Source organism: Lepidochelys kempii, chromosome 3, assembly GCF_965140265.1.
Source record: "Lepidochelys kempii isolate rLepKem1 chromosome 3, rLepKem1.hap2, whole genome shotgun sequence".
NCBI lineage: Eukaryota > Metazoa > Chordata > Testudines > Cheloniidae > Lepidochelys > Lepidochelys kempii.
This window is the reverse complement of record NC_133258.1, coordinates 15238-262809: the sequence shown is the minus strand read 5'-3', so window position 1 is coordinate 262809 and position 247572 is coordinate 15238. Positions and strand designations below refer to the sequence as shown.

Sequence of the window (247572 nt, the reverse complement as noted above, 5' to 3'; positions counted from 1 at the left end):
CATATAATGTGCATAACTTATGGGAAAAATCCTCAAACATGCTGGAAGTGCTACATAAAAACACACTATATAATAGAAACCCTTATAATGATGCTGTTTGGTTCAGTAAGAACACACTTTGCATTAGAAAGCCTAATAATGTTGAGGTTTCACACCTAATGCCCATGCACAATCCTAAAACTTTCTACAGCAGAAAAACCATTACAAGCTTGGACTGCTGTGCAAGAAGGGAAACTGAGATACAACATCTCACAGCCTTCATCGCTGAATGTCAAAGTGCTCTCTGAAGAACACTGATGTCTATGTTAACACATAGACCGAACCCTGAAATCACTAAAGTGTTTCACAAAGTATGGACTAAGTTGTCAACTTGGGCCAAGGCATGCATCAGTGATTTGGCCTTACAAAGAATTCAATATAAACACAGCTCCTATCAATATTGGAAGATTCTTAAGGTGTATTCAGGAGCTCTAATTGCTCCCTTCCACACCAATCTCGCGTTGGAGTGACGTTATCTGATTAAAATATAAACTATGCAAACCATTGTTGCTACCACTGTTATATAATGGCAACAAATCTTATACAAAACGTGATGCATGGCCGGAAAGTGTTAAGCATGCTGCAGGACAAATGATCCAGATTCAACATTAGAGACATGTTAGAAAGGTATGTAAATGGTAATTAGGGCCATTCCATGGTAGGTAGGCTAGAACTTTGCAATGCAAACCTATATTGTTAGAAGTGATACTAAGTGTATGACTGTACTCATAAATGTTAGCCAAGTAAACAGACGGTTCCTGTCTGTCACTATAGCTATTGAATCAGAGATCAAAAGCTACAGTGAACCGCGGCCACTGGGAGCTGTGAGCGGCCATACCTGCGGACGCTTATGTAAACAAAGTGTCTTGCGGCCCGCCAGGGGCTTACCCTGAACAAGCTGCAAACCAAGTTTGGGAACCCCTTGCCTAGTATCAACATCTAGTCTATAGATCGTGTTATTCCTTTCTCTGCTAGAGTGAAGTGCCCATTATTAAACATTTATCCCCCCGTTGGTACTTATAGATGGTAATCAAGTTCTCTCTTAACCATCTTCTTTGTTAAGCTAAATACATAGACTCAAGGAGCTCAAATCTCTATAAGACATGGTTTCTAATCCTCTAACCATTATCATGGGTCTTCTCTGGCCCCTCTCCAATTTAACAGTGCCACCTACAGAGGTAAAATCTCTCTTCTCCTACTCAAGAAGCCCTAGAGGAATTCCACCACGATTTCAACAATTTCCATCCCACCATCAACCTCAGCCTGGACCAGTCCACACAAGAGATCCACTTCCTGAACACTACGGTGCTAATAAGCAATGCTCACATAACCACCACCCTATACCGGAAACCTACTGACCGCTATTCCTACCTACATGACTCCAGCTTTCACCCAGACCACATCACATGATCCATTGTCTACAGCCGCGCTCTACGATACAGCCGCATTTGCTCCAACCCCTCAGACAGAAACAAACACCTACAAGATCTCTATCAAGCATTCTTACAACTACAATACCCACCTGCTGAAGTGAAGAAACTGATTGACAGAGCCAGAAGAGTACCCAGAAGTCACCTACTACAGGACAGGCCCAACAAGGAAATAACAGAACACCACTAGCCATCACCTTCAGCCCCCAACTAAAACCTCTCCAACGCATCATCAAGGATCTACAACCTATCCTGAAGGGTGACCCATCACTCTCTCAGATCTTGGGAGACAGGCCAGTCCTTGCTTACAGACAGCCCCCCAACCTGAAGCAAATACTCACCAGCAACCACATACCACACAACAGAACCACTAACCCAGGAACCTATCCTTGCAACAAAGCCCGTTGCCAACTGTGTCCACAGATCTATTCAGGGGACACCATCATAGGGCCTAATCACATCAGCCACACCATCAGAGGCTCGTTCACCTGCACATCTACCAATGTGGTATATGCCATCATGTGCCAGCAATGCCCCTCTGCCATGTACATTGGTCAAACTGGACAGTCTCTACGTAAAAGAATAAATGGACACAAATCAAACGTCAAGAATTATAACATTCAAAAACCAGTCGGAGAACACTTCCATCTCTTTGGTCACTCAATTACAGACCTAAAAGTGGCAATTCTTCAACAAAAAAACTTCAAAAACAAACTCCAACGAGAGACTGCTGAATTGGAATTAATTTGCAAACTGAATACAATTAACTTAGGCTTGAATAAAGACTGGGAGTGGATGGGTCATTACACAAAGTAAAACTATTTCCCCATGTTTATTCCCCCCTTCCTCCCCCTCCCCAGGCATTCTTGTCAACTGCTGGAAATGGTCCACCTTGATTATCACTACAAAAGGTTCCCTCCCCCCCCCCGCTGATAATAGCTCACCTTACCTGATCACTCTCCTTACAGTGTGTAGGTAACACCCATTGTTTCATGTTCTCTGTGTATATAAATCTCCCCGCTGTATTTTCCACTGAATGCATACAATGAAGTGAGCTGTAGCTCACGAAAGCTTATGCTCAAATAAATTTGTTAGTTTCTAAGGTGCCACAAGTACTCCTTTTCTTTTTGCAGATACAGACTAACACAGCTGCTACTCTGAAACCTGTCAAGACTCCTGTTTATACATCAAAAGATTGCATTAGACCTTTTGACCACAGCACCACACTGGGGTCCTCATTTTCACCTGATTATACACCAGGATCCGCAATTATTTTTTTCCAGAGTCACTGCTTCCCAGGATAGAGTCCTCCATGGCTTACATTTTTTGTTCCTAGATGCATACATTTACATATTAAAGATATTAAAACACATATTGTTTGTTTGCGCCCAGCTTACCAGGCCATCCTGATCACTCTGTATCAGTGACCTGTCCTCGTCAGTATTTACCTCTCTCCCAATATTTGTGAGATCTGCAAACCTTCTTGGTGATGACTGTATGTTTTCTTCCAGGTAATTGACAAAAATGTTAACTAGTGCAGGGCCAAGACCCAATCCTTGCAGGATACCAACAGAAAAACATCTGCTCAATGATGATTCCCCATTTACAATTACATTTTGAGACTTACCAGTTAGCCAGCTTTTAATCCATTTAATGTGTGCTCGGTTAAGTTTATATTGTTCTGGTTTTTTCATTAAAATGTTGTGCAGTACCAAGTCAAATGCCTTACGGAAGTCTAATACATCAACACTATTACCTTTATCAACCAAACTTGTAATCTTATTAAAAAAAATATATCAAGTAGGTTTGACAGGACCTATTTTCCATAAACCCATGTTGATTGATATTAATTTATATTACCATCCTTTTGATTCTTTATTGAGCTCTGTATCAGCTACTCCATTATCTTGCCTGGTATCAAAATCAGAATGACTGGCCTATAATTACCCAGGTCATTCCATTTACCCTTTTTAATTGTTGACCCAATACTAGCCGTCTTCTAAAACTTCCCCAGTCTTCCAAGATTTACTGAAAATCAACATTAATGGTTCAGTGAGCGCCTCAGCCAGCTTTTTTAAAACTCTTTAAAACTGGATTAAAGTTATATGGACCTGCTGATATAAAAATGTCAAACTTTAATAGCTGCTTTTTAACATCCTCCAGAGCTACTAGTGAAGTGGCAAGAGTGTTATCATATATGTTTCAGAGTAGCAGCCGTGTTAGTCTGTATTCGCAAAAAGAAAAGGAGGACTTGTGGCACCTTAGAGACTAACCAATTTATTTGAGCATGAGCTTTCGTGAGCTGCATCTGATGAAGTGAGCTGTAGCTCACAAAAGCTTATGCTCAAATAAATTGGTTAGTCTCTAAGGTGCCACAAGTCCTCCTTTTCTTTTTGATCATATATGACATGACTACATCCTCTCCCCACCCCCAGCAGACATATTTATTGAGCACTTCTGCCTTTTCTGATTATTGACAATTTTACCATTTCCATCTAGTAATGGACCAACAGCACTGTTAGAATTCTTTTTGTTCCTAATATATGCCTTTGACTCTTTCTGCCCACATATTTCATCTACATTAATGCAACAGGCTGTGAGGAGGGTTGGAGTGCTGGATAGAGAAGTGGTTGAAAAACTGAAAGTGAGTGCCCTTTGCCTCAGTGCTTAAGGGCACACGTCGTATTGCAACGAGCAGGTAGTTCTGCACTCTTCTGCCCCATACTGCTAAAATGGGGAAGATTCTAAAGACACTATACACCAAAGAAACAAGAAATCACATTCTTGCACTGGTGACATTTTATTTCATTTTGTTCTGATCCTGATCCTGCTGCTCTGACCACACATTTCACAGCCTCTATAGAAGAGCCCAGAAACCTGCCTCTTTAATACAGCACTGCAATCCATGACAACTGCAGGTTCCAGCATGAAATGCAGCTGCTGCACCTAGATCAGAATGGAGCATTGCATGCAGAGTCCAACAATCGCCATGGGTGTTAGTTTGCACGAGGCAAGAGGCGGGGGTAATTTGCTTCACTCTACGCACATTAGGGTATAGCTTCTGTAAAATGGCCATGGCCGGGGAGAGCATGGGTCCCACCCCCAGCCACAAAAGCATTTGATTATACGGGTGAACGAACATTACTGCTAGAAACAAACACAAATAAACCTGTCTGTGCCCTGTGCACCTCAGGGAGTCCTCTGTGAATTTCAGCACCAGCAACTTTGGCTGAGGTGGAAGCTTTCACTGCAGCGAGACACGAAGGGTACTGTTGAGTGCCGGATCCTGCTAACTGAATCCTTATGTATCAAACTAAAGAGCCAGCTGAGGCAGGGAACTGTAGTAGGACAAGAGAGGAGAGGGTAAAGAGACATCAAATCCTGCAGTTTTCCCTGTCAGGGAATGTGGTCTGACATCACAAATCCTGCAGGCCCCCTCTCTGCCCAGCAGAGAATGGGGGTGCCTATGCCTTCCAGAGATGTTACGCATTTACGGGTCTCAACTGGCTCTGCTGTACAAGTGGAACATGGCAAAACACTCACCATGCGTTAAATTAAAACTTAATTCAACAGGTAAACAGGACCCCCTCCCTCCAGCCCTGACACCAATACACAGGAAGGCCCATTACATAAGGCTTGTCCTGGTAAAGGTGGCAGGAGCAGGCCACAGCTAGCTCAGGAGAAAGGGCATCTGCAGAGCTCACTTACAAGGAGAAGCAGCGCCTACTACGGCTTGAGAGAGAAGAAGGACACCAAACTAGGGCAAGGCCACCCCATGGCAGCAATACACAGTGCTTTGCTACTGTGTATGAGCTCTGTCCAGCAGGTGGGGGGTGGCTGTTATGAACTGTGAACCGATAACACAGCACAAGCCATCTGCACGGATCTTACACATACCCAGACTGCACTGTGCTGGCAGACAAGCTTGCTGCCACATGCCTCTGGAAGGCAAGGGTACAGACAGTTGGTCTCTAGCCACAGACTGGAGGAAGAGCTCCCTCCCCACTTTTAGGGACCAGTCAGTGCACAGCCTTAAAGGAGGCAGGTGCTGAAGGGTACATTAGCCCACTGCAAACACTCCTGCTTTTGACAGGATGATGTCCTACCTCATCAGGCAGGCCTGGGTTCCTAAACTGCTGGGCAGTGTCGAGTTTGCAGATTAGTGTAGTAAAGGATGGTGCTTTATGGCAATAACCTAAAAGGGAGACAGCACTCAAGTGTCTGAGTCTCAGAGGTGGGCCCTTTAAGCACCTGAGATAGCATTGGGCTGCAGGTGATCAAGCCGGAGCATCTGTGCCCCAACCCAGAAACTGCCCAGGATCTGCACACACTACCCCAAAGAAAATCTCTCCCCCAGCTGAGACCTGCACACCCAGTCCTAGAGATCCCATAAAAGGACACATCCTTCCATCAAGGAAACCTGCCCTCACCAAAGCTGAGGATCCCTAAGAGGAGGACAACAAAAACAGAGAGCTGTAATGGAGACTAAAATATTTAAAATCACTAAATAAGCAACTAACATAACCTGAACTCAGCCTGTAATTAGGGCACAAACTACACTGGATACACGGCTAGCGCCACTGTCCACGGGAGGGAGTGACTGCTGTGCCATGACCTGGGCTCCTGGCTTCCTAGAACTGCCTAGTTCCTCTGCCTCCAATGATCTATTTCCTGCCCCGTTTGCGGATGTTCTTTGGAGTTTCTGTTCTCTGTGCAGCTTGAGGCTCCTCCTCCTCCTCCTCGCTGCTCCTGCTCTCACTGTCCACCAGCTGGGAACGCCCCCTCTTACTCCTTCTTCTGCTTTTCTCGGCCCCTGCACCAAGGAACTTCTTGGCAGACACAGTCCCAGACCTCTTCTTCCTGCTCCGGGCTGCAGTACGCTTCTTTCGCTGCTTCCTCTGCTCATCTTCTCTTTGGCGGATTTTCATCAGCTTCTCAAAGCTTTTTTTGTTAGTGGTATTCACATCAAACCAGTCCTGGAGGGTTCAGAAGCAGAGGGTTAGTACTGGGGGGAGGAGATATAATGGGAGTGCCTGTCCTATTCCACTGCTGGAACCACCCACAGGGTAGGGATTAGCAGAGAAATGGGATCCGAGAATGAGGCTGGCCAGCACAGTGTTATTTTTACCAGTTGCTGGGCAGATTTTATCCTGCTCTCTGGGGGCACACTGGATTCTGCAATGGGTTGGCTAATACTGCAGGATATGGAAGGTGCTGGCAAAATGAAAAAAGAGTGGCAGCAGCATGGGACAAGGGCTAGGACATGGCACTTTCCCCCCATCCCTTTGAAGGGGACAGGGCACCGCGGCTCTTCTCACCTCAGCATGCACAGAGTTGATGTGATACTTGACCCCGCTCTCTGATATGAATTCCTTCTCACACAGGAGACACTTGTATTTCCCAGCCACAAAGTCTCCCTGCCACCAAAACAGAAAACACATCACCAGATGTCACCCTCCTCTCTGCCCAGTGATGCTGAAAGGCCCAGACCTTGCACCCAAGGCATGGCCAGACATGATCCAGCAGTGAGGAGACAGAGCACAAAATCCCTTAACTCATCCCAGAGGGCGAGCACTCGAGCCACAGCAGCACAGACACTGATGCCCAAGTGCGCCCTGAGAGAATGAGGGTGGAACCAGCTCCAGCTACTCCTCAAGTAACCTCCATCACTGCTGGAGGCCTTGCAGGTCTCACACAGGGGGAGTACCTGGTAAAGGTGCTCTTGTAGCCATAGGATTGCAGGCAGGACAGTGACTCAGGTACAGGTGCAAGGGACACACAGTCTTACTGCCTCACAGCACATCTGTGATGCGGATCCATTAAGATGTGGCGAGGCAGTCAGAAACCGTGGAGAAGGGGCTATTAAGGACCCTAAGGGGCTAAGGACCTAGGGGTTACAGTGGACAAGAAGCTGGGTATGAGTCAACAGTGTGCCCTTGTTGCCAAGAAGGCTAATGGCATTTTGGGATGTATATGTCAGGGCATTGCCAGCAGATCGAGGGATGTGATCATTCCCCTCTAGTCGACATTGGTGAGGCCTCATCTGGAGTACTGTGTCCAGTTTTGGATCCCACACTACAAGAAGGATGTGGAAAAATTGGAAAACATCCAGCAGAGGGCAACAAAAATTAATCAGGGGGCTGGAACACATGACTTATGAGGAGAGGCTGAGGGAACTGGGATTGTTTAGTCTGCAGAAGTGAAGAATGATGAGAGATTTGATAGCTGCTTTCAACTACCTGAAAGGGGGTCCAAAGAGGACGGCTCTAGACTGTTCTCAGTGGTAGCAGATGACAGAACAAGGAGTAATGGTCTCAAGTTGCAGTGGGGGAGGTTTAGGTTGGATATTAGGAAAAACTTTTTCACTAGGAGGGTGGTGAAGCACTGGAATGGGTTACCTAGGGAGGTGGTGGAATCTCGTTCCTTAGAGGTTTTTAAGGTCAGGCTTGACAAAGCCCTGGCTGGGATAATTTAGTTGGGAATTGGTCCTGCTTTGAACAGGGGGTTGGACTAGATGACCTCCTGAGGTCCCTTCCAACCCTGATATTCTATGATTCTAAAGAACATTGACAGACAAGGATCCAGCAGGCCAATGACTCTGATATGCAGGTATCTGGGGAACAATACCTGTGGGAGTGCACATATGAAAGAGATTGTATAGAAATGGTACAAACCAAGGTGCAGGTGCCAAGGTGAGATTTGAGTCCTGAGACACTGCCATATACAGACTCACAGCCCTGAAATGAGAGAAGGGCAACAGCTGTCAGCAAGACAGTTGAGAAATCAGTTCCCATGCACAGAAATGCTTTTTCTTCTGGAATGATCCATCCTTGAAGGGAGAAAGCAAAAAAAGGATATACAGTTTTATAAGACCAGACATGACAGGAATGGGGAGAAGAGAGCCCTCTGCACATAGATTTGTTTAAGACTCCAGTAAATGAAATAAATTCTCACCTCTGGGCAAGTGTGCAAATCTCAGACAAAATAAAGAGACTCTAGCCAGCAATGAGCTGCTGATAGAGATGCCCATTCTACTAAACTCCTGAGTGAACTGATAGGGTTTGCATCATGCCCTGAAGGTCCACAAACCTGGGCTCTATCAGAGAAATGGGTGAGGGTAATTACCAGAGTCTAGGACTCATCCTCCACACTCACAGATGGGGAAAGTACTGCAGCTGACCTCAATGGACCCAGCTGTCATTGGGAAAGGGGCACCTCTATGACTAGACCCCGTAGTGCTTTGAACACCAATCACAACACCTTGAATTGTGCTCACAGGGAAGCCAATGCAGAATATGGAGCACAGGGGGCAACATGCTTCATGTGGAAAATGCTGCTGGAGCAGTGGCTGCTGCACTGGGCCCTCTGCCATTTCTGAGGGTAACCACACATGCAGAACATTATAATACTCCAAGGCATGTTGATGATAGAGCCCTAAAAAAACCACAGCAAGGTCCATTGCAGAGACAGGGTTGTGGTGGGGCAGCCCCATCCCATTCGAGGAGGAGTTAAAGAGTTCCTCTGGGTTCAAACAATCCCAACCTGTTGCACCTGTTAGGCCTGTCAGTCCTGGAGAACGGTGGGTCCTTAAAAGGGAGACTACTGGCTCAGGCACAGCCTGTGGGTGGCTTTCAGGAGCAAAGAGCTAGCGCTGAACTCCTCAGCCCCAGGAAACAAGGTCTATCTGCTGGTGAAACTTCGAGAGCATCCTGGGCCCACTAAAGAAACAGAGAGATCAGTTTTTCCTTACTTTTATTTCCAGCATTCTGGGACTCAGACTTGGTTTGTATGGACACACAAGGGATAAGGAGCCCAGACTTTCCTCCTAAGACTACTGGTCTTTGCCCTGCATGAGGCTGTGGGGACATGGCCCCTCTCATGGACTGGGGCGGTATTTTCACTTTTCCTTTTGGATTACTCTAACCCCTTGGAAGAGCAGAGGCTCAAATCTGACCTGGCAGCCTCCCCATCATGATGGAGGAGTGGCTGGGCCAAACCGGAGTGGTGCTGTGTAAGTTCAGTATAAACCCTTCTCAAACTTCCGGTTTCAGTAACAGCCGTGTTAGTCTGTATTCGCAAAAAGAAAAGGAGTACTTGTGGTACCTTAGAGACTAACCAATTTATTCGAGCATAAGCTTTCGTGAGCTACAGCTCACTTCATCGGATGCATACTGTGGAAAGTGTAGAAGACTTTTTATACACACAAAGCATGAAGAAATACCTCCCCACACCCCACTCTCCTGCTGGTAATAGCTTATCTAAAGTGATCACTCTCCTTACAATGTGTATGATAATCAAGGTGGGCCACTTCCAGCACAAATCCAGGGTTTAACAAGAACGTCTGAGGAAGGGGGGGGGCATAGGAAAAAACAAGGGGAAATAGGTTACCTTGCATAATGACTTAGCCACTCCCAGTCTCTATTCAAGCCTAAGTTAATTGTATCCAATTTGCAAATGAATTCCAATTCAACAGTTTCTCGTTGGAGTCTGGATTTGAAGTTTTTTTGTTGTAATATCGCAACTTTCATGTCTGTAATTGAGTGACCAGAGAGATGGAAGTGTTCTCCGACTGGTTTATGAATGTTATAATTCTTGACATCTGATTTGTGTCCATTTATTCTTTTACGTAGAGACTGTTCAGTTTGACCAATATACATGGCAGAGTGGCATTGCGGGCACATGATGGCATATATCACATTGGTGGATGTGCAGGTGAACGAGCCTCTGATAGTGTGGCTGATGTGATTAGGCCCTATGATGGCGTCCCCTGAATAGATATGTGGACACAGTTGGCAACGGGCTTTGTTGCAAGGATAGGTTCCTGGGTTAGTGTTTTTGTTGTGGTATGTGGTTGCTGGTGAGTATTTGCTTCAGGTTGGGGGGCTGTCTGTAGGCAAGGACTGGCCTGTCTCCCAAGATTTGTGAGAGTGTTGGATCATCCTTCAGGATAGGTTGTAGATCCTTAATAATGCGTTGGAGGGGTTTTAGTTGGGGGCTGAAGGTGATGGCTAGTGGCGTTCTGTTATTTCTTTGTTAGGCCTGTCCTGTAGTAGGTGACTTCTGGGAACTCTTCTGGCTCTATCAATCTGTTTCTTCACTTCCGCAGGTGGGTACTGTAGTTGTAAGAATGCTTGATAGAGATCTTGTAGGTGTTTGTTTCTGTCTGAGGGGTTGGAGCAATTGCGATTGTATCGCAGAGCTTGGCTGTAGACGATGGATCGTGTGGTGTGGTCAGGGTGAAAGCTGGAGGCATGTAGGTAGGAATAGCGGTCAGTAGGTTTCCGGTATAGGGTGGTGTTTATGTGACCATCATTCATTAGCACTGTAGTGTCCAGGAAGTGGATCTCTTGTGTGGACTGGACCAGGCTGAGGTTGATGGTGGGATGGAAATTGTTGAAATCGTGGTGGAATTTCCATGGGTCCGGATGATGAAGATGTCATCAATATAGCACAAGTAGAGTAGTGGCGTTAGGGGACGAGAGCTGAGGAAGCATTGTTCTAAGTCAGCCATAAAAATGTTGGCATACTGTGGGGCCATGCAGGTACCCATAGCAGTGCCGCTGATCTGAAGGTATACATTGTCCCCAAATGTCAAATAGTTATGGGTAAGGACAAAGTCACAAAGTTCAGCCACCAGGTTAGCCGTGACATTATCGGGGATACTGTTTCTGACGGCTTGTAGTCCATCTTTGTGTGGAATGTTGGTGTAGAGGGCGTCTACATCCATAGCGGCCAGGATGGTGTTTTCAGGAAGATCACCAATGGATTGTAGTTTCCTCAGGAAGTCAGTGGTGTCTCGAAGGTAGCTGGGAGTGTTGGTAGCGTAGGGCCTGAGGAGGGAGTCTACATAGCCAGACGATCCTGCTGTCAGGGTGCCAATGCCTGAGATGATGGGGCGTCCAGGATTTCCAGGTTTATGGTCTTGGGTAGTAGATAGAATATCCCAGGTGTTCCAGGGGTGTGTTTGTGCGGATTTGATCTTGTGCTTTTTTAGGGAGTTTCTTGAGCAAATGCTGTAGTTTCTTTTGGTAACTCTCAGTGGGATCAGAGGGTAATGGCTTGTAGAAAGTGGTGTTGGAGAGCTGCCGAGCAGCCTCTTGTTCATATTCATGATGACAACAGCACCTTCTCTGTCAGCCTTTTTGATTATGATGTCAGAGTTGTTTCTGAGGCTGTGGATGGCATTGTGTTCCGCACGGCTGAGGTTATGAGGCAAGTGGATGCTGCTTTTCCACAGTATGCATCCGATGAAGTGAGCTCTAGGTCACAAAACCTTATGCTCAAATAAATTGGTTAGTCTCTAAGGTGCCAGAAGTACTCCTTTTCTTTTTGCAAATACAGACTAACATGGCTGTTACTCTGAAACCTGTCATTATGCAAGGCACTGCATTTAGCCGTATGGACTGGAAATCTATCAACTGCATGAAAAAACTTGTACAGATACAGACAGACATCATCTTCCTTTCCAAATGCAAACAGATGGACATCGTACCAAAAGGACTGAACGTAAAAAATTCATTACAATCTACATACCACACAGACTATGCTGACAGCTTGTGCCACACGCTCTCAAAGAAACTGCGGAACCACCTGATCAACATCCTCTACAGCAAACAGGGAAAGATTAAGAATGAGCTCTCAAAAATGGATACTCTCATAAAAAACCAACCTTCCACACAAACTTCCTCGTGGCTGGACTTTACTAAAACTAGACAAGCCATTTACAACACACACTTTGCTGCTCTACAAAAGAAAAAGGACACTAAACTTTCTAAACTACTACATGCCACAAGGGGCCACAGCAATGGTTCCCTCAACCCACCCAGCAATATTGTTAACCTATCCAACTATACTCTCAGCTCAGCAGAAGCAGCTGTCCTATCTCGGGGCCTCTCCTTCTGCCCCTCCACCCCCACGAACATGATACAGTTCTGTGGTGACCTAGAATCCTATTTTCGACGTCTCCGACTCAAGGAATATTTCCAACATACCTCTGAACAACATACTAATCCACAGAGACCTCCCTACCAACACTACGAAAAGAAGGATTCTAGGTGGACTCCTCCCTGAAGGTCAAAACAGCAGACTGGACTTCTACATAGAGCGCTTCCGCCGACATGCACGGGCTGAAATTGTGGAAAAGCAGCATCACTTGCCCCATAATCTCAGCCGTGCGGAACACAATGTCATCCACAGCCTCAGAAACAACTCTGACATCATAATCAAAAAGGCTGACAAAGGAGGTGCTGTTGTCATGATGACTAGGTCGGAATATGAACAAGAGGCTGCTCGGCAGCTCTCCAACACCACTTTCTACAAGCCATTTCTCAGTGGGATCAGAGGGTAATGGCTTGTAGAAAGTGGTGTTGGAGAGCTGCCGAGCAGCCTCTTGTTCATATTCCGACCTATTCATGATGACAACAGCACCTCCTTTGTCAGCCTTTTTGATTATCATATCAGAGTTGTTTCTGAGGCTGTGGATGGCATTGTGTTCCGCATGGCTGAGGTTATGGGGCAAGTGATGCTGCTTTTCCATAGTATGCATCCGATGAAGTGAGCTGTAGCTCACGAAAGCTTGTGCTCAAATAAATTGGTTAGTCTCTAAGGTGCCACAAGTACTCCTTTTCTCAAACTTCCGTCATTCTACTGAGACAGCAATCAAAGGACCTAACTATGCAGTTTATGTATCATGTGCTCTTTGGGGCACCTGAGTCCCATCAATGGTATTGTCCCAGTTAGGAAACAGGGTGGGCAGCAGAGTTTTCCCACAGTATACCACTTTCGTAGGGCTAGAGTGTTCACACGGGGACAGGGTTACTTTGACTCGGATCTGTGCACAGCAGTGTGGACACCGGAGTCCTAGGCTCAAGCATGGGTCAGAAAATCCTTAACCTGGGGTTAAAATGCAGTGTAGACGCTCAAGCCCAAAGTTCCTAACACGGGTCAGCTGACTCAAATCCCACTAACCCAAGGCTTACATTGCTGTGTAGACATACCACAAGTAGAAAGGATTACGAAACATATGAAAATGATTCCCAGTTCTTAGCCTGGGTTAGCCATAAAGGACATTAATTGCTGCGTAGACATAGCCTGACACCCACGGCTGTCACATGCCAGCTGACTCGGGCTGTGGGGCTGTTTCACTGCAGTGTAGACTTTTGGGTTTGGGCTGGAGCCCAGGCTCTAGGGCCCTGCACAGTGGAAGGATCCTAGATTCTGGGATCCAGTCCAGGCCTATCTCGGGGACTCCCCTTTTGCCCCTCCACCCCCACGAACATGATACAGTTCTGTGGTGACCTAGAATCCTATTTTCGACGTCTCCGACTCAAGGAATATTTCCAACACACCTCTGAACAACATACTAACCCACAGAGACCTTCCTACCAACACTACAAAAAGAAGGATTCTGGGTGCACTCCTCCGGAAGGTCGAAACAACAGACTGGACTTCTACATAGAGTGCTTCTGCCGACATGCACAGGCTGAAATTGTGGAAAAGCAACATCACTTGCCCCATAACCTCAGCCGTGCAGAACACAATGCCACCCACAACCTCAGAAACAACTCTGACATCATAATCAAAAAGGCTGACAGAGGAGATGCTGTTGTCACCATGAATAGGTCGTAATATGAACAAGAGGCTGCTTGGCAGCTCTCCAACACCACTTTCTACAAGCCATTACCTTCTGATCCCACTGAGGGTTACCAAAAGAAACTACAGCATCTGCTCAAGAAACTCCCTGAAAAAGCAGAAGAACAAATCCGCACGGACACACCCCTGGAACCCCGACCAGGGGTATTCTATCTGCTACCCAAGATCCATAAACTTGGAAATCCTGGACACCCCATCATCTCAGGCATTGGCACCCTGACAGCAGGATTGTCCGGCTATGTAGACTCCCTCCTCAGGCCCTACGCTACCAGCACTCCCAGCTACCTTCGAGACACCACTGACTTCCTGAGGAAACTACAATCCATTGATGATCTTCCTGAAAACACCATCCTGGCCACTATGGATGTAGAAGCCCTCTACACCAACATTCCGCACAAAGATGGACTACAAGCAGTCAGGAACAGTATCCCCGATAATGTCCCGGCAAACCTGGTGGCTTAACTTTGTGACTTTGTCCTCACCCATAACTATTTGACATTTGGGGACAATGTATACCTTCAGATCAGCAGCACTGCTATGGGTACCTGCATGGCCCCACAGTATGCCAACATTTTTATGGCTGACTTAGAACAACGCTTCCTCAGTTCCTGTCCCCTAATGCCCTTACTCTACTTGTGCTACACTGATGACATCTTCATCATCTAGACCCATGGAAAAGAAGCCCTTGAGGAATTCCACCACGATTTCAACAATTTCCATCCCACCATCAACCTCAGCCTGGTCCAGTCCACACAAGAGATCTGCTTCCTGGACACTACGGTGCTAATAAGCGATGGTCACATAAACACCACCCTATACCAGAAACCTACTGACCGCTATGCCTACCTACATGCCTCCAGCTTTCATCCAGACCACACCACACGATCCATTTCTACAGCCAAGCTCTACGATACAAGCATTTGCATCAGAGAGAGGCAAACACCTAAAAGATCTCTATCAAGCGTTCTTACAACTACAATACCCACCTGCTGAAGTGAAGAAACAGATTGACAGAACCAGAAGAGTACCCAGAAGTTACCTACTACAGGACAGGCCCAACAAAGAAGAAAACAGAACGCCACTAGCCATCACCTTCAGCCCCCAACTAAAACCTCTCCAATGCATCATCAAGGATCTACAACCTATCCTGAAGGATGACCCATCACTCTCACAGATCTTTGGAGACAGGCCAGTTCTTGCTTACAGACAGCCCCCCAACCTGAAGCAAATACTCACCAGCAACCACACACCACAACAAAAACACTAACCCAGGAACCTATCCTTGCAACGAAGCCCATTGCCAACTGTGTCCACATATCTATTCAGGGGACGCCATCATAGGGCCTAATCACATCAGCCACACTATCAGAGGCTCGTTCACCTGCACATCTACCAATGTGATATATGCCATCATGTGCCCGCAATGCCACTCTGCCATGTACATTGGCCAAACTGGACAGTCTCTACGTAAAAGAATAAATGGACACAAATCAAACATCAAGAATTATAACATTCAAAAACCAGTCGGAGAACACTTCAATCTCTTTGGTCACTCAATTACAGACCTAAAAGTGGCAATTCTTCAACAAAAAAAACTACAAAAAACAGACTCCAACGAGAGACTGCTGAATTAGAATTAATTTGCAAACTGGATACAATTAATTTAGGCTTGAATAAAGACTGGGAGTGGATGGGTCATTACACAAAGTAAAACTATTTCCCCCCATACCGTTCTTGTCAACTGCTGGAAATGGCCCACCTTGATTATCACTACAAAAGGTCCCGCCCACGCTCTCCTGCTGGTAACAGCTCACCTTTCCTGACCATTCTTGTTACAGTCTGTATGGTAACATCCATTGTTTCATGTTCTCTGTGTATATAAAATCTCCGCACTATATTTTCCACTGTATGCATCCGATGAAGTGAGCTGTAGCTCATGAAAGCTTATGCACTAATAAATTTGTTAGTCTCTAAAGTGCCACAAGTTAGTCTCTCTTTTTTTTTTTTTGCGGATACAGACTAACATGGCTGCTACTCTGAAACCTGAACACTGCTGTTATCTTTGATGTAAGGGACCATCTATCACAAAGGTAAGCTTACCTGGGTGGCAAGACAGATGGAAGTACCCAATGGGACTGTCTGAGACTCCATTGTGAGGCTGTTATCGCTCTTAAGGAGTATACACTTGATAATTGGTTGGTGAAATCTAAATATAGAACTCTCAACCAATTTGGGGTTTGTGTCCTGTTTCTTAACAGTCTGCCCTGAGGTTGGTACCCATGCTCTTGAGCCATTGCAAGACAGCTTGACACGTGTGTTATGTGATGGGATAAATAACACTTGTTAAGGAAAAGTTAGCACATGTGACTCCATTTTGGTTTGGGGCCCACCATTGTCTAAAAGCAAGCACATCATGCACCAGGAGGAGTGTTCCTTAGATACTGCATTCCTGTGAAAATCCTCCTTCTTGTCTCCAGCCTGCCTTGACTCCTGGTGTCTGTTCTTTGTCTGTCCCTAACTCCCTATCTCCTGGCCTTTGATGTGAGGCCTCCCATCCTGATAATAAAAGTTCCTGATGTATTGCTTTAGGACCATGCTGTGTAATTAACATACTAGTTTAGCACGAGGAATGCACCAAGCAGGGATAGGTGGTAGATAATGTCAAAGTTTGACTCAGACTCACAATTTATCAGACCACTCTGTTTTATTAGCAAAGCTGCTCTGCTAATACATTTAGAAGTGAGCCCCCCGAGTGGGGCTTGTGTCTCTTAATTTATACAGTTTTTGGAGAACAAGTTACAGAGAAGTTACAGACAAAAGAAGAAAAAGATTTTAGTCACCACCCTTCAAGATCCCTGAGACCAGTCATGTATCTTCAATTACCTGCCACCCTTAACAATCTCCTTTAACAGCTTCCAGTTAACTAATTGCCCTTCACACCTTGTTCCACCGAGATGGCAAGCGGCTTCACTGAGGCTGTGTGATCCCTGACTGCCTTGCAGGACGATCGTGGCAGCCGGCGCCTGGACGCTTAGTCCAAGCGATCCTCCACAAGACAGAAAAGTACACAGCAGCAGCGCAGTCTACGCCATTGAACTGGTTGGTTCCCACTCTGTTCGGGTAGGGGTCCTTGGATCCAGCTTCTGGAATCAGACGTCTCAGGTAATTATTATTTTTGTGCTTTAACCGGTTTGAGGACTGTCTTGTCTTTGTTGTCTATCCGTCTTCCCCATGGTGTGTGTGTGAATCTGGGAGCCATCTCTGTCCAGAGACTGGCTGACCAAGGGATCCCCGTCCCCATGGTCTGAATAAGTGGAATCTGCACAGCTGCAGCCGCACCACGCGTTGGGTATAACCCCTGGTGTGAAAGCAAGGGCAGTTGAGGCAGTAGCCTGTGGGCTCCTTTCTGTGTGTTGCACCGGGTACCACTCTGCTGAGCCCGAATTTCCTTCTTGTGTGAGTGCTGTGTGAAGTCCTCCTGGATGGGTAATCAGAAGTCTAAGGTAGAACAGTTCCCTAAGGGAACTCCAGCTTATTTTATGTATTTTAGGAGGGGTCCGGACTCTTGTAGGTTTCTTGAAAAATGGTCCAAATTAGCTCTAGAGAACCCCAAATTACAGTGGCCACTGTTAGGTTCTTGGGACAAGGATCGAGTGGACGCTTTAAAAAGCAAAGTCGTCCTCCCAAAAACCAAATTGGAGAGAGGAGAAGTAGACTGCTTCATGCAGTGGTGGGAAGAGGCAAATCGTAGATGGACTGAGTCAAAACTCACCTCTCTTAAAAATTCTATCAAAAAACTAACAGTTCAATTGGATGCAGTCTCTCCTACCACTAGTCCGAGCGCTCCCCTTTGCCCAGTCCTGTGCAATGATCCGGATCAAACCTGACCCCCACCATACTCCTGCGCAAATAAGAAATCAGAAAAGGAAAAATCTTCAGTGACTACAGATAATGAAAGTGAAGAAGATACCCTCATTGGCCTCGCAGCTCTGCAAAATATTATGAAGAAGAAATCCAAAGCAGACTGCAAAGATTCTCTTGACATCTCTTCTTGGAAAAGAGAGCCTGATGGGAGGTTAATGAGAGATTCTGATCAAACTGTTGTGGCACCCTTACGAGTCCTTAAGATGGGAGAAAGTGAGTCCATATGGGATTATAAACCCTGGACTCGTACGGAACTTTTATCTATAGTTAAAAGTTTTCCCAAACCACAGGAAAACTGTCAAATTTGCTGAGGAGTTTCTGTTAATCTGTGAAACCTATGAACCCTCTGAGACAGATCTCCTCCAACTGTGTAAATTGTTAGCTCCTGCCAGTTATTATGAAAAACAGTTGGCTGCCGCAGACTGGCCAGCTGAGGCACGCCACTCAACCATAAAAAGTACTGGCCCAGATTCGGCATACAGAGACCAGTGTATGGCTCTTTGGAAGCACCTGCATCAAGCCATTCCCAAAGTGTGGTCTCCTAAAACAAACTGGACAGCAATACGTTGCTGTAAGCAAGGGCAAGGAGAAAGCCTAGGCGACTATAGGTCCCGGCTAACTGATATTTTCCTACAACATTCAGGAATAAAAGAGCCCAATGTAAATGGGTAGGGGGCCTTGGCACATGCATTTGTTGATGGTCTTCTCCCTGCCACAGGCAGCATGTTAAAACGAATAAGTGTGGGATGGGAGACTGAAACCATGGACAAATTGCTGGCAGTAGCAGAGCATTGCCACCGCACTTTAAAAGGAAAGGAGGAACAGTCCTCCCAAAAGTTAATGGCTCTGCAGATACAGCATTATTCAGGACTAAGCAGACCACACCGGGGACAGGGACGGGGTTGCGGAAGGGGGCGGGGGGCTGGATTAACTGGGGTTTGTAACTACTGTAAACAGCCTGGACACTGGAAAAAAGAGTGTCCAAGACGACCTAATAATTGTATGGGAAATCAAGTGAACCCCCCACTGGTTCCTCCAGCTGATCCCCAACCCTATTTTTCACCCCAACAATGACGGGATACTGGGGAACCTCACAAAGTTTTAGCTCCCTTATTACCTCTGTCCCCTATTGGAGAATGTGTCCTGACTGTAAATGATCTCTCTCTCCCTTTCCTTGTTGATACTGGAGCTTCTCTTTCTACAATCCGCATCACTGACTTGCCTGAGGTTTCCCGATCTGGAAAATCTGTGTCTGCTGTTGGCATTACAGGGATCCCTACCTCTTTTCCCCTCTCAAAACCTTTGTCTGTTCAGGTCGGTCCCCTCTCTGAGGAGCATGCATTCCTCCTCTCTGATTCCACCCCTGCAAACCTTCTGGGACGGGACTTGCTATGCAAACTTGGCTGTTCTATTTACTGCTCCCTAGATGGTGTCTATCTGCAAATCCCTCAGTCTTCCTTATGTGATTCTGTAGCCTCCCTGCTGTCTGAAACTTCCCTCTCCACTCCGGTCCCTTGCTGTCCCTTAACTCCGTCCCTAGAGCACCTAATCTCTCAGGTTCCTTCCTCCCTATGGCCATCTCACCCATCTGAAGTGGGCCGATTAAATACTGACCCAGTTCAGATTACTGTAGACAATTCCAAACCTCTGCCTCGCCTGTCTCAGTATCCTTTGAATCCTGAGGCAGAGGTTGGGATTGCTCCAGTTATATCTGCATTAAAAGAACAAGGAATTATTGTCCCTTGTTCCAGCCCCTGTAACACCCCTATCCTCCCAGTTCAAAAGGCTGATGGCAAATCGTGGCGATTTGTTCAAGACCTTCGAGCTATTAACTGTATTGTCATACCTTCTTTTCCAGTGGTTCCTAACCCTGCTACAATACTAGCGTCTATTCCTCCTAATGCAACCCACTTTACTGTTGTAGATTTGTGCTCTGCTTTCTTCTCTGTCCCAGTTCACTCTGAATCCCAGTATCTCTTTGCCTTCTCCTACAAGGGTCAGCAATATACATGGACTACCCTTCCCCAGGGGTATACAGAGAGTCCATCCTATTTTTCTCAAGCCCTAGCCAGGGATCTCGCTGATCTGGTTTTCCCATCAGGATCCACACTGATCCAATATGTGGACGACTTACTCCTGTGCTCCCCCTCTCTGTCTGCCTCAGAAACTGATTCACTAACACTTCTCACAGCTTTAGTGAACAAGGGTCATAAGGCTTCTCGCACAAAATTGCAGCTCTGCCAAACCTCTGTCACATACCTAGGCTTCCTTCTCTCCCAGGGCTCCCATACACTCTCTCCAGCCCGGGTACAAGCCATCCTTAGCTTTCCCCAGCCTTGCTCTCCACGCCAGGTGAGAAAATTCTTAGGCATGACAGGGTTCTATAGGCAATGGATTCCACAATATGCTTCTCTGGCTAAACCACTCCAAGAACTCACTCGATCCTCTGTACCTAACCCCATGCCATGGCCACTTGAAGCAAATGCTGCTTTCATCTCCCTTAAGCAGAATTTAGCCTCTGCTCCTGCCTTAGGGTTACCTAACTATGACAAGCCTTTTACCCTTTTCTGTCACGAACAATCTGCTTGTGCCCTCGGGGTTCTTACTCAGGAGCACGGTGACAGAAATCGCCCGGTGGCTTATTTTTCTGCAACCTTGGACCCTGTAGCCCAGGGTTTACCCCCTTGCCTACGCGCTGTAGCTGCTGCAGTGCGCCTGGTCGAGATGTCCGAGTCCCTTGTCCTCCGCTCTCCTCTCACTCTCATGGTTCCCATTCTGTGGAAACTCTCCTTCTGCAACGCAACACTACTCACCTCTCCTCTGCTCGCCTGACTAGGTATGAACTTTTGCTGCTTTCAGCCTCACATATCACTATTAAGCGCTGCTCCCGGTTAAACCCTGCTACCCTCCTTCCTTTACCTAGTGATGGTGAACCCCATGACTGCCCTGCAACTGTCTCCGCTATCACTGTCCCGCGCCCCGACCTTTCAGATGTACCTCTCCCTAACTCTGACCTGGTATTATTCACTGATGGGTCCTGTTATAGAAATGACCAAGGCCACCTTCTTGCAGGGTACTCTGTGGTCTCTCTCTCGGAGACCATAGAAGCTGCGCCCTTATCCTCTGTGACCTCTGCCCAGGTGGCTGAACTGATTGCTCTAACCCGTGCCTGCTTTCTAGCCGAGGAGCTCTCTGCCACTATTTTTTACTGATTCTCGGTATGCCTTTGGGGTTGTGCATGACTTTGGCACCCTCTGGCAGGCTCGAGGTTTTCTTACCTCTGCTGGTACCCCTATCAAGAATGGCCCCTACATTGCCACCCTCCTGTATGCAGTTTTACTACCGTCTGCCTTGGCAATTGTTAAGTGTACTGGCCCCTCAGCGGCAGAAATCGAGGTGGCAAAAGGTAATGCACTTGCTGATGCTCCTGCAAAACATGCCGCCACTATAAAACCTTCACCGGAAGCGTTTCTTGGTCCCCTCTCTGTCTCTGTAACACCACCATCCCTGTCTCATCTCGCTCAGCTCCAGGATTCTGCCCCAGAAACAGAGAAAGACTCCTGGAGTGCTTTGGGTTGCTCTTTGCATTCTGATTCCCTTTGGCGATCGCCCACCAGTACCTTTGTAGCCCCCCTCTCACTCTACCCATCTCTAGCTGCCCTGCTACATGGTGTTTCGCATGTCGGCAAGGAGGGGATGGTCTCTGCTATGAGTAAGGCGGGGTGGTGGGCTCCCCATTTCGGCTCCTTTGCAACCTGCCACTGTGCCGCTTGTGTTACTTGTCAAAGCCACAATGTAGGCAAATCTGTAAAAGTAACACAAGGGTTCCGGGGTTTGCCTCAAGCACCTTTCCTACACTGGCAACTTGATTTTGTACAAATGCCAAAGTGTCAGAAATATGAATTCATTTTAGTTATAATATGTCTGTTTTCGGGTTGGATTGAAGCCTTTCCCTGTCGCAAAGCTGATTCACTGTCCGTTGCAAAATGTCTGTTAAACCACATTATCCCTACCAAGGGAATTCCTGCCACTTTGTCTAGTGACCGGGGAACACATTTTACTGGAAAAATTGTTCAACATCTAAACCAGGTATTACATGTCACCCACCTGTTGCACTGCCCTTAACATCCACAGAGTGCAGGGGCAGTTGAAAGGCGAAATGGTGTGCTTAAAAATAAGCTGGCAAAAATCTGTAGTTCCACAGGGTTAAACTGGCCAGCTGCTTTACCACTGGCCCTTATGGAAATTCGGTCATCCCCATCCCAGAGACACAAATTGAGTCCATTTGAAATCTCAGTGGGACCTCCAAATTGTCAAAGTTTGACTCAGACTCACAATTTATCAGACCACTCTGTTTTATTAGCAAAGCTGCTCTGCTAATACATTTAGAAGTGAGCCCCCCGAGTGGGGCTTGTGTCTCTTAATTTATACAGTTTTTGGAGAACAAGTTACAGAGGAGTTACAGACAAAAGAAGAAAAAGATTTTAGTCACCACCCTTCGAGATCCCTGAGACCGGTCACGTATCTTCAATTACCTGCCACCCTTAACAATCTCCTTTAACAGCTTCCAGTTAACTAATTGCCCTTCACACCTTCCATTCTGATGCCTGCTTCTTAGACGTGCTGGCTCTATCTTAATTGCTTCTCCATTCAAAAGCTAACTGTCCCTACCTGTGCTCCCTCAGATACTTTGTAACATGTTTTGGCATGCCCTCTCATATACAATGTATCCAGCATGTCCCCTTATACAATGTTATAGTTATACAATGTTATACTTCCACAATAAGAAAAGGGTTTGTTTATTGGCTAAGGTTTCCGATGCACGAGGGCAACATGCTTTGCTAAGAGGTATATAACCTTTGTATAATCTGTATTCGGGGTCCCCTCCTGGCTAGCAGGGGGGCACCACTCTCGAGCGTAATAAACTTGGTGTTTTTTTGGGAACTCTGCAGTTGTGGACTTTGTTTATGTGCCTCAGACTAGATTCGAACTGTGCGTGACCTACCAGGTATAATTCGCAGCATTTGTGTGCATGACCTACCAGGTATAATTCGTAACACACTTCCCTCATCACTTTCTCCACACCATTCAGGATTTTGTAGACCTCTATCCTCTACCTGCTTAGTCATCTCTTTTCCAAGCTGCATAGTCCCAGTCTTATTAATTTCACATCATATGGAAGCTGTTCCATACCACTCATCATGTTTGTTGCCTTTCTCTGTACTTTTTCCAATTTTAATATATCTTTTTTGAGATGGGTGACCAGAACTGCATGCAGTGTTCAAGGTGAAGGTGTACCATGTCTGTTTAATTATAAATCCCTTCCCTAATGGGTCCTAACATTCTATTAGCTTTTTTGACTGCTGCTGTGCATTGGGTGGATGTTTTCAAAGAACTATCCATGACAACTCCAAGATCTTTCTTGAGTGGTAACAGCTAATTTAGACCCCATTCTTTTGTATGTATAGTTGGGATTATATTATCTAATGTGCATTACTTTGCATTTATCAACACTGAATTTCATCTGACATTTTCTTACCCAGTCACTCAGTTTTGTGAGATCTTTTTGTAAACTCTTCACAATCAGCACTGGACTTCGCTATCTTGAGTAATTCTATCGTGTCTGCAAACTTTACCACCTCACTGTTTATGCATTTTTCCAGATCATTTATGAATATGTTAAACAGCACTGGTCCCAGTACAGATCCTTGGGGTACCTTGCTATTTACCTCTCTTCACTGTGAAAACTGACCCTTTATTCCTATCCCTTGTTTCCTACCTTTTAACCAGTTACTGATCCATGAGAGGACCTTCTCTCTTATCATGCCTCACTAAGCAGTCATGGGGTAAGGGGGGATATGATAGAGGTATATATCATCATAAGTGGTGTGGAGAAAGTGAATAAGGAAAAGTTATTTACTTGTTCCCATAATATAAGAACTAGGGGCCACCAAATGAAATTAATGGGCAGCAGGTTTAAAACAAATAAAAGGAAATTCTTCACTCAGCGCACAGTCAACCTGTGGAACTCCTTACCTGACGAGGTTGTGAAGACTAGGACTATAACAGGGTTTAAAAGAGAACTAGATAATTCATGGAAGTTAAGTCCATTAATGGCTATTAGCCAGGATGGGTAAGGAATGGTGTCCCTAGCCTCTGTCAGTCAGAGGGTGGAGATGGATGGCAGGAGAGAGATCACTTGATCATTACCTGTTAGGTTCATCCCCTCTGGGGCACCTGGCATTGGCCACAGTCGGTAGACAGGATACTGGGCTGAACGGACCTTTGGTCTGACCCAATAAAGCCATTATTATGTTCTTATGATTTCCATTTACAAAAGCAGTGTTGGCTCTTCCCCAACATAGAATATCAGGGTTGGAAGGGACCCCAGAAGGTCATCTAGTCCAACCCCCTGCTCAAAGCAGGACCAATTCCCAGTTAAATCATCCCAGCCAGGGCTTTGTCAAGCCTGACCTTAAAAACCTCTAAGGAAGGAGATTCTACCACCTCCCTAGGTAACGCATTCCAGTGTTTCACCACCCTCTTAGTGAAAAAGTTTTTCCTAATATCCAATCTAAACCTTCCCCACTGAAACTTGAGACCATTACTCCTCGTTCTGTCATCTGCTACCATTGAGAACAGTCTAGAGCCATCCTCTTTGGAACCCCCTTTCAGGTAGTTGAAAGCAGCTATCAAATCCCCCCTCATTCTTCTCTTCTGCAGGCTAAACAATCCCAGCTCCCTCAGCCTCTCCTCATAACTCATGTGTTCCAGTCCCCTAATCATTTTTGTTGCCCTTCGCTGGACTCTCTCCAATTTATCCACATCCTTCTTGAAGTGTGGGGCCCAAAACTGGACACAGTACTCCAGATGAGGCCTCACCAATGTCGAATAGAGGGGAACGATCACGTCCCTCGATCTGCTCGCTATGCCCCTACTTATACATCCCAAAATGCCATTGGCCTTCTTGGCAACAAGGGCACACTGCTGACTCATATCCAGCTTCTCGTCCACTGTCACCCCTAGGTCCTTTTCTGCAGAACTGCTGCCTAGCCATTCGGTCCCTAGTCTGTAGCTGTGCATTGGGTTCTTCCGTCCTAAGTGCAGGACCCTGCACTTATCCTTATTGAACCTCATCAGATTTCTTTTGGCCCAATCCTCCAATTTGTCTAGGTCTTTCTGTATCCTATCCCTCCCCTCCAGCGTATCTACCACTCCTCCCAGTTTAGTATCATCCGCAAATTTGCTGAGAGTGCAATCCACACCATCCTCCAGATCATTTATGAAGATATTGAACAAAACCGGCCCCAGGACCGACCCTTGGGGTACTCCACTTGATACTGGCTGCCAACTAGATATGGAGCCATTGATCACTACCCGTTGAGCCCGACAATCTAGCCAGCTTTCTACCCACCTTATAGTGCATTCATCCAGCCCATACTTCCTTAACTTGCTGACAAGAATACTGTGGGAGACCGTGTCAAAAGCTTTGCTAAAGTCAAGAAACAATACATCCACTGCTTTCCCTTCATCCACAGAACCAGTAATCTCATCATAAAAGGCAATTAGATTAGTCAGGCATGACCTTCCCTTGGTGAATCCATGCTGGCTGTTCCTGATCACTTTCCTGAATATCATGTTCATCTGTGTGTCTGATAATTCTGTTCCCTAATCGTTTCAACCAATTTGCCTGGTACTGAAGTTAGGCTTACCGGACTGTAATTGCTGATTTAAGTGATGGTTACATACCACAGTTAGTAGTTCTGCAATTTCATATTTAAGTTCCTTCAGAAATCTTGAGTGAATACCATCTGGTCCTGGTGATCAATTTGTTCTAAAACTGCTGGCACTTCAGCAGTCCCTGTAGGCTGCGAACCTCATGACAAATGTGGGAAAAGCCTCATACTATAGGACAGCTCCCCCACACAACCACATATGCTTTAGTAATTCCCCCATGCAGTATCACCTGTTTCTTATTTGTCATGAAACTCAGCCAGCTCACTGTCATTTAAGCCCCTACCTCAGACAGACACTGGGAAAGCAGGGATGTATGGTCTTGATCCAATGAAAAGACAGAGTTGTATGCTGTCAACATAATGATGACACCATATCCAAACTGCATCTCTAACCCTCCAAGTGGCCTCAGATACAGGAAGGCTGGGAATACAACTCTCCAGGATTCCTCACTGGAGTCCTTGGGCATGGATGAGCATTTCCCAATACTTCCCCAAAGATCTCTGACAGGGAAGTAGAGACATGTCTCTTCTATGAGGAGTCCCACAGTCCAGGCAGCCATGGGTATGATAATATTGTAGGATGCTGTCATACTGAACAGAATCAGCATGGACATCTGGCCTTCACCCATCACTAACCAGAGAGACCAGTGCAGTGTCCACACTAAACCCAGACCTAAAGCCCAGCCAACAAAGATCTAGACAATACCAGGGCTCTGCCTGCAGGCAGAGAGGCTTCTCTAACCCCTCAATAGCCTCGCTCTGGAAAGTCCAGGTGGAGTTTGCAAGATTCTCAACATTAAGTGATGGTTCCTAGGCAATGGACTAATGCCCACTCAGCTCTTACTCACCTTTGGAGAGACATTAACAGTGTCCATCAATGGACCCAATAGTTCCCCACTGGATTTTTCTAGCCATAACACCACAGGATCATCTCTTAAGAAGCAACCTAAATGTTGCCCAGGCACATCCAGAACCTCAGTGAGAAACTGACAGGTATTCACCCTGAGAGCAAGTAGTGTTTGATTCCTCGACACAGAGATGAACCTTGATTTTGGCCTTGTGGAAGTCTCTCAGCTCATTGCTGCACAGCCTGGCCAGACTCAATTATTTTTCTAAAAAGAAAAGGAGTACTTGTGGCACCTTAGAGACTAACCAATTTATTTGAGCATAAGCTTTTGTGAGCTACAGCTCACTTCATCGGATGCATACTGTGGAAAGATCTTTTATACACACAAAGCATGAAAAAATACCTCCCCCACCCCACTCTCCTGCTGGCAATAGCTTATCTAAAGTGATCACTCTCCTTACAATGTGCATGATAATCAAGTTGGGCCATTTCCAGCACAAATCCAGGGTTTATCGAGAACGTCTGGGGGAGGGGGGGCGGGGGCGAGGGGGGGGTTAGGAAAAAACAAGGGGAAATAGATTACCTTGCATAATGACTTAGCCACTCCCAGTCTCTATTCAAGCCTAAGTTAATTGTATCCAAAACTTATGCTCAAATAAATTGGTTAGTCTCTAAGGTGCCACAAGTACTCCTTTTCTTTTCGCGAATACAGACTAACACGGCTGTTACTGTGAAACCTGTAATTATTTTTCTAAGATCCTCGGACTTGGTCTCTTTAGTGCTTTAGGACTTGGGGTTGGTTACCTGGTTTGGACAGTGGACCCTTCGGTACATCTTTATCTCCGATTTCCACTTGCACAACACATCCTGACTAAATGTGGGCAGTCCAGGCCGGGTGTATTTCAGCTGAGACAGAAGAATAGAGACAAAATCTGAAGTTAGATGGCAGGATGGCTACACACGGGATCAGGCATGCTCCTCTGAAGTGTTACAGCTGTTTTCCCACAGTAGACACTTCCCTTGTAGTAAACTTCCCTCCCAATCCAACAGTGAAACTCAGTGAATAACCTTCCCCCGCACCACTGAGTGACTCTTCACAAGCTTAGCTAAGCCCCCACCCCACCTCACTCCTGGTATCCAAAACCTCCCCCAAACTCACACTGGAGTGATTCCTCCCACCCTCAGTTACATAAAAGAGTAGGACCTGGGCCCCTCTCCCTCACAGAATCACACAAATGTAGACCTGAAAGGGATCTTAAGAAGTCATCTAGTCCATTCGCCTGTGCTGAGACAGGACCAAGTACCTTGACCATCCGGGACAGGTGTTTGTTTAACCTGTTCCTAAAAACCCCCAAGGGTGGGCATTCTACAACCTCCCTAGGTAACCTGTTTCAGTGCTTAACTATTCTTCGAGTTAGAAAGTTTTTCCTCATATCTAACCTGAAACTCCCTTGCTGCAAACTAAGCTGATTTCTTCTTGTCCTACCTTCAGTGGACATGGGGAACAACTGATCATCACTCTCTTTATACAATCTTTTTACATATTTAAAGATTGTTTTCATGTTGTCCTCCTGCCCCCCAGCTATATTCATAGATTCTAAGGCCAGAAGTGACCACTATGATCATCTAGTTTGACCTCCTGTGTAACACAGGCCATAGAACTTCTCCAAAATGATTCCTAGAGCAGATCTTTCAGAAAAACATCCAATCTTGACTGAAAAAATGGTCAGTGATGGAGAATCGACCACGACCCTTGGTAAACTGTTCCGGTGGTTACTCACTCTCGTAGTTAAAAATCAACTCCCAGCCTTTGGATCATGTCATACCTTTCTCTACTAGACTGAAGATCCTATTAAACAGGGGCACCAAACTAAGGGTAGGGTTCTCAAAACTAAACATGTCCAATTTTTTCAACCTTTCTTCACAAATCAAGTTTTCTAACCCTCTTTTTTTGTTTTTGTTTGTTCATCTCTGGGATCTCTCCAATATGTCCAAATTTTTCTTAAAATGTGGTGCCCAAGACTGGACATATTCCAGCTGAGGCCTCACAAGCAGATCAGAAAAGATTGTTACTTATCTGTCCCACGACTGTTGTTCTTCAAGATATGGGTGGAGATATGTATTCCAATCAAGTATGCAGGTGCCCAGCGCACCAACGTTGGAGAATTTTGCCATGTGGTGGAACTCATGCACTGTCATAACCCCCCTATGGTTATATAAGAGTGGCAGCACGCTGACCCCTCCCTCTCCCCTCAGTTCCTTTGCCCTGAAACCACAGCTGCAGACTCAGATTCAGACGGTGGGTTGTAAAATACAAGTCTGCATCCACATCTCAAAGAACAGTTACCACACAGATAAGTAACAGTCTTCTTCAAGGATGCAGGCAAATTCCTCTCAGGTGATTCACAAGCAGTTTCAGCAGGAGGTGGGGCTTGGATTCTATTTAAACAGTGACTGCAGAACGGTCTTATCAAAGTTTGCATCAGCTCTTGATGCCAGGATGATAGCATAATGTCTAACAAAAGTATGACTAGAAGACCTTGTTGCAGCCCTGCAAATATCCAATATGGAGACCTTGCTAAGAAATGCAATTGATGTCACTTGAGCTCCTATTGGATAAGACTGTAATGACTACGCTGGCATCATCTGAGGAACTCCATAAGCCAAGGTAATACAGGCAGTTATCTACTTGGAAAAAGTCTGAGCGGAGACCAGTTATCCTGTCATCTGCTCAGCACAGAGTCGAAATAATGTACAAAGTGGCTTAGCCCTTTCTAAATAGAATGATAAGCACCATCTGATCTCTAAGGTAGGTACATGTTGCTCCTTCACTCTTGAACATGGTTTGGGAAAAAATATAGGTAAGAAAATAACCCAATTAAGGTGAAAGAGATACTACTTTGGACAAAAATTTTGAGTGTGATCTTAAAGACACCTTGTCCTTGAGAATTGAGTGTCTGGAGGATCTGCCATTAAAGCTTGTGTATTGCTAACTTTTCTTGAGGATGTTATAGTCATAAAGAAGGTCTCTTCCGGAAGAGGAGAGCCAATGAACACGTTATCAGCTCAAATGATGGAGTGCTGCCACCACCATATTAAGTTCCCACAATGGCACAGTTTCCTTCACTGGTGGAAAAAGGCGAACAATACCTTTAAAAAACATCGTCATAGGGTCTGAGAATATTGACTTTCCTTGGATGGGAGGATAGAAAGCTGAGATTGCAGCCAAGTGATTTTGCAGGGTGCTAAGAACTAGGCCTGAGAGTACAGAGTTGCTTGCGAATTATTAAATGAACATAAAGTCTCAACCATTTTGTCTTAGACTATACATTGACCATCAGAAGATATATCCAACAGAGCGTGGAAGCCTCTGGTGCTATTCCTGAATTCTGCAACCACGGTGCTCTTCTTATTGTGACCACTGAAGCAAATAACTTTAGTAGCCATAACAGCTATGTCCAGGACCAATAGAACACATGTCTTAACAACCAGATGGCCCTCCGCAACAAATGCCTTGAACTCCTCTCGAAAGGATTTGGCAATTTGTCTGTGAACTTGGCTACAGAGTTCCAGTTCATAAAATTATATTTGGATAGCAGTGCCTGCTGGTTTGCAATTTACATTTTTAAGGAGGAAGTTGAATAAATCTTTCCGCCCATGAGACCAAACCTCTTTACCTCTGTCCTGGTGCATGGACTTGTACCTTTCTTGATGCAACCTCTCATTGGCTGCTGTCACAACAAGCAAGTTAGGAGCAGGATGTGAATAAAATACTTGAATCCCTGCATAGGGACATAACACTTGCCCATATGCTTTGCCATAGACGTCAACGGGTGTTCCACAAGGTCATGGCAGGTTGCAACAGTGCTTTGCTAATAGGGTGAGCTACTCCCCCTGGGATTGAGGACAGAAGAATGTCCACTAACTTGTGAGTGTTTTCCTGCACCAATTCAGTCTGATATACCCAAGGCTGAAGCCAATTGTCTCAGGAGCTCCTGATGTGCCCAGAAGTCCTCAGGTACTGGAAAGGAAGCATATGGTACTCAGGTGTCATCCGGTGATGATGACGACGAAGAAAGGAGGTTCACTGGCCTTTCAGTGCAGTACCAGACCCTGTGCATGTGTCTGAGGCTGCGCAGGTTCCGAGGGGTCATCCTCCACCTAAATTTGCACCTGGGCAGCTGGCACTGACCACTGTCGGAAGACAGGATACTGAGCTAGATGGACCTTTAATGTGACCCAGTCTGGCTGTTCTTATGTAGGTGGCCAGGGAGGTGATGCCATGGATTTGTTGGGTGATCTTGCCCTGGAGTGGGTTGAAGATCGGGACCTTAAGGAACAAGAACGTCCCCTGGACTCCACGATGGAGATGGGCAAGGAATCAGTGGCCAGTAAACGGGGGGCCGAGAGTCCCTTTCTCTGCAGCAGGGAAAAAGTCCTGGTCAGTATCAGCAGGAGGTCTGGGCTGTCTCTACACTGGCATTTGAAAGACAAAGAAGTAGGGAGGACGACGACCTTGAGCTTGACCTAGATGAATACCCAGAATTATCCAGAGTTAAGGGGGGAGCAACCCCCAAGGGGCAAGGCACCATCCAGCCTCCTCGGAGGTCCAACATGGCGGTAACATCAGTCCTGATACCGGTACATAAGTTGGTGCTCTGAAGACTGGTAGAGGCAATACACCCTCTCTTGGTACCGACGCCAAACAAGGCATTGATGCTGGGGTCAGTACCGATCCTCATGACATGGTTTGCATGAGGATCGCCGTTGGTGCCGAAGCTGACTGCTCTGCCAGTGAAGTGAGCTGTAGCTCACGAAAGCTCATGCTCAAATAAATTGGTTAGTCTCTAAGGTGCCACAAGTACTCCTTTTCTCCTTTTCTTTTTGCGAATACAGACTAACACAGCTGTTACTCTGAAACCTGCTCTGCCAATGAACCCCTTGGCACCGGTGAAGGCGCCAGCCTCAACTGTACTCAAAGCCATATGTAGTGCTGGTGTCTGGGACACCTGTGTAATTAACCCCGATGGTGGGGTCATTACTGAGGAAGTCGCAGCAGCTGAATGTTCCTAGATAACTGGAGAATCAAGAACCAAAAGGCATAGCAGATCTGATACTGCCTGGTATGCCAGAGGCATGAACACTGTTAACGTCAATGCCGTCACTACTGGACTCAATGGATAATGCCAGAGTCAATGATACAGCGTCAAGTTGATGTTGCCTGGTACCAGAGGACAGGCAGAAGGCCCAGTTCCACCACACATACCTGAAGAGTCATGGTGCCAGTGTGCACGGATTCTGGCAAAGGAAGATGATGCTCCCCAAAATCTAGAGTGACTACAGTCTGTTTTATTGGTCCTTTTTCTCAGTGGGCCTGAGTAACAGTCAACAATCCCTCTTCCTCAGAGTCCGGACAAGGAACATCAGCTCGTTGTGGCTCCGATGACGTCTGAGGAGCGGATACTATTTCTGGTGCTGATGCAGGCCTCTTGGCCTGCCCCATCAGGTGCTGCTTGAGTGTCAAGTCCCTTGACACCTGCGTTCTTTTCTTGAAGACTTGCAGACGAAGCACGTCTCCCAACCACAATAAACACTATGTGCGAGGAATCGCTATTAGGAATAGCCACCCCACACGACAGATAGTGCTTGAATCCTGATGAAGGCATTCCACCAAAAAACCAAGCTATTTAATCTAACTCACTATTCTAACTAAGGTACTACTGGCTAACAAACTACTATAATTATTTACAACTAAATCTCAGAAGACTGAGGCATGAAAATCAATGTGAAGAAACGCCACACTGAGCGCTCCGACTAGCTCTGGGCAGTGAGAAGGAAATTATAGGGATCAGAGAAGTACCTCCCTTATATAGCCATGGCAGGGGCTATGAGGGAAGCGTGTGAGTATCACTCCAAGTGTACTGCTAGGCAATATTCTCTGATTTCAGTGCACTAGGCATACACACACTTTTTTGGAATACATGTCTGCAACTACTCAAAGAATAGTTACCTCCCATGTTTTACATGGATGTAGTAACAGGAGTCTTCTAAGAATATCTGCATTTTTTGCAAGTGCATCACACTGATGACTCATGTTCAATCTGTGAGCCACTATAATCCCCAAATCCTTTTCAGCAGTACTACTGCCTAGCCAGGTATACCCTATTTTATATAGTATCATAAATCAGCTCTTTCCGCACCCAATCAGTTACTATTGGCCCATTGCCTGGAACCAGAAAGCACTATAAAGTGCCATCTCCTAGGCGCCAGTGCAGGATTCTTCTACTGTGCAAGACTTTTTGCGAGAACAGTCCCCACCCAAAGCCTTATACCTTCCGATCATCTGGGACAAGGTCCTGTAGAACCTTCTTCTTAGGCCACTCCTTGGCCAGCTCTTCATTAGCTAGCTCGTGAAGGTAATAGACTGCCACCTTAGCAGATTTTCTCTGGACTCTGCCTGCACTACTGGGCTCCAGGGTCATTTCCTTCAGACTCTCAGGCCTCCCTTCTTCATGGAGGAAAGTGACCTGCAAGGAAAGGCCAACAGGGTGAGCTCTATTCATCAGATCCCACTTAGGCCACACTTGAATGATCCATCAAGGTCCTTCAGACCAGGCCAAAATGCCCTATCCCAGTTACTTCCCCTCAAAAAACTCAGGCACAAGAGTACCCTGGAGGCAGGAAAAGACTGTGAGATCCGTGTATCAGGGCAGCTGTGGGAAGAGAGCTCTCTGCCCAGACATGACACAAAGCTTGAGAGCACCTGGGCTCAGAAAGAAACCAGAGATATGTGCCTTGGATGGGCTGATACACCTCACCCCCATTTCTATTGAACACTGCAGGAACAACATGCATTCTGGTTCCTGTCCTGTCCCAGAGATGGATCTCAAATCTGGAGAAAAAAAAAAGAGCAACAAGCAGCTCTCACAGGACATCAAACATGCCAGCACCATACCCCCATGGAGGAGGGTGAGGGGAGCTGGGGAAGGGTTTGCTGCCATCCAGACTACTTATGTATCAAGCTCTGTCCTAGCTGCAGAGCAGCAGAAGTCTCAATCACAAGGGGAGTATTGCAGGTTCCCCTCCCAGATGAAAAGGGATCAGGAAGGAGGATTCTACTTGAGAGGCAGGAGGAGGCTGCCTGCCCCTACAACACCGTGAAGCATGAAACAGATGGGACTAGGCTCTCCAGTGTACAGTGGGCCCAGGGAGATCAGAATCAATTGTCCAAAGTGGGCAAATGGAAGAGTGGTTTGGAGAAAGAGAGAGGTCACCACACATAGCTCCTTTTTCCGACAGCAATGGCAACTCATACTTACCGGCCCATGCTCAGACCTAAGGTGATAAACAAGCCCTGCCTTTGACTTGTATGCTTTCCCACAGTGACGACATTTCATGGCCATTTTCTCCAACTCGGAGGCCTCCTTCCCACACTTTTTCATATGGTACAGGTATCCCATTATGCTGGTGAAGCTGCCTGTACACCCCTGTCAGTGCAGAAGAGAAGAGTATGGAGCCAGAGCTCTGGCACACATGGCAGACCCCATCCCTGGCTGGCAAAGAACAGAAATAACCCTACAGAATCTGAAGAAGCTAATGGTCCATCCAGGTTGGGCTGATCGCTCCCTAGCAGCTGCCAGCCTCAGATGTTGCACAGGATATCATAAAACCCCCACAATTCACATCACTGTGTAATACTCTCCTGGGGAAAACATTCATGGCTATATGAAGGAGCCCATTGGTCATTGTTTTCCCTCTTTGCCTCACTGCAGATGCCACCCTTTTAAAGCTACGGAGCTAGGTAACTACTTGGCAGCTGCAGAACATTACAGATGTTCAAAGGGGCAAGAAAACCTCCAATGGCAGTGACCACATGAAGAGATACCAATATTTATGGCACTGTGGAGAACTGGGAAGTGATCACAGCAATGAAGTACAGCTGCCAAAATGAAGTGCTTGGGGACTAGAGGCATTCTACACAATAAATACAGAACACCCACATTAGACCAGTCAGTGGCTTGCTTCAATATCCCCTACCAGTGAGCTCCACGGAGTAGTTGCATGCTACATAAACACACATTTACTTTTGTCCATTTGAAATTTTCATTTTACAGTGTAACCCCCACACCTCCTGGGTGTGGTGCTCTGTCCCATCTAGTGGCACTTAGGCCACTTAGAGAGATTAATGAGTCTGCTCTACAGCCTTATCTAACAGCTATATGGCTTTTAGCTCATGCAGTAGAGGCTCATGCACTAAGCTCCAGAGGTCCCAGGTTCGATCCTGCCTGTCGACGACCAGGGTCTGTCAGCGTTACATTCTGTTTGATAGGGCAGGATAAAACATGGTCAGCCCCATCAACACAATCCATTGCTCTAAATACCTCTCATACCTCCTTGTACTCTTCCAAATGAAGCAGCCTCATGATCAGATTCTGCCTGTTGTTATAGCCTATTTACACCATTACATCCCTTTGTGGATTACCACTTGTGTAAAGGAGTTCCCCCCCACTGGCATTCAGCTCTCAGAACAGCCCTATGCCACGCTCTCACACAAGAGGGACAGCACAGAATCTGGCCTGAGTCCTTAATTCCTCTTTGGATGGTGAATTCCTTTGGATGGCAGATGAAATTCAATGTCGATAAATGCAAAGTAATGCACATTGGAAAACATAATCCCAACTACACATGTAAAATGATGGGGACTAAATTAGCTTTTACCACTCAAGAAAGAGCTCTTGGAGTCATTGTGGATAGTTGGAAATCTTGTGCGGAAAGCTTGTGTACGTTGTCTCTTGCCAATTTATCTCAGCCCCTACCCAGCCAGATCACCTACAGAGGCAAGAGGGGCTGTAGGTCTACATTGCTCATTCAGTTATTGACCTCTTTCAGATTGTAGAGGTGGGCTAGGCAATTTGTGGTGAAGTACACACCTGCTCACTGAGAATGGAGCTGTAGCCAAAGTTGATCCAAGCCATAGTACTTCCTAAGTATTTTACTCGCTCTTTTGATCACTGCTGCACATTAAGCAGATGTCTGTTCTTTTCACAATTACCTCTACATCTTAAGTTTTCAATAGATTAATAGAATTTAAGGCCAGAAGGAATCATAATGATCATGTAGTCTGACCTGCACAAAATATGCCAGAGATGTTCATGCAGAAATACCTACATCAAGCCCTATAATTTGGGTTGAGCTACAGCCCACCAGAACCCATCATATCCCTAGGTAGGAGGTTACAATAGTTCAGCGAGTGCAGATCATTTAAATCATTCCTTCTAAACATACGTCACCTTACATTTGTCAATTTTAATCCCTTCTGCCATTGTGCTGTCTACCTGGTTACCTAACAGCATGAGGTTCTTCTGAAGAGGCCCATTGTCTTAAAACCATAACCAGAGCTTTGGCACAGGTCCCACTGACTGGCTCTTGTAAGTGTGTCCAGCAGACATCATGCAGTACTCTAAACTCTGGCAAAGACTGCTGCTTCTTTTGGGACACAAGATACTGCAGCTCACCTCCCTCATACACTTTAGCTTTCCCATTCGCTTCAGCACCTTCCGGAGGCGGTCTCGTTCACACTGCTCATCTAATTCACCTCCCTCCTTCACAACTGGCTAAAAGCAAAGCAGAGAGAAAAAAGGTGAGCATAGGGCTCTCAGCATTCTGTAATTCTACATTCTGGGAATCTGCTCCATAATCCAGCTCCGTAATCTAAGCACTTTCTAAATCTATGGCTGTGTAGGAAACATTCCAAAAGTAACCTGAATGTATCTGATGATGCGATCTCTGCTTAAGTCTGCGGACAACTGAATAGCTTTGAGAGAAATGAACTGTTCCATTCATCCCAGTGGGGTGATAACTATTTCACAGGTGATCATTTTAACATCCAACTAAAGGCCCCCACCCTGATGAAAAGCCCAGCCAACCTACAGATGCTGGGAAGAGGAGGATATAGGAGAACCTTAGAAGGGTGCTATCCCTGGACTCTGGTTGGGGTGCCAATATTCATATCAGCCTCTGACTCCCAGGTATTGGATACATTTCAAGTTGCCCAGCTCCCTCTGCCCTCCAGAGAGGAGGAGCATTCTCTTTCTGCTGTTCCCATCCTGTGAGTTAAGGGGCAGGGCAGGCCTCTGCTACTCTGCATGCCTGCAATCCCCCCTCCCTTTTCTTCCATTGTATCCCCTCCTTCCTTGTGAATAACTCCTGCTGTCTCAGCTGCTGCTCAGAGCTTCTCAAGCAGTAGCAGCATGAAAGTGATACAATTCCCACTTGTTTCACTGCTGTCCTCAGGGTTCGGAACAGCAGTAACACAAATGACAGTTTTGTTGGCAAACTCTGCAGCACAGAAGGACAGCCCTACATCAGTTATTTATTCTATTAGATACTGTGGTGATAAACACGATATAAACAACGAGTGATAAATTCACCAAGCCTAGGAACGCTCTCTCCCACTCTTCTGAGTGACATCTCCCAAAGGGTCTCACTCTTCACTGCCAGAACTAGAGACACAGGCTTCTTAAAGGTGACTAAAGGGGGAAAATGGATTATGCCCTTTGTGTATCTTTATGCAGGATAAAGGAGGACTGAAAGGTGTTTACTGCTTGCTTTTTACTTTGAAAATGTCAGGATCTCAACTAGTCTGCTCCGTTATTGCTGGATGACTCTGATCTGTATTTTACAAAACCTCCCAGCCCTTTAGCAAAGGGGTGAGAATTAGAGTGTCTTAATTAATAATCAGATCATTTCTTCTGACTTTTTTTTTTTAAACAGAGTATTTGATAAATTTTAATAACAAATACACACCCGAAATAGAAAGGCCCTCTCATCTTTATCAGCTGTCACTTGCCTAGCATTTCTGACATCATAATGCTACTAGTTTTCCAGGTATTCAGTCTTTCAGGAAAAACTGGTTAGATAAGACCTGAATTTTTAAAGGTAGAAAATGTTTGACAAAACCACCACCTTTCAGTCTCTTTGTGCATCAAAGGAGCAACAAAGGGCTCTCTGGCCTGGAAGGTCAGGGCTTCTGCTAGACGTACAATATCAACGTTACCAGGTTGTTGTGATCTGCCATGATGTGGTATTTCATTCCTGCCAAAGACCTGAGCTGTTTTCCACAGTGATGACATGTGAACATTTCCTACAAGTAAAACAAGAATGCAGACTGCATTAACACAAACCTCAGATATTGGGTGACTGTTTAGGAGAAATGGGGCAGCAGGCAGGGAAGAAAACCTTGTGTGGGTCAGATAACTGCACACTGAGAAAAAAAACCCACCATGCATTTGGAAGTCAATGAACAGACTTTAGAGGGGTATAAAGACTAGAGAAAGAAACAGGGTAAGAAAAAGAGAATGGATAGGTCTCTGCCCACTTTCCTAAAACCACAAGTAACACAGAGGAAGGAGCAGCTGACTACACTGATTTATAGACAGGCAAATGGATACCTCTCACATTAACACGATAGAAGGAAATTATGTGGTTCTTAATGGTCTGAAGGTTGTGTACCTGCTGGCAGGTACTGTGGTCATTAAGCTGGGGAATAAAGGAATGGGAGATGGTGCTAGTCTGTCTCTCTCACCTGTCTGCAATTGGCCATATGTTTCTTCAGCCCCTCTACAGTCTTCCTGACAACAGCTCTGCATGTTGGACAGGTAACTCTGCCCTTATTTAGGATCTCCAGGTACCACTGTTCCTCCACACTGCCTGTCAGATCACAGGAATGGAGGAAGAAGAGGAGGAAAATCAAGAACAAAATGAAACACAACTTAGGTTTTCTCTAGCTTTGGCAGAAGTGCTTTTCTTTAAGTTAATGGTTTGATTGCATTGCTGGGGAACAAATTCCCCATTCTACTAACTAAATCTGAATGTTGTGTGATCTCCTCACCCTCCCCAGATCATTTACACTGGAAACTAGGAAGGGGGCTGAAGGAATGAGGATTTCTATGTGATTTCACTGTACATTAATAAATGGCTTTGCTACTTCACGCAAACATGAAATTGCTCTAGAAGACCATGCCACACAACAGGCAAAAAAAAGCGTACGGACAGGTGTGGCCTCTTGGCCCCTTTCTGAGAATTAGCAGGAGAAGTTTCAGCTCCAAGGATTCTCTGGCCTGAAAATGGTTTCAGAGAATGAAAGCCAGAACTGGAATCCTTACAGCAATGTGCTCCAATACAGTTCCTCCTTATCTGTAACTCTAAAAGGTGTCCTCTTGAGACAGGGGGGAGGCTGATGAGAATCAGACCATTAGATGGACCACTGGTCTGACCCAGTATGGCCATTCTTATGTTCTTAATCATAAGTCCTTCTGAATAGGAGCTGGGAGTTGAGTGGGTGTAGTTGACACTCCACTGGTCACTCAGCTGATTATAACAAAGGCTGAACGTTATATGGTCCAACATTCTAGAACAAGGGTGTTACTGTATGGTTACAGAAGGGGTTGCTTGAGCCTCTGGCTATCAGGCTATGGCATGGGGTGACTTGTAGTAATGCCTTCATTCTGCTGAGTGAAAGAAATATGAATATTTTGCTGTTGTCTAGGCTGAAACCAGCTTGATGTATTTCTGCACAATTCAAGAAGTGATTCCCTCCCCAGGCACCATTGTACATGCACTGCCAGTACAAAGTCTAAATTTCCATGCCTTAGAAAGGGAATGTTATCATAGAATAGGTTTAAATGACAGAAAGTGGTAAAGAGCAACATGCTGCAACCACCACCATTAGGTATTCCTACAATGTCATCGGGTCCAAACGACGATGGTATTCACACTCCTTTGCCAAAAGCAAAGTGACTGAGGTCATAGAAAAACATTACCACACAGAACTACATTCACCTCTTACCTAAACACTGCTCGTCTCTCTTACCTGCTGCATACGTTGGTGGCTCTTTTCGCATATAACGCCCTTTGGATTTGGGATTTTGTTGCACCCCAGCTCGTTGCTTTTTCCTTGCTAATGTAAATAATGAGAAAATCTGTGAAACCTAACTCTGCAAACCCTCAGTCATAAACATAAAGGGAAGGGTAAACACTTTAAAATCCCTCCTGGCCAGAGGAAAAACCCTTTCACTTGTAAAGGGTTAAGAAGCTAGGATAACCTCGCTGGCACCTGACCAAAATGACCAATGAGGAGACAAGGTACTTTCAAAGCTGGAGAAGGGGGGGAAACAAAGGCTCTCTCTGTCTGTGTGATGCTTTTGCTGGGAACAGAACAGGAATGGAATCTTAGAACTTAGTAAGTAATCTAGCTAGATATGCATTAGATTCTGTTTTGTTTAAATGGCTGATAAAATAGCTGTGCTGAATGGAATAGATATTCCTGTTTTTGTGTCTTTTTGTAACTTAAGGTTTTGCCTAGAGAAATTCTCTATGTTTTGAATCTAATTATCCTGTAAGGTATTTACCATCCTGATTTTACAGAGGTGATTCTTTTACTTTTTCTTTTATTAAAATTCTTCTTTTAAGAACCTGATTGCTTTTTCATTGTTCTTAAGATCCAAGGGTTTGGGCCTGTGTTCACCTATGCAAATTGGTGAGGATTTTTATCAAGCCTTCCCCAGGAAAGGGGGTGTAGGGCTTGGGGAGGATTCGGGGGGGGAAAGAAGTTTCTAAGCGGGCTCTTTCCCGGTTATATATCTGTTAGACGCTTGGTGGTGGCAGTAATAAAGTCCAAGGGCAAAAGGAAAATAGTTTGTACCTTGGGGAAGTTTTAACCTAAGCTGGTAAAAATAAGCTTAGGAGGTTTTCATGCAGGTCCCCACATCTGTACCCTAGAATTCAGAGTGGGGAAGGAACCTTGACACCCTCATTAGACAGAGAGTGGAGCTCATGGGGCAGGGGCCCTATTCAAGCTGCTGGCTTGGCAGGCAAGGACTGCAAGGGTCAAGTTCTCTCTGCAGAGGACTGAAGTTTACTTACTGATTTTAAAATGGAGTCCATTAGCTCAGCATCCAAAGCTAGTTAAATATGGCTCAAGAAATAAATACTATAAAACCCTACTGCACAAATAATGGAGACGTAAAAGGCGTAGTCAAGAGAGTATGTGATCTACAGGACACCCTGAAGTTCATGCAACTGGGGCTCTAGCGTGCCCCATAGGACGCAGGTTCCATAGGTGGGGATTCTTCTCTGAATCCTACACCACATATCCCAGAGAATAAGCAACAGGAACACACAGAAAGAGCAGCCCAGGAGACTACTACCACTATAATAGGATGTGGGGAGAGAAGCATGAAAGGAACATAAAACTGGAAGGGACCTCCTGGATCATCAAGTCCAGTTCCCTGCTATAGCAGGAAACCCATGATATAATCCTGTTCAGAAACTTACCAAACTCCATTGTAAAACTAGTTAGGAGTAGTGGGGAAAACATCCTATTAGGAGGCTGCTTCAGAACCTCACTCCTCTGATGGTCAGAAATCTTCTAAATATCCTCCCCAAATTTAAAAATGGTTAGTTTATATCCATTTGTTCTTGTGCCAACATTTATCCTCCCTGATATTTACCCTTTTCATGTATTTACAGAGTGCAATAATATCCCCTCTCAGCCTTCGTTTTGCTAGGCTAAACAAGCTAATCTTTTCTCATCTGCTCTAGTCAGATAGGTTCTCCATGCACCTGATCATCCTAGTAGCCTTTCTCTGCACCTGTTCCAGTTTCAACTGATCTTTCTTGAAAATGGGTGACCAGAATTGTACACATTATTCCAGAGGAGGTATTACCAGTGCATTGTACAAAAGTATGAATACTTTCCTATCTCTTCTGGAAATATCTTGCTTCATGGCTGCGTGAACACTGGTGGCTTGTGGTCATTTTGTGATCTATATATACACCCAGGTCTTTCTGCTCCTTTGTTTCCAAATTAAGAGTTCCCGCTTTTCACAGAAATTTTTATCACTTTTTACTATTAAATTTCATCCCATTTCTATTTTTCTAGTCCTCAAGGTCACCCCATTCTTCTTGTGTAATATTCCAACCCTCCTGTGTACTGACAATGCTTCCCAACTTTGTGTCATCGGCAAATGTCATTAACATACACCTACTTTTTGACCTAAGGTAATTAATGAAAATAAGCAAAAGAGACTGTTCTGAAGACAGATCCTCGAAGAACTCCATTAGTTACCTCCTCCAGCCGAACAGTTCTCTTTTCAGCACAACCCATTGACCTATCCCTTTTAGACATTTCCTTCCTCACCTTACAATTCCCATATCAATTCCCATATTCTCCTTCTTACGTAAAATTCCTTACTGAAGTCCAGATAGACAGACAAAGTAAATGCAGTCGAGCCAAAGAACTCAGTCATCATATCAAAGAAAGATATCACGTTAGTCTAGGATGATCTACCTTTGTAAACCCATGTTGCATTTCATCCCCTTTTCCATTTACCTCCATGTCCTTAATTATTCTTTCCTTCAAAATTTGTTGTAAAGCTTTGCAGACCACAGACGTCAGACTAACAGGTCTAGAGGTGTGTGTGTGTGTGAGTGTGTGTGTGTGTGTGTGAGTGAGTGAGTCACTCAGAGGCTTGCTATGTGAAAGCGGTCACCAGTACAAAAGTTTGAGAATCACTGTGCTAGATTAAAAATCCTTGCTACTGGACTTGCAATTTCATGTCCCAAGTCACTCAGTATTTAGGGATGGAGATTATCTGATCCCCTGATTTAACTCTTTGTTTCCACCTTGGATGTGGTCATTTCCATTTCTATAAACTCCCTTCCACTAGCCATCCTGCCTTTATTCCCATGTGCTACATTTTCATCCTTACTGAACACTGAGGCAAAGGTTTAGCTTTTTGGGTCATACCTAGATTATTCTTAATCTTTCCTCCTTCCATAGTGGCTCCATTTCTTGTCTTTTTGTTCTCTTTTATTTATAGGTCTAAAGAATTTTGTACTGCTTGTTTTAATTTCCTTTCAAGGTCTAACTCAGCCTGACTTTTGGCAATTCTCACTTTAACCCTATATGTTTTGATCGCCACGACATACCTTTCTTTCCTGATCAATCCCTTCCTCCATTCCTTTCAGGGAACTAATACTAAGGCCATTCAATGCTTCACAAATCATAACCAACATTTTGAACTGTACCCAAGGGCAAGCAGCAGGCAACTGCTGTCAAACTCCTCTGACAGGAGAAGTTCACCTCACTCAAGGACAGATGCTACATCCTGTGCCAGCAGAAGCTTCTAGACTCTTTCCAAGGAGAGCCCCAAGTACAGCACAGTGAACTAATCTTTGAAAAGAAAGCAACTAATGTAGTAATATTTTAATTCTATTTGCTCGATTCAGGGATGTGACTAAGACATTTCTTATACTTCAAATTCAGCCCCTGTTTTAGGGAGATTACTTTCCTGAATATGGTGCTGTACATTAAGACTGAAAAGAGCACTGCATTTCAGCGTTTCCACAGCTCTAGCTGAGAGCATAATAAAAGCTCTGCCTTTGCTATAGCACAGCCAAGCCAACACCATAAAAAAACTACTTATTGGAATAACTTATCAGTGAGCACATGAGAGACAAGGTTACAAATTATAGCCTACCTCTAGTCCTGAGTAACAAATAATGTATTTGACACCTTTTGGCTATTTGTGAAATTCTTGCATTTGTAGATTTTCCAGCAAACAATTCTTGCCACAGGACTCTTTGCTGCTTTTACAGATCCAGACTAACACAGCTACCCCTCTGATACTAGGAACTACAAGCTATTCATATTACCAGGAACTTTCTGCTTCTTTCTGGAAAACTCTTCATAATCTTCATCATCCTCTCGCTCAGATTTCCTCTTCCCCCTGGAAGGTGATTCTCCTGTGAGGTGTCAGAGAATGAAGACAGGTCAGTCCTGCTGAGGCTCGGCGAGTGTAACATCACACCTAGCCGATCTCCATCCGTTGCTTCAGTTTCCCCTTATCTCCAATGGTGCTCTCTCTGTGTTCAACATTGTTTGGCTGCTGAGGTGACTTAGCCCCGTGGCCAAGTCCCAAAAAGTCCACACCCCTTCTGGGATATCAAAGTCCAAACCAACACAAAGCCAAAATAGTCTTCTGCCCTGCTATTAAGCTGGGCACAGCCTTTCCTTCCCAAGGGTCTATCTTCCCTTCCAACCCTGCCCTTCTCCTGGGCTCAGCTCTAGCCCCACCTGGGCTCTGTTCAGTCTCTCTATCCTCCCCTCGTTCTCAGGGGTCATTACATCTCCTTGCTAGGCAGCAGCATGGGGGAAACTCATATTCACCTTTTCAATGCATTCCCACTCCTGTGCATTCCTGTGCATTTTCAATGCATTCCCACTCATTTTCAATGAGTCGAAAGAATAGTAAATATGGCAGGCGACCAGCTTGGCTTAATGGTGAAATCCTAGCGGATCTTAAACATAAAAAAGAAGCTTACAAGAAGTGGAAGGTTGGACATATGACCAGGGAAGAGTATAAAAATATTGCTCGGGCATGTAGGAATGTTATCAGGACGGCCAAATCGCACCTGGAGCTGCAGCTAGCCAGAGATGTCAAGAGTAACAAGAAGGGTTTCTTCAGGTATGTTGGCAACAAGAAGAAAGCCAAGGAATGTGTGGGCCCCTTACTGAATGAGGGAGGCAACCTAGTGACAGAGGATGTGGAAAAAGCTAATGTACTCAATGCTTTTTTTGCCTCTGTTTTCACTAACAAGGTCAGCTCCCAGACTGCTGCGCTGGGCATCACAAAATGCGGAAGAGATGGCCAGCCCTCTGTGGAGATAGAGGTGGTTAGGGACTATTTAGAAAAGCTGGACGTGCACAAGTCCATGGGGCCGGACGAGTTGCATCCGAGAGTGCTGAAGGAATTGGCGGCTGTGATTGCAGAGCCATTGGCCATTATCTTTGAAAACTCGTGGCGAACCGGGGAAGTCCCGGATGACTGGAAAAAGGCTAATGTAGTGCCAATCTTTAAAAAAGGGAAGGAGGAGGATCCTGGGAACTACAGGCCAGTCAGCCTCACCTCAGTCCCTGGAAAAATCATGGAGCAGGTCCTCAAAGAATCAATCCTGAAGCACTTGCATGAGAGGAAAGTGATCAGGAACAGCCAGCATGGATTCACCAAGGGAAGGTCATGCCTGACTAATCTAATCGCCTTTTATGATGAGATTACTGGTTCTGTGGATGAAGGGAAAGCAGTGGATGTATTGTTTCTTGACTTTAGCAAAGCTTTTGACACGGTCTCCCATAGTATTCTTGTCAGCAAGTTAAGGAAGTATGGGCTGGATGAATGCACTATAAGGTGGGTAGAAAGCTGGCTAGATTGTCGGGCTCAACGGGTAGTGATCAATGGCTCCATGTCTAGTTGGCAGCCGGTATCAAGTGGAGTGCCCCAAGGGTCGGTCCTGGGGCCGGTTTTATTCAATATCTTCATAAATGATCTGGAGGATGGTGTGGATTGCACTCTCAGCAAATTTGCGGATGATACTAAACTGGGAGGAGTGGTAGATACGCTGGAGGGGAGGGATAGGATACAGAAGGACCTAGACAAATTGGAAGATTGGGCCAAAAGGAATCTGATGAGGTTCAATAAGGATAAGTGCAGGGTCCTGCACTTAGGACGGAAGAACCCAATGCACAGCTACAGACTAGGGACCGAATGGCTAGGCAGCAGTTCTGCGGAAAAGGACCTAGGGGTGACAGCGGACGAGAAGCTGGATATGAGTCAGCAGTGTGCCCTTGTTGCCAAGAAGGCCAATGGCATTTTGGGATGTATAAGTAGGGGCATAGCGAGCAGATCGAGGGACGTGATCGTTCCCCTCTATTCGACATTGGTGAGGCCTCATCTGGAGTACTGTGTCCAGTTTTGGGCCCCACACTTCAAGAAGGATGTGGATAAATTGGAGAGAGTCCAGCGAAGGGCAACAAAAATGATTAGGGGACTGGAACACATGAGTTATGAGGAGAGGCTGAGGGAGCTGGGATTGTTTAGCCTGCAGAAGAGAAGAATGAGGGGGGATTTGATAGCTGCTTTCAACTACCTGAAAGGGGGTTCCAAAGAGGATGGCTCTAGACTGTTCTCAATGGTAGCAGATGACAGAACGAGGAGTAATGGTCTCAAGTTGCAGTGGGGGAGGTTTAGATTGGATATTAGGAAAAACTTTTTCACTAAGAGGGTGGTGAAACACTGGAATGCGTTACCTAGGGAGGTGGTAGAATCTCCTTCCTTAGAGGTTTTTAAGGTCAGGCTTGACAAAGCCCTGGCTGGGATGATTTAACTGGGAATTGGTCCTGCTTCGAGCAGGGGGTTGGACTAGATGACCTTCTGGGGTCCCTTCCAACCCTGATATTCTATGATTCTATGATTAACACAAAGAACTAGGCTTTCTGTCCCCTGGAGTGTCAAATGGCCTGTCCCTCCAACCCACTGCCCTCTTCCTAATCTTTCATCCCACCCAGATGCCCCCCCAACACTCTTTTATACAGCACTGACTCCCAGGGCTGTTCTCTCTGCAGTCCCTCTATGACTGAATCACAAGCTCCCCTTATTTCCCCAGCATGCCTAGTTTAGTCATATGACTTCGCTCATTCCCTCCACCTGGGGAGGCAAACTAAAAGTATGGCATAGGTGCAACTGAGCCTCAACCCTCTTAAAGGGCCAGCTTACCCTAAGACAGGAAGCAACCATTGTGCGCAAGTGGGAGGCAAGGAGTACAGCTGACATGAGAGTCAGCAAGAATAATCAGAGATCTGAAGAGTAACATCACAAACCGCTCACAACCAGGTAAGCAGTAACACAGAACAGCCACATGCACCTTGGGGCCTTATGAGGAACAAGGCTGAAGACCTGGGCCCTGTCTACACTAAGAAATAACAAGTGGGTCACCCTGTCCAACCCTCAGCTGGAGCTGAAACTGATTTGGTGGTTAGTTCAGACCAGAAAGAGGAAGTTGTTAGGTTTTGGATGAACTCCTTCTGTAATGGATACTCAACACGCTTTGTCCCTGGGTTTCCTAGTGGTTGAACCGCATACAAGCCTAGTCAAAGGGAGGCCAAAGGAAGACTCAACACGTGGGGAACACTGAACCAGTGGTTGTTCTGTCAGGAAGGCAGAATTTTTTGCAGGACCTTGAAAGGACTGGAAGTACTGCATTGCTCCCCGGTTCTACGCAGAAAGAGAGAAGCAACACACACCCCACTGCCAGAACCAAGAGGATGGAGAATGGACTGGAAAGTTTGAGAAAAGGAGTATAGAGCAAACTCTTCCAGAAGGTGTTTCTCTGCAATATCCATGGAAATTGGGGCCAAACCAGGAGAAAAGATGCAGGAAGGAGCCCCTTATTTGGGATCCTTAGGCCCATATCCAGAACAAGGAACTGGCAACCAGCACCTAAAACTGACCCTCAGCTGCTGCTCCCCAAATTTCCAGTCAGGTCCCCACTAGTCATGCTGCAGAGACTGCTACAGAGTTTGTATTAGCTCATGTAAATCACCTGCCCACCACAGCCACTCTCAGGGGGAAGCTCCTCATCCATCACAGAAGAGATTTCAGGAAGACTCATCTGACCACCCACTACTGCCTAGTTTGCATTCTGCTTGCTGTAAGGTACTGAGACACCAAGAACACAGACAGGCCTCCCCCACTAGGGAGATGGTAGAATCTCCTTCCTTAGAAGTTTTTAAGGTCAGGCTTGACAAAGCTCTGGCTGGGATGATTTAATTGGGGATTGGTCCTGCTTTGAGCAGGGGGGTTGGACTAGATGACCTCCTGAGGTCCCTTCCAACCCTGATATTCTATGATTCTATGATTCACTTAGTGCACTGGGGGAAGAAACCCACACACAAGACACACAAATGCTGATGCAGCACACACACAGGATCTTTCCTCTCAAAAATCAGGGTTGCCAACTCTCATTGTTTTAGCATGACTCTTGTGATATTTTGTATTTGTCTTGAAGTCCCAGCTCCTGGAGTGATCCAATCACATGAAAATCTCTACTTTCATGTTAAAAAAAAAACAACAAGGTTCTACTTTCATGGTTGCACCGCAGTGGACTGTAAGAGCTCAAAAACCAAAAAGAAATTGCAAAGAAACAAAAGGCTTTTTTTAAAACATGATTTTTAAGCCAATTTCATGATATTTGAATGCCTGGGGCTAGCAATACTGAGATTTTCCCCCTGGTGTCTCAAAGACAGGTTTTCAACTGACATGATATGACCAATCCCTACACATGCAGAACCTTCTCATCAAAGTTCATGCCTCCTTTCACACTGCCCCAGTTTTCATCCAGTATAGACACCTGAATATCAGAGATCTTCCTCATCATTAACTAATAGGTTTCACCTCATGGGATATGACATGCAAGATGCATTAAGTACATCAGCACAAAAGGCCCTAGCCCATTCTAAATCAGAAAATAACAGATGTTAGAAATGGAGAGGACAACTTCATGCCCGTTTCTAACCCCCAGGACCACTGCTGGCTTCCTCTCTTTTGTATATGTTCTAGTGTTGTTTCTATTGTCTAGCCTAGTTTTAAAATTCCTGTGCAAAGCATTCTGCTGAAACACTGGCAGAGCTCTCACCCACAGATAAAAGCAGACCTGTAGTCATAGTTTCATTGATCTTAAAGGTCAGATCACTTAGCCTCACCTTCTGCACAAAACTGACCACAGAATTTTACCAATAAGTTCTGCAGTGGAGACAGTTATTCTTCCTTAACCTAGAAAAGACACTATTGAGACCATAACTTGTGGTTTTGAACTGTAGCATATTTTTCAGAAAGACATTCAATCTTGATTAAAAGAATAAATGAGAAGACAGCTTTGCCCAGTACTACGGGCTCTAAAGTACCTTTCTTCTCTGAGGATTTATTAATATTGGTTTTTATTCCTCTCATTTCCAGCCAGTCAGTGGTCTGTGAATAGCCCGCTTGCCCCCAGATTCTGAGCTCCCGCTCACTTGACTCTTGGAAGAGGCAGAAGAATCACTGAAGCACTCATTGTTATTGTCCGACCCTAGGAGACTAGTTTCAAACTCCTCGGACCTAGAAAAAAAAATCCTAGATATAAAACAAACACCAAGATGGGTACATGCACACATGCCAATGCAATGAGTCTCACGGCAGAACATGCTGCTTTCATCTTCGCAACCAGTCTTCAAGCCCACCCCACAGTTCAGTAAACCTTCTAATTTCTCTTTTATTGATAGTAATGTAGTGTTTAGGAGCCCAGTCATGGACCCGGACCCCAGTGTACTACCCACTGTACAAACACAGAAAAAGAAGGCAGTCTCTGCCCCAAAGAGCTGACAATCTAAGTATAAGACAGGAGATAACAGGTAGATACAGACAGACAGGGGAATACAAGGAAACAGTGGCAAGACAGAATACAGTCTGCAGGACAGACATCCTGAATGTTGTATACAGTGTTGTTGGTGCTGTGGTCAGTCCCAGGATATGTGACAGACAAGGTGGGTGAGTAATACCTTTTAGTAGACCCATTTCTGTGGGTGAGACAGACAAACTTTCGAGCCACACAGAGCTCTTCTTCCGTACTAAATTACTAAGGTACTAAGTTACTCCTGGGGGAATTCTGCACCACTGTGCAATGCAGAATTTTCTCAGAAATTATTGTTGTGCATGCAGAATTTCCTTTTTCTCCCCACAGAAATGGGCTGCAGAGCTGCTGGCTGCCACTAGGGCCCACTGGACCCAGCAGAACCCAGCTCGCAAATAGAGGTCACTGCGGGGGCGGGGCGGCACTAGAGGGTTCTCAGCAGCTACAGTTCTCAACATGCCCTGAAGGAAGGAAGCATCCTGCAGGAAACTCCATAAAAGCCCAGGACCAGCATCTGGCTGTTTCTTCCTCTGGATCCCTGAGTGGGGCCGGGGCGGGGGGGAAGAGAGACTGCAACTTGGCTCTGCGGGAGAGGGGATGCAGGAGTCTGGACTGGAGGGTGCCCCGCAGCTGGGCTCTGGGGGGGAGGGGGCAGAGAAACAGAAACTGGGTTGTTGTAAGGGTTTCTTTGACTCTACTCCTGGAGGAATTTGTGTGTGTGTGTCTGGACTGTTACAGACATACTTGCTGACAGATATTTTGAAATAGATTACTAAAATAATTGAAACTGGCATGATTACATAGCGTTATTCTGACAAATAAAATATCCAGAGTTTTAAAATATAGTGCGCAGAACTTTTTGGTGCAGAATGCTCCCAGGAGTATAAGAGTGTCGCAGCTAAATATAAGATTGAACAGATAGTTTAATATAAGTAGTTAGAACATATTCTAAGGGACCATTAAAGGTGAAGTGGCCTGTTAATTCATAACTTTGCTAGCTAAAACATCTGTGTGTACACTAGCACTTTTATCGGTAAAACTTATGTCATTTAGAGGTGTGAAAAAACCCACACCCCTGACCAACAAAAATTACATAGACAGAAGCACAGACACAGACAGCACTATGTCGGTGGGAAATGCTCTGCTGCTGACATAGCTACCGCCGCTCATTGGGGGTGGTTTAATTATGTCAACAGGAGAGCTCTCTCACATCGGCACAGAGGGGCTACATGAGAGATCTTATAGCGGCACGGCTGCATTGGTACAGTTGTGCCACTGTAAGGTCTATAGTGTAGACCTAGCCTAAAAATCATGGTCTTAATAAAGTACTGAATTTATGGCTTATCGACTACAGGGATGTTAACAGACCACTTCACCTTGAATGGTCCCTTAGAATATGTGCTACCTTATATTTAGCTGCAACACTCAGAGCTCTTCCTCAGGTCTAAGAAAGGTACTCAATGTAGCCTGAAAGCTTGTCTCTCTCACCAACAGAAGTTGGTCCAATAAAAGATATTACCTCACCCACCCTGTCTCTCACACATCTAAAAGGAAGTTATCATTCTACATACACTTCACAGACATTAAGGAGAGCTACGCAAGTGCATTTGAAGCGGGGTGGAGGGGTGGTGTGGTGGTGAGTGGCGGAGCTAAGATGAGCTAAGCAAGGAGATTTTGGACTATAAAGAGTCACTTGTCAGGTGAACTTGAGAGCCATAAACAGAGAGACAGCTAACAGGGAGTTTCAGAGGGCATTTGGAAAGGGAGTGTGAGAAGCTTTCCTTCCAGGGTCAGCTCTACGTGTGATTTCAAGATAGCCAGCAATGAACAGTGGTTGTGAATGCAATGGATGTGCCATGTTTTCTTTTCTACCTGAACCCAGAAGGGACTTCCTGTGAATCAAGTGCAAGCTGGTGGCTGTGTTGGAGGAGAAGATTCTTGGAGTGGAGGAGCAAGTAGAAATGCTACTGAGAATCAGAGAAGCTGAGGACATCCCAGTTAGTTAGGCTCAGGAAGTATCAGCCTCCCTCATTCAAGAAAGAAAGGAGCTTGCCACCAAGGAGCTGGAGAGAGAGGAAGTCAGAAAGGAGGTCTTGGAGCTCGTAACCACTGGAGGCAAGAGGTCAAAGTGACATTCTACATGGCTGGAGACAGATGAAGATGGGTACGCCATGGCCACAAGAGAGAAGAGGACTGGAAGGAATTCCACAGCTAGAAGTTTCCAATTGATACTACATCCAAAACATGGAAACTGTGGACGACACCTCTCGTGATCCAGTTGGTCCAAGGGAATGGAGAGATATATGGGACACACCTGTGGACAGCAGCTCAGCCCAACCTATAAGAAAAATCACACAGAGTCCTCCAACTGTCCAAGGAAGACGGATTATTGTTGGGGATTCAATACTCAGAAGAATCCAAACGTTGTGCAAGGAACAGGCAGACAACAGGACTGTCACTCTAAGATTGGATAGGCTTTTGAAGTCAACAGGAAAGGATCCATTGGTGTTGCTTCATATCTGCAGTAATGACACTGTGCTGTGGGGTATCTTGCAGGTAAGGAAGGACATCAAGGAACTCAGAGCTTGCTGAAGAATGACCAAGAGATCTTCTGAGATCCTTCCTGTCCTACGAACAAAAGAGGACAACAAGCAGAAGATTCTGGAAGTGAACCACTGGCTAGGTACGTGGAGGAAGGTTTTGGTTTTGTGGAATGTTGGTCTACCTTCTATGTGGTGAAAGGCTGAATAGTTTGGAAGGAAGACAGGCTGGCTGAAGTAGTCAGGAGGACATTAAACTAATAACAAAAGGAGCAGAGGAGTGGCGTGGGTAAAAAGGGAAGATATGAGCACTCAGCACACAATTGAAATGTTGAGAACAAAATTAAGGAACCAAAGGACATGAAGAGTAGAAATTAGGACAGTTGCGTGATTAAAAAAATTAATCGCGATAGATCACGCTGTTAAACAACAACTGAATACCATTTATTTTCAATATTTTTGGATGTTTACTACATTTTCAAATATATTAATTTCAATTACAACACAGAATACAAAGTGCACAGTGCTCACTTTATATTTATTTTTATTACAAATATTTGCACTGTAAACAAAAAAAATTTTTCAATTCATCTCATACAAGTACTGTAGTGCAATCTCTATTACAAAAGTTGAACTTACAAATGTAGAATTATGTAAAAAAAAAAAAAAAAAGAAAGAAAAACTGCATGCATGTAAATACCTTGCAATGCCAGCTACAAAAGTGCCATGCGAATGCCTGTTCTCACTTTCAGGTGACATTGTAAATAAGAAGCAGGCAGCAGTATCTCCCATCAATGTAAACAAACTTGTTTGTCTTAGCGATTAGCAGAATAAGTAGGACAGCGTGGACTTGTAGGCTCTAAAGGTTTACACTGTTTTGTTTTTGAGTGCAGTTATGAAACAAAAAAAAATAAATAAAAATCTGCATTTAGTAAGTTACACTTTTATGATAAAGAGATTGTACTTCAGTACTTGTATGAGGCAAACTGAAAAATACTATTTCTTTTATCATTTTTACAGTGCATATATAATAAAAAATAATATACAGTGAGCACTGTGCACTTTGTATTCTGTGTTGTAATTGAAATCAATATTGAAAATGTAGAAAAACACCCAAAATATTTAATAAATTTCAATTGGTATTCTATTGTTGTAAGTGCGATTAATCACGATTAATTTTTTTAATCATGATTCATTTTTTTTAGTTAATTGTTGAGTTAACTGAGATTAATTGACAGCCCTAGTAGAAATTACTGAATTGCCTATACACCAATACTAGGAGCGTGGGTAACAAACAAGAGGAATAGGAATTACTCATTCATGAACATAAATTTTATTTGGTTGGTATTCGTGAAACATGGTGGGATGATTCCCATGATTGGAATGTTAAAAATCAAAGGTTACAACCTATTTAGGAAGATCAAGTGGGCAAAAGCCCTGGCTGGGATGATTTAGTTGGGGATTGGTCCTGCTTTGATCAGGGGGTTGGACTAGATGACCTCCTGAGGTCCCTTCCAACCCTGATAGTCTATGATTCTATGAAAAGTGGAGGGGGAGTGGCACTATGTCCAAAATGGCACTACCTCTTTCCTAACACTGATAACCAGGAGAAAATTATCTTGAATATTTCCGAATCCACGTCCTAACAGATAGAGCACAAGATGGGGTATCAATCTGTGTCTGCTACAGACCACCAAATCACGCTAGTGAACAGGATGAGTGGCTCCTATAACATGTAGGAAAAAAATAGCTGTGTGATCCTGAGACACTTCAATATGAGTAATGTATGCTAGAGGTCTCATGATGCCAATATTAAAACTATTTCTAAATATTACAGGTAACAATTTCCTAACTCAGGAAGCATTACATCCAACATGAGAGCAGTCTATACGAGACCTCATCTTGACAGATAAAGAGGAACTGATCACAGAATTAAAAATTAACAATAACTTCAGTACAAGTTATGACTTGATCACATTTATATTCTGTTTGCACACTAAAGTCCAGACCAATAATATACTGTGACAGGGTCAGGCCAGATGGCTACAGGAGAGTGATAGAAGGCAGATATATTAGCCCCAGGTTAAGTAGGTCCCTTTTCCCTGGATAAGGTAACAGGGAAGGTTCCAGAACAATCAGGAACTTTCTGGAAACAATTAAGGCAGACAGGCTGATTAGAACACCTGCAGCCAATCAAGAAGCTGTAATAATCAATTAAGACAGGCAGGCAAATCAGGGCTCCTGGGTTTAAAAAGCTCCTCACTTCAGTTTGTGGTGGGCGTGCTGTTAAGGAAAAGTCAGCACATGTGACTCCATTTTGGTTTGGGGCCCACCATTGTTTAAATGCCAGCACATCATGCACCAGGAGGAGTGAGCCTTAGATACTGAATCCCTGTGAAAATCCTCCTCCTTGCCTCCAGCCTGCCTTGATTCCCAGTATCTATTTTTTATCAGTCTCTAACTCCCTGTCTCTTGGCCTTTGATGTGAGGCCTCCAATCCTGATAATACAAGTTACTGATGCATGGCTTTAGGACCATGCTGTATAATTAACATATTGGTTTAGCACAAGGAATGCACCAAGCAGGGATAGGTGGTAGATAAGAAAAGGGTTTGTTTATTGGCTAAGGTTTCCGATGCACAAGGGCAACATGCTTTGCTAAAAAGTATATAACCTTTGTATAATCTGTATTCAGGGTCCCCTCCTGGCTAGCAGGGGGGCACCATACTTGAGCGTAATAAACTTAGTGTCTCTTGGGAACTCTGCAGTTTTGGACTTTGTTTATGTGCCTCAGCTTAGATTCGAACTGTGTGTGACCTATCAGGTATAAGAAGGACTTGTGGCACCTTAGAGACTAACCAATTTATTAGATTTATTTATTTAATTTATTTATTTATTATTAATAAATTGGTTAGTCTCTAAGGTGCCACAAGTCCTCCTTTTCTATCAGGTATAATTTGCAGCATTTGTGTGCGTGTCCTGCCAGGTGTAATTTGTAACAGTTTTGGCGACCACAAAGGGACTCTAGGCTCGCCCCAACAAGCGAGACTACACTCCTCCTCTCGGACAGCTCCAGCTGGCACAGGTTGAGTTCACCTTTGAGAACTCCGAGGAGGGGGGGTGTGAGCCGTCGCTTAGGCGATAAGGTGGCACATTTGGTGTCCTTTTGGTAGCCCATTATGGGTTCTGGGCAGAGTGTAAGTAAAGGGACCCCTTTGGCTGAAATTCTTGAGAATTGGGGGAATATTTCTGGTACCCATGGGTTAGGTAAAAAAAAAAAAAAAAGCTGTAATCTTGTGCAAGGTTGAGTGGCCAGCACTAACAACTCAGACACCTTTTGACTGGCCACCGGATGGTTTCTTTGCTAGGGAAAATTAACAGCGCTTAGGAAAAGGCTGGAAAACAAAGCTCCAGCCCAGATGGATTATTGGTATGTATGGGACAACTGGGCCTATGCGCATGCGAAAGGACATCCTCTTTCCTCCTCCTTTTCTTATTCATCTCAGGGGTCTCCAGCCCCGCTCTGTGCTATGCCTGCTTCTGCCCCTCCTCCGGCTTACCCTCGGCTTTCTGACTTATGCCCGTCACCTCCTTGCTTGCCAATTAGCCATGCTTTCTGTCCAGGTGACAAGCCTCATGGGGGGAGGACTCGGGTAGCCCTTGTAAGTGAAAATATTTAAGGAAAGAGACCAGGAGGGCTGGGGGCTAGTTAAGAAGCCCACCCTCCTTGTTAATTTGGTAGTGAAACAAAGCTGGTGCTCATGGAAGGGACAGTTCAGAGAAAAAAAACAGGATCGGGCCCAAGCGGGTAGGCAACAGATAGAGAGATTGGAAAACAGGTTGGAAACTTGGAGGTCATAGTGAAAAAAGAGGAGTAAATAATTACAGGAATGGAAAACATAAATCCCGGAATAATACTTGGAATGGTAAAATCTAAGTTAATTGGGTGTCGTTTTGGGAAATAAGCAAGTGATTTAAGAAAAGAAAGTAAGAAGTTAGCTCTGTAGTTGCTGGAAAGAATTAAGCAGTTGAACTTTGTGAAATACTGGAAAGAAAAAGAATTCTTGGTTTCTTTGCAGCCATTTTGGAAAAAATGGGCCCTTTTCCAAAGAAATGCAATTATACAGTGCTACTTAATTAATATCTTATTAGGCTCCAAGGGGCTACAATAGGTGGTGTCTTCCTTTTCAGGTCGCTGTGTGTTTGACAGCAGGAGTTAAAAGTAAAAGGCAATCAAAAGTCTGGTAAAGTTTATTGTGCCCTTTTTAAAGTAAGAATCTTTAACCTGTGGATCCAAAAGCAAGCTGGAAAGCATTTGTTTTAATGTAAATTACCTAACTGATAAGGTAGAGGCCACTGAAACCTGGGCTGCCTATAAAACAAACAACAAGAAAATATGGGTAATTCCTCTGTTTTGCCTGCAATTAACAAGGGTATTTGTATAAAAAGGAAATATTTTAAGCAATGACTGACTGCCCAAAAGGGGTAGATCTGTGTTTTTTTTGTCTTTCAGAAAATCAGAGAAAACTGATGCCAGCTGAAAAGCAATTCAACGTCTCATGAATTTCCTGGCACAATAGGAATTCTGTTCTGTGTTCTATGTCCTGTCTTGTGGTGTTTGTCTTGTGGCCAGAATTGTTGTGTTTAATTTTTCATAGGACAGTTTAGTTTAAAACTAAATAGAAGGGTTAAATCAAAATGCAGATACTTGTTTTATTCAACTTGGAATACAAAGTGTTTGGATAATATCAAAAAAATGTGATATATTAAAGTTTAATACATTTGCTTAATACAGGGCTACAGGCCCCTCACCTAGGGCTGAAGCGGTTAGGCTTTGACTTTGGCCTCTCCGCCTGGGGTGGTGGGGTTCGGGCTTTGGTCCCCTCTCCTGGGGTTGTGTAGTAATTTGTCATCAAAAGAGGGTCACGGTGCAATGAAGTTTGAGAGCTGCTGATCTAGTCTGACCTTCTGTACAACACAGACCACAGAAGTTCCCCAAAATAATTCCTAGAGCATATCTTTTAGAAAATAATGTTTAATCCTGATTTTAAAATGGTCAGTGATGGAGAATTCACCACAACACTTGGTAAATTGTTCCAGCGGTTAATTACTCTCACCATTAAAAATGAACACCTTAGCTCCAGTCTGAATTTGTCTAGCTTCAACTTCCAGCCATGTTAGGCCTTTCTCTGCTAGACCGATGAGCCCATTTTAAAATATTTGTTCCCTGTGTAGGTACTTATAGACTGGGATCAAGTCACCCCTTAAATCTTCTCTTTGCTAAACTAAATGAGCGCTTTGAGCCTATCACTACAAGGTCTGTTTTCTAATCCTTTAGTTATTCTTTGTTGCTTTTCTCTGCAGTTTATCAACATCCTTCCTGAATTATGGACACCAGAACTGTAAACAGTATTCCAGCAGCAGTTGCACCAGTACCAAATACAGAGGTAAAATAACCTCTCTACTCCTACTCAAGAATCCCCTGAAACAAAATCTTACAATTAATGGGATATGGTGAGAATTTCTCAGCTTTGTTCCTTGTTCTTAGCCAGATTTCACGAGAAACGTATGCATACTTTTTCCCCCCCCGAGATCTCTTGATCTTCTGTTGTCTGTGCCGAGGTCCTGTATCCTAGCAAAACAGAAAGAGGAACAATTCAGGATAATACCATAAGGATTTTTCTTCTTGTTTTAGTTTTTCAGTTCACATAATAAACTGCACCTTACTAATCTCTCTCTGTCATAACACTTATGAAAGGGAAGCACTGGCCTATTCAGTGAAAAAAATTGTCCCCCCCTCAAACCTGGGTGAACTTGTAGAGGAATTAGAATAGGGACCAACCCATGCAGTGGGAGATCTAATCCCTTTTCTTACACAGGGGCACAATGAAGTTTTCATTATCCCAAGCCATTCATTCCCAACAGATGGGTGACTAAACTCAGCCTGGACTTTCTCAGTTGATGGCAATTGCATGAGATCCCCAGCAACTTGTTCCAACTTTTAAAGTATTACTTTTTCCTAATATTTTTCCTATCGCAGTTTAAGCCTGTTCTTACTTGCTCTATAGTAAGAATCACTAGCCTCTAACCTGGCTTAAACACTTTTTCTCCTATAACCCTCCATCATTGTTTCTGGGTTGTATACGCTCATGTCTCCTAACCTTTTCTCCTGTGTCTTATTCACCAAATCTTTTGTTTCTCATTCCAGTTTCTCTCTCCCCATTATGAAATGAGGGTCTTCAAACGAATCCTCGCCAGGTTGGGACAGCACTTAAGACATCAAGGTGATAGGTGCCATATGAATTCCCAAGAAGGAATAAGGATCTCAGCTGCCCACCATTAGTCCCACCCAAAGTCTCATTTTCCACCGCCCTCCTCAGTAACATCTCAGGCCTAACTTAAGTTTCAATATCAAGCAGTCAGAACCACCCTTTTTCAATAGCCCTCTATGCTTCAGGCTTGGGAACCCAGTGTATAGCTTTCCTGTTCTAAATGGGCTGAACATCTACATCTTCACAGCATTACAACACTGAAGATATGGATGGCACAGTGTTGAGAAAAGCTACACAGTGGTTCCCCAAATCCAGTGCCTAGTAAAGATATGATTGACTCAGGTGACAGAACAGCTGTGGTCCAGGGTGAGAGGTCAAGTTCTGTCATGGATTAGAAACTGGCTAAGAGACAGAAAACAAAGACGGGCTAAATTGTCAATTTTCTTCATGGCAAAAGGTTAACAGCAGGTGCCACAAAGTTCCCCTTCAAAGATGGGGCTTGCTTAATGTAATAATTATCTGGAGGAGGGGGTTAGTAGGGAGGTGACAAAATTTGCAGATGACAAATTATGTAGACTGGTCACAGATAGAGGCAATGGGGAGAAACTTCAGAGGGATCCTAAGAAAACGGGAAAATGAGCAGCCCGATGGCAAATGAATGTCAACGGATGTTGACAAATGCAAAGAAATGCACAATGGAAGGAATAATTCACTATTCACATATAGTGCTGACTTCTAAATGTACTGTACAAACTAGGAAAGATCTGTGGGTCACTATGGGCAGAACCAGTCAAAAAGACAAAAAACAAAACCAAAAAAAAATGTTCGAATGCTAAAGGAATAGGATGGTGAAAAAATCATGGCTGTCAATTAATCGCAGTTAACTCCCGTGATTAACTGAAAAAAAAATGCGATTAAAATTTTTTTTCGCAATTAAAGAGTTAAACAATAGAATACCAATTGAAATTTATTAAATATTTTTGGATGTTTTTCTACATTTTCAAATATATTGATTTCTATTACAACACAGAATACAAGGTGTACAGTGCTCACTTTATATTTTTGTTTGCAAATATTTGCACAGTAAAAAAAACCAAAAAAAAATAGTATTTTTCAATTCACCTCATACAAGTACTGTAGTGCAATCTATCCTGAAAGTGTAACTTACAAACATAGATTTTTTATTGTTACATAACTGCACTCAAAAACAAAACAATGTAAAATTTTAGCACCTACAAGTTCATTTCATACTACTTCTGGTTCAGCCAATCGCTAAGACAAACAAATTTGTTTACATTTACGGGATATACTGCTGCCTGCTTCTTATTTACAATGTCACCTGAAAGTGAGAACAGGTGTTCACATGGCACTTTTGTAGGCAGCGTTGCAAGGTATTTACATGCCAGATATGTTAAATATTCATATGCCCCTTCATGCTTCAGCCACCATTCCAGAGGACATACTTCCATGCTGATGATGTTCGTTAAAAAATAGTGCGTTAATTAAATTTGTGACTGAACTCCTTGGGGGAGAATTGTATGTCCACTGCTCTGTTTTACCCACATTCCGCATATATTTCATGTTACAGAAGTCTCGGAGGATGACCTAGCACATGTCGTTTGATTTACGAACACTGTCACTGCAAATTTGACAAATGCAAAGAAGGTACCTGTGATGTTCCCCTCTGGTGTTATCCGGACCGGTGATCTGCGAGGTCACTCCAATCCTTGACTCTGGGAACCAGCCTTAACCTGCTCTGCTGTGAGAATCCCCCACTCCTGGGCTGTTCATGCACAGCCTCTGGCATGTAAGCTGCTCCCAGCTATTTGCAACTGAATGACACTAGCGAATATCTCCGGTCCCAGAGACAACCGTCTTGCAGTGTCCAGTTATGCCCCCTGGACGCTGCAAGCTTATATGACTTGGTCAATTTAACAAAGAAATTGATATGTACCAGGCTTGTTATCCCAAGGCTGAGCCTCTGACACACTTCAGACCAAACGCACTGATTCAGGTAGAACAAACAAATTTATTAACTATAAAGATAGATTTTAAGTGATTATAAATCAAAACACAAGTCAGATTTGGTCAAATGAAATAAAAGCAAAACACATTCTAAGCTGATCTTAACACTTTCAATGCCCTTACAAACTTAGATGCTTCTCACCACAGGCTAGATGGTTGCTGCTCAACCAGGCTCTCCCCTTCGATCAGCACTTCAGTCGCTTGATGTGATGTCTGCAGATGTAGGTGGAAGAGGGAGAGAGCATGGCAAATGTCTCTCCCTTTTACCATATCCTTTCTTCCCTCTTAGCTTTGCCCCCCACCCCCTTCAGAGTCAGATGAGCATTACCACATCGCAGTTCCAAACTAACCAAAGGAAGGGGGGGGTAACTCCCTCGAGAGACTAACAGATTCTTTTTTTGCTCCCTAGGCCATCACCCTTTGTTCCTGTGTGGTTGGGCTGGGTTTGTCTCATCAACGCCCTGATGAGGTGTGAACTGCCTTTCTGCTCTTGCAGAGTTTTTGCCTGGGCTTATTTTAAGCCATGGGGATACATTTTCAACCTCATGACTACCTACATAAAATTATAACCTATAACAACAATGCTCAGTACATCATGCGCCTTCCGAAGACACCCGACATGACAAACTTTGCACTGGATATCACATAATCATTTTACAAGGGGCTGCTGGGTGTCCCCCGGAGGTACAGAGCATCATAGTACCAATGACAGGTTTCAGAGTAACAGCCATGTTAGTCTGTATTCGCAAAAAGAAAAGGAGTACTTGTGGTACCTTAGAGACTAACCAATTTATTTGAGCATAAGCTTTCGTGAGCGACAGCTCACTTCATCGGATGCATACTGTGGAAACTGCAGAAGACATTATATACACAGAGACCATGAAACAATACCTCCTCCCACCCCACTCTCCTGCTGGTAATAGCTTATCTAAAGTGATCACTCTCCTTACAATGTGTATGATAATCAAGTTGAGCCATTTCCAGCACAAATCCAGGTTTTCTCACCCTCCGCTTCCTCCCCCCCCACCCCAAACAAACTCACTCTCCTGCTGGTAATAGCCCATCCAGTACCAATGTGAGATTTCTAAAAATAGCTACAGCACTTGACCCAAGGTTTAAGAATCTGAAGTGCAGTACAAAATCTGAGAGGGACAAAGCATGGAGCATGCTTTCAGAAGTCTTAAAAGAGTGATACTCAGATGTGGAAACTACAGAACCTGAACCACCAAAAAAGAAAAACAACTTTCTGCTGGTGGCATCTGACTCAAATGATGAAAATGAACATGCATCGGTCCGCTCTGCTTTGGACTGTTATTGAGAAGAACCAGTCATCAGCATGATGCATCTCCTCTGGAATGGTGGTTGAAGCATGAAGGGACATATGAATCTTTAGAGCATCTGGCACGTAAATATCTTGCAATGCCGGTTACAACAGTGCCATGTGAACGCCTGTTCTCACTTTCAGGTGACATTGTAAACAAGAAGCGTGCAGCGTTATCTCTTGCAAATGTAACCAAACTTGTTTGTCTGAGCCATTGGCTGAAGTAGGACTGAGTGGACTTGTAGGCGCTGAAGTTTTACATTGTTATTTTTGAATGCAGGTTTTTTTTGTATATAATTCAACATTTGTAAGTTCAACTTTCATGATAAAGAGATTACACTACAGTACTTGTATTAGGTGAATTGAAATACACTATTTTTGTTTTTTACAGTGAAAATATTTGTAATCAAAAATATACAGTGAACACTGTACATTTTGTATTCTGTGTTGTAATTGAAATTAATATATTTGAAAATGTAAAAAAAATCCTTCTATTTATTGTTTAGCAGTGCGATTAATCATGATTAATTGTTTTAATTGCTTGACAGCCCTAGTTATATTGGCACTATTAGAGAGACATGGTGAGTGAGGTAACATCTTTCACTGGACCAACTTCTGTTGGTAAGAGAGACAAGCTTTGGAGCCCACTTTATCTCTCTAATATTCTGGCATCAACATAGCTACAACTACTCTGCATTCAATAATGGCATTATATAAGTCAGAACCTCACCCTCACTGGGCATATGATGTTCATTTCCGGTGGCCACCCTATCTGCTTCTGTAGGACAAGAGATTGAAAAGTTTGGACTGTTCAGTTTAGTGAGGTGATAGAAGAGAAGAGATATGATAGCAGGATAAAAAATGACAGGTCCAGAGAAGTTGGATTCAATGTTCCTACTTACCCTCTCAATAAAAGAGCAGGGAGACGGCCAACAAAATTGAAAGACATTACGTTTAAAACTGATAAAAGAAAAGATCTTTTTACACAATGCATAACCAACCTGTGGATCTCAATGCCACTACACATTATTGAGGCCAAGAGCTTAGCATGATTCCCAAAAGGACTGGACAGTTATATGGACAATAAGACAACTTTGTTTAGCTATTGCAAGCTATACAGTATTTGCATTACTGTACACTTTACACATTTTTTTTTCAACCTATCCTGCTGTTTCTTCAGTCTGGATATTAAAAACAAAACTTCTAATTTTAAATCAGTCTGCTCTTCAAATGTTTTAGTGGTACACGCTAAACTATATGTAAAAAGCCTCTTACAGGCTGCAGTACCACAAAAATGTGAAAGAGAAAAATACTGCTGAAGGTGAGTTTCTATTAACAGAGATAGCAGTTTCACTGGGGGGTATGTCTTCACTGTTATACACTCAAGTTACATTTCTCAAGTTAGCCAAGCTCAAGTGACCACACCGTGAAACAACATTTGAGCTGCTGTGTCCACTCAGCTGTAACACTAAGACATCTGGGGATGCATCCCACGGTTCTCTGCACTGCAGTAGGCTGAGCTGCTCTATGAATTCTTCCCCAATAAATTGCAAAGAAGTTGTCTGTCCTTACAGAGGGAACTTTGGGACAGCTTTGGAGGACCAATGGCACTCAAATGGAGCTAGCCTATGTCCACACTACAATGGTCATATTAGCAGCTGACAAGTGGCACTAATTCAAGCTTTAGCTTATAACCCCGGACAAACCAACCAATTTGAATCTAAAGCACCACCACACTCAAGTTAATAAATTGTACAGATGGAACGTGAATTGGGGGTAACTCAAATTAACTTTGCTGTGAAGAAACTCTATGGCACAATGTTCACTAAAGGCTTATGGCTCAATGCTATCAGAAATGATGTTACAAAAACACAAAAGCTTCCATTATGCCAACAAGAAGCAGGCACATAAAAGACAGTATCCCCACTTCAGGGCCATAACCCTGGTATCAGGTGCCAACCTCATTTTACTGATATCCAACCAATTTCCAAATACTTAAAGAAAGGTAAGTAGACAAGGACATAGATTCTAAAGAGACAATACACAAATTCAGGCACACGATGGGATACTGATTGAACAGTGACATTTTACATGTAATTTATGGGTCCCCTGAATACCAGGGTGGATAAAAATCAAGGATTTAAAAAAAAAAAACAATTTTTTTTTGATAAAACGCTTTTTGGGGAAAAAATAAAACTATCTAAAGATAGTTTTAATTAAAACACATTATAGCTCAAAGATATCTCATCATGGAATAGGGATTATAAATTCTATAGTATGAGACAATATATTCATGTAATGTTTAAGAAAAGTTTTGTAAATACATTCTAATAGTTCACGGATTAGGGACCCAATTTTATGGTGTTCCAGGGGCTTCTGTATAGATTATTTAAATTATTTTTTTATCTACCTATTGGGACTCAGTGCTCAGTCCAGAAGATACCATCAGAGATGCTCGGTTTTGCAGTTCTCAAAATGTGGATTTGTGTCTCCAGAGATAACATGCTTGTTAACAGTAAAAATGTTTTAAAATAAATATATAAAAGGTGAGTAATAAGAGACCTCAACCCTATTGTCCCTCTGCAAACTTGTGTACACAGAGTCAATCCCTTAACTCTCTCTAAAAGTGCAAAGTTTCAAAAAGTTCAGTGAATAGAAGATTGTTGGGGGTGGAATAGATCTGCACAAGGAGAAGAAGTCTGGAGATAAATGTGAGAAAGGAGGGACAGGCAGTAGAAACAAAAGTGAAACTGTTTGAGCAGCACATTCCAGAAGTCCTGAGGTCTTTTTGAGGGTAGCCTTCATTGATTTGAAATCTACCATGCCATTCTCTCACTAGAAGGGAAAATCTATAATGGCAGCAGGCCGTAAGAGATACCCAGTTTGGGAATATTTTAATGAAGTTCCTCAACCTGTGGGTAAGACACGCATGCGTGCAAAATGCAAATGGTGCAACAAAGAAATGTTAAGGCCTAGTTGCCCGAATGAAACATCATGAGAAGTGTTCCTTCTCAGGAGGAAGCTGCGTTGAAGATGATGAAAGGAACATGTCTGAACATGCAGGATCTTCAGGTGGTAATTTTTTTTTTATTTCATACTTCTTTCTTAAGGACTGCCTGTCCTCCTTCTGGACTATTCTTGAATTCTCATGTTTGAGCAAAAAATATAGTTGTTACTTTATGGTACTATCATTTCAGATGCAGTTGTGATAAAAAAAATAAATAGCTGAAATAGGCAGATCTTCCTTTTACAATTTCACCTTTAAAGTAGTACTGAGTGTCAGTGAATGAGCAATGAGTAATATTAAATAAGCAGTATGGTAATAATAATTAAATAACTGCACTGGCTTATTTTGTTTAGGAGAATCCATCCTCAACATACAGGATTCTGAAGACTATCCACCTTCAAGATCACCATCATTTTCTATAGTTTCAGAGTTTTCAGTCACATTATGTATGTCACATAGCCACAGTACATCACCTGTAGCAAAAAGGAAAAAAAATCTCCATCATCCAGAAACAACCATAGATAAATTTGTGATAAGAACCAGCAGATTACAAAAAGAGGTAACTGATGAAAAAATTGCCTGGTTTGTTTATGCAACAAACTCTCCTTTCCCTATGATTGAGAACCCACACTTCATTAACGTGGTTCAGTCATTAAGACCAGGATACAGTCCACCCAACAGAGCAGATGTCGCAGGCAAATTGCTGGATAACTTGTATGAAAGAGAAATTGAGCAGTGTGCAAAAGGTTTAGAGGGTAAAATTGTTAACCTAAGTCTTGATGGGTGGAGCAATGTCCACAATGACCCTGTTGTATGGGCTTGTGTGACAACAGAAGTAGGGAAGGTCTTCCTTACAGAAACAATTGATACATTAGGAAATGCACACACAGCAGAATACTTACAAGAAGTAGCAGTAAAAGCTATAACAAACTGAAAAAAAATGCAAATGTCTAGTACACAGCTTGGTCACAGACAATGCTGCAATTGTATCCAAGATGAGAAGAAATTTAGAAGAGAGTCCCAAGCTAATAACATAAGGTTGCAGTGCTCATCTGATGCAACTCCTAGCCAAAGACTTCAGCATTCCAGAAATAAAGACTAATGTTGTTGAAACTGCAAAACAGTTCCATAACAATCACTTTGCAGCAGCTGCTCTGAAAAAAGTGGGAGAAACCAAGCTAACTCTCATGCGATGGAATTCAGTAGTGGACTGTTTTGAGCACTATATCAAGAACTGTCCTAATCTGATGACAGTTTGTGAACAAAATCGTGAAAAAATAGATGGCACTGTCACAGCCAAAATTCTCAACATCGGGCTTAAGAAAAAGGTTGAACACAGGCTGAGTACCCTGAAGCCTATTCCTGTAGCCTTGAACAAAATGCAGAGAAATAGCTGTTTTACTGCTGACACTGTTGAAATTTGGAAGGAACTGAGTGAGATCTTTAAAAGAGAAATATGCAATGACAGAGTTAAATTACAAGCATTAAAAAAAACGAATGGGACAAGCACTATCTCCAGCTCATTTTCTTGCAAATATTCTCAATACTCTGTACCAGGGTCAAACCTTAATTGCTGAAGAAGAGGAGTTGGCTATGACATGGACATCCAGCAATCATCCCTCCATAACGCCAACTATAATAAACTTCAGAGCTAAGGGTGAACCATTCAAGAAATATATGTTTGCTGATGATGTTTTAAAGAAAGTCACACCAGTGAACTGGTGGAAATCACTTACGCACTTGGATTTAGAGACTGTTGAAGTGATAATCTCACTTTTAACAGCAGTAACTTCTGCCGGTGTATTTTCTTCCTTTGGACTAATTCATTCCAAATTAAGAAATCGTCTGGGACCTGAAAAAGTAGGAAAGCTTGTTTTTCTTTTCCAAATTATGAATAAACAGGAAAATGAAGGTGAAGACAACTGAGTTAGCTGCAGAAGCCAATATTTTAGGTTTCTCATGTGTTAAGGAAAAGTTAGCACGTGACTCCATTTTGGTTTGGGGCCCACCATTGTTTAAACGCCAGCACATCATACACCAGGAAGAGTGATCCTTAGATACTGAATCCCTGTGAAAATCCTCCTCCTTGTCTCCAGCCTGCCTTGACTCCCAGTATCTGGTTTTTGTCAGTCTCTAACTCCCTGTCTCTTGGCCTTGATGTGAGGCCTCCCATTCTGATAATAAAAGTTACTGATGCATGGCTTTAGGACCATGCTGTGTAATTAACATACTGGTATAGCACGAGGAATGCACCAAGCAGGGATAGGTGGTAGATAAGACAAGGGTTTGTTTATTGGCTAAGGTTTCTGATGCACAAGGGCAACATGCTTTGCTAAAAAGTATATAACCTTTGTATAATTTGTATTCAGGGTCCCCCCCTGGCTAGCAGGGGGGCACCACGCTCAAGCGTAATAAACTTAGTGTCTTTTGGGAACTCTGCAGTTGTGGACTTAGTTTCTGTGCCTCAGCCTAGATTCGAACTGTGCGTGTCCTACCAGGTGTAATTCGCAGCATTGGTGTGCGTGTCCTACCAGGTGTAATTCGTAACACATGTTAACCTGGCTGACATAGTCGATTAAATTTTTGTTTGCTTTTTTGAAAAATATTTCATTTAACTATTGTAGTTAAAAACAATTAACAAAACCAAACCTGATTTTAAAAAACAATGTTTAACTAAACTCAAAAATTCATGTTTATTTTAACAAAAACATGTTTGCTGCTGAAGAAAAAAATCCAGAATACATAACGTCATTTTCGTTAAATATAAGAACATAACAACGGCCATACTGGGTCAGACTAAAGGTCCATCAAGCCCAGTATCCTGTCCTCTGACAATGGCCAATGGCAGGTGCCCCAGAGGGAATGAACAGAACAGGTTATCATCTAGTGATCCATGCCCTGTCACCCAATCCCAGCTTCTGGCAAACAAAACAATTTAAATATCTGTCTGGTAACGTTCTCCTCCTAATATAGCATGGCAAGAAAATCCTCCAAATATTAATGATTAACCTGTTAAATTAGAGAGAGTTCGCCTCCCAATGACTTCATAAATACCTGCTTCAATTACATTTGGTAAATGAAATAACCAATCATTCATTTTCTCATATAGCTGTAAAACTAATCTGAAAAGTTTTCAAAAGAAATAACTTTAAAAATGTATAGTGTGTACCTTCTAAAAACGAAACCTAGATCTCTGAGTTGTGAAGAATACGTATTAAGCTTATAACAACCAACAAGAATGTACTTTTATGTAGAAATCCATCATTAAATAGAGTCTTCCTGAGTAGTGATTTAAATCATGATTTAAGTTTGATTTGAATCAAATCCACCCTGCTGAACACTGTTTGAATCTTGCAGAAGTATTTGTAATTAACAACCATCAACAATTCCAGTACAAAGAAAAGGAGGACTTGTGGCACCTTAGAGACTAACCAATTTATTAGTCTCTAAGGTGCCACAAGTCCTCCTTTTCTTTTTGCGAATACAGACTAACACGGCTGTTACTCTAATTCCAGTACAGTTATGTGTCTGATAAGATGTTAATCAAGGTGCTTACAGATGCACAAGGATAAAGAGGGGTCAGCCTCAGCACCAAATGTCCATGTGCTGTGTGTGGAAAAGTGTATTCCCGCTGCTAAAACTCTATTACAGGTTTCAGAGTAGCAGCCGTGTGAGTCTGAGCAGCCGTGTAAGTATCCACAAAAAGAACAGGAGGACCTGTGGCACCTTAGAGACAGACAAATGCATGCATCTGATGAAGTGAGCTGTAGCTCATGAAAGCTTATGCTCAAATAAATTTGTCTGTCTCTAACCTATGTTAGGAAACTGATCTAGCAGAAGTTTGCTTGACTAGGGATTGGTCCTGTGCTTTGAGCTGCTGAAACCAGAAGAGCATCTGCCTAGATGCTAACATTTAAACTTCTTTCAAGTTCAGGCATTCAAATATTATAATATTGCAAGGCATTGAAAATTATGTGAGTCTAGACAGAGCTTGAGCGTGACATGAGAGCCAGGTGCACGCACAGATCAACTCAGAAAGGGCCTACCCATAGAAACGTCTTAATTAATTAGCCTCTCACAGTTTGTATGGCAACTTCCACCTTCTCTGTATGTGTATCTATCTATATACCTTCTTATTATTGGTTCCATTCGATGCAGCCGACGAAGTGGACTGTAGCTCACGAAAGCTTCTGCTCAAATAAACTGGCTCATCTCTAAGGTGCCACAAGTCCTCCTGTTCTTTTTGCGGATACAGACTAACACGGCTGCTACGCTGAGACCCGACATAGATTGTTATTATCTATATTAACACAGTGCCTAGGAGCCCTAGTCGTGGTCCAGGACCGCACCGTGCTCGGCCCTGTACAAACACGGAACCAAACATGCTCCCCTACCCCTGAGAGTTTACAACCTAAGTTTAGGGAAGAGACACCAGGTGGACGCAGACCCGCGGACGTGGAATACAAGGCAACGCGATGACAGGCTACGGTCTCCGTTACTCGCTTTGTGGTTTGCGCCTTCTCCACCCGCAGGGACAAGCTGCCGCTCTCCGGCCGAGAGCCCGCCGGTAACTCGAGCGGGGCTCCCCCGGGCACGGAGACACCCTGCCCCAGAGAGCTCACGGCCCACTCTGAAACAAGGCGCAACGAGTCAGTGGGGCACGGGGGGGAGCTGCGGGACGCGCTCAGCCGGGGCTGCCACTTGGCCCCGGGGCCCAGGGGCCGGCGGGGGCGCGGGGCGAGGGCGGGCAGCCGGGCGGGCCGCGCAGAGGGGGCGGGCCGCAGGCACTTACCGAACAGCCGCCGCTCCGCATGGCGCGCGCCCAACTCGCGCCTCATCGCTGTGCGCCCCTCACAAACAAACATCAGCGATCTTCACCCACGTGACCCAAACAGGCTCGTGGTGACATCATCTCGGCGCGCCTCCACCATGGCGTCAAACGCTCCGCAAGAGCGGCCGTTTCCGAGCGTGCCACGCCCCCTCCCACTCTGGCGGGCCAGGGCCAGGGCCAGCCCCCGCCCCCGCCCAGGAGCAGGAGCAGGAGCAGGAGGCACCGTGCGGCTGTGACCGCAGCCCGAGGCGGCGCGCGCCTGGGGGCGCTTCCCCGCCCTCTGATGCCAGCCCCCTAGCGCATGGCTGGCCCCACATCCCCCCTTGCCGCAGTCCGTGGGCTCCCCGCGGTGCCTTCAAGCCTTTGCCTTGGGGCCCTGCCTAGCCTAGCCCCAGGAAAACCAGTCTCCTGGGAGGCACCTCTGCTGTGAGCCCTTCAGAAGCCAGCTGGCTGCCAGGCCCAGGCGGGTGGCCAGCGGTGAGTATTGCTCACTGAGCCTACGCTACTACTGGCAGCTGGAGGGGCAGGGGAGGACTGGGTGGCAGGAGTGGAGTTATGGGAGCTGGAGCGAGAGGCTGCCTGTGCAGTCTCCTCCGCATCATGAACTACGACTGAATCCTCTTCTGAGCCATCTGAATCCAGGTTTTCTCACACCCCTCCTCCCCCCCCCCACCACACACACACACACACACACACAAACCCACCAGCAGGAGAGTGGGTTGGGGTGTGTGAGAAAACCTGGATTTGTGCTGGAAGTGGCCCAACTTGATTATCATACACCTTGTAAGGAGAGTGCTCACTTTAGATAAGCTATTACCAGCAGGAGAGTGGGGTGGGAGGAGGTATTTTTTCATGCTTTGTGTGTACATAAAAAGATCTTCTACACTTTCCACAGTATGCATCCGATGAAGGGAGCTGTAGCTCACGAAAGCTTATGCTCTAATAAATTGGTTAGTCTCTAAGGTGCCACAAGTCCTCCTGTTCTTTTTGCGGATACAGACTAACACGGCCGCTACTCTGAAACCTATCTTTTGAGTAGCCATCAAACTCTCACCATAATGGTCCTGCATTCCCATTTGTGTCCTTTAGGGTGTGTCTCGCCTAGATTATAAACCCAGAAAGGACGATTGTAATCATCTAGTTTGATTTACAAGTGTGTTGTTAGAACATAGAATCATATAGGACTGGAAGGGACCTCGAGAGGTCATCTAGTCCAGTCCCTGGCACTCCTGGTAGGACTAAGTTATCTACAGCAGGGGTCTCAACCTCAATTTACCTTAGGGCCAGTGCCAGTCCTCAAATCCTCCCAGTGGGCCAATAATGTCACTCATGCTGCCCAGAACCTGCCCCCCCAAACTCCGCCCCCCACCTGCCTAAGGCTCTGGGATAGGGTAACCAGATGTCCCATTTTTATAGGGACAGTCCTGTTTTTTGGGACTCTCTCTTATGTAGGTGCCCATTACCCCCCACCCCTTGTCCCGTTTTTTCACAGTTGCTGGTCATCCAACTCTGGGAGGGAGTTTGGGTGAGGGAGGAGGTCTGGGGTAGGGGATTGGGGTGCAGGGTGAAGGCTCCAGAAGGGAGTTTGGGTGCAGAAGGGGTGAGAGGTTGGACTCTGGGAGGGAGTCTGGGTGGGAGAGGAGGTCTGGAGTGCAGGCTCTGGGATGGAGTTTGGATGCTGGGTGCAGGCTCTGGGCTGGGGCAGGGGATGGGGGAGGCAGGAGGATGGGGTGGGGTTGCAGGCTCTGGGAGGGAGCCTGGAGGTGTGAGGGTTGTGTGGGAAAGGGGAGGGGGTGCAGGCTCCAGGAGGGGGTTGGGGTGTGTGACGCTTACATGGGGCTTCAAAGCAGGGTGGGCAGGGTCAGGGGGGCCTCCACACACTGCTGCACCGCCCCCACAGCTTCCCATTGGCCGCAGAGGCGCTCGGGGCGGGGGCAGCATGCAGAGGCACAGCCCTGCCCCGCCCTGGGGCCACAGGGAGTGGCTGGTAGATACATGGAGCGAGCAGACAAAAGCTGCTCAGCTCTACTGCGCTGCCAGTGGTGACTGGGGCCCTGGGTCATTTTAAATCACCCGGGGCGGAGTGCCCCGTAGCGGCAGGCAGGGCCAAGGGAGAGACCAGGCCCCAAAATTGCTGGAGCCACGTGGGCCACATTGGAGAGGTTCTCAAGCTGCAGATGGCCCGTGGGCTGGGAGTTTGAGACCTCTGATTTAGACCATCCCTGACAGGTGTTTGTGGGGGAGGGATAGCTCAGTGGTTTGAGCATTGGCCTGCTAAACCCAGGGTTGTGAGCTCAATCCTTGAGGGGGCCATTTAGGGATCTGGGGCAAAAATTGGGGATTGGTCCTGCTTTGAACAGGGGGTTGGACTAGATGACCTCCTGAGGTCCCTTCCAACCCTGATATTCTATGATTCTATGAATCTCCATCACTGGAGATTTTTAAGAGCAGATTAGACAACCTCCCTAGGCACTTTATTACATTGTTTAACCACCCTGACAGTTAGGAAGTTTTTCCTAGTGTCCAGCCTAAACCTCCCATGCTAGCTAATGCGTTATAGAAGGCTAGTTTAATGGCTGAAGCACAAGCCTAAGGTTTGAGAGACTTGGGATCAATTTCCTGCTCTATCAGAGACTTCCTGTGTAACCTTGAGCAAGTCACTTAGCCTATTTGTAAATGGGGATAATAATACTTTTCTATTTCATGGTGGTGTTGTGAGGATAAAGATGGTGAAGTTCTCAGATACTATAATAATAGGAGCCAGCCATACAAGAACCTTAGAAAAAAGCCTAGTGTAAACAAGGCAGTGAAAACTTTAACAGGTGGTAAGTTGGTTACCTTAAAACCAAAGAAGAAGTTCCAACATATTAGCTAACATACATCTTTAAATCCTAGTTAAACAAAGTCTAGCATTCACATATTGGTAAACTGAGGAGAGTCTAGAGGTTGTTTTAGGAGTTGTGCCGATAAGTTCATTTGTATTAAGTCAACCGTTTATACTTCCACTTTCTTCTTTCAGCATTAAATGGACAAGTGAAAAATTTTCAGCCTCTCCTCATTGCCTTGGTCTCCTTGTCTGTTTCCTTCACTCTGATTTTTCTCTCTAGAACTCCAATCTCCTTTCCCCTTCTTTAGGATTTTTTCCCCTTCAGATTAATTCTCAATAAATATTTATCGTTTGTATTTGGGATAAAAAAAGATGATGCTGTCTCATCATACAGTGATAACACTCTTTCCATTCCACTAGTATTTTTGGATGGCGTTAAACGGAGGTTAGACATTTTAAAATCAGCAAGTCCAGATAACTTGCTTCCAAGAGTTTTAAAAGTGCTTGCTGAGGAGCTCGCTGGACCATTACTGTTGATTTTCAATCAGTCTGTAAGCACTGGAGAAGTTCCAGACGATTGGAAGAAAGCTAAATTTTTAAAAGGGTAAATGGGATGACCCAGGTAATTAAGAGACTGTCAGCCTGACACTGATCCCAGGCAAGATAATGGAGTGGCTGATATGGGACTCAATTGATAAAGAACTAAGGGAGGGTAATGTAACTAATGCAAATCAACATGGGTTTATGGAAAATAGATCCTGTCAAATTAACTAGATATCTTTTTTTGATGAGATTACAAATTTGGTTGATAAACATAATAGTGCTTACATAATATAATAGGCATCATCTGTAAGGGCTTGACTTGCTATTGCACAACATTTTGACTAGAAAATTAGAACTATACAAAATGAAATTGGCACACATTAAATGGATTAAAAACTGGCTAACTGATAGGTCTCAACAGGTAACTGTAAACGGGGAATTGTCATCAAACAGATCTGTTTCCATGGGGCCCTTATGGGACTGGTTCTGGGACCTACGCTATTTAACATTTTTATTAATAACCTGAAAGAAAATATAAAAATTGGGGAAATGGTAAATAATGAAGAGAGCAGGTCACTGATTCAGAGCAATCTAGATCACTTGGTAAACAGCACAGGAAAACAATGTGTTTTAATACAGCTAAATGTAATATATGCATCTTGGAACAAAGAATGTAGGCCATGTGTACAGGATGGGAGACTCTATCCTGGGAAGCAGTGACTTTGACAAAGATTTGGGGGTTATAGTGGATAATCAGCTAAACATGAGCTCTCAGTGTGATGCTGTGGCCAAAAGAGCTAATGTGATTCTGGAATGCATAAATTGGGGAATTTCGAGTAGGGGTAGAGAGGTTATTTTATGTCTGTATTTTGCACTAGTATGACCACTGTTGGAATTCTGTGTCCCTTTCTGGTGCCCACAATTCAAGAAGGATGTTAATAAATTGGAGTGAGTTCAGAGAAGAACCACGACAACGATTAAAGGAGTAGAAAACATGCCTCATAGTTATAGATTCAAGGAACTCAATCTATTTATTGTAACAAAGAGAAAGCTAAGGGGTGATTACAGTCTAAGTATAGATCTCTATCATATATGGATAACAAATATTTAACAATGGGCTCTTCAGTCTATCAGAGAAAGGCATACCATCATCCAATGGCCGGACGTTAAAGATAAACAAGTTCAGACTGGAAATAAGGTGTACATTTTTAACAAGTTAAGTCCAAAGCAGACTGAAGAGTTAGAAAGGGATCTCACAAAACTGGGTGACTGGGCAAGAAAATGGCAGATTAAATTCAATATTCATAAATGCAAAGTAATGCACATTGGAAAATCTCAATTACACATACAAAATTATGGGGTCTAAATGAGTTGTTACCACCCAGGGGAAAGATCTTGGAGTTATTTATGATAGTTCTCTGAAAACATCCGCTCAATGTGCAATGGTAGTCAAAAAATCTAACAGAATCCTAGAAACCATTAGGAAAGAGATAAGCCAGAAAATATCATAATGCCACTATATAAATCCACTGTGCTCCCACACCTTGAATAAGGCATGCAGTTCTGTTCGCCCCATCTCAAAAAAGATATATTAGAATTGGAAAAAGTACAGAGAAGGGCAACAAAAATGATTAGGAGCACAGATCAGCTTCTATACGAGGAGGGATTAAAAAGACTTGGACTGTTCAGCTTGGAAAAGAGATGACTGAGGTGATATAGTATAGAGCTTTATAAAAGCAGGAATGGTGTGGAAAAATTAATAAGGACATGTTATTTACCCATTCACATAACACAAGAACCAGGTGTCACCCAATGAAATGAATAGGCTGGGTTTAAACAAATGGAAGTACTTCTTTACACAACACACAGTCAACCTGTGGAACTCATTGCCAGGAGATGCTGTTAAGGGCAAAAGTATAACTGAGTTTAAAAAAAAATAGATACGTTATAGAGGATAGGTCCAATCATGGCTACTAGCCAAGATGGTCAAGGATGTAATCCATGCTCTGGGTGTCCCTAAACCTCTGACCGCTAGAAGCAGGGACTGGATAATAGGGTCACTCAGTACATTGCCCTGTTCTGTTCACTCCCTCTGAAGCGTCTGGCAGCGGGCATGGGCATCCGCCGAAGACAGGATACTGGTCTAGATGGACCATCAGTCTGACCCCGTATGGCCGTTCTTATGTAGCTGATCACAAGGATCCCTCTTGGTCTTAGACTCTTTGAATGAATGTATCCTTCTCTCCCCTTTCTGCGCTGACTCCTCTCCTCCCCGATCTTTCACGGAATTCCTCCTTCCCTTTCCTCTCACGTCTGCTTTCTTCCCCTTCCCCAATCTCACCTTCCCGTCTTCTCTCTTTCCGCAGGCAGCAACCACTGGTGGCCAGTAAAGCCACCGGACCCCCTTGCAGTCAAGGCCCCCGCTGCTCGGGCATCCGCTGGAGGGGTGACCCCACAGCTCTATTCTCGCCGTTGCCCCGAAGACACGAAGCTCTCTTCGTGCTGGGCTCCCACACGGCCACCTCAACCGTGGCTCACGCCGGGCGCCCGCGGCCCCCCATCCCGCCGCAGGCTGTTGCGCTGGGAGGCGACAAGCGGTTCCGCGGGCTCGCCGGGAGGCTCGTGGGAGAAAGGTGGGGGCGCTGGGCACTGCCGGGGCGGCGGGGAGCCCTTGTCGACAGGCAGAGCCCGGGAGCGAGTCGCGCCCCCGCCGGAAGCCCGCCCCGCCCGGAAGCGCTGTTCGATCTGTTCCGGAAGCGGCGTTAGCAAGATGGCGGCGGCGGAGCGGGCGGCCCGGAAGCGCTGTTCGATCTGTCCCGGAAGCGGAAGTAGTGTTAGCAAGATGGCGGCGGAGCAGGCGGCGGCGGGAGCCGGCTCCGAGTCTTGCGCCCCGCCGGTGTGCGTGCTGGTGCTGGGCATGGCGGGCTCTGGGAAAACCACCCTGGTGCAGGTGATGAGCTTAGAGCCGGGGGAGGGGCCCCGCTCCCGGGCCGGGGGGCAGGCGGCTGCGGGGGGTGGGGAAGCGAGGTCTCCTCCTTTTCTTTGATCTCTCCCTCTCCTCCTCCTCAGAGGCTCACGGCCCATTTGCACAGCCAGAATTCCCCGCCCTACGTCGTCAACCTGGACCCTGCTGTGCGCGAGCTGCCTTTTGCAGCCAACATCGGTGAGTAGCTCGCGCTGCGCGCTCTGGCTCCTGGGGCAGATGCGCTTTTGTCAGTCTCTGTTGATGCCCTTTCATGCAACCCTGTTATAGGAAGCGCTGAGTCAGAGCAAATAACTGGTGGTTTAATATACAGCCTCCTCCGACTACTAAGCCTATTTGTTCATCCCAGTCACGTTTCTAAGGCAAGTGTAACACCTCCCAGTTCATAATGTCACATGCAGTTGAGGATTGAGCAGAATGCGCTCTTTCTCTTTTTCCCTTACCCATGAAAGATTTATCTAGTAGTGCTGTCTCTGTGCCTGGTCCTGTTTGAGAGGGCTCTGGGTTGTAGGCAGGTTGTGATGAATACTGGGTTTTGCTAGTTTCCCTTTAAAATCATAGATACACTGAATTGCACATCTAGTAAGTTTTGTATTCTTAATACGTTTGTAGTTTTTGTATATCTTTGTTCAGAAATGGGAAGTTGGATGCTGTGAGGTAGTTGGCTAGGTGGGTTGTTGGAAGAGTCTGAATGCTAATGTGGGAGTTTATTTAGGGTAGACTAATGCGGTATAACTAGGGAGAAAAGGGTTTATTTATTTTTTTGCATTGCACAAGCAACTAAAGGCTTGAGTCAGGATTGGAGCCCCATTGTTCTGGGCATAGTACAGATGCTCAGGTAAACAGCCCCTGATTTGGAAAGTTTGCTGTCTAATTTGGAAGAAGCTGTAACAAACAATGGAGAAAATGAGGAATGAAGGACAAGAGTAGTAGTAACATGAGGTGGTTCTGAAGCATTTGAAAGCTTTCTCTTTTATTTATAAATTAAAGAGATTGGCAGTTGCCACTTAGTTTAGCCATTTTCAATTTGTGACTTCCTTTGTGCATCACAGAAGGAGTCTTGAGGGAGGAAGCTGAAGGACAAGACTAATAGCCTTTCAGAATATTTAGAGAAGAGCATTCTATTTTTAAGGATTGGTGTGCAAGGAAATGCAAAGACATTGCAGAAGGGGACAAATGAGTGAACAAGATTTTCAACTTTGAAACTGAAAAAGTAAAAAATATAAACTGCCTATCAAGAAGCACTTGATGAGTGGAGGTTATTTCAGTTTGGTATGCCCTTCATTTGTGATATTCAGATTGGATTAAACAGAGCATTGGAGGATACTTTAACCCCAGGTTGCCCTCTACAGTGTAAGGGAGTGAAGCTTTCAGACTTCCTTTTCCTGGTTTGGGTAAGGGAATGCTACATAACAGCTCTGTCTTCTATTTCAGTCTGTTTTAATCACTGGGAACAGCCGTGTTCTAGCTTAGGCATATGGACTACATGTTGTTTCCGTAGCACTCAGAACTGGGCAGGCACTTTCCAGAGATATAATTGATGTTGCTGGCCTGAAGAATTTAAAATCTAAATAGATTTAAGTGAACCAAAAAACCCACATAAGTTATGAAAGAAAATTAGGTGGGTGGGGGAAGGATGCCCATGGTTCCAGTGAAAGCAAGTGGCTGCTTAGATAGATGTGTCTTGACCGATTGTGTTGTATCATATTTACATATTTACATATTTAAAAAGTAAATTTTTGGGTGGCTCTTGGGGTTTAATTTTTACTTTCTGCACAGCACATAAACTCTTAGCCTCAATAATATTTTGTGTCAAATAGATTAGGATTCATTCAAAAAAGAATTATATCTATATGAATAATTTACACATTCAAAATCAAACTAGGACTAAAAAGGGATGGAAACTTTCCTACTTCAGGGCATAAAACAACCACCAGCTGCCTGAGGTTAGGAAGAAACTTCCCCCTGTGCATATTATTCCATAACTGTCAACTATGGGGTGTCAAGCACCTTTCTGTAAAGTATCTGGTATTGACTACAGGCAGATGTGGGTGACTGGACTAAAATAAACTCCTGGTCAGATCCATCGTGGTAATTCCTATATTTCTGTGACATGGGAAGGGGATGATATAGTGGTAACAAAAGAATGTGAACTGGAGAGTACAGAGGGGTGGATGGTGGGTGGCTGAAAAATGAAAGGTTAGAAAATGAGAGTGAGAAACACAGTGGGCAATGGGAGGGAGTGAAGTGTTTCCAGTGCTAGATGAGGGGTGGATTTAGAGGATTACAAGCAAACAGTGCTGTAGAGAACTATAAATTATTGCTTTACAGCAGTGGTTCTCAAACTGTGGGTCGGGACCCCGTTTTAATGGGGTCACCAGGACTGGCTTAGACTTTCCGGGGTCCAGGGCTAAAGCTGAAGCCCAAGTCCCACTGCCCGGGGCTGAAGCCAAAACTCGAGGACTTCAGCCCTAGGCACTGGGGCTCAGGTTACAGTCCCCCTGACTGGGGCTGAATCCTCTGGGCTTTGCCCCTTATCCCCACAGGGGTGGGTGTGGAACTTGGGTTGGGCTCAAGCTTCAGTTCCTCCTCCTGTGTTTGTGCAGTAGTTTTTGTTGTCAGAAGGGGGTCACGGTGCAATGAAGTATTAGAATCCCGCTTTACAGCCGTCAAGAGTGTTGGATTCCTCACTGTTCAGATAAATGCACATGTTCTGTTCACCATCGTATTTAGATCTAGCCCTGCTGAAAGCAAATCTAATACGAACGGTGATTATCAAACATGTAAACTATTTGGAGGTCTCGTGTATCAATGTGATGTTTTACAAGTATGGTGGGGGTGGCTAGTGTCGATGAAGTATTAAAGTCCTCTGTGAAACTAGTCCCACATGTACTGGCTTCCTTCATTGAGGCAGGGAGGGGAGGGGGAATGCTTACACCTGGAGAGCTGTCTTTCCCCTCTCATCACATTATTATAATTTATTCAGTTGTTACTTTATCACTTTATTGTTTTCTAGATATCAGAGACACAGTGAAGTACAAAGAAGTCATGAAACAGTATCCTTTTTCTTTGCTTAAGATCACCTCTGCATACTCAACTCCTACAGACACAGACGACCATCTCTGTACACTGGGCAAAACAGAGAGAATTGTTTTGGGGTTGCTCATGGGTAAAATGTAGCCAGAGACGGTGAGAATTTAACACAGGATACTGGTTGGGCTGGGTAGGTTGGAAAATGAGGGCTTTGGTTTGCTTGTTGGCTGCTCCTGGGATGTGAAGTTAGAATGAAAATGTGTAATAAGGCCATCATGTCACTTAGAATCATAGAATCATAGAATATCAGGGTTGGAAGGGACCCCAGAAGGTCATCTAGTCCAACCCCCTGCTCAAAGCAGGACCAATTCCCAGTTAAATCATCCCAGCCAGGGCTTTGTCAAGCCTGACCTTAAAAACCTCTAAGGAAGGAGATTCTACCACCTCCCTAGGTAACGCATTCCAGTGTTTCACCACCCTCTTAGTGAAAAAGTTTTTCCTAATATCCAATCTAAACCTCCCCCACTGCAACTTGAGACCATTACTCCTCGTTCTGTCATCTGCTACCATTGAGAACAGTCTAGAGCCATCCTCTTTGGAACCCCCTTTCAGGTAGTTGAAAACAGCTATCAAATCCCCCCTCATTCTTCTCTTCTGCAGGCTAAACAATCCCAGCTCCCTCAGCCTCTCCTCATAACTCATGTGTTCCAGTCCCCTAATCATTTTTGTTGCCCTTCGCTGGACTCTCTCCAATTTATCCACATCCTTCTTGTAGTGTGGGGCCCAAAACTGGACACAGTACTCCAGATGAGGCCTCACCAATGTCGAATAGAGGGGAACGATCACGTCCCTCGATCTGCTCGCTATGCCCCTACTTATACATCCCAAAATGCCATTGGCCTTCTTGGCAACAAGGGCACACTGCTGACTCATATCCAGCTTCTCGTCCACTGTCACCCCTAGGTCCTTTTCTGCAGAACTGCTGCCTAGCCATTCGGTCCCTAGTCTGTAGCTGTGCATTGGGTTCTTCCGTCCTAAGTGCAGGACCCTGCACTTATCCTTATTGAACCTCATCAGATTCCTTTTGGCCCAATCTTCCAATTGGTCTAGGTCCTTCTGTATCCTATCCCTCCCCTCCAGCGTATCTACCACTCCTCCCAGTTTAGTATCATCCGCAAATTTGCTGAGAGTGCAATCCACACCATCCTCCAGATCATTTATGAAGATATTGAATAAAACCGGCCCCAGGACCGACCCTTGGGGCACTCCACTTGATACCGGCTGCCAACTAGACATGGAGCCATTGATCACTACCCGTTGAGCCCGACAATTGAGCCAGCTTTCTACCCACCTTATAGTGCATTCATCCAGCCCATACTTCCTTAACTTGCTGACAAGAATACTATGGGAGACCGTGTCAAAAGCTTTGCTAAAGTCAAGAAACAATACATCCACTGCTTTCCCTTCATCCACAGAACCAGTAATCTCATCATAAAAGGCGATTAGATTAGTCAGGCATGACCTTCCCTTGGTGAATCCATGCTGGCTGTTCCTGATCACTTTCCTCTCATGCAAGTGCTTCAGGATTGATTCTTTGAGGACCTGCTCCATGATTTTTCCAGGGACTGAGGTGAGGCTGACTGGCCTGTAGTTCCCAGGATCTTCCTTCTTCCCTTTTTTAAAGATTGGCACTACATTAGCCTTTTTCCAGTCATCCGGGACTTCCCCGGTTCGCCATGAGTTTTCAAAGATAATGGCCAGTGGCTCTGCAATCACAGCCGCCAATTCCTTCAGCACTCTCGGATGCAACTCGTCCGGCCCCATGGACTTGTGCACGTCCAGCTTTTCTAAATAGTCCCTAACCGCCTCTATCTCCACAGAGGGCTGGCCATCTCTTCCGCATTTTGTGATGCCCAGCGCAGCAGTCTGGGAGCTGACCTTGTTAGTGAAAACAGAGGCAAAAAAAGCATTGAGTACATTAGCTTTTTCCACATCCTCTGTCACTAGGTTGCCTCCCTCATTCAGTAAGGGGCCCACACATTCCTTGGCTTTCTTCTTGTTGCCAACATACCTGAAGAAACCCTTCTTGTTACTCTTGACATCTCTGGCTAGCTGCAGCTCCAGGTGCGATTTGGCCCTCCTGATAACATTCCTACATGCCCGAGCAATATTTTTATACTCTTCCCTGGTCATATGTCCAACCTTCCACTTCTTGTAAGCTTCTTTTTTATGTTTAAGATCCGCTAGGATTTCACCATTAAGCCAAGTTGGTCGCCTGCCATATTTACTATTCTTTCGACTCATCGGGATGGTTTGTCCCTGTAACCTCAACAGGGATTCCTTGAAATACAGCCAGCTCTCCTGGACTCCTTTCCCCTTCAAGTTAGTCCCCCAGGGGATCCTGGCCATCCGTTCCCTGAGGGAGTCGAAGTCTGCTTTCCTGAAGTCCAGGGTCCGTATCCTGCTGCTTACCTTTGTTCCCTGCGTCAGGATCCTGAACTCAACCAACTCATGGTCACTGCCTCCCAGATTCCCATCCACTTTTGCTTCCCCCACTAATTCTACCCGGTTTGTGAGCAGCAGGTCAAGAAAAGCACCCCCCCTAGTTGGCTCCTCTAGCACTTGCGCCAGGAAATTGTCCCCTACGCTTTCCAAAAACTTCCTGGATTGTCTATGCACCGCTGTATTGCTCTCCCAGCAGATATCAGGAAAATTAAAGTCACCCATGAGAATCAGGGCATGCGATCTAGTAGCTTCCGTGAGCTGCCGGAAGAAAGCCTCATCCACCTCATCCCCCTGGTCCGGTGGTCTATAGCAGACTCCCACCACTACATCACTCTTGTTGCACACACTTCTAAACTTAATCCAGAGACACTCAGGTTTTTCTGCAGTTTCGTACCGGAGCTCTGAGCAGTCATACTGCTCCCTTACATACAGTGCTACTCCCCCACCTTTTCGGCCCTGCCTGTCCTTCCTGAACAGTTTATAACCATCCATGACAGTACTCCAGTCATATGAGTTATCCCACCAAGTCTCTGTTATTCCGATCACGTCATAGTTCCTTGACATCACCAGGACCTCCAGTTCTCCCTGCTTGTTTCCAAGGCTTTGTGCATTTGTATATAAGCACTTGAGATAACCTGTTGATCGCCCCTCATTGCCAGTATGAGGCAGGAGCCCTCCCCTCACAGACATTCCTGCCTGTGCTTCCTTCCGGTATCCCGCTTTCCCACTTACCTCAGGGCTTTGGTCTCCTTCCCCCGGTGAACCTAGTTTAAAGCCCTCCTCACTAGGTTAGCCAGCCTGCTGGCAAAGATGCTCTTCCCTCTCTTCGTAAGATGGAGCCCGTCTCTACCCAGCACTCCTCCTTCATGGAACACCATCCCATGGTCAAAGAAACCAAAGCCTTCTCTCCGACACCATCTGCGTAGCCATTCGTTGACTTCCACGATTCGACGCTCCCTACCTAGGCCTTTTCCTTCCACGGGGAGGATGGACGAGAACACCACTTGCGCCTCCAACTCCTTTATTCTTCTTCCTAGAGCCACATAGTCCGCAGTGATCCGCTCAAGGTCATTCTTGGCAGTATCATTGGTGCCCACGTGGAGGAGCAGGAAGGGGTAGCGATCCGAGGGCTTGATGAGTCTCGGCAGTCTCTCCGTCACATCACGAATCTTAGCCCCTGGCAAGCAACAGACTTCTTGGTTTTCCCGGTCAGGGCGGCAGATAGATGACTCAGTCCCCCGGAGGAGAGAGTCCCCGACCACCACCACCTGCCTTCTCCTCTTGGGGGTGGTGGTCGTGGAACCCCCAACCTCAGGACAGCGCATCTCATGCCTTCCAACCAGCGGAGTCTCCTTCTGCTTTCTCGCCCCAGACATATCATCTGGTCCACTCTCCGCAACGATACCTGTGGAGAGAACATGAAAGCGGTTAGTTACCTGTGTCTGTGTTACTGGAACCCGGACATTCCGCTTACCTCTTCTGGAGGTCACATGTTGCCAAGCTTCTTCACTGGCCTCTTGGCTCCTCTGTGCAACCTGCTCTATATCTGTAGAGCTTTGTGCCCCTAGAAGCCTATCCTGAGTTTCGTCCAGGAAATCCTCAGTTTCCCGTATGCAACGCAGGGTTGTTATCTGTTGCTCCAGACCTTCAATCTTCTCTTCCAATATGGAGACCAGCTTGCACTTTGTACTTAGATCATTTGTTTCCTTCCTGTAGTAATATCTGCCCCAGACCTACTGTTGTAGTGCTTGGGGAATGAAGATTTGCACTTTGTGCCAGTGATTTTATGCCCAGTCAGTTCTCTGCCCTCTCAAAAGCAACAGGGATAGGAGCAGGTATTCGCTTCTTTGGTCGTGCCAGCCTGCAAACCCAATTCTGTGTGTCTAAGGGAAAAAAAACAACCCCCACCAAACACCCTCCTACTTCTCCATAGTGAGGGAGACTAAAGGATCAATTTTTGCAGGATTTAAGCAGTGGGTTTTTTAAAGAAGTTTCTATCCCTTGTAGTTTAGAAGAGTAACTTTCCATATTGTTTACCGAACATAGGCTGAAACGCTGCTATCTTCTTGAATGTTTAGGCCACGGTTCTAGAGTCTCTTGCAGTGCAGTGATTTTTTTCAAGCAGCAGCAGAGTGAAATTAACATGAGTGGAGCTATTTGCTTGGAAGGAGGAATTAAAACTAGAGTATGGAGGGGAGAGAGTGCCCCTGCAGTACCACAGTGGCCTGATCTGAAGGGGTGTTTGGGAAGAGGTAAAACAGCTGCTTCTTTCCAGAAACAAGAATGGAAAGTGTGGAGAGGGCTTCAGATTTCTCTCCCACTGGTCAATAGTTGATGTAAAAGACGGAGTCCCTGTGCAGGGTCCAGAGCTGGCACCCTGGTAAGAATACTAAAGTCTGGCTTTCATAAATGAAAATGAAGTAAGGCTTTTGATGTGGATTATTTAACATTTGTACGTAGTGCAAGTGTGGATAACGAGTACTTGAGGTTAGACTCCTAGCTATTGTTTAGGTGTGACTAGTAGTTTTGGTGGGGTATGTGGTTAGTGATTAAGACTTAATTTCAGAAAGGGGGACTACACAAAAATGAAGAAGTTAGTGAAACAGAAATTAAAAGGTACGGTGCCAAAAGTGAAATCCCTGCAAGCTGCATAGAAATGTTTTAAAGACACCATACTAGAGACTCAATTTAAATGTATACTCCAAATTAAAAAACGTAGTAAGAGAAGCAAAAAAGTGCCACCATGACTAAACAACAAAGTAAAAGAAGCAGTGAGAGACAAAAAGGCATTCTTTAAAAAGTGGAAGTTAAATCCTAGTGAGGAAAATAGAAAGGAGCATAAATTCTGGCAAATGAAGTGTAAAATTTATAATTAGGAAGGCCAAAAAAGAATTTGAAAAACAGCTAGCCAAAGACTCAAAAACTAATAGCAAAATTTTACTTTTAGCTGGAAGCCTGCTAAAAAACCAGTGGGGCCACTGGACAATCGAGAGGCTAAAGGAGCACTTAAGGAAGATAAGGCTATTGTGGAGAAATTAAATGAATTCTTTGCATCTGTCTTCACAGCTGAGGATTTGTGGGAGATTCCCAAAGCTGAGCCATTCTCTTTAGATGACAAATCTGAGGAAGTCTCCCAGATTGAGGTGTCATTAGAGGAGGTTTTGGAACAAATTGGTAAACTAAACAGTAATAAATCACCAGGATGAGATGGTATTCACCAAGAGTTCTGAAGGAACTCAAATGTGAAATTGCAGAACTACTAACTGTAGTTTGTAACCTATCATTTAAATCATCTTCTGTACCAAATGACTAGCAATGACGAAGGCTGCGAGTCTGTCACGGATTCTGTGACTGATGCAGCAGCTGGTGCTGGCTCAGGGGCTGCCCCTAGGCCAGCAGCAGCAGTCTGGGGGTGTGTGGGGGGGACTCAGAGCTAGGAGCAGGGGGTTGGAGGCTGCGTGGGGTCAGGACGCTTACCTCGGGGTCAGAGGCTCCCTAACTCCCACTGACATGGCCCCACTGCAGCTCTGAGGCGATGGAGGGGTTGGGGGGGGGGTCTCTATGCTGTCCGCATCTGCAGGCTCCGCCCCTGCAGCACCCATTGGCTGCGGTTCCCAGCCAATGGGATCTGCCGCAGCTGGTGCTTTTTGTGGGAATAGTGGAGCTCCTGCCCTGCTCCCTCTGCTGCCTAGGAGCTGCAGGGATGTGGAGCCGGGTAGGAAGCCCCTGCCAGTCCATTCCCCCTCCACCACCCCCAGCACCAACGGGGGTCCTATGCCACCCGGCCTGGTCCCTCCCCTCCCTCCCCAAACATCTGTGGCTCTCTCCCACCCCCGCCCCCCTGGGCAAACTGGTTGAAACTATAGTGAAGAACAAAATTGTCAGACATAGATGAACATTTTTGTTGGGGAAGAGTCAACATGGTTTTTGTAAAAGGAAATCATGCCACGCCAATCTATTAGAATTTTTGAGGGTGTCAACAAGCATGTGGACAAGGGGGATCCAGTGGATATAGTGTACTTAGATTTTCAGAAAGCCTTTGACAAGGTCCCTCACCAAAGGCTCTTAAGCAAAGTAAGCTGTCTTGGGATAAGAGGGAGGTCCTCTCATGGATTAGTAACTGATTTAAAAGATATGAAACAAAGGGTAGGAATGAATTATCAGTTTTCCGAGTGGAGAGAGGTGAATAATGGTGTCCCCCAGGGGTCTGTACTGGGATCAGTCCTATTCAAAATATTCATAAAATTATCTGGAAAAAGGGGTAAACAGTGAGGTGGCCAAATTTGCAGATGATACAAAACTACTCAGGATAGTTAAGTCCCAAGCAGACTGCAAAGAGCTAGAAAAGGTTTTCACAAAACTGGGTGACCGGGCAACAAAATGGCAGATGAAATTCAGTGTTGATAAATGCAAAGTAATGCACTTTGGAAAACATAATCCCAACCATACATATAAATGAGGGGTTCTAAATTAGCTGTTACCACTCAAGAAAGAGATCTTGGGGTTGTGGATAGTTCTGAAAACATCCTCTCAATGTACAGCGACAGTCAAAAAAGTGAACAGAATGTTGGGAATCATTAAGAAAGGGATAGATAATAAGACAGAAAATATCATATTGCCTCTATATAAATCCATGGTACACCCACATCTTGAATACTGTGTGCAGATGTGGTCATCCCATCTCATAAAAGATATATTGGAATTGAAAAAGGTTTAGAAAAGGGCAAAAACAATTATTAGGGGTATGGAACGGCTTCCATATGAGGAGAGATTAATAAGAATGGGACTTTTCATCTTGGAAAAGAGATGAGTAAGGGGGGGATATGATAGATGTCTATAAAATCATGACTATTTTGGAAAAAGTAAATAAGGAAGTGTTATTTGCTTCTCATAACACAAGAACTTGGGTCACCAAATGAAATTAATAGGCCACAGGCTTAAAACAAAAGGAAGTATTTTTTCACACAACACACAGTCAACCTGTGGAACTCCTTGCCAAAGGATGTAGGCCAAGGCTATAACAGAGAATTAGATAACTTCATGGAGGATAGGTCCATCAATGGCTATTAGCCAGGATAGGCAGGGATGGTGTCCCTAGCCTCTGTTTGCCAAAATCTGGGAATGAGCGACAGGGGATGGATCACTTGATTGTCTGTTCTGTTCATTCCCTCTGGGGCACCTGGCATTGGCCACTGTGGGAAGACAGGATACTGGGCTAGATGGACCTTTGGTCTGACCCAGTATGGCCGTTTTTATGTTATGTTCTTCAGATGGAGATTGGGATTTAGGTGCAAGGAGAGGGTTATAGCTGTCTCTACAGCATCCAACATTGATCACTACTGGAGACTGAACACCTGACTTGATGGGCTTTTTATTATTTGCCTGATCTTTTATTATGGATATTTGATCTCTGGGAAGAATGGTGGTATGAAATAGTGTAGGTATCGATGAGTTAGAGTTAGTGCTTGTAGCGTACAGTATAGCGGACTGCCAGGTCTGCTATAGTTAACTTTTATACTAGCTTTCAGTTTGAAGTTTGACTCTCAAGTGCTCTAAAATCTGCACTATTACTTGAATAGCCTTGAACATTTTTATGCCTCATGGGGGCATGGGACAGGGTTAGTGATCCAGATTTTTGGTCATTTCACAAAGCGGTTCCTCACCTACAGCTTCCCTCCCACCCAAAAAGACCAAAAACAGATTTTAGGGTTCATGAATGTTAGGGGGCTTATTCCTTCACCCACTTACTTCCCTGGTCCTTCTCGCATGAACAGAGAGCAACAATACCCGAAGTCCAAAGGTGCAAATAATTCGATGTTTATTGGGGTGAACTTCCTGCAAGCATGATTCCAGTTTCCTTCCTTAGTATCCTCCTTCCCAGCTCTGACACCACAGAGCCTTACACCTGTGTCCCTGTTCCCATTCCTACCCTTAGCCAAACATGATTCCAACTTCCTTACTCCCATTCCCTGTTCCCATTTCCCCCTTTAGCAAAACATGATTCCAATTTTCTTACCCCCATTCCCTGTTCCCATCTCACACACCCACATGCCCACCCCCACCCACACCCAGTCACTTCCTCGTTGACTACAGATTATATAGTAAAACTTGAGTTCTGCTTAGCTATACCTTAACCAATCATTTTCCTGAAATTTAACTAACCAATCCTAACATATTGTAACATGATTATGTAACCAATTATATCCCACCACCTCAATTAGTTTACACCCAGCAAAATTAATTATACAGCAGACAGGAACAATCACAGAACCAGACAGAGATTATACAGACAAACAACAGCAAAGTGGGAACTATAATGACAAAACAATACAGAAGTGAGGATTTCACATCCCAGCTATTGATAAGTGAGTTCTTGCCAGACAGGATGCTATCAAACTAAGTTTCCTTTTACATTTTCTAGGCACTTCCCTTTCTCTGGAGGCGATAGGAATACAATCCTGTCCTGATAGTGCCTAACAGCCCAATAGCACCTTATTTCAATGTGACTAGTTTGGAATGTGAGGATGTGACCGTTCGCTTCCCAGCTTATGGCTGCCCCTGCTGCTTAGCCAAAGGCCTGAGCCTAAGCACAGGGCCACAAACTGTCACAGTAAGAGAAGGCCCTTACACTGGCAGACAGTGGTTTTGATTCTTTCTTTTATACCTCTATCACTAGCCAAGTGATAAGAATACACCTAAATTCTTAGAGTATAGGCCTTTACAGACAGGCCTGAATATCTATATCCTAACAATGAATTCTGCCATTGTATTTTTGCATACAGATAAGGATCAAACTAGGGCTGAGATCATAACACCAGAGTCTCAGTCACTCAGGATTCAGAGGAACAGCCGTGTTAGTCTGTATTCGCAAAAAGAAAAGGAGTACTTGTGGCACCTTAGAGACTAACCAATTTATTTGAGCATGAGCTTTCGTGAGCTACAGCTCACTTCATCAGATGTTTACCGTGGAAACTGCAGCAGACTTTATATACACACAGAAATCATGAAACAATACCTCCTCCCACCCCACTGTCCTGCTGGTAATAGCTTATCTAAAGTGATCAACAGGTGGGCCATTTCCAGCACAAATCCAGGTTTTCTCACCCTCCACCCCCCCACGCAAATTCACTCTCCTGCTGGTGCTAGCCCATCCAAAGTGACAGCTCTTTACATAATCAAGTCGGGCTATTTCCTGCATTTCACTCAGGAGTTACCTCTGCCAAGTGCATGATACCCCTAGCCTTTTGGGGGACCAAAAAATCAGAGCATTTATATCTCATTGTAGGCATGTGCCTAATGCTCATGAACTAAATGGATTATGCTGAACATACATGGACCGAGGAGCAAAAGGAGTTTGAAGCAAGGAAAATTTCACTGCACCTCAAAAGAATAAGCAGTAGTCTTTGATCCCAGCCCACTCAGCCAGTGTCAATTTGAGTTCAGTCTAGGCCAGAAAACTCAAAAAGATCTGAAGACATTTTGCTAAAATTTAATTCTTTCAGGGTTTTTTTTTTCATTTGGGGGGGAATGTAGTCAAAGTATATTTGAATGAAAAAAAAGACCTATGGATGCTTGCTGGGAGAAAGAATGGGGGAAAGGGCATAAATGGGGATAGGTGGAATGGGAAGAGTTGAGGGGCTCGGGAGAGGGTGGGGAGGTGGCCCACTTGGAAAGAACCTGGGGAAGAATGAGACGGGTTTCTGTTGGCTCCAAGGAGGAACTTCTTGCATGGTAATGGCTTCTGCAGCATTAATTAATGGCTTAATGACATGGGAAGGGCAGAGTGAGCTGGAACCAATGGGAAGGCAAAATGTTTCAGGGAATGGTTGGGAAGAGCTTGGAGAAGGAGAGAGAGACAGACTTTGGATTTTTATTGCTTAAAATTACTGTAACAACGATGTAACAACTGTTAAGATTTTGGGACATAGACCATGTACTAGATTTCTCTGACTGACCCTGTTAGCAGCTACACACTTCAGATGTTTCTAAGCATGGCCGTTATCCCCATTCCACTGTAACAAAATGGACAGAAGATTGGTTAGGAAACTGTAACAGGGTGCATGACCCGCCCCTCTTCCTGGGGCCCGCTTGCCCTCCCAATAAGGCTCAGAGAGGCTCCAGGGCTGTGCAACACCCATGTCTTTATTAACTTCGTCGCACCACCAGTGTCCATCTATGTACAAGTTTTACAGGATTAATCTCCTTTACAGGCAGAGCCAGCCTTCAGCTGGGAGGCCTCCAGTTCCCTCCCTGACTGACTTCTCCCTGTTTGCCCCCTGCCTTCTGGCTCCCTCCCAGTCTTTATAGCCTTTGGCTTGTCAGGCCAGCAGGTGTTGCCAATCCTCAGCCCGGCATCAGGCCTTTTCCATCAGCCCCAATCTGTTTCCCCTGATTGGAGCTGACTGTGCAGGGGCTAATTAGGTGCTTTTGCACCAGCACCCTGCTACAGAAACGCAAAGCAAGTGTGTGGCCTAGTGAAGAGACCACTGGACTGGGACAATTCCTGACCTGCTGGGTGATGTTGGGCAAGTCACTTCACTGCTCTGTGTCTCAGTTTCCCATATGAAAAATGGGATAATGATGTAAAGTTCTTTACAATGTACTGATGAAAACACTGTCCTTTCCTATTGTTTATTTGGTTACATCACCTAGGAAATTAGATTGTAAACTCTCCAAGGCAGGGGCTTTTTCTCTTACTTGTTACTGTTAGGTGTCTAGCATATTCTTGGACTCTGTAAACAAACAAGTAGTACCAGGTTTGGGAAAAAAGCCTATTAACATTTCTATAACCTTCTGCTTTTCTGAGCTGTGTGTGCAGATATGGTCTGGGCCCAAATGGTGGAATAGTGACTTCTCTCAATCTCTTTGCTACAAGATTTGATCAGGTACCAAGCTCTTTGTTCTTATTATATGAGGCTGTGCTGTATGTTAGTAAGAGGCAGCATGTAATTTACAAGCCAGTTTCGCACTCTTCCACATGTGGAATTGCAGAGGGCATAGTTTCACTGAGAAGAGACCTTAGAAGCTGCAGTAAAAAGTAATTGCTTTGAGGCAGAGTAAGTGTGTCTGCTGCATTGAACCACATATCTAGTAAACTGAGTAATATTAAATTGAGTTTGATCCAGGGATTTGCTGCTGTGAGACTAAAATGTCTCAGGGGTACAGACTGGAAGGGTGCAAACAACTGGCACCTCTGCCCGCTCCACTTGGCAAATAGAAAGCAGCAATACTGCAGCGATGTGTTTCTCCCTAACTTCTGATGACCTGGTTTAAAGTGAGCGGGGAAAACGTTATGGAGAGATAATAGATGTGTTTGCAGCCATGTCCCCTGATTGTTGTTGTTGTTATTAATCATGTTTATTATGGTAGTGCCAAAGGACCAACCAAGAATGGGAGCTCATAATGCTAGGCACTGTACAAACATAGAGTAGCAGACAGTCTAAGCCCTGTATTCTCTTATCTTGTAACTTTGCTTGGGAAATGTATTTTTGTGCGTGTTTCCTTCTTAAATTATTTTTTTGGATGTTTGAAGGCAATTCGCCTAACCATTTTTAAGTTTGCTTAAAAATTCAGCCATTTTCAAAATTTTCCTTGAAGCGTCTTTGAATCCTATAGCTAAAACAATGTGAAGTTTTGAATGTTTACAGTAATACAGTTAAACATGATTAATATCTGGAACATAGTTTAGTAACAAGATAGTTACCGTATGAAGTTTGCATGGTTTGACAAGTACATCATAAATCCTATGCAGAGTAAGAAAAACAGAGGAGAAATGAGAACACTGCAGTTTGTATATAAACTCTACAAAGCAGTATGAAGCAAAGGAAAATTGGGGAAACTGCAGCTCATTAGCAAAAGTCAACATGGTTTCTGTAAAGGGAAATCATGTCTTACTAATCTATTAGAGTTCTTTGAAGGGGTCAGCAAACATGTGGACAAGGGGGGTACTTAGATTTCCAGAAAGCCTTTGACAAAGTCCCTCACCAAAAGCTCTTACGTAAATTAAGTTGTCATGGGATAAGAGGGAAGATCCTTTCATGGATTGAGAACTTGTTAAAAGACAGGGAACAAAGGGTAGGAATAAATGGTAAATTTTCAGAATGGAGAGGAGTAATTGGTGTTCCCCAAAGGTCAGTCCTAGGACCAATCCTATTCAACCTATTCATAAATGATCTGGAGAAAGGGGTAAACAGCGAGGTGGCAAAGTTTGCAGATGATACTAAACTGCTCAAGATAGTTCAGACCAAAACAGACTGTGAAGAACTTCAAAAAGATCTCACAAAACTAAGTGATTGGGCAACAAAATGGGAAATGAAATTTAATGTGGATACATGTAAAGTAATGCACATGGGAAAAAAATAACCTCAACTATACATACAATATGATGAGGACTAATTTAGCTACAACTAATCAGGAAAAAGATCTTGGAGTCATCGTGGATAGTTCTCCAGTGTGCAGCAGCTGTCAAAAAAGCAAATGGGATGTTAGGAATAATTTAAAAAGGGATAGAGAATAAGACCGAGAATATCTTATTGCCCTTATATAAATCCATGGTACACCCACATCTTGAATACTGTGTACAGATGTGGTCTCCTTATATCAAAAAAGATAGACTGGCATTAGAAAAGGTTCAGAGAAGAGCAACTAAAATTATTAGGGGTTTGGAACGGCCCCATATGAGGAGAGATTAAAGAGGCTAGGACTTTTCAGCGTGGAAAAGAGGAGACTAAGGGGGGATATGATAGAGGTCTATAAAATCATGAGTGGTGTGGAGAAAGGGAATAAGGAAAAGTTATTTACTTGTTCCCATAATATAAGAACTAGAGGCCACCAAATGAAATTAATGGGCAGCAGGTTTAAAACAAAAGGAAGTTCTTTACACAGTGCACAGTCAACCTGTGGAACTCCTTGCCTGAGGAGGTTGTGAAGGCTAGGACTATAACAGGGTTTAAAAGAGAACTAGATAAATTCATGGAGGTTAAGTCCATTAATCGCTATTAGCCAGGATGGGTAAGGAATGGTGTCTGTAGCCTCTGTTTGTCAGAGGGTGGAGATGGATGTCAGGAGAGAGATCACTTGATCATTACCTGTTAGGTTCACTCCCTCTGGGGCACCTGGCATTGGTCACTGTCGGTAGACAGGATACTGGGCTGGATGGATCTTTGGTCTGACCCAGTATGGCCATTCTTATGTTCTTATTAGCTTCCTTAGGGCTGTAATATCTAGCAATAGCCAGGATATGGTGGCACTCCTAAGCCTTGAATTTTTTATTTTATTTATTTTTTTTTTTTAAAAAACCTCCAACAAAATACTACCTTTAAGTTAAAGATATTTAAGATGTTGCTATATCACAATGAACTTCTTTAAGATGAAGTTAAGTTTGCAGGCATATATCAGTGGTTTGAGTTTATTAGCTTTCCAGAATGTTGGGTACGTTTTAACTCTAACATGTAGAAACCCAGGATATTCAGAGTTAAGACTAAAGATACAGGAAACCCAAACTTTTGAAAATTTGGAGGTTCCATGGTAAAGTAGCCAGTCTGCCTTAGCTCTACTCCCAGAGAGATGCCAGCTTCTCGTTGTGTGTAGAGTATAGAAAATGCACACCACAGAACATCAATTGTGTAATTTTCATACATACTTGTCTTTGATATTATGTGTTCTGCTTTGACACCATTCTGCTTTCTGTCCTTTTCATGTATGTGCTCTGATTTCTGGGCATCTGACGCTTGTATATGGAGACTTGCTAGCTCTGTCTAATGAATCTTGAAAACTGGCTTCCATCTGGAATCACAGGACCTGATCTAGTGAAATGCTGAGGACCTTCAATGAGGCATTGAACCAAACCACATCACACAAGATGAGACTCTTAATGAAGAGTGGGAAATGATTGCCTTCCTTGTACAATTTCTCTAATTATGATATGGGCAGAGTTAAGGTTGATTTTAGTTATGCAATGGTTGAGTACTTATCCACTTTCTCTTAACAGTTAATTTCTATATTTTTTAAATGCTTGGGTTTTTAACTTTAGCATTCCTTGGTGTACATATATAGTCGAAACAACTTAATTTGAAGTTAAAGCTTATCTCTGAATAAAGAGCATAGTCTTTGTTTTGTACTGGATCTAAATTAAAAGCCTATTATTGATTCCTTTTCTTTCCAATCAGGTGATGAAGTTTATTGAAAAGCGGCAGAACACATCTCAGTGAGTAAATTCCAAAAGAATATACTATTCTGAAATCCCTCTAGGAAAGCCACTTGAAAGAGTTCCAGTACAGGGTCTTTACTTGAGGAAAGCTGTCTGAAATTATCAGTCTTGTGCTGTGAAAGATTTGTATATATCCAGGTGTAGGAACAGTCTGCTACTTAGGTGTGTCGTGCTTGAGAAAAGAGCTACAGCTTGAAGCAGAACCACAAGCTTCCAGTAACCAGAGGAGAATAATTCGGAGACTCATTCTCCTGGTCGTACACGTCTCTTCTGCTTTCCCGGTACAAGACTGGTAATTTTATCTTTTTTCTTCTGTAAGGTCCATGGGATGGTGGGGGGGAGAGTTCAGTGCCACCTGCTTGTTGGTTTTCCTTTACCCTCAATATTGATGATATCTAAACAAAAGACTTGGAATTTGATGGATAATTAAATTAATGTCCTCTGTGATATAGTCCAAATGCTAACCGTTTGAAGTTGTTAGAGAAGAGGTCTGTTCATTGCAAAGCTCCCTTAATACAATTCATATAAGCTCCATTGTTCTACATGATGTGTAAACATAGGGAATCGGTTTTTGTTCTCAAGAGTTTACAGTCTAAGTACCTGTTATGTTGATGCTTTTGACTCTTATCATTTAAATGTAATCTGCAGAGAACAGTAATGACCTTTTGCTGGCACCTTCAGTGCAGGAGATTTTTCAGGTCCTTTCCTAAGGGTATGTCTACACTGGCAAGTTTCTTGTGCCACAAGTTACACCACTTTTATTAAAACGCTGGAATTAAACCGCTGTTGCGTGTCCATGCTGTGCACCTTGTGATGCTGGAGCGCATCCACACTAGCAGCTCTTTCAATGGCAAAGACAGCAGTGCATTGTGGTAGCTAACTCACTGTGCAACTGGCCGCAGGGTGCTTTGGGAGCGGTTTGCAATGCCTCATGGGGCAGGCACAGCATCACATGATGCAGGTTTCCCAATCCCATTGTTCAGTAGTGTGACGAAGTGGGGTTTTATTCATTTTGCTATGTTGCATATGAGTCTTACTGTCCTATACTAATACTGTGTGGACCTTAGTTTCCCTGGGTACTGCACCAATAGTTAGGTGGTGGGAATTGGGTATGTGATTTTGCTGAGGCCCGCAGGGCAGGTGAGACTGCCCAGCTATTTGCAGCTATGTAACCTGAGACCCAGGATGGGGGTGCAACCAGGTGACACCTTTGGCCCGGGAATCGAGAGAAGGAGGAGGGGCTGGAGGCTGGCAATCTGCTTGGGGGACCTGGAAGCGGAGGAATCCAGGGCATCTGGCCCAGGATTCCCAAGATGGACTTGGCTGAAAGTCACTGATGTTTGTAATAACAAGCTCTGTTCTATGCTGTGGTCCTGTCTACGAATAAACCTTCTGTTTTACCCTGGCTGAGAGACATGTCTGACTGCAGAGTTGGGGTGCTGGGCCCTCTGGCTTCCCCAGGAGCACCACCGGTGCAGACTTGCTGTGGGAAGCACACGGTGTGAAAAGGGGATGCTGAATATTCTGAGGTCAGACCCAGGAAGGTCGAAGCTGTGTAAGCTTCTTGCCCTGGAGACAGTATGCTCAGAGAGAGGAGGCTCCCCCAGAGTCCTGACTGGCTTCGTATGGAGTAGTTCCAGAGCATCACCTGGTGACTCCGTGACACATGGGCATCCTACTACGTTGCCGGCTTCTTTTCAGCTGAAGGGATATGGGGGAGGAGAGGGGAGAGTGTGAGACAGGGAGTGTGTGTATGTAGGTGGGGAGAGAGACAGGATGTTTTGGGGGACAGAGTGTGTGTCAGCATGCTGTCTTTTAAGTTCAGACAGCAGCAGGAAGCAGCCAATCCTGGGGGAGGGGAAACCCCGACATCAGCTCCAGCTTCCCTCCCTGGACTCTCTGCACAGCAATCAAATGCGCTCACCTTCCTGCCTCCCTCCCTCCCCCTGTGTTCAACAGAGCATTCCACATTAATGGTTTGCTTTGTGTCCCAGAGCAGATCAGCATGCAACAGCTGTGAGAACTGTTGCTGTGAGAAAGGGTGCTTTGAAAGGGGAGGGGAGTAGGTCTCTAGGGCAGCCGAGTTCAAAACAATGAGCAGAGTGGTCGTTTGAGGCAGAAAGCTGCTTTACCGTGCAGAAATGTGCCAGTGTAGACAAGCCCTAAGTCTTGGAATGCTTTGGGAGAAATCTCCCTGAGCTGTAACAAAAATTCACATGATCTGGCTGTCCCCATCTTTTTGCTAGGCTAATCACCAGGAGCTTGTGCTTTTGACGAGGGCTGTCGATTAATTGCAGTTAACTCACGTGATTAACTCAAAAAAATTAACGGCGATTAAAAAAATTAATTGCACTGTTAAACAATAGAATACCAGTTGACATTTATTGAATATTTGTGGATGTTTTTCTACGTTTTCAAATATATTGATTTCTATTACAACACAGAATACAAAGTGTACAGTGCTCACTTTGTATTATTTTTTATTATAAATATTTGCACTGTGAAAATGATAAAATAAATAGTATTTTTCAGTTCACCTCATACAAGTATTGTTGTGCAATCTCTTTATCGTGAAAGTGTAACTTATAAATGTAGATTTTTTTTTGTTTACATAATTGCACTCAAAAACAAAACAATATAAAACTGTAGAGCCTACAAGTCCACTAGGTCCTATTTCTTGTTCAGTCAATTGCCAAGACAAACAAGTTTGTTCCATTTACGGGAGATACTGCTGACTGCTTCTTATGTTTGCATGGCACTTTTGTTTGCAAGGTATTTATGTGCCAAATATTCTAAACAATCATATGTCCCTTCGTGTTCGGCCACCATTCCAGAGGACATACTTCCATGCTAATGCTGCTCGTTTAAAAAAATATGTTAATTAAATTTGTGACTGAACTGCTTGGGGGAGAATTGTATGTCTCCTGTTCTGTTTCACTGGCATTCTGCCATATATTTCATGTTATAGCAGTCTCGGATGATGATTTAGCACATGTTCATTTTAAGAACATTTTCACAGCAGATTTTACAAAATGCTAAGAAGATACCAATGTGAGATTTCTAAGGCTAGATACAGCACTCGACCCAAGGTTTAAGAATCTGAAGTGTTTTCCAAAATCTGAGAGGGATGAGGTGTGGAGATTGCTTTCAGATGTCTTAAAAAAGCAACACTCTGATGTGGAAACTACAGAACCTGAACCACCAAAATAGAAAATCAACCTTCTGCTGGTGGCATCTGACTCAGATGATGAAAATGAACATGCATCGCTCTGCTGTGCTTTGGATTGTTATCTAGCAGAACCTGTCATCATGCTGATGACATGGACGCATATCTCCTGGAATGGTGATTGAAGCATGAAGGGACATATGAGTCTTTAGTGCATCTGGCATGTAAATATCTTGCGATGCCAGCTACAACAGTGCCATGCTAATACCTGGTCTCACTTTCAGGTGACATTGTAAACAAGACATGGGCAGCATTATCTCCTGTAAATTGTAACCTAACTTGGTTGGCTGAAGTAGGACGGAGTGGACTTGTAGGTTCTAAAGTTTTACATTGTTTTATTTTTGAATGCAGTTATTTTTTGTACATAATTCTACATTTGTAAGTTCAACTTTCATTATAAAGAGATTGCACTACAGTACTTGTATTAGGTGAATTTAAATATACTATTTTTTATTTTTACAGTGCAAATATTTGTATAAAGTGATCACTGTCCACTTTGTATTCTGTTGTAATTTAAATTAGTATATTTGAAAATGTAGAAAACATCCAAAAGTATTTAATAGATGGTATTCTATTATTGTTTAACAGCGTGATTAATCACACAATTAATTTTTTTAATCACTTGACAGCCCTACTTTTGACTAATTCTTCCTTTGTTTGTGGTGGTTGCCTTCTTCACAGATATGTTCTTATTGATACACCAGGACAGATTGAGGTGTTCACCTGGTCAGCCTCAGGCACTATCATCACTGAGGCACTGGTAAGTGTTTTTTGCACAACATCAGAGTGAGGCTGGCTGGGGTAGGTGGTTGCAGAATGACACGTTTTACTTAACTAAAACTTGTTTTATCCTGTTCTTTCAGGCTTCCACTTTTCCTTCAGTTGTCGTTTATGTGATGGACACATCTCGCAGCACCAACCCTATCACCTTTATGTCTAACATGTTATATGCTTGCAGGTAAGAAATCATAGGTTCAGAAATCAAATGTATATCTTTTCAAAATGCTGTCTGTCTTATCCTCACAAAGAAATGAGGGAGCCCACATTTCTTGAAAAGATCTTTAAATTGGAACAAAGTTATTGGATTTGACCATTCATATCTCACTCACAATGTTTTTACCCAAAGAAAACAGTGCAACACTGACAGATTCAATCATTCTTCTCAACCAGGACCTGTGAGAACTCCAACAAGCAGCTGCTCCTCACCCCTAAAAATCCCTTGTGGACTTTCACAAGGCTCAGTACACCCATATCTCTCCCCAGTATTTGAGACCTCTTGAAGAGGTTGAGAGGTGCTATATGAAATCAGTTGTTTGCAGTGTTGTTATATCTGTGTTGGTCCCATGATATGAGCAAGACAAGGTAGGTGAGGTAATCTTTTGTTGGACCAGCTTCTGTTGATGGAAGGGACAAGCTTTCAAGCTACACAGAGCTTTTCCTCTGGTCTGGAGAATGTCCTCAGAGTGTCTGATGAAATCAGTACAGTCTGAGAGGTCATAATGTCTGCTCTTCATCAAGATACTGATCTCTTGCAAACTCAGCCCAGGCAGGAGTCCTATGCTAATGGTGGGAGGGCAGAAATATTTTGTTTGCTAGCCAGGATACTCAGTAGTTCTTTCATTAAAGGCATCTGGTCTGCTTTTTGTCAAGGTCAATGATGTTTGAGTACTACTGGTAATCTTGGACAAAGTGGCAAAGAAATAGTTGCATCTACTGACATCTTGTCAGGATGCTTCATTGTTGCCCCTTGGAGTATGTAGCCACAGCAGTTCACACATTCGTCGCCTCCTGGAGGAGTTATTTGAAATGCCATGTTGTCTTCCTCTTTAGTTCCAGATACAGGAACATTCAGTTTGTGCAGGTTTCAGAGTAACAGCCATGTTAGTCTGTATTTGCAAAAAGAAAAGGAGTACTTGTGGTACCTTAGAGACTAACCAATTTATTTGAGCATAAGCTTTCGTGAGCGACAGCTCACTTCATCGGATACATACTGTGGAAAGTGCAGAAGATCTTTTATACACACAAAGCATCAGCAGAGACAGAACTCTCTGTCTTCATGACCCATCAAGAAAGCTGCATCCCTCAGGGAAAATGGGGCTAACAGTACCGGGGGAAGCTCCTGAGAGCTGACGGTAGTGTGCTCTTTACAGAGGGCCCTGTATGGTGGGGAAAAGATTGAGCTTGAATCCCACTGTGATGGGTTTCCCCCCAGAGTGCCACCTGGAATTGGGGTACCACTGAGCTCTCTGACCCATCAGCCTGGGCTCCCCCTCACACTGTGCTGCTGTGACAAGTTGTAAAGCCCTTCAAGCTTGCATTTTCACCAGCATTCACCCAGGTAGGGACACACTTTGCTGCAATCATATGCAGACTTTTTAACCACCAGCCTTCCAGCCTAGGACCCCAGATCAGGACCATCCTGCCCTGATCAAATTTGGCCAGTATATGGGTTTAACACCCAGTCCTCCTCTCCCTCAATGTGAAGAGGACCATGCACACTTGGGAAAATCTCAGCTTGATTACCACAAGACACCTTAGTTTAACGCACACTGGTTTGAATTAAAACATAAAATAAGTTTATTAACAACAGAAGTATAGATTTCAAGTGATAGCAAACCAATCAAAGCAGATTACCTAGTAAATAAACAAAACAGCAAACTGAGTTTAACATACTGGATAGGTAGGATATGAATTAGCAAATTCTTATCCTGAGTGATAAACAGGCTAGCAGATTTTTAAGACACAAGCTGCCTTGACTTTGCAGCTTGGGTTTCCCAGGTTTTTATACACAGGCTAGAAATCCCTTAGCCTGGGATCATCATTTCCCCCGGTTAGTCTTTATTTCGCAGATATTTTCAGCTGTGGTGTTGTAGGGAGAGCGAGGTCCCTTTATGATGTCGTTTTTTCCCTTTTATATCTTTTATTCACTTGTTGGAAAGCTCTTTTGCTGTGACCCGGGTCAAACAGTTCCCATTGTGTAGTGCTATCTCTGAGAGGTTTTTATTGTACACAGTTCCGGGTTAATCCTTGTGCTTGTGTGCATTTCCTTAATAAGCCATTAACATTGTTTGGCCTTTTTACTGTTTTACCTGAAAGGCTACTTGTGAGTGTGTTCAACCCCACAACATGTTTTAGTAACACATACACGGTCAAACTTTATAACTTCACATACAATGATAGCACATACAATTCAACGAGATATTAATGTCTAGAAGATTAAGACTTTTAGAATGATACTCACAAGGCATACTTTGTACAAAAAATGTCACACCCACCATTTTCTGAATATGCTGCAAGATTCCCCTTTTTGCAAAAGTTTTTCTTATGATGACTGAAAATAAGACATTAAAATGGAAATAAAAATCGAACAACCACAGTAAATAGAAGTTGCTGAACCAGGAATATAAAGCAGATTTCATTAAGGACAATGTTCAACAAATCTTACATGAGAACCATAGACTTATTAGGGCGCCTGGTTTGTCTTTTAGGTTAACTGGCTGATATCCACTCCAGGGCTACTTTTTCATGCAACATGTAATCAAGCTATGTAGCTTACTGCCAGAGGAAGTCACTGAGGCTAAGAATTTAACAAAATTCAAAAAGGGATTGGTTATTTATATGGCTAATAGGAATATTCAGAATTTTTGTTATAACTATACGAATTTTGAAAGGGATATTAAACCTTGTGTTTCAGGTCGTAAGCCAATCTCTATTAGAGATGAGGATGAGTTTTATATGGGGGATAGATTATTCCACATAAACCTGCTGCACTGTTCTTATGTCATTCTCTGAAGTGTCTGGTTCTGGCCACTGTTGGAGACAGTATATTAAACTGGGTAGACCTGAGGTCTGATGCAGTTTATCAATTCTGTATTCCTAAACAAAGAACTTCCCCTTTCTAGTAACTGTGCCTCAAAGTTCATGGATCCAAAAATATGTCCAGTTGGGTCTGCAGGTCTGTATGTATTTTGAGGTCATAGGTCAGTCCACAAATATCTCAACCATGATAAAAGTCCTGAGTCAAAATAAAATAAAAAAAAAAAAAAGGAAGGTTAATAACAAGTAGAGCTGAAATAATAGGAAAACATCAGTCAAGCTCAGCCATGCACACAGGACAATTGCTGTTCTACAGAGAGATGCTTATAACCTCCTTTTTCTATTTTGGTCCTCGGTGATCTGAGTGAAAGATTACACTTTAATTTGGTCAGAGTAAAGTGTCCTTTCCTACTAAAATCACAGTTTTGGGGTTTGGTTTTTATATGCAGGCCTATCTGCCTCCTGCTTAATGTGGAAATATGTTAATCTATGTCTTATTGAAGTCTAGGTGACTTTTCTGACTGCTCCTCTTCTCTCCTTTCAGTATTCTGTACAAAACAAAACTACCTTTTATTTTGGCCATGAACAAGGTAAGTAGAATCTATTGTCAGTGTCCAAGCGAACAAGATGCTTGTTAGACTTCTCTTATAATAGTGTCATCACCTCTCCTTAGCAAGGACATCATTGCATCTGAGATGGATGGAGGAATACTGGCTACTAAAGGGCTCTAATTTAGTGGAGAACGGCATAATAAGAACCAATGGCCAGAAGTCAAAGCCAGATAAATTCTAATTAGAAATAAGGCACAGATTTTTAACAGTGAGGACAATTAACCATTGGAAAGCAGGGATGTGGTGAATCTCTATCACTTGGAGTGTGTAAATCAAAACTAGATGCATTTCTGGAAGATCTATTTTAGCCAACACAAGCAATTTGGCCTCAATACAGGGTAATTGGGTGAAACTCTGTGACCTGTGTTATATAGAAAGTCAAACTAGATAATCTAATGGTTGATTCTGTTCTTAAAATCTATGAATAGGAGGCTTATTTTTGATGTGGAAAAGGTAAAGGCAGTTAAGCTCAGCCGTAAGGTAACTGACAGGAGTGATCAAATCTAGGAAAGTGAAGGTAGCATTTCAATTAGATAATCCATTAAATGTTTTTGAAGAATGCTAGTTGTGTCATCATGTTTGGTATCAAAATGGAAGAGTAGGACTGAGTGGAATAGAGAAGAGCTTTGTTCTACAGGAAATTGTCTCTAAATTGGAGAAACTGCCAGACTCCTTCCTTTTCGTCTTATGTTTCCCTCTCTTATATCAAGCTGTCAAACTTTGCTGTGAAACCTCAGTCTAGAGAGATCCTAATTTTGTGGGGTTCTGCCTGGATGCTAGGTTTTTCAAAAGCACGTATGTGACTTAGAACCGCAAATCCAATTGAAAGTGACCTATGTTCCTAAATCACTTAAAATTTAAAAAATGACCCTTGCCTCAGAGGTTAGAATCTAAATATAAGATGAGACACACCAGGTAAGTCTGACAAGCAATAGGAGGGAGAAAGGGGAAGGCAGGGCCAGGGTAACACAGCTAAGACTCTTTAGCTACAGAGGTAGCTAGCGCACAACGTGGTTTTTTTGATTCAGTTGAAAAGTTCTGCCATTTTAAAAAATACCTTTTAAAACTTTCTGTTGCTGTTCTTGTGTATGAACATACTCGTGTGTGCCCACACACAAATGACCACCCCCAATTCTGCCCTCACAGTGCCCTTTCCAGGGTTTAAGGGCTGCCATCTCCCAGCAGTCAGCTTTGCCTTTTAAAAAATAAAAAAATAGCATCACTGGGGCTTCTGAGGGACTGAAGATCTTTGCCCCTGCTGCTCCTCCTCGCTGCTCTGGACCTGGCGGAGAACTAGCCTCAAATGCCTGGATGAGGGCCTCAGTTATTCTCTCCTCATGTGCGGAAAGTTGCAGGGCTACTCTAGTTGGGGCTCCCTGTTTCCAGCTGCTGCACCTTTCCTTTGACTCAAGTCTTCTTTTTACACTGATTTTACATGCCATCTTCACTGATGAAGACCATATTTCTGCCACCTTTCACTTATACTGGATACCTTAACCCTTCAACCAGAGGTGTGGTTCAGTACCATAGTTTTGCCCTTCCCTAGTAAGGTAGGGAGAATTTTCCAAACCTACCACTTCTCAATAATGGGCTGAGTTTCCTTGCCCAACAGAAAAAGCACAAATGGAGTCCTGTAAACAAATTCCTTTCTATTGCCTAAGTTCCTTTTTCTTAAGGCAAGAGTCCTCTGTGCTGTAATGGGCATCCTTTGGCAAAGCGTGTTGGTGCCCATTATTGACACTACTAAACTGCACGCTTGGCAGACACAAGTCAGCCTAAGGATGTGTGTCCATTCCTTTTTATTTACTGATGTATACTCTTAAAAGGATGCTGTCATTTTGAAGCCTAGGCCGCTTTTGCCAATGTAATAGTTATTTCAGATACTATAGATTTCCCAGAATCACCCCATTCCTGAACTTTTCCTTCTCTCGCTCTCACTTGCCTTGGCGACCCCCTGCCTGAATGCCAGCCTCACTTCTCTCATAGACATCTGATCAAAGACCCACTGTCCTGAGTTCTCACACTACACTCACCCCTGCTCTAGAGGCCACCACTTTGCATGCCCCCTCCAAGCCTGCCTATGTTCCTCTGACAGTTTGATTTTACATCTTCCTAATTTTACAATGTATCTGTCTGCTTTTGCAGGATAAGAACCTGACCTGGTAATTACAGTGGAGCAGTGTAGCTGTCTACACACAGAGTGCTGTCTAGTGTACAAAGTCAGAAAAATGACTATTTCAGTTAAGGTGTATGCAGTGGTGTGAAGTGACCCTTTTAACACCCCTCTAGTCATAAGGAGGAAAGGTGTCGGGGGACAGACAGCAGCTGGGGATGGGGGTTGTTAATGGGTTACAGATTGTTGTAGTAAGCCATAAATCCAGTGTGTCTATTCAGTCCATGATTTTTAATGTCTAGCAAAGTAATGAATTTAAGCTCCCAGGCTTGTCTGTTGAAAGTATTGCACTATGGCTACACTACAGCTTAAGTTGACATAAGTTATGTCGCTCAGGGGTGTGAATTAGCCACCCCCTGAGTGACATAACTTATGCCAACTTAGTGCTGTCCCCACTGGCGCTTATGTCGGCCAGAGAGCTTCTCCTGCCAGCTTAGCTACTGCCACTCGCAGGGGCTGGAGTAATTAAGTCAACAGGAGAGAGCTCTCTCCCATCGGCTTAGAGCGGCTACATGAGAGAGCTCTCTAGTATAGGCATAAGATTGTACAGATTTCCTTTGAGGATGAGGGTCGGCTATAGAGTGATTGCTGCCCACCCCCAGCTGCTTCTCCCCCTTCTTTTCTCCCTATGACTGAAGGAGTGTTAAAGGGTCACTTTACCTTGAAGGGTCTCTGGAAATGTGATAACTACTTATGCTGAACAATCTGTTCCACCTTGTATTTAACAGTGACACTCAGAGGCTATGTCTATACTGTGTACCTTACAGCAGCACAGCTGTGCTGCTATGGCAATGCTGCTGTAAGGTATGCAGCGTAGCCGCTCTTTGTCAGCAGGAGAGTGCTCTCCTGCTGACAAAATAAAACCATCCCCATGAGAGGCGGTAGCTTTGTCAGTAGGAGAGTATCTGTCCGACTGGCGCTTTTCGTCAGTAAAACTTTTGTCTGTCAGGGGTGTGATTTTTTTCCAAAAGCTTTACCAACAAAAGTACAGTGTAGACATAACCTGAGTTAGGCCTTGTTTACACTACACAGTTTTGTCATCAAAAGGCAGCTTTTCGCAACAAAACAGTGGAGGTGTACACACGACAGTGCACCTCCCACCAACAATATTCTCCTGCTTCGTTGACAAAATAAAACCACCATGCCGAGAGGCATAGAGCTTGTTGCGGCAAAGTTAGATCAACAAAGCATCAGTGTAGACACAGCATTTATTACATCGCTGTAACTGGCCTCCAGGGGGTATCCCACAATGCTCACTGTTTCGAACTCCACTGCCCTGCATCCAGCTACACAGGCATTCACCCCCTCCTTTCAAAGCCCCAAGAAGTTTTGAAATTTCTCAGTGTGGAAAGCTCACATGGCACACTCAGCTGGGCAGTAGCTGGCTCCCGCATCAAATGCACTCCTGCTTGCACTACAGGGGAGGGGATTGATCTTCTTGGTCTGTGGGGAGAGGAGGCTGTGGGAGAATATATTGAACAGCACACGTCCAGAATAGATCTTTGGGGGACCCTGCTATTTACCTCTCTCCATTGTGAAGACTGGCCACTTATTCCTACCCTTTGTTTCCTGTCTTTTAACCAGTTACTGATTCGAGAGTACCTTCCCTCTAATCCCATGACTGGTTTGTTTGCTTAAAAGCCTGTGGTTGAGGAACCTTGTCAAAGGCTTTCTGAAAGTCCAAGAATACTACAGCCACTCAATTACCCTTGTCCACTTGCTTCTTGACACCCTCAAAGAATTCTAATAGACTGGTGAGGCCTGATTTCCCTTTACAAAAGCCCTGTTGACTCTTCCCCAACAATCATGTCCATCTATGTGTCTGCTAATTCTGTTCTTTTCTATAGTTCCAATCAATTTGCCTGGTACTGAAGTTAGGCTTACTGTCTTGGAAGTGCCAGGACTGCCTCTGGAACCTTTTTTTTTTTTTTTTAGATAAGCATTATGTTAGCTACCCTCCAGTCATCTGATACAGAGGCTGATTTAAGTGATAGGCTGCATACCACAGTACTAGTTCTTCAATTTTTTATGAATTCCTTCAAAACATTTGGGTGAATACCATGTGGTCCTAGTGACTTATTACTGTTTGTATCAATCTGTACCAAAACCTCCTCTTTTGACACCTCAGTCTGGTACAGTTCCTCAGATTTGGCAACTAAAAAGAATGACTCTGGGGCTGGGCTCTCCTCCACATCTTCTGCAGTGAAGACCAATGCAAAGAATTCATTTAGCTTCTCCCAAATGGCCGTGTCTTCCTTGAGTGCTCCCAGTGAGAGAGGAGGGCTCCTGCCTCATACTGAGAAAGAGGGATGATCAGCGGGTTATCTCAAGTGCCTATACACAAATGCACGAAGCCTGGGAAACAAGCAGGGAGAACTGGAAGTCCTGGCAAAGTCAAGAAATTATGATGTGATTGGAATAACAGAGACTTGGGATAACTCACATGACTGGAGTACTGTCATGGATGGATATAAACTGTTCAGGAAGGACAGGCAGGGCAGAAACGGTGAGGGAGTTGCACTGTATGTAAGAGAGCAGTATGACTTCTCAGAGCTCAAGTATGAAACTGCAGAAAAACCTGAGAGTCTCTGGATTAAGTTTAGAAGTGTGAGCAACAAGGGTGATGTCATGGTGGGAGTCTACTATAGACCACCGGACCAGGGGGATGAGGTGGACGAGGCTTTCTTCCGGCAACTCGCAGAAGTTACTAGATCGCAGGCCCTGGTTCTCATGGGAGACTTCAATCACCCTGATATCTGCTGGGAGAGCAATATAACGGTGCACAGACAATCCAGGAAGTTTTTGGAAAGTGTAGGGGACAATTTCCTGGTGCAAGTGCTGGAGTAACCAACTAGGGGCAGAGCTCTTCTTGACCTGCTGCTCACAAACCGGGAAGAATTAGTAGGGGAAGAAAAAGTGGATGGGAACCTGGGAGTCAGTGACCATGAGATGGTCAAGTTCAGGATCCTGACACAAGGAAGAAAGGAAAGCAGCAGAATACCCTGGACTTCAGAAAAGCAGACTTTGACTCCCTCAGGGAACTGATGGGCAAGATCCACTGGGAGAATAACATGAGGGGGAAAGCAGTCCAGGAGAGCGGGCTGTATTTGAAAGAATCCTTATTGAGGTTACAGGGACAAACCATCCCGATGTGTAGAAAGAATAGTAAATATGGCAGGCGACTAGCCTGGCTTAACAGTGAAATCCTTGCTGATCTTAAATACAAAAAAGAAGCTTACAAGAAGTGGAAGATTGGACAAATGACCAGGGATGAGTATAAAAATATTGCTCGGGCATGCAGGAGTGAAATCAGGAAGCCCAAATCACACCTGGAGTTGTAGGTAGCAAGAGACGTTAAGAGTAACAAGAAGGGCTTCTTCAGGTATGTTAGCAACAAGAAGAAAGTCAAGGATAGTGTGGGCCCCTTAATGAATGAGGGAGGCAACCTAGTGACAGAGGATGTGGAAAAAGCTAATATACTCAATGCTTTTTTTGCTTCTGTCTTCACGAACAAGGTCAGCTCCCAGACTACTGCACTGGGTATCACAGCATGGGGAGGAGGTGACCAGCCCTCTGTGGAGAAAGAAGTGGTTCGGGACTATTTAGAAAAGCTGGAGGTGCACAAGTCCATGGGGCTGGGTGCGTTGCATCTGAGAGTGCTAAAGGAGTTGGCGGATGTGATTGCAGAGCCATTGCCCATTATCTTTGAAAACTCATGGTGATCCGGGGAAGTCCAGGATGACTGGAAAAAGGCTAATGTAGTGGCCATCTTTAAAAAAGAGAAGGAGGATCCTGGGAACTACAGGCCAGTCAGCCTCACCTCAGTCCCCGGAAAAATCATGGAGCATGTCCTCAAGGAATCAATTCAGAAGCACTTAGAGGAGAGGAAAGTGATCAGAAATGGTCAGCATGGATTCACCAAGGGCAAGTCATGCCTGACTAATCTAATTGCCTTCTATGACGAGATAACTGGTTCTGTGGAGGAAGGGAAAGCAGTGGACGTGGTGTTCCTTGACTTTAGCAAAGCTTTTGACACGGTCTCCCACAGTATTCTTGCCAGCAAGTTAAAGTAGTATGGGCTGGATGAAAGGACTATAAGGTTAATAGAAAGCTGGCTAGATTGTCGGGCTCAACGGGTAGTGATCAATGGCTCCATGTCTAGTTGGCAGCCGGTATCATGTGGAGTGCCCCAAGTGTCGGTCCTGGGGCAGGTTTTGTTCAATATTTTCATAAATGATCTGTAGGATGGTGTGGATTGCACCCTCGGCAAGTTTGCAGATGACACTAAACTGGGAGGAAAGGTAGATAAGCTGGAGGGTAGGGATAGGATACAGAGGGCCCTAGACAAATTGGAGGATTGGGCCAAAAGAAATCTGATGAGATTCAACAAGGACAAGTGCAGAGTCCTGCACTTAGGACGGAAGAATCCCATGCACCGCTACAGACTAGGGACTGAATGCTGGGCAGCAGTTCTGCAGAAAAGGACCTAGGGGTGACAGTGGACGAGAAGCTGGATATGAGTCAACAGTGTGCCCTTGTTGCCAAGAAGGCCAATGGCATTTTGGGCTGTATAAGTAGGGGCATTGCCAGCAGATCGAGGGACGTGATCGTTCCCCTCTCTTTGACATTGGTGAGTCCTCATCTGGAGTAGTGTGTTCAGTTTTGGGCCCCACAGTACAAGAAGGATGTGGAAAAACTGGAAAGAGTCCAGCGGAGGGCAACAAAAATGATTAGGGGACTGGTACCCATGACTTATGAGGAGAGGCTGAGGGAACTGGGGATGTTTAGTCTACGGAAGAGAAGAATGATGGGCGATTTGATAGCTGCTTTCAACTACCTGAAAGGGGGTTCCAAAAAGGATGGCTCTAGACTCTTCTCAGTGGTAGCAGATGACAGAACAAGGAGTAATGGTTTCAAGTTGCAGTGGGGGAGGTTTAAGTTGGATATCAGGAAAAACTTTTTCACTAGGAGGGTGGTGAAACACTGGAATGTGTTACCTAGGGAGGTGGTAGAATCTCCTTCCTTAGAAGTTTTTAAGGTCAGGCTTGACAAAGCCCTGGCTGGGATGATTTAATTGGGGATCGGTCCTGCTTTGAGCAGGAGGTTGGACTAGATGACTTCCTGCGGTCCCTTCCAACCCTGATATTCTATGATTCTGTGATTCAGTGTAATAAACTATATAGTCCCTACTTCGCTGCTGGACTTCTGTCTGCATTATTTTTACTCTTTCAGGTTTTCTTTTTGGCTGGGGTGGGTAGGTGATTAATTGCCTAAGTTTAAAGTATTTTTGTTAGGTGTGTCTGCTTCTCTCACTCCCTCACAAAACTCCTGTTTGCTGCTGCATTCGCTGCTTTCTCTGGTTGCTTAGGAGCTGGCTTTTTAAGCCCCCATTTTTCCTGAGTTATCCCTGCCTCTTGTCAAGGGACCCAAAAGGATTTAGGTATCAAAGGATAGCAGGCTAGAGCCTCATTAGTAAACTCTCAGCCTAGCCTGGCACTTGGCTTAGCACGCAACCCCCAAAACAGACCACACTATAATCTTCAATTAGGGAATCACACATCAGGCAGGCAAGCAAGCACAGAACAAACTAATTCTTTCCTCCTTCACTTGTAAAAGTCCATTGCAAAACTCCCCTTTACTGCTCCTGTTCTTTTGTCTTCCCTGTTCTCCCCCAAATCCATTTGTCTTGCGTTAAAAATTATATTTTAAGGTCTATGGGGGCAGGGAGTGCTGTACTATATGTTTGCCCAGCTCTTATTGCTGTGGTGCTCAGTGAGTAGTGTTTAGTCACTAGTTAAAACACCAAAGTTTTTCAAGCCAACCAACGGTGTGTGAGTGAGGTCATAAGTGAGGACTTAATTTGCCTAGATTCTAGTACTGCAATCTCGTACACACTGGCAGGGCCCCATTGGTTTCAGTGGGACTGCATGCAGACGTACGAGTCCTCCCACGTTGATCAAATTGCAGTAGCACTGCCTTAAACTCTAAACATGCCTTTTTAAAATTGAAATAATGATGGGGGTTGTACCCTTTTCAAATTGAAACAGCTGAACTGGCAAAACAAAGCATGGGATATTTCAGGCCAGGGAGTGAATGTTTTGGAAAGTTACGAGCATTTGATAATGGAGTTAGAATGAAAACTGTTTACTAGCCTTAACTCTCAGGTACTGTTGAGTGCCCATGCTAATACAGAACCAACCAACCACCATCATCTCTGAAAACTGACTTCTCGTTTCCTTATACATTCCAGACAGATATCATTGATCACAGTTTTGCAGTAGAATGGATGCAGGATTTTGAGATCTTCCAAGATGCCTTGAATCAAGAGACAACGTATGTTAGTAACCTGACTCGTTCCATGAGCCTGGTGTTGGATGAGTTTTACAGCTCACTTAAGGTAAGCCTCCTCTCCTGTTCACTACCCCCTACACAGAGATCTCTATTCGCTGCTCTCAGCCTTGAGTCCCCTGCTGAGTCCTGCACCATGGGGTATAGAGGGGACTGATTTCTCTGCGTCATTCTTCAGGGGCAAATACTTTGGATTACTTTATCCTGCCTCAGGGGAGAGGGATGTGCAAGCTGGCAGAGGGAGTAATTTAAAATTAAATTGCAAATAAATCACCAGAGAAAGCAAAGAATTAAGTAGTTGCGTTCCTAAGTGTATTTGTTGGAGTGGAGGGTGTCATTTCAGAGTCTCTCATTTGAAATGCCTTGTACTCTAGCAGGGTCAGCTAAGCCCTTCATTCTTTTTAAAGGAGTCCGATTCAGTTCTGTACCACTTACTGAAGGAGGTTGCTTTGGTCACAACCTTAGAAACAAATTTCTAGCCCATATGGTAAATGGGAAGGTATCTTTTCCTACCCCAGTGGGATTGGGAGGCTAAATCCATTACTATAAAGTACTTAAATAATCCAGTAATGAGTGCCATTGAAAAGCCTATATATCAGGGAGTGTCAGTGATCCCATAGCTATTTCATTGGGGTTTGCATGGTGTCCCTCCCGTACTGTCCTCTTGCTGCAGAATTGTGCTGCACATTAGCTTTCAATTTTAAAAAACATAGTGTTAAAATTTAATTTTTTTTTACTTTGGTGCTTTCACCCATGCTGCCCCACATGCTTGGCAAGTGTTTCCTGTAAGCATTCACAAAGGTACCTCATTATCCACCTTTAACTCCCTCTTCAAAACAGTCCTTTGCCACAATGCCTACAAAAAACTTGACAATAGTTAGGCTGTTGGTGTGCAAAGGCTATTGTCTATAATGCAGAGCCATACTGTCTCCTTGTTCACTTGTACCCCTCCATCTGCCCATATCCATCTGTGGTCCTTGCCTCATACTTGATTGTAATCTCTGTGGGTCAGGTACTGTGTCTTTTGTTCTGTATCTGGATAGCATCTAGCACGGTCAGGTCCTGGCTTCTAGGCATGATGGTACTACTACAGATGATAATGATTAAGTGAACAGAGTGTAAGCTGTTGCTGTATCCTCTTCCTGAAACATTAACTCTGTGTGAACTGCCCCATTCATCGTAGCACGATGTTGACTTTGAGACATGATGATAATTTAAAATGTCAACTCAAGTATTTCACTGATAATTTTAGTAGAAACATCCAGCTAATGAGTTTATTCCACAGTTCCAAATGGCCTCCTCTGTCTCCCCAGCTGCTAAAAGTACCAACAGCCTGCTCCTGCTATGTAGCTGTGAAAACCCTTCTGCTTTCCTCCCTGACAGTTCTGTGATGCAGTTAGGCGTTGTCAGTACACAAATCTACACATGTTGACATCTGAAAATGTGGGGACAACATAATGCTGAATTCAATAACAAAATAAATTAACTCCAGCTGCTGAATCAATAATGCTATTTCTTATAGCACTCTTCTTCAGTATATACCAAAGTGCTTCCTAATCTTTAATGTAGTTGTCCTCACAACACCTGTCATTTCAGGAGGGGTACTATCCCCGTTTTACAGATGGAGAACTGAAGCAGAGAGAGGCTAAGTAACTTTCCCAAGGTCATACAGGAAGTCTCTGGTGGGGAAGGGAATTGAACCCAGTTTTCTCATGTCTTAAACTAGTGTCCTAACCACTGGACCATCCTTTTCATGCATGGGTCCTTTGGCCAGAGCATGACTTACAAATATTCTCTACTGATTGCATGATTTGTTTTCATACCTAATTCAGTAAAATTCTGCTGTTTTGTATGTAAATAAATGAGTATCTCAGATTTTCTGGTTGTATCACTAGAGAACCACAGAAATCAGGTGGGTTTTACCACATACTTTAGGCCTTGATAATATTGCAAATGTTCTTGTACTTTATAACAATTACTGCCTACCCTGGATGTTTATTATTTGTATTATGGTAGTATCAAAAGGCCTAAGGTCTGGGCTGCATTGTGCTGCACAGACAGAGGAAGACCCTGTCCCTGCTCCAAAAACCTTCTAATCTCAAGACCAAAATTAGATGAGATGGCACAACATATAAACAAAGTGATCAGGGTCATGACAGGCCATGTCTTGTAGTTCCATCCAGGGAACTGGGGCACAGAGACTAAGTGACTTGCCTACGGTCACACAGTAAGTCTGTAGCAGACCACAGAATTGAATCCAGTTTCCCAAGTTCCAGGCTAGCCCCTGGCCTATCCTCCCTTTCTAGAAAGCTGTGGGATGCTTTGTTTTCCATTGAGTTATCTGTAAGCTCCTGAGGACAGGGACCTTGTTGCCTGTCCTATCTATAACCGTGTGCTCCTGCTCAGTTGTCTTATCATTCCTTCTGCTTGCCCTTTCATTCACACCATCCCCCATTCCGATTCACTTCTCCACTCCATGCAGCACCCCGAATTATAATAAGTCTTAGATTAAAAAAGTCTGTTTAGGTCAGAGCAGGGACTATGTCTTCTTTGTTTTTAAAGCCTCTTGAATCATAGAAATGTAGGACTGAAAGGGACCTCGAGAGGTTATCTAGTCCACCCTACTTCCCTGTGCTGAGTCAGGATCAATTAAGCCTAGATTTATCCAACCTGTTCATAAAAAATCTACAGTAATTAGAATTCCACAACCTCCCTTAGTAACCTATTCCACAAGGTAACTAACCTTATCGTTAGAAAGTTTTTCTTAATATCTAACCTAAATCTCCCTTGTTCCAGATTAAGACAATTCTTGTCCTACCTTCAGTGGACATGGAGATCAGTTAATAATCATCTTCTTTGTAACAGCCCTTAATGCATTTAAAGACTATCATCAGGTCCCTCCTCAGTCGTCTTTTCTACTGACTAAACAGGCCCAGTTTTTTAACCCTTCCTTATAGGTCAGGCTTTCTGAACCCTTCATAATTTTTCTTGTCCTCTGCACTCCCTCTAATTTGTCCACATTTTTCCAGAACTGGACACAGTACTCCTGCGAGGGCTTACCAGTGCCGCATAGAGCGGAACAGTTGCCTTCCATATCTCACATATGACATTCCTGTTAATACATCCCAGAATATTAGTCTTTTTTGCAACCACATCACTTTGTTGGTTCATATTCAGTTTGCCATCCACTATAACTCCCAGATCCTTTTCAGCAGTACTACCAGCTTGCAGTTATGCTCTATTTTGTAGTTATGCATTTGATTTTTCCTTTTTAAGTGTAGTACTTTGCACTCATCTTTACTGAATTTAATCTTGTTGGATTCAGACCAATTCCCTAATTTGTCAAGATCACTTTGAATTCTAATTGGCATCACATTAGCTATCTGCCAGTCATTTAGTACAGAAGCTGATTTAAGTGAGAGGTTACATACCACAGTTAGTAGTTCTTCAGTTTCATATTAGAGTTCCTTCAGAACCACTGAGTGAATGCCATCTGGTTCTGGTGATTTATTACTGTTTAATTTATCAATTTCTTCCAAAACCTCCTATATTGACACCTCAATCTGGGACAGTTTTCAGAATGGAGAGAGCTAAGTAAGTGTCCCCAAGCGATCTGTACTGGGACCTGTGCTGATCAACATGTTCACAAACTCGAGATAGTTAAGTCCAACGGAGACTGTGAAGAGTTACAAAGGGATTTCACAAAACTGGTTGACTGGGCAACAAAATGGCAAATGAAATTCGGTGTTGATAAATGCAAAGTAATTTTTTTTTTATATAATAGCCATAATCCCAACTGTATATACAAAATGATGGGGTCTAAATTAGCTTTTAGCACTCGGGAAAAAGATCTGAGAGCCATAGCAAGTAGTTCTCTGAAAACATCTGGCTCAATGTGCTGTGGCAGTCAAAAAAGCTAACAGAATGTTAAGAACCATTAGGAAAGAGGAAATAAGACAAACTCTCCATCATAATGTCACTATATCAATCCATGGTACTCCCACACCTTGAATACTGTGTGAAGTTCTGGTCGCCCCATCTCAAAAAAGATATTTTGGAAAAAACAGATCAACAAATGATAAGGGTATGGAACATCTTCCATATGAGGAGAAATTTAAAAGATTGGTACTATTTAGCTGGGAAAAGAGACTACTGCGGGGGGGAGAGGGGGAGAATATGATAGAGGTGTATAAAATCATGAATGGTGTGGACAAAGTGAACAGGGAAGTGTGGTTTACCCATCACTTAACTCAACAACCAGGGCTTACTCAATGAAATTAATAGACAGCAGGTTTAAAACAAAAGGAATTACTACTTCACTCAATGCACAGTCAACCTGTGGAACTCATTGCCAGGGGACGTTGTGAAGGCCAAAATTATAACTGGATTAAAACAAGAATTAGATAAATTCATGGAGGATAGGTCCATCAATGGCTATTAGCCAAGATGGTCAGGATGGTCAGGATGCAATCCCATGCTTTGGGTGTCCCTAAGCCTCTGAATGCCAGCCACTGGATGGATCACTTGATAACCCTGTTCTGTTCTTTCCCTTTGAAGCATCTGGCATTGGCTGCTGCCAGAAGACAAGATACTGGGCTCAGTGGACCATTTGATCTGACCCATATGGCCATCCTTATGTTTTAGGAAACAAAGGGTAGGAATAAATAGTCAGTTTTCATAATGGAAAGAGTTAAATAGTGGTGTCCCCAGGGGTCTGTATTGGGACCAGTCCTATTCAACATATTCATAAATGATCTGCAGATGTGGTTGCCCCATCTCATAAAAAATATATTGGACTTGGAAAAGTACAGAGAAGGGAACCAAAATGATTAGGGGTATGGAACAGCTTCTGTATGAGGAGAGATTAATAAGATTGTGACTTTTCAGCTTGGAAAAGAGACGACTATGGGGGGGATATGATTGAGGTCTGTACAATCATGATTGGTGTGGAGAAAGTAAATAAGGAAGTGTTATTTACTCACAAGAACTAGGGGTCACCAAATGAAATTAATAGGCAGCAGGTTTAAAACAAACAAAAGAAAGTATTTTATCACAAAACACACAGTCATCCGGTGGAACTCTTTGCCAGAGGATGTTGTGTAGTCCAAGACTATAACAGGCTTAAAAAAAGAATAAAATAAATTCATGGAGGTTAGGTCCTTCAATGGCTATTAGCCGGGATGGGCAGGGATAGTGTCCCTAGCCTCTTTTTGCCAGAAGCTGGGGATGGGTGACAGGGGATGGATCACTTGATGATTACCTGTTCTGTTCATTCCCTCTGGGGTAACTGGCATTGGCTACTGTCAGAAGACAGGATACTGGGCTAGATGCATCTTTGGTCTGACCCAGTATGGCTGTTCTTATGTTTAATCCTGTCCTTGAAAGTGCTTGCAACCTCTCCCACCTTGGTGTAATCCACACATTTTATAAGTATACTCTCCGCTCCATTATGAAAATTATTAATGAAAATATGAATAGTAGTTAGACCCAGGACTGACCCCTGCGGGACCCCACTAGATATGCCCACTCTTTGACAGTAAAGCCACTTTATAGTGATTTCATCTAGACTACATTTCCCTAGTTTGCATATCATAATGTCATATGGGACTATGTCAGAAGCCTACTAAAAGCAAGATATATCACATCTAATGCTTCCCCTCTTTCTGTTAGGCCAGTAACCTTGTCAAAGAAGGAAATTAAGTTGGCTTGGCATGATTTGCTCTTGACTACCCATGCTGGGTATTTCTTATTCTTATTATCCTCTAGGTGCTTAAAAATTGATTGTTTAATCATTTGTTCCAGTATTTTCCAGATGTTGAGGTTAGGCTGACTGGTCAATAATTTCCTGGGTTCTCTTCTCCTTTTTAAAGATGGATACTATGTTTGCCCTTCTCCAGCTCTGCGGGGAATCACCTGTCCTCCATGAGTTCCTGAATGTAATCAGCAAAGGTTCCAAGATTGCTTTAGCTAGTTTAAGCATTTTAGGGTGAATTTTATTCTGATTTGTCTAAATAGTCTTTATTCCCTATTCTGGCTTGTGTTCCTTCCCGCTTGTCAGTATTAATTGTGTTAAGCATCTGGCAAATCATGGCATCATATAAGTCATTAAAATAATGCTATGCACACTTATCGTCCTAAATAGTTAATTGTACTGAGCTGCTTTATAATACAAGACCTAAACTCTGAATGGTAGCTTTCTGCATAGATTTTGAGGCCAGGAGAGACCAGTAGACAGTTCCATGACTACAGTGTGGATGCCCTTTGGTGTAACAGAGGGTATTGAGGTGCAAGGTGGGCTCCACCAGGGATCAATGCTTAGTCCCTCACTAATCATAATTGTGATGAATTTCATCAATAAGAAAATAAAAAATGGAATATTGTTCTAAATTGATCTTTGTAGACAATATTTCTCTAATGCCCAATGCTGAGGAGGATTTGGTCAAGGCAATTAACAAATTGTAACCTCAGAATGAGTAAAGCAAAGACTAAAATCGTGTGGGGTGGCTTGGCTGGAACCAAGATAGACAAATACCAACATTGAGAGCCAGCACCTAAATCAGGCTTCTGCAGTAAGTATCTTTTGGGCTCATTAATGGCAAATGGCAAAGTCAACAGAGAACCACAAGCAAGGCTGTTGAGTGCAGCGGAACTGTAGTGTTCTATGATAAATGGATGTCCTTGCAACTTGAGGGACAACTACACAAAACCATGGTAAAACCAGCTGTTCTATACAGATCAGAGATGTGGGTGACAGAAGAGAGGCACTTGAGAAGACTTGAAACTATTGAAGTGAGATATTTAAAGGCATTGAGGGAGTGACATTGCTGGACCTCATGTGGAATGATGTTTTCAGGAGTGAGACCAAGATCTGTGTTGTTGGAGAGAAGCAGCAAGAGTGGAGGCTGAGATGTTTGGGCATGTATGAAGGATGAATGAAGGGAATCCTGTTAGGGAGATGTTTGAAACTAGAGTTCATAAGCTGAGAATAAGAGGACACCTAAGAAAATTGTGGATAGACTGTGTACGGGCTCACAAAGTGGGTATGGATTGAGCATTAGACTGGCAATCATGTCAGACTGATCCAGTGGCCCAACCACAGCTAGCTGGGAAAAAAGAAAGAAGAAGAGAAACTAGTAGTTCTAATCTTACTTGTATAAATACAAGGTTCCCTTCTGGCCTTAGGAATCTATGTATTTGCCTCAGTATCACTCTAGGAGCCCATAACATATATGTTTAAAAGATGAGTTTTTAGTTTCTGTCCCAGAATGAGAGATTTGCTTTATACCCCATGATAATCCATCTTTTCTTTAATTAGAAAACAGACTTGATTTTTTTTCCCCTGCACTTGCCCATCCTCTCTACTATATACAAGGAATTCATTATTTTTGTGCATTGGATTGTGTTGCCCATATTTTTTACTATGATTCAGCTGAACATTATGAATGTAAAGATACTATATTGTCAGTGTCACATTGTCTTTATTATTTATGCTGTGGCAGTGCTTAAAAGCCCCAATGAGGACTGGATCCCTGGAGCCCTGTTGTGCTAGACACTATACACATGTATAGGAAGGACCTAGTCTTTGCCCCAAAGAACTTAGTCTAAAGACAAAACAAAATAAGAGGGTGTAACAAACTGAGTGAGTGAGGAAGAGATGATGAATGTAGCAATGACAGGAACATAGGCTGTATACTCAGCTTGATGGTTCTGGGTCATTTGAAGGATTATAGTTATAATACATTTAAAATTGATAGCAGTCCCCATGGGTCATTTCCCCAGACATTGTTTTGACTGGTAACTCCAGAATTCATCTCCCACAAAGGTTAGTGTGACAAGGTCGGGCCAGATGGCTACAGAAGAGTGATAGAAGGCAGATATATTAGCCCCAGGTTAAGTAGGTCCCTTTTCCCTGGGTAAAATAACAGGGAAGGTTCCAGAACAATCAGGAACTTTCTGGAAACAATTAAGGCAGACAGGCTGATTAGAACACCTGCAGCCAATCAAGAAGCTGCTAGAATCAATTAAGGCAGGCTAATCAGGGCACCTGGGTTTAAAAAGGAGCTCACTTCAGTTTGTGGTGCGTGCAAGGAGCTGGGAGCAAGAGGCGCGAGAAGCTGAGAGTGAGAAGACATACTACTGGAAGAATGAGAAGTACAAGCATTATCAGACATCAGGAGGGAGGTCCTGTGGTGAGAATAATGAAGGTGTTGGGAGGAGGCCATGGGGCAGTAACCCAGGGAGTTGTAGTGGTCATGCAGCGGTTACAGGAACCACTGTAGACAGCTGCAATCCACAGGGCCCTGGGCTGGAACCCGGAGTAGAGGGTGGGCCCGGGTTCCCCTCAAATTCCCTACTTGATACCGGAAGAGTTGAACTGGACTGTGGGTTCCACCAGAGGGGAATGTCTCTGGCCTGTTCCCGGTCCACTAGGTGGATCAGCAGAGACTGCAGGGATTGTTCTTCTTCCTTTCCCCATGCTTGCCAGTGATGAGGCTAACTGAGTGAACGGCAGATTTGAGCCACAAAAGTGGCCAAACTGAGGGCTGCTGTGAACCTCTGAGGCGAGAAAATCCGCCAATAAGCGCAGGACCCACCAAGGCAGAGGAGGAACTTTTGTCACATTATTTATAATCCTTTATATGAACTGTGTCTCATTTAGTTTCTGGAACATACATTTCTTTTGTAGGTGGTTGGTGTTTCTGCTGTGCTGGGTACAGGACTGGATGAATTTTTTGTGAAAGTCTCTGAAGCTGTAGATGAATATGAGAGGTGAGGTGGTGGTTTTCAGTGTGAGGGAAAGTGTCCTTGATCTAAAGAATGCTGCTCAGCTACCAATTCATGTGCTTGTTCCTTTGCTTGAAGGCGTGCTGGTCTTTTGCAGCTCAGTTGGCCTAGAGCAGTGGCCCTGAACTGTGGGGCGTGGAGGAATGTTTAGGAGGGTGCAGTGGGGCCCAGACCAGCCCCCACAGGGGATGGTGAGGGAGTGCTATCCAGCTCAGCCCAGCTGCTGCTCTGCTTTGGACTATGACTCTGGCCCCAGTCCTGGCTCCCAACCATGGCTCCGGGGTGTGTGGGGGGGGAGGGGTGACAACCAAAAAAGTTTGGGGACCACTGGCCTAGAGTATTTGTTATAGAACACCTGTCCTGTGTATGCTAGAGTACACAAATAAGACATTCAAACACACAAACTGTCCAAACATGAATTTCAAAATTGGTAACTGCTCAATAGAAAATCCACAAAACACCAGTACAGAGAACCCTTTCAACTCACCTCCTCCTTAGATTTGCCTCAGGATAGTCTAGGTTTGCATTGTATCCAGAAAGCAAACACAACAGGGCTCTGACAGACTCAGTGGTGAGCAAATGCAAGGAACCTTCACAGAAAACATCCTGCCAGCAAGCCCTCTGCTGTTTAAACTGTTGAAGCTCCAGGTCAGGCATCTCTGCTCGTTGCAGTTGTGCCTCTCCCCTCATGGAACACTGCCAGATTGTTTGGTTGCCTTATACAGTCAAACTCAACACCTTGAACTCAAACTTGACACCTGTGAGTAGACTGTAGGTCATGGAGCACTGGTGAAATGTGCTGCCTATGTGAAACCCTAATGAATAAGTAACATTCTGCAATAGCTTTAGCTTCCAAATAGTCCCACTGTGTAGCGCCATGTAAAGTGTGCCAGAGTAGTGTAATCGTGAGGTGAGAGAGTCTTGGAAAACTGTAACAAGTCCTGCATCTGTGAGAAATAAATCTCTCTTTTTACTGGGTACAGATGCAAAAAGTACTCTAGGCTAGGGAGTGCTTCCAGGAATTAGCCCTTCTAATCAGGCCCACGAAGTGCAAACCCGTGAGACACTTGTCTCTACTCCTAACCCTAGTTGTCACCTACCACCCCACACTGGAACCCCTGTGGAGTATTATGAAACAACTACAACCCATACTCAATAGGACATCCCACCCCCCCAACACACCTTTCAAGATCTAGGGGTCCTACACATCTCTATCACAACATGTGGTATATCTCATTCAGTACATTTTAAATGTCCCAACAACAACTATGTGGGTGAAACCAGACAATCACTGTGTTCTTAAATCAGTGGTTCTTAACCTTTACTGCAGCCTGCACCCCTTTGGTTCTCAAAATATGTTCTACTTCAACGATTTTTGATAAGGGGTGCGAGGTCAGTTCTTTAAACCTAGATATAACTATAGAATGAAAGAGAGAGAATTATATACGTATAAACATAGGTTTGATGAAACAAAGTAGTTGTACTTACGTGCCTGTGCTTAATTTGTGTTTTCGATGATTTACCTTCTAAAAAAGTCTGGCCAGTCTCGCACCCCCCAGAAAGGGCATCTTGCACCCCCAGGGGGTGATTGCACCCCAGGTTAAGAACCACTGTCTTAAATGAACTCTGACAGGAAATCCTAACACAGAAACACCCTATCACCTGTGGGTGAACACTTTTCACAAAGCAATCACTCCATGTCTGACCTATCTGTTTCAAAAGATGAGTCTGGGAGCTTAAATTCATGAGTTTGCTAGACACTAAAAATCATGGTCTTAATAAAGACAGGATCTGTAACCCACCAACCCCCCTTTTTGTCCTATGACCACAGCGGTGTTAACGGGCCACTTCACCTTGAATGGTAGGGCTAGTCTACACTAGAAGCACTACTTCAGTGCAGCTGCACTGCTGTAGCATGTCTGGTGAAGATGTTCTATGCCAGTGGTCTCCAACCTTTTTATGCCCAAAATTACTTTTTGAATTTAAAGGCAACCCAGGATCTACCCTGCCCCTTCCCTGAGGCCCCCCCACTTTCCTAAAACCCTGCCCTGCTCACTCTATCCACCCCTGTCTTGGTCACTTGCTCTCGCTCACCCTCACTCGCTTTCACCGGGCTGGGGTAGGGAGTTTGGGCTTGGGAGGGGGTGCGGGCTCTGGGCTGGGGCCAAGGGGTTCACAGTGTGGGAGGAGATTAATGGAAGTATGCTCAGAGGCTTAGGTAATGGACAGATGTTGTTGATAAGTAAATGTTCAAAATGTTTCTCTTTTCAGGGAGTATCGTCCAGAATATGAGCGTCTGAGAAAATCATTGGTAAAGGTTTACAAATATTTCACACACAGGCAGTGTATTCTGGGGTCAGAGTGCCAACTAGTCTGCTCCAGCTTTCCTTCAGAACCCCAGCTTCTCAGAGTATATTCTGGTTATTTTCCTTAAAAGACTTATCCAATCTGGATTTAAATTTCCACTGCACTGCAGAGGCCCATTATTTAATTTACTAATCACACTTACAGTGAAAAGCCCTTTCCTGAGACCCATTCTCGGTCTCTCCTTTGCTAGATTTGGTATGGTGTGGTTTTATTTTGTACAGCAGTCTTTTCTAAAAACCACGCACCCTCCAAATGCTTTAATGCTTGTAACTGAATGTGGTAAGACTTGGACAGTGTGTCTGAGAGCCATGAGGAAGGCAAATAAGGTGTAGTGTGTGTACGGTGGGGAATAGATTATAAAGCAAGGAGTGAATAATTCTACTATACAAGCTGTAGAGAAATTATTCTTGGAATCCTGGACATGGTTATAGTCACTTATCTTCAAGGGATTACTAATCTAGAAGGATCCATGTACCTTGAGGGGTGGAGGGCACCATTTGTTATGACCTTCCAAAGTGACGTTTTAGGTCTTTGTATACCACCTCAAATTCCCATTTTGGCTTACATGAAGATATCAAGTGTGTTAATAAAGTAGAAGACAGAGATGTAACGTTCATGTTAGAGATGAAAAATGTCTTCTGGCTGCCCTGTTTTATGCAAAGTTTGGATTCTAGCTCCAGTCTGGTAGGTTACTGTACCCTTTTTTTCTCTTCCTCTGGGCTGTCCCTTGCCATCCTGAACTTTTCTGATACCATAGAATAGAATCATATGACTGGAAGGGATCTCGAGAGGTCATTTAGTCCAGTCCCCTGCACTAATGGCAGGACAAAGTATTATCTAGACCATCCGTGAGAGGTGTTTGTCTAACCTGCTTTTAAAAATTTCCAGAGATAGAGATTCCACAACCTCCCTATGCAATTTATTCCAGTGCTTAACCACCCTGACAGTTAAGAAGTTTTTCCTAATGTCCAACTTAAATCTCCCTGGCTGCAATTTAAGCCCACTGCTTCTTGTCCTATCCTCAGAGATTAAGAACAATTTTTCTTCCTCCTCCTTGTAACAATCTTCTATGTACTTGAAAACTGTTATCATGTTGCCTCTCAGTTTTCTCTTTTCCAGACTAAACAAACACAGTTTTTTCAATCTTCCCTTATAGATCATGTTTTCTAGACCTTTAATCATTTTTGTTGCTCTTCTCTGGACTGGCTCCAATTTGTCCACATCTTTCCTGAAATGTGGCACCCAGAACTGGACACAATACTCCAGTTGAGGCCTAATCAAAGTAGAGTAGAGTGGAAGAATTATTTCTCATGTCTTGCTTACAACGCCATTTCTTCAGTTTATCCAGATCATTTTGAATTATAATCCTATCTTCCAAAGCACTTGCAAAACCCCTCCCAGCTTGGTATCGCCTGCAAACTTTTTATAAGTGTAATCTCCATGCCATTATCTAAATCATTGATGAAGATATTGAACAGAACCAGACCCAGAACTGGTCCCTGTGTGACCCCACTCGTTATGCCCTTCCACCATGACTGTGAACCACTGATAACTACTCTCTGAGAATGGTTTTCTAACCAGTTGTATACCCACCTTATAGTATTTCCATCTAGGTTGCATTTCCCTAATTTATTTATGAGAAGGCATGTGAGACAGTATCAAAAGCTTTACTAAAGTCAGATATACCATGTCTGCCACTTCCTCCTTATCCACAAGGCTTATTATCCTGTCAAAGAAAGCTATCAGGTTGGTTTGACGCAGATTTGTTCTTGACAAATCCATGCTGACAGTTACTTATCACCTTATTGTCTTCTAGATGTTTGCAAATTGATTGCTTAATTATTTGCTCCATTATCTTTCCAGATACAGAAGTTAAGCTGACTGGTCTGTAATTCCCCGGGTTGGCCTTATTTCCCTTTTTATAGATTGGCACTATATTTGCCCTTTTCCAGTCTTCTGGAATCTCTCCCGTCTTCCATGACTTTTCAAAGTTAATTGCTAATGGCTGAGATCTCCTCAGTAAGCTCCTTGAATATTCTAGGATGCATTTCATCAGGCCTGGTAACTTGAAGATATCTAACTTGTCTAAATAATTTGTAACTTGTTCTTTCCCTATTTTAGCCTCTGATCCTACCTCATTTTCACAATGTTAGATGTCCAATTACCACCAACTGCCTTGGTGAAAACCGAAACAAAGAAGTCATTAAGCACCTCTGCCATTTCCATGTTTTCTGCTATTGTTTTTCCCACCCATTGAGTAACGGGCCTACCCTGTCCTTGGTCTTCCTCTTGCTTCTAATGTATTTGTAGAATGTTTTCTTGTTACCCTTTGTCTCTAGCTAGTTTGAACTCATTTTGTGCTTTGGCCTTTCTAATTTTTTCCCTACATACTTGTGTTATTTGTTTATATTCTTCCTTTGTAATTTGACCTAGTTTCCACTTTTTTTAGGACTCTTTTTTTGATTTTTAGATCATTGAAGATCTCCTAGTTAAGCCAGAATGGTCTCTTGCCAGACTTCCTGTCTTTCCTACGCAGTGGGATAGTTTGCTCTTGTGCCCTTTATAACGTCTCTTTGAAGAACTGTCAACTGTGTTCAGTTGCTTTTCCGCTTAGACTTGCTTCCCATGGGATCTTACCTACCAACTCCCTGAGTTTGCTAAAGTCTGCCTTCTTGAAATCCATTGTCTTTATTTTGCTGTTATCCCTCCTACCATTCCTTAGAATCATGAACTCTACCATTTCATGATCACTTTCACCCAATCTGCCTTCCACTTTCAGATTCTCAACCAGTTCCTCCCTATTTGTCAAAATCAAATCTAGAACAACTTCTTCCCTAGTAGCTTTCTCCACCTTCTGAATAAAAAATTGTCTCCAATACATTCCAAGAACTTGTTGGATAATTGCATCTTGTTATGCTTCTTTATTATTTCCTCATATGCTTTCCATAGTCTACTCTCATTTGCCCTCAGTTATGCTATTAGCCCTTCCAAGTCTGTGTCCTAGGGTCACAGAGTCTGCCACTCCATGACCTCTAGGGATGAGTGAACTGATTGAGATAAAATATAAAGTGATCTGAACCTCCAGACAATTTGAGTTTTACCTTTCACTATGTACAACTTTGAACAATAGCTAGACTCATCTTTATGATCCCTGCTCCTACCCCAAAGTTCCTGTCTAGGGTGCAGAAATATTTTTCAGAGAGAATAATTTGTAACCACCAAATCGTATTTCTGCAATACGCCCCATGTAGACTAGTGCTGTCACACTCCAGCTAACATAGAATGTTGATCAGTTGAGCATTTTTGACTGTGGAACTTACTGTGCCAGTTCTCTAAAGATTCTGCTGGCTTTCTGTTCCTTTCAAGTTGCAACTTTAGGTGTTGATAGTGTTTAAAGTCCTGTGGTCCAAATTCTGTTTTCAGTGATTCAAGAGTAACTAATTAAAGTTAGTGTATTCCACTGAAACAAAACAGATTGTACCCCTACATGCTTTGCGTTCTGGATATCCAGGAATCACCTCTCTCAATGCACTAGTGTGACAGTTGACACTGGATGGCTTAAAGAGCTCCTGGTGGAGGTTCCTCAGCTCTAGACTTCACTTCCCTCCTCTGGTCCAACAAATTCTGCTGTAAAGTCCATTTATTGACTCATACCTTTACCCAATGTTTGGGTAGACCTCTCTTCTGGAGTGGAAATATTGTTTTACTTGTGTTACTTTAACTGTGTCCAGAGACTCTGTGGTGGGTGTTATATTAATCACGCTAAAATGTTCCCTTGTGTAGGCAAAAGCCCAGAGCAAGCAGCAGAAAGAGCAGCTGGAACGTTTGAGGAAAGACATGGGCTCTGTGGCTATGGAGAGCAACTCACTTGCAGGTAATGAAAGGGTTTTATGTGGTGAAGTAATTTAACTTCAGACGAGTCTCTGTAGAGTTTGCCTTGAAAATTCTTTGGAGCTTTTCTTTTCTTTTTATAAAAGCAACTTAGTCCCAGTGAAGGGCACAGACCATTTTCCTGTGGGAGGGTCTCATCTTCTATGCCAGTGATTCTCAAACTTCATTTTCCGCGGACCACTTGAAAATTGCTGAGGGTCTCAGCGGACCACTTAATGATCTTTCCAAATGTTGTTTGCACCATTAGATAACTATTGTAAAGCACTTTGGATAAAATCGCTATATAAAAAAACCCTTAATTAATATTTTTTGTTCTACAAATAAAAGCACACAACTAATATTTTAATATCAATAGTCTTACCTTTCCAATGCGATGGATGTGTCCTCTCTCCCCTGCTGCACCAGCCCCCGAGCTGGAGCTGGGGAAGAGTGGGGTCTCTTCCCCCGCCACAGTAGCCACAGAGCTGAGGCTAGGAAGGAGGGCTGTCTCTCCCTGGCAGCCACAGCCCTGGAGCTGGGGAAAGTCGCCTCTTTCTCTGACCGCCGCAGCCCTGCACATCCCAAATTCCCCCATCCCCTCTTCTCACCTCTCTGCCCCTCCCAGTTACACCCTATTCCCCCAAAGCCACCCGCTAACCTTACATGTGCATCTTCTCCAGGGTCCAGGCACCTAATTAGTGGAGCCACACTTGCGTGGCTCCATAGTTAGGTGAGTGGCCCTTCATTCTCTCATGTGCGGCTGCCCAGGCCTGCACCTTAGAGGGAACAATCCGTGGACCACCTGAATGGAGCTTGCGGACCACAGTTTGAGAACCTCTGTTCTATGCATTAGCCCCAGCAGAAGGTCAGGGAAAGAAGAACCCTGGTGCCTAGCCAATAGGGGAGTGGGCATGCTAGAAATAAATAGTTTGCGTTGATACAACATTCCAGGCAGGGTGACATAACAATTAAATTGGCGTCCAGCAAGAATTCAACAATATGGGTGGAGCTGTAATCTGTGGGGTTCTACAGGGAACATGCTACTGTGCAGCATCTCACATTTTCGCGCATGTATTTGTGTCTATGGGGGCCATGGGGTATGGTCCATACTTGTAGGGTAGGTACCAGTAGCTGTGGTTGCTGTGCACAGATGCTTACGTTATGACATATTAGGGAATTAGGTTGTTGTCAGTATGAGAATTTGTCTTTAGAAGCTTCTATTTCTCACTAGATTCTTCTGACACTTCTGCATTGGGCCCCTCTGACTTGATCATGACACGAGGAACTTTGGATGAGGAAGATGAAGAGAGAGTGAGTGATACTGATGATATTGACCATCAAGGTAAGGGAAATCAAGGCTGCCTGTGGCTTGGAATTACACAACGTGCCCCCTGGGAGGGGAGATCAGAGGTCAAGTGCATGGCTGTTATGGTGAGTGAGAGAGCTGATTCAGAGTTTAAGGTCAAATGAGGTGGGAGGCCAGGGATCAGACAGGTCATCAGTGTAGCCATTGGAGACACCAAGGGTGGGAAATTGTGAAGAGAGCAAGAGCGACAGCTATGAATCCAAAATTGGAGAGGAATGGGTCACAGTCAGAGAGAGGCAGGTAACTGTGATGTGGAACAGGAAGGGGGGAGTCAGATGGAGTCATTCTTCAAAAGAATGGGGTGAAGGAGGAGAGGTTGGAAGTGACAAGAGTGGAAGAGAAACCTGTGCCCACCATGTGGGACAGTTCAGAGCAACTGCACCTCTGTTTCCCCTCAGTGGTCCCTCAAGGACACGTAACTGTCATGCTTCCAGTTCTCCAGCAATTGCCTTTCTTGAGCACTCCCTTCCGACTCAGGTATTCCCATGCTGCACAGTTCCCTGCCTTCACTGTATTATTCCTAGCAGAGGCACGCTACCCAAGCACAGCTGCGTGATTTCTCTTCAGACATGGAGAGAAGTGTGACTGTCCACACTTACAGTTAGTTACAGCACAGCTCTTTTTATGCAAGCCCATTTTATTCTTAAGGTAAAAACACTACAAAGGAAAACATATTAAAAACAATAAAGAACCTAAACAGTTGCTAATAAGCTTACCAGAGATCACCCCAACCCTAACATGCCTCTGGCAGGAGCAGTCCTTCAACACCCCATCTAAGGGATTTCCTTGTGGATTCATGTTAATCACAGCTCCAGCTTAGACCAAGCACATGGTCTTATGGCGCCTCAGTAGGCCTAGTCCTTCCAATCCTTCCCTAAGGATTAGGGCCTTCTGTGGACTTGAGGTCCTTTCTGTTTGCTAGATCAGGAAGAAGGCCCAGAGTTTATTTAAAACCAGGATATTTATTCAAAAATCCTTTCTTGGTCTGTTGGTCCATGGAGAATCCTTGACTTTAGCAAAGCTTTCGATAGGGTCTCCCACAGTATTCTTGCCAGCAAGTTAAAGAAGTATGGGCTGGATGAATGGACTATAAGGTGGATAGAAAGTTGGCTAGATTGTCGGGCTCAACAGGTAGTGATCAATGGCTCCATGTCTAGTTGGCAGCCGTCGTCAAGTAGAGTGCCCCAAGGGTCCGTCCTGGGGCCAGTTTTGTTCAATATCTTCATTAATGATCTGGAGGGTGGCGTGGATTGCACCCTCACAAGTTTGCAGATGACACTAAACTGGGAGGAGTGGTAGATACGCTGGAGGGTAGGGATAGGATACAGAGGGACCTAGACAACTTAGAGGATTGGGCCAAAAGAAATCTGATGAGGTTCAACAAGGACAAATGCAGAGTCCTGCACTTAGGAAGGAAGAATCCCATGCACTGCTACAGACTAGGGGACCGAGTGGCTAGGCAGCAGTTCTGCAGAAAAGGACCTAGGGGTTATGGTGGACGAGAAGTTGGGTATGAGTCAACAGTGTGCCCTTGTTGCCAAGAAGGCTAACGGCATTTTGGACTGTATAAGTAGGAGCATTGACAGCAGATCGAGGGACGTGATCATTCCCCTCTATTCGACATTGGTGAGGCCTCATCTGGAGTAGTGTGTCCAGTTTTGGGCCCCACAGTACAAGAAGGATGTGGAAAAATTGGAAAGAGTCCAGCGATGGGCAACAAAAATGATTAGGGGTCTGGAACACATGAGTTATGAGGAGAGGCTGAGGGAACTGGGATTATTTAGTCTGCAGAAGAGAAGAATGAGGGGGGATTTGATAGCTGCTTTCAACTACCTGAAAGGGGGTTTCAAAGATGATGTATCTAGGCTGTTCTCAGTGGTACCAGATGATAGAACAAGGAGTAATGGTCTCAAGTTGCAGCGGGGGAGGTTTAGGTTGGATATTAGGAAAAACTTTTTCATTAGAAGGGTGGTGAAGTACTGGAATGGGTTCCCTAGGGAGGTGGTGGAATCTCCTTTCTTAGAGGTTTTTAAGGTTAGGCTTGACAAAACCCTGGCTGGGATGATTTAGTTGGGGATTAGGTCCTGCTTTGATCAGGGGATTGGACTAGATCATCTCCCCCCTGAGGTCCCTTCCAACCCTGATATTCTATGATTCTATGAACTAATATATGAGAACCTTTCTAGGGGATGGCGTCAAAGGGGCTGGTAACTGGAGGAATTACATTAAATTAGCATCCCCCTCCTTCGACGGGAGTTACAGAGAAGCTTGAGGGTAGAGGATGTGAGAAGGAGAAGGCAGCAGGAGCTGTGTCTGAAGGGAATCTGAGTTTCTGAGAGCAACATGGGTTGGAGAGAGAAGAACATGAAAAGACTGCAGACTCCTGTTGGAGAGGGAATGGGCTTTTCTTAGGAAACTGGGAGACAGGGACAGGTTTGAGAATAGAGGAGAGTCTAGTGGGGTGGTATCATCAGATTAAGACTGGAGGCCTTTCTGGAAGATATCCTTTAACCAAACACGATTTATGTGACTGCATATGGAGGAACTAGGGTAAAATTCTGTGGCATGTGTTATATAGGAGGTTAGACCAGATGATCTTGTAAAGTCCCTTCTGGCCAGTGAATTAAGTTATAGATAAGTTAAGCAGAGAATCGTGGGTGCTGGAGGGGTGCCCCTTTTAAAACATTTATATAGCGAAATGAAGATAAAATTATATTAAAGCCTATATCATCCATGAGTTACAATTAAATAGAAGTGGCAAATAATGGATTTTTTTTTTAAATTGGTGATTGAAACAGTCCCAAAAATTTCATTTCCAGTCAAATGAAATGTTTTGTTTTGATTTCAGCCATTTTAAAATGTGTGTATTTAATAAAATTAAAGGAAATTTTTAAATGAAAAGTCATTTCAAACCAAAATATCAAAACATTTCTTTTGAAAATGTTTAAATGAAAAGTTGAGGTTTTTTTGTTTTTTGCATTTTTAAGGGTTTTTTTCTCTTTCAGTTTGGTGAAATCTACAAAAATTTGCAAAACATTTTGATGGCATTTTTTGTCAGTTTCATGTGAAAAATTTTGCCCGGCTGTAGAATTTAAGGTTGTTGTGAAGAAATACACGTTTGTACTAGATATGAATGTATTTATTAGAATGTAAGAGAGTTAGTTACTCATTTCCTTGCTATTCCTATTTGAAAGTTGCCTGATAAGTAAATAATTTCATAGAATCATAGAATATCAGGGTTGGAAGAGACCTCAGGAGGTCATCTAGTCCAACCCCCTGCTCAAAGCAGGACCAACCCCAACTATTGTCAATTAAGAATCTTTTCTGACTTCTGAAATTGTTTTTTCTTATTGTTTTGAACTGTACCCAAAGATGTGACTTATAATGAAGGTAGCTACAAGCATAATGGGTGAAAGGGTGGGAGCAGGAGAGTATGACAACAAATATTGTTGTTTGACAATTCCAGATTAAAAAAAATATTTTATGTCCCTATCGTGGATTCTTGCCTGACTGGTTTATGTGGGCAGTGCTGCAGAAATGGTTTTTACAACATTACAATTCATAGATTTTATTTTAATGCCAGAAAGGACTATTGTGATCATCTGATCTGAAGTCAGCATAACACAGGCTAGAGAACCTCACCCAGTAAGTCCGGCATTCAGCTCTTAACTTCTGTTTGAGCAATAACATATCTATTAGAAAGATATCAAGTCTTGATTTAAACTATTCAAATGAGGGAAAATTCACCACTTCCCTAGGTAAGTTGTTTCAAAGATTAATTAAACTCTATTTCTTGTTTTAAATGTTTCTAGTTTCAGGTTTCATAGATTTTTTTTTTTAAGGCCACAAGGCATCATCAGATCTAGTCTGACCTCCTGTATAACACAAGCCATAAAATTTCATCCAGTTACTCCTGTATCTAGCCCAATAACTTGTATTTGACCAAATCATATCTTCCAAATGCTTCTGAGCCTGAGCTCCAGTCCAAGCTAAACCTTTTAAGCACTATCTATGTAGCTATTTCTATTTCTGTCAACCAGAGCTGAGAGGCCCCAAAATGTGTGTAATCGACATACCCATAATCTGTCATTCTAAGGCATTTTTTTCCAAGCTTCCAATAACTTATCCCTTCTGCACCCTCTCCAGTTTTTCAGCAGCCTTCCTAAAATGTGGACACCAGAATTGGATGCATTAGTCCGGTATTGTTCTCACTAAAGCTGTATACAAAAGTAAAATAATCTCTCTACTCTTGCACACTGCTTCCCTGTTTATACACCTGAGAATCACATTGGCCCTTTTTGGCGCAGCATTGCATGGGGAACTCATGTTCAATTATTTGTATACTATAATTCCTAAGTCCTTTTCAGACAGAGTCACTGCTTTCCAGGATACAGTCTCCCGTTCTGGAGCTGTAGTTTGCATTCTTTGATCCCAGATGTGTGACCTTGCATTTTACTACATAAAAAATGCACACAGTTCAAGTGGGCCTATCTTACAAGTGATCTCGGTCACTCTGAGAACTGAACTTTCTTTATCATTCTTCACCACTCCACCGATTTTTTGTATAATCTGCAAATTTTATCCGCAGTGGTTTTCTATTTACTTCCAGATCATTGACAAAAAGATTAAATAGCATTGGGTCGAACCCCACTAGAACCAGCCTATTCCATTATGATTTCCCATTGTAATTACCTGTATTACCATAGCACCTAAAAGCCCAAGTCCTTCTTTGAGTGCTTGCTCATGTCGATTCCATGCTAGGCATGCGTGTGCCACCTGTGTAGTTGCTGGAGATGCTTCCCGTAGTGGTATCCCTAGGGCAGGCCTTAGTATCCCCTGGAGCCATGGAGTTATGTGTTTGTACATGGGTCACCGCCGGCCTCACGCCCTCTCAGTTGCTTCTTACTGCCCATGATGGTTGCTGGAAAATCTCTTGCACTTGCAAGCTTTCTAATGGTTTTTGGACTTTGCTGATCTGTATATAGTTAAAAGTTTAGTTGTTAGCTATAGTTAGTTAAGTAGATAGCGGTCCCATATTGGAACATAGTCCTAGGGGCGGGGCATGCCCCAGTCCTTAGGTTTCAAACCATGTGCCACTTACGTTAAGCCTGTGCCAGTGAGCAACCCCCCATTCGAGCTGCTTAAAGTGCCTCAGGGAAGCCCATATTAAGGACAGGTGCAGGATCTGCAGGGGCTTCCGGCCATGCACACACAAGGACAGGGAGACTCGTTTAAGGCCCTGTTAATGGAAGCAGCACTTAGACCAACTTCAGAGATGTGCTGCTCCGATTCAGTGCTGAGCACATCAGCCTCGGTACGGAGTACTCCACCAGCACCACGCCCTCCCCAGCACCATTCGCCATCTCCAGTGCTGAGGGAAAGGCACAAGAAACAGCGCACCCAAGAGGGCACTCCCCAGTGCCGAAAAAGGTTAGGCGGGGAATGGTTGACAAGGTGCTGGCCCACTTGTCCTCTGCAGATTGGCAGTGGCAACTCCACCCAGGGCACCAAGCCCGGTCCAGGATCCACCACTGACTCCTGGGAGCAGTCGGGGCACCCTACACTTGCAAGCCCATTGATGCTGGAGGCATTCCAGGTGTCAAGAGACCTAATGTCGCTCCCAGTGCCACCCACACCCCAAGAACCTCAACCAGCGGAATCGTCGATGGCAGCCCGCACCAGAGAGAAACCCTCTATGGGCCCACTTCAGTGGTCTCAGGCTTTGCAGCACCGGTCGCCGGCTTCCCAGTTGCCAGCTTCACGACACCGATCCCCAGCTTGGTGACACCTATCTCCAGTCCCATGACAATGATTGCCTGCTCCATTGCTCCGATAGAATCATAGAATCATAGAATATCAGGGTTGGAAGGGACCCCAGAAGGTCATCTAGTCCAACCCCCTGCTCAAAGCAGGACCAATTCCCAGTTAAATCATCCCAGCCAGGGCTTTGTCAAGCCTGACCTTAAAAACCTCTAAGGAAGGAGATTCTACCACCTCCCTAGGTAACGCATTCCAGTGTTTCACCACCCTCTTAGTGAAAAAGTTTTTCCTAATATCCAATCTAAACCTCCCCCACTGCAACTTGAGACCATTACTCCTCGTTCTGTCATCTGCTACCATTGAGAACAGTCTAGAGCCATCCTCTTTGGAACCCCCTTTCAGGTAGTTGAAAGCAGCTATCAAATCCCCCCTCATTCTTCTCTTCTGCAGGCTAAACAATCCCAGCTCCCTCAGCCTCTCCTCATAACTCATGTGTTCCAGTCCCCTAATCATTTTTGTTGCCCTTCGCTGGACTCTCTCCAATTTATCCACATCCTTCTTGAAGTGTGGGGCCCAAAACTGGACACAGTACTCCAGATGAGGCCTCACCAATGTCGAATAGAGGGGAACGATCACGTCCCTCGATCTGCTCGCTATGCCCCTACTTATACATCCCAAAATGCCATTGGCCTTCTTGGCAACAAGGGCACACTGCTGACTCATATCCAGCTTCTCGTCCACTGTCACCCCTAGGTCCTTTTCCGCAGAACTGCTGCCTAGCCATTCGGTCCCTAGTCTGTAGCTGTGCATTGGGTTCTTCCGTCCTAAGTGCAGGACCCTGCACTTATCCTTATTGAATCTCATCAGATTCCTTTTGGCCCAATCTTCCAATTGGTCTAGGTCCTTCTGTATCCTATCCCTCCCCTCCAGCGTATCTACCACTCCTCCCAGTTTAGTATCATCCGCAAATTTGCTGAGAGTGCAATCCACACCATCCTCCAGATCATTTATGAAGATATTGAATAAAACCGGCCCCAGGACCGACCCTTGGGGCACTCCACTTGATACCGGCTGCCAACTAGACATGGAGCCATTGATCACTACCCGTTGAGCCCGACAATTTAGCCAGCTTTCTACCCACCTTATAGTGCATTCATCCAGCCCATACTTCCTTAACTTGCTGACAAGAATACTATGGGAGACCGTGTCAAAAGCTTTGCTAAAGTCAAGAAACAATACATCCACTGCTTTCCCTTCATCCACAGAACCAGTAATCTCATCATAAAAGGCGATTAGATTAGTCAGGCATGACCTTCCCTTGGTGAATCCATGCTGGCTGTTCCTGATCACTTTCCTCTCATGCAAGTGCTTCAGGATTGATTCTTTGAGGACCTGCTCCATGATTTTTCCAGGGACTGAGGTGAGGCTGACTGGCCTGTAGTTCCCAGGATCTTCCTTCTTCCCTTTTTTAAAGATTGGCACTACATTAGCCTTTTTCCAGTCATCCGGGACTTCCCCGGTTCGCCACGAGTTTTCAAAGATAATGGCCAGTGGCTCTGCAATCACAGCCGCCAATTCCTTCAGCACTCTCGGATGCAACTCGTCCGGCCCCATGGACTTGTGCACGTCCAGCTTTTCTAAATAGTCCCTAACCGCCTCTATCTCCACAGAGGGCTGGCCATCTCTTCCGCATTTTGTGATGCCCAGCGCAGCAGTCTGGGAGCTGACCTTGTTAGTGAAAACAGAGGCAAAAAAAGCATTGAGTACATTAGCTTTTTCCACATCCTCTGTCACTAGGTTGCCTCCCTCATTCAGTAAGGGGCCCACACATTCCTTGGCTTTCTTCTTGTTGCCAACATACCTGAAGAAACCCTTCTTGTTACTCTTGACATCTCTGGCTAGCTGCAGCTCCAGGTGCGATTTGGCCCTCCTGATAACATTCCTACATGCCCGAGCAATATTTTTATACTCTTCCCTGGTCATATGTCCAACCTTCCACTTCTTGTAAGCTTCTTTTTTATGTTTAAGATCCGCTAGGATTTCACCATTAAGCCAAGTTGGTCGCCTGCCATATTTACTATTCTTTCGACTCATCGGGATGGTTTGTCCCTGTAACCTCAACAGGGATTCCTTGAAATACAGCCAGCTCTCCTGGACTCCTTTCCCCTTCAAGTTAGTCCCCCAGGGGATCCTGGCCATCCGTTCCCTGAGGGAGTCGAAGTCTGCTTTCCTGAAGTCCAGGGTCCGTATCCTGCTGCTTACCTTTGTTCCCTGCGTCAGGATCCTGAACTCAACCAACTCATGGTCACTGCCTCCCAGATTCCCATCCACTTTTGCTTCCCCCACTAATTCTACCCGGTTTGTGAGCAGCAGGTCAAGAAAAGCACCCCCCCTAGTTGGCTCCTCTAGCACTTGCGCCAGGAAATTGTCCCCTACGCTTTCCAAAAACTTCCTGGATTGTCTATGCACCGCTGTATTGCTCTCCCAGCAGATATCAGGAAAATTAAAGTCACCCATGAGAATCAGGGCATGCGATCTAGTAGCTTCCGTGAGCTGCCGGAAGAAAGCCTCATCCACCTCATCCCCCTGGTCCGGTGGTCTATAGCAGACTCCCACCACTACATCACTCTTGTTGCACACACTTCTAAACTTAATCCAGAGACACTCAGGTTTTTCTGCAGTTTCGTACCGGAGCTCTGAGCAGTCATACTGCTCCCTTACATACAGTGCTACTCCCCCACCTTTTCGGCCCTGCCTGTCCTTCCTGAACAGTTTATAACCATCCATGACAGTACTCCAGTCATATGAGTTATCCCACCAAGTCTCTGTTATTCCGATCACGTCATAGTTCCTTGACATCACCAGGACCTCCAGTTCTCCCTGCTTGTTTCCAAGGCTTTGTGCATTTGTATATAAGCACTTGAGATAACCTGTTGATCGCCCCTCATTGCCAGTATGAGGCAGGAGCCCTCCCCTCACAGACATTCCTGCCTGTGCTTCCTCCCGGTATCCCGCTTTCCCACTTACCTCAGGGCTTTGGTCTCCTTCCCCCGGTGAACCTAGTTTAAAGCCCTCCTCACTAGGTTAGCCAGCCTGCTGGCAAAGATGCTCTTCCCTCTCTTCGTAAGATGGAGCCCGTCTCTACCCAGCACTCCTCCTTCATGGAACACCATCCCATGGTCAAAGAAACCAAAGCCTTCTCTCCGACACCATCTGCGTAGCCATTCGTTGACTTCCACGATTCGACGCTCGCTACCTAGGCCTTTTCCTTCCACGGGGAGGATGGACGAGAACACCACTTGCGCCTCCAACTCCTTTATTCTTCTTCCTAGAGCCACATAGTCCGCAGTGATCCGCTCAAGGTCATTCTTGGCAGTATCATTGGTGCCCACGTGGAGAAGCAGGAAGGGGTAGTGATCCGAGGGCTTGATGAGTCTTGGCAGTCTCTCCGTCACATCACGAATCTTAGCCCCTGGCAAGCAGCAGACTTCTCGGTTTTCCCGGTCAGGGCGGCAGATAGATGACTCAGTCCCCCGGAGGAGAGAGTCCCCGACCACCACCACCCGCCTTCTCCTCTTGGGGGTGGTGGTCGTGGAACCCCCAACCTCAGGACAGCGCATCTCATGCCTTCCAACCAGCAGAGTCTCCTTCTGCTTTCTCGCCCCAGACATATCATCTGGTCCACTCTCCGCAACGATACCTGTGGAGAGAACATGAAAGCGGTTAGTTACCTGTGTCTGTGTTACTGGAACCCGGACATTCCGCTTACCTCTTCTGGAGGTCACATGTTGCCAAGCTTCTTCACTAGCCTCTTGGCTCCTCTGTGCAACCTGCTCTATATCTGTAGAGCTTTGTGCCCCTAGAAGCCTATCCTGAGTTTCGTCCAGGAAATCCTCAGTTTCCCGTATGCAACGCAGGGTTGTTATCTGTTGCTCCAGACCTTCAATCTTCTCTTCCAATATGGAGACCAGCTTGCACTTTGTACAGACAAAGTCGCTTCTGTCCTGTGGAAGAAAGACAAACATGGCACATCCAGTGCAGGTCACAACAGCTGAACCCCCCCCTTCCATATCACCTTCCTACTATGAGCTTCCTCAGAGCAGTTTGCAAGACGTAAGCCTCACTGGGCTCCCTCCAGGCGAACTCCCAGGCAAACTCCTGCTGTGTGCTGCTCTGCTGTCCCCGCTGCTCAGCTGGTTCTCCGCCGCTCAGCTGGTTCGCGAAGCTCTGGCTATTTTTAAACAGCCAGGCTTCCCTGTCGCAAACAAACAGACACCCTACTGCCCGCCCCCTGCAGGCTAGCAGCCAATCAGACACTCACTCAGGCTCTCACACTGCCCCCCCAGCAAACACACGCTCGGATACTTCCTCAGCAAGCAAACAAACACAGACTCGGATACTTACCAGTCCCAGGCAAACTCCTGCTGTGTGCTGCTCTGCTGTCCCCGCTGCTCAGCTGGTTCTCCGCCGCTCAGCTGGTTCGCGATCTCCAGCTTCCTGGCACCACTCCCTGGCTCCCCATCACAGCCGATAGACGGAAGTGGCAACGGCTCCACCATTGTCTCTGAGGGAAGAGTCCTCATCAGAATACAGGTGTGTATCCATCCCTCCCCCAAGAAGACACTGGCATCAGCTTGTATGCACCGGACTTCGGTGCCGAACCTTCTGCAGGCGCTTGGCCACCAGGGCAGTGGCCAGTGCACTGGCAATATCGGAACCTGGGGGGTGGGGAGGGGAGGGTGTTTCCCGTCAATGCTGGGACCTTAGTCCCAGATGTCATCCTTGGTGGTATCTGAGAGGCGAACCACAACACAGCCCCAGCCAGTGCCGAACCTTGACTCTGACCCCAATACTGAGACCCCAGCCGTGGTCCAAGTGGAGGCAACCCCAGTGGTGGAGGAGGAGCCAGCTCCTCCTATACTGATGGGCTCTTCCTTATTATCCCCAGACCAGGTGGTTGTGGGTCCGGCCAATCCCCTTCCACCAGACAACTTCGGGGCTCACCAAGAGCTCCTCAAGCGGGTTGCCACAAACTTGGGGCTGGAGGTGGAGGACCTCGAGCCCATGGACAACCTGTTTGACATTTTAGCTGCAGTGACCCCCTCCAAAGTGGCCCTACCAGTTCGCAAAAGGGTGTTGAAGCTGATTAGGGTGCTGTGATAGACCCCATCTTTCCCACCCCAATCTCGAAAAGGGCAGAGAAGAAATATTATGTCCCAGCTAAGGGGTGTGAATATATGTATGAGCAAACGAGCAGGACAGATAGGGGAAGGCAAGTGTCACCCTTAAAAATAAGGGTGCAAAGAGACTCTGTTCATTTGGTAGGAAGGTATATTCAACAACCAGCCTACAGCTTCATATCTCCAAACAGTAGGCATTGCTGGGAGGTACAATTTTAATATCTAGAACTCGATGGCCAGGTTCAGAGACTCCCTGCCACAGGAGTCAAGTCAGGAATTCTTGGCCATCCTGGAGGAAGGCAAGTTGGTGGCCAGGGCCTCGCTTCAGGCTGCCTTGGATGCGACCGACTCAGCAGCCAGATCAATGGCGTCAGCAGTGTCCAGGCAAAACAGCTCATTGCCGCAATTATCGGGTCTTTCTCACGAGGTGCAGCAATCAGTCCAAGACCTCCCAGGTGCGTTCGTCTCGGAACAGACGAACACCAAGGACTGAAGGACTCTAGGGCCACGCTGTGCTCCTTGGGCCTGTACACATCCCCAGCCTCCAGAAGACATTTCTGGCTGCAGCTGCCTCCCAGGTTCTCAGGGTTTCCCAGGGATGATCCCTGTAAGAAAAAAGGGAAAGGTTATAAGCGCCAACTGCCTGCACCATCCACCTCTGCCTCTGTCAAACTCGGGAAGGTACCCCAGTGGCTTGAGGCAGACCTTTGGAGGTTGCACCCAAGGACGGTGTTCCGGACTTGACCCAGGATCCATCCCCTCTTTTGGTTTTGGACCATTTGTTTCCTTTTGATGCTGCATGGTCCCTAATAACTTTGAACCGTTGGGTACTCAACACCATGGCAGTTGGGTATACCCTGCAGTTTTTGTCCATCTCCCCCTCCTACTACTCAACCCTGCCCCTCTTCAGGGACCTTTCTTACAAGCAACTCCTCATCCAGGAGGTGGAAGCTCTCCTATGCATGAGGGCCATAGAGGAAGTTCCTCAAGATTTATGGGGCAAAGGTGTTATTCCCAATATTTCCTAATCCCGAAGGCCAAAGGGGGCCTCAGGCCCATCCTGGATCTGCATTGCTTCAACAAACATCAGGAAGCTGAAGTTCCACATGGTCTCTCTGGCCTCCATCATTCTCTCCCTGGATCTGGGAGACTGGTATGCCGCCCTCAATTTAAAGGATGCATATTTCAGTATCTCCATCTTCCATGGGCACAAGAGATTCCTCTGGCTCATGGTGGGGCAGCACCATTATCAATTAACTGCACTCCCCTTTGCTGTCTCATTAGCCCCAAGGGTTTTCACAAAGTGTATGGTGGTGGTTGCAGCTTAACTGAGACATCAAGGCGTGCAGATTTACCCATACCTCAATGACTGGTTAATCAAGGGCCGCTCACAAGCTCAGGTCCAACTCAGCGTTATATGGGCCATGTGTTGGGAGCTGGGTCTGGTTATAAATGAGCAGAAATCAACTTTGATCCTGGTTCAAAGAATGGAGTTTGTAGGAACAGTGCTTGACTCCACTGAGGCCAGGGCATACCTGCTGGAGGCCCAGTTCCAGGCGATGTCGGACCTAATCACCCATGTCAGGGCCCACCAACTCATGACAGCTCAGATATGCCTCAAGCTGCTGGAATACATGGCAGTGTTTACTTACCTGGTGCAGTATGTGCAGCTGCGTCTCAGACCTCTGCAGATGTGGCTAGTGTCAGTCTATTCTCCCGGCAGGCACCACTTGGACCTAATTCTCACAATCCTGCTGACTGTTTTAGCATCACTGACTTGGTGGACAGAACCGTGCACAATGAACAGAGTCCCCTTTGCTGCCCCATACCCATCAGTGGCATTGGTCTCAGGTGCTTCAGACCTGGGGTGGGGGGCTCATACTCTCCCTGCGCATAAATGTCAGGGAACTCAAGGTGATACGCTTGGCCTGCCAGATGTTCCGTCCCTACCTGTCAGGCAGGGTAATGCAGATCTTGATGGACAACACGGCCATGATGTTTTACATCATCAAGCAAGTCAGAGTTCGCTCCTAGGACCTGTGGCAGGAGGCTCTTCAATTGTGGGACTTCTGTGTGGAACATGCCCTTCACCTCAAGGCATCACACCTCCCAGGGGCTCAGAATGCACTGGCTGTTCTGCTCAGCAGGTCATTTTCCTCTCACTATGAGTGGTCCATTCATCCAGAGGTCATCAGCGCTATCTTCGAGAGGTCACGGACCCCCTGGGTGGACCTGTTTGCCTCCAGACAGAACAAGAAATGGCAGCAGTTTTGCTGGATGCGTAGGCTCAGCAAGGGCTCCCTGTCTGATGCCTTCCTGCTTTCATGGGCAGGGGAACTACTGTACGCCTTCCCACTGAGATCCTTGGCCCACATAAAAAGGGACAAAGCTAGGATTATCCTGATAGCCCCAGCGTGGCCACACCCGCATTGATATGGCACACTTTCGGTAGCATAGCTCCCGACTTGATCTCACAGAACCAAAGTTGGTTGCTTCACCTGAACTTCGCATCCCTACATCTGACAGCTTGGCTGCTGCGTGGTTGAACCCTGAGGAATGGGCCTGCTCGGAGCAGGTTCAGCAAGTTTTACTGGGTAGCAGGAAACCCTCTACTAAGGTGACCTACTTGGCAAAGTGAAAGCGCTTCACTTGTTGGGCCTCCAATTGGGGTCTTTTCCCGTCTTAGTCCAAGATGGACTGCATAGATGACTATCTACTCTACCTGAAGCACCAAGGTCTGGCTCTGTCATCGGTCAAGGTCCACCTGGTGGCCACGCAGGATGGCCTGGACTGCACCTTCGGCAAGTTTGCAAATGATACTAAACTGAGGGGAGTGGTAGATGTGCTGGAGGGTAGGGATAGGATACAGAGGGCCCTAGACAAATTAGAGGATTGGGCCAAAAGAAATCTGATGAGGTTCAACAAGGACAAGTGCAAAGTCCTGCACTTAGGACGGAAGAATCCCATGCACCGCTACAGACTAGGGACCGAATGGCTAGGCAGCAGTTCTGCAGAAAAGGACCTGGGGTTACAGTGGACGAGAAGCTGGATATGAGTCAGTGTGCCGTTGTTGCCAAGAGGGCCTTTGGCATTTTGGGATGTATACGTAGGGCATTGCCAGCAGAACGAGGGACGTGATCATTCCCCTCTATTTGGCATTGGTGAGGCCTCATCTGGAGTACTGTGTCCAGTTTTGGGCCCCACGCTACAAGAAGGATGTGAAAAAACTGGAAAGCATCCAGCAGAGGGCACCAAAAACGATTAGGGGACTGGAACACATGAGTTATGAGGAGAGGCTGAGGGAACTGGGATTGTTTAGTCTGCGGAAGAGAAGAATGAGGGGGGATTTAGTAGCTGCTTTCAACTACCTGAAAGGGGATTCCAAAGAGGATGGATCTAGACTGTTCTCAGTGGTAGCAGATGACGGAACGAGGAGTAGTGGTCTCAAGTTGCAGTGGGGGAGGTTTAGATTGGATATTAGGAAAAACATTTTCACTAGGAGGGTGGTGAAGCACTGGAATGCGTTTACTAGGGAGGTGGTGGAATCTCCTTCCTTTGAGGCTTTGATGGTCAGGCTTGGCAAAGCCCTGGCTGGGATGATTTAGTTGGGGATTGGGCCTGCTTTGAGCAGGGGATTGGACTAGATGACCTCCTGAGGTCCCTTCCAACCCTGATATTCTATGATCTCGGCCTTCCATCCTCCGGTCCAGGGTAAATTAGTCTTCTCACACGAGATGACAGTCAGGTTCCATAAAGGCTTGGAAAGACTTTACCCACAGGTTTGTGACCTGATTCCTCCATAGGACTTGAATCTGGTACTGTCAAAGCTCATGGGGGCCCCTCTTTGAGCCATTGGCATCTTGTTTCCTGCTACCTCTGTCATGGAAGGCTGCATTCTTGGTGGCAATTAGGTTGGCCAGAAGGGTCTCTGAAATCAGAACCCTGATTTCAGAACCCCTTATAAGGTGTTCTTCGAAGATGAGGTCTGGCTGCACCCCCACCCAACCTTCCTGCCCAAGGTGGTTTCACGGTTCCATAACAACCAGGACATTTTTCTGCCTGTCTTCTTTCCGAAGCTTCACCTATCAGATGAGGATCGTCAACTACATACTTTAGACGATAGGTGGGCCCTGGCCTTCAAATCAACGCAGCTCTTTATAGCGGTGGTGGACAGGATGAAAAGTCTGCCAGTATCATTTGAAGATCTCCTGGATAACTGCCTGCATCTGGGTGTGCTACGAGCAGGCCAAAGTCCTGCTGCCGGCCATTGTGACAGTCCACTGTACAAGGGCCCAGGCTTTATCAGCAGCATTCCTTGCACAGATTCCAGTCCAGGACATCTGCAGGGCCGCAATGTGGTCATTGATCCATACCTTCGCATCCCACTACGCCATCATCCAGCAGACCCGTGACAATGCCAGTTTTAGGAGAGCAGTGTTGCAATCGACACGTCCGTGAACCCTGAGCCCACTGCCAGGGATATTCCTTGTGAGTCACCTAGAATGGAATTGACATGATCAAGCACTTGAAGAAAAAACGGTTACTAACCTTCTGTAATTGTTTTTTGAGATGTGTTGCTCATGTCCATTCCATGGCCTGCCCTCCTATCCCTCTGTCGGAGTTGCTAGCAAGAAGGAACTGAGAGGGTGCAGGGCTGGCGGCTCCCCTTATATGGGCACATAAATGCAGGGCTCCAGGGGGCGCTAGGGCTGTCCCTACAGATACCACTAAGGGAAAAATCTCCAGCAGCTGTGCATGTGGTGTGTGCACAACTAGTATGGAATGGACATGAGCAACACATCTCGAAGAACAACCGTTACAGAAGGTTAGTAACCATTTTTTGTGGACCAGTGCCCCATTGTGCTAGGTGCTGTACAAACAGAACAGAAAGACATTACTCACCTAAAGGAGCTGACAGTCAAAATATAGGACAAAGAGATAACAAATTGTCAACCTTTTTGTAGGCATCATGGCAAAGAATTTTGAGGAGGGATTTGAAAGTGGAGAATAAGATAGCTTTGTGGAAGTTTGGAGGAGCGCCTCCCAAGTGTGAGGAGCAGCAGTGGAGAAAATGCTTGTTTGAAAGTGTATCAAATGTGCAGTGGAGGCTGCCACCATGGGTGGATCAGAGGCAAGCATCAACAGCTCATTAGCAAATGAGATAATTGGTAAAGTGAGGATTGACCGTGAAGGGCCTTGAAAACGAATGCAAGCAGGTTTATGTTTGATGTGATAGAGAAGGGAGAACCAGAAGAGGGGGATGCAAGAGATGGGTGACCTGGTCAAAGAGAGAGGCTAGGAAAATTCTTTGCAGCCAGCATTCTGAATGGATATAAGTGAAGCAAGATTGCATTTGTTAAGGCTAGTGAGAAGAATGTTTCAGTAATTGAAATGTGAGACTTGGATGAGAGTTTTAGCTGTGTGGATGGATAGGAAAGGCTATGTCTTAGGCTATGTCTACACTGCAGAGTTTTGTCGCCAAGAGTTATACTGTTTTCATTAAAGCACTTTAATTAAACCACTGTTGCATGTCCACATTATGCTTCTTGTGTTGGCAGAGTGCATCCACGCTAGCAGCTCTTACATTGACACTGAGAGCAGTGCACTGTGGGTAGCTATCCCACTGTGCAACTGGCCACAGGGTGCTTTGGGAAGGGTTTGCAATGCTTCATGAGGCAGGTACAGTGTCATATGATGCAGGTTTTTTAATCCCAATGTTCCATGGGGATCCTACTAGATTGCCAGCCACTTTTCAACTGGTGTGTGTAGGGGTGAGTGACAGGGAGCGTGGCGGGGAGAGGCAGAGACTGTGTGTGTTTCTCTTCCCTGTCCAATTCTCTCTAGCTTCTCATATTCCTCTCCTGGGAATTTCTGGGACTTGAGTGGGCCAAGGAGAAGGGAACTGCAAGTAGATGAAGACCTAGATAGACATTTTACATCCTACTCTGTGTTCCCAGTAGCCTTACTCCCACCTTAACTCAGAACCTTAAGTAGGGTAGGAGCTGGCTTAGTACTGAATTTTGTATGTTTGTTCTCTCTCCCTCCCTCTTCCCCCCTCAAAGTCACTGAGGAAAGCCAAGAAGAACCAGCCTTCAGAAACTTCATGCAGGAGACCAGGATGAAGTACCAGAATAGAAGCAGCCACTAAGAGACTTTCAGAAGCAAAGCGCTGCAAACCCTTCGACTGGAGGGAACAGCAAGAGCAAAGTGTCCATCACCTTCTGTGCTGTGAAGACACCAGTGCAGCCTTGTATGCAATTTAACTTCTGTGAAGCACTTTCTCTGATACTTAAATATCTGTACTTGCAAAATCAGTTGGTTACTGTGAGCTGGAGTTCTGACTTCAGGTGTTTAATCTTTTGCCATTGTGACTTTTAAAACAAAATAAGGATTGCACTTTTCGCTTTTCTCCAAATAGTTTTGCTCCACATGGTTGGGAACTTGAATTCCTGGTGTGTCATCATTATTGTCTGAAGCTTTGGTCCACCCCTAGGAGTTCAACACCATCCCCACATTCAAAGCTTATGGTTTCTGTTGGGTGCAGGGGACGGGTGAGACCTCTGCTGGAAGGCTCTTCTGGGAATTGTCTCCCTTTAGTTATGGTGGTGGCTCAAATTCAGAGGGTTGGGGCAATAGTCTTGTGTGACGATAGCCAGAGCCTCAATTTTAAATGTATTCCCTATTAAATTCTGTAGCTAAAATTTGGTCAGAGGCTAGAAAGGTCTTTTCAGGAAGTTGTTTGTAAATGGAGTTTTCTCTGAGTGACTGAAACAGGGTAACTGAAATGTCACTGCAATCCCATGTTTGACATTTTATTTTGTTCTGTAATTTATTATAAAGTATTTTTTGCTATTGACAAATGGCTTAGTGGTGATTGGGAATGACAGAGTTGAACTTTATGGGAGGTTCATTGAATAAGCTTGCAACACGCCCAGAGGCACAACACTGGGAGTGAGCTGTGTGCCTGAAGCCATAGTATCTTGAGCTGTGAAGCTAAACGGCATTTCATCCTGTGACCAGAGACACTGAAAACGCAGGTGCTGCAGGAAGTGTTGTTAGTGATTCAGTAGCTGGTGCTCCTTCCCGCTCAGTCAGAAATGAACCAATCCCCTGCATAGTGTTGTGGGCACTGTGCTGGCCACCTACAATTACGCGTCAGTTTCATTCTTATTCCAAATAGTTCTAAAACTTTTTGGCCCCCAAGACAAGCAAAATGAAGGGTGCTATCCAAGTCAGGAAGACGGAAATCTTCCCATTACCTACAGTTACTTATTTGCTATATACATTATCCATCATCAGGAGTTTTTTTCGTAAATTTTAAAGCCAGAAGGGATCACTAATATCATGTAGTCCAACCACGTACATGCACAGGCCATAAAATCACACTCTGTAATCACTACATCAGTCCCATAATTTCTGGTTGAGCAAAATCATATGTTTTAGAAAGATATCCAGTCTTGATTTTAAACTTCAAGTGAGAAAATCCACTGTGTTTCTAAGTATGTTGTTCCAATGGTTAATTATAATCACTATTAAAAGTGTGCTCCTTATTTCTATTTTGTTTGCAGTATTGTAGCTGTGCTGGCCCCAGGATATTAGAGAGACATGGTGGTTGAGGTAATATCATTGATTGGACCAACTCCTGTTGGTGAAAGAGACAAGCTTTCGAGCTACAGAGAGCTCTCCTTCAGGTTTGGGAAACTATTCAAGGTGAAGTGGCCCGCTAACACCTCTGCAGTCATAGGACAAAGAAGGGGGTTAGTGGGCTACAGATGGTTGTAAAAAACCATATCATAGGAGCGAACACTTTTTCACAAAGCAGCCACTCCATATCGGACTTCTCAGCCCTCATCCAGATGGGGTACTTGCACGCCAGCTTAATTTAGCTGGATGCTAAAAATCATGGTCTTATTAGCGACACTGGATTTATGGCTTGTTACAACAGTCTGTACCCACTAACCCACCTTTTTTGTCCTGTGACTGCAGAGCTGCACACCCTTCAACAAGCTAGAACGCCATTCCGGCTTCCGCCTTCTCTGCCTCAGTCACTGTTGTGGGGTGTCCCCAAATCCAGCTTCTACAGAAAGAAGGAGAAAGACAAGGGGTTTAGGCAATGGCACACTTCGTCTTCCCGCTCTTCTGTCTAGCCTACCCCTTCTAGAGACCAGGGCAGCCAGAAACAGGCATTTTGAGGATGCACCCGAGCCACTGCCCAGGATCCACCTCCTGCTTTTTCCTCAACTGTCTACACCCCTTCTGTCAGCCCGGTTGCAGCTGACCTCGGACTGTTGGGTGCTCAACACAATTTCTTTGGGCTTCATGCTGCAATTTGTGGCAACCCCCCTTCAAGCCTCTGGCTTTCTGTTCTCTCCCCTTCCTTTCTTGGAAGGTTGCGTTCTTGGTCACAATAAATTCAGTCCACAGGATCTCTGCGATTAGAGCACTTACGTTGGAATCACCCTATACAGTCTTTTACAAGGACAAGGCCCAATTGCATCCACACCTGGCTTTCCTGCCTAAGGTGGTCTCCCAGTTTCACATGGGCCAGGACATTTATCTGCCCGTCTTTTTTCCAAAGCCACATAAGCTGGAGGAGGAGCGTAGCTGCATTCCCTAGATGTCAGAAGGGCGCTAGCCTTCTACATTGAAGGGACCAAGCCATTCCGCAAACCGACACAGCTGTTCATCGCGGTGGCTGACAGGATAAAAGGTCATCTGGTGTCCGCTCAAAGACTTTCTTCTTGGATCACCGCCTGCATTTGCTACTGCTATGACCATACGAAGGTGCCACCTCCAGCAATTGTCACTGCCCACTCAACCAGAGAGCAAGCCTCTTCAGCAGCTTTCGTAACCCAAGTGTCTGTCCAGGACATCTGTATGGCGGCATCTGGTCATCTGACAACACGTTCACGTCCCATTACATGCTTACCCAACAGGCCTGGGACAATGCTGGCTTCGGTAAAGCAGTACTGCAAGCAGCTAGGCTGTGAACTCTGAGCCCACCTCCGAGGATACTGCTTATGAGTCACCTAGAATGGAATCAACATGAGCAAGCACTCGAAGAAAAAACGGTTACCTGCTTTTCATAACTCTTGTTCTTTGAGATGTTTTGCTCACATCCATTCAATTACCTGCCCTCCTACCCCTATGTTGGAGTTGCAGGCGAGAAGGTCGTTGGGTTGGTGGCACCCGATATACCGATGCATGACTGCAGCACTCAAGGGGGCATCACAGCTGACCCTGTGGATACTGCTAAGGTAAAAGTCTCAGACGACTATGCACATGGGCGCACATACACCTAGAATGGAATGGACATGAGCAACACATCTCAAAGAATAACAGTTACGAAAGGTAGGTAACCATTTCTTCTTTGCCCTTCTGAAAATTTAGTCACCTCCACAAGTGACATGTCCAACTCGCAACTCAAAGCTTCTTTTCCCCACTTGTATCCACTAAATGTACAGTAGAACCTCTGAGATGCGAACTGACCAGTCAATCACACACCTCATTTGGAACCAGAAATACACAATCAGGCGGCAGCAGCAGAGACCAAAAAACTGCAAATACATTACAGCACTGTGCTAAACATAAACTACTTTAAAAAAGGAAAGTTTAAACAAACATTTGACAGGATAAGTAAACTGTTTCTGTGCTTGTTTTATTTAAATTAAGATGTTTAAAAGCAGCATTTTTCTTCTGCATAGTAAAGTTTCAAAGCGGTATTAAGTCAATGTTCAGTTGTAAACTTTTGAAAGAACCACGATAACGCCTTGTTCAGAGTTACGAACATTCCAGAGTAATGAACAACCTCCATTCGAGGTCTTTGTAACTGAGGTTCTACTGTATTTTTACTGAGATTTAGACTAGTAATTGCATTTGTCTGCTCCTACCACAAAGCTGCTACCTGGAGGTAGACAGCCCTCCTCTGCAGCAGACAGCTTTTATCCATACAGGTTTCAGAGTAGCAGCCATGTTAATCTGTATTTGCAAAAAGAACAGGAGGACTTGTGGCACCTTAGAGACTAACCAATTTATTTGAGCATAAGCTTTCGTGAATGCATCTGATGAAGTGAGCTGTAGCTCATGAAAGCTTATGCTCAAATAAATTGGTTAGTCTCTAAGGTGCCACAAGTCCTCCTTTTCTTTTTATCCATACAGTAACTCAAAAATGTCTCTACGAGAAAGATGATGTCACATACTGCCCCTTCATCATCAGATGCCTCTTATGTATTCCCACTGGTAGGATTCAAGGTGCCTGTGCTGTGTCATGGTGATCTGGAACCTTTTGGAAAGTCATGCCCTTTGGGCATTGTGTTTTGGAGCAGGAGTTAAATAAAAAAGGCGGAGCTCCACTGATGTCAGCTCCTTTGGCTGCCATTGGCTATAGATGTGTGAGTAACCTTGCTGTTGTAATGATCTGACTTTTTCAGGCAGCTTTAACCTGAACACCTTTTTGTTTCTTTTTTGAATGGAGATAAGAATGTTAGGTTAGGTGTCTCACATTTACCTCAAAACAATAGAACTGAATAAAGAATTATGTTTTACCTCAGTGTTTACTGCAGTTTAGTCAAGTTGGTGCCAGTCATGGCAGACCTGAAAAAGAGATTATAAAGCCTTCATTCATGCATCTACTGCCTCACAGGGAAACAGATTTTTCACCACCTCCTGAACCATGCAAATTCTGATAGTTTCTCTTGGACCTGGCAACAATTCAGGCCTTTGTATTGAAGCGGTAACTAGGGGTATGTCTACACTACGAAATTAGGTCAATCTTATAGAAGTGGATTTTTAGAAATCAATTTTATACAGTCAATTGGGTATGTCTACACTAAGCGCATTAAGTTGGTGGAGTGCATCCACAGTACTGTGGCAAGCGTCAACTTTCGGAGCGTTGCACTGTGTGGGTAGCTATCCCACAGTTCCTGCAGTCTCCGCTGCCCATTGGAATTCTGGCTTGAGCTCCCAATGCTTGATGGGGCAAAAACATTGTCACGGGTGGTTTTGGGTACATGTCATCAGTTGCCCTTCCTTCCATAAAAGCGACAGCAGACAATCGTTTCATGTCTTTTTTCCGTGCAGATGCCATACTGCTGTCAGCAGATGGTGCAGTAGGACTGCTAACCATTGTCATCATCCACAGCTTCCGCTGCATCTCTGCTCTGCTGCTCTTGTCTCAATAGCAAATTTCTCCATGTTGTCTGTCATGTGCTCCCAGGTACTTGTGTTCTTCCTCGGGAAATGTGTGCAGTGCTAACTGTCGTCCTCCATCGTTTCCGCTGCAACTCTGCTCTCCTGGTGCCATGAATCCACCTCGCAGGTCATAGAATCATAGAATATCGGGGTTGGAAGGGACCTCAGGAGGTCATCTAGTCCAACCCCCTGCTCAAAGCAGGACCAATCCCCAACTACTTCATCCCAGCCAGGGCTTTGTCAAGCCTGACCTTAAAAACTTCTAAGGAAGGAGATTCCACCACCTCCCTAGTAAATACATTACAGTGCTTCACCACCCTCCTAGTGAAAATGTTTTTCCTAATATCCAACCTAAACTTCCCCCACTGCAACTTGAGACCATTACTCCTCGTTCTGTCATCTGCTACCACTGAGAACAGTCTAGATCCATCCTCTTTGGAACCCCCTTTCAGGTAATTGAAAGCAGCTATCAAATCCCCCCTCATTCTTCTCTTCCGCAGACTAAACAATCCCAATTCCCTCAGCCTCTCCTCATAAGTCATGTTCCTGCCCCCTAATAATTTTTGTTGCCCTCTGCTGGATGTTTTCCAGATTTTCACATCCTTCTTGTACTGTGAGGCCCAAAACTGGACACAGTACTCCAGATGAGGCCTCACCAATGTCAAATAGAGGGGAACGATCACGTCCCTCGATCTGCTGGCAGTGCCCCTACTTATACATCCCCAAATGCCATTGGCCTTCTTGGCAACAAGAGCACACTGTTGACTCATATCCAGCTTCTCTTCCACTGTAACCCCTAGGTCCTTTTCTGCAGAACTGCTGCCCAGCCATTCGGTCCCTAGTCTGTAGCGGTGCATGGGATTCTACCGTCCTAAGTGCAGGACTCTGCACTTGTCCTTGTTGAACCTCATGAGATTTCTTTTGGCCCAGGTCCTATCATTGTTCTATATAAATATCTATTCTTATGGCAGCCATCATCATCTACCATTTCTGCTGCAACTCTGCTGTCCTGCAGATGCCATACCATGGCAAGCATGGAGCCCGCTCAGCTCACCGCTGCTGTTGTGAGCATTGCAAACACCTCATGCATTATCCTGCACTATGTGCAGAACCTGCAAGAGGAGGCGATGACAGCGTGATCACGATAGTGATGAGGACATGGACACAGACTTCTCTCAGAGCACAGGCCCTGGCAATTTGGACATCATGGTGGTAATGGGGCAGGTTCATGCCGTGGAATGCCAATTCTGGGCCCTGGAAACAAGCACAGACTGGTGGGACCGCATAGTGTTGCAGGTCTGGGATGATTCCCAGTGGCTGCGAAATTTTCACATGCATAAGGGCACTTTCATGGAGCTTTGTGACTTGCTTTCCCCTGCCCTGAAGCGCAAGAATACCAAGATGAGAGCAGCCCACACAGTTGAGAAGTGAGTGGTGATAGCCCTCTGGAAGCTTGCAACGCCAGACAGCTTCCGGTCAGTCGGGAATCAATTTGGAGTGGGTAAATCTACTGTGGGGGCTGCTGTGATCCAAGTAGCCAACACAGTCACTGAGCTGCTGCTATCAGATGTTCTTGTCAACTGCTAGAAATGGCCCACCTTGATTATCATTACAAAATGTCCCGCCCTCCCCACCCCCCCGTTCTCCTGCTGGTAATAGCTCACCTTAAGTGATCATTCTCATTACAGTGTGTATGGTAACACCCATTGTTTCATGTTCTCTATGTACATAAATCTCCCCACTGTATTTTCCACTGAACGCATCCGATGAAGTGAGCTGTAGCTCACGAAAGCTTATGCTCTAATAAATTTGTTAGTCTCTAAGGTGTCACAAGTACTCCTTTTCTTCTTGCGAATACAGACTAACACGGCTGCTACTCTGAAACCTATCAAGGATAGTGACTCAGGGAACCCCATTGCAGCAAAGCCATCCACTATGACCTGCACATTTCCCAAACTGTGGTGGGGCGATAGATGGAACGCATATCCCTGTCTTGGGACCGGACCACCTTGGCAGCCAGTATGTAAATCGCAAGAGGTACTTTTCAATGGTGCTGCAAGCACTGGTGGATCACAAGGGACGTTTCACCGACATCAACGTGGGATGGCCGGGAAAGCTGCACGATGCTTGCATCTTCAGGAGCTCTGGTCTGTTTGAACAGCTGCAGGAAGGAACTTACTTCCCAGACCAGAAAATTACCGTTGGGGATGTTGAAATGCCTATCGTTATCCTTGGGGACCCAACCTACCCCTTGATGCCACAGCTCATGAAGCCATACACAGGCATCCTGGACAGTAGTCAGGAGCAGTTCAACTCTAGGCTGATCAAGTGCTGAATGGTGGTAGAATATGCATTTGGACATTTAAAAGCACGCTGGCGCAGTTTACTGACTAGACCTCAGTGAAACCAATATTCCCATTGTTATTGCTGCTTGCTGTGTGCTCCACAATATCTGTGAGAGTAAGGGGGAGATGTTTATGGTGGGGTGGGAGGTTGAGGCAAATCGCCTGGCAGCCAATTACATTCAGCCAGACACCAGGGTGATTAGAAGAGCACAGCTGGGCACCCTGTGCATCAGAGAAGCTTTGAAAACCAGTTTCATGACTGGCCAAGCTACAGTATGACCGTTCTTTTTGTTTCTCCTTGATGAAAACCCGCCCCCTTGGTTGACTCTACTTCCCTGTAAGCCAACCGCCCTCCCCACTTTGATCACCGCTTTCTGAGTCAATAAAGTCATTGTTTCAAAATCATGTATTCTTTCTTAATTCATCACACAGATGGGGGAAAACTCTCAAGGTAGCCCGGGAGGGGTGAGTGAGGGGAGGAGGGAAGGACAAGGCCACACTACGGTTCAAAAATTATTGAATGCCAGCCTTCTGTTGCTTGGGCAATCCTCTGGGGTGGAGTGGCTGGGTGCCGGTAGCCGCCCCCTTCCCCACCCCCCTGCGTTCTTGGGCGTCTGGGTGAGGAGGATATGGAACTTGGGGAGGAGAGCAGGCAGTTATACAGGGGCTGCAGAGATGGTCTGTGCTCCTGCTGCCTTTCCTGCAGCTCCATCAGATGCCTGAACATGTCAGTTTGCTCTCCCATTATTCAGCATTGCATCCTGCCTCCTCTCATCATGTTCATTTAATGCTTTCCTGGTCTCTGCCATTGTTTGCCTCCACGCATTCTGCTGAGCTCTTTCAGTGCGGGAGGACTGCGTGAGCTCTGAGAACATTTCATCGCAAGTGCATTTTTTTCACCTTCTAATCTGCACTAGCCTCTGGGACGGAGATGATGGGGGAGTATAGAAACATTTGCAGTTGCAGAAGAAAAAAAGGGAGAGTAGTATTTAAAAGGATACGTTTTAGAGAACAAAGGGAAGACTATTTCACACTGATCAAGTGATTCACATTACATAGCACGTGCTTTTGGTACAAGGTCACATTTTGCCTTTTATATTGAGTGCCTGCTGGTTTGGTGTGAGACATCACACATGCTCGGCTGGGCAACAGAATTCGGCTTCCAGGCGGCCATGGTAAGGAAAAGGGTTTCAACTTCTTCAACCTTCATAACATGTGGGAATGGTTTCAAACAGCAGTGCCCTTCTTTCCCATACCAAGCAAAGCCCGTTGGGTTGGCCATTTAAAAGGAGGGGCTGCGGTTTTAGGGTGTGCAGCACAATCCAACCCCCCCACACACACCTAATTCTCTGGGATGATCGCTTCACACACACACCCCACACACCTGCACCACATGGCTAGTATCAGGGAAGATCTCTGTCAGCCAAACGCAAACAGCTCAGCATGAACGGGCCTCCCCCACTGCATGGCTAACAGCAGGGATGATTTCTTTTCAGCCAAAGGCAAACAGCCCTGCAGGAACGGGCACCTCTGAATGTCCCCTTAAACAAATTTCCCATATTTGAACCAGGTGACGATGAATGATATCACTCTCCTGAGGCTAACACAAAGAGAAAAAGAACAGATGTTGCTTGAATGCCACCAAAGCCCAGGCCCATTCACTGCAATGCTTTGTTCTGCAATGATTCCAGACTACTTGCTACTGGCTTGGCATGGTAAGTGTCCTACCATGGAGGATGGAATAAGGCTGATCTCCCCAGAAATCTTCTGCAAAGGCTTTTAGAGAACCTTCAGGAGAGCTTCATGGAGATGTCCCTGGAGGATTCCCGCTCCATCCCCAGACACGTTAACAGACTTTTCCAGTAGCTATACTGACCGTGAATGCATCTCAAGTCTTCAGGGCAAATTAATCATTAAACGTGCTTGCTTTTTAACCCTGTATTATATTTACAAAGGTACACTCACCAGAGGTGCCTTCTCCGGTTTCATGGTCCGGGAGCCCACCTTGGGAGGGTATTGGCTCCAGGGTGATGAACAGTTCCTGGCTGCCAGGGAGAAGAGATTCTCCGCTTGCCTGCTGTGTGCTATCCTCAACCTCCTTCTCCTCCACAAAATCCTCATCCCTGTTGTGTGAGACTACCCCCTTGCAAGTGTCCATGGACAGTGGTTTGGTAGTGGTGGGGTAGGGGCGCTCCCTAGAATTGCATGCAGCTCATCATAGAAGCGGCATGTATGGGGCTCTGACCCGGAGCGACTGTTTGCATCCTTTGTTTTTTGGTAGGCTTGCCTCAGCTCCTTAACTTTCACGCGGCACTGCTGTGTCCCTGTTGTAGCCTCTGTCCATCATGCCCTTGGAGATTTTGGCAAATATATTGGCATTTTGTCTTTTTGGAGTTCTGCCTGCACGGATTCTTCTCCCCATACAGCAATCAGATCCAGTGTCTCCCATTAGGTCCATGCTGGAGCTCTTTTGCTATTCTGGGACTCCATGGTCACCTGTGCTGATCAGCTCACCATGCTGGTCAAACAGGAAATGAAATTCAAAAGTTCCTGGGGCTTTTCCTGTGTACCTGGCCAGTGCATTGAAGTTGAGAGTGCTGTCCAGAGCGTCAAAATGGAGCACTCTGGGATAGCTCTTGGAGGCAAATACCATCGAATTGCGTCCACACTACCCCAAATTTGACCCAGCAAGGTCAATTTTAGCGCTACTCCCCTCACCAGGGAGGAGTACAGAAATCGATTTTAAGAGCCCTTTAAGTCGACAAAACAGGCTTGGTCGTGTGGACGGATGCAGGGTTAAATCAAATGCTGCTAAATTCGACCTAAACTCGTAGTGTAGACCAGGGCTAAGAAAGAAGTAGGAAGAACCCTTGGCAGCTACAAGCTGGAGCACTATGCATGGCTCAAGGCAGTTTTTGTCAGCTCCAAAATCCTCCTGGGCTCCATAAAATTACCTTGGCACCATTAGCAGTGCAAAGGAAGGATTTGGTTATGGTAGGAAAGCAGAAGCCTGGAGGGGCTCATGAACTAAGTGTGTGCTCTGGCATGCAAGGTCTGAGCTGCCAAAGACTTTGGCCCCAGCTCCGTCTATTTCCAGCTGGTGCCAAAGAACTCCTTGGCTACTACCTGGTGACAAGACTGCAGTGCCTATGTCTTCTAAGAGCTTCCATTTGATAGTTGAACCCCAAAAGTTAGTGATACACTTGAGTGCTGACATCTTGGTGCTGGCTACAACCTCAGCACCATGGGCAGCTCCAGAGTTCCAGTCACCTACATCTCTGGTGCTATCTCTGAGGCCTTGTCTACGCTACCAAGTTTTGTCGCCAAAAACTGCCTTTTTTGACCAAACAGTGAGTGCGTACACACTGCGATACGACTTTTGTCAGGAAAAATGTCTGGTTTTGGCGACTAAATACATCCACCCCAACGAGAGACTTGCATCTTTTTCCTCTATGTTTTTCTCGACAAAGTGCCAGTGTAGAGACCACGCCTGATTTCATTGCTTTAATTGGCCTCCAGGAGGTGTCCCACAATGTCCATCCTAACCTCTCTGGTCAGCTGTTTGAACTCCACTGCCCTGCAGCCAGGTAACCAAATATCTGCCCTTCCCCCTTAGAAGCCCCAGGAATTTTTTACATTCAATTTCCTAATGGCTTGGTGTGGAGAGGTCTCATCGCATCTTCCCAGATGACCATGGTGGGTTATCACACTAAACGCTCTCCCGTTGGACCACTGTGGAGCTGTTGGATCTGATCAGTATATGGGGAGAGGAGGCTGTGCAGTCCCAGCTGGTCTTGAGCCATAGGGATTGAGATACCTACGGGCAGATTTCTTGTGGCTTGTGCGAAAAGGGCTATGATTGGGACACGCTGCAGTGCAGAGCGAACATAAAGGAGCTGAGGCAGGTGAACCATAAGGCGAGGGACACAAACCATTGCTCGGGTGCTTCACCTAACACCTGCTGGTTCTATAAGGAGCTGGACAGTATCCTCGGTGATGACCCCACCTCCACCGCCAAGAGCCCCGTAGATACTTCGGAGGGCACGGAGGCGGCGGAAAGAGGATCTAACCCAGAGGACGAAGTTATTGGTGAAGAGGTGGAGTTAGACAAGGATGTGCAGCTCCCGGTGGGGCAGGTAGCCAAGAACTGTTCTCCACTCCAGAGGTGCCTAGCCAGTCTCAGCAGTTGCTCTCTGAGGAGATGAGATGCCTGGTAAATGGCCGTGGCTTGTGTAGTGCAGAGCTGGGTTCAGGGTATAGACATGTACAAGGCTGGCTGTGTTTCTGTGAGCTGGACATTTCCCTGCGTACCTAATCGGTACAGCAGAATAGGGTGTTTGATGCATGCTGACATCTCATGGGAATACTCCAGAGAGATCTCCAGGAAAGTTTCCTGGAGGTACTCTGCAATCCTTTGCCAAAGGTTCCATGACAGAGCATCTTTGTTCCTTCCCCCATTGTAGGAAACTTTCCTGTGCCATTAGGCAATCATTTGTGCAGGGACCAAAGCGGCACATCAGGGAGCAGCATACGGAGCAGGGCAGAAGCCACAAGCATGGAGTAGATGTACACTCATTTTCCTGCTTACCCTTAGCAGTGAGATATCTGCTAGAATGCCCCGTCTGTGGAAAAGTGTGGTGTTGGGGGCTTATTCCTTCACCCACTTAATTCCCTGCTCCTTCTCGCATGAACAGAGAGCAACAATACCCGAAGTCCAAAGGTGCAAACAATTCGATGTTTATTGGGGTGAACTTCCAGCAAGCATGATTCCAGTTTCCGATGCATCCGATGAAGTGAGCTGTAGCTCACAAAAGCTTATACTCAAATAAACTGGTTAGTCTCTAAGGTGCCACAAGTACTCCTTTTCTTTTTTCAGGACAGGATTGTATTCCTAACAGCCCAGTAGCACCTTCTTTCAATGTGCCTAGTTTGGAATGTGAGGATGCGACCGGTCGCTTCCCCGTTTATGGCTGCCTGTTGCTTAGCCAAAGGCCTTAATCTAAGAACAGGGCCTCAGACTGTCACAGTAAGAGAAGGACCTTACGCTGGCAGACAGTGATTTTGATTCTTTCTTTTATACTTCTAACTAGCCAAGTGATAAGAATACACCTAAATTCTTCGAGTACAGGCCTTTACCGACAGGTCTGAATATCTATATCCTAACATGTCGGATGCTAGAATGCTTCACCATGACCCTTGCAAAGAGTGTGTGCTCTTTTCCCAATGTGGAGTGCCCTGTGCGTGCCCTCCCACTCCCCCCCCCCCCCCCACGCACAGGCCAACACTTACCATGTTTTGGGTGTTCACAGAGATGTGTGCCTGGCTAGGGTCAGTGAGAAAGTGATTGCAATGTTGCAAAAGGTGTATTTAACTGAAATGTTTCTATACTGTGCATGAATTTAACAATCCCGCTTCTGTGCATTGTCTCCTGTGCTTCACCAGATGTGAACACCTTCAGGAAACTTTCAGGCACCCCGGTCGAGCGTCTCCACCAGATAAGAAAGCATCCAAGATGCAGCAAAGAAATGTTCTGGGAGGTACTGCAGTGCACCAATGAAAAAAAAAAGGGAACGCAAGGAGTGCTGGGAAGCTGAATGGCAGGATAGAAAAGAGAATCACGTGTTTGTTAATGATGCAACTGAGTGGATGATTAAAGTAATGGAGGAGCAAAGGTAGATCCTGATGTTCTTAATGCTGCAGACCGAGCAGATCCGTGCTCTACCTCCACTGCAGTACATTCCAAACCATTCCATTGCCCCTCCTCCCCCAAACTCTGCCCACACCGTCCTTTCCACTTTCCGGGACTTCTCAGTTTCTCCTTCGTTCCACCCCGTCCTACAACTTTCACAATGATAGCTAGACCTACACACAGTTATGAAAGTCTGCCCTTCCCTAGTTACTCCTTTACCACCAAGCATCTGTGTGTTTCTGTGCACTGTTTCTTGTGCAAGAAACACAAAGTTTTATAATGGTAAATCATTTTTATTTTTTTTCCTACACATTGCGATTGCAGGCACTGCCAATACATGCACAGGCATTTTAATCATTTTCTTACTGGAATATAAGGCACCAAATGTCACCATTGTGTCATAGACTCACAGGACTCGTGCTCTCTCTTGGCTCTGTACGATCCCTGGAAGGAACCCCTTTCAGTGTGGCAGCCCTTCTCAGAGGTCCACTCTCTCTTGGGGGTTAAGCCATAGGCCCCTCCGCCTTCTGGAATCGCACCTCTCAGCACACCTCTCTCTCGCTGAGGGGTCCCTCCAGGGAGTCCACTCGCTCTGGACCCCTGGAGCCTCCGCTTCCAGAGGGAATAATGCAACCCTGATCTCTAGACCGGAGTGACTTTCAGCCAGCATAAAACAGGTTTTATTGAGCATCTGAACCCAGCACAAGAAACTCTCTGGGCCCTCGGGCCTAGCATCCCACAGCACAGTACATCTAGGTCTCTCCTGCATCCAAGTGGGCTCTGGCTGCTCCCTCCCCCCAATCCAGAAGCCCCCTCCGTCCAGCTGGGTAGCCGATATCATTGTCTCCCAAGTCCACTGCAATACTGTTGGACTGCGCCAAAGACCCCAGGCCAGTAAAAGTTCTGCAGCAGCCTCTGCCTTGTGCGCCAGATTCCCTGATGCCCCAAAAAAGGGAATATCATGGGCCAAGTACAACAGTGTGTGGAGAACAGTCTGGGGAACCACCAGCTGCTTCCTGACTTTCCAAAGTTCAGTGTGCCCCAGACCAGCCCATTTCTGGTACAGGAATCCCTTCTCCCACCAGAATCTCTAGTGGTGGTCCTCCCCAGGGGTCCTGCACCACTGTGGCCAGCAAGGGCCCTCAGCTTCTCTAAGGAGGGGTCCTCCTGTAGCTCTGTCTGGAATTCAGCTGCTGGGTTTAGGGCACAGCTCTGGTTGGACAAGGATGTGCAGTTTCCCCACTTTGGGACAGAGGTTCAGGCTCTACCTTCGGTGCTTCGCTCCCCCAGCCCCCCTCCATTGGGAGGTTCCGTGCTGTCAGACTGGGACTGGGTGTTCCTTGCTGGCTCTGGCTCTGGGTAAGGACCAGGGCGCTCTGAGGGCCATCCAACCAGTCCTCCAAGTCATTACCCATTAGCACCTCCATGGGTAGCTGAACATGCACCCTGACCTCTTTAGAGCACCTCCTTAGCCCCCATTTCAGATGTATCCTCTCTACAGGCACATTGATGGGGGGCCCGAACACCCCCCCTCGGTCAGGTATGCATTGGGCACTAGCTGCTCTGGGTTCACCATCTCCAGCCAGGCCAGTGTCACCTCCGCACCTGTGTCCCAGAACCCCTGGACACTCCTTCCCCTCACCTCAATAGGGATGATGTGGCATTGTCCCCAGGGGTCTGTCCCATGCTCACCCAGTGAATTGAGTGCAGGTGCTCTGGGGCTGGAGCCCCTGCCTTCCCCAGCTGATCTGGCCTGACCCTCCCTTCCCCCTGGTCCTACCACATTGACCACGGCCCCCTGGACTGGTGCTGCTCCCTGTGGGTGGGCTTCCACCTTGTTGACACTCCGAGGGTTCTGCTTGGCCACCATTTCCTTCATCTTCAGGCATTGTGCCACCTTGTATCCTTTTTGGCCACAGTAATTACATTTAAAATCTTGAAAAGGAAGTTGATGGAAGCCCCGGCTCTCTCTAAGCCGTTTCAGTTGTATGTACATGAACGAAAGGGGGTGGCCCTAGGAGTGCTCACAGGAGCAGAAGAGAACTGGAGGTCCTGGTGATGTCAAGGAATTATGACGTGATTAGAATAACAGAGACTTGGTGGGATAACTCGCATGACTGGAGTATTGTCATGGATGGTTATAAACTGTTCAGGAAGGACAGGCAGGGCAGAAAAGGTGGGGGAGTAGCACTGTATGTAAGCACTGCTCAGAGCTCTGGTACGAAACTGCAGAAAAACCTGAGTGTCTCTGGATTAAGTTTAGAAGTGTGAGCAACAAGAGTGAGGTAGTGGTGGGAGTCTGCTATAGACCACTGGACCAGGGGGATGAGGTGGATGAGGCTTTCTTCCGGCAGCTCGCAGAAGCTACTAGATCGCATGCCCTGGTTCTCATGGGTGACTTTTTAATTTTCCTGATATCTGCTGGGAGAGCAACACAGTGGTGCATAGACAATCCAGGAAGTTTTGGGAAAGCGTAGGGGACAATTTCCTGGTGCAAGTGCTAGAGGAGCCAACTAGGGGGGAGCTTTTCTTGACCTGCTGCTCACAAACCGGGAAGAATTAGTGGAGGAAGCAAAAGTGGATGGGAATCTGGGAGGCAGTGACCATGAGTTGGTTGAGTTCAGGATCCTGACACAGGGAAGAAAGGTAAGCAGCAGGATACGGACCCTGGACTTCAGGAAAACAGACTTTGACTCCCTCAGGGAACGGATGGGTAGGATCCCCTGGGGGACTAACATGAAGGGGAAAGGAGTCCAGGAGAGCTGGCTGTATTTCAAGGAATCCCTGTTGAGGTTACAGGGACAAACCATCCCGATGTGTCGAAAGAATAGTAAATATGGCAGGCGACCAGCTTGGCTTAACGGTGAAATCCTAACGGATCTTAAACATAAAAAAGAAGCTTACAAGAAGTGGAATGTTGGACATATGACCAGGGAAGAGTATAAAAATATTGCTTGGGCATGTAGGAATGAAATCAGGAGGGCCAAATCGCACCTGGAACTGCAGCTAGCGAGAGATGTCAAGAGTAACAAGAAGGGTTTCTTCAGGTATGTTGGAAACAAGAAGAAAGCCAAGGAAAGTGTGGGCCCCTTAATGAATGAGGGAGGCAACCTAGTGACAGAGGATGTGGAAAAAGCTAATATGTACTCAATGCTTTTTTTGCCTCTGTCTTCACTAACAAGGTCAGCTCCCAGACTGCTGCGCTGGGCATCACAACATGGGGAATAGATGGCCAGCCCTCTGTGGAGAAAGAGGTGGTTAGGCACTATTTAGAAAAGCTGGACGTGCACAAGTCCATGGGGCCGGACGAGTTGCATCCGAGAGTGCTAAAGGAACTGGCGGCTGTGATTGCAGAGCCATTGGCCATTATCTTTGAAAACTTGTGGCGAACGGGGGAAGTCCTGGATGACTGGAAAAAGGCTAATGTAGTGCCAATCTTTAAAAAAGGGAAGAAGGAGGATCCTGGGAACTACAGGCCAGTCAGCCTCACCTCAGTCCCCGGAAAAATCATGGAGCAGGTCCTCAAGGAATCAATCCTGAAGCACTTACATGAGAGGAAAGTGATCAGGAACAGTCAGCATGGATTCACCAAGGGAAGGTCATGCCTGACTAATCTAATTGCCTTCTATGATGAGATTACTGGTTCTGTGGATGAAGGGAAAGCAGTGGATGTATTGTTTCTTGACTTTAGCAAAGCTTTTGACACGGTCTCCCACAGTATTCTTGTCAGCAAGTTAAAGAAGTATGGGCTGGATGAATGCACTATAAGGTGGGTAGAAAGTTGGCTAGATTGTCGGGCTCAACGGGTAGTGATCAATGGCTCCATATCTAGTTGGCAGCCGGTATCAAGTGGAGTGTCCCAGGGGTCGGTTCTGGGGCTGGTTTTGTTCAATATCTTCATAAATGATCTGGAGGATGGTGTGGATTGCACTCTCAGCAAATTTGCGGATGATACTAAACTGGGAGGAGTGGTAGATATGCTGGAGGGCAGGGATAGGATACAGAGGGACCTAGACAAATTGGAGGATTGGGCCAAAAGAAATCTGATGAGGTTCAATAAGGATAAGTGCAGGGTCCTGCACTTAGGACGGAAGAACCCAATGCACAGCTACAGACTAGGGACCGAATGGCTAGGCAGCAGTTCTGCGGAAAAGGACCTAGGGGTGACAGTGGACGAGAAGCTGGATATGAGTCAGCAGTGTGCCCTTGTTGCCAAGAAGGCCAATGGCATTTTGGGATGTATAAGTAGGGGCATAGCGAGCAGATCGAGGGACGTGATCGTCCCCCTCTATTCGACATTGGTGAGGCCTCATCTGGAGTACTGTGTCCAGTTTTGGGCCCCACACTACAAGAAGGATGTGGATAAATTGGAGAAAGTCCAGCGAAGGGCAACAAAAATTATTAGGGGTCTGGAACACATGACTTATGAGGAGAGGCTGAGGGAACTGGGATTGTTTAGTCTGTGGAAGAGAAGAATGAGGGGGGATTTGATAGCTGCTTTCAACTACCTGAGAGGTGGTTCCAGAGAGGATGGTTCTAGACTATTCTCAGTGGCAGAAGAGGACAGGACAAGGAGTAATGGTCTCAAGTTGCAGTGGGGGAGGTTTAGGTTGGATATCAGGAAAAACTTTTTCACTAGGAGGGTGGTGAAACACTGGAATGCGTTACCTAGGGAGGTGGTAGAATCTCCTTCCTTAGAAGTTTTTAAGGTCAGGCTTGACAAAGCCCTGGCTGGGATGATTTAATTGGGGATTGGTCCTGCTTTGAGCAGGGGCTTGGACTAGATGACCTCCTGAGGTCCCTTCCAACCCTGATATTCTATGATTCTGTGATTCTCACACAGCTGTTAGGAGCATGGAGACGTCCTGTGGCTTATTTTTCTAAGCAACTGGATCAGGTTGCAAAGGGTTGGCCTGCATGTTTACGGGCGGTCGCAGCTACTGCCCTAGTTCTTGAGGAATCCGAGAAGCTAACATTGGGAGGGGTTATGCAAATCTATACTCCCCATATGGTCCGAGCCTTATTGGATGCAAAGGAAGGGCTCTGGCTCACCCAAGCTCGGATTGCTCGGTATCAGGCTAAGCTGTTAGAGAACTCTGAAGTCACCTTACAGCCTTGCCCCTCCCTTAATCCAGCCACCCTCTTGCCAGAAACAGAGGAACAGGAACATGACTGTTTAGAGATCATAGATGCCCAGTACTCCAGCCGTCCGGATTTAAAGGATGTACCCCTCCCAAATACAGATTATGAGTGGTACACTGATGGTAGCAGTACCGTAATAGATGGGCAAAGGAGGGCGGGTTATGCTGTTGTGACCCTCCATGACACTGTGGAAGCTGAAGGTTTGCCTGCTGGGAACTCTGCCCAGCTTGCCGAACTAATAGCCCTGACCCGTGCACTTGAACTATCAAAAGGAAAGTGGGTCAATATTTTTACTGATTCAAAGTATGCTTTTGGGGTGCTGCATGCTCATGCTGGCCTGTGGAAGCAAAGGGGAATGCTGACAGCCCAAGGCTCCCCAGTCAAGTACGGGCCCCAAATCCTCCGGCTCCTAGAAGCCGTAGAACTCCCCTCGGAAGTGGCGGTGGTACACCGTAAAGCCCATCAAAAGAAGGATCAAGATGTGGCCAGAGGTAACGCCTGGGCAGATAGAGAGGCTAAGCATGCTGCCACCCTGCCATCCCCTCAGACTGAGAACGCCCATATGCATGCCCTTATCCCATCAGTAGGGGAGCTTCCAACCCCTCAGTACTCTGGGGAGGAGAGACAGCTAACTGACAAACTTGGTCTCCGGGAAAAGGAGGGATGGCTCCATTCCCCGGAAGGGAAGGACCTCCTACCAAAGGGCCTGATCCGGCCGGTGCTGCAGAAACTACATCAAAACACTCATGCTGGCATTGAAGACTTATCCAACTAATGGGAAAATACTTTATCACTTCCGGACTCTGACCCCTGGCTGCCCAGGTACAAGCGGACTGCTTAGTCTGCCAAAAGAATAACCCTCGACCGGGACATCATGTGCAAAAAGCTGCCCTAGAACCCACTCCGGGCCCTGGACGAGTGGTGGCAAATAGACTTTACTGGTTTCCCCGGACCCAAGGGTTCAAATATCTCCTTGTCATAGTGGATCGGTTCAGCGGATGGCCAGAAGCCTTCCCATGCCGTAATTGCACTGCCAGAACAGTGGCCCTCACGTTTGTTAAGGAGATCGTTCCTCGCTTTGGACTCCCCCTGTGGATGGAATCTGACAACGGGACACACTTCACGTCAAAAATCATTCAAAGCATCTCAAATGCCTTACAGATCCCCTGGAAACTCCATACGCCCTGGAGACTGCAAGCCAGTGGGGTAGTGGAACGTACCAATCAGACCCTTAAACGGCATCTCTCAAAAGTGTGCCAGGAAGCCTCACTGCGATGGCCTGATGCTTTGCCCCTCGTCCTACTCCGTATCCGCGTTCTCCCAAAGGGTAGATTAGGGCTTAGTCCCTTTGAAATTATGTTTGGAAGGGCATGGCCTATGAATGGCACCCCGGTTCTGTCAGGGGAATGGGAGCTGGGTAATGTTTTTTTGTCACAGTATATGTGTTCCCTGTCTGCTGTTCTCTTGTCTCTTCACAGGTATACCAAGGATTCCCAGCCTCTCCCCTTGGACTCTCCCGTTCACTCCTTACAGCCCGGCGACTCCATGCTTGTTCATACCTGGAAGGACGAGCCTCTCCAGGAAAAGTGGAAAGGACCCTGTACCGTCCTGCTGATCTCCCATACAGCGGCAAAGGTCTAGGGACACAAGAACTGGATCCATCACTCTCGTCTGAAGGCAGTACCCGCCCCCTCGTCAGCAGAACCGTGGACTGTCCAACCTGCTGACTCCTCATCTAGTGACGATCTCGGGCTAAAGCTACTGTTTAAAAGACACAAATAGCGGGCACCTTAATGCTAAAATGGGCCCACCCAGGTCCTGGAGACCCTGGGTTGGGAAGACTCTGGTGATAATTAATTGGGTAACATTGTTATTCTCTGTATTGTTATTTCCAAACTGTGCATATCGGGAGCATAACTCCTTTGTTTCGCTTGCGCACCATGAACCTCTGATGAGGTTCAATAAGGATAAGTGCAGGGTCCTGCACTTAGGACGGAAGAACCCAATGCACAGCTACAGACTAGGGGCCGAATGGCTAGGCAGCAGTTCTGCGGAAAAGGACCTAGGGGTGGCAGTGGATGAGAAGCTGGATATGAGTCAGCAGTGTGCCCTTGTTGCCAAGTCGGCCAATGGCATTTTGGGATGTATAAGTAGGGGCATAGCGAGCAGATCGAGGGACGTGATCGTTCCCCTCTATTCGACATTGGTGAGGCCTCATCTGGAGTACTGTGTCCAGTTTTGGGCCCCACACTTCAAGAAGGATGTGGATAAATTGGAGAGAGTCCAGCGAAGGGCAACAAAAATGATTAGGGGTCTAGAACACATGACTTATGAGGAGAGGCTGAGGGAGCTGGGATTGTTTAGCCTGCAGAAGAGAAGAATGAGGGGGGATTTGATAGCTGCTTTCAACTACCTGAAAGGGAGTTCCAAAGAGGATGGCTCTAGACTGTTCTCAATGGTAGCAGATGACAGAACGAGGAGTAATGGTCTCAAGTTGCAGTGGGGGAGGTTTAGATTGGATATTAGGAAAAACTTTTTCACTAAGAGGGTGGTGAAACACTGGAATGCGTTACCTAGGGAGGTGGTAGAATCTCCTTCCTTAGAGGTTTTTAAGGTCAGGCTTGACAAAGCCCTGGCTGGGATGATTTAACTGGGAATTGGTCCTTCTTCGATCAGGGGGTTGGACTAGATGACCTTCAGGGGTCCCTTCCAACCCTGATATTCTATGATTCTATGTTGCTAATTTAACAAACCAGACTTATTGCTGGGTATGTGCTCCGACTCCACTGTCCCCCAAAACGGGAATGCCCCTTGACATGCTGCCCCTGACCCTAGCAGAATTAGCTGCCATCAAAGAGCAGGAACGAACAGACTCTCCGTTCTGGAACAAGACCTCTTTACAGCAGGCCACCTATCAGGACCAGGAGTATTCAGTTGCAGTACTCACCGAAGGAGTGTTATGTTTTACCCGAAGCCAATCTGATCACTATGGGCGTCCTGTGGGAAAAAGCTCCTGTGTTATTACACAATGGGCTGATGGGTATTGGATAAAGACCAAAAGGGGAGGCCAGCAGTGTGGGTGTAATGGTTCCTCCCCTTTTAGGAAAACTCTTACGAATAATCTTACCACAAAAGAAGGGTTTGGAAATATAACTTGCCGTCCAGTTAATATCTCCAATGTAGCAAGTCAATGGTGGGTTTGTAGTGGTACCTATGGCGAGTGTAATTTGAACGGTACAGTTAGAAAGGCCCCCACTTGTACCCAATCAGGAGGCTGGGATGCCCCCTTAGGGGCATATGAACTGTTTAGAAAAGCAGCCAAAGCAGCCTTAAATACCCCAGGAATCCCCTTTAGAAACAGTCCTTATTGGGCCCTACAGGGTCACTATTTCATATGTGGCCGAAAGGCTTACAAGGTGCTGCCAGCCAACTGGACAGGTAGCTGTTATATAGCTCATGGAGTTCCTCATCTGTCAATAACTGCCACACTGCCCAAAGGAAAGATTAGAAATGCCCGAGACACCTCTATTGAGTCACGAGAAAAGACCCTGCGGCGACTGACTGCGGCATTGGAGGGCAATATAAAGAATCCCCTCACAACCGAGAAGCTTGTAGGGTGCTCTGTACTGGGAATAATGCCACTGTTTACTGGGCCAGCCATGGCAGGCATAGGCCGCTATACTGTAAGGCTGCAAATGGTACTTGAGAAAGTGGCCTTAGAGTTAGAGGACTCGGTTAGTGATTTAGGGTCGGCAGTAAAAACATTAAATAAAGAGGTACAGCAGCTCAGGACCTCTTCCCTCCAAAACAGGCTGGCTTTGGACTATCTCTTGGCATCCCAAGGAGGGGTTTGTGCCCTCGTCAGGCCCCAGTGTTGTGTATATGTAAATGATAGCAGTTATGAGATCTATGAAAAGGTGGTACAGGCTGAGGCCCATGCCCGAGCCGGAGCACAGGTTGCCTGTACTGCCACCAAGAGTGATTGGTTACAAACCTTGTTTTCAGGCTGGGGTTTGTCATCTTGGCTTGGTGGTTTATTTAGCCTGTTATTGAAACTTCTTTTTCCTGTATTGCTTGTATTACTGGTATTATGCTGTGCAGCATCATGTGTCAGGACCCTTTTGTAAAAGTTAATAAGTCACTCTCTTCAGGGCTATCACAAAGTGCTTATGCAAAGTCCTATTGTAAAGAAATAAGTAGCCCAAGTGAGAAAACTCAGAGCCAAGGCTGAGTGTTCTCAAAGGAGGGAGTAGTTGTTGGGGACACTGGGGCATGGCCGCTAGGTAACTCGAGGGGATGGAAGACCACGAGTGTCGATGAAGCCCCCTCGCACTAGGCCCAAGTGTCCTTGCCCCCTTCCCCCCCCCCCCCCCGGCTTGGAGGCACTCACAGCAGTTATGCTGAGGATCTGCAACAATATGTTGCAGAGTCAGACTGCCTGAAACTAAACAAGGCCAAACAGGGCAGATATGGAAGAACAATGCTGAATAAAGCAGCTTTATGTATGGTTTAACAGATGGTACAGAGAACAAGGGAGCTAGCTGGTAACTGGATTGGCTGGCTATATGGATACTTAGGGCAGCTTGCTATTGGATAAGTATGCTGAAGAAAGGATGTATAAAAGCCTGTGTAACTTCCTGCTCGGTGTGCAGGATTTGAGATTCTGTTCTCCCTGTACCTTGTTTGCAGCTGCAAATAAACTTTTCTGCTTCTCCACCCCGTTGTGATTATTGGGTGATGCACACCGGGCAACGAACCTTGCTGTTGTTCGCCTCTGGCACTGGGTGCGGCAACACTGGAATCCCACCTTTGAGGGGTCTGTGGGTGACTCTCCTTCTGAGTCCCCGATGGGGTTCTCCCTCCTGTCCCTGATCTGCTGTCCACAAACTCATCTGCCAGTTTACCTGCACTGCACAGATCTTTAGGCTTCCTGTCCACTAACCACATCTTACATTTTGGAGGGCAGTTGTCATACAGCTGCTCCAGTGCCCACCAGGTTATACATGCTTTCTGCGGTAGTGGCCCCTGCACCCTTTTCCCACTTGCAGAGAGATTCCCCCAGCAGGTTGGTGACCTCCGTGTAAGTCTTGCGTAACCTTGGAATCGTTTCCTGTATGCCTCAAGGGTCAATTGAAACTTTAGCAGCAAAGCCTGTTTGAAGAGTTCATAGGCCCCAGTCTCAATACCATACATTTGGCTGAACGCCTCTGTGGCCTTGGGACCCAGCATGGGGATTAGACAGCGGAGCCTGTCCACGAGGTCAATCTGGTTCAAATCACAAGCTTTCTCAAAGGCTGTGAGGTAGGCATCAATATCTCCCCCATCCCCTTAAACTGGGGCAACAACTTGGTGTCCAGATTCCCTGTAGAACTGGCATCTCAGGGTCCTTCTCCACTTTACCCCCCTCCCTCCTCCGCTCCCCAGCAGGCCCTCTTGGCCCACCTCTCCTCCAATTCCAGTTCCTGCTTTTGCTGTTCTGCATGGTACTCTCGTTCTCTCTGTCCACCAGCCTCCACTCCTCCAGTTCCATCTCCTTCGCTCTCCTCTACAGCTCCAGTCTCCACAGCTCCTCTGGGGAGAAACCCGATTGGGCAACCCCCCTGCTGACCAGGGAATCAGGTCTGATAGACTCCCGGCTGCTACGCTGACTGCACCCTTGGCTACTCCCAGGCTCTCCGGGCATCCCAGAAGCCCTGCTGGGATCTGTAACTTGCTCCTCAGACTGGTCACTCTCTACCAGCCAGGCAATCAGCTGCTCCTTGGTGAGCGTTCCAATGCCTAGCCATCCGTCCCTGCACAGACGTGCAATATCCCTTTTAGGGAGCTAGTTATAGGCCATTTCCTCACTGGTTCCTTTAATTCCCTTGTCTTATTGCTGGCACCCACTCACTGCAGAGCCCCTGTGCTCGCAGCCAACTGTCTACAGGGTGCATCCACCAACCATCTTCTGCTACCAAGTTGTCACGGACTCACAGGATTTGTGCTCTCTCTCGGCTCTGTACGGTCCCTGGGAGGAACCCCCTTCAGTGCAACAGCCTTCTCATGGGTCCACTCTCTCAGGGGTTAAGCCATAGGCCCATCCGCCTCCTGGAACCAGCCGTCTCTGAGCCTTCAGCATGCCTGTCTCTCCCCGCTCCCCTATGAAGTCCACTCACACTGGACCCCTGGGGCCTCCACTCCCAGAAGGAATAATGCCACCCTGATCTCTAGACCGGAGTGACTCTCAGCCAGCGTAAAACAGAAGGTTTTATTGAGCATCTGAATCCAGCACAGGAAACGCTGAGCCCACAGGCCTAGCAACCCTCAGCACAATACATATAGGTCTCTCCTGCATCCAGGTAGGCTCTGGCTGCTCTCTCTTCCCAGTTCAGAAGCTTCCTCCTTCCAGCTTGGTATCTGATATCACTGTCCCCCAATTCCGATTTTTATTATGTAGACTTTTGGGTGTCGACATAACTTGGTAGTATAGACATGGTCTAAGTTCATCCCTGGTGCCAGCTGCTTCCTCCCCATCAACTCTAGAAACAGATTTTGTCTGGCTCTCTCTTTCTTCTATCTGGTGCTGAGGGAAAAATATAAGAAAAAGAGAAGCAGCAGCATTGCTTTTGAGAGAACTATGATTTTGCATCTATGGGGTCTGGATCTGACCCCCCTTGCTGATGACTCCATTGGTATGCCCTACAGGCAACACCTCTACTTCATCAGTGCAGTTTCCTTGAGCTCCTACCTATGAGATATATTCCATATCTGAAGATTCTGCAGAAGAGCTGGGTTTGATATATTTGGTTCCTGTAACCAGAATCTGCTGTGACAGGTTGGACTGCCCTTCTGGGATGCCACCTGATGTACTGGAGTTTCACTGAGCCCCTCCTGCTCCTCCAGGCTGGATTCCCTCTCCCTGTTTTGCTGAATTAGGCTCTCTGGCCTCTTGCAGCACACATATGTGGGTAGGGCCACACCGAGCTGCAGACACAGACTGAAGTCAGCTCTTTGTGACAGGATTCACCCAGTACTCACATTCACACCCCTTTTGGAGAGTAAACACAAAATAATACTGTCTTGAGCTGTATAGAAAGATCTGCACAGTGCAAGCTCATAAAAATTCCCTCTCTCCCTCAATGTGAAGAGAGATATGCACAGCTTCTTGCTCCCCGATATGGATTGCACAAACTGGGTTTAATAATAAGCAAAAACATGTTTATTAACTATAAAAGGTAGATTTTAAGTGATTATAAGGGATAGAAAACATAACAAAGCAAATAAAACAAAACACGCATACTAAACTTTAAGATCTTACAGATACTGGTTTCAAGAAGCAATTCCTCAACCTAAATGTTATTTTAGGTAAGTTGCAGCATTTGTGTAGCTTAGAGTTCTAGTTATTTTTTCTAACAGACTGGACCCCAGTCTCAGTCAGGACTCTCCCTTGCCTTTCCCTTCAGGTTAGTTCTTTCATCTCTTCTGGATCTTGCAGCAGTCCTTCTTCTTGGGTAGGCAATGGAGGAGAGTCCAGATTAACCCCTTCCCTAGCCTTAAAAGGATTTACGTAAGGCAGGAAACCTTTGTTTGATCCCCATCTCCCTACAGAGGAAAAGTACCAGTAGTGTCCAAGGTGGTATTTGAGGAACATCTTTTAGACACAAGAACTAACAGCAAAGTATTTTTAAGTACATCAGAAGCAGAAAGCCTGCCAAATAATCAGTGGGGCCACTGGAGGATCAAGATGCTAAAGGGGCACTCAAGGAAGACAAGCCATTGCAGAGAAGCTACATGAATTTTTTTGCATCCATCTTCACTGCAGAGGATGTGAGGGAGATTCCCACACCTGAGCCATTCTTTTTAGGTGACAAATCTGAGCAACTGTCCCACACTGAGGTGGCAAGAGAGGAGGTTGAGGAAGAAATTGATAAATTAAACAGTAATATGACTTAAATGGGCCTCTGTACCAGATGACTGGTGGATAGCTAATGTACTGCTGATTTTTTTTTTATTATTATTTTTTAATGTTGAGGTTCCAGCGGCGATCCTGGCAATTACAGGCCGGTAAGCCTAATTTCAGTACCAGGCAAATTGGTTGGAACTATAGTAAAGAACAGAATTATAAGACACAGACATGAATATTGGAAGAGTCAACAGGGCTTTTATAAATTGAAATCATGTCTCACTAATCTATTAGAATTCTTTTAGAGGGTCAACAAGCATGTGGCAAGGATGATCCAGTGGATATAGTGTTCTTGGACTTTCATGGATCAGTAACTGGTTAACAGATAGGAAACAATGGGTAGGAATAAACAGTTTTCACAGTGGAGAGGTAAATAGCAGGGTCTCCTAAGGATCTGTACTATGACTACTGTTGTTCAACATATTCATAAATGATCTGGAAGAAGGGGTGAACAGTGAGGTGGCAACATTTGCAGATGATACAAAACTACTCAAGATAGTTAAATCCAAAGGTGACTCTGAAGAGTTACAAAGGGATCTCACAAAATTAGGTGACCGGCCAACAAAATGGCAGATGAAATCCAATGTTCATAAACACAAAGTAATTCACATTGGAAAACATAATCCCAACTAGAAAAGGAGTACTTGTGGCACCTTAGAGACTAACCAATTTATTTGAGCATGAGCTTTTGTGAGCTACAGCTCACTTCATCGGATGCATACCGTGGAAACTGCAGCAGACTTTATATATACACAGAGAATATGAAACAATACCTCCTCCCACCCCACTGTCCTGCTGGTAATAGCTTATCTAAAGTGATCATAAGGTTGGGCCATTTCCAGCACAAATCCAGGTTTTCTCACCCTCTACCCCCCCACACACAAATTCACTCTCCTGCTGGTGATAGCCCATCCAAAGTGACAACTCTTTACACAATGTGCATGATAATCAAGTTGGGCTATTTCCTGCACAAATCCAGGTTTTCTCACATCCCCCCCACCCCCATACACACACAAACTCACTCTCCTGCTGGTAATAGCTCATCCAAACTGACCACTCTCCAAGTTTAAATCCAAGTTAAACCAGAACATCTGGGGGGGGGGGAGGAAAAAACAAGAGGAAATAGGCTACCTTGCATAATGACTTAGCCACTCCCAGTCTCTATTTAAGCCTAAATTAATAGTATCCTATTACCAGCAGGACAGTGGGGTGGGAGGAGGTATTGTTTCATATTCTCTGTGTATATATAAAGTCTGCTGCAGTTTCCACGGTATGCATCCGATGAAGTGAGCTGTAGCTCACGAAAGCTCATGCTCAAATAAATTGGTTAGTCTCTAAGGTGCCACAAGTACTCCTTTTCTTTTTGCGAATACAGACTAACACGGCTGTTACTCTGAAACCTGTCATAATCCCAACTATACATACAAAATGAGGGGGTCTAAATTAGCTGTTACCACTCCAGAAAGAGACCTTGGAGTCATTGTAGATTGTTCTCTGAAAACATCTGTTCAGTGTGAAGCAGCAGTCAAAAAAAGCTAACAATGTTAGGAACCATTAGGAAAGGGATAGATACTAAGACAGAAAATATTGTAATAACTATAGAAATCCATGGTATGCCCACACCTTGAATACTGTGTGCGATTCGGGTCTTCCCCATCTCAAAAAAAGATATTAGAGTTGGCAAAAGTACTGAGAAGGGCAATAAAAATTATTAGGGGTATGGAACAGTTTCCACAGGAGGAGAGAATAAAGACAGAAAAGAGATGACTAAGGAGGGGGATATGATAGAGGTCTATAAAATCATGAATGGTGTGGAGAAAGTGAATAGGAAAGGGTTATTTACCCTTTTGTATAACACACAAACCAGCAGTCACCCAATTAAATTAATGGGCAGCAGGTTTAAAACAAACATAAGAAAATAAATCTTCACACAATGCACAATCAGCCTGTGGCAGTTGTTGCCAGGGGATGTTGAGAAGGCCAAAAGCATAACTGGGTTCAAAAAAGAATGAGAAGTTCATGGAGGATGGGTCTATCAAAGGCTATTCGCCAAGATGGTCAGGGGCACAACCCCATGCTCTGGGTGTCCCTAAACCTCTGACTGCCAGAAGCTGGGACTGGACAATGGGATGGATCACTTGATGATTGCCCTGTTCTGTTCTTTCCCTCTGAGGCACTGGCCACTGTCGGAAGACAAGATACTGGGTTAGATGCACCATTGGCAGGGCTGTCCTTACCCATACATAAAGTATGTAGCTGCATAGGGCACCAAATTTCCTGGTGCCCTACGTAGCTGCATGCTGCTCCACCCCTGCTCTGCCTCTTCTCCATGGCCCTGCTCCTGCTCTGCCCCAGCCCCACCCCACTCCACCCCTTCCCCTGAGGACTGCAGCAGGGGTTGGGCCTGCCCTGCACTCACTGGGCAGCGGTAAGTGGAGTGACCCGGCCCCAGGCCACTCCGCGCCTCTGGCTCCCAGCCGTGCCACCGGTCAGTGCTGGGGCTCGGTTCTCCCCTGCCCCGCAAGGCTGGGAGCCAGGGGCGGAGAGCGGAGCGGGCTGGGGCCGGGTCACTCCACTTCCCGCTGCCCTGTGAGTGAGGGGTCAAGCCCACCCTGCTCACTTGGCCCCAACCCGCTCTGTGCAGCTGGTGAGTGCTTGGGGGAGGTTCCCGCCCTGGCCCCCAAGCCTGCTCCTCCCCGCCCCACTCCCCGTGGAGACTTGGGGCCACACACACACACCCTGCGGTGGGCTGCGTAGGGCACCAAAATGGCTAGGGATGGCCCTGACCATTGGTCTGACCGCGTATGGCCATTTTTATGTTATGTACTCAGGTTGTACAGGAACCATTTCCAGCTTACTCTCCAGCGTTAGATAATTACTGACACTCTTTTGGAAACGGAGTATGTTCCACCAGTTGTTCCTATTGATATAGTGACTCAGGGACTCTGACATCACTTTATCTGATAATGTGGACTAGTCATCTGTAGCTCCTCTCCCTAACCACAATGACTTTCAGCAATTCCATGATCAAGTTGAAAAGACATCTGAAACCCTGCTACTTAGCACACAGAGGAATGCTCAGGCACTTGAAGCTCAAAGGGTGGAAAGTATCCTTTAGATTTTTCAGGTGCTGAGGTCACAGCTGAGAATTCTTGTAGCAAGCTCTAATTATATTATAGTAACTGGGAGAGTGGGGGCGTAAGGGAGAGAAGGGCCCTAGTTGTGCAGGCAGTCTAGATGGATCTTCCCCATGGAGGGCTGGAAGTCCCAGATCTTCTGCCTCCTTCTGATTATTGGGGCTGTATTTGGTGAAAGCTCAGGTCATTAATGGTGATGGGGATATGAAGATAGCTCTTACATTGGTCATTAACACCAGTGATTATTATGGGTCATATTGACCGCATTTCCTCAACTGAGCAGTGATAGCATGTCATTTCTGAGAAAGTTAGTCTCCAACAGTCAAAAGGGGTTCTAACAAACATCAACCCAAAGCTTTCCTGATGAGGCTTGGGAATCCTCTGGCCTCTTTCTGTGGGTTCCAGGCCCTTATTTGGCCTAGAATTGGAACTAGAGACTTTCAGTAGAAAAGCGTGGGCTGGTCATAGACTTAGAAGAGAAGGGCCCCAAAGTGTGATACTACTGTGCATGTGTAGAATGGCTGGTGTTCACCTTCCTATGGTGGGTGCAGTGATCCTGTATGTGCCTGAGAAGCACAAGGAAATCTTTTCTGTCTAGTTATTGTCTGTGGTGGCTTGTTTTGTGGGGTGCCAGAATGAGTGAAGTTTCCCCTTCCTCCTTCCTCTGCAGGGTTTGTTCATGTTCCAATTCCAACCCGAAAAATCCTTCCATTACAAAGGGCTAAAGCTCAGCCAGTATTGTCAAGGCACCCACAAGGAAAGAACATGAACCAGCTCATCTATGGGAAGGAAAATGAGATGGGTAAGTGCCTGAAGGGCATCCTCCATCCCCACCCAATGCTCTACTTGGGGGCAGTAACTCATTCGGTGGAGCCCCATAGTCTCCACCCCCTTGTCTGGCCCCAGCATCTACATTTTGTGTAAAGATGACTAATAACAATCTTTGTTGTACCTTAGTTTATGTCTTCATCCGCATTAACAGTGCAGGGACAGTCCTGCCCTGCTCCTCTGAACAGCTGGGGACAAAGACATGGATGGATCAAGTTTACAAATGGACCAAGGACACTGGGCAGGAAATTCAAGGTGCTGTAAGCCCTCCAACGTCCCTCCTAGTACTGAAGCTCTCTGTTAATTCCCGTGTTGGCTAGGCACGTGGCATGAATCCAGGCCTCCCTTCATTAAGGTAGAGAACCTACCAGATATCACCCCATTTGTCTCTTCTCTGTCCCGCAAATGGTTTGCATTGGATCCAGTATTTGTGAGACCTCTTCTGGTGTATTCACTGTGTTCCTGACCACTGCTGGCTTGAGCCTGGAGTCACTGCTTTGCTACTGGACAAAAAAAGGTGCTCATCCAGATTTTCTCTGTGATTAATTTATTGGCTGCTTTGCCTCCTCTTACTTGTAAGAGTTGGGTCCATCAGCCTTACTTGCTGTTACAAATGCTTTGAGCACACTTTGTGTCAGTTTAGCCTGTTGTCAGTCACCAGCATGAGGAACTAGTCCAGCTTCTAGTGTTATTGTGCTGGGACCAGCATCTCCAGCTCACTTCTTCACCTTTAGGGTGAAATTTACCCCAGGAGAGAAGGCCTAGGATCACCTGAATCTTCCAAGACTTGTCCTGATCTTTTCATGTGTGCTAATTCACCCATAGTCCTCAAATGTTGCTCAGATGTATTGTTATCTGGCACCTCCATTTGGGACAGGATCATGGGTTCTAAGGACAGAAGCAACCATTGCAATTATCTAGTCCAACCTCCTGCATAGCACAGGTCAGAGCATTTCACTTAGTGTATACTGTATCAAGCCCAATAACTAATTTTTGAACGAGTGAATGGCCCCATGATACTTATAAGAACTTGGCACCTATTTCCAATGGAGCTGCAGCCAGCTCCCAAATTTGTTTTTTTAATTAGGGCTGTCAATTAACTCACACAATTAACTAAAAATGTTAATTGTGATTAAAAAAATTAATCACACTGTTAAATGATAGAATACCAATTGAAATTTACTAAATATTTTGGATATTTTTCTACATTTTCATATATATTGTAGTTGTATTGTAATTGAAATCAGTGTATATTTTTTTTATTATAAATATTTGCACTGTAAAAATAAGAAATTTTATTTTTCTATTCACCTCATACAAGTACTGTAGTGCAACTTACAAATGTAGATTTTTTTTTGTTACAAAACTGCATTCATAAACAAAATGTAAAAATTCAGAGCTTACAGGTCTCCTCAGTCCTACTTCTTGTTCAGCCAATCGCTAAGACAAACAAGTTTATTTACATTTACAGGAGATAATGCTGCCCTCTTCTTATTACAATGTCACCAGAAAGTGAGAACAGACATTTGCATGGCACTTTTGTAGCTGGCATTGCAAGGTATTTACATACCAGATATGCTAAACATTCATATGCCCCTTCATGCTTCGGCCACCATTCCAGAGGATATGCTTCCATGCTGATGACGCTCATTAAAAAAATGTGTTAATTACATTTGTGACTGAACTCCTTGAGGGGAGAATTGTATGTCTCCTATTCTGTTTTACTGGCATTCTGCCATATATTTAATGTTATAGCAGTCTCAGCTGATGACCCAACACACGTTGTTCATTTTAAGAACACTTTCACTGCAGATTTCACAAAACTCAGAGAAGGTATCAGTGTGAGATTTCTAAGATAGCTACAGCACTCGACCCAAGGTTTAAGAATCTGAAGTACCTTCCAAAATCTGAGAGGGACAAGGTTGATGGAGCATGCTTTCAGAAGTCTTAAAAGAGCAACACTCTAATGTGGAAACTACAGAACCTGAACCACCAAAAAAGAAAATCAACCTTCTGCTGGTGGCATCTGACTTAGATGATGAAAATGAACATGCATCGGTCCACACTGCTTTGGATTGTTATTGAGCAGAACCCATCATCAGAATGTCCCCTGGAATGATGATTGAAGCATGAAGTGACATATACATCTTTAGCGCATCTGGCACGTAAATATCTTGCAACGCTGGCTACAGCAGTGCCATGAGAATGCCTGTTCTCATTTCAGGTGACATTGTAAACAAAAGCAGGCAGCATGATCTCCTGAAAATGTAAACACACTTGTTTGTCTGGCTGAACAAGAAGTAGGACTGAGTGGACTTGTGGCCTCTAAAATTTCACATTGTTTTATTTCTGAATGCAGGTTTTTTTGTACAGGTTCAACTTTCATGATAGATTGCACTACAGTACTTGTATTAGGTGAATTGAAAAATACTATTTCTTTCATTTTTTATAGTGCAAATACTTGTAATCAAAAATAAATATAAAGTGAGCACTGTATGCTTTGTATTATATTATAATTGAAATCAATATATTTGAAAATGTAGAAGACATCCCAAAATATTTAAATGGTATTCTATTATAGTTTAACAGCACGATTAATTGCGTGATTAATTGTAATTAATTTTTTTAATTGCTTGACAGCCCGAGTTTTAATGGGTTTATCCTTCATCCAGGGCACCTGGGTCTCCCAAGCTGAAAGGAGTCAGGGCACCAGGCCTGTACATGAGCATTTAGGGCATGAAACTGTGTCTTCAATTTTTAGTACATCTAGAGCCCTGCAGTATGTGTGCACAACTGATGTTTAGACAGTTTGCTTGTGATCATGTCATTTGTTTGCATGATCAAGGAACTTCTGCAGATGAAAGTGAGGCCCCTTCAAAATGTGCTACTTAATTGTAGAGCGATAAACTCTCGATAATGTACAGAAGAAGAAGTTGGGAGTCGATGATGTATAAAGCCTTTTTCATCTGTCTTACTTTTCTGATCCTGTAATATAGATGAGACTTCAAGAGAAAAAACAAGGGAGGGAGGAATCTACCATGTGCTCAGTCATTTTGATATCAGTACCCCGACATGACCCCAGACGGTGCTGTACTGCAGGAAGCAGTGTTGGTGACATAGTAGGGGGTGCTCTCCCCCTTGAGGCAGGACTGACCCTAATACCTCAGAATTGTGCTGGGAGTGGGGCTGTGCTGCTGGAAGCGCCATTTTGGCTTCATATTTAAAACTGAAGACCTCTGGAAATTTAATTTTTGTTTCCCTAAATTATTGCCTCCTCCCTATAGTTTCAGTTGGATGTAGGGTTCATCTTTCGACATTGGTGAGGCCTCTATTCGACATTGGTGAGGCCTCATCTGGAGTACTGTGTCCAGTTTTGGGCCCCACACTTCAAGAAGGATGTGGATAAATTGGAGAGAGTCCAGCGAAGGGCAACAAAAATGATTAGGGGACTGGAACACATGAGTTATGAGGAGAGGCTGAGGGAGCTGGGATTGTTTAGCCTGCAGAAGAGAAGAATGAGGGGGGATTTGATAGCTGCTTTCAACTACCTGAAAGGGGGTTCCAAAGAGGATGGCTCTAGACTGTTCTCAATGGTAGCAGATGACAGAACGAGGAGTAATGGTCTCAAGTTGCAGTGGGGGAGGTTTAGATTGGATATTAGGAAAAACTTTTTCACTAGAAGGGTGGTGAAACACTGAAATGCGTTACCTAGGGAGGTGGTAGAATCGCCTTCCTTAGAGGTTTTTAAGGTCAGGCTTGACAAAGCCCTGGCTGGGATGATTTAACTGGGAATTGGTCCTGCTTCGAGCAGGGGGTTGGACTAGATGACCTTCTGGGGTCCCTTCCAACCCTGATATTCTATGGTTCTATGATTCTATGATTCTTTACTTCTTGTCTTGAATTGTTGTGCATGAGGGATGCTTGACTGTTAAACATCTGCTATGTAACACCCCAGAGATGGCTGCATTTTTCAGTGGTGGATGAATAGATCATATATGTGTGAGAAGTTTTTTAAATTGCTTGTTAGCCAATACATGTTAGGTGTAGTATACACCACATCAATGGGTATTACGCACACATTATTTATATAATATGTATTATATAAATAAACTGCTGGGAAGTTATGTTAACTGAATGTATTATGCTCTTCCCATAATTCTGTTCACCCATGTCAGACATCTCACAACACTGTCCGAAACTGAAGTCAGCTTTGATATTAGAAAACAGGAAACTTGTCAAAGCAAAGATTCATGAATACTTTGTATCAAATATGGTTAGGAAGTACTTTTGTGGCTCATCAATGGTTGGAATGTTGTATTCAAAACAAGATATGGGAAAGTGTAGGGAAGTACTAATGGCAAGGTGGCACAAACTAGTGGGTTAAACTTAAACTTCTAGTGATGCATAATTTGTAAAATCATACTATCTGAAATGAGTATCTTTGAAGCACACTTGTGTAAGGTGAACATGCTGCAAGAGTGCTTCCTAGAAGGAGAGTATGTATGTCTCTCTTTCATATTATACTGCTTTGTCTTTTGACAATAAATTTGGACAAATTTAGTTATAAACGTTCAAGAAACCAAATAAGAACAAACTGAGAGTGTAATCAATGTGTCCCAGGATGTCTGGTTAATTAACATGCTTAGTATTTTGTCATAACCTGCTGGATTTGGAGCTCTATGACTGGAACAGAAGACCACAATCTATAATCTCTCTATCTCTTCTAGATTCCAAATATTGCTCCATACTGGAGAATGGATCCCTAGCTTTCAAGGACTTCGGCCCAGAGCAGTCTGGAATCTACAAATGCAGTGTCTCCTATTCCAAGGAGGGCAAGCGCTACACAAAGCACTTCCATTTCTTTGTCAGGGGTATGGTATGTAGTAAAGCTGCCCAAGGTGCAGAGAGGTGCGGGAGAGGGATTAGCTGCTTTGTGAAGAACAGGTCAAGATGCCAGAGATAAATGATTGCCATGACTAAAGTGGGGAGCATGATCTCCTATACTGGAGAGACCCGGGGGTCTGGGTATTGATGCAGGTTAGGGTGTTGAGGAGAGTGCCAGTGGGAATAACTGGGTCACTATGGGTATACCTACACGGAGATTAAGAAAACCCATCGCACAGCCCCATAGCTAAGGGGGAGCATGAGCAGGCACTGCCCCCCTGTACATTTGTTTGTTCTCATAAATAAGATGTTCCAGTTTTTCTTCCCCAGTTTCTTTTCTGAGTTTCCTTAGATGGGTGATTGTAGTCCTAAAGCCACAAAGTAGTAGTCACAGTTGCAGTAGCCCTTGGGGGTGGGGCATGTTAGTGACCGTGTTTCAGCTAAATGAAATGTGGTGACTGCATTACATTGCTGCCATAAAAAAAGATGGGCAAGAAAGTCTCTGCAAAGTGGGGGCACATGGTTCTGTGCTTGAGTTTCTGTGACCAGACTATGCCTGCCTGTTTGGAGGGGAGGCAAGAATTCCTTTCAGACAGAGAGAGGCTATATTTTATAACCTGTTTGATCTCTTGTGATAGCTTTTTCCATAAACACACTTATTCTGAAGTTATGGTATTAAAAAGGTAGACCTTCAATGAAAAGATCAAATTTATTAGAGTCAAACTGGTTGTCTTTAGACTTACTATTCTTCCAGAACAAGATATACTGGACTCAGTGTTTGTTTAAGGCTAAATTGGCCACACACAGTGAATGCTGGACATGCAAACAGCCACATGACAACCTTTCATACATCCTCTATACCAGCGGTTCTTAAACTGGGGTTCACGGCCCCCCTGGGGCTCTGCGAGAGTACATCCCAGCATTCGCGAGACATGTCTGGCTCTAGGCAGTCCACGAGTCATGTCCAGGGCCGGCAGCTCTGCTGATCAACTCCTCTCCCTCGCAGTGTTTCCTGCACGCCGCGGAACAGCTGTTGAGCGCCCCCGGGGAAAAATTAAAAGCCGGCTTGGGGATCCACAAAAATTTTTAAATCAAAATGAGGGTCCTCAGCTTGCTAAAGTTTGAGAACTGCTGCTCTATATTTCTCCAAAAATGCATGTGTTTTGGAACATCATAGTCAGTGCTCTCTCAAAAACTTTTCTCTCTTTCTCCAAGCTTGTGTTATTTTAGGGGTGCTGGATGAGTTGGCTTTACCAATTAACATTAAGAAATGGATTGTGGTATCTATTTTAGTGGCAAAAAATAGTGAAATCTGTGACTTCCAAAGACCTCTGTGACTTCAGCCAACTGCCGGCTGAGAGCTGCAGGGTCCTGCTGCCACCCATGGTGGCCGGGAGATGCAGGGTACCCCTGCCACCTGAGGTGGTGGGGCCCTCTGAGCTCCTATGGGTGGCAGGGGTACCTTGGAGCTCGTGGGTGGTGGGGAGACCCCGGAGCTCCCGGCCGCTGCCCCACAACTCCTGCCTGCCACTGCAGGCCAGGGGTACCCTGCTGCTCCTCACCACCATGGGCACCTGGGGGCACCGAGCCGTTGTGGGGGATCCCGCAGCTGCTGGCCACCTCTGCAGCTTTGAGCTGTGGGGGGAGGGGAACCCTGGAACTCTAAGCCCGCACAGATGGTGAGAGCCCCCGGAGCTCCCAGCCGACCCCCCTGCAGCGGCTCCCCATTTTGTCATGGATATTTTTAGTAAAGGTCAGGGACAGGCTACGGGCTTCCATGAATTTTTCTTTATTAGCCTGTCCCTGACCTTTACTAAAAATATCCATGACAAAATCTTATAATTATAGTGTCACTTATTTATCTCTTTAGTCATTTGAATAATTGATGCCCTTGTATGACTTCTATGGGTTCAGTTTTATTTTTTGTTTTTTTCTGTATTTTTTTTAGGTTTTACAAATATTTAACATTGAATTTTGTTGTTTGTATTGTATTTCTATCTTGTGAAAGTATTATATGTTTATAGTTTATATTCAAAAAATACACCCATTTGAAGTTTCATCTTCTCTGTATCTAATCCAAGCAAGTCAATCAAAGCACACAGTGATTCCTATTTCAAGAAGTCTGGCAAGCTGGTAGAATAGATTGCTGAAAAGCTTTTGTATAACTTGGTGGTGTTCTCAACAAATTTCCTTTGCAATTCGCCATTGGTTTCCTTGATCAGTTCATGATAAGTCTGGGACTACTAATTGCTCATTTTACACTTTTGAACCCTGATAAGTGGGAAAAGTTCCCTCCTTTTTAAATTTTCCATTACTAAGGTCTTGTTTTCTGTTTTCAAGTTGCTTCAGTGTTTTCCCAATAATTTTAATGGTCCATCATTGTCTTTGCTGGGTTGTACAATGCTAGGTACTTGGAGCTTGTCTCATCTGTTTGGGGAGGTGGCCCCTCCCTGTCTGATTGTTTTACTTCTCTGTAGTGAGGTGGAGCTGAATGTTGCAGCAAAAATTATGAACACAGTTTTATGTATACAAATACATAAAGCCAAAGTCTATGTACATAACTCATAATAGCCATCAGGTTCAGAACATTACAAGCTTTAACCCTGTGGTCAGTCAGTCTAGGAGTTCCCCTTCCTTGACTCTGCAGTACTGTCCCAGGCCCCCTGAGCAGACTATCTAAGGTTTCTTATGGACTCTAGAGGTGCGTTCCAGCTCTAGTCAGCCCACACTCTCTCTACTCCTGGGGGAATTCTGCGCCACTGCGCAATACAGAAGTTTGCAGAAATTACCGTTGTACATGCAGAATTTTCTTCCTCCCACAGAAATGGGCTGCAGTGCTGCTAGCCACCACTAGGGGTTGCTGGACCCGGCAGAGCCCAGCTCACACATAGAAGACAAAGCAAATATGAGCTAGAGGGTTCCTGGCAGCTGCAGTTTTCAGCATGCCCTGCGGGAAAGAGACAGTGGCGCGCAGAAAACTCAACACAAGCCTGGGACCAAGCATCCAGGGTCCTATGTATCCCCAATGCAGATAGAGCTACAAAATCATTGTCAGGCTCTCTGCTGGGGAGAAGGATTTGGAAGAGCCCTCTGAGGGAAGGGATCAGAAGGAGACCCCATCGTCCGGAATGCATGGGATGCATTGTCCTAGGCATGGGGGTTCCATGACCACCACTCCCAAGAGGAGGAGACCGGTGGTGGTGGTTGGGGACCCTCTCCTAAGGGGGACGGAGTCATCCATCTGCCAACCAGACTAGGAGACTTGAGAAGTGTGCTGCTTGCCTAGAGCTAGAATTCAGGATGTGACTGAGTGTCTGCCGAGACTGATCAAGACCTCAGACCGCTACCCCTTCCTATTTCTCCACGTGGGCACCAATGATGCTGCCAAGAATGACCTTGAGCGGGTCACTGCCGACTACGTGGCTCTGGAAAGAAGGATAAAGGAGTTTGAGGCGCAAGTTTTGTTCTCGTCCATCCTCCCTGTTGAAGGAAAAGGCCCAGGTAGGGACTGTCGAATTGTGGAGGTAAATGCGTGGTTACGCAGGGGCCAGGTGATGTCAGAGAGAGGGCTTTGGATTCTTCAATGATGGGATGTTGTTCTGAGAAGAAGGATTGCTAGGAAGAGATGGGATCCACCTAATGAAGAGAGGGAAAGCATCTTGTTAGGCAGGCTTGCTAACCTAGTGAGGAGGGCTTTAAACTAGGTTCTCCAGAGGACGGTGACCTAAGCCTAGAGGTAAGTGGGGGAGTGGGATACTGGGAGGAAATACAAGGAGGAGGGTACAAGATGGGAAACCTCCTGATTCATAATGAGAAAGTAGGGCAATCAGCTAGTTATCTTAGGTGTATGTACACAAATGCAAGAAACCTGGGGAAAAAGCAGGAAGAATTGGATGTCCTGGCACAATCCAGGAACTATGACATGATTGGAATAACAGAAACTTGGTGGGGCAGTTCACATGACTGGAGCACTGTCATGGGTGGGTATAAACTGTTCAGGAAGGACAGGTATGCGAGGAAAGGTGGAGGAGTTGCATTGTATGTAAGAGAGCGGTATGATTGCTCAGAGCTCCAGTTTGAAACTGGAGAAAAGCCTGTTGAGTCTTTGGGTTAAGTTTAGAGGTGAGAGCAACAAGGGTGATGTTGTGGGTATTGTGCTATAGATCACTGGATCAGAAGGATGAGGTAGACGAGGCTTTCTTCAGACAACTAACAGAAGTTTTCAGATCACAGGCCCTGGTTCTAATGGGGGACTTCAATCACCCTGATGTTTGCTGGGAGACCAATACAGCAATGCACAGACAATCCAGGACACTTTTGGAGAGTGTTGGGGACAACTTCCTGGTACAAGTGTTGGAGGAACCAACTAGGGGCTGTGCTCCTCTTGACCTGCTGCTTACAAACAGGGAAGAATTGGTAGGGGAAGTAGAAGTGGGTGGCAACCTAGGTAGCAGTGACCATGAGATGGTCGAGTTCAGGATCCTGACAAAAGGAAGAAAGGAGAGTAGCAAAATACAGACCCTGGACTTCAGAAAAGCAGACTTTGAATCCCTTAGGGAACTGATGGGCAGGATCCCCTGGGAAACTAATATGAGGGGGCAAGGAGTCCAGGAGAGCTGGCTGTATTTTAAAGAAGCCTTATTGAGGACACAGGAACAAACCATACCGAAGTGCAGAAAGAACAGCAAATATGGCAGGTGACCAGGGTGGCTTAACAGTGAAATCTTCGGTGAGCTTAAACTCAAAAAGGCGTGGAAGTGGAAATTTGGACAGATGAATAGGGAGGAGTATAAAAATATTGCTCGAGCATGCATAGGTGTAATCAGGAAGGCCAAGGCACAATTGGAGTTACAGCTAGCAGGGGATGTGAAAGGTAACAAGAAGGGTTTCTACAAGTATGTTAGCAACCAGAAGAAGTTCAGGGAAAGTCTGGGATCCTTAATGAATGGGGAAGGCAACCTAGTGAGAGATGATGTGGAAAAAGCTGAAGTACTCAATGTTTTTTTTGCCTCGGTCTTCACAGACAAGGTCAGCACCCAGAGTGCTGCACTGATCAACGCAGCATGGGGAGGAGGTGAGCAGTCCTTAGTGGTGAAAGAACAGGGTAAGGACTATTTAGAAAAACTGGACGTGCACAAGTCCATGGGTACAGATCTAATGCATCCAAGGGTGCTGAAGGAGTTGGCTGATGTGATTGCAGAGCCATTGGCCATTATCTTTGAAAATTCGTGGTGATCTGGGGAAGTCCTGGATGATCAAGTTGCAGTGGGGGAGGTTTAGGTTGGATATTAGGAAAAACTTTTTCACTAGGAGGGTGGTGAAACACTGGAATGTGTTGCCTAGGGAGGTGGTGGAATCTCCTTCCTTAGAATTCTGTTTTTAAGGTCAGGCTTGACAAAGCCCTGGCTGGGATGATTTAATTGGGGATTGGTCCTGCTTTTGAGCAGGGGGTTGGACTAGATGACCTCCTGAGGTCTCTTCCAACCCTGATATTCTATGATTCTATGATTGTAAAAAGGCAAATATAGTGCCTATATTTAAAAAAGGGAAGAAAGAGAACCCGGGGAACTACAGACCGGTCAGCCTCACTTCAGTCCCTGGCAAAATCATGGAGCAGGTCCTCATGGAATCAATTCTGAAGCACTTGGAGGAGAGGAAGGTATCAGGAACAATCAACACGGATTCACCAAGGACAAGTCATGCCTGACCAACCTGATTTGCTCTGTGGGTATGGGGAAAGCGGTGGATGTGATATATCTTGACTTTAGCAAAGCTTTTGATGTGGTCTCCCACAGTATTCTTGCCAGCAAGTTAATGTACATGGCAGAGGGGCATTGCTGGCACATGATGGCATATATCACATTGGTAGATGTGCAGGTGAACGAGCTCCTGATGGTGTGGCTAATGTGATTAGGTCCTATGATGGTGTCACTTGAATAAATATATGGACAGAGTTGGCATCGGGCTTTGTTGCAAGGATAGGTTCCTGGGTTAGTGTTTTTGTTGTGTGGTTTGTGGTTGCTGGTGAGTATTTGCTTCAGGTTGGGGGGCTGTCTGTAAGCAAGGACTGGTCTGTCTCCCAAGATCTGTGAGAGTGATGGGTCATCCTTCAGGATAGGTTGTAAATCTTTGATGATGTGCTGGAGAGGTTTTAGTTGGGGGCTGAAGGTGATGGCTAGTGGCGTTCTGTTATTTTCTTTGTTGGGCCTGTCCTGTAGTAAGTGACTTCTGGGTACTCTTCTGGCTCTGTCAATCTGTTTTTTTCACTTCAGCGGGTGGGTATTGTAGTTTTAAGAATGCTTGATAGAGATCACCTGCACACCTACCAATGTGCCAGCAATGCCCCTCTGCCATGTACATTGGCCAAACCAGACAGTCTCTATGCAAAAGAATAAATGGACACAAATCTGACATCAGGAATCATAACACTCAAAAACCGGTAGGAGAACACTTCAACCTCTCTGGCCACTCAGTAAAAGATTTAAGGGTGGCAATTTTGCAACAGAAAAGCTTCAAAAACAGACTCCAAGGAGAAACTGCTGAGCTTGAATTAATATGCAAACTAGATACCATTAACTTGGGTTTGAATAGAGACTGGGAGTGGCTGGGTCATTACACATATTGAATCTATTTCCCTAAGTTAAATATCCTCACACCTTCTTGTCAACTGTCTAAATGAGCCATCTTGATTATCACTACAAAAGTTTTTTTCTCCTGCTGATAATAGCTCATCTTAACTAATTAGCCTCTTACAGTTTGTATGGAAACTTCCAACTTCTCTGTATGTATGTGTATATATATATAAAATCTTCTTACTATATGTTCCATTCTATCCATCCGATGAAGTGGGCTGTAGCCCACGAAAGCTTATGCTCTAATAAATTTGTTAGTTTCTAAGGAGCCACAAGTCAGGTCAGGCTTGACAAAGCCCTGGCTGGGATGATTTAATTGGGGATTGGTCCTGCTTTGAGCAGGGGGTTGGACTAGATGACCTCCTGAGGTCCCTTCCAACCCTGATATTCTATGATTCTATATTCTAAGTACTCCTGTTCCTTTTAGTCATGGGGATTTTTAGTAAAAGTCATGGATAGGTCACGGGCAGTAAACAAAAATTCACTACCTGTGACCCGTCCATGACTTGTACTATATACCCCTAACTAAAACTTGGGCCGGGGGGCTGCCGGGACCCCTACCAGAGCTGGGGAGGAGCGGGCGGGCGTCGTCGTGTGGCCTGGGACCTCTGCTGGTGCTGGGAGTGGGAGGGTTGGCAGGGCTGGCAGGTTCCATACCCGGCTCCGCGTGTCCCTGCAGCTCCTAGGGGTGGGGGAGGGAAGGCCAAGGGGGGCTCTGTGCACTGCCCGTGTCCTGGAACTGCAGTCAATGGGAGTTACGGGGGCAGCGCCTGTGGGTGGGGGCAGCATGTTGAGCCTCCTGGCCCCTTCCCCTAGGAGCTGTAGGGACATGGCAGCCACTTCGGGGGAGCCCTCTGAGGTAAGTGCCACCCCACACCCCAACCCACTGCCCCAGCAGCAGCCAGTGCAGCTGGCCCAGGGCTGCCTGATCTGCTTTGGCAACCCCAGAGCCAGCCGCACCAGCCACTGCAGAAATCACAGAGGTCACGGAAAGTCACGGAATCAATGACCTCCATGACAGACACACAGCCTTATCTAAAATAATTCCTACAACTTAACTTTTGTTTCCATATTTCTTAACATGTTCTTCTAGAGGTGAGAGAGTTGAAACTGACCAATTGTCCCCTATACTTAGAATCATAGAATCATAGAATATCAGGGTTGGAAGGGACCTCAGGAGGTCATCTAGTCCAACCCTCTGCTCAAAGCAGGACCAATCCCCAACTAAATCATCCCAGCCAGGGCTCTGTCAAGCTTGACCTTAAAAACTTCTAAGGAAGGAGATTCCACCACCTCCCTAGGTAACGTATTCCAGTGTTTCACCACCCTCCTAGTAAAAAATATTTTCCTAATATCCAACCTAAACTTCCCCCACTGCAACTTGAGACCATTACTCCTCGTTCTGTCATCTGCTACCACTGAGAACAGTCTAGAGCCATCCTCTTTGGAACCCCTTTCAGGTAGTTGAAAGCAGCTATCAAATCCCCCCTCATTCTTCTCTTCCGCAGACTAAACAATCCCAGTTCCCTCAGCCTCTCCTCATAAGTCATGTGTTCCAGTCCCCTAATCATTTTTGTTGCCCTCTGCTGGACGCTTTCCAATTTTTCCACATGGTTCTTGTAGTGTGGGGCCCAAAACTGGACACAGTATTCCAGATAAGGCCTCACCAATGTCGAATAAAGGGGAACGATCACATCCCTCGATCTGCTGGCAATGCATCCCCAACTTATACATCCCCAAATGCCATTGGCCTTCTTGGCAACAATGGCACATTTTTGACTCATATCCAGCTTCCCGTTCACTGTAACCCCTAGGTCCTTTTCTGCAGAACTGCTGCCTAGCCATTCGGTCCCTAATCTGTAGCGGTGCATGGGATTCTTCTGTCCTAAGTGCCGGACTCTGCACTTGTCCTTGTTGAACCTCATCAGATTTCTTTTGGCCCAATCCTCTAATTTGTCTAGGGCCCTACTTGCATGAATCCATGAGCATAGCCACTGAAAGAAAGAACTTGAGCCAGCGGTAGCTGATATTTGTTACACATCATCAATAAAAGGATGGATAATAAGACAGAAAATATATTGCCTCTATATAAATCCATGGTACGCCCACACCTTGAATACAGTGTGTAGATGTGGTCGCCCCACCTCAAAAAAGATATACTGGAATTGGAAAAGGTTCAGAAAAGGGCAACAAAAATGATTAGGGGTATAGAAGGGCTTCAGTATGAGGAGAGATTAATAAGACTGGGACTTTTCAGCTTGGAAAAGAGGCGACTAAGGGGGTATGATAGAGGTCTATAAAATCATGAGTGGTATAGAGAAAGTAAATAAGGAAGTGTTATTTACTCCTTCTCATAATATAAGAACAAGGGGCCACCAAATGAAAATAGGTAGCAGGTTTAAAACAAACACAAAAAACTATTTTTTCATGCAATGGACTGTCAACCTCTGGAACTCCTTGCCAGAGGGTGTTGTGAAGGCCAATACTATAACGGGGTTCAAAAGGGAGCTAGATAGGTCCATCAATGGCTATTAGCTAGGATGGGCAGGAATGGTGTCCCTAGCCTCTGTCTGCCAGAAGCTAAGATTGGGTGACAGGGCATGGATCAGTTGATGATAACCTGTCTGTTCATTCCCTTTGGGGCACCTGCCATTGGCCACTGTCAGAGGATAGGATATTGGGCTTGATGGACCTTTGGTCTGACCCAGTATGGCCATTCTTATGCACAAGTAATCAAAAGAGGCCAGTCTATTTTTGTGTGTTATATTTTTAATTTTTGTTTATCCTTTTTCTATCCAAATTGTCTTTAGCATGGAGTTGGCCTTGATCCTGAGGTGCGGGTTATCCCAGAGAGGTAGGAGAAGAGAATTAGTGAGATCAGATGCTGTAATCATCTTAATGCATTGCAAGATGCCCCACGTAGATGCAAGATTGGATTTTTCTTTGAGTGTGGGAAGCCTCTTAAGGTGTATATAAAAGATGAGAGAGAACCAAATTGCATAGCTAGGCTTTTTTTCAGTGTCAAACAAAGCTGATGTGTATAAAGAGCTACTGGAGGGGAAACACCATATAAATTGCATGGTAAGCCTATTTATTTGAGAAGAGAGCAAGGAAGAGAATTTAAAAGGCAATAGGCTAATGATAAATATAAATACAAAATGTAAATATGAACAATACAATAATATATAAAACAAATCACTCATAGTATATCAAATGCCCTGCACAAGTGAATTGCTAGTGCAATTTAAGATTTAGGTTATAGTCTGTTTTACATGTCAGGAGTGTTGACTGTTCCAAGGAATTAGTGGTTATTGTAACATAATCCATCCACCAAATCTGGTGAAGAGAATCTGCCTGGCAAAACAAGTTGTGATGATTAATGTAGATAATACTTCAGTCTGTAGATGGCGCGTATACCTCAGCTTAGTGTCAACTATTACTCTGTGCATTGCAGTGCTACAGAATTGTCTTTACTGTTTGGTTTGTGGCAAATTGCCAGCACTACTATGATGGGTCTCGTGCTTTCTCTTCTTGGGGGGGGGGGTGTCAGGGCACTGTTTCTTGCCCCTGAACTGGGGTATTATCTGCCCCACTAGTATCCTAGAGGAGGGGAGTGGAGAGGGAGGGACCTAGGTCCGCCCTCTACTCCGGGTCCCAGCCCAGGGGCCCTAGGGATAGTGATAAATTGCTTGAACTAGCGGTTCCTTCCCCTGGGCTACTTCCCTCTCCTGCCCTTCAGCTTATGGGGCTTCCTGCCCTCCCTCTGCACAAACCAGGTGTCCCTTTACCTAGGGTCTTGGTCTTCTTAGCCCACCGCAGCACTTTTCCAAACTCTCCTCTCCTTCCCTCCAAACTGCTCTCTGCTCCAACGCCAATCCACTCTGCTTCAACTCCTCCAAACTGCTCTCTGCTCCAATGCCAATCCACTCTGCTTCAACTCCTCCAAACTGCCCTCTGCTCTAACGCCAATCCACTCTGCTTCAACTCCTCCAAACTGCTCTCTGCTCCAACGCCAATCCACTCTGCTTCAACTCCTCCAAACTGCTCTCTGCTCCAATGCCAATCCACTCTGCTTCAACTCCTCCAAACTGCCCTCTGCTCTAACGCTAATCCACTCTGCTTCAACTCCTCTTCTTGTCTGATTGAAGCAGGGAGTTTTTATCATGTGACTGGCTTCAGGTTCTTTAATTAATTTATAGTAAACTTTCTTCTCTATACAGGGAATAAGGCTCTCTTCTAACACTCTCCTGCTACCCTCTGGCCTGGGCTTTCCTTGCTTTTTGCCCCTGCTTAGTTCCCGCCCCGACTGGGCCAGATGCTTTTTTCTTCGTTTTTTTTTTTTTTTTGGCTGTTTTTTTTTTTTTTGCTGCCGTTCGAGTGCTGGTCAGCTGCCAGCTTGCCTGCCAGCCCCCCCACGCCTGCCCTCGGACGCTGCTATTGCTTCAGTTGCAACCTCTGGAGGAGGGGGGAGGACTGCCGACCCGCTCCCCGGAGGAGGGGAGTGGATGCCCCCAGACCCAACCGTTTTGCTATTTGTTTGTGGACCCGCAATTAATCGTTTTCTTATCTTTGCTTGGCATTTTTGGAATGCTCCACAAAGACCGGGAGAGAAGACAGCTGACAGAGACATCGCCCAGGGAAGCTACAAATCATCGTGGAGGGGGGCCGTAAGACTGAGTAACTTTTGAACTGTACTCTCATGTGGGGGGAGTTTGACTGTGTCTTAACTGCGTTTGTAGGGGCACAGGGGGTGTAGCACGAAGCTGCCCCCCGATCCATCGGTGCCCCCCCACACTACTGCAACCGTCACGGCCCCCCGCCATCCATCCCTGCTGGCAACCTGCCATCTGCCTCTAGCCTCAACTGCTTGCTTTGAATTCCATCATCCGGACCAGACACAACAGCCGACCAAACGAGACTCTTTGGAAAATGCGCGTGGGTCCATGTTCCCCCCGGACTGCCCACCCCAGTTTGCCCCTACTACCTGACCCCAACTCCTGTTTCCTTCCCTGTCCAGTCCGACCCATTTGCCCCCCCCCCCCGCCTGCAGCCCAACAGGGAGAAGTGGTTAATCTGCTTCCTCCTCCCCCCTCCTCCTTCTGGTGTCTCCCCATCTCTCCCTGCTCACGATGGCGGGGAATGAGAGGGGTGAGGCCCCTCTAACAACCTCAGTTGCCCCTCCCCCACCTACCCCCCTGCCCAACCCCCAAGCCCCCCTCCCCACCACTGCTGCCAAAACACCTGCCACCGCCCCCACTGGGGCATCGGCAGCCGGAGGCACCGGGGCAACTATTACCACTGCTACGCCCACCGCCCCCCCAGATTCTAGGAAAGCCCCCCCCAGTTAGCCGGAAAGGCCAGGGTGCAAAGAAGAGGAAGGGCCCCGCCACAACCACCAAGCCCTCCATGGCAGAGGCTGCCCCCACTGCTGTGGCCTCATCATCGACCATGGCGTCCCTCCCCGTTGTTCCCTCCACCAGCTCTGTGAGCGTCCCTCCCCGGCCCCCAGGGCATATGCCCGGGCAGTTGCAGCCGCCCCCCCCCACCTGCCACCTCGTCATCTCGCCCACCCACCGCCTCCGCTACCATCAATAGAGGCCGAGGCCCCTTTCCCACCATGACCAGGAAGCATGGCGTCCGTTGCCTCCTGGGGCCCGCCTCGCCCCACATGGAGACATACATGCAGGCGTTGGCGAGGGTGGTAGGACCCACGGCTATTGTGGCGGCCTCCAAAATGTACGGGAAGGTCATCTTTTTCTTAGCATCGGAGGCTGCTGCCCAGGAGGTGGTGGAGAAGGGCCTGGCGGTGGGGTGTTTGTCCCCCTGGAGCCGCTAGAAGACCTGGACATCCGCCTAGTCCTGACCTCTGTCCCTCCTTTTCTACCCAATGCCGCCCTGTTACCCACTCTCTCCACCCTGGGGAAACCCGTTTCTGTCATCAGCCCTCTCCCGTTGGGCTGCAAGGACCCCACCCTCCGTCACGTCCTTTCATTCCGCCGGCAAGTGCAGTTTCTACCGCCGGCGGCGGCATGTGACGGGGAGGCGCTCGAGGGGTCCTTCCTAGTCCCCTACCAGGGAGCCCGCTATCAGGTCTGCTTTTCCACAGGAGAGGCCCAGTGCTATCTCTGCCGATCAGCGGGGCATGTCCGAAGAGACTGCCCCTTGGCCCGGCGGGGAGGGGCACCCGAGACCCCTGAGACCCGGCAGAACATCGGCTCCGTCATTGCCGGCGCCCCTGGACGCCCGACATCTGCCCAACACCTCTCCTCCTGCTTGATCCACCGCTGCTCCTGCCCGGGCCCAAGAGACAGCTCCCCTACAATGCCCAGACGAGCGAGGGAGCCCCGCCCTTGCTGTTAACAATCCAGCAGAGCCTATGGAGGAGGGTGCAGCAAAGATATTACCAGGCATAGGAGAGGGCCTGCCCCAAGGAGAACCGCCCCCCCTTCATGTTGCCTCACCATTACCCCCCCGAGCCTCTGAACCATCGCCTCTGCCCCCCGACACGACCCCTGCTAACCAGCCCCCAGACGATGCTATGGAGGGCTGGACCCTAGTCCAGGGAAAGCGAGGCAAGCGGAAGGCTCGAGCTCCGCTGCACCCATCCGATGCGGAGGCCCCCCGGAAGACCAGGAAGGGAGACACTGACACTGAGCCTTCCGCTATGCCCACGAGAGAGATCCATCCACCGGTGTCAGGAGGGGAAGACAGAATAGCACTGGAAGGTAGAATCTCCCCTCCACGGAAGACCCGCCCCTCCGAGACCCCTGACGAAGCCCCTTCTGCCCGAATATCACCCGAACCCCTCGCGAACCCCCAAGCGACCATCGTAGCGGGCACCAGAGGGGAGTCCCCCGGGGTGGCAGAAGACGACCTCTCCTCCATATATGAGGAGATCGAGGCCCTAGGTTTGACCCCGGTCACCCAGGGAGAGAATGACCTACTGCCGGCTGGCCTTGATCTGGGCAACTTTACCCCAGTCCCCCTTTCCCCATGCTCCCTCCCCCTAACTGCCTTCCCGGGCGAGCACCCTGCAGAAGGTGGTCCACCACCTGAGGCCATGGCTGCCAAATCCACCACAGAGGCTGTGCCTAGCATCACTGGGAGCCCCCTCCCCACCCCCTTAACCCTCAAATCTGTTCGGGAGGCACCACCTCTCAGCTGCTTGCCTCCCGAAGCCCAGAGCCTCTGCCCCCGCCCCCACCCCCACCCTGTCCCTGCCCAATCCACCTCCTCCTGAAATGCTATTGCCGCCCCTGGGGTTGTTTCTTTCCCGGTTTTTGTGGATCCCCCCCAAGGAGCAGCCTTTGCATTTTCCTGCCGCGACCCATTAGGAGCTGCAGTTTTCCCTCCGCCATCCTCTTCTAACCCAAGGCTTGAGACGGACCTAATAACTTTAGCCTGTCAGACGCCCCGTCGGTGGTCTGCACCCTGCCTGCCCGCCTCAGCGGACCATGAGGTTGCACCAAGAGCCCCACCAGGGAATAACCCGGAAATCGCAACCCCACCACCCCAAGAGCTGCGAAAAGCATTGCGACAGTTTTTTAGAAGACATCCGTGGCTCCCGCAACAGGGTACAGCTAGCTCTCCAGCTATGGGGGGACTTTGATCACATCATCCAGGCCACAAGGATCCTTATAAAGGAGGGTAAAGGGAAAGGAAGGCACGGTGCCACGGCCTACGGGCGGGCCCGCAGCTTCCGTGACGATTTACTCATTTATGGGATGGGTCACGGATTGTTGCATGACCCGCTGGGGGCTGTGAACACCCCCGCCAACAAGGAACCCCCCCCCAGCCCTCCGCATGACGCCCCTCATTATTGCAACTTTGAACACCAGGGGCTGTAGGATGGCTCTCCGCAGGTCCCAGGTGCTCTCTTACCTTCGGGAAGGGGGGTACTCTGTGGTTTTTCTGCAGGAGACCCATATGGATCCGACCGCCGAGGACAGCTGGCGGCTGGAGTGGGGGGACGGGGTCTACTTCAGCCACTTCACAATTCGACAAGCTGGAGTGGCGACCCTGTTCTCCCCCAATCTATGGCCCTAGGTGCTAGGGGTCACTGAGGCCGTGCCAGGCCACCTGCTGCATCTCTGAGTCTGTATGGAGGGGCTCGTGGTCAACCTCGTTAACATCTATGCCCCGACAACGAGCCCGAAGAGGCCGCAATTCTATCAGCGGGTGTCCAACTTCCTCGGCACCTTAGATTCTCATGAGTGCTTAGTCCTGGGAGGGGACTTTAACACCACCCTCGAGGAACAGGCCCGGTCAGGGGCCGAGCTGAGCCCGGCCGCTGCGAACATTCTCCGAGAAATAGTCAAACATCACTCCCTAGTGGACGTCTGGTGTGACCACCACCCAGATGACACTTCCACGTTCACCTATGTCCGGGTGGAGGCCCATCGGTCACACCACTCTCGGTTGGACCGTATTTATTTATCCCGTTTCCATCTTTCACAGGCCCACTCCTCCAACATTCGGCCGGCCCCATTCTCTGACCATCATCTAGCCACCATAACAGCCTCCCTCCGTGCAGAGAGGCCGGGACCGGCCTATTGGCACTTTAACAACAGCCTGTTGGAGGATGGGGGCTTCGTGACGTCCTTCCAGGAGTTTTGGCTGGCCTGGCGAGAGCAGCGGCATGCCTTTCCCTCGGCGTGGTGATGGTGGGATGGAGGGAAGGTGCGTGCTAAGCTCTTCTGCCGTGACTACACCCGGGGCACCAGCATACAGAGAAATGCAGCGATAGAGCAGTTGGAACGGGAGGTCTTAGAGATGGAGAGGCGCCTGGCCACCAGCCCCGAGGACCCGTTCCTCTGCGGAGCGTGCCGGGAGAAGCGGGAGGAGCTCCAGGCCCTTGAGGACCATCGGGCCCGAGGTGCCTTTGTTCGATCCCGCATCCGCCTCCTTCGGGAGATGGATCGCGGCTCCCGTTTCTTCTACGCCCTGGAGAAAATGGGGGGGGCCAAGAAACACGTCACCTGCCTTCTAGCAGAAGACGGCACCCCCCTCACGGATCCAGTGGAGATGTGTGGGAAGGCCCGTGACTTCTACACAAGCCTTTTCTCCCCGGATCCGACCGATCCTGGCGCTTGCAGGGTGCTCTGGGAGGAACTCCCCATGGTTAGTGTGGGCTACCGAGACCGACTGGAGCTGCCTCTCACCCTGGCCAAGTTCTCGGAAGCCCTCCGTCGCATGCCCACCAATAAATCTCCGGGCATGGACGGGCTGACCATGGAGATCTACCGCGCATTCTGGGACATTCTTGGCCCAGACCTAGACACTGTCTGGGCTGAGTCTTTGCAGGGCAGGGTCCTCCCTCTTTCATGCAGGCAAGCGGTGCTCGCCTTGTTGCCGAAGAAGGGGGACCTCCACGAATTACGAAATTGGTGTCCCGTCTTGCTCCTTAGCACGGATTACAAAATCGTAGCGAAAGCAATCTCACTGCGGCTAGGGTCCATGATGGCTGACGTGATCCACCCAGACCAGACCTGTACTGTCCCGGGTCGCAGCATTTTTGACAACCTATTTCTAGTCCGAGATCTTTTGGAACTCAGGCATAGAGACAGTCTGTCATTCGCCCTCCTGTCTCTTGATCAGGAGAAGGCGTTCAATAGAGTGAACGATGGGTACCTCCTGGGCACTATGCAGGTGTTTGGATTTGGACCTCAGTTTGTGAGTTTTCTCCAGGTGCTGTACGCTTCTGTGGAGTGTCTGGTTAGGCTCAACTGGACCCTGACCGAACCGGTCAGCTTTGGGCGAGGAGTACGGCAGGGGTGCCCCCTCTCGGGCCAGCTATACGCTCTGGCGATCGAGCCCTTCCTCTGTCTCCTCTGCAGGAGGTTGACGGGGTTGGTGCTGCGGGAGCCGGAGCTGCGGCTGGTCCTGTCCACGTACACTGATGACCTGCTCCTCGTGGTCCAGGACCCGGGCGACTTGGCGCGGGTGGAGGCTTGCCAGGCCATCTATTCGGCAGCCTCCTCCGCCCAAGCCAACTGGGTCAAGAGCTCTGGCTTGGCGGTGGGGGACTGGCGGCAGGTGAGCTCCCTCCCACCCGCGCTTCAGACCATCCGGTGGAGCGCGGATCCACTGCTCTACCTAGGCGTTTACCTTTCTGCCACGCACCCTTCTCCGCTGGAGAACTGGCAAAATTTAGAAGGCGGTGTGATAGAGCGGCTCCGGAAATGGACGAGGCTACTCCGATGTCTCTCCCTCCGAGGGAGAGCACTGGTGCTTAACCAACTAGTCCTGTCCACGCTCTGGTACCGGCTCAACACCCTGGTCCCGGCCCCGGGTTTCCTGACCGACCTCCGGACATCGATTCTAGAGTTCTTTTCGTCAGGAATGCACTGGGCCCCTGTTGAGGTTCTTCATCTACCCCTGAAGGAAGGAGGGCAGGGCCTGAAGTGTCTGCACACTCAGGTCTGTGTCTTCCGCCTCCAGACCCTGCAGAGGCTCCTTTATAGTGCAGGTAGTTCGACGTGGAGCATATTGGCGCACGCCTTCCTGCACTGCTTCCAAGGGCTCCGATACGACCGGCAGCTCTTTTATCTCTGTCCGAGAGGTTTTCCGCGAGACCTCTCTGGGCTGCCGGTCTTCTACCAGGACCTCCTCCGGACCTGGAAACTGTTTTCATTGACCAGGTCTGTGGCGGCCACCGTGGGAGCAGATCTCCTCGCGGAGCCCCTGCTACACAACCCCCAGCTCCGTGTGCAGGCAGCGGAGTCCTGTTCGGTGCGCCAGAGTTTGGTCCTGGCGGAAGTCACGAGAATCGGAGACCTCCTGGACTATGACTGGGGAGACTGCCTGGATCCCCTGACGCTCACTGGGCGCATGGGGCTCTCCAGACCTCGTACCCCCCGGCACTTACTTCAGGAGGTGAAGGCCGCCTTGACGCCCGCTGCTCGGGCTTATCTCAACCGAGCCCTGTGTGAGGGTTCACCCCGCCCACCCTCTACCCCAGGTCTGCCGGATCTTTCAATTGGGCCCCTACCCCGTACCTGCTTTCTAGTACCAGGCATTCAATGAGCCCTTTCAATAGCTAATGAGAGCAGCTGGGGTCCAATTTAAGTAGGTCAGGGGAAGCTTCTGAAGAAAGATGATAATATCCATCCTCTCAAAGCCCTCAGCAGTGCCCAAGTGGCAAAAGTTGTTTTTTCAAGATCTGTTTTTTAAATTACCCTGATTTTCTTCCAGTTTGTCTAATCTGAGCTTTAAGGAGTCAGTTTCTTCTTTAATTTCACTGTTTCAATGTTAGTCTTTTGTAGCTCATTTTCCAAATGAACCATTCAGGATTTTACATTACATATATCTTTAGAGAGGCCATGAATATCTTTCAATATTTAATCTAGTCAGTCTGTGAGGAATTCTTTCAGTGCTGCAATATCCTGGGTTAGGTTCTGCTGTGGCCTTGCATTCTCCCACTTCAGCTGCTCAGATGATTCAGGCTTAGGTCTTTTGTTGCCCCTCATTTTGTCATTGGAATCCATAGTCAACAGTTTGAAGTTTATCCAGGGGTTTAATTTAAACTTTTATGACAGAAAATTATTGGCAGTGGGCTAGGAAAGTAATTATTAGAGATGACTTGATATATGGGGAGTGAGAAGTCTGGGACTAGGCAGCCATCTTCCTCCCCCTCTTCCCCCCTCCCAAATGGGTGAATTTAAACCACTGATAGTTAAAAAAAAATTGCAAAGAATTTGAAGAAGTTCTAGGTGCTGCCAAGGACTTAAATGAGGCTTTCCCATATATTTTTGAAATGTCGGTAGTGGTCTTGTTGTTTCGAGCATCAACGGCAACATGTGAGAAATCCTTTTCTTATTTGAAAATAATTTTATCACACCTGAGGATGAGCATGACCCATGAAAGAAAGAGAAACAATTCTCCTGTCATATGAAAGTGATCTGACTTGAAAACTGAACCTTGCATGTCTTTGTGGAGGAATGAAGGCACTATTATCCAAGAAGACTTAAACTTTAGTGTCATGAACAGGCTTTACGTCACACAGCACTTTCATGTTCAGATCTATACTTTTATATTTCTGAATCTTTGAATTTTTGTGCATGCTTGAATATTTGCTATGCTGAACGATCACATAAACATGCATTTTATTTCTTCTTATTTCATAAAAATAGTTTTAAAAAGCTTCTGATTGAAACTGCGTTTTTCACTAAGTACATGAACTTATGAAGGCAAACCTCAGTCTGCCTCCCCGAGTCAATGTCCTAGCTACAGGGAGTGGCACCAAGTCTCAGAGCCTGGGTCACTGGGTTTCTAGGGCTTGGGCTGGAGGGCTAAAATGTAGATGTCTGGGCTTGGGCTGTAGCCCATGCCCTGAGACTCTACCCCCTTGCTGGGTGTCAGATCTCAGACTCCTGCCTGAGCCCGAACATCTACACTGCAGTTTTATAGCCCGCACGACCAAGCCCCATAAACCTGAGTCATCTGACCTGGGCCAGCTGTGGCCATGCTGTAGGTCTTTTATCACAGTGTAGACATACCCTAAAGGGATTAGCTTCCCCACAGGATAGATGGGGAGGATGCTGCTTGTGCAGCACTATGGGGATTAGCAAACTGTATGCAAATTGAGTGTTTAATAGAGTTAACCCTGTCCTTTCCCTTTAGCTTATCACAGGCCAGACAGGAGTGTGGAGATCCGGTCTGCCTTTTACTCTCCTCTCTGCAGCTCAGCAACCAACAGCATCTACATCCACAGCTTTCTGGAGCATCTGAATAGGCTAGTGAGGAATCTCAGCTGTGAGGTCTTTGAAAAATACACTGAGTGCATCTGGCCCTCGCAGGAAAGGAACCACTCTGAAGTGTGGATGACTGTGCTGAGTAAGAGCAGAGCTTGTTACTTAATCCTTAATGTGTTTACAGATAGGAAATTACACCCATGACCTTGCTGGCCCTTCTCATCACCATTGCCTCTGGACATGTATTTAATCACAGTTTGCATTTCCAAGCTTCCTTCAGACAGCCAAAGCCCCTCACCAAAGGTGACATGAATAAGGTGGTGGAAGCCCAAGATCAGACTACAAACCAGGCTTCAAGCTGCTGCAATACTGATCAGGTAACAAAATAACACAAGGGCCCCTTTCCTCTTGCAGTGGCATAAGTCAGGTGTAACTCTGCTGACATCAAGAGAGTTATGTCTGGGTAAGCAAGAAGAGAGTTTGGCCCAAACAGTTTATGTCGTCAACTTACTAAACTAGCATTTATTGGAGAAGCCTGGGTTACAGCATCTGGCGAAGGCTGACTTCAGGATTGCAGCTGTCTGCAGGAGGCTCGGAAATGTCTGGGAATTGTACATTCAGACATTGCATATTGTTTTCAGACGGGAGCATGCTACTTTCTTCCCCCTTAAACCCAGTACTGTTGAATATGGATGCAAGTAACAGGTTTATTTGTCTTGTTTCTGAGAGAAAAGTCAATTCCCAGTGTCCAGGATGGAATCAAGGTGAGAACCCAGAGCCAAGCCTGAATTCAGAGACATACTGAGGCATACAGATGCTTCTCAGAAATGACAGCAACTTCTTTGTAGCTATGCTTTGTGGATTGTGTACAGTGTCTGGAATGATCTGGACATCAGTAGCCATTTACAGTTGCGAAATGCTAACATACAAGGATGGATGGATAAATACTATGAGACAGTGCAGGAGCTGTCAGTGACCGTGTTTGCTTTGTTATTTCACCACAGTGTTTCCTTATGGAGTCATGTGGGAAATTCATTGTCCGCCAGAAAGCATGAGCAAAAACTGTGAACAAGACATCAAGGATCGCTCTAAAGAGGTGATGTATCTGCTGTAATTGGTACCAGATTCCAAATCAGTATCAGAGTCCTAGCTCAGAAAGCAAAATTGTCTACTAAACTGACTAAACACACCATAGAGGAATTACAGATCATTATGGCTGGAAAGCTGGGGCAGTGTCCCAGGTTGCTGATCGTTCACAGATTCCAAGGCAAGAAGGAGCCATTGTGATCATCTAGTCTGACTTTCTGTAAAGAAAGGCCAGAGAAATCCCCCAAAATAATTCCGAGAGCATATCTTGCAGAAAATGTTCCAATCTTGATCTAAAAATTGTCAATAACGGAGACTCCTTCATGATCGTTGGTAAATTGTTTCAATGGTTAATTATCCTCAATTGTAAAAAGTGTATGCCTTATTTCCAATGTGAATTTGTCTAGTGTCATCTTCCAGCCATTGGATCGTGTTAGATATTTCTCTGCTAGTCTGAAAAGTGCATTGTGAAATGTGTAAATGCTTTTAGACTGTAATCAAGTCACCCCTTAACTTTTTCTTTGTTAAGCTAAATAGATTGACCTCTTTAAACCTATCATTATGAGGCATGTTATATAATCCTTCTATTCATTCTCATGGCTCTTTTCTGAACCCTCTCCAATTTATCAACCTCCTTCTTGAATTGTGGGCACCAGAACTAGACACAGGATACAGAGGTAAAATAACCTTTCTCCGCTACTCAAAATCTCCCTGTTTATACATCCTATGATTGCATTAGCTCTTTTGGCCCCAGCGTCACACTGGGAGCTCATGTTCAGCTGATGGTCCACCATGACCCCCAAATCTTTCTCAGTCACTGAGTTCCCCATCTTGTAAGTATGCTCTACTTCTTTGTTCCTATCACCTTATCTGGAGGTGAACACTTTTCACAAAACAATCAATCTGTATCTGACCTATCAGTCCTCAAAGGAAATCTGCACAAGACTTTCAAAAGATGAGCCTGGGAGCTTAAATTCATTAATCTGCTAGTCACTAAAAATCATGGACTGAACAGAGACACTGGATTTATGGTTTATTACAACAATCTGTAACCCACGAGCCGCCTCTTTTTGTCTTATGACTGCAGAGGTGTTAATTGGCCACTCTACTTTGAATGGTCCCTTATACAATATGTGCTAACTACTTATACTAAACAATCTGTTCCACCTTGCATTTAGCTGAGATGCTGGGAATACCTTTCCCAGACCTGAAGAAGAGCCCTGTGTGGCTCAAAAGCTTGTCTCTCTCACTAATAGAAGTTGGTCCAATAAAAGATATTACTTCACTCACCTTGTCTCTCCGAAATCAAAAAACGCATTTTACAATTTGGCCTTTGCTGCGATTTCTGTTATTTTCTTCTCATTGAGTAATGGGCCTATCCTGTCCTTGGTCTTCCTCTCACTTCTAATGCATTTGTAAAATGTTTTCATGTTACCCTTTATGTCCCTACCTAGTTTAGTCTCATTTTGTGCCTTGGTCCTTCCAATTTTTCCTCTATATACTTGAGTTGTCTTTTTTTTTTTTTTATGAATCCTTCATAATTTGACCTAGTTTCCACTTTTTGTATGACTCTTTTTTGAGTTTCAGGTCATTAGCTGGGGACCGACTGGCTAAGCAGCTGTTCTGCAGAAAAGGACCTGGGGATTACAGTGGACGAGAAGCTGGATATGAGTCAGCAGTGTGCTCTCATTGCCAAGAAGGCCAAAGGCATATTGGGCTGTATTAGCAGGAGCATTGCCAGCAGATCGAGGGAAGTGATTATTCCCCTCTATTTGACACTTGTGAGGCCACACCTGGAGTATTGTGTCCAGTTTTGGTCCCTCCACTACAGAATGGATGTGGACAAATTGGAGAGAGTCCAGCAGAGGGCAACGAAAATGATTAGAGGGCTGGGGCACATGATTTATGAGGAGAGGCTAAGGGAACTGGGGTTTAGTCTGCAGAAAAGAAGAGTGAGGGGGGATTTGATAGCAGCCTTCAACTACCTGAAGTGGGGTTCCAAAGAGGATGGAGCTAGGCTGTTCTCAGTGGTGGCAGATGATAGAACAAGGAGCACTGGTCTCAAGTTGCCGTGGGGGAGGTCTAGGTTGGATATTAGGAAACACTATTTCACTAGGAGGGTGGTGAAGCACTGGAATGGGTTCCCCAGGGAGGTGGTGGAATCATAGAATCATAGAATCATAGAATATCAGGGTTGGAAGGAACCCCAGAAGGTCATCTAGTCCAACCCCCTGCTCGAAGCAGGACCAATTCCCAGTTAAATCATCCCAGCCAGGGCTTTGTCAAGCCTGACCTTAAAAACCTCTAAGGAAGGAGATTCTACCACCTCCCTAGGTAACGCATTCCAGTGTTTCACCACCCTCTTAGTGAAAAAGATTTTCCTAATATCCAATCTAAACCTCCCCCACTGCAACTTGAGACCATTACTCCTCGTTCTGTCATCTGCTACCATTGAGAACAGTCTAGAGCCATCCTCTTTGGAACCCCCTTTTAGGTAGTTGAAAGCAGCTATCAAATCCCCCCTCATTCTTCTCTTCTGCAGGCTAAACAATCCCAGCTCCCTCAGCCTCTCCTCATAACTCATGTGTTCCAGTCCCCTAATCATTTTTGTTGCCCTTCGCTGGACTCTCTCCAATTTATCCACATCCTTCTTGAAGTGTGGGGCCCAAAACTGGACACAGTACTCCAGATGAGGCCTCACCAATGTCGAATAGAGGGGAACGATCACGTCCCTCGATCTGCTCGCTATGCCCCTACTTATACATCCCAAATGTATAATCTCCATTCTTAGAGGTTTTTAAGACCTGGCTTGACAAAGCCCTGGCTGGGATGATTTAGTTGGTGTTGGTTCTGCTTTGAGTAGGGGATTGGACTAGATGACCTCCTGAGGTCTCTTCCAACCCTAATATTCTATGATTCTATGATTGAAGATGTCCTGGTTAAGCCAGGTGGTTTCTTACCACACTTCCTGTGTTTTTGATGCATTGGGATAGTTTGCTCTTGTGCCCTTAATAACATCTCTTTAAAAAACTGCCAACTCCTCTGACTCCTTTTCCCCTAGACTTGCTTCCCATGGTATCTTACCTACCAATTCCCTGAGTTTACTAACGTGTGCTTTCTTGAAGTCCATTGTCTTTACTCTGCTGTCTTCTCTCCTACCATTCCTTAGCATCTAGAACTCATCATTTCATGGTCATTTTCACTCAAGCTGCCTTCTGCCTTCAAATTCACAGCCAGTTCATCATGGTCTGTTAGAATCAAATCTAGAACACCTTCTTCCCTAGTCACTTTCTCCACCTTCTGCAATAAAACCTTATCTCCAACGCATTCCAAGAACTGGTTGAATAATCATTACTCTGCTGTATTATTTTCCCAGCAGATTTCTGAGTAGTTGAAGTTCCCCATCACCACCAAATTATGTGCTTTGGATGATTTGGTTTTGGTTTTTAAAAAAACTCTCATCCATCTCTTCTCCATAGTTAGGTGGTATATAGTAGACCCCCTGCCATGACATCATCCTTTTTAAACCCCTTTTATCCTTTATCCAAAGACTTTCAACTGTTCTGCTTCCTGCTTCTATCTCAACCTCAGTGCAAGCGTATACATTTTTGATATACAAGGTAACACTAAACACCTCCCATTTTTCCCTGCCTGCCTTTTCTGAACAAGCTTCTTCTATACCAATATTCCAGTCATGTGAATTATCCCACCAAGACTCTGTGATGCCAATTATGTAATAATTGTGATTATTCACTAGTATTTTTAGTTCTTCCTGCTTATTCCTCCTACTTCTTGCATTAGTATACAGACATCTAAGATGTTCATTCAATTTCCCCTCTATATTCCCTCCTGTCTCCTTTTCCCTGCTATGATTGCCCATGTTCCTCCCAGATTCTGACCCTTCACCCAGGTCTCTATGTTTTGGACCTATCTATGGGCTTTTGTCTCCTGCCCCATCTAACCTAGTTTAAAGCCTTCCTCACTAGATTAGCCAGTCTGTATCCAAAGATACTCTTCCCCTTTTTTGATAGGAGAACCCCATCTCTACTCAGCATCCTTCTTCTCAGAACAACATCACATGGTGGAGGAAGCCAAAGCTGTCCTGTTGACACCATCTGCACAGCCATGCAGTCACCTCCAGGATGTGTCTGTCATTGCCTGGGCCCCTACCATTGACTGGAAGGATAGATGAGAACACCACCTGTGCCCCCAGCTCCTTCACCTTCACTCCCAGAGCCCTGTAGTCATTTCTGATCTGCTCAGGGTCATACCTTGCAGTATCATTAGTGCCCACATGGATAAGGAGCATGGAGTAGTGGCAAGAGAGCTGCATGAGCCTCAGCAATGCTTCTGTAATCTTTCAGATACGGGCCCCTGGCAGACAGCACATCTGGTGGGCTGGCAGATGGATGCCTCCTTTCCCATTAGAAGGGAGTCACCAATCACCACCATCCTTGGTTTTCTCTTGGGTGTGGGGTCCATGATCCTCTCAGTCTTGGGACTACATGGCATCTCCTCCTCCATCTTTGGGGGAGATTCTTCATCCCTCATTGCCAGGGCAGCATACTGTTTTTTTATCTCTGTGGTTGGTGGGCTGGGAGCCGGGGGGAAGTTGTAAATATAGATGTTATTGATCTGGCGAATACTGCTAATTGTTTTCTTGACTCCTCACAGGCCTATGAGAGAATTCATCGCTCCATCGAGGTGCTGAATGAGTTTCAGATCCGTGAGGGGAATCTGCCTCCTTTGCACTACAAAGTTGGGTCACTTCTGGCCTATAAGGTGGATCATTGTAAGCCAGGGTTTGGTAAAAGTAACACTACAGACGGGTGTTCCAACTGTTGCAGTAAGTCAATTGTCAAAAATCTTTCCACCCATCAGTGGGGCATAATCTTCACTGGGGATTGTTCCTATCACAGACTTCACACTGGAGCCACTTTTGTTATAGTAATGTCTAGAAATGGAGATGAAGATGCAGTTATTCTTAAACACACCATGTAAAAATTCATTACAAGTATATAGAGACTGTAGGAAAATGTTGTACACACAAACATTTCTTTTCTTGATGAGCCATGGGATATCCATTAATAAGATGCTCTTTCCTGCACCGGCTCCATCACTCTAATCTTTAACTCTGATAGGAATCCTCAGTCTGAGTCTCTGACCCTAAATGTCACTGCTTCTTTCCTTTTAATGGTTTTACAGTTGCTTGTTCCCCAGGGCTGTACAGCTCACTGAATACAGTCACATGTGCCACTTGCCCCCTGGGTTCTTATAATGAGCATTATGGGAAAACAGAGTGTGAGACCTGCACGAGGAGCTTGGTGACCTATCACAAAGGGGCTACGTCCAGTGAAGACTGCGGTGAGTAGTGAGGGCTTTCCTAGTCCAGCAAGTAATGCTTCTGTAGTGACAGTAAAACATGCTTCCCAACAGGAAGTAGGTCTGTGCAGCTCAGACAGGAGGAATCATTCCCAGCTGATAGCATCTTAGCACAGTTTCTGCTGTCTCTGTGGCTCACCTGTTAGAGTTATACAGCAACCTATGCATTGCAAGATATGGAGACGTAGAGAGTGCAGCTTCTGAGCTCTGCTCATGTTTGGTGTCTGGATCCCAGTTGTCATACATCGTCAGACAAGGCTGGGAGCTCCAGCTCCAAGTTTCTGTCTGTGAGTTTACCCTTTCCATGCTAGTCCCAGCAGCTAGGCTAGGTAGAGCCTACAGAAACCCAAGCCATTTAGTCTGTTCACCTTCACCTTTTACAAGTCTCCCCAGCTAGTCTTCCGTGCATTGAGGGTTGCAGAAACCCATCAGGCATTGATCTCCACTTCTGGTAATGCTGCTGTATCTATTTCAGTCCCTGCCATCTCGCGTCTGGTGCTGCTGCTGTGTGTATTCACCTTTGGAGTCACACCATCCATTCTCTTTCTTTCAGTGTACATGTAGGTCTGTTTTTAGATTCTTTAAATAAAAATAGGTAGCAGATAGAACATTCCCCGGTTCCTTTCCCTTGTTGTGCCCAGGGTCTCATTACTGCTTTAGTGGGTGGCCCGACTATTGGGTGAAGCTGAATCTGGAACACAGAGATGCAGCATGGGGCACCCCCTGCAGTGTGGAATGGATGAACCCTTCTTAAGGGACATAGCTGCCTGAAAGAGCTGCTGGCATTGAGAATTTGAGACTGAGCTAGGGAACATTGCTCAGTGTGTCTGTAGTGCTCAGTGCATTGCACCCCGCCCCGCTCCCCCCCTTGCAATTCTGAGTGGGGCCTTTATAGACTATAAAGTATTTCTGAGGCTCCCTCCTGCAGTAGGGACTTGGTGCTACCATAATGAGCCAGGCCTTAACTGAACCCCATGTGTGCGAGGAGAGATGCTATAGAACCACTGTCCTCATAGCTGGTGTTACACAAAATGGAGCTGATATGCCTCCCACTTCTTCCACTAATATTTTCTCTCCAGTGTCATGAGATTGTTTTTTCCTCGGACAAAGTTGGGCAAAGCCCTGCTCCACAAGGAGCTGGAGTTCCTGCACAAAGTGACGCTGTGTGATGGGGATACATCTGAGAAGCCAGGTGAAGAATCCAAGAGACCAAGGGAGTGGGAAAATTCATCCCAGCCTCTCCAAGCTGCCCCAAATGCTGTGGGACCATTCCCTGGGCCAGAAGCTCCACCACCAGAGATTTAAGCCTCACTCTGGTCCTGAGTACAGTTGTGTGTCTTTGCAGAAAATTGAAACAAAATTTTCAGAAGTATAGAGAAATTTCAGTCCAAATAAATCTAAAGAAAATCACTAAGAATGGTGGATCCTGAAGCTGACTGTGCAAGGTGTGCGGTGCAAGCTTATAAACAAATGACTTTAAAAGAGAGTCACTTGCTCCTATTGCATTTGTGTTTTCACAGCAGATATTGAAATAACAAACTGCCTGAGGCAACCCCTTGTTGTACAAGTTAGTGAGAATATCCACTGAGAGCAGCAGAAACAGCCCTAGGCACCAGGTTCCAAAACATAAAACCAATCTAATTCAGCTTCATGAGAGTTTAGAGAGTCATAGAGTCTAAATCCAGAAGGCACCACTAGATCATCTAATCTGACCTCACCACCGAGCACCCTCACACTAAACCCAACAACCAAAATGAGATCAAAGCATTACAGTTAACAGGAGACGAATGTGCCACAGGCATAGACTAGGAGGGACCAGGGTGTGCCACGCTTGAGGGGCCTGCAATGGCAGGGAAATGATTATGTGAGATATACCCAGATAATCCTGGCACATGACCCCCACCCACATGCTGCAGAGGAAGGCAAACCCCCCCCTAAAAAAAAAAAAAACAAAGGTCACTGCCAATCTCATCTCTCCCTTTGGCACATAATATTCTAGTCTCCTATGGTCTGCAATACTTGGTTTAATTTTAATTGCTGGGTTTAGTATGTGGGTGGTGTTGGTAGCCTGTGATATCCAGGAGGTCAGATTAGATCAGGGGTTCTCAAACTGAGGGTCGGGACCCCTCAGGGGGTCACAAGGTTCTTACATGGGGTATTGCGAGCTGTCAACCTCCACTCCAAACCCCACTTTGCCTCCAGCATTTATAATGGTGTTAAATATATAAGAAGTGTTTCTAATTTATAGGAAGGGGTCACACTCAGAGGCTTTCTGTGTGAAAGGGTTCACCAGTACAAAAGTTTGAGAACCACTGGACTAGATGATTTGGTGGACCCTTCAGCTTTAAAATTGATAACTACGCATTAGACCCTGAGCATGTGAGTGTAAGCAGGGTCTGAATGAGCTCTCCCCCTACATCTAGTGATGAACTAGGGGGAAAAGACTTCCGGAGCATACAGTATTTGCATAGACACAACTGTGCTGCCTAGGTACTCAGCAGATGGAGCTGCTTTGCTAAAGAGATAATTTTGGCTGGATTTGGGTTACGTTCACTGTAGTACTGAATACAGGGATAATGAAATCTTATTCTTATTGTATGAGTAAAGGGCAGCAGAACTGTACTTAGCATGCCCTGTTTGAGGGGGTCACCCTAAACTGAAACTCACATGCTAAGCACAGGTAGGAATGCCAAATGCTAGGGGAAAAGAGGATGGAGTGTTGGACTCTGGTGGTGTAGAGTCTGCTTGAAGAGTTCTAGACAGTGTTTGACTTTCTTCTCCCCTCCCTGGTGTTTAATGACAGAGTTTATTAAACATCCTTTTTTCTGTCCTGCAATTACCAGAGGTTAAGTGTTAAACCTGGATGTGGGGGCAGTGTTGCAGTAAAAAACTGCACAGAAGCTGAACTGGCAGTGAGGGTCCCTACATTCCAGTGAAACCACTAAGAACTGGGCTAAGTGGTGGAACCTCAGAACATGGTATCATCCACTGGATTGATATTATGGCTCCACCTTGGAAACCCCTTCAGTGTGCTAGCCTCCCTAGGCATCTCACTCTTCCTCCAGGATAAGCCACACAGCTTCACCACCTTCTTAGACTGGCCCTTTGGGCCTTCAGCACTCCTGCTTCACACCATATGCTCTGTTCAGCTAGTCCAACTGAGACAGGCTCCTGATGGAGATTTGTACACTATTCAGGAATTAATTCAGCTCACCCAGCATTTGCAGTGACATTCAAACAGCATTCTCAAAATAGTGGGCTTTATTATTTACCTGGAACACAGCATAGGAAGTCCTTTGAGTAGCACAGAGAAATAACGGTTAAAGCATAGTCCGTTCTGGTTAGCCTGGAGCCCAACCAAGCTCTGTCCAGCTCTTTGTCTGACCTCCTTCCTTAGACTCCTGGTGAGAGCCCTGACAACTTCCAGCAACCAACTCTTATTCCCCACCTCATACTGTTCCAGTCCTTTGATCGCGACCTGAGGGTTGTTGTTCAGCATCCCTAAGGAAAGGAAGGGAAGTTCAAAGCCCACTGGGTCATTGATTGCTAGATGCAAATGTCCTGGCACTTGGCTGCACCATTGTCTCCTCAAATGCTCCATTAATATTGAGACTAAGGCCTGGTCTACACTACAGTGTTAGGTTGATAGAAGCCACCATAAGACAACTTAATAATGTATGTGTGTACACTACTTCCGCCGACCTAAGTCGCCTGTAATGTTTACTTCTGTACTCCACCTCCGTGAGAGGTATAGCAATTAATTCGATATTCACAGGTCAACATAGAGGTAGTGCAGACATTGCGTTGAGTAATTGGCCTCCCAAAGGTGTCCCACATTGCTCTGCTGTGACCACTCTGGGGAGTGTTTTCAACTCTACTGCATGGTATCCTGGTACAAAGAAGCAGCCCCTCCCCTGGTAAAGCCCTGGGAACTTTTTGAATGTTCATTTCCTGTTTGATCAGCATGGAGAGCTCACCAGCACAGCTGATCATGGAGACTCAATGCCCCGAACGCGCTCCAGTCTGGAGTACACAGGATGTGGTTGATCTTATTGCTGTGTGGGGAGAAGACTCTGTGCAGACACAGCTCCGATCCAGCAGAAGAAATTCTGTCATCTATGCAAAGATCACGTGGGGCATGGAGGAGAAGGGCTACAGCAGGGACACGCAGCAGGGACATGTGGAAATAAAAACTTCGGCAAGTGTATCAGAAGACAAGGGAGGTGAACAGTCTTTCTGGCTGTGCCCAACACACATGCTGCTTTTACCATGAGTTGCATACGATTCTCGGTGGTGACCCACAAAGTAGCCCAAGATGCAGCATGGATACCTCCCAGGAGTCTGAGTCCTGAGCCACCTCAGACAACAATGAGGAGGACATTGTGGATGAGGAAGAGCAAGATGAGGAGAATGGGAGACAGGCGAGTGGTGGATCTATTCTCCCCGACACCCAGGATCTGATTTTAACCCCGGAGCCCAGCCAGTCTCAGGACAGAGTGGCAGTCAACCATGCTGCCAGGGAAGTCACCAGTATGTATAGTCACAAAATCATTCGCAAGCAGCTCAATAGTGTTGTTAAAATCCATTCCATGTTCTTCTTTCACACACCAAGTCAATGTCATTACATCTCAATTGAGCATGTCCTCAGTAGGCTGGGGTAGGTTAATTTCAGGTGAGCCTCCCTTTCTTGCCAGGCTGGATTTGAACCAACAGGGAGTGCCCAGAACCAGGGGGAAGAAGGCATTCACCTGACCTGAGCTTGGTGCTGCAGGGAGTCAAGAAAGTAGATTTCAAAACAAAAATCCACTAGCTGAACCCATTAGTCTGTATACTAATTCACTATTGAGCTGCTTGAGAATGACTTTGTGATTATACTTGAGTGGGCATGCATATCCATAGAATTCTGTTGAATTTTCTGACTATTTTGTTTAGTGACATTTTTGACTCCTTTTGAGTGCTTAAACAGCTACATGTAGCGACTTTTCAGGGTTGTCTGGAGACTTTCTGCTATGTGGAGTTGGCAACACTGGTTGGTGCTTGCATTGGTTAAATTACAGCTGCTGGATGTAATTTAGGTCTAGTCTACACTAGAAGTACTACAATGGTGCAGCTGCACGATGCAACCTTCTGGGAAGAGACAGAATTCAAGACAGTTAAGTCCAGTGCTGACTGCGATGAGTTACAAAGGGATCTCCCAAAATTGGGTGACTGGGCAACAAAATGGTAGATGAAATTCAATGTTGATAAGTGCAAAGGAATGCACATTGGAAAACAAAAACCAGCTATATGTACAATGATGGGGTCTAAATTAGTTTTAGCCACTTGAGAAAGAGATCTTGGAGCCATTGTGGATAGGTCTCTGAAAACATCTGCTCAATGTGCAGCAGCAGTCCAAAAAAATCTAACAAAATGTTAGGAACCATTAGGAAAGGGGCAGATAATAAAAATATGATAATGCCGCTATATTGATGTAGCCCTTAAAAACTGCATGCAGTTCTGGTTGTCCTATCTCAAAAACGATGCATTAGAATTAAAAAAAGTACAGAGAAGGGCAACAAAAAAGATTAGGGGGTCTGAAACAGCTTCCAGTGGAGCAGGGGTGTAGCCACAAGCTGGCTTGGGTGGGTATCGGCCCACCCACTTAGCATCCAGGCCCACCCAAATCTGAGCAGGGGTGTAGACTGAAATCCAGGACCGAACACTGCGCCCGCCCTTCAGAAAGCTACACTCCCGCAATTCTGCCTTGCCATTTTCTGAATTTCCCCATGCATGCCCAGCTCGGCAGGTGAAGTCCTGTGTCTGGAGGCACCTGGGCTAGGAAGAGGGTGTGGCGTTGGGGGAGAAGCTGAGCTAGCAGGTGCTCAGGGGCTGCCCACTGGCCAGTGGCGTTCTCTGCATGGCTCGTCCCCCGCATGGCCGGAGACAATGGTGAGGCCAGTCTCTCTGCAGCATTCCCAGCTTTGCTGGGCAACTCAGTACACAGTCTGGGCCAAGTTGCTTGCACAGGCAAGCCCCTGTTCATGCCCCTGCAGTGCAGCTGGAGCTGACCCCACACAGGGGTCCTACTGCCCGCAAGAGATGTGAGTCCCTAGCTGAAGGACAGCAGCTCATACCCTGCAATGAGGCAACGGCTCCCTCTTTCCCTGCTGCCGAGTCAAAGTGCAGCTGAGGGGATCAGTGCTGTCTGCCCTGGCCAGGCTGCGCAGTCAGCTGGCATGGCAGCCTAGCACAATCTGTGATTGACCATCCACCTGAAAGTCAGGGCCCACCCAAATTTCCACTCTAGCTATGCCCAGCAGCAGAGGAGAGACTAAAAAGACCTGGACTGTTCAGCTTAGAAATATGACAATTGCAGGAGAATATGATGGAGATCTACAAAATCATGACTGGTGTGGAGAAAGTGAATAAGGAAGTATTATTTACTCCTTCTCATAACACAAGAACTAGGGATCACCAACTCAAATTAATAGGCAGCAAACAAACATAAGGAAGAACTTCTTCACATGACTTCACCTTCACTTCACCTGTGGAACACATTGCCAGGAGATGTTGTGATGGCCAAAAGCATAACTGGGTTAGAAAAAGAATTAGCTAAATTCCTGGAGGATAGGTCCACCAATGGCTATCAGCCAAGACGGTCAGGGATGCAGCCTTATGCTCTGGGTGTCTAAATCTCCAATCTCTGACCCAGTGTGGCTGTTCTTAAGTTCTTACCCATAATGTCCCTAGAAGCACCCCCCCTTACAGCTTGGGAATAGGTGTCTGCATCCTTCCCCCAAACCCCTTGTATTCCTAACACCCTGAGTCCCCAAATCCTTGTACCCCCCCATCACTCATTAATGGTGCCTCTCCCTACTCCTTGCTGGAGTCCAAGCTGCAGAAAGCTGACATGCTGCAGATCATGGAGCAGCACAACTCCCATTGGCCGCAGTTTCCTGCAGGCGGTGGCAGTGTGCAGAGCTGTCTGGCCATGCCTCTGCCTAGGAGCTGAGCGAGGGGGATGTCACCAGTGCCGGGGAGCTTCCCAGGTAAACATCGCCCAGAGCCCTCCTCACACCATCCCTTGTCCCAACCCCCTGCCCCCTCCCACAACCAAACACTACTGCTGCTGCTGTGAGGGGAGGCGCGGAGCCAGGTAGGGAGTCTGCTGGCCCTGCCAACCCCCCACCCCCAGCACTAGCAAGGGTCCTAGGCTACATGCCACTCCCCCCCCCCCGCAGCACCCACCATGGGACCCCTGGGCAGCCCCCCCCCAGTCTTATTCACAGGTATTTTTAGTAAAAGTCATGGACAGGTCACGGGCCAGGAATTTTTCTTTACTGCCCTGACCTGTCCGTTACTTTTACTAAAAATACCCGTGACTAAAACGTAACCTTACTTATGGTGATGTTGCAGGCTGGCAGGTTCCTGGGCTTGACTGGTAGCTGATTGCCCCAGTAGCTCCTGGGCCCTGTCTGCTATGCTGTTTCTGATATTGCCCCATCTCTTGCAGCTAGCACCAAGCAGAGCCTGGCCATGAAGCAGCACTATAGCAGTGGCTACCTCAAGTGCATGGACCAGCTGTACACTGTGCTCCTCAGCCACTCAGGGACAGATAAGCACCTGGGCTCCCAGCTGCTGAACAACCTGCTCCAAAGCCTGTCCCAGATCTCACCCTCCTCAGGCACCAAAACCCTAGCCAGGGAAATCTCCCCCTTCCTCTCCTGCTCCCGGCGTAGCCTGCTCAGCACAAAGACGAGCCCCTGCATGGCTGGAGCCCCAGCCCAGGACCCAGCTTGTCTGGCAACCAATGACCCTAATGTGGAGATCCTCATGTCTGATGGGGGAATATCCCAGCATCTCCTCTGTAGTGTCAGGGCACTATTACCCTCTAGGGGGTATCTGCTTTGTGACAGATGTATGCCTTCTCACAGTTTGCTACTTCTATGAAATCTTTATTTTAAATTGGAACACTCAGGAAATGCGTTTTCTAATTTAATACATTTTTCTAAAGTAGTCAAAACAGTCAGCCTTAAACAAACCTACACATAAGCTAAATTAAATATGTACCAACATCCAAACAAAAAATGTAATGTTCTAATTCTAACTTCTTGTTTCACCCACTAGGGAAAGTGTTTTGTAGCCACAATAACCATGCTGTCAGTACAGCACTTCTTTCAATAAATAACATTTTTACCAAGACGTTTTTACCCTTAGAATTGTCTAACAGAAATTCTAATTTTATCTTTGCAATAATATCCCAAGTATACAAGTATGTACTCCCAGGGCAGCACCACAGTCCTCAATTCCTAACCGAAGTGGATAACTGATACGTGTCTGCTAGACTCCAACATGGTTGATGTAAAAATGACAAGAAGTCCTTGTGGCACCTTAGAGACTAACACATTTATTTGGGCATAAGCTTTTGTGGGCTAAAACCCACTTCATCAGATGCATGGAGTGGAAAAAACAGGAGCAGGTATAAATACATGAAAAGATGTGAGTTGCCTTACCAAATGTGAGGTCAGTCTAATGAGACAATTCAATTGACAGCAGGATATCAAGGGAGGAAAAATAACTTTTGAAGTGGTAATGAGAGTGGCCCATTTCAGACAGTTGACAAGAAGGTGTGAGTAAGTTGGTGCAAGAACGGAGGTAAGTACAAGAGCTTCTGCAGTCAGGTTTCATTTTAATCATGGAAAAATGTGGATTTTGTTCTTCATAAACTAGGATCCCTGCTAATAACTAGTAAGGCCTCTCACCACATTCAGCTGGAGTTCGGTGCAGGTGGTGGCCTGCTTGCCAGAACTGCTTACGTTTTCTCTAACTGCCTCTGAAGTATTGTAGAGATGTGCTGTACAAAACACTGTTCAGAGACAGTTTAGGGTGCCCGAGTTCATTCTTGTCAGCAAGTTAAGGAAGTATGGGCTGGATGAATGCACTATAAGGTGGGTAGAAAGCTGGCTAGATTGTCGGGCTCAACGGGTAGTGATCAATGGCTCCATGTCTAGTTGGCAGCCGGTATCAAGTGGAGTGCCCCAAGGGTCGGTCCTGGGGCCGGTTTTGTTCAATATCTTCATAAATGATCTGGAGGATGGTGTGGATTGCACTCTCAGCAAATTTGCGGATGATACTAAACTGGGAGGAGTGGTAGATATGCTGGAGGGGAGGGATAGGATACAGAAGGACCTAGACAAATTGGAGGATTGGGCCAAAAGGAATCTGATGAGGTTCAATAAGGATAAGTGCAGGGTCCTGCACTTAGGACGGAAGAACCCAATGCACAGCTACAGACTAGGGACCGAATGGCTAGGCAGCAGTTCTGCGGAAAAGGACCTAGGGGTGACAGTGGACGAGAAGCTGGATATGAGTCAGCAGTGTGCCCTTGTTGCCAAGAAGGCCAATGGCATTTTGGGATGTATAAGTAGGGGCATAGCGAGCAGATCGAGGGACGTGATCGTTCCCCTCTATTCGACATTGGTGAGGCCTCATCTGGAGTACTGTGTCCAGTTTTGGGCCCCACACTTCAAGAAGGATGTGGATAAATTGGAGAGAGTCCAGCGAAGGGCAACAAAAATGATTAGGGGACTGGAACACATGAGTTATGAGGAGAGGTTGAGGGAGCTGGGATTGTTTAGCCTGCAGAAGAGAAGAATGAGGGGGGATTTGATAGCTGCTTTCAACTACCTGAAAGGGGGTTCCAAAGAGGATGGCTCTAGACTGTTCTCAATGGTAGCAGATGACAGAACGAGGAGTAATGGTCTCAAGTTGCAGTGGGGGAGGTTTAGATTGGATATTAGGAAAAACTTTTTCACTAAGAGGGTGGTGAAACACTGGAATGCGTTACCTAGGGAGGTGGTAGAATCTCCTTCCTTAGAGGTTTTTAAGGTCAGGCTTGACAAAGCCCTGGCTGGGATGATTTAACTGGGAATTGGTCCTGCTTCGAGCAGGGGGTTGGACTAGATGACCTTCTGGGGTCCCTTCCAACCCTGATATTCTATGATTCTATGATTCTATGTTGTGATGCCCAGCGCAGCATCTGGGAGCTGACCTTGTTAGTGAAGACGGAGGCAAAAAAAGCATTGAGTACATTAGCTTTTTCCACATCCTCTGTCACTAGGTTGCCTCCCTCATTCATTAAGGGGCCCACACTTTCCTTGGCTTTCTTCTTGTTTCCAACATACCTGAAGAAACCCTTCTTGTTACTCTTGACATCTCTCACTAGCTGCAGCTCCAGGTGCGATTTGGCCCTCCTGATTTCATTCCTACATGCCCAAGCAATATTTTGATACTCTTCCCTGGTCATATGTCCAACCTTCCACTTCTTGTAAGCTTCTTTTTTATGTTTAAGATCCGCTAGGATTTCACTGTTAAGCCAAGCTGGTTGCCTGCCATATTTGCTATTCTTTTTACACATCGGGATGGTTTGTCCCTGTAACCTCAATAAAGATTCTTTAAAATACAGCCAGCTCAACCTGGACTCCTTTCCCCCTCATGTTATTCTCCTAGGGGATCTTGCCCATCAGTTCCCTGAGGGAGTCAAAGTCTGTTTTTCTGAAGTCCAGGGTCTGTATTCTGCTGCTCTCCTTTCTTCCTTGTGTTAGGATCCTGAACTCTACCATTTCATGGTCACTGCCTCCCAGGTTCCCATCCACTTTAGCTTCCCCTACTAATTCTTCCCAGTTTGTGAGCAGCAGGTCAAGAAGAGCTCTGCCCCTAGTTGGTTACTCCATCACTTTTACCAGGAAATTGTCCCCTACATTTTCCAAAAACTTCCTGGATTGCCTGTGCACCGCTGTATTGCTCTCCCAGCAGATATCAGGGTGATTGAAGTCTCCCATGAGAACCAGGGCCTGCGATGTAGTAACTTCTGCAAGTTGCCAGAAGAAAGCCTCATCCACCTCATCCCCCTGGTCTGGTGGTCTATAGTAGACTCCCACCACGACATCACCCTTGTTGCTCACACTTCTAAACTTAATCCAGAGACTCTCAGGTTTTTCTGCAGTTTCATACCTGAGCTCTGAGCAGTCATACTGCTCCCTTACCTACAGTGCAACTCCTCCACCTTTTCTGCCCTGCCTGTCCTTCCTGAACAGCTTATATCCATACATGAGAATACTCCAGTCATGTGAGTTGTCCCACCAAGTCTCTGTTATTCCAATCACATCATAATTCTTTGACTGTGCCAGGACTTCCAGTTCTCCCTGCTTGTTTCCCAGGCTTCGTGCATTTGTATATAGGCACTTGAGGTAACCTGCTGATCACCCCTCTTTCTCAGTATGAGGTAGGATCCCTCCCCTCTCACGCGTTCTTGCTCATGGTTCTTCCCTGTATCCCACTTCCCCACTTACCTCAGGGCTTTGGTCTCCTTCCCCTGGTGAACCTAGTTTAAATGTGTTTAAATGTTTATTATGTGTGATAATAAACTGTACAGTTCTCTCCCTGGCAGGCATTACGCCACCATCCCTTCTTGATGTGATGTTGCCTTCAGCTGCAGTGCAGGAGTTGGTCTCAGCCACCCTCCCACCTGGAAGCATGTGGCTTCTCCCCGCTGCAGAAGAATCAAGGAGACTCTCTGCCATTCTCTCAGCAGTTTCTGAGACCTTACACTTTCCCAGGGGGGTCCCAGCATAACACTCCCTCCTGCTGAAGGCAAATACTTTAACCTGAGCTACACAGAAAAAATCATTACCAAGGTGCAGGTCGAATAGGAGGTGTTCCATTACCCCCAGAGTGAAAACACTTTCCAAACCTTCCCAAACCACATAGATCTTAGCTAGTGGTAGGAGGAATCTGCTTTCGCCTACCCCCACAATCTCTGCCATTTGGCCAGGTAGCATACTGGCCTTTGGGACCACACTCTGCTTAAGCAGAGAGAGGTCTGGGCCCCTGTATCCCTTTGCCCCAAGTATTCCCTGCCATCAATTTGGACAGCCTTAACATGCTCTGTATCTGGTTTGGCAAAGGCTAACCTCACAGAACCAATATGATAGGTTTCAATTGCTTGGGGGGGTTTCTGTGTTGAGGACAGCAGAACTAACATGAGCTATTGTTTGCCTGCTTCCTCCTAGCACAGGACATTTATTTCTCAGATGATCAGTGGAATTACACTGATAGCACCTTCTGGGCTCTTCTGCTTTTACAGGAGATTTGGGATGAGGGTTAGAGGAATGTTTTTGGGTAAGAGAGTGTTTAGGCTCCCAGACCCCTTCTCTCTTAGATGCCTGATTCTGTTCAAAGGCATCAGCTAAAAAAGCCATCTCATCCACAGACTTGACATTTTTGTCCCATAGACACTGCTTTACATCAGCCTTATATATGGTTAGGAAATACTCTTGAGCAACAAGATCCAACATTCCCTCAAAACTTGCCACCTCTTTACCCCTCACCCATTTTCCCAACAAATCTTTCATTTTGTTTACGTATTCCCCATTACTCATACCAATATCCCTAAGATTCCTAAATTAACTCTATATGTTTCAGAGGTAATCTGAAAACTTTAAAAACAGTATCTTTAAATTTGCAATAGTCTAAACCATCTTCAATAGGCATTCCATTGAATAAATTTTGAGCTTTACCAGTTAATTTCACAATCAGGGTAGGAACTCTCTTGTCATCAGGGATTTCATGTATTACATGCAGCCTTTCGAAGGTAGTCAGACATTCAGCAGTATCATCCTCACTGTATGCAGGACATAAGTGTTCCTACCTGTGGATTTTTGAAGTGATGGGTGTCATTGGGGTCAAGGAGTTCTGGTTCTGCTTCTCTAGCAGGTCCAGCTGGTGTTTTCTCTCTCTCTCTCTCTCTTTTTCTTCCATGGATCTTCTGTGTGCATCCTCCTCTCTGGCCGCCTCTTTTTCTTTTTTCTCCAGTTCTTTCAGTGGCAGTGATCTCTGGGGCTCCCTCTCCTTTTCCGCAGCCTAAAAAGCTCCAACTTTGTAATCACTTCACTGCTTTCACTCATTTTCCTACTTTTCTGTTCCTACTTCCCTTTCCCAAAATAAGTAAACAGAAAATAACAAAACTGTGACCTCCTCCTGACCGTTCTTAGCCACTGCACTTAAGACTCACTTAAAATCACAAATATCACTGCTTATAACCCTAAGTGTGAACTTCACTTGGAGTAACAAGCCGTACATACACCCTGCTCGCTGCACCACTGTGACGTTCCCCTCTGGTGTTATCTGGACCGGTGATTTCCTAGGTCACCCCAATCCTTGACTCTGGGAGCCAGCCTTACCCTGCTCTGCTGTGAGAACCCCCACTCCTGGGCTGTTCACGCACAGCCTCTGGCATGTCAGCTGCTCCTTGGATTGTGCAACCGAATAACACTAGCCAATATCTCCAGTTCCAGACACAACCCTAGGAACCACCGTCTTGCAGTGTCCAGTTATGCCTGCTGGATGCTGCAAGCTTATATGAGTTCATCAATTTAACAGAAATTGATATGCACCAGGCTTATTATCCTAAGGGGAGTCTCTGTCACTCTGCAAACCGAACAGACTGCTTCAGGTAGAATAAACAAACAGATTTATTAACTATGAAGATAGATTTTAAGTGATTATAAGTCAAAGCATAACAAGTCAGATTTAATCAAATGAAATAAAACCAAACACTTTCTAAGCTGATCTTAACACTTTCTGTGCCCTTACAAACTTAGATGCTTCTCACCACAGGCTGGATGGTTGCTTTTCAGCCAGGCTCTCCCCTTTGATCAGCATTTCAGTCACGTGGTGGTGGTGATGGTGTCTGTAGATGTAGGTGGAAGAGAGAGCGAGCGAGCATGGCAAATGTCTCTCCCTTTTATCGTGTCCTTTCTTCCCTCTTGGCTTTGCGCACCCCACCCCCCCGCCCCAATTCAGGTGAGCATTACCACATCACAGTTCCAAACTGACCAAAGGAAGGGGGGTGACTCCCTCGAGAGTCTAACGTATTCTTTTGTTGCTCCCTAGGCCAGCACCCTTTGTTCCTATGAGGTTGGGCTGGGTTTGTCCCATCCATGCCCTGTTGAGGTGTGAACTGCCCCTCTGCTTCTGGAGAGTTTTTGTCTGGGCTTGCTTTAAGCCATGAGGATACATTTTCAGCCTCATAACTGCATACATGAAATTATAACCTATAACATCACTATAACAACAATGCTCAGTACATCATGAGCCTTCCAAAGACACCTAACATGACAAACTTTGCATTGGATACCACACAGTCATTTTACAAGGATGAACATGGGGATGCTGGGTGTTCCCCTGAGGTACAGAGCGTCACACCTACCCTGTGGTGGGTGCCAGGGGTGGGGAGCTGCCTCCTTCCTTCTCTTTTGTAGCTGGCAGCAGCCAGCGAGGGAGGGCAGCGCGGAGTGGCAGGGACGCGAGTGGGGTGGCAGATGGGGCTGGGGGAGAGACCCAGCCCCGTACATTGGTGGAGCTGTGCCCCCAAGCCCTGAATTTGCTGGAACATGGGCACCACAGGCCCATATAACATGCCACCCCTGGCACTCTGTGCCTGCCTTATGGTTTGTAATGGGTTATGTGGGGATTTCCAGGCAGGGGGACAGAGTCACTCCCCGGGGTGTCGCTCCAGCAGCCCACCCTCCTCCCAACTGCAGTTCTTCCCCCTCCCCACTGCCCCTCCTCAGCTGCAGCCTGCCCCCCACCCCTCACCTAAGGTTGCCAGGCACCCAGTTTTTGACCAGAACACCTGTTCAAAAAGGGACCCTGGTGGCTCTGGTCGGCACCACTGACTGGGCCGTTAAAAGTCTGGTCAGCAGTGTAGCAGGGGCCCAGGGCTAAGGCAGGCTCCCTGCCTGCCCTGGCTCCGTGTGGCTTTCAGAAGTGGCTGCCAGGTCCCTGCAGTGCAGACCCTAGATGGATGGGTGGCCAGGGAGGCTCCACATGCTGCTGCTGGCGCCACCCCTAGTGCCGCCTCCGCAGCTCCCATTGGCCAGGAACCGCGATCAATGGGAGCTACAGGGGTGGCGTCTGCAGGCTCAAGGGCAGCACACAGAGCCTCCCTGGCTGCCCATGCATCTAGGGACTGCACTGCAGGGACCTGGCAGCCACTTCCTGGGAGCTGCAGTAAGTGCCACTGGGACCCCGCACCCTCTCCTGCACCCCAATCCCCTGCCCCAGCCCAGAGTCCCCTCCCACACCCAAACTCCCTCCCGGAGCCTGCACCCCCCCAACACCCAGCCCTAAGTTCCCTCCTGCACCCCAAACTCGCAGCTCCACCCCAAAGCCCACACTCCCAGTCAGAGTTCTCACCCCCTGCATCCCAGCCCAAAGCCCCTCATCCCTGGCCCCATCCCAGAACCAGCAGCCCCAGCCCAAAGCCCATACTTCCTCCTGCACCCCAACCCACTGTCCCAGCCCAGTGAAAGTGAGTGAGGGTGGAGAAGAGTGCGGGACCTCAGAGAAGGGGCAGGAGTGTTTGGTTTTGTGTAATTAGAAAGTTGGCAACCCCAGTCTGTGCCCCTGGTGGGGGGTCCTGTCCTGTCCTGCCAGGGCCCAGCTTCATGCTCAGCTCCGGTCTTTCAGGGGCAGGCAATGGGGATCCCAAGGCGTTCCTGTTCCACCCGGCCCCTGGGCTCATGCTCACCCTGACATGCTCTCAGATACGGAAGTGGTCTCCAGATAGGCCAGCATGTCTGAGTGGTGAAGGAAGGGTGGTGAAGGAAGGATGGCAAGGAGGGATTGAAGGGGAAGTCTGGGAACACCATCACCTCCTTGAGCTAGTTGGTCCTGGGGGGTGCAAACACTGATAAATGCCCCCTAGCCAAGAAGGACGTGCTGCCCTCCCTGCACAAGGTCCCTGTTCCCTCCTGCACCTGCCTTCCCCTTTCAGGGCTTGGCACTCCCAGGACCGGCCCATGTGGGTAGCAGAGGGGGTCCCAGCTGCAGTGGGAAATGGGGAAGGTGTGGATGGTGGGGGAGCAGTGAGGAGACAGACCTCCTGGGAGAATGCGGGGGGGCTGGTCTCAGGGGAGGGGATCCTACCCCCCCACCCCACACACACACACACACACGCTGGGAGGCCTGGCAAGTACACAGGACTTGTACCTTTTGATGCTAGGCAGGGGCTGAGTATCCTGTGCCCTTCCCCATGTGGGGTTTAGGAACAATTCCTCTGCCCCTGCTTGGTGCACAGGAGCACACGGTGCCTGCTGCTTCATGCTGGCTACCTGAGGTCCCGATACATGCTAGAGTGGACAGGAAGCCCATCCAGTCTCTTTGGTATAGACCCAGGTGCCCCCGACATGGCTGGATGCCTTGAACACCACAGGGAGCGCAAAGGACTTGAGGCAGGCAGCAATGTGGTGAGCCGTGCATAGCCTGGCTGCTCCTTCCCCGATCACCACCACCCGCAGTTTCCCTAGCGTCATCATCCTGCAGCGCAGCTGAGAACAGGGAAAGCAGAGGGGATGAGAGCTGGGGCCCAGGCCTCTCTTGGTCCCACCCACCTGCTCCCCACTATCTGAAAACTCCTTGCAAATGCCACAACCCCCCAAAGTTCTCCATTGTCCCCCATCCCTAAAACTCCCCCAGCCACTCCCTCCAAACCCTCTCCTCATAAATGCCCCCCCCCTCACTTTCTCCCCCCTGCCTTCTCGATAGGACAGGCTCCCCTGCCGTTTCCAGGCATAGAACCACAACCAAAACCTGAGCGGACTTTGGCCACATCTCACAGACACTCAGTGGATTCCCACCGGCCCTTGCGCTGGCTTAGTCACTGGGGAAAACTTTTATGAAGAGTCTGGCACCCATTTCCCCAGCACCTTCCTATCACTGATCCAAAACAAACTAGTTACACAAACAGGGACATCTTGCAAAAGCTGAGGTGCAGCCACATCTGGGGTGGGCACAGGGGCTATTTATACGGAAAGAACAGTGAAAGCATTTTTAGAGTTATGTTTAAAATAATGTTTTAGTGCTGCCCTTCAGTCCTTCAAAAATGGTGTCTACTAATAACTAGTACATTTTTACAGTGAATCAAATGTTTCTCTAGAAACACAAGTTTCTTCTGTTTCTGCATGATAATGTCAGGTCATTTCTGAGCCCACAGGCTACAACCTTCCTCTTTGGTTACAACAATATTGATGTGTTCTATTGTCAACTTTATATATTTTTGTTCAAATATAGGCAAAAAAGTACATGTAAGTGCTTTAGTGTGCCGCAGATTCAGCCCCAATATTAGGTATATTTGTCATTGTTATTTGAATCAAAACTAAATAATTTATACTTATTTCAGAAATATACTAAACAGGATTTTGTTATATGCTAACTAAATTATACATAATACCTGTCTGATTCTTAAAGAAATAAATAAAGTTTAATTTTGATAAGCAAGTAACTACTACAGATATTTCAATTTTTCCCAACATTTTCATTTTTCCCATGCCTTCAAAATTTCCAGCTATTTTACACCCCAGCTGTTTTTACAGGAACCCTGCAGTCTGTGCTGAGATGCTGCTGACTCTGGGGTGGGTTGAGGTGCAGGGGGCTGTTTGTACAAGAACCCTTTGCCTGCTTTTGAGATGAAGTCACCTCTGGGATGGGATGCGGGGAGGCTGTTGATACAGGGACCAGCCCTGAGATGAAGCCGCCTTGGGGGTCAGGGCTCTTTATACAGGTATCCTTTGCCTAGTTCTGAGATGCAGCCACCTCTGGAGAGGGGTGGGGGGGCTGTTTATACAGGGACCCTGCACCTGGCCCTGAGACGCAGCTGACTCTGGGGTGGGGTGGGGTGCAGGGGGCTATTTATTCAAGGACCCCTCGTCTGGTTCTGAGCTGAAGCCACCTCTGGGGTGGGGTATGGCTGGGGACATTTATAAAGGGACCCCCTCGCCTAGCCCTAAGATGCAGCAGCCTCAGGGGTGGAGTATGTGGGCTGTTTAACAGCCAAATGGCAGCAGCACACAAGCGTTTCGGACAGGACGTGAAAGATAATCCTGTTTCCAGCTGACACTGTGGGGGATATTTCCACCCCCATGGGGCCAGGACACTAGAGAGGAGCTGCCTGGGGATCTCTATGGGGAGGGTTGGGGGTCTCATTCCCTTTGCCCCAGATGGGGGCTGACCCCCAGCTGCACCCTGGGGCTCTAACAGAAGGGATGCCCCCTCACCCTTCTGCAGGCACAACTAGGGCTCAAATTGCACTGCCATCCCCCCAGGGCAAGGATCATTGCCCACCCCCTCTCAGCCCCAGTGCTGCCCCCTGACTCACCAGCTGTGCTCGGACCCTTGGTAGCATCCCACTGCATGCTGGGAGTTGTAGTCTTCTGCTTCCTGCTGCCACTGGGTGCTGGACATATGGGATCCTGTCCCTATCTGAACCTCCTCAGGCCCTGGGAGGTAACAACCCCCTTTCCCAGAGGCCAGAAGGGCGCCAGGATTTGGTCTGGTTAAATTGCAAAGTACACAAGTTTATCAGTTTGCCTTGTAGAAGGAGCTTTCAGTGCTGCAGGTTGGAATTCAGATATAAATCAATAAAACCAGCATTTGAAAGTTGTTTTTTTTTATTGATTAAGTCAAATTGCCTAAAATGTGCTTGATACATACAAAAAATTAACAAAACATATCTGTATTTCAAACTAATTGATTTCTTAAAAGCAAGGTATGATCTGTAATTAGTGAATTGAACTGATTGTTTCTGGTCACTATGGCTGTCGTGGTTTTGGACCTAGTAGATATGTGCTGAAGAGTGCTGAAGAGTAGGTGGAGAACAGGCTTTTGGGCCTGAATTTAGGCTTGATATTGGTGAGGCCTGGTAAATAGTGGGTGAAGTGTACTGAGACAGCTTAGAGGTACGTTAGGATAGGACCCCAGGCCATATTGTAGACACGTTTGTGTCTAACTGGTTTTAATGAATGTTTTAGATGAAATATGAATGGTTGGGAAGGAGGCTGTCTATGGTGATAATTACTGTAATGGCACTTACACAGATGTTTAATATTAAATAGCCAATGAGGGTGTAGAAGGCATATCAATTAAGGTATCAGAAATATAGATATAGTAAAAGCTAGACAATGTTAATTAATGAGGGGAGCTATTGTAAGTGACTATAAAAAGGGTAGCATGCTAATTTTAGCGAGAGCACCCAGCCACTATCAAGGAACCGGTAGAGACAGGGACAGCTCCAGATGGGATGGACTCACTGCAGGTGCCACATGCCTCAAACTCACCCTGGTACTGTATAGCCAAACCCACTCTGCCTTGGTGCTATACAGACAAATGAGTCCTGTTCTCCCCTGCACAGCACACACCCCCCACTCCAGGCTCATCACATCTTCACCTGCACTTCAGTGGGAGTTCAGGATCTTGGGTTTCTTGTGTCTGCTTCTTCTGGCAGAGACGATGCTTGATCTGCACCACCTCTCTCGCTAACAGTCCTTCAGCTGGTGAACGAAGGCCGGAATCTGAAAGGACTAGGGAGCTCGGGGTCAGCGACATGCAGAGAGGCTCCTCCTCCTACAAGCAGCTCACAGGTGGGCTAGGAAGGGTGTGGCTGGATCTCCTCTATCCCAACTGGACTGCATGGCTGAAGCTGAACAGGTGTCATCTCCACCTCTCCCCGGACATGCTCTGGGTGCTGGCCCAGTGAGTTAGTGGGATGAATGTGCAAAAGGATTGTACATTGTGAGAGGGGCCTAGAGAGTTTTAGGCCTGAAAAGCTGAGGGAGGAGATGGCTGCTCCCAGGTACCAGGGTGATGGGCCCCATTAAGGTATCTGGAGAGTAAATGCAGGGCAGAAAGCCTGCACCGTGGAGCAGCTGAGGGTGGACATTAACGGCCAGGGGAGATGAGAGCAATAAATCATCCCCTGGAGTCCTCAGATTGGGAAACTCCTGAGCAGCAGGAACTGAAAAGACCAATGCCCTCTCTGGTGCTGCCCTGGTCTGGGGCCAACGAAGCTGGTCATAGGAGGGGAGCCACAGGGCAGCACTGGGCTTTTCCACCCCAAGCTGGGCAGTTGAGGGGGAGCTGCAGGGTAGTGCCATGGCAGCCCCACCCCACAAGCCAGGCGGAGGATGGGATTCCCATCTCTCCTGTCAGCGGGGTGGGTGCTCTGCTCCCTCCTACCTACCCCTTCCTCTGACCCTGGTCTGACCACAGACACCAGCCTGGCTGGGACCAGACCCTGATCCAATACCCTGTGTGTAGCCCTCCCCTGATGCAGTGCCCTGTGTGTATCACCCAGCCTCCCCTGCACACACACATGGGGAGGGGGGGCAGTGATCCCTGGTATCCACACAGGGTAGTAGCCTGTGTATATCCCACAACTCGGGCAGTGACCCCTGCTAACTAGGTGGGCCCTCTGTGTGTGTGTGTCTCTCTCTATATGTACAGTGACCCCTGGTGGCTAAGTGAGGCAATGCCCTCTGGTTATTCCCTCCCACACACACTGAAGCAGTGACCCCTGCTGGCCAGCTGGGGCACTGCCCTATGTCTAGTGCCACCAATTAGAGCAGTGACCCATCCCCTCCCGCCCCCCGTGGCCAGGTGTGGCAGTGCCCTATTTATATTCCCACCACCATTGCGGCAGTGACCCCTGGTGCCCAGCTCAGACAGTGTGTGCTGTGTGACCTCTGGTGACCAGTTAGGACTGTGGCCTGTGTGAACCCCCCCTGTCCATCACCACCATTCTGGCAGTGCCCCCTGGTGGCCAGACAAGACAGTGCCATTAATGTATCCTACAAATGGGAGCAGGGTCTCTTGGTGGCCATGTGGGGCAATGCCCTTTGTGTATCTCCCTATTGGAATAGTGACCCCTGGTGGCCAGATGAGGGCATGCCCTGCATGTATCCCTCCCCCATCACTGAAGTGACCCCTGGTGGTCAGGTTGGGTAGTGGCCTTTGGGGCAGTGACCCCTGGTGGCCTGGCGCTAAGATACAGCCACCTCTGGGTTAGGCACTGGGGTTGGGACCATGCAATTCCCAGCAGTACTGGAATGTCTGGTCTTCTGGGCAGAGGATTCCACACTGTATTTAGCTGTGATGCTCTGCGTACCTTTCCCAGACCTCAAGAGGAGCTCTGTGTAAGCTGGAAAATTTGTCTCTCTCAGCAACAGAAGCTGGTTCAATAACAGATATTACCTCACCCACCCTGTCTCTCTGGTCGTCTGGGAACATGAGCACGGTCACCTTCCCCTTCTTTATAGCTCCCCAAGTCTGCAGGGAGCCCCCCAGGGTACCCCACCCTCCAATCCTCCCATCGACCCCTGACCCCAGCCCCTGGGGGCACCACACCTACAACCTCTATGAGGGGTGCTTGGGGGCGTGTGAAATTCTGGGGCCACAAAATCAGGGTTGAGCCTGGCCCAGCAAGGAGAAGCAGGGTGGGTGGGGAGGGAAAAGTGAAGCAATGCATGATGGGAGATGTAGTGCCTGCTGCTTTACACTCCTGCACAGTCAGCTTCCGCCCCCTGCCCAGACTCTGCCCACGCCCCCTTAATGCCAAGTCAGGGCAGAGTACGGGCAGCAGCTTCAGCAGATGCCACTGAGCATGCGCCAAGGGTGCGCCCACGCTCAGTGCCAGCCAAGCCGCTGACGCAAGGCACGGTGCAGGCTGAGTCAGCGAAGCCGAACCTGCCTCCGGGTTCGGAGCAGCGAGGCGTTCTCGCGGCCTCGGCACAGACACCGGCTCACAGGCGGACGCAGGTACAGAGACGGGTGGGTGGGGAAGGGAATCACAATTTGATGGGGCGGGTGCGGGGGTCAGGTTGACCCCAAGGCTGGCCCCGAGAGGACGGAAACGCCCGCGGGGCAGGGTGGGAGGTGTAGTCCCTGATGCTCATCTGGCTAGAAGTGATGTTGTCCCCAGCGCAGGAAGCGGAAGTGGCCCATGTGCCCTGCCTCTCTCCCGGGGCACGCTGGGAAACGTAGTTCTCTCTCTAGGGGTCATAGACTATCAGGGTTGGAAGGGACCTCAGGAGGTCATCTAGTCCAACCCCCTGCTCAAAGCAGGACCAATCCCCAGTTTTTGCCCCAGATCCCTCAATGGCCCCCTCAAGGATTGAACGTACTACCCTGGGTTTAGTAGGCCAATGCTCAAACCACTGAGCTATCCCTCCCCCCACAGCGAGGGGTAGCACGCTCATCAGTGCACCGGCCCCGCTCCCTGATTGGCGGCCGCTCGTTTCCCCGCCTGGTGGTGGGTGGGGGAGGTGATATATGCCTGAGGTGTGGGGGACCTTGAGCTTGTCTCTAGGCAAGGAGCTTCTGGCCCCCGATGTGAAATGTTCTCCAAGGCTAGTTCCTCTGTCCTGCTAGCGATCCCACAATAACTGGCAATCCCCTCCAGCTTCCGCCTGGGCTCAGGTCCTGCACAAGGAGAGAAAATCCTGGCGGGCATTTCACCCCTTTTCTCTCCATCTAATAATGCTGTGACAGTCACTTAGGTTTACCCCTTTTTTTTTACTGGCTAGGGACCCTACTGGTAGAAAACCCCCCAGCCCTCACATTTTCCCACTTCCCTCTCTCTCGCTTGTGAAAACTCATCCAAAATTCTCCACATTTCCACCCTTCTCTTTGTAATGACTGAACGGCAATTGCAACTGCATCAGATTTTCCCTTTTTCCCCGTGTATTTATCAAATGTCCGTTAAAAAGTGCTGTGGTATTCCCGTGTTGAGTTGCGGCAACTTATCCATTTGTAGAGGGAATTTGTTGCCTTGAGCCATTCTCTATCCTGGCGGTTGCATGGGACTAAATGGTCAACTTTCCCCTCTTGTTTGAGACTCATTTCTTTCCCCCTTTATCTCCATTAAAAAGTTGGCTGATGAAAGTGACTTGGCTGATCCTCTTCTTTTCCACAGAGGGCACAGGATGAGGGGTTCACTCTGTGATGGGCTCCTTGCTGCCCCAGGCAGTGCCCAGAGTAGCTGAGAATCTCCATGCTACTGTGTTAACCCCTCACTTTCCCCTCATCAGAGTCACCAGTAGTACCCCCCAGAAAACCCCATGATGAATGGTTCCCATGAGGGATTGCTTCCTGTAGCACTGCTCGGGGTGGGTCTATGGTAGCCATTATTTTCCAGTCACAGGGCCTGGAAATGTCTTAAAAATTTTGGCTCCTTCATGCTGTCCATTCTCCTGTTAAAGAAACATCATCCTGGGCTACTTACACCTGTGTGAATGGCTGGCAAGGGCTCCTGATAAATGGATAGAAAGTTATCAAATGTTGATATGAAACCATCACAGATTTTGCTTCCCTCCCGCCTTTCAAAAGTGCAGCAACAGCAGGTTTTAGAGGGAAAACTGTTGCTGTGAATCCTCAGACTATGAGGAGTGAGGGAGGGTGGAAGGAGGTTATAACCCCCTTCTGCAGTGATCTGTTTAAAAGGATTCTGGCCTCATCCCTACTGAGCCATGTTTCTGGTCTCACTGAGACCAGTGTTAATCCAGAGTCACTGTAGGGAAGGACAAGGAGTGACTCCAAATTAATGTGGGAGCAAATAAGATGTGTCCCTGTGGGGAGTGGGTTTCAGTTATTGCTAAAGGAGGGAAAGATACTCAGTTTCTCTCTCTCTCTTTCTCTGCTCAGGATATTAGGGTTGAGCTTCCTGGGTCAGACACTGCTCCCTCTATTGTGATCTGGGAGCCTAGGCTGAGCAGCTCCTGTTCCCTGGTGAGATCTGGGCTGGGGAGTGACTGTGAGTAAAGCTTCCTCTGTGCCCAGCCAAGGTGAGGACTTTCTCCAGCTGCAATTAGTCTCATAGGTAGGGCTCTACCAAATTCACGGTCCAAGGATTTTAAAAATTGTAAATTTAATGATTTCAGCTATTGAAATCTGAAATTTCACAGTGTTGTAATTGTAGGGGTCCTGACCGAAAAAGAAGTTGTGTGTGGGGGGGTCACAAGGTTATTGTAGGGTGGAGGTTGTGGTACTGCTACCCTTATTTCTGCTCCGCTGCTGGTGGCGGCGCTGCCTTCAGAGCTTGACAGCTGGAGAGCAGCAGCTACTGGCCGAAAGCCCAGCTGCGTAGGCAGAGCCACTGCCAGCAGCAGCGCAGAAGTAAGGATGGCATGGCATGGTATGGTATTGCCACCCGTACTTCTGTGCTGCTGCTGGCGGGACACTGCCTTCAGAGCTGGGTGCCTGGCCAACATCTGTTACTTTCCAGCCAGAAGTAAGGGTGATGTTAAGGAAAAGTTAGCACATGTGACTCCATTTTGGTTTGAGGCCCACCATTGTCTAAAAACAAGCACATCATGCACCAGGAGTCGTGTTCCTTAGATACTGTATTCCTGTGAAAATCCTCCTCCTTGTCTCCAGCCTGCCTTGACTCCCAGTATCTGTTGTTTTTTTTTTGTCAGTCCCTAACTCCCTATCTGCTGGCCTTTGATGTGAGGCCTCCCAGCCTGATAATAAAAGTTACTGATGCATGGCTTTAGGACCATGCTGTGTAATTAACATACTGGTTTAGCAGGAGGAATACACCAAGCAGCGATAGGTGGTAGATAAGAAAAGGGTTTGTTTATTGGCTAAGGTTTCCGATGCACAAGGGCAACATGCTTTGCTAAAAAGTATATAACCTTTGTATAATCTGTATTCGGGGTCCCCTCCTGGCTAGCAGGGGGGCACCACGCTCGAGCGTAATAAACTTAGTGTCTTTTGGGAACTCTGCAGTTGTGGACTTTATGAGCCTCAGCCTAGATTCAAACTGTGCGTGACCTATCAGGTATAATTCGCAGCATTTGTGTGTGTGTCCTACCAGGTGTAATTCGCAGCAGTTGTGTGCGTGTCCTCTCAGGTATAATTCGTAACAGTGACAATACCGCGACCCCTCTAAAATAACCTTGCAACCCCCACTGCAACTCCCTTTTTGGTTAGGACCCCCAATTTGAGAAACACGGGTCTCCCCCGTGAAATCTGTATGGTATAGGGTAAAAGCACACAAAAGACCAGATTTCAGGGGGTGAGACCAGATTTCACGGTCTGTGACGTGTTTATCATGTCTGTCAATTTGGTACGGCCCTACCCATAGGTCAACCCTAGTCTCTGCCCACACCAACATCTGAACCAGAGACTCCAGGTGATTGATAGAGACCTCAGGGAACGTGCTTGGGATAGGCATGAAAGTGACTCTGCACAAACAGCCCCTCTTCACCCCACATCTCTCCTCCCCATAGTAATTGCAGGAACTGATCCAGCCATAGGAGAGCCAACACCCAGGAATGTCTGACTGTCAGAAGGGAAGGACAGGGGAAGGGGAACGCAAGGAGAAAAAAGAGAGTGAGACCTAAAGGGGCAGGGGGAGAAATAATTCGGGGGAGAGATTCCCAGATCTCTAGCCTGCCCAAACACACTTATTGCAACATTCCTGGGCAGATTCGCTTTCCTGTGAGCAAGGTGAGGTGCAGGAAGAGGAAAAAACAGTTCCTGACTCTCCCTGTTCCCCTTGCAGTGAGATGTGCTGCCCTGGGGATGATGTCAGGGAAAATCCCTCAAAGTCACTCCTTTTGTTCTGCTCTTCTCTCCCATTTGGTTCCCAGACTTTGTTACTGGGAGGGTTTCAAAATGACTTAGTGGTTTAGTCCTGGTAGGAGGGGCTGGATCAATGCTATAATAAAGTGACCAAACATTTCCCCAGCATAGAATTGTAGAAATGTAGGGCTGGAATGGACCTTGAGAGGTCATCTAGTCCAGACCTCAGCACTGAGGTGTTGTCCATCCTGTTCTTAAAAACAACCAATGATGAGGATTCCACCACCTCTGTTGCTAATCTATTCCAGTGCTTAGTTAGGTTTTTTCACAATCGAATCACATAATTGACTCCGCTCCAATTTGTGATTCATTATAATCCCTGATCATTTTCAGTAGTACTACTCCCTAGCCAGTTATTCCTCACTTTGTAGTTGTGCATTGAGTTTTCCTTCCCTAAGTCTAATACTTTGCACTTGTCTGTGTTGAATTTCATCTTTTCATTCAGCCCACTTCTCCAGTTTGTAAATGTTATATTGAATTTTAATCTTTCTTCCAACATGCTTGCGACCCCCCCCACAGCTTGTATTATCTGCATATTTAGAAACCATGATCTCCAGTCTGTTTTTCCAAGTAATAACTGAAAATATTGAACAGTATCAGATCCCGGACTGGCCCCCATAGACTGCCTTATATACATCCTCCCAGTTGGACAGTGAACCACTAATGATTACTGTTTGAGTATAGCCTTTCAACAAAATTTGCATCTATTTTATAGTACTTTCATGTACACCACATTTCCTTAGTTCGCTATGAGAATATCATGGAGGCCTGTCTCAAAAGCCTGACTAAAATCAAGATATATCCTGTCTACATTGTCTCCCAGATCCATAAGACCAGTACCCCGTAAAAGCAGGAAATTAGATTGACTTGGCATGATTTGTTTTTGAAAATCCATTCTGGCTATAACTTATAATCTTACTGTCCTCTGAGTCTATGTGCTTAGAAATTAATTGTTTAATAATTTGTTCATTCCAGATACCTACGTGAGGTTTGACTGGTCTTTATTCCCTAGTCTTCTTTGTTCCCCTTTTTAAAGATAGGTACTATGTTTGCCCTTCTCCAGTCTTCTGGGACCTCACTGTCTTTCAGGAGTTCTCAAAGATAATTGTGAATGGTTCTGAGATTGCTTCAGCTAATACCTTAAGTACCCTAAGATGAATTTCATCAGGTCTCGCTGACTTTAATACATCTAATTTATCTAAATATTTTTTTAACCTGTTCTTTCCCTGTTGTGGTTTCTGTTTCTTCCTCCTCTTGGTTAATATTAATTAAGACCCTACCTGAATTGCAGTATGATCTTCAAATAATTGCAGCTGAGTTGCGGACAAGACTTGGAAAATCGTGGAAAAGAAATAATGGATCTATATTAATTGCAGTAATTTAGAAAAGCCATAGTGGACCTATTTGTTTAAGAAAAATCTGCTGGAACAATATAAACACTCAACACTCTGACCCTCAGATCCCTTTCCACAGTACTGCCATCCTAGGCAGCCATTTCCCATTTTGTATGTGTGCAACAGATTGTTCCTTCCTAAGTGGAGTACTCTGTATTTGTACTTATTGAATTTCAGCCTATTTACTTCAGACCATTTCTCCAGTTTGTCATTTTGAATTTTAATCCATTGTCCTTATTTTCCTGCTCTAACGCCTTCCTTCTCTTAGAATCATGAAATCATCATTTCTTGAACACTTTCGCCCATATTGCTTTCCACCTGTGGTTTCCTAACTAACTCCTGCCCATCCGCCTGTTTACTACTTCCATCTTCTGAAGCAAACAGGTGTCCTCAACACATTCCAAGAACTTATTGGACACTTTGTGTTTGGTTGAATTCCTTTTCTAACAGGTGTCTGGGTAGTTAAAGACCCCCCCACACTCCTATTTTAAATTGTGTTTTGAATTGAATTGTGTTATTACTAATTGTGTTATTTGCTTGACAGAGTCTAGAACATCAGTCTGGGGGGAATTGTGATGTGACATTACTGTTCTGACATGTCCCCAATTGCCCTGACAGGCTTCAGCATAACATCCCATCCTTCTGGAGGACGTGGAAGGGAAATGGTTGCCATGGAGACAGTTCAGGTAGGGATTATCAGGGAGTTGCTGGTGAGTTCCTATTGGTGGGAGAAAGGCAGTAAATACATAGGAGTTGGGCACTTCTGGAGGGGGTGGTGGTCTGGAGGGAGGAGGGGGCAGGAAATACAGAGTGTGCAGAAGGGGAGGAGGACAGGGTGTGACAACCCTGCTGGGATTTGTTTACTGTAGGGCCTGGATCCTAGCAACAGGCCCAGGGGGCTTGTGGAAATTCCCTAACTTGTGGAACAGGAAACAACCCTGCTGGACTGGTCTGGGGAAACTCCAAGTTCTGGAGCCTGAACCTATCAGCTAGAGGATGCTATAAGATATGAAGGGGCACCCAACAGTGAGGCCTAGGAAAGACACCCCATCCCCTCCCATCCGGCTGCTGGCAATGGGGAGGGTGTTGGGATTGCCACCAGGGAGTTGTCTCTGTCCTGCTGGAGGCTCCATCTCCTGAAACAGCCTCTGGCTAGTAGGTGAGTGATGAATGTGAAGTCCCCTGCCATCTCTGTCTGCTAGAATGGGAGAGGGGCTCTCTTTTTCCCTTCACCTTGATACTTCCTGGCTGCTCTGATGGGGTGGGGGTGGGACTCTGCTGCCTGCCTGCCTCCAAGAGCTTCCATGTGATTGGCTCTCCTGCCCTGTGAATGATGGGGTTGTCACTGGGCAGCAGGTACTGAGTGGGGGGCTCTTGTTCTTTCAGGGGCTGGTGACTTTCAAGGAGGTGGCTGTGTATTTCACCAAAGAAGAGTGGGCTCTGCTGGACCCTGCTCAGAGAGCCCTCTACAGAGACGTCATGCAGGAGAACTATGAGAATGTCACCTCGTTGGGTAAGGATTCCTATCCCCTCGGTTATTAGAAGGGGAAATGAAGAATTAAGGTTCACAACACCCCACAGTGCAACCTCAACTCTGCCCTGTTTCAGCAACACCCCAACAGGCCAATGACACATAGACTAGCATTCTACCCTCCCCACTACAGAACACTTTGGGATCAGAAGCTACCTATCCTTGGCCTGCACTCAAACACTGAGCCTACTGCACACGGTCCATCTCTGACTTTCATAATGTCACCACCCCTTTACCTTTGCAGTGAGGATTCCTTCTGAGTCACTGCCTTCACTTACCACTTACTGAGCCCTAGAGACCACTAGCATGTATGTCACCAGACAGCTGACAACCCTCGTGGCAAGAATACACCCTTGTGCACCTTTATTGATGCTATCTACAACACTCAGCACTGAAATGAGGAATACCTGTTCCTTCAAGTTTCACATGCACCTCTCTTCATATCACAGTCACAGCTCTGCCAAGCTGCTCCAACTAATCCCTCTGCTGTTCATGTAAAGCCACTAGTGACACAGTGCACACAGCTGGAGTGCATGCGGATAAATGCTTGTATTCAGATTTGTAGAACACAACACAAACAATGGCATGTTCTTAGTCCTTCCTTCCACTGATTATTGATCAATAGATTTTAAGGCCAGGAGAGACTGTTAGGTCATCTAGTCTGACCTCCTGTGTAATACAGGCCATGGAGTTTCATCCAGTTACCATTGTAGTGAGCCGAATACCTTGTGTTTGATGAAAACATCTTCCACAAAGGCATCCTGTCCTGACTTGAAGACTTCACGAGATGGAAAATTTGCCACTTCCTTGGGTAATTTGTTAATCTTTGCACCATCCTTACTGACCTATTCCCAGTGATATTTGCTAGCTCCAGGGTTAGGGAGTAGGAGCAGAGTTAAGGTTGCATTGCAGGGGTGGTGTGTAGTTTAGTCCTTCATTTCCTGTTTTTCAGAGGTTTTAACTTTTGCCACCAACAACATGCTTGGAAAGGCATGTGGCAGCACTGGGCAACCTTAACTCTGCTTTAATGTTGTTTATGGGTATTTAATTTCCTTGATTTCTTTTTAATAGACTTTTTTGCACTTTTGCCGGCAAGCCGTGTCAGGTGGGGATGTGATTTTTCACACCACTAACCAGCAGATCTATGCTGGCAAAACTCTTAATTAGCGACGAGTCCAATATCTCTGTGTAGATTTGAGAGCACTTTAAAATATTGTTCTTAATACAGAAATGTTGGTAACAGGGCAAAACTTCCAAGAGAAACTCCTACAGAATATAAGAATAATACACAACACACATTGTTTGACAGTTGTCAATGATAGGGCTCAGACTCAGATGCATGGTGTAGCTCAGGTTCAATGGCCATAGCATGTCCTCTTATGCCAACCAATTACTGTGACAGCAGATTGCTGGAAGCCCTGTGGGTGTAATCTTGCTGCACATGTGAATTTCAATCCCTTAGACTCGTCATTTGATGATAGTAGTGACGAGGGCTTTAGGTTTATTAGAAACTGGGAAGTCTTTTCAGAAAGGAGGAGCCTGTACAGGAAGGATGGACTCCACCTAAGCCAAAATGGAAACAGACTTCTGGCATGTCAAATTAAAAAGTTCATAGAGGAGATTTTAAACTAAGTGCTGGGGGAAAGGCAACTAAGTGTAGAGGAACATATGGTTCGGACAGAGCAATCCCTTAGGAGAGGATCTTTTCATGGGAATTCTCTATATCCTAGTAAAGAGGAGAGGTAGTAGCTGAAGAGAAACGGTCAAATGAAAGAGTGCTATTCAATTACATCACATCACAGACAAATATTGACAAATTTTATAAGTTTTTGTATAGAAACGCAAGAAGGCTAAATACTAAGATGGGTGAACTTGACTGTCTGGTTTTAAATAAGGATATTGATATAATAGGCATCACAGAAACTTGGTGGAATGATAATCAGTAGGACATGGTAATATCAAGAAATGACAGAGTAGGTTGTGATGGTGGGGAAGTGGCACTATATATGAAAGAAAACATAGAATCAAATATAGTAAAAAAATCAAAGGAGTACTTGTGGCATGGCTGCTACTCTGAAACCTGTCATAGTAAAAAATGTTAAATGAATCAAACTGTGCCATAGAATCTCTGATAGAAATTCCATGCTTGAATAATAAGAGTATAACAGTAGGAATATACTACTGACCATGTGGCCAGGATGGTGACAGTGATTATGAAATGTTCAGTGAGATTAGAGAGGCTATAAAAATAGAACACAATAATAATTGGGAATTTCAACTATCCCCATATTAACTGGGTATGTCACCTCAGGACAGGATGCAGAGAGAAAGCTTTTAGACATCAGTAATGACTGCTTATTGGAGCAGCTAGTCCTGGAACCCACAAGGGGAGAGGCAATTCTTGATTTAGTCCTAAGAGGTGCACAGGATCTGGTCCACAAGGTGAATACAGCTGAATCACTTGGTAATAGAGACCATAATGTAATTAAATTTAACATGCTTGTGAGGGGGAAAATACCAAAGAAGCCCACGACAGTAGCATTTAACTTCAGAAAGGGGAACTACACGAAAGTGAGAAAGCTAGACACATGGAAATTAAAAGGAGCACTCACAAAAGTGAAATGCCTGCAAGCTGCATGGAAACTTTTTAAAAACACTATAATAGAGGCTCAAAATAAATGTGTACACCAAATTGGGCGGGGGGCAGGGAAACAGTAAGAGGATTAAAAAAATGCCACCATGGCTAAAGAACAGAGTAAATAAGGCAGGTAGAGGCAAAAAGGCATCCTTTAAAAATTGGAAGTCAAACCCTACTGAGGAAAATAGAAAGGAGCATAAACTTTGAGAAGTCAAGTGTAAAAAGTATAATTAGGCAGGCCAAAAAAAGAATTTGAAGAGCAACTAGCAAAAGTCACAAAAACTAACACCATTTTTTTTAAAGCACATCAGAAGCAGGAACCCTGCCAAACCATCAGTGGGGCCACTGGGTGACTGAGATGCTAAACGAACACTCAAGGAAGCCAAGGCTATTGCAGAGCAGCAAAATGAATCCTTTGCATCCGTCTTCACTGACGAGAATTTGAGGGACTTTCCTCCACCCGAGCCATTCTTTGCAGCTGGCAAATCGGAGAAAATGTCCCATGTTGGTGTCAGTAGAGGAGGTTTTGGAACAAATTGATTATTTCAACATTAATAAGTTACCAGGACTAGATGGTTTACAGATGATACAAAATTATTGAAGATAGTAAAGTCCAAAGCTGACTGTGAAGAGCTACCAAGGGATCTCACAAGACTGGGTGACAAAATGGCAAATGCAAAGTAATGCACATTTTAAATCATAATCCCAACTACACATACAAAATGATGTGGTCTAAATTAACTGTTACCACTCAAGAAAGAGATTTTGGAGTCATTGTGGATAGTTCTCTGAAAACATCCACTCAATGTATAGTAGCAGTCAAAAAAGCTAACAATATGTTGGGAATCATTAGGAAAGGGATAGATAATAAGATAGAAAATATCGTATTGCCTCATATAAATCCATGGGATGCCCACATCTTGAATACTGCATGCAGATCTGTTCATCCCATCTCAAAAAAGATATATTGGAATTGGAAAAGTTACAGAGAAGGGCAACAAAAATCATTAGGAATATGGAACAACTTTTGTATGAGGCAAGATTAAGAAGACTGGGACTTTTCATCTTGGAAAAGAAACGACTAAGGGGGGGATATGATAGAGGTCTATAAAATCATGACGGGTTTGGAGACAGTAAATAAGGAAATGTTATTTATTCCTCATAACACAAGAACTAGGGGTCACCAAATGAAATTAACAGCCAACGGGTTTAAAACAAACAAAAGGAAATATTTCTTGACACAACACACAGTCAACCTGTGGAACTATTTGCCACAGGATGTTGTGAAGGCCAAGACTATAACAGGGTTCAAAAAAAAGAATGAGATAAATTCATGGAGGATAGGTCTATCAATGGCTATTAACCAGGATGGACAGTGATGGTGTCCCTGTCCTCTGTTTGCCAGAAGCTGGGAGCAGACGACAGGGGACGGATCATTTGATAATTAGCTGTTCATTCCCTCTGAAGTACCTGGCATTGGTCACTGTCAGAAGACAGGATACTGGGCTGGATGGACCTTTGGTCTGACCCAGTATGGCCTTTCTTCTGTTCCCCATCAAGGGCTTACTTTGTCTCCCAGCTTGCCAGGGCTGAGTAATTCTGCTGTGAAAAGTGATATTTATATGTTTGTTAATATCACTTTTCACAGCCTCCCAGCTTGGTAGTAAGTCTACTGTGAAAAGTGATATTAACAAATATACAAATGCCCCTTTTCACAGCAGCACACTTACTAGCTAGCAAGTCTTTTTTTTTTTAAAGGCAACCAAAAAAGCAAAAGAAACAACAACAAAAAAGACAAGAACATGCAAAACACCTTATTTGTGTTTGTATTCTGTCTAGGTCCAGTAAAGAATAGAGACAACTGTACATTATTTTTATTATTGAGTCTGCAAAAAAACCCTACATAAATAAATTACAATGATTTGGACATGTATATGTGTATATTTATTTGTTTATCCTAAAGTTAATTAAGTATTTTAGGAAAAATTGTCAGAGAGGCCACCAGCAGGAGTTGGTGGCCACACTCTGTGGCTACTGAATGGATGGTGATCAATTGTTCTCCATATGCCCTGGGGTAGGAAAGAAGTAATTGGCTTGATCTGCAGCAAGGAATGTTTAGATTGGATATTAGGAAAAGCTTTCCAACTATAAGGGTAGATAAGTACTAGAATAGTTTACCAGAGAGGTTGTAGAATCCCATCACTGGAGGTTTTTAAGCAAGTGATAGAAAATACCTGTCAGCCATGGTCTATGTATACTTGGTCATGCTTCAGGGCTGGAGGATGGACTAGCTGACATCTTGAGGTCCTTTCTACCCATGTGTTTCTGTGATTTTTTGATTCATTATCTTAGCCCTTTTCTTGGACCTTGTCTCCCTCTAGAGAATGGGGGATTTATTTAGTAGGGTTTTTTTAATGAAAAATATGCACAGGTCAGCTTCCCCTCAGTTTTCTTTGTTAGTCACTGGGTGTGAAGGGTGGGGGACATAATTGGGGTCTTCTGGGATGGGGACGTAATTGCTGTTGAAGTAACATAGGCCTGCCTCCATCTACATGAATACACTATCAAGAACTGTCCACATGTGAATGAAGCACACTGGATAATGGAAGTCTCAAAGACTGGAGGTTAACGTGTAATGACTGGGTCCAAGGGAAGCAGAACATGGGAACACAACTGCACTGCACTTTGGGATGCAGGAGCTAGGGTACAAACAGACTGGGCTTTAAGTTTGCTGCTATTCAGGGCAAAAAGACTGAGAGTAGGAGACAGAGAGAGAGAGAGACGAAATCAAGAAGGCTTTGGAAAAACCAGGCAGATTACTCTGCCAAAATGAATGTAGAGTTCAGGTTTGCTTTCCCAGAGTGACCAAGGGATCTGTAAATCCTGTGTTCCAGTTGCCTAAGCAGTGCCGTCTTGTTCTGAAAAGGCTCTGTTGTGTTGCTGCAAATACCTACTGGCTGCAGCACCCCAAAAGAGACAGTGTTTATGAGGAGTCTGAAATCACTGGGACTCACTGAAGTGCCATCATAACACAAAGGGGTGTTACCTCCAGAATGGCCTGTCTCAAGAGTGGTGGAGCATGGGGATCACGCTTGCAAAAAGCAAAGCCTAGGAAGGAGCACAATATGGGTATGTCTACATTGCCTTTGGGAGAGATCCTCCCAGCCTGGGTCCCCAGACTTGTGCTGGAGGGCTATATATAACTGTGTAGATGTTGCAGATTGGGCTGGAGCTCGCTCTCGCAAACCGGGGTGGGCTTGGGAGCCTGAGCTCAGGCCTGAGTTGCAATGTCTACAGACCTATTTTTAATGAGCTAGCATGAGCATCACTGGCTGAAAGTCTTGCTCCTTGGTGTAATGTAGACATACACTAAAGGGGGCAGAGCCAGGAGAGTCTGTATAAAGGCGAGAGTCATCTAAGACCCTATAAAACCATTTCACAGCCCAAAGTAAGTACTAAGTATTATCTAGACCACCTTCTACTGGTGTTTTTCCAACCTGTTCTTAAAAACCTTCAATGATGGAGATTCCACAACCATTCTAGGTAATTTGTTCCAGTGTTTAACTACCCTGACAGTTTGAAAGTTTTTACTAATGTCTAACCTAAATCTCCCTTTCTACAATTAAAGTCAATTCAATTCAAGTCAATTCAAGAAAGGTAAGCAGCAGAATACGGACCCTGGACTTCAGGAAAGCAGACTTTGACTCCCTCAGGGAACTGAAGGGTAAGATCCCCTGGGGGATTAACATGAGGGGGAAAGGAGTCCAGGAGAGCTGGCTGTATTTCAAAGAATCCCTATTGAGGTTACAGGGACAAACCATCCCGATGTGTCGAAAGAATAGTAAATATGGCAGGTGACCAGCTTGGCTTAACAGTGAAATCCTTGCGGATCTTAAACATAAAAAAGAAGCTTACAAGAAGTGGAAGATTGGACAAATGACCAGGGAAGAGTATAAAAATGTTGCTCGGGCATGTAGGAATGAAATCAGGAGGGCCAAATCGCACCTGGAGCTGCAGCTAGCAAGAGATCTTAAGAGTAACAAGAAGGGTTTCTTCAGGTATGTTGGCAACAAGAAGAAAGCCAAGGAAAGTATGGGCCCCTTACTGAATGAGGGAGGCAAGTAGTGATAGAGGATGTGGAAAAAGCTAATGTACTCAATGCTTTTTTTGCCTCTGTCTTCATGAACAAGGTCAGCTCCCAGACTGCTGCGCTGGGCATCACAGCATGGGGAATAGATGGCCAGCCCTCTGTGGAGAAAGAAGTGGTTCGGGACTATTTAGAAAAGCTGGACGTGCACAAGTCCATGGGGCCGGATGCGCTGCATCCGAGAGTGCTAAAGGAGTTGGCGAATGTGATTGCAGAGCCATTGGCCATTATCTTTGAAAACTCATGGCAATCAGGGGAAGTCCCAGATGACTGGAAAAAGGCTAATGTAGTGGCCATCTTTAAAAAAGGGAAGGAGGAGGATCCTGGGAACTAAAGGCCAGTCAGCCTCACCTCAGTCCCTGGAAAACTCATGGAGCAGGTCCTCAAGGAATCAATCCTGAAGCACTTACACGAGAGGAAAGTGATCAGGAACAGTCAGCATGGATTCACCAAGGTCAAGTCATGCCTGACTAATCTAATTGCCTTCTATGATGAGATAACTGGTTCTGTGGATGAAGGGAAAGCAGTGGACGTGCTATTCCTTGACTTTAGCAAAGCTTTTGACACGGTCTCCCACAGTATTCTTGTCAGCAAGTTAAAGAAGTATGGGCTGGATGGATGCACTACAAGGTGGGTAGAAAGTTGGCTAGATTGTTGGGCTCAACAGGTAGTGATCAATGGGTCCATGTCTAGTTGTCAGCCGGTATCTAGTAGAGTGCCCCAAGGGTCAGTCCTGGGGCCGGTTTTGTTCAATATCTTCATTAATGATCTGGAGGATGGTGTGGATTGCACCCTCAGCAAGTTTATGGATGACACTAAACCAGGAGGAGTGGTAGATACGCTGGAGGGAAGGGATACGATACAGAGGGCCCTAGACAAATTGGAGGATTGGGCCAAAAGAAATCTGATGAGGTTCAACAAGGACAAGTGCAGAGTCCTGCACTTAGGACGGAAGAATCCAATGCACCGCTACAGACTAGGGACCAAATGGCTAGGCAGCAGTTCTGCAGAGAAGGACCTAGGGGTGACAGTGGACGAGAAGCTGGATATGAGTCAACAGTGTGCCCTTGTTGCTAAGAAGGCCAATGGCATTTGGGGATGTATAAGTAGGGGCATTGCCAGCAGATCGAGGGACGTGATCGTTCCCCTCTATTCGACATTGATGAGGCCTCATCTGGAGTACTGTGTCCGGTTTTGGGCCCCACACTACAAGAAGGATGTGGATAAATTGGAGAGAGTCCAGCGAAGGTCAACAAAAATGATTAGGGGTCTGGAACACATGACTTACGAGGAGAGGCTGAGGGAACTGGGATTGTTTAGTCTACGGAAGAAAAGAATGAGGGGGGATTTGATAGCTGCTTTTAACTACCTGAAAGGTGGATCCAAAGAGGATGGCTCTAGACTATTCTCAGTGATAGCAGATGACAGGACAAGGAGTAATGGTCTCAAGTTGCAGTGGGGGAGGTTTAGGTTGGATATTAGGAAAAACTTTTTCACTAGGAGGGTGGTGAAACACTGGAATGCGTTACCTAGGGAGGTGGTGGAATCCCCTTCCTTAAAAGTTTTTAAGGTCAGGCTTGACAAAGCCCTGGCTGGGATGATTTAGTTGGGGATTGGTCCTGCTCTGGGTAGTGGGTTGGACTAGATGACCTCCAGAGGTCCCTTCCAACTCTGATATTCTATGATTCTATGAATTAATACCTAGGAGGGCATATCTGTCTATCAGTGTTATAGAGGGTGGACAATTTATGAGTTTACCCTGTATAAGCTTTATACGGAGTAGAACAGATTCATTTGGGGTTTAGGCTCCCAGAAAGACTGAATACTGGGTGCTGGGAAAGTCCCTGTTAACTGAGAAACCCCTGAACTAAGTGAATCTTAGTTTCTGTGCACTGCAGGGGGGCGTGACCCAACCTCTTTGTGCTGTAGCTGACTGGAGTGTCTAACTCAGCAAGATGGGAGTGGAGGGAAGCCTTCTCTAGCAGGGGGGTTTGCTCTCATTGGTATTCCAGCACATCTAGTGACAGTCTTGAGGGAGTTTCTGTGACCTAACCTGTCACAGACACTGCTCCCCAGCTGGAGCACCAGAGAGGGCCATGCTGCTCCATCTGGGAGCCGCGTGGAGTGGCCCCTGACCCAGCTCCCTGGCTGGAGTGCCGAAGCTGGAGCTCGAGGGCCGGATTAAAATGGCTGAATAGATGACCCAGCAGAGATCTGAGGGGCCCCACTCAATATGCCGTTCCACCTTGGCTGTGAACTATTGACATCTACTCTCTGACTATGGTTTTCCAACCAGTTGTGCATCCATCTTATTGTAGGGTCATCTAGTCTATATTTCCCTAGTTTGCTTAAGAGAAGGTCATGTGAGACAGTATCAGATGTCAAGTTATATAACAACTACTGCTTCCCCACATCCAAAAAGCTTGTTACTAGAGCCCTGCAAATCCATGGGTATCCGCTTTGTATCCGTGGATATCCAATCTGCAGGATTGGATGCGGATACACCTTTTTGTATCCATGCATGGCTCTACTTTTTACCCTGTCAAAGGATATTAGGTTGGTTTGATCTGATTTCTTCTTGACAAATCCATGTTGACAGTTACATCTCACCTGATTTTCTTCAAGATGCTTAGAAACTGATTTTTTAAATTATTTGGTCCATTTTCTTTCCGGTTACCAAAATTAAACTGACTGGTCTATAATTCCCAGGGCTGTCCTTATTCCCTTTTTATAGCTAGGTACAATATCAGAGAATTTGGGAGGACTGGTAGCAAGGAGGGTTGTGGGCAATGGGAGGGAAGGAGGGAACACAAGGAGTGGTTGCTCCTCAGGTCCCAGGAGGTGGGGAAGGGTGAGAGCAGTTAGAGGAAGGATTATGGGGGTCATAGTGATTATCAGGGCTATCACTATCATAGTGATTATCAGCTGCCTTTCTGTGCCCTTCCTCATCTCTGAGTGTCCCCCCTCAGCTGTCAGGCCTCATGCCTTTCCCACTCCTGCAGCATCTTTGGGCCTCTCTCTGTAAGTAAGAAGCAGTTCCAGGTGGACTTCCTCTCTGGCTGGAGTCTTCGTTTTCTGGGACATGGAATTGCTTGCTCTAGGTTTTAGGAGCCCCTTTGATCATCAGTATCTGGCTGCGTGTGTTCCTAGGAGACATGGGCACAGTTAAATCCCTCATGAGAAGAGTGTCCTGCACCTTTGAGCACCTGGAGAGCTGGCTCCAGGATTCTACTGCTTTAAAATGGGCTGGAGTTAAAAGAACTTTTTTGGTGTGTGACAAATGTCCCATAAATTCACTGATCTCACTGGTCTTCTTTCCTCTGAGCAGGGTTTCCAGTTTCCAAATCTGATATCATCTCCCAGCTGGAACGAGGGGAAGAGCCGTGGGCCCCAGATCTCCAGGGCTCAGAAGAAAGAGAAATCCTGAGAGGCAGCTGCACAGGTGCGGGATCATTAAACCAAATCAGAATCTGTCATTGCCTGAAGGAACCAGCTGGATTACCAACAAAAACCTTGTGAACTCTCTGAGTTCAAGATTGCCCCCAGGGGTGTCATATCCTCAGGGCAGATACTGTTCATGGCTTCCTACCCATCCTAACTCTTGGCAGTAGCTCCCTTCCCCCTAAGTGTTTGGATGAGGTCTGGTTGCAGAACTGATCACCTCCTCTCGCCCCTTTGGGGAAGAGTTTGGGGAAATTCAGTGCCTAATTTTTTTTCCTTCTCCAACTGTTTTCTTGGTTTGTTCTCGCCTTTTCCATTCCTGTTTCTTCAGTTTTTCTTTCTCTGTCCCAGCAGGTGATGGGATTGTGAGTAAGACCATGGAGCAGAATCTTCAGCAGGAAGATGATGAGCAAGGGGAATCACATGGGGTATTATTGCAAAGATGCAAGGGGAGTGTGTCCAGGAGCTGTGAGCAGGGAAAAGCCTTTGAGAGTCAGTACAGGCCAGAGAAGTGGCAGGGAAACCAGCCAAGGCAGAAAGTTGGTAAATCTGTTAATTATCGGGGAACTCACAAAGGCCTCAAGGAAACCACGGGCCAGCAGAGAATCCTGATGGGAGAGAGAAATAACACATGCGTTGAGTGTGGGAAAAAGCTCAGTAGGCGCTCAAGCCTTATTAGACATCTGAGACTCCACGCAGGAGAACAACCCTATGAATGCTGTGAGTGCGGGAAAACCTTCACTCAAAGCTCACACTTTATTAAACATCAGAGGAGCCACAGGGGGGAGAAACCCTACAAATGCTGTGAGTGCGGGAAAACCTTCGCTCGGAGCTCAGTCTTTATTAACCATCAGAGAATCCACACAGGGGAGAAACCTTATAAATGCTGTCAGTGCGGGAAAACCTTCACACAGAGCTCAAACCTTATTACACATCAGAGGAGCCACACGGGGGAGAAACCCTATGTATGCTGTGAGTGCGGGAAAACCTTTGCTTGGAACTCAAACCTTACTAGACATCAGAAGATCCACACAGGGGAGAAACCCTGCTGTGAATGTGGGAAAACCTTCACTAAGCCCTCAACCCTTATTAAACATCAGAGAATCCACACAGGGGAGAAACCCTATGAATGCTGTGAGTGCCAGAAAACCTTCACTAAGCCCTCAACCCTTATTGAACATCAGAGGATCCACACAGGGGAGAAACCCTATGAATGCTGTGAGTGCGGGAAAACCTTTGCTTGGCGTTCCACTCTTGTTACACATCAGAGGATCCACAGAGGGGAGAAACCCTATGAATGCTGTGAGTGTGGGAAAACCTTCACTCTGTCTGCAGACCTTATAAGACATCAGAGAATCCACACAGGGGAGAAACCCTATGAATGCTGTGAGTGTGGGAAAACCTTCCCTCAGTGCTCAACCCTTACTGAACATCAGAGGGTCCACACAGGGGAGAAACCCTATGAATGCTGTGAGTGCGGGAAAACCTTTGCTTGGAGCTCAAACCTTATTACACACAGGAGGATCCACACAGGGGAGAAACCCTATGAATGCAGTGAGTGCGGGAAAACCTTCGCTCGGAACTCACACCTTAGTAGACATCGGAGAAGTCATATTCAAGAGTGACTGTATGGATGCTGTGAGTGCAGGAAAACCTTTGCTCAGAGCTCGAACCTTATTACACATCAGAGCATCCATACAGTGTGGGAAATTCTTCTATCAGAACTCAGCCCTTTTTTATAATCAGAGAAGCTGCAAGGGAGATAAACACTTTAAAACCCTTGTATATGGCTGAGGAAAGATTTTTGTTTTCCTTTTGCTAATTCCCACATAGTTTTAGGGCAGCATTTGTGACACTGTGGTATCTCAGCTCCCCCGGCTGAGTTGTCTGCTTTTCCCTTTTGCAGCTCACCCTTGCTTGGAGTGAATCCCAGGGCTGGATTTACACCTTACACACTTCTAGGCACAGCATCTTCAGTGCCCACCCTGCCTACAGTTGACCTTCATGTTGCACACAGTTTTAGAGAGGTAAGGTGCCCCTAGAACACTGGAGCCCCTAGGTATACTCCTACTGTGCCTAATTGGAAATCCGGCCCTGGTGAATCCCACAGTATTTTTAATCAACTCCTTTGTCCTGTGTCATGGAAGTGTGTTTTCCTCCAACATGAATGTCCATCAGCCCCAGGTGGGGGAACCAGGAATGACCTCTACCAGGTACATGGAGGTTAAATCTACCTGCGCCTTGACTCCACTAGGTTTTCCATGGAGTTAGCTAAATTAAGTTAGTGATCCTGATGTAAAACCATAACTATTTTTTCAGTAAAGAAAATAACCTATGTATAACAGTCAGGGTAATGTAGCAAATTCCTCACAATCTGACACAACCTCCATCACTTCTCCTAGTCTAACCAAATAAAGAACATCACATTTATACTTTTCCTCCCACTGCAAAGTGATTGTTAGTCACCAGGTTCCCCACCAGGGACAAATTGTCTCATTCCCAGGTTTTCTGACATTGCACTGGTTTGTGCTGAACAGCAGTTGGGCTTTATACCATTTTTCTAATTTTAAATATATTTAAATATAACAAAGACAAGGAGTAGGGATGGGGGGAAGTGTTTTTTCAGCTTCTGTGATACCTGAAGAAGTGGTGAGTTAGAGGGAGTCCGACCTTCCAGATTAGCCCATCAACATTTCCATTGTTTGAGCCATGTAGAATTTATCTTCTGCACCTCTTCTACTTAATGTGTCATATGATTCAGGGTTCTCAGCCCTCTGCTTGGGGATCACACTTTGTTTTCTTTGATCCCAAAACAGTAATTTAGGGCCTGAGATGAAAGTGTCACAGAGCTGGAAGGGGAATTTGAATGGCTCTCAAACACAGTGAGATCATTTGTTGTTTAAATCCCAGTTTCCAATTGTTGGCAAAGCATGTTAGAATCATAGAACTGGAAGGGACCTCGAGAGGTCATCTAGTCCAGTCCCCTGCACTCAAGGCAGGACTAAGTATTATCTAGACCATCCCTGATAGGTGTTTGTCCAATCTGCTCTTAAAAATCCCCAATGATGGAGATTCCATAACCTCCCTAGGCAGTTTATTCCAGTGCTTAACCACTCTGACAGTTAGGAAGTTTTTCCCAATATCCAACCTAAACCACCCTTGCTGCAATTTAAACCCATTGCTTCTTGCCCTGTCCTCAGAGGTTAAGAAGAACAATTTTTCTCCCTCCTCCTTGTAACAACCTTTTATGTACTTGAAAACTGTTATCATGTCCCCTCTCAGTCTTCTCTTCTCCAGACTAAACAAACCCATTTTTTTCAATCTTCCATCCTAGATCATGTTTTCTAGACCTTTAATCATTTTTGTTGCTCTTCTCTGGACTTTCTCCAGTTTGTCCACATCTTTCCTGAAATGTGGTGCCCAGAACTGGACACAATACTCCAGTTGAGGCCTAATCAGCGCAGAGTAGAAGGAAGAATTACTTCTCATGTCTTGCTTACAATACCCCTGCTACTACATCCCAGAATAATGTTTGCTTTTTTTGCAACAGTGTTACACTGTTGAATCATATTTAGCTTGTGATCCACTATGACCCCCAGATCCCTTTCCACGGTACTCCTTCCTAGGCAGTCATTTCCCATTTTGTATGTGTACAACTGATTGTTCCTTCCTAAGTGGAGTACTCTGTATTTGTCTTTATTGAATTTCATCCTATTTACTTCAGACCATTTCTCCAGTTTGTCCAGATCATTTTGAATTATAATCTAGTTCTTCCAAAGCACGTGCAAGCCCTCCCAGTTTGGTATTATCCGCAAACTTTATAAGTGTACTCTCTATGCCTTTATCTAAATAATTGATGAAGCTATTGAATCGATCCCTGGGGGACCACACTTGTTATGCAATTCCAGCATAACTGTGAACTACTGATAACTACTCTCTGGGAATGATTTTCCAACCTTATGCACCCACCTTATAACCTCCATTGAGGTTGTATTTCCCTAGTTTGTTTATGAGAAGGTCATGCGATACAGGATCAAAAGCCTTACTAAAGTCAAGATATACCACATCTACTGCTTCCTCCCTTTCCACAAGGCTTGTTACCCTGTCAAAGAAAGCTATCAGCTTGGTTTGACACAGTTTGTTCTTGACAAATCCATGCTGACGGTTACTTATCACCTCATTATCTTCTAGGTGTTTTCAAATTGATTTCTTAATTATTTGCTCTATCATCTTTCCAGGTATAGAAGTTAAGCTGACTGGTCTGTAATTCCCCGGGTTGTCCTTATTTCCCTTTTTATAGATGGGAACTATATTTGCCCTTTTCCAGTCTTCTGGAATGTCTCCCGTGTTCCATGACTTTTCAAAGACAATTGCTAATGGCTCAGATATCTCCCCAGTCAGTTCCTTGAGTATTCTAGGATGCATGTCATCAGGCCCTGGTGATATGAAGACATCTAACTTGTCTAAGTAATTTTTGACTTCTTTCCCTATTTTAGACTCTAATCCTACCTCATTTTCACTGGCATTCACTATGTTAGATGTCCAATCACCACCAACCTGTTGTAGGACTTTTCCTACTGAGATGGGATTGTTTGCAGATGGGAAGGTTGGCTGGGTTTTTGTTTGTTTGTTTCCACATTACTATGATGCTAGAACTTTTGTAAATAATAAGGCTCAGTAGTGAAGCAGATTTCCCCAGACGTGGCTCTGGGAAGAAGGATAAAGGAGTTTGAGGCGCAAGTGGTGTTCTCGTCCATCCTCCCTGTGGAAGGAAAAGGCCTGGGTAGGGACCGTTGAATCGTGGAAGTCAACGAATGGCTACGCAGGTGGTGTCGGAGAGAAGGCTTTGGATTCTTTGACCATGGGATGGTCTTCCATGAAGGAGGAGTGTTGGGCAGAGATGGGCTCCACCTTACGAACAGAGGGAAGAGCATCTTTGCGAGCAGGCTGGCTAACCTAGTGAGGAGGGCTTTAAACTAGGTTCACCGGGGGAAGGAGACCAAAGCCCTGAGGTAAGTGGGAAAGCGGGATACCGGGAGGAAGCACAGGCAGGAATGTCTGTGAGGGGAGGGCTCCTGCCTCATACTGAGAATGAGGGGCAATCAGCAGGTTATCTCAAGTGCTTATATACAAATGCACAAAGCCTTGGAAACAAGCAGGGAGAACTGGAGGTCCTGGTGATGTCAAGGAATTATGACGTGATTGGAATAACAGAGACTTGGTGGGATAACTCGCATGACTGGAGTACTGTCATGGATGGTTATAAACTGTTCAGGAAGGACAGGCAGGGCAGAAAAGGTGGGGGAGTAGCACTGTATGTAAGGGAGCAGTATGACTGCTCAGAGCTCCGGTACGAAACTGCAGAAATTTCTCTGGATTAAGTTTAGAAGTGTGAGCAACAAGAGTGATGTAGTGGTGGGAGTCTGCTATAGACCACCGGACCAGGGGGATGAGGTGGATGAGGCTTTCTTCCGGCAGCTCGCAGAAGCTACCAGATCGCACGCCCTG

General features: G+C 45.9%; 3 protein-coding genes across 26 annotated transcripts in view; 2 read left to right on the top strand and 1 right to left on the bottom strand.

The window, feature by feature from the left end:
* Positions 1-4250: 4250 nt before the first annotated feature.
* On the bottom strand, positions 4251-74707 carry ZNF512 (zinc finger protein 512). Of its 20 annotated transcripts, none has more exons than XM_073335372.1 (15): positions 68868-68938; positions 59890-59960; positions 56950-57082; positions 48427-48619; positions 43344-43433; positions 39499-39585; positions 38212-38336; positions 37684-37770; positions 36143-36241; positions 33947-34114; positions 32960-33154; positions 27432-27533; positions 8144-8206; positions 6788-6886; positions 4251-6445 (listed from the first exon to the last, which is right to left on the bottom strand). In XM_073335372.1, exons 4-15 carry the CDS (start codon positions 48470-48472, stop codon positions 6134-6136), a joined length of 1473 nt encoding a protein of 490 aa, XP_073191473.1. In that variant the 5' UTR covers positions 48473-48619; positions 56950-57082; positions 59890-59960; positions 68868-68938; the 3' UTR covers positions 4251-6133. The 20 variants fall into 20 exon arrangements, with proteins under 20 accessions (XP_073191473.1, XP_073191471.1, XP_073191469.1 ...); XM_073335370.1 differs by lacking the exon at positions 59890-59960 and adding an exon at positions 57612-57720 and having other exon boundaries at positions 68868-68886; XM_073335368.1 differs by lacking the exons at positions 59890-59960; positions 68868-68938 and adding exons at positions 57612-57720; positions 65816-65891.
* GPN1 (GPN-loop GTPase 1) lies at positions 74513-197024 on the top strand. 5 transcript variants are annotated; one of them, XM_073335385.1, is made up of 17 exons: positions 74513-75226; positions 75346-75439; positions 78276-78315; positions 89616-89682; positions 92965-93002; positions 96913-96991; positions 97095-97189; positions 100592-100637; positions 109082-109228; positions 117866-117948; positions 120235-120274; positions 124114-124204; positions 125432-125542; positions 172622-172753; positions 172909-173034; positions 177507-177655; positions 196917-197024. In XM_073335385.1, the coding sequence occupies exons 1-17, from the start codon at positions 75047-75049 to the stop codon at positions 197022-197024; spliced, it is 1626 nt and encodes a 541-aa protein (XP_073191486.1). In that variant the 5' UTR covers positions 74513-75046. The 5 variants fall into 5 exon arrangements, with proteins under 5 accessions (XP_073191486.1, XP_073191487.1, XP_073191488.1 ...); XM_073335386.1 differs by lacking the exons at positions 172622-172753; positions 172909-173034; positions 177507-177655; positions 196917-197024 and adding an exon at positions 155484-155726 and having other exon boundaries at positions 74515-75226; XM_073335387.1 differs by lacking the exons at positions 172622-172753; positions 172909-173034; positions 177507-177655; positions 196917-197024 and adding an exon at positions 142569-143366 and having other exon boundaries at positions 74516-75226; positions 125432-125631.
* A 27948-nt stretch (positions 197025-224972) lies between these two features.
* LOC140908383 (uncharacterized) overlaps positions 224973-247572 on the top strand; it is a 23887-nt gene continuing 1287 nt past the window's right edge. Inside the window, exons 1-5 of the mRNA XM_073335361.1 lie at positions 224973-225085; positions 230926-230993; positions 231694-231820; positions 241952-242065; positions 242419-247572. The exon at positions 242419-247572 is cut by the window's right edge and continues 1287 nt beyond it. Coding sequence (XP_073191462.1) covers positions 230970-230993; positions 231694-231820; positions 241952-242065; positions 242419-243689 — 1536 coding nt within the window. The 5' untranslated portion in view covers positions 224973-225085; positions 230926-230969 and the 3' untranslated portion in view covers positions 243690-247572. The remainder of the gene's footprint in view (positions 225086-230925; positions 230994-231693; positions 231821-241951; positions 242066-242418) is intronic.

What these genes read in the sequence shown, in the direction of transcription:
- ZNF512 (XM_073335363.1), bottom strand. Translation starts at nt 68,888, where the DNA reads ATGCGGAGCGGCGGCTGTTCG. An exon ending in TGCGGAGCGGCGGCTGTTCG is followed by an intron (nt 65,928 to 68,867) that starts GTAAGTGCCTGC and finishes CTACTTTTTCAG; the next exon opens with GTCCCAGACGATTTCTTAAT. An exon ending in TTAGGTCTGAGCATGGGCCG is followed by an intron (nt 33,155 to 33,946) that starts GTAAGTATGAGT and finishes CTTTCCTTGCAG; the next exon opens with GTCACTTTCCTCCATGAAGA.
- GPN1 (XM_073335385.1), top strand. Translation starts at nt 75,047, where the DNA reads ATGGCGGCGGCGGAGCGGGCGGCCCGGAAGCGCTGTTCGATCTGTCCC. An exon ending in TACAAAGAAGTCATGAAACA is followed by an intron (nt 78,316 to 89,615) that starts GTATCCTTTTTC and finishes CTGTGTGTGCAG; the next exon opens with ATATGGTCTGGGCCCAAATG. An exon ending in AACATGTTATATGCTTGCAG is followed by an intron (nt 97,190 to 100,591) that starts GTAAGAAATCAT and finishes CTCTCCTTTCAG; the next exon opens with TATTCTGTACAAAACAAAAC.